General features: G+C 44.3%; 3 protein-coding genes and 1 long non-coding RNA gene across 5 annotated transcripts; 1 reads left to right on the forward strand and 3 right to left on the reverse strand.

Annotated features, from left to right (window-relative positions):
- Positions 1-3,350: 3,350 nt before the first annotated feature.
- On the reverse strand, positions 3,351-9,553 carry LOC129624106 (uncharacterized). The gene is made up of 3 exons (XR_008700757.1): positions 8,913-9,553; positions 7,977-8,119; positions 3,351-3,787 (listed from the first exon to the last, which is right to left on the reverse strand). It is a non-coding gene; the product is annotated as an uncharacterized LOC129624106 (long non-coding RNA).
- Positions 9,554-19,544: 9,991 nt separating this feature from the next.
- B3GLCT (beta 3-glucosyltransferase) lies at positions 19,545-140,091 on the reverse strand. Its single transcript, XM_055542437.1, has 15 exons — positions 139,895-140,091; positions 124,115-124,164; positions 118,007-118,046; positions 109,815-109,924; positions 88,018-88,094; positions 87,408-87,519; positions 79,104-79,240; positions 71,400-71,463; positions 63,839-63,958; positions 61,894-61,963; positions 46,914-47,027; positions 44,705-44,804; positions 40,418-40,537; positions 32,978-33,122; positions 19,545-21,539 (listed from the first exon to the last, which is right to left on the reverse strand). The coding sequence occupies exons 1-15, from the start codon at positions 139,965-139,967 to the stop codon at positions 21,372-21,374; spliced, it is 1,500 nt and encodes a 499-aa protein (XP_055398412.1). The 5' UTR covers positions 139,968-140,091; the 3' UTR covers positions 19,545-21,371.
- Positions 140,092-181,515: 41,424 nt separating this feature from the next.
- HSPH1 (heat shock protein family H (Hsp110) member 1) lies at positions 181,516-205,011 on the forward strand. 2 transcript variants are annotated; one of them, XM_055542438.1, is made up of 18 exons: positions 181,516-181,998; positions 184,405-184,462; positions 186,690-186,830; positions 187,567-187,689; positions 190,131-190,230; positions 191,310-191,443; positions 191,867-192,111; positions 192,641-192,869; positions 193,244-193,350; positions 193,598-193,731; positions 195,572-195,780; positions 197,411-197,542; positions 199,868-200,005; positions 201,273-201,398; positions 202,406-202,513; positions 202,614-202,733; positions 202,959-203,120; positions 204,102-205,011. In XM_055542438.1, the coding sequence occupies exons 1-18, from the start codon at positions 181,892-181,894 to the stop codon at positions 204,306-204,308; spliced, it is 2,580 nt and encodes an 859-aa protein (XP_055398413.1). In that variant the 5' UTR covers positions 181,516-181,891; the 3' UTR covers positions 204,309-205,011. The 2 variants fall into 2 exon arrangements, with proteins under 2 accessions (XP_055398413.1, XP_055398414.1); XM_055542439.1 differs by lacking the exon at positions 197,411-197,542.
- A 14,681-nt stretch (positions 205,012-219,692) lies between these two features.
- LOC129624833 (WD repeat-containing protein 49-like) lies at positions 219,693-264,909 on the reverse strand. Its single transcript, XM_055543121.1, has 20 exons — positions 264,614-264,909; positions 263,098-263,341; positions 260,781-260,886; positions 255,653-255,804; positions 253,622-253,724; positions 249,024-249,130; positions 248,859-248,942; positions 248,469-248,470; positions 246,268-246,316; positions 245,500-245,545; positions 243,633-243,691; positions 241,050-241,216; positions 233,875-233,970; positions 232,332-232,390; positions 231,425-231,566; positions 229,186-229,225; positions 228,491-228,579; positions 227,722-227,892; positions 225,569-225,626; positions 219,693-219,900 (listed from the first exon to the last, which is right to left on the reverse strand). The coding sequence occupies exons 2-20, from the start codon at positions 263,331-263,333 to the stop codon at positions 219,693-219,695; spliced, it is 1,974 nt and encodes a 657-aa protein (XP_055399096.1). The 5' UTR covers positions 263,334-263,341; positions 264,614-264,909.
- Positions 264,910-288,358: the final 23,449 nt, after the last annotated feature.

The raw sequence follows: 288,358 nt of genomic DNA on the forward strand, positions 1-288,358 counted from the left end.
CTTAGAACATCAGCTCTAGACATTATCTGTCAACACTTCAGGTTGTAATATGAGCATACAGCCTTCCTATCCTTCCATCACATCCTCTTCGCACTCCTCACCCCCTTGTCATAAGCACTTCTACACGCTTTGTATGCTATTTGGAACAAAAATTAATTGCTCTCCTCTTTGTCTGTAGGTGGATTTTTAAGGTCTTCCATATCAGTAAAATAATGACATTGTTATCTGTGTAGAGACTGTTCACTGCAGAGCTAGTGTGTTACGATCACGTGTGTCTCCTTTACAGCTTTTACTTTATGGAGTATCTAATTGCCTTTCTAGTGTTTCCTCCCTTCATCACGTTCTTGAGTTCACCCCGCCTCTCAGTAGTTCTGTAAGCCATATGGACCTCCTTTTCCCCAGGAGAGTGCCCCCGCTGGAGTTGTCCATCTTCCTGCAGCAAGCTGGACTGGTTTTTCTCTAAACCTGCTTTGTTCTGTCAACTCTGGAACCCCTCCTGTTGAGCTGAGAAGGGGACTTTTGTTTACTGTCTCATTTGGCTGGAACACGAGGGCTTCCTAAGAAGCAGTATACAGCACATGAGAAATAAAATGTCTGCATCCTGGCATAGTTAATAGTTTGTTTACTGGCTCTTCAGACTTGATTGACAGTGTGGCTTGTATAGCATCCTAGGTTCCGAATCACTTACTCTCAGCACTTACAAGGCACTGATCCTTTTGATTCCAACATCTGGTATTGCTTGACACCCATCTTATTCTCCCTCCCGTAGGAGTCCTGTGGTTTTCTTCATCTTTCAGATCGGCCCTTTATTGTTCTGTTAAATTTCACATGGCTGCGTCTAAGCGTCAGAGGTTCTTATGTGTTGCTTTATGTTTTGTTTTTTATTTATCATGCTAGACGTAGAATAGGACCTTTTAATTATAACATTGAAGTCTCTCTATCTCCCTGGGGAATTTTGTAATGGAAAATTGTTTCTTTGATAACTTCTCCTCTCCAATTTCCATATTCTCCATGGAAGCCCCAATCATTGGATGCTGCACTGAATGGTTTCATTTATATGAAATTCTGGGAAAAGCAAAACTGTGGTGACAGAAAGCAGATCAGTGTCTGTCCCGGGCCCCTGGTAGGCCAACGCGCTTGTCTACAGGAGGCGCACGAGAACATTGAGATCAAAGCGTTCTGTGTGATAAGGATTGCGGTGGTAGTTTCATAAATGCATACATTTATCAAAGCTCATCCAGTTGTAACGCTTGACCATTATACCTCAAAGAAAATAATTTTTTTTAAGTTCCTGAATCAAAACAGAGTAAAAAGCACAATGAGATCTATAGCCGAATTTATCTGTGTGAATTAAAAGTAGCCACAGCATATCCATACAATTACATGTTTCAGCCATACACAGAAAAGAAGTCTGGACACCATGCTACAACATGAGTGATCCTTGGTTTCAGTGATGCTGAAAGAAGCCAGACACAAAAGGCCACACATTGTATGATTCAGTTAACATGAAATATTCAGAATAGGCTCATTTATAGAGGCGGAAAGCAGACTTATGGTTTCCAGGGCCTGGGGGAGAAGGGAGTGGAGTCGATGGATGGGTGTAGGGTTTCCGTGTGCGATGATGAATATGTTCTAGAATTAGGTAGTGGTGATGCTTGCACGCCCTGCAGAGTGAACTAACTGCCGCTACATCGTACACTTTAACATGGTTAAAAGGGTGCATTATATGTTATGTGTATCTTCCCACAAAAAAGTTCATGTATACTTTTCTGCTTGCAGCACTGATAGAGTAACTTGTATTAAACCCAACTTTCCACCAAGAAAACTATAAAAACAAAACTGAGGGGTGGGGGAAAGCTTTTGAATCTGGTCATCAAAAATTGGCCAGGGCAGGCAGGCCAGGATAGTGGACTCTCAGATGGTCCCCAGCTATGGAGTCTATGCCTCTGTGCGATCCCTTTCTCTTGAGTGCAGGTGTGACTTCTAAGTGGTCTCTAACCAGCGTTATCACAAAAGTGCCGGACTGTCACTCTGTGATTCCACGACGTGAGACTGTAAGGTCCACCTGGCTAGCAAGCTCTCCCAGCGTGTAGCTTCTCAGCGTGTAGACGCTGATGGAGCAGGCAGCCTCGGGGGAGTAGCTCATGGGGTGGGAACAGAGGGACTGTGGCCAGAAGCTGGCTGGGAACGGCCCTCAGCCCTGCAGCCCACAAGTGTGACTCCTGAGTGTACCTGGGAGCGGAACCTTCCCTGGTCTCGCCTTGAGAGGCAATCCTGCCTCTAGTGGACACAGAGGACCCAGCTAAGCTGTGTCTGGATTCCTGACCCTAAGAACCTGTGAAATAAAGTGTGTCATTTTAAGCCTCTATGTTTATGTATAATTTGTTGCACAGCCCAAGAAAATTAATATTGAAGAGCTAAGAGCCCAAAGTTAATAACGACAATATTCTGGGGTGGGCTGACCTTTCTTGGTCCCCTTTACCCTCAAGGAAAGGCTCATTTTCTGTGCAGGAGGTTGAGACCGGGCAGAGAATAGTTGCCTGGAGATTTTTCGAGCTTGGAGGCAGAAGTGAATGCACAGTTAGCAAGGCAGCCAGGGCTTGAGGTGCCAAGATCGTAAAGTAAAGGGAACTGCAGAAAAGTGAGCCCCGACGATCTGTACTATTGAGTGTTGCATTTGTCCTCGAGGAATTTGCCACACCATAGATGAGTCTGGGTCTAGCAGCCAAGAAAGTAAGCAGAAAATAGTTGCTAAGAGGCTGCCTGATTAAACAGTCTGAACAGTCTAACAGAGCTGAGGAGGTAAAACTGCACATCAGGGTGTGGCAGGAAACAAGGGCCCTGATGAATAGTTCAGATTTTTAGCCTGAGATCCTGCAGTGCCAAGCCCCAGATGTAAGGACAGCCCTTAGAAAGCCTGAAGTTCCCCTCAAATCACCTCAAATCCTGATTGGATCAAGTTTTTTGCCCCGAGTCTGTTGTCTAGAGGGAAATGAAATCATGTCTGGGGAAGCTGGAAATAGAAAATAAAGAGAAAATTAGAGAAAGTCAGTGAAATCAAAATCCAGTTCTTTGAATAAACTACAGTACATCTGTGTGGTGGAATATTACACCGTCATGAGAGCAAACACACACATACATGGTTTTGTATTTATTTGTTGACCTTAAGCATCTTCCCGAAATGTTATTACGTGAAAGAATCAAGTAACAAACCCATTTATACCATATGATCCCAACTTTGTGATCAGACATGAAGTGGTGTTTTGCACGATATGTGTGAATGGCGGTTTTTTTCAGGTGCACGTATTACATGTGCCTTTTATCTTCTTCAGACGGTTATATTCTTTATATATTCTGCATTGTGCTTTTAATAATGAACATACATCTTTATAATCAGAAACAATTACAAGATGTTTCTTATTTATAAAAACAAAAAGCAAAGTATCTCTTAAGTTAGAGCCTCAGGAGCAAAATAGCTTTTCGTAGCGTAACTGGGAGCAGAAGGAAGGTGTTCTTGCATTTAAGGTTGGCAGAAATCCTTAAAACAAACGGAGCAGGCCACACAACGTCAGACCGTGGGCCTCTCTTCCCAGGAGTGAACAGCAGCGCCCTCCCGGCACTGTTATCCGAGTCATGTGAGGGGACGTCTCAGAGCGCCCGCGTGTCTAGAGTTCAGTCCTTGCTGTGCTGTGGAGGGTCCCAAGGCCACACCTGTCGTCACCGACTCTGCAGGGACGGAGCCTGAGCATCTGCATTTTTAAAAGCCACTCAGGAAATCCTGACGACCCTTGAGAGGTGAGGACTTAAAGCTCTTAAGTTGAAGAAGCCTGAAAACGAACCCGTTAACTAACTAGAGGAAGGCATTCTTCAGTTCTGCAGTCAAGGGATTCAGAGCACCAGATGAAACAAAACAAAAAAGTTTATTCAAGAAAAAGAGAAACCTTCCCTTTCCTCACTAGAAACCTCGTAAACTTCCTGAATTTCTGAAGCATTTGGGAAAATGTTTGGGGCAAACTGTTCGGTCATGGCTTGCTTTTTTCATCCTCCATCCGCGTCCCAGGCCAAGCCACTTGCTTAGTGGGGAGGATGAAAGGTCGGGTGTAATGGATCATTTTCCTTCAAAGTCCCATCTGGAGATGGTGAAAGCCAAGAATTAGGAGAACAGCCCGACCTCCTCTCCACGGGGACTCACTCATACAGACTTGAATGGTTCAATGCTTGCCTCCCACTTCCTTGCTCCTTAGGTCAGAGGTGAGGGGAGTAGGGTGTTTTGCTGTGCCCTCCCCCTCGGCCACCGGGCACAGGAAGCCATCAGCAGGCACAGGAAGCTATCGTCTCCTCATTTCTCTCAGCTGGGTTAGTTTAGCATAATGACGAGTGAGTCCCAAGAGGAGAAGGAAACTCGAGTGTGCTCACCACTGACCCCTCACAGATGGGGACCGGCAAGGGCCCCTGGTCCATGCCAAGGAAGCATATTCATTTTCTTGCATTAAAATAGCCTTCCTTCATAACATCAGAGGGCAGATAAATACTCTAATCTGAAATCTTGGAATATATGTGTGTGTGTGTGTATAAAATACATAATCTCATAGCAAAGACTTTCATCTACAAGTTAACACTGCATGCCTTAGGATGAGTTTGAGGAGCTTTATATGTATTTGCTTTTTTTCCAATTAATTAAATTAGCCCTGACTTCTACATGAGTAAGTGAAAGTTGCTCAATTGTGTCTGACTCTTTGTGACCCCATGGACTAGCCCACCAGGCTCCTCTGGGATTCTCCAAGCAAGTAGGTTGCCTTTTCCCTTCTCCAGGGTATCTTCCTGACCCAGGGATCGAGCTTAGGTCTCCTGCATTGCAAGTAGATTCTTTACTGTGTGAGCATTAGGGAAGCCCCATGTGAGGCTGTAGAGTGAAATGATTTGCAAGTGGATGGCACCCCACTCCAGTACTCTTGCCTGAAAAATCCCATGGATGGAGGAGCCTGGTGGGCTGCGGTCCATGGGGTCGAGAAGAGTCGGACACGACTGAACGACTTCACTTTCACTTTTCATGCATTGGAGAAGGAAATGGCAACCCACTCCAGTGTTCTTGCCTGGAGAATCCCAGGGACGGGGGAGCCTGGTGGGCTGTCGTCTATGGGGTCGCACAGAGTCGGACACGACTGAAGTGACTTAGCAGCAGTAGCAAGAGAATATAAAAACTTGTTTCCTTTACATTTCAAAGATCGCTCACTGAAATTTAAATACAAGCTTCTTGAGAGATTGTTGGAAGAAGAAGGGGAGGGACTACCTATCTTTCCCCTTGTGTATGGTTTAAACTGATGTTTTCCGGCAAATGATGATAGCTCTAAGTAGACTCTTGAAACATTCTGCTAATTTTCTCTGATTGACTGACTGCCTTTCTTCATATCACTGGGGATGTGATACGACATTTCTGCATCTTAATTCCAGGCAGATGAGTCAGTATGACTTTGTGCTTTAATGTCAGAATAAAACATTGCCATTAGTGTCTGAAGACAGAGAATATTTTTCATCTTTTTTAAAGTGCTTACCTCAAAAAACTGTTGTCAAATGCTGATACAAATTTCTAGGTTGTGTTTTCTTCATTTTATGAGTTTCTTGTTGGAATTACATTGGCTAACTGCACAAATGGCACGGTGGATGGATTCAGTACACCTGTGCCGGGAAGTCATTTAAACCCCTGGAAAGCTCAGTATTGGTGGCTAAGGGAATCCTGCTTGGCAGCATCACAAAACTGTGAGCTAAGTTCTCTGGAGTAGCAGCTTTCAAACTGTAAGTGGTTTGGGATTTTAAACAGAATTCATTTCCAGACCTGCACTTGCATCCGTGCTCTGAACTCTGTACTTCAGGGCAGAGTTCTCACTTCTCCCTTCTCACTCTATAAAAGAAAGGCCTGCACTCTACTACCCCTAATCTCACTAGGATGCATTGCTCTGGGTAGAAAGCCCCCTGCTGCTGCTGCTGCTAAGTCGCTTCAGTCGTGTCCGACTCTGTGCGATCCCATAGACGGCAGCCCACTAGGCTCCTCTGTCTCTGGGATTCTCCAGGCAAGAATTCTGGAGTGGGTTGCCATTTCCTTCTCCAATGCATGAAAGTTAAAAGTGAAAGTGAAGTCGCTCAGTCGTGCCCGACTCTTAGCGACCCCATGGACTGCAGCCCACCAGGCTCCTCCATCCATGGGATTTTCCAGGCAAGAGTACTGGAGTGGGTTGCCATTGCCTTCTCCGAGAAAGCCCCCTAGGCGCAAAATAAAAGATCCATTCAAAATTTTGGTATCAGCCATGGGAAGTGACCAGCTAGAAATCTTTATGTAAATCAGGTGGTTTCCAGTTCTTTGCTGTCAACAAAATTGAAGGATGATGCAATGGAGTTATTAGCTGACAGATCACCAAACATAATTTTGTATGAATAAACTACATTGTAATTTTTGGCATGTAACTCAGAGGATTTCAAAGAATTAAATGACAGTACTCTAATATTGATAATATTTCCATTTCCATCTACTTACTGAGGTGCTTACATATTAGATTAGCAAAATTAAAATAACAAAAAGTAATATTCATCTTTGAATATATAGAAACATTATATAAAGCTCCACTAATTTCACTGAGCTGAGTTTCCAATAAAATACTTTCTTATAATCAATAACTATCAAAACATCTCATACAAAACTCTTATTTTGACTTATTGTGCTTTCATAATAATTATGATAAATCAATTGAGACTATTTTAACGTTTATATCTTTAGAGTCAAAGGAAAATTTTAAAAATAATTTATATATATATACATTTTTGCCAAGAAGTATGATAAGATTATTAATGACTTTTGAGAATTGTGGGCATGAGTTTAAGGAGGAAAAACAGTGACTTAAGCTTCAGCTTGTTAAAAATGAGCTCATTTCTCTATTTTTTAGAGAATGATGATAGGTGTTAAATCACTTTTGTATTTGGATTTCATTTGGATGGATCAAAAGGGTGATTTAGCAGTTTAAAATTTTTTTACAGTATACTGCAGTTACATGTTTTATGACTATTTGAACTGTCAAAGTGTAACTCAAAATGTTAAGAACATAATTACCATACAAACAGATGAATCAACACTTTAGTTAACCCATTAAAGAAGGGACCAACATGAGACAAAGTTTTTTTGTTGGCGGGGGTATATTGAGCGGGTGGTTTGCATGCAAGATCTTAGTTCTCCAAGGGTTGAACCCACACCTTCTGCAATGGAAGTACCGAGTTTTAACCGCTGTATGGCTAGGGAAGGCCCAGCCATTTTTTAAAAGTTATCAGACTCGGGGGTTTTATGTAGTTAGTAAGAGAAGGAATGATGAAACAAGACTATTAAATTAGAAACAAAGCTGGCTAATTCCTATATTGCATTAAAATCATGACCCTTAAGGTTATCTGCTCTAGCAGACGGAAGAAAAATCAATGCACCTTATTGTTTTTATACAAGCTAACCTCTAATTTTACAGAAATGTAAAATTGTAAAATGACTGGACTCTAATCAAGTGTAAAGCTAAGTCAAACTTCCATTCCCTGAAAGAGTCAGATTGCCTTAAAACTAACTTGTTAAAAAATACTCTTAGCAAGATATTAAAAGTTCACAAAATCATCAGTACCATCTTTCTAGATTTCATTATCCTTCCATTAAAAATAAATTAATTTTTTTTAAAGTTCACAGAATCATCTTTATCTTATTCTCCTTGGAAAGCTTATGATGAGATAGTTTAAATGTTAACTTGAAAAGGTAAGAATAATGTAATTTTTCAAAATCCTTTTAAGGGCTACACAAACAATAATGCTCTAAGTGTAAGTATGCGGTTTATGTTTAGCCATGTTTTAGAGGACGACAATGGCACCCCACTCCAGTACCCTTGCCTGGAAAATCCCATGGACGGAGGAGCCTGGTGGGCTGCAGTCCATGGGGTCATGAAGAGCTGGACACTTACCTCACTTTCACTTTTCACTTTCATGCACTGGAGAAGGAAATGGCAACTCACTCCAGTGTTCTTGCCTGGAGAATCCCAGGGACGGCAGAGCCTGGTGGGCTGCCGTCTATGGGGTCGCACAGAGTCGGACATGACTGAAACGACTAGCGGCAGAGGATTAGTAGGCTGTTTCTGCCCAGATTTGTATGTATTTTCTAAGAACAAGTACATAAATAGCACAAGGATCAAACTCAGAAAATTTAACGTAGGAGCTGATCCACAAATTTCATCATTTATTGTAGTCGAGTCCTTTATAAGCTATTTTCCCTGACATTCAATATTTGAGGCTGTGTGATACCAAAAGAATTCTCTGATCATTCCCATTTATATAGATAGAAAACAGTCTGTGTGGGAATGGATCTCAAGGGCATGAAATCACAGTGGAAGGAATGTAAAACTGGATAAGGCTGAGATGGGCTTGCAAAGCACAATTCTGAATACAATGCTTCAGCTGGAATAGAGAGGAAGAGCTCTTTTTGGTGGATTGTCTGAAATATGGACTAACGATGGCATATGCCAGGACTGCCTTGGTGGACTGCAGAGAAAGGCATCCAAGATTGAGGGATGTTGGAATGTTAAAGTGGATTTATCATATAGACCCTGCTCTCCCACCTTGAGTGGGACCAGAGAGCACACTATTACTGTCAGTTCAGTTTATTCATCTCCCTTGGCTCTTGTCTTGTTGTAACAAAGATTTGAAACGACAGACTAACCTACAACTAGAGCAGATGGGATTTCTCTGCTCTTGTCTCATCCTAGCAAGCATTTGAAACAACTAATTATAGCTCAAGTAGGCAGGATTTATTAAAGAGGCAGCAGACAGTGTACCCTCAAGTTTCTTGTCTCAACAGACTAGTTACAATTCCAGTAGGCAGCAGATAGTGCACCGGGACTGACCTCATAGCAGTGGCTCCCTCTTGCTTCCCATCTTATAGGTTCTGTCTCTTCTCTCTGGAGCCCGATTGGTTCAGCCTTATGCAAAATAGGGCTGTACCCACCACCAATAAGGGAAGGGAATGCCAAGGGGCATACGCTTAAGGCCAATCAGAGGAGGGGAGCTGTTTGGGGCATGTTTATCCTGTCAGAGGTTCTCAGACCAGTCCTTGGCTTCCTCTTTCACAGCCTTTTTCTTTCGTTTACCCAATGAGTGGTTCTTCTAGCCACCATCTTGGACTCGTTTTTCTGTTCTAACTACCTTAACATTACCATGATCGTGGACGATGGATTTGGTAGGGGGCCACAGCATCCCCGTACTCTGTGTGGTTGCTCTTCTTGGGCAGAAATTGCAGTGGGAACCACTACCAGACAGCTGGAGTCTCTAAATGCAGTGTGAATTATGGGGTCCCAGGGGTGGCAGACGCCAGGAGGTGGCACCTAACTGGGAAAAGTGGAAAATATTTAAAGTGACCCCCACACCCCCAAAGACACCAGCATATTTTCTTTTTCCTCTAGCGTTCAGTAACACGGGCTTGTTCTTCGTATTTCTGTACTTGGTAGGGACTTCTCTTCTGAGGTGATTTTTGTGTGTGCTACAGTGACTAGCCACCCAATCTTCTCCCTTTTCTTTTCAGAGTCACCATGGGAATCTGGCTCCTCCATCTTCTGTAGAAGCAGTATCTCCAGGGAACGGTTCTGTCTCTTATCACAGTGTTTTTCTAGCCTGTGCTCTCCCTCCCCACAGTTGGCTGTTACCAGTCGAGCCTTCCTAACTCTCTGTGGGCCTGTCTGATCTGACCTGAGGTACCACATGGCCCACAGATGCCTGGCAGTTTCCTCAGGGATTTGGTATTTGGTTCTCTGCTCCCTCAAAGTGCAAATAATAGAACTTAAATGCAATCATTTGAAAACAGTTGTAAGAAATAGAAACTTGAATGGTCCATTTTGAAGACAACATTGATGCCTGGACTCTTTAGACCTGGACTCTTTAGATAAAATTGAGCCTGGACTCTTTAGATAAAGTTGAGGTTGGGGGAGGGAGATCAGACTGGATCCTGAAGAGACAGGACTCCACATGTGGCTTGTGCCCTGGCCGTGAACTTGCCTGATGGCTTGTGGATGTGATGCAGCTCATGTACCTGGAGGGTCCCTAGGTAAACAGGATGTTGGGGAACGGACAAACTAGCAAGAAAATCTTGGTTGAAAAATGAGAATGTAAGTTGGGAAGGGAGAAAGAACGATACCCTGTAAGGAAATAATGAAACTTAGGTGACATCTAGGAAGATTATACATCCCATAGTACTCAGCCAATGATGAACTGGGGGGAGGGACCTGCGTGTTAGGAAACAAATTGCTTGTTGTAACTGCCCTGAGGGTGCCTGCCCACCAGACACCCAATCTTGCAAGACCATCATTAAAAGTGTCATTGCTGCTGTGCTTTGTGTCTCTAAGTCCATCCCTTGGTTTTGGGCTGATGCACGTGTTTCTCAGACAGTTACTTTTCTTCTTTTGAACTCCCAGGTTTCCTGCCAGAAAAACACATTCGTAAGTCTCATAGTGAGGGCTCGTGTCATTCATGGCACACAATGCAAAAGCAGAACTTTTTTGTTAAGTTGTGCTTTTCAGAATATCCCTGTTTAAATCCATTTTTCACTCTTAGTGGGAATTGCAGTTGAAATCATCTCTTGGAATAGAATTCCCCATGAAAGTGGCAATGAACTCAATTTTTGCAAAGGCTTCTAAAACTGTTTGTTGGAAGTCTATTTAAATTTAGCTATGATTTCATCCATAAGGTCATTTCCCTTACCTGTAGTTCCTAAAGATCCACTGTGGAAATTTTCTAAATTAGCTAGTGCTGAGCAACTTAAGGGCCAATCCAGAGACCTTATCCTTGGAAATAGTAAGAAACAGTAGCATGACAAAAGAGGCTGGCTTCCAGCCATCACCAGGCGGTTCTCATGTCACCCTGTTGCCAGCATTTCTCTGAGGTGCTCCACCTTCCGTAACAAAATGTGAGAACACCAGGAGGTGATGATCGTGTGCAAACCGACATGATGAGCTGTTGCAGAAATGTCAGGGGGCCTCTTGTCCGTAGGCTCCACGTGTCCTGTGTGATGACAGGGAGAAGTGTGTTCAGCTGTAAACTAAAAACAGTTTTAGGACAATCCTGGTTGCATTCAAGTTATACAAAAATGCATGCAGAGTTGATCTGGCAGAGAAAGCATTTGTCACACATGTAGCGTCATCATCCACAGAGCCCAAGGTAGCACAGAACAGAAACACACCCAAGTAAATCTGACTTCAAGGAAGAACAGAGCCTCGAATGGTGTGGTGGACAGAACCACGGTCCCCAGAAATGCCCACATCCTCATCCCTCAGGGCCTGTGAACATGTCACCTCAGGTGGCAAAAGGTGTGCAGATGTGATGAAGGTAAAGACTTTGAGACGGGGAGGGTATCATGGGCTTTCCCGGTCAGTCCAGTGTAATCACTGGACCCAGTGAGAGGGAGGCAGGAGGGCCAGAGGTGGAGAGAGGTTTAAACATGATGACACGCTGCCGTCTTTGAAGATGGAAGCAGGAGCCAGGAGCCGAGGGATGCAGGTGCAGGCGGCATCCGGGGCTTGCAGGGAAATAGATCCCGCACTTAAAGGGAAGGAGATGAGTCCCCCCCGGAAGCTCCCGGAGGAAAGCAGCCCTGACGACACTTGATGAGCCTGTGAGACCCGTTCCAAACATCTGACCCCCAGAACTCTAAGCTAATAACTGATGTTGTTTTAAGCTGCTGAGTTGTGGTCATTTGTTACAGCAGCAGTAGGAATCTAATACAGATGGCAAATCCTCAGCTAGGTGAAAAGTTCCCATGTCCATCTCATATTCCTCCCAGTTGGAAGTTGAAACTTTGGGTATATAGTTTACAGAGCGCCCCAAAAGTCCAAGTAGGTGTTTTACGGTATTATGTTTTCAGAGAGTTTTATGATTCTGTTGCCTAATGCGAAAAGGAAATTGAATTTTTAACTAATCCTTTGGGTCCTTGGAAAACCATGTGAAGTGATCCCCATTACAACTCTTCTATACCAAAGGTATGTGCAGCTTTCCAAGCAAATAATTTGCACCTTTGTTAGAACTAGCAACCCAAGCTAAATCTTGCCAAGGATAGCTCATGCTATTTTTCCCCCAAGATTTCTTGTTGGCAACTTTACTAAATCCCTTCTGCTTGGAAATTTTAAAAATGTCCTATATCCTTTATTTCTAAGTTTTTTTTTCAATTATAAGAGCTATTTACAAATAGCACAGAAAAATTGTAAGTTAGATATATGGCTCTATCAATAATTTTTTTGTTTTACTAGGGAAATTTATCAGAATTAGGAAGATAAGGAGCAAAATGGCATGAATAATTTTCAAACAAGACACAGCTTAAATGTAGGTTTCTATATATTGTGCTGGGTATTCTCATTGATTATATCATTTAACTCATCTATTCCTCACAACAACCCTAAAAGGTAGGAACTATGGTTCTATGCATTTTACAGAACACTGAGGTGTAGAGAGATTAATCAACTTGTTCAGTATTACATAGTAAGTTGTACAGTCAGGATTAAAATCCAAGTTTTATGACTTTGGGCTTCCCAGGTGGCTCAGACAGTGAAGAACCCACCTGCCAATGCAGGAGACCTGGGTTCGAGACCTGGGTTCAATCCCTGGGTCAGAATGACCCCCCAGAGTAGGAAATGACAACCCACTCCAGTATTCTTTCCTGGAGAATCCCACGGAGAAAGGAGCCTGGTGGCTACAGTCCACAGGGTTGCAAAGTATCGGAAGCAACTTAGCATGCAGAGTTCAGTCCATGACAATTTATGTTATAGCTCTTATACAACTATGAAAGGAAAACTAATTGATAAATGCAAACAGCATTCCCAAACAGATAAAACTAATCACATTGATTTACTTCTTTAAGTATAGTTGATTTACAGTGTTGTGTTAATTTCTGCTGTATACCAAAGTGATTTACACACACACACACACACACACACTTTCCCATTATTGTTTGTCACAGATATTGAATATAGTTCCCTGTGCTAAAAATGTAGCAGGACCTTGTTATTTATCCATCCTATATGGATGGACTAGTACTAGTGCATCTGTTCTCCATGTCTGTGAGTCTGTCTCTGTTTTGTAGATATGTTCATGTCATATTTTATATTCCACATATTTGCTGTTGTTCAGTCACTAAGTTGTGTCTGACTCTCTGCGACCCCATGGACTGCAGCACACCAGGCTCCTCTGTCCTTCACTATCTCCTGGAGTTTGCTCAAACTCATGTCCAGAGTTGGTGATGCCATCCAACCATCTCATCCTCTGCTGCCCTCTTCTTTTGCCTTCATCAGGGTCTTTTCCAATGAGTCAGCTCTTCACATTAGGTGGCCAAAGTATGAGAGCTTCAGCCTCTGTCCTTCCAATGAATATCCAGGGTTGATTTCCTTTAGGATTGACTGGTTTGATCTCCTTGGTGTTCAAGGGACTCTCAAGAGTCTTCTCCAGCACCACAATTCCAAAGCATCGATTCTTCAGCACTCAACCTTCTTTATGGACCAACTCGCACATCTGTACATGACTACTGGAAAAACCATAGCTTTGACTATATGGACCTTTGTTGGCCAAGTGGTGTCGCTGCTTTTTAATACACTGTCTAGGTTTGTCATTGCTTTTCTTCCAAGGAGCAAGCTTCTATTTAATCCCTTATAAAAATGAATCCAAAGTGTGGAAATGGCAAATGATCAAAATAACCGATACTGGAGAAATCCTTAGATGAATTACAGTGTAAACATACATACAGTGAACACTCTGTGGGATTCTGTTATGGAACAGTGAGCGCATGGAGAGGTCTGTGAGAAAAGCTAGTCACGGGCCGTGAAATGCAACCCCAGAGCACGGCAGCCTCACTGGCTTTCCTCAGTTTCTCCGAGAAGCTGTGATCCCGCCACCACAGAACCTTTGCATCTTCTGTTTCTCTTCCTAAAATGCTCTCCTCCTGACCCTTTACCTGGTTAACTGCTTTTTATTTTTGTATCTCAAATCAAAGCCCAAATCCCTGTCAGCATTTATTAAAGTTCATAATCATGTGAGTTAGTAGCAGCAGTTTGTCTGATTTCTGTTCGGCTGTGCTGAGTCTTTGTTGCTGTGAGGGCTTCTCTCTGGTTGTGGTGACTGGGGGCTACTCTACATTGTGGTGCTCAGGCTTCTCATCGAGGTGGCTTCTCTTTTTGCAGAGCATGGGCTCTAGGGCTCCAGTAGTTGCAGCTCAGTGGTTGTGGTGCATGGGCTCCAGTTGCTCCGTGGCTTGTGAGAACTTCCCAGACCAGGGATTGAACCCATGTCTTCCACAAAGGCAGGCAGAGTCTTTACCTCTGAGCCACCAGGGAAGCCCAGTAGTTTTTTATTCCAATCTGTGCCCTTGGTGATAAATTCTGCAAGAACAATAAACTGTCTGCTTCTGCTTACCATGACATCTCCAGAACCTTAAAACATAAGAGAAAACTTAATATCGATTGAGTGAGCCAAAGTTAACTTTTGTGTCCATAAAAAATTATCTTAAAACCCTTATTACAGTTCTCCTTGTTTCTGAATCCGTGAATGAAAGTCAGATGTACTTCAAATTGATTAAACTCAATCTGACAAAATTTTCCAGATTGATAGAGCAGATAATTCATTGTAATTAAGTCTTGAGATTAAGGTCTTTTCAGGATGGAGCACAGATGTGGAAATAGCACCTATGGGGGATAGTTAGTGATAGGGGCCCTCTATTTAGATAGTAGAATCATAGCATTTTAAAGTTCAAACTGCATTTCATTACCACACTGAGGCCCAGAGACATGACGTGACCAGCCCGAGGTCACATAATAATGAGGCCAGCACAGGACCGTTTAACCCTGTGCTCATCCTGCCCTGATAAAAAAGGAGCAGAATAACTCCCAATTTGGGTTATAAAATCAGTAGAAACTCGATGGTGGGGTGGGGAGGGGGTGTGGAAATAAGACAGGAAGGTAATCTAGTAAAAAGAAATTCTAGGTTTGGGAATGTCTGAAAATATCCAGCAGACTTGCGGGCAGAGAAGCCCAGAATAATACCAGACAGATCTTTAGGTCATTATTTCTTTCTTTGGCCACATAGCAAGCAGGATCTTAGCTCCCAGACCAGGAATCAAGCCCATGCCCCCTGCAGTAGGAGCTCAGAGTCTTTTAACCACTGGACCGCCAGGGAAGTCCCTCAGGCTGGTCTTTAGCCTAATTTCTTCTCTGTGTAAAGAATGACTGAAGTTAAGGTGTTAGTCACTCAGTCATGTCTGACTCTTTGTGACCCCTTTGTCCATGGGATTTCCCAGCCAAGAATATTGGAGTGGGTTGCCATTCCCTTCTCCAAGGGATCTTCCTGACCCAGGGATCAAACCCAGGTCTCCCGCATTGCAGGCAGATTCTTTACCGTCTGAGCCACCAGGGAAGCCAAAGAATGGCTAGCTGTTTAAAATAAATGTGTGTTTGTGTGTGTGTTTGCTGGTAAGAGATAATCTAGGTGGCATCGCTGAGCCAGTGTTCAGCACAATGCCTGGCACGAGGTCTTAGTCTCTCAGTCATGTCCCACGCTTTGCTAGCCCATGGACTATAGCCTGCCAGGCTCTTCCAGGCAAGAATACTGAAGTGGGTTGTTGCCATTCCCTTCTCCAGGGGATCTTCCTAACCCAGGGATCAAACCTGCATCTCCTGCATTGCAGGCAGATTCTTTACTGTCTGAGCCACCACGGAAGCCCCCTGGCTGTGATAGTTGCCCAAAATATATCTGTCAAGTGTGAATGAATGAGTGAATGAAAGAAGGAGTAGGCAGGCCATCCTCAGATTCCCCTGACTCACCCGTCTGCCAGAGTGTCACTTCACATACTGTGGTGAGCTGATGACACTCCCCAAAAAGATATCCAGATACCCACGTCCTAACCCCTGGACAGTCATGTCATATGGGAAACAGAATTTTTCAGATGAGGGGTGATTAAGTAAAAGGATTTAGAGACGGGGAGGTAACTACTATCTTGAATTTTGTCTATCCTCTTAATTTTTTTAGATGTGTATCTATATACATTTATTCTTTCATTTTCCAGTTTCAAGTTACATAAAGGAGATCCAACTGTAAGTTTTATTCTGTGATCTTTTAAAACTTGCTTAACATTGAGACGGGTCACGTAGCTGTATTTCACCCATGCTAACCACAGCATAATGTGACACTGTAAAGACATTCCAGAACCTACCAATTCTCCAATGCTACTCTGAACATTCTTGTTCAAGCTTATCAGGGCAAGGATGTGTCTCACTAGGGCATGTGCCTCAGGGGAGACCTTCTGGGCCACAGTGTATAAGGATCGTAACTCTTACCAGAGGTATTGTTTTCCAAAGTTCTAGAACAAAAATTCAAAATTCAGTTTCAGTGAGCCAGTTTTTTCCTTTTTTCACCGCCCAGTACATATTGCTTCTGTAATTTGGTATGTAATCATACTTGCCTTTCATCTCTGTAGAGTTACTTCATGATTAACTCTTGGATTCTAATAGTCATTTATCTGGCTGCATGGGATCTTTAGTTGTGGCATGCGAACTCTTAGCTGTGGCACATGGAATCTAGTTCCCTGACCAGGAATGGAACCCAGGCCCCCTGCATTGGGAGCGTGGAGTCTCAGCCACTGGACCACCAGTTAGGGTTAGAATCCCTAACTCTTGGATTCATGGTCTTTAACTGTGCTAGTGTTTTAGAACCAGATGCATGGTTTGGGAAGAGGCTACATGTTCTTGACAGAGGTGAAGGAGCAAAGAGATTATATGAATAAACTCTAGAGCCAAAATGTCTGGGTTCAAAACCCAGCTCTGCCACTGACTTAGCAGCTGTGTGGCCTTGGGCTGGATACTAAATCCGTGCCTCAGTTACCGCCAGTATAAACTGGGGAACACACTAGTATTCACTTCAGAGGTTGTTGTGAAGGCTCAATAACATAATGTGTGAAACACTTGGAATCGTGCCAAGTATAATAAGCATCACATAAGTGGTTGCCATCATCGTCGTTGTTATTAATGTTGCCATTTCCGTGAAGTAAACCTGTGTAAAAAGTCAGACATTCTCAGCAAACAACCCTGTCTCACACTTAACAGAAATGATCAGTGTCAGTACCCACATCTTCATGTCAGCAAATCGAACAACCTTCCTCTTGACAGTAGACCCTCCTGTCAAGATTCCTGCACTGGACTCTGTGGATCCCCCCCTCCATGTCACCAGGACGCCAGTCCAATCTCTCATCCTTTTCCCTCTACTTATCACTCGCATCTCACATTGACGTCTCCTAGAATCTCCCACCTTAAAATAAAAACTCCAGAGATCCCATGGTTTCCCTCAAACTACTTAGCCTGTCTTTAAATCATAAAAAGAACTAACTATAGACTGCTCACCCTCTGGAGAAGGAAATGGCAACCCACTCCAGTACTCTTGCCGAGAAAATTCCATGGATGGAGGAGCCTGGTGGGCTACAGTACCTGGGGTCACAAAGAGTCAGACACGACTGAGCGACTTGATGACGATAGACCCCTCCAAATGTTTATTCTTGCTCTCTGCATCTCAGTTCCCACTCTGCCGCCTTTCCGGGAGCCATCTCGTCAAGGTCACTCCCATGCTGCTAGGTCACGCTGTCCCTTCCCCATCCTCTCCTAATGGGCCTCTTGGCAACATGTGACACACGACCACTTGCTTCTCAGAAGGCTCTTTCCTTGGTTTCCTTTACACAAACCTGTCCCGAGTTTCCCTTCCATCCCCCTGACCCTCCTGCTCAGGCTGACTCGGTTTCCTTCTCTCCCAACGCGATCTTGTCCAGTCCTGTGGGCTTCCAAAATCTTTAAAAATTACTGGTAAGTCCCGAAATTATAACGCTGGCTCTGACTTCTGCACTGAGCTCCAGACTTCCATAGCAACTGTTTATTTGACATCAGCTGGATGTTTAATGATAACTGTGACAACAGCCAAGCAGTCACACAGGCTTGCTCTTGTTTTTGGACATGCCAGATTTGTCCCCACCTTAGAGCCTTCAGGTTTGCCGTCCCCCCTTCCTAGACACTGCGTGCATCTCTCTCTGCATTCCTGACTGTGTATTCGGTGGGGTCTTCACTCGGCATCCCTTTCTCAGCAGCCCTCTCTGACCACTCCATCCAAAGGAGTCCCCAAGCCCCACCCGGTTCTGTCTCCCTGTTCTCAGTGTCTAATTTAGAGCATTTATTATTATTATAAATCATCTTATTACTGGTTTATGTCCTTTTCCCTTGTACCTACCCCAACTCCTTCCAGGAATATGTGTCTTTAAAGTGAAAACATGTGCTAAAAGACTTAATGCCAGAAACCAAGTCTTCCCTTTCTTTCTTTTAATATTTATTTATCTGTCTGCACTGGGTCTTTGTTGCAGTATGCAGGATCTTTAGTTGCTGTGTGTGAACTCTTAGTTGCGGCATGTGGGGTCTAGTTCCCTGACCAGGGATGGAACCCGGGCCCCCTGCATAGGGAGTCTTGGCCATTGGACCAGAGAAGTCCCAAAGCCTTCACTTACTATAGATAGAAGGAAAGCATATTTTGCAGGTGACATGTTGATAGAAAGCTTGAGGACATAAAATGATAGCACCTACTGTGTGCCAGGCATTCAAGGATGCCGGGGTAACACTGTGAGGAGGGCAGACAAGAGGCAAGGGTCATCCTGGAAGGTCTGACATGTAGTAAGGGTTTAAGAAATAGTTGCTGAATGAATCTACTGATTGATCCATTTTAGTCCAGGTAAGTTCCATCTCTGATTATGAATGGAAGACAGCAGAGACATTCTTACAAATGTCTACTCTGTTATAAATTTTTGAGGAAAATACAGAAATAACCGCAATGGATATGTTTGTGGAAGTACTGCAGGTATTCAGTAAATCATGAAACTCAGCACTGATACGTACACACCCATGCCAAGCATCACTGGCAGTCGCATGCCCATGGCCCTTTGTTCCCAAACAGTCTGTAAAGGCTGTGTTTATGTTTGGATTTCTGTTTTGCTACAAAATGTAAAAGTCCTGTTTAGTCAGGAAGCTTGTTTTGGCTCTATCAGCAGAAGTGGCTTAAAAGCAAAAATGGCATTCTAGTGACTCCACCTGCAACTCCTTGACAGTGATACCCCAGTATTAAAATAGCCATTTGAAGTAAATTCCTATTTAAAAGACACAGAAAATATGCAAAGGACAGTGTCTGTCCAGGAAAGTTCAGATTCAAAGCTAGTTCTTAAGATACGAACTCTATGAGAATCAGTTCAACATATTTCCAATTCATTATATAATAAAATAGATAATGGTTTTATAGACCATGTGTAAATACATCTTCAATGTCCATGGTTATCCTTTCAAAAGGATAGGTTTTTAGTTTTCTTTTTAAAAACTGTGTTTACCCAGCTGCCAACTTCCTCCTCTGATTTCATTATTTCCTTTTCCCCATGGCCCTCCCCACTCCCACTCCACTCGGACTCATAAATACATTGGAGAAATCAGAAACTTAGGCAAAGTCCTTTTACTTATTGTTAGGCTTACACAGTTCCAAAAAGTAAACATAATTAACAGAATACCTAAAAGTACCAGAGGAGGCGCCCCGGTATCAGCAGAAGGCACAGGTCATCGTAACAGAGAAAGCTTGATGAGGCCCTTCACGTAGAGATGCTTCACGTTCAGTCCTGTCAGAGGAACACACTGTCGTCTGAGTGTGACGACGGCAGGCACGAGTAGGAGCTGAAGGCTCTTCTCCAGGGTCAGGCAGCCCAGCCCTCCAGGTGCGTTACTACAGGACCACGAAGGTGGCTACGACGGCGACAGCGACGGGAATCCCAGCTACAGCGTGCTGACGTCATCAGCCGTGGCGTCCAGACGCGTAAATCCTTCAGGCGCGTCTCACCCAACCGATCACGCTGGATCCATTCCCCGGACAGACCACAAAATCCACTTTCAGAGAAATGAATCCAGTGTGTTCAGTTATCACTGAAAACACACCAGTCTTGGTATTGGCTGGTTTGGAAAAATGATAAATACTATTGCATTGTTTTGGAAATCCTTATAAGCTGCAAGAAAAATGTATCGTTAAAACACACACATGGGTACGTTTGGTGGCACAGCTTTAAGACCCTATGCTTGGATATAAAAACATTATAAACAAAATTAATAATTTTTATTTTTTAAAAAGTATTTTACTATGCCAAAATTAGTTTAAGACACAGTAAAATCAAATTTTGTGCAAAGACCTTTAGAAAATGGAATTATATAATTAAATGTCAAATACAGAATAAGCTTTAAAAATTAATAGTGTATTAAATTACTATATATTAAAGCGATGATGTGGAAATTAGTGCAGTTTCAAAGTACTGTTTGCAGATTTAATTCCTTGAGAACCCTGGGAAGTTGCCAAATCACCATGCAGCCCTCCCTGACACTGGGGAGGTCCTTTCTGAGTCTGGAGTCATTACGTAATATACAATAAGAATAAAATACCAGGTACAATTAGTTTAATATACTTGCTGAGACTTTACACAGAACTCAGTGACTTGAATAAAATACAACGCTGTTTTTTAAATACTAAGAACACTTTTCTGGCAGCAGTCAGTACACTTTTGTGTTATAAGTAGGTCATAAAAATAGGGCTTCAGGGAGAAATAGAACACAGATGAACCTCTAAAGAAGCAGAAAACTCTCGCAGAAGACTTCTTATTCTCTTTTTATGAGGCATAAACAGAAAAACAGATAAAACATAACAACCCTGATTACAGACTCCAGGGGCTTTTTTCATTTGCTAGACTTTTATGATGTTTTACGAATGATCCTTAATATAGCAGTCTTCCTACTGAGTTACCAGGAAATCATTTCGATCATCAATAGTATGGTTTAAAAGTTGGCCCCATGGTAAGATCCAGGTCAAGACACCTTCTCTTCTTTATTTTATGTATAATGGTGAAGACAGTCACGTCTCTCCAGCCTCATGCCCAGCTGACACGTCCGTTATAATGAAGAGTGAGGACAGGAAGGAGACTTCTGGTACCATTTATTTTTCTGTGACAGAAATAAAGCTGCTGTTTCACAGCTTGAAAAATACACAGTAATCATTGTGTATTACAAGAACTGCATAATGCCAACGCAAGTGATTTTTTTTCCCCAGAAAAGAAAAAAAATCTATTTTCTCTATGACTTCTTCCCCGCCCCCAACTCAAAAATGACCACATCACACGTCCACCTGCAGTCAGGACGCTTGCAACGCCGTGTGTCACGTACAGGTGAGCCTCGAGACGCAGCCCAGCAGGACAGCTCGAGTCTCGGCCTCCGACCCGTGCCCGTGGGCTCCGTGCTTCACAGCTCCTCTCTGAGGCCTCTTCGGTTCTGCTGTCTGGCTCGGTCCTCCTCACGGGGCGCCAGCCACGTGAAGTAGACCTTCACGGGATCGATGTTCCAGTGCTTGTGGAAAGACACGGGAACCTGGTGAGACAGGTAGTCCTTAGGGTAATCCACGGGCCGCGCCTGCAGACAGAACAGAGAATCGCACCCTCTCACTCACCGGGAACAGTCCTGCTTTAGAATAACATTTAAATGTGTGGATCGACTGCTTTCCTTCCAGAGCTGGTGTTGGTTATGGGAATCTAACAGCAAAGAGGAGAATCCTTTCCAGGAAAATCTGCCTCTAGGCTCTTTGCTTCTGCATCTCCAGTTACTTCCTTAACCCCAGCACAATGCTCCAAACACAGCCGCATTCTGCTCCTAGGTTCCACAGCCATGCCCCTGAGAGATCAACTGTGGTAATATGAAAAGGTTTCCTTGATAAGTCATTGAAGTTACTATTAAAACTTCTGCAGAGAGGCAGAAAAACTTACTTCCCAGGTCTAAAGAAACTCTGGCCATACATGGTGTGTGTATGGCGAGGTTGGGCAAAGCGTTCTGGGGGTTCCTGTTGCTCTTCTGATGTTCTGATGTGGAATCAAGCATATGTCTTTCAGAGAAGGGAAACACAGGTCTCATCAGGGACAAGGACAGGTCTAGAAAAGGCAGCACTGTAGAGACACATGGTTGATGGCTGGATGGCATCATTGACTCAATAGATGTGAGTCTGAGCAAACTCCAGGAGATAATGAAGGACAATGCTACAGTCCATAGGGTCGCAAAGAGACACAATTTAGTGACTGAACAGTAACAGCAGTAGAGACACGAAGCGAACCTGTGGTGTCCTGGGTCTGCAAATGCAGTGGGGAATGGCTGCAAAGCCATTCAAGGGAAGTGTGGGGGGCCTGACTATCGGGCCATAAGACCAGGGTTGTGATGGTCTAACTCTGGAAATTTGCTAAGATGTTTCAAGCTGCCATTCACACCATCACTGTGTGAGAACTGTGTATGGGATGTAAATCATAGCTCAGTACAGCTGTAAAGCGTCTAAAATAGTTTTAACCTCCATTTGTTGCACTGTTCAGCGAGCTGTCATCTCTACAGATAAGGTTTACATTTTGCCCAACTTATGTCCTCCTGCAGTTTTAAGCCATCTCTCTCTCTGTGTACACAGCGCCCCCTCTGCCTGTGTCGATTCTCTTTGGTATTTGAGCCCAGAGGTTGATTATCAGAGGCAGTACAGACTTCTGAGCATCACAGATGCTGCTCTGGGTGCACTCTACTTTTCCGGTTTTGTCTTGTTCTTTTCCGTGACCTCATTTATCAGAAATGATTTCACAAAGAGTCGGACACGTCTGAGCGACTGAACTGAACTGAACTGAATGCTTAATAAGCCTGCACTTGACTTCCATGGATGACTCCTGAGATGCAATCAATCACTTCTGGAATCTGCGTCAATAGAGGCAAAGGTATTATGGATTTATTTTTTCCTTTTAGATGTAATTGTATCTCCCAACAGTTCATTTTTAAGTGTGAAAAACAAGCAACAATTTTGACACTTTGCTAGATTTGCTGGTTAACATTTTATTATGAATTTTTACATCTGTGTTCAAGAGAAATGCTGGCCTTTGGTTTACTTTTGTGATATCCCATTTTAATCCCTTTGTTAATTTTTTAGCTATTTTTTAAGTGATCTTCTTAGTGCTTGCTCCTGGGGATACAGCATACATCTGTGGCATCATAAACTGAGTTGGGAAACATTCTTGCTGCTTCTCGAATTCAGTTTCATCAATGTATAAAGGTTTAAATACATTTTCTATTTCTTAAGAAATAGACTTGCTTAAAAAGTGTGATTCTAGAAATTTCTCCACTTCATTTAAACTGTCTGATTTGTTGGTATAATTTTGGTAGGGTATATAATGATGCCCCTTTTTCACTTCTGGGTTTGGCAACTTACATCCTCTCTGATGCAATGCAGGAGACTCAGGATAGATCCCTGGGTGGGGAAGATCCCCTGGAGAACGGAATGGCTACCCACTCCTGTATTTTCGCCTGGGAAAGCCCATGAACAAGGAAGCCTGGCAGGCTACAGTCCTCAGGGTAACAAAAGAGTTGGATACAACTTAGCAACTAACCAACAAACAACAGCAAAAACAGAACAACTGGTTTTCTGTTGGTCAAGCTAGTTAAAGGTTAATCAGACCAGAACTAATTTTTGGTTTAACTGATATTCTGTTTCCTATTTCATTATTTGTGCTCTGATCTTTAATATTTCTTTTATTCCACATAGTTCAGATTTGATTTTATATTCTTCTGCTCTCAATGTAGAAACTTAAGACTAGTAATTTAATATCTTTGTTCCTTCCTAACATCGCAGAGAGTCGGACATGACTGAGCGACTAAGCACAACACAGCACAACATGTTTAAAACTATAAATTTCCTACTAACACTCTATCATGTGAAAGTGAGAGTGTTAGTCGTTCAGTCGTGTCTGACTCCTTGTGACCCTGTGGTCACAGGGTCCAAAGGTCACCAGCCTCCGCTGTCATAGGATTCTCCAGGCAAGAATACTGGAGTGGGTTTGCCGTGTCCTTCTCCAGAGAATCTTCCCGACCGAGGGATCAAACCGGGGTCTCCTGCACTGCAGGTGGATTCTTCACTGTCTGAGCCACCAGGGAAGCACAGCACAACATATTTAAAACTATAAATTTCCTACTAATCACTCGATAGCTGAACTCAAATTTTTGGATATGTTGTGTTCTCATTTTCTAATTTTCCTATGATTATTTTTTTTTCAGCCCAAGGGTTATTTTAAAGCATGTTGTTTAATTTCCAAATACTGGGGGAATGTCTCCATTTTCTGTTGATTCTAATTTCATTCCACTGTTCTTGGGGGTGTACTATGTATGTTTTCAATCCTTTTAAATATATTGGGCAAAACAATATGACTTAGCTTCTGGTCTATCCTAGAGAATATTCCATATACATTTGAAAAAGAAAGTTTATTCTATTGTCAAATGAAATGTTTTTTATGTGACCAGTAGCTAATACTTGTCTGTTTCTCCTTTCAATTCCATTTAGTTCATGTAATGTGAAGATCTGTTAGCTATAAACACGTGTTATATTATAATCATTTTTTCTCTTGATGTATTGACATTTTGTCATGAAATGTCCCACTTTCTGTCTAGTTAATATTTCTGTTCTTAAAATGTATTGTTTTTAATATTACTATAGCCACTCAAGCTCTCTTGTGATTTGCACGGTATGTTTTTTTTTTAGTTTTTTATACCATTTTTTAAATTGAAATATAGTTAATTTACAGCGTTGCGTTAGTTTCAGGTGTACTGCAAAGTGATTCCCTTTGTTCCAGTGCTTGTGGAAAGATATGTGTATATACACATACAGATATTTTATGCTCACATTTTTCTTAATTTTTTATACACGTGTATATATATACACAAGCATGTATATACATATGGTCTTTCCAGTGTACTTAATCACTCGCTTATATATTCCAGGTACCACATGGTATCATTTTCTCTCAGCCCAAAGGATTTTCTTTAGCTTTTTTTAAGGGAAGGGAATGTCTGCTAGCAAAAAGTTCTTCTCACTTTTTGTTTATCTGGTAATGGCTTAAAGCTCAACATTCAGAAAACTAAGATCATGGCATCCGGTCCCATCACTTCATGGGAAATAGATGGGGAAACAGTGTTAGACTTTATTTTTGGGGGCTCCAAAATCACTGCAGATGGTGATTGCAGCCATGAAATTAAAAGACGCTTACTCCTTGGAAGGAAAGTTATGACCAACCTAGATAGCATATTCAAAAGCAGAGACATTACTTTGCCAACAAAGGTTCGTCTGGTCAAGGCTATGGTTTTTCCTGTGGTCATGTATGGATGTGAAAGTTGGACTGTGAAGAAGGCTGAGCGCCGAAGAATTGATGCTTTTGAACTGTGGTGTTGGAGAAGACTCTTGAGAGTCCCTTGGACTGCAAGGAGATCCAACCAGTCCATTCTAAAGGAGATCAGTCCTGGGTGTTCTTTGGAAGGACTGATGCTAAAGCTGAAACTCCAGTACTTTGGCCACCTCATGCGAAGAGTTGACTCATTGGAAAAAACTCTGATGCTGGGAGGGATTGGGGGCAAGAGGAGAAGGGGACGACAGAGAATGAGATGGCTGGATGGCATCACCAACTCGATGGACGTGAGTTTGAGTGAACTCTGGGAGTTGGTGATGGACAGGGAGGCCTGGTGTGCTGCGATTCATGGGGTCGCAAAGAGTCGGACATGACTGAGCGACTGAACTAAACTGAACTGAACTGCATGTCTTTATTCCACTTTCATTTTGGAAGGATAGTTTTACTGATACAAATTGTTGGTTAAATTCTTCCTTTTCTTTCTGCCTTCAGGTCTCTATTATTTCTAATGAGACATTAGCCAATAACATTTTAATTTCAATTTTCATTAGGTTTTTTTATTAAGGTTTTCACTTCGTCATTGTTTTTCAACGACTGAACATGTTCATGTGTAATCTTTTCCAGATTCTCCTGTAAGGGCCTTGTTGAGTTCCTCAGACCAACAGATTGCGTCTCATTACAACATTTGAGAAAATGTTCTTTCTTCTTAAAAAAAAAACAACAAAAAAAAAACTGTCCCATTTTTTTCTCCCTTCTCTTTTTAAAAAGAACTCCCATTAAATGTATGTTGATATACTTTATGTTTTACCACTTTGAGGACATGTTCATTTTTCTTTAGTCTCGTTTCTGTTCTTTGGATTAGGTAATTTCTATTCATTTGCCTTCAAACTTACTGATTGTTTCTTTTGCATCTCCAATCTACTGTTAAGTTCATTTAGGTAATTTCTCATTTCATTTGTTGGGTTTTACAACTATAGAGTTTCCATCTGGTTCTTTATTAAAGTTTCTATCTTTCTATTAAGATTTGCTATTCATTGAGTTACTGTAATATTTTCCTTTAATTATTTGATTATAGTTTTTTTTTTAATTTTTTAATTAGGTGCTTTGAAGCCTTGGTCTGTCAAATCTAATACCTGGTCCCATTCAGAGTCCATTTCTGTTGACTACATTTCTCCCTGAATATGTTTCTTTGCAACTTTCACCATAATTGGTTGGAAACTGGCTATTTTAAATAATGTGTTATAGCAACTCACAAATTTGTTCACTTTTACTACTCTTTATAAAAGACTAACTTAATTGAACTTATACCATAGATGCCTTCTCCCTGGAATGTGTGGCTGCTTTTTTCCTCAAGCTTTAATTCTCATTTTTTAGTATGATTTTCTACAAGTCACTCCTATGCCTGAGCAACTTAATCTAATCAACTGTATTAGATTATACTATAGGCAGAGATTGGACTCAGACATCTCAAGTCCATAAAGCTTCAGTCTACATTTGGATTGCAAAGGACGTTCAAAACTTCAGTGGATTTTCAAACATGCCTTGGCCTTGACTTTCTCTCAGGTTCATCACCATCCCACGTGCACGCACAGAGCTTCCCAGTGGGCCAGAGAACTGTGGCTGGCTTATCCAGCCCTGCCTTGTTTAGTGACTCAGTCGAGTCCGACTCTTTGTGATCCCAAGGACTAGATAGCCTGCCAGACTCCCCTATCCATGGGATTTCCCCAGACAGGAAAACTGGAGTAGGTTGCTATTTTCTCCTCAAGTGGATCTTCCCAACCCAGGGATGGAACCCACATCTCCTGCACTGCAGGCAGATTCTTTACCGATGAGCCACCAGGGAAGCCATCTAGCCCTACTAGGCTCTTATGTCCAGGGGATTACATATAAACTTCTGACAATAAATTTCTTCACCATAATTGAAACTACAATCTCAGGCCAGTGAAGATGTGGGTTTTTCTTGTTTGTTTCCTACCCAAGTTTGACAATTTTAGCTGGCACACCTGTGGTTTTCATCTCTTTCCCAATCAAGTTCACCCCCTGACAGAAAACTTGTTTTTTTTTCCAACCTGGCCCATACTGGTCAAACTGCTGCTCTCTCTAATCAAGCTGGGATGGAAATCAGGTAGGATTGGGGGTTTCAGCCAGAAAGGCCTCAGACTCTGTTGCTATTACCCCCAAACTATAGTAGTTTTTCAGGATTTCACGCTTCTCGATGCTTTCTGGTTGACTTCCCGAGTCCTCAAATGGTTACTTTGACAATTTTCTTCACAAGATTCACTGGCCATGCCATACCCATTCAGTTCAGTCGCTCAGTCGTGTCCGACTCTTTGTGACCCCATGAATCCCAGCACGCCAGGCCTCCCTGTCCATCACCAACTCCCGGAGTTCACACAAACTCATGTCCATCGGGTCGGTGATGCCATCCAGCCATCTCATTCTCGGTCGTCCCCTTCTCCTCTTGCCCCCAATCCCTCCCAGCATCAGAGTCTTTTCCAATGAGTCAACTCTTCGCATGAGGTGGCCAAAGTACTGGAGTTTCAGCTTTAGCATCAGTCCTTCCAAAGAAATCCCAGGACTGATCTCCTTTAGAATGGACTGGTTGGATCTCCTTGCAGTCCAAAGGACTCTCAAGAGTCTTCTCCAACACCACAGTTCAAAAGCATCAATTCTTCGGCGCTCAGCCTTCTTCACAGTCCAACTTTCACATCCATACATGACTACTGGAAAAACCATAGCCTTGACTAGACGGACCTTTGTTGGCAAAGTAATGTCTCTGCTTTTGAATATGCTATCTAGGTTGGTCATAACTTTCCTTCCAAGGAGTAAGCGTCTTTTAATTTCATGGCTGCAATCACCATCTGCAGTGATTTTGGAGCCCCCAAAAATAAAGTCTGACACTGTTTCCACTGTTTCCCCATCTATTTCCCATGAAGTGATGGGACCGGATGCCATGATCTTAGTTTTCTGAATGTTGAGCTTTAAGCCAACTTTTTCACTCTCCTCTTTCACTTTCATCAAAAGGCTTTTTAGTTTCTCTTCACTTTCTGCCATAAGGGTGGTGTCATCTGCATATCTGAGGTTATTGATATTTCTCCCGGCAATCTTGGTTCCAGCTCGTGCTTCTTCCAGCCCAGTGTTTCTCATGATGGACTTTGCATATAAGTTAAATAAGCAGGGTGTACAGCCTTGACGTACTCCTTTTCCTATTTGGAACCAGTCTGTTGTTCCATGTCCAGTTCTAACTGTGGCTTCCTGATCTGTATATAGGTTTCGCAAGAGGCAGGTCAGATGGTGTGGTATTTCCATCTCTTTCAGAATTTTCCACAGTTTATTGTGATCCACACAGTCAAAGGCTTTGGCATAGTCAATAAAGCAGAAATAGATGTTTTTCTGGAATTCTCTTGCTTTTTTGATGATCCAGCAGATCTTGGCAATTTGATCTCTGGTTCCTCTGCCTTTCCTAAAACTAGCTTGAACATCTAGAAGTTCACAGTTCACGTATTGCTGAAGCCTGGCTTGGAGAATTTTGAGCATTACTTTACTAGCGTGTGAGATGAGTGCAATTGTGCGGTAGTTTGAGCATTCTTTGGCATTGCCTTTCTTTGGGATTGGAATGAAAACGGACCTTTTCCAGTCCTGTGGCCACTGCTGTGTTTTCCTAATTTGCTGGCATATTGAGTGCAGCACTTTCAGAGCATCATCTTCCATGATTTGAAATAGCTCAACTGGAATTCCATCACCTCCACTAGCTTTGTTCATAGTGATGCTTCCTAAGGCCCACTTGACTTCACATTCCAGGATGTCTGGGTCTAGGTGAGTGATCACACCATCGTGATCACTGGGTCATGAAGCTCTTTTTTGTATAGTTCTTCTGTGTCTTCTTGCCACCTCTTCTTAATATCTTCTGCTTCTGTTAGGTCCATATCATTTCTCTACTTTATCAAGCCCATCTTTGCATGAAATGTTCCCTTGGTATCTCTAATTTTCTTGAAGAGACCTCTAGTCTTTCCCATTCTGTTGTTTTCCTCTATTTCTTTGCATTGATCGCTGAGGAAGGCTTTCTAATCTCTCCTTGCTATTCTTTGGAACTCTGCAATCAGATGCTTATATCTTTCCTTTGCTCCTTTGCTTTGGCTTCTCTTCTTTTCACAGCTATTTGTAAGGCCTCCCCAGACAGCCATTTTGCTTTTTTGCATTTCTTTTCCATGGGGATGGTCTTGATCCCTGTCTCCTGTACAATGTCACAAACCTCTGTCCATAGTTAATCAAGCACTCTGTCTATCAGATCTAGCCCCTTAAATCTATTTCTTACTTCCACTCTATAAGTCATAAAGGATTTGATTTAGGTCATACCTGAATGGTCTAGTGGTTTTCCCTACTTTCTTCAATTTAAGTCTGAATTTGGCAATAAGGAGTTCATGATCTGAGCCACAGTCAGTTCCCGGTCTTGTTTTTGCTGACTGTATAGAGCTTCTCCTTCTTTGGCTGCAAAGAATGTAATCAATCTGATTTCAGTGTTGACCATCTGGTGATGTCCATGTGTAGAGTCTTCTCTTGTGTTGTTGGAAGAGGGTGTTTGCTATGACCAGTGCGTTCTCTTGGCAAAACTCTCTTAGTGTTTGCCCTGCTTCATTCCATATTCCAAGGCCAAATTTGCCTGTTACCCCAGGTGTCTCTTGACTTCCTACTTTTGCATTCCAGTCCCCTATAATGAAAAGGACATCTTTTTTGGGTGTTAGTTCTAAGAGGTCTTGTAGGTCTTCATAGAACCGTTCAACTTCAGCTTCTTCAGCATTACTGGTTGGGGCATAGGCTTGCTGCTGCTGCTGCTGCTGCTGCTGAGTCGCTTCAGTCGTGTCCGACTCTGTGCGACCCCAGAGACGGCAGCCCACCAGGCTCCCCCATCCCTGGGATTCTCCAGGCAAGAACACTGGAGTGGGTTGCCATTTCCTTCTCCAGGGGCATAGGCTTAGTTTACTGTGATATTGAATGGTTTGCCTTGGAAACGAACAGAGATCATTCTGTCATTTTTGAGATTGCATCCAAGTACTGCATTTCGGACTCTTTTGTTGACCATGATGGCTACTCCATTTCTTCTAAGGGATTCCTGCCCACGGTAGTAGATAAAATGGTCATCTGAGTTAAATTCACCCATTCTAGTACACTTTAGTTTGCTGATTTCCTTGAATGTCAACGTTCAGTCTTGCCATCTCCTGTTTGACTACTTCCAATTTGACTTGATTCATGGACCTAACATTCCAGGTTCCTATGCAATATTGCTCTTTACAGCATCGGACCTTCCTTCTATCACAAGTCATATCCACAACTGGGTATTGTTTTTGCTTTGGCTCCATCCCTTCATTCTTTCTGGAGTTATTTCTCCATAGTAGCATATTGGGCACCTACCAACCTGTGGAGTTCCTCTTTCAGTATCCTATCATTTTGTCTTTTCATTCTGTTTATGGGGTTCTCAAGGCAAGAATACTGAAGTGGTTTGCCATTCCCTTCTCCAGTGGACCACATTCTGTCAGACCTCTCCACGATGACCCGCCCATCTTGGGTGGCCACACACAGCACGGCTTAATTTCATTGAGTTAGACAAGGCTGATTCATTGAGGCATCAGAGGGCAGACACACAAACCATAATCACAGAAAACAATCAATCTTATCACACGGACCACAGTTATACCCATTAGTGGCATATAATTTTGGAACCGCAGAAAAACCACATGCTGTAGACACTTTGTTTTTAACAGAGAGCTATACTACACACTCCTTGAGGTCTGTTCTGAACCTGTGATTTCACAATAACCTTCCCTGACTCAAAAGAGAAGGAATGGGGCCCAGGCAACTTTGAATCCAGCTTGTTTCCACACACCCACTCTAACTCACCAAGAATCCTAGATTTTTTTCCTCTTTCTCAATATGAACAGATACACTCTCTTCTGTGAAAGTACTAGTCACTCACGTGTCATGTCCAACTCTTTCCAGTGTTCAAACATTACAAATGGAAAGTAATGTCCAAATCAGGGCAAACTCTCTTAAAAGAGGCTTAAGAATTGGACGATAAAGCAGTGTCTGTTGGGGAGGATGGGTTTTGAGCACACTTTTTGACTTTGGAAAGGTTTAAAATGTATTATGTGAATTAGCAAAATCATGAGTTTTAATGTTTGGGAAACAACACTTTTTAAATTACTTTCAAAGGACTTTTTATTTACTGATTATTTTCCTTCTTTCTTTTCTCCTTACCGCTTCATTTACTAATGAATTCTTCCCTAAAGAAGCTGCTATAAAAAACTAAGACTGTGATGTGTGCTGTGTGCTCAGTCGTGTCCAACTCTCTGCGGCCCCTGGGACTGTAGCCCAGCAGTCTCCTCTGGCCATGGGATTTCTCCAGCCGAGAATACTGGAGTGGGTTCCCATGCCTTCCTCCAGGGGATCTTCCCCACCCAGGGATCGAACCTGCAACTCTTGCATCGGGTTCTTTACCACTGAGCCACCTGGGAAGCCCCAAGACTGTGATATTACCAGTGACAAATTATTTCCCTTATACACCCACAGTTTTCATTGTTCTTCCTCTCTGTGAGTGAAACATTATGAGATAGAACAAGAGAGAGGGGTCAGAGAGGATAACCTGCTTTTCTAAGTCCTCAGAACATCACATATAGGCTCAAGGTTTTAAAAGATGGCCAAGTACCTTCCGACTTGTACCAAGGAGGTGGCTTCTCAGACATTTCTTATTGTAGAGTTCTTTTTTTTAATCCTTCCTTGCAGTCCTCGAGAACGCAAAAAATGGGTTCTGCCTTTGCTGGTAACTTAGGCACTCTCTGTGCCTTGCTCAAGTTCTCCTACAGGGCTATTTCTGTCATGCCCAAGTCTCTGTATGGCTACTGGTTATTGAATAAGCATGACAACTCTATTTTCAATGTAAGGGAGGACACTTAAAATACATGTGCATTTAGATATTTCCAATTTCAAAAAGCTTTGAGTTTCTCAACAATGGGTGTGAGCTATGGTTATTTTGTAAAATTTTACATAATATGTAAAAATACTGTAATCGGATTTCCTTCTTACCCCACATTGCAGGATGGTGACCTTATTAGCGCCAACCACCCATTGTGAACATAACCTCATCTCTTCTATAAACCCCAGAATATATGCTTATTGAGATACTATACTGAAATTTAATTAGTTTAATAGCACCCAAAGGGGAGAAAGCCCAATAAAAAGGCAGCCAATGCTATAAAGACTGAGGCCAGTGGAGAACTGCCAACACTCGGTGGTAAGCAGGACAATATTGGGTCAGTCCTGATATTTCTAAATAGCATCTGATAGTTTCTAAATGCCATCAATTTTTTTTTTAACGCAAAAGGCGGTGGGGGGAAGGAACGGCTTCTGCCTGGTCCCGCATGCAAGGATGCAGGTGAAACACCATTTCATTCTGCACATGTTTCTGCGTTCTGTCTTCATGCTGTACAGGTACAGCATCAACCCTCTGGACAAACAGGTCTAGTTAAAGATGTCCCCGCCTGGAGCCTGTCTACACAGTTCTTAAGACTGTTTCCAGAAGAATACGTGAAGAGAAAAAAGTAGGATCTTCAAGTGAGAAGAAAATCCCCATCTCCCGCTCTGAGGTGGGACTAAAACCCTTTTTCTCACCTGATGGAAGAGAGGGCTGTGAGTCACGGGGATTCCTAAGCCACTGAAGCACATGCCTAGGACCATGTCATCTGGAGCATCGTTGCCGTAGCAGCGACACTTGCTGGCGAGAAGTCTCCTGATGGCCTCTTTGCTGAAAACCATTCTGGGGGAAGCCAGAGCAGACAGAGAAGGCAGTTAGGGCCTTGCGACTGGTCATCTAAATGAGGAAATAGAGTTGAGAGCCACGTTTCTCATAAAGATGTCAACATCAGTAGTGTTTCATAAAAATCACTCTTAAGTTATTTAATAAGCGTATTTCTTCATATATATCTTATACACAAATAAATAGGCAGTATTCTTTTTCTAGTATGTCACTGGAAAATTAGAAGAGTTCATAAGTTCACACATGCTTAATGAGATCAGTAACAAAATCTGCCAACATTCCCCCAGCAGGCAGATGGACCCGGATATACAAGGTACCTAAGTCATACAGGTGATAACTGACAATGAGATCAAATCTAACTGGAAAATATGCGTGGTCCACGTGATTCCTGCTCACAGAAGCCTCCATGAGGTGATTTCGAGAAGGGTGGTGGGAGAAAGAGACTGATTGGCCTCCACTGGTGCTAAAATGCTGCCTGACCTGATACGCCGGGCACCTCCCAGTGGAACTCACACTGTCCCCGCCTTTCTGCGCTCTCCCTAGCGCTGCAGGAAGCTGGGGACTTTGCAGTGCCCTCCAGACTCCCTGGCCAGCTACATCCCAGCTTCATCCTGACAACAAGGGGCACATCCCTGGAGGAGGCCGTCTGCTCCTGGCTCAGCTGGTCTCTAGCCAGAGGCAGGTGTTGGGCATGCAGGAGCCACAGGCTCCAGGAACGCTGGCACAGGCTGGCAGAGCTCTAGGGACAGTTCCCAAGCAGCAGTGGCAGCCAGTCCCGGGCCCGCCCCGGGTGCTGCATTGCTAGCCTGACAGCAGCGGTGGCCGCAGCAACCTGTGCCAGCAGCTCCCAAATCCAGCATCTTCTGCTCCTCCAGCCTCGGGAACAACAGTGCTTCCTGGAGTTACTGAGCTCTGGGTAAAGCCACCAGCTCCCTTTTAGTCCTCTGGCCCTTTCCAATACCTTGTACCAAGTTCCTGCAATAAATTCTCTTCTTTTTAAGCACAGATCAGTTTCTAGTTTCCCTTCTGGTCCTAGAGTAGTACTAGATGTTTTCGTATCATGAATAACCCAAGAGCTGATAGGACTAAAATGATTCACAAGTTCATTCCCTATAAGCAAAGACTTTACTGACGGCAAAACTATCTATGTATCCATATATTCCCATCGTCAAATAGAGGGTCTCACAGTAAGTCCTCAATAAAGGTCTGCTGATCCGCGTTTGTAAAGCTCTTCTTGAGGGAGGGAAAGAGGACAGAGCCCTTGAGCACAGTCCCCGATGCAAACGCATCCGTTCCCGCTCAGCGGGGCTCAGTTCAGAACTGTGTAACCAGCACCAGTGACCACGGCCGGTGACGCAGCAACATGGAAGACTCCCTGCTTTTGCTGACATGTCACAAGACTGGATGGAGTACGACAAGACGAAAAAGAAGCTCTTTATTTAAGGTGATACAAGGAAATAGGGCTGTACAAGGAGAAAAATGGTGCTGTGAACTATACAAAAGGGAACTGCAAGTGTGAAAACTCACCATGAACTGCCTCTCTTAAAAATCGAGCATTCATCAGTGACTCTCAAAATGGCTTAAAGACTTTAAATGTAAGACAGATACCATAAAATTAGAAAACAGCATAGGTAAAACCTTCTCCAACATAAATGCTACAATGATTTTTCTTAGGTCAGCCTCCCAAGACAACAGAAATAAAATAAACAAATGGGACCTAATCAAACTTACAAGCTTTTGTACAGCAAAGAAGTCATAAAAGAAAGACAACCTATGGAATGGGTGAAAATATTTGCAAATGATGCAACAAGGGCTTAATCTCCAAAATATACAAATAGCTCATACAGCTCAACAGAAAAACAAGCCAAACACTGAGCAGAAGACCTTAACAGACATTTCTCCAAAGAAGACATACAGATAGCGAACAGGCACAGGAAAAGATGTTCAACATCGCTAATTATTACAGAAATGAGAATCTAAAACTACAACGAGGCACCACCTCACACTGGTCAAAATGGCCATCATTAAAAAGTCTACAAATAACAAATGCTGGAGAGGGTGTGGAGAACAGGGAACTCTCTCACACTGTAGGTAAGAATGTAAGCTGATGTGGTCACGATGCAAAATAGTATAGAGGTTCTTCAGAAAACTAAAATTAGAATTACCATATGATCCAACAGTCCCACTCAGACAAAACTATAATTCAAAAGAGACGTGCACCTCTGCATTCACAGCACTATTCACAGCAGCCAAGACGTGGAAACTAAAACGTCTAACAGATGAATGGATAAAAACGATGCAATACACACACACACACACACGCACGCACACACCCACAATGGAATGCTACTCAGTCATTAAAAACAAAATGAAATAATGCCACTTGCAGCAACATGGATGCAACTAGAGGTTATCATACTAAGTGAAGTTGTCAGAAAGAAAGACAAATACCATGCGACAGCGCTTTTTATGTGGGATCTAAAATATGGCACAAATGAATCTATCTACAAAACAGAAACAGACTCATAGAAAAGAGACTTGTGGTTACCAAGGGGGGAAGAGGGATGGAGTGGGGGTTTAGAGTTATGGATGTAGGTGCTAGTCAGTCATGTCCGACTCTGCAACCCCATGGACTGCAGCCCACCAGGCTCCACTGTCCACGGAATTCTCCAGGCAAGAATACTGGAGTGGGATGCCATTTCCTTCTCTTTATCAGATCAGATCAGATCAGACCAGTCGCTCAGTCATGTCCGACTCTTTGCGACCCCATGAATCACAGCACGCCAGGCCTCCCTGTCCATCACCAACTCCCGGAGTTCACTGAGACTTACGTCCATCGAGTCAGTGATGCCATCCAGCCATCTCATCCTCTGTCGTCCCCTTCTCCTCCTGCCCCAAATCCCTCCCAGCGTCAGGGTCTTTTCCAATGAGTCAACTCTTCGCATGAGGTGGCCAAAGTACTGGAGTTTCAGCTTTAGCATCAGTCCTTCCAAAGAAATCCCAGGGCTGATCTCCTTCAGAATGGACTGGTTGCATCTCCTTGCAGTCCAAGGGACTCTCAAGAGTCTTCTCCAACACCACAGCTCAAAAGCATCAATTCTTCGGCACTCAGCCTTCTTCACAGTCCAACTCTCACATCCATACATGACCACAGGAAAAACCATAGCCTTGACTAGACGAACCTTTGTTAGCAAAGTAATGTCTCTGCTTTTGAATATGCTATCTAGGTTGGTCATAACTTTCCTTCCAAGGAGGAAGTGTCTTTTAATTTCATGGCTGCAGTCACCATCTGCAGTGATTTTGGAACCCAGAAAAATAAAGTCTGACACTGTTTCCACTGTTTCCTCATCTATTTCCCATGAAGTGATGGGACCGGATGCCATGATCTTCGTTTTCTGAATGTTGAGCTTTAAGCCAACTTTTTCAGTCTCCTCCTTCACTTTCATCAAGAGGCTTTTTAGTTCCTCTTCACTTTCTACCATAAGGGTGGTGTCATCTGCATATCTGAGGTTATTGATATTTCTCCCGGCAATCTTAATTCCAGCTTGTGCTTCTTCCAGCCCAGCGTTTCTCATGATGTACTCTGCATAGAAGTTAAATAGACAGGGTGACAATATACAGCCTTGACGTACTCCTTTTCCTATTTGGAACCAGTCTGTTGTTCCATGTCCAGTTCTAACTGTTGCTTCCTGACCTGCATACAAATTTCTCAAGAGGCAGATCAGGTGGTCTGATATTCCCATCTCTTTCAGAATTTTCCACAGTTTATTGTGATCCACACAGTCAAAGGCTTTGGCACAGTCAATAAAGCAGAAATAGATGTTTTTCTGGAACTCTCTTGCTTTTTCCATGATCCAGCAGATGTTGGCAATTTGATCTCTGGTTCCTCTGCCTTTTCTAAAACCAGCTTGAACATCTTCTCCTTATAGATGTAAGCTATTTCATTTAGAATGATAAACTACAAGGTCCTATTGAATAGCACAGGAACTATATCCAGTCTCCTGGGATAAACCATGGTGGAAAAGAATATTTGAGAAGAATGGCTATATAACTGAGTCACTTTGCTGTACAGCAGAAATGAGCACAACACTGTGTAAATCATCAGTTAAAAAAATAAAAGTAAAAAATGTTAATTATAAAAAAGATGTTGAAAGGCTATAAGACTAATGATATGACTTCCTTTAGTATACAATACAGTAATTTTAAAAATAGTTTTAAAATAAGGAAGACTAAAATAGGAGTCAGGGACTTGCCAAGGGCATACCTGCAAATCAAGACACCTGCAGAAGTGTGTCAGAAACAGGCCAGACCTGTGCTGGGCTCTGAGCAGATGAACAGGTCATGGTGGCCTCTCTGGGCAACAGAGCCGAGGCCTCTTCTAAGGAGGAGCCAGATCACCAATGACATCCTGAGCACAGCTTCATACCCAAACATATGTAAGCACTTTTTAAGAAAACAGTTATTGAACTAATTATCTCTAATTACCCAAACTTTCAAGGAGTAAGCAACAAAGTGGAAAACAGACAGCTGGATTCTAATAGTGCAAAGGTCTCATTTTCCACACATACATCACTGGAGTCCACATTCCTGGGTTATCCCTGATAACTGGGGCTTAATTTAAAGCAATGGTTTTCAAAAACTTACTCGACTCTAAACCACAGTGAGGAAACAAGAAACACAGTCCATATGTAACCATTTATGTTTTGTGTATGTGTGTAAAACTGAAAAATACACATAACATTTGCTACATAATATATCTATTTTATTCTGTTCTGTTCTATATTTCATTATTTTTAAATGTTGGTTGTGATCCATTAACTGGTTTTTAAAAGCCATTGATTGATTCTGACTTGCTGTTTAGAAAAAAAGCATGTTGGTTCTTAAGCTAGATCATCAGAAAAGTCTCTTGTAACATCAGAGAAACTATTATGCCTGCAGCTTTTATCAAAGGCAGAAATGAGACAATCTCATGAAGAATGTTTCTGCATCTTTGTGAAGTGCTGCTATGAACAGAACATGACACTGGTCCATGTTAGTCATATAAAGATCAGTACCAGTGTTCATGCATCTGCTTATTCATTTGTCCCCTGGACCCTGTAAAACTGCATCTCCACGACAGGCAGTGAGGATGCAATGAGAAATGAGATGCAGGTGCAGCCTTCAAATAATTCATAATTTGGGTGGAAAACAGGAAAGTAAATAGGCGATTAAATGATAATGGTCGGCATAATGTGCTTCGTGTATATGAGCAAAGTATCTAACCCAGATTCAGGAGCCAGACTAGCTTAGGGCTTGAGAATGATATATTGTCCACAAGAAGCAGAAGGATTAGCCAGGTGACAGAGGCGGAAGGCGGCGGGGGCGGGGTGGGGAACTGTGCTATGAAGAGACCAGCAGACGCCGTATATGAGGGAAGCGTTAAAAGACAGTGCCTCTGAGGAACTGAAAGAGGTTCAGCATGAATTCTCTCAGAATGAGGGCGCAGAGAAATGAGTCTAAGATGATAGAACAGCATCTGCCAAGACAGAGGCAGACCTGGTGAGCCCCAGTGAGGAAACTGGACTTTATCCCAATGGAAATGAGGGGCTGTACAAGGGCGCAAAAGACTTCCACTCCCCTGGTCCCGCAAAGAAAAACCCAAATAAGATACAAATCACGCTAACCTAAGGAACTGCTGAAGAGATGAGTGAGTGGAAGCCTAGATGAGCCGGCTTCCAGGGAAGAGCCTTGCCCGGGCGAGAGGGTCTGGGGGTGGGAAGGCAGGAGGAAAGACAGGTTAGAGACGTAGCCCCAAGGCCGGGTCTCGAGCACCTGGGGGCTAGGGGTTAGCCAACGAGAAGTGGTTAAAAGTGAGGCCCGATCCAGGTCAGTGTGAGTCTGGTTGAAATCTGAGCGATCATCTTCTAGTCAGATGCCTGCAGTAGGAGAGGAGAGTCCAGACTAACAGCAACGGGAAGGCAGCGCAGCCTCTGAGCAGGCAGCGAGAGGACCACAGAGAGTCTCTGACAACAGCACAGCGGGGAGGAGGACGAGGGGCGGGGGGACCAGGAGGCTATGGCTCTGCCCCTTCTGGGGTCAAAGTATTAACACATTCCTGCTGCAAAATATATCGACCCAAGTACAAAGCACAGTTGTTCAGCCGCTCAGTTGTGTCCGACTCCTTGCAACACCATGGACTGCAGCATGCCAGGCTTCCCTGTCCCTCACTACCCTTTACAAAAGGGGAAACTCTGGCTTAATGGACACCAGCCCCTCACCCAGGATACTAATGCATTACCACAAGGCTGCAAAGAGCTGGAACCTTCTTAAATGATGACGAACTCAACACTCCTCGGCTTGATGCTTTAATGTCTTCTCCAAGGCCTCGGTGGACCCCTACTTCCTACTGCTAATGGCCTCAGGTAGATCAACAAAGATCAGAACTTGCCCAGGCCTGGTTATCAATCGGAAAGGCCACCTCCACGACCATACTTCAGTCACCACTAACCAGGCCAGACCAAAACAGGAACCCCTGGAAGACCACCCTGTAGTCGTAGGCCCGGTTTTAACCTAGGGGATTGCCAAGTAAGAATAAAAAGTCCGAGGGTTCAGAAACCTACAATCCAGTGAATGCTGCCCACCACATAGTGGATACTCAACAAAACCTGCTGAATACGTGTAAATCACTACAGTGGATAAGAAGATTCTCCCTAAACACCCAGCAGCAAATACTATAGAAACAACAGAACAGGCTAACTGCTTGACTGATTCACCTACACAAATCAAATCAAAATCTCTCCCCATAAGAGATTAGGCAGAAGCTTACCTAAAAGCACTGATTCTTAACTATATTTAAAACCCATAAATCCCACACAAATATCCCATAATTGCTTAAATCTAAACTTTTGTAACTACTCTTTTCCCCAAATACAATCAATAAGCACTGGATAATTAAGAAGTCTAATGAATTATTTTCTGAAATGAAAATCTATACCCAAAATTTTTTTCATTCAAACAGACAATCAAAACTAACTGGCCGCCTAGAAGCAATCACTACTACACGCACATTTCTACCAACTTCCCTGACATTCATATATATATGTCATCTATATATACATACTTTATATATATATAATTTCTTCAAGGAATAAAATGTTCTTCACTGTGGGTTCTTTTTAATGTTCACGTTCCTATCATAGTAACAGCTCCCCCCATTTACAGAGCACTTAGGTATCAGCCTAGAGCCCGTGGCACAGACACACCCCTGCATCCCAGAAACAGAAGTGCAATTTCCAGAAAGCCAAGCTTATAGTTACCCTCCTCCTCCCGTGACGTAGCTGTAGCCACCGGTGCCCAGCCCGTAGCCATAACGCTCTCCCAGAAACACGGGTTCACGGGCGTCGTAGCAGCTCAGCAGGTGCCGGAGCCTGGAGATGCTAAGATTCCCAAGGGAACAGAAGCGACAGTTCCTTAATTCAAATGTGTCTGCAGAATACATATTTTACTGTTCTTACACCCCATTGGTTATACTCTGCAATACTCTCTCTCAGTCACAGAGATGAGATTCAGGAGACTTACAGAAGAAAGATTTAAAAAAAGAAAAAAGAAAAAAACCTGATGTACACTGTGCATCACTGGAAACTGGAGAGAAACTGAGAAACAAGGGTCCACCCCGTCCGTTTTCACAAGCCCCGACTGGCAGTGGCCGCCTTGTGTGGATGGGCAGCGTGCTCCCATTTTCACAAGCCCTGACCAGCAGTGGCCGCCTCGCGTGGATGGGCAGTGTGGCTGGGCAAGGAAGGAGGGTGGCCAGTGGCCTGCTCCCCACTGAAAGAACTCCTCAGTGTACCTTTTCAGACCTCGCTGGTGTCTGTTACAATACTTGATGGCTAAAAACGGAACCTGTAAAGTACAGATGAGTCCTTGGCAGGCAGGTGAAGGCAAGGCGGGAAGGGAATTTGGGCAGCAAAGCTTTTCAGGGGGCCTTCAGATTGTGGCACACCACTGCACTGTACTTACGGCCTCCTCTAGGGGGGCTTCCCTAACCCGTGGCCTTTTGTGTCTGTCTGTTTATACCTCCGGCCCCTATGCCTCCTTGTTGTGTGTCAACAGTGACAGCTTCCACAGGGCTGTGGGAATATCCATGAGCTGCTCAGAAAAATGCATTTATTTATCATTCACTTTATTCTCAGTTTCATCTCCTTTAATGGTTCCTCGGTTTTTTTAGTCTTTCATGACACTGGTATTTTTAAAAAATAAATGCCCACCCCCCTTTTAATAGATTGGTCCTCATCTTGGGTTTGTCTGATGTTTCCTTATAACAAAGGCAAGGTTACGCATTCTCAGGAGCTGCAGGGATAAAGAAGGCACGCCGTCTGGCCTGCGGCATCCGCCTGTCCTCCACTGGGAGTGTCTGTTTTGATCATACGGTGCTGCCCGGGGTCTCCCCTGGACACTTGCTATTTTGCCTTTGCTGTTTCTCAGAGTCTCCAGCAGACACTCTAACACTAGCGTATCCTGGTCCTCATCAAAACTTATCCCTAGTTTGGCATCCGTCAGTTTCTTGCCTGAATCAGTCTTTACTCTAACGGTGTCAGAGAGATGACTTTTCCAGCTCCATCAACCAGTCAGAACTCCTCGCTCCCTGCTAGCCAGAACCTGTGGACTGAACTGTGTCCCATGCACAATATTCATATGCTGAAGCCTTAACTCCCAACATGACTATATTTCAAGATGGGGCTGAGAGAGTCAATTCCTAGGCAGGTTGATAAGTCCGGGGTCCCCAAGGAGGAGAAAGGGGTCTGGGGCTCTCGAAGCGGAGACAGGGCTCTGGAATTTTCAAGGAGGAGGAAAGGACAAATATCTTTTTTCTTTCCTCTACATTCCTTAGCCTCAGTCACATAAAATGCTTCCTTTAAGCCCAGAACTGATGATTACACAACAAACAACTCAGTTTAAACTCTGTACTAAGGATCATATAGGGCTTCCCTGGTGGCTCAGAGGTTAAAGCGTCTGCCTGCAATGTGGGAGACCTGGGTTCAATCCCTGGGTCGGGAAGATCCCTTGGAGAAGAAAATGGCAACCCACTCCAGTATTCTTGCCTGGAGAATCCCATGGACGGAGGAGCCTGGTGGGCTACAGTCCACGGGATCAGCAAAGAGTCCGACAGGACTGAGCAACTTCACTTTTCAAGGATCATATAACAACAATGTATCCTGCTTGAGGACAGGCTCTCCTTTCTGAAAACCTTCTGGCTAATCTGTTATCTTAAAATGTAAATTATGGGAGTGGGTCTACTAAGATGTTTATAACCTTGAGACATTCTTTCGATTTATTGCAATAACTAATTTTAAAAGTATTTAACTCCCTTGCTTAGGCTATCAAGGGCGGGGGGCGCTCTCCATCCCTTTCTGATGTCTATGTCAGAAGCTTTCTCTGTCCCCTTCTATACTTTAATAAAACTCTGCTGCACAAAAGCTCTTGAGTGATCAAGCCTGGTCCCTGATCCCAAAGTTAAATCTTCTTCTTTGGAGATCACGAATCCAACACGGTTCCCCATAAGGTATCAGGGCCTAGAAGGAGGTTCAGCGAAGTCACCAGGGTAGGACTTGGATGCGACAGAACTTGTGTCCATATGAGAGGAGACACTAGAGAACACTCTCCATGGCACACAAAGAAGAGGTCCCGTGAGCACACACTAGGCCAGTGGCCACCCTCAAACCAAGAGAAGAGCCTTGGAAAGCTGCCTCGCCAGCACCTTGATCTTGGACTTCCCAGCCTCCAAAATGAGAAATAAATTTCTGTTGTTTAACATAAATTATTTTGTTTATTATTTGGTATTTTATTATGGAGCCAGATCTGCCTCATTACTTTTTTATTATAAGCATGAACTCATTGCTTCCTAACTGTCATGGTTCATAATCCATTATCATCCTCAATGACACTAATGCTCTTTCTTGTCCCAGATTCCACCAACAGGAACCTCTTCAAGCTTGCTCCTGTGTCCTCTTAACATGCACTCTTCTTTCTTTCTTTTTTTCCTAAGCACTTCCTAACTCTCTGGCATAAGAAAAAAAAAAGTTAAAATGTCTTCCTATATCTTCCTTGCCTCAACCTTAAAATCAGCTCTTTCTCTGAGAAGGCCTGGTTCCTTTTAGTAGGAAAGTTGTAGTATTAGTTCTGTTCATTAGTTGCTCAGTGCTACTGGGGATCTTTGTATCTGGTCTTCTTTGGTGTGAAGAACTAGAAAGATATGTGCACACACACACACACTGTAAAAACCATGAGTCTAATAGAAATTATGAATTCTTGGAGATTTCTCTACTTCCAGTCTTCCAGCCTATCAGCTTGACCTGGCCCATGCCATGTCCTTCCACAGTGAGAACCATGGCTCCCACCCAACACTATTACCACTTAGCCATCTACTCAGTCCTACAACCTACCTAATGTACCTTCAGAGTTGCTTCATGACAAAAACCAGACCGACTGAAATCTCAGGAGTTCTTTGGCATCCCCACTTCTCTACCCCTGAAGGTGTGTCTCTAAAACCCATCTTCAGCAGTATTTGCTTTATATTTTCCCTTCAGTGTGATTATGTTTTCATCTGAAATACAGTTAGTTTGTTTAAGCTTTCTCCTCATCCTTATTGATTTTTCCCATCCTTATAGATTCATTTTATTTTTCAATAGGTAAAATATGAGCACACTTCCCAAAGTCAAAACTAAACAAAGAGATAGAAAAGGGGCACACATACCCCAACTCCATCTACCCCACGCTCCCACCCACCCCTCTGTGGGAGCTACTTCATGGACTTCCAGTTTATCTGCCCACTTTGTTTTTGAACAGCTAAGTCCACATGGGTATGTTTTATTTCCCCTTCTTTCTTACACACAGGGAAGCAAACAGAATACACTCTTATGCACTTGGCTTTTTCCACATAATGGTATCTACTGGAAATCACTTGATACAATTTGTTAATTTTTTTTCAAGGAACCAAAATTTTGGCTCTTTAGTTTGATCCTCTGATTTTTTGACCTCTACCTCATTATTTCTGCATGTATCTTTATTATTATTTTCTTCCTTGTTTATCTGGGTTGACTTTGTGATTCTTTTCCTAGCTTGAGTTGGGAACTGAATTTTTTATTTTTATTGTTCCCACTGGCTTGGCAAACCTTACCCATCCCTTTATCATTAGACTTTTTGAACGACTATGTTTATGTGTCTTTCGTATAAAGCATAGATTTGGGGTTTGTTTTATGAAGCACTTTGAAAAGTTTGTTAGGTGAGCTAAACCCACTCACATTTAGTGATATGACTGATGTTTGATTTCAACATTAAAATTATTTTAGTTTTGAATTATTTAGGTTTGAATTATTATACATATTATACTACTGTCCATGTTTTAAAAATAACTCATTTCAGATAATGTGTCCTTTACGGCGGGGCGGGCGGGGGGGGCAGGGGTAGGAAACGTGTTTCAGATGTGAGGGTAAAATCCAGTCCCTGTTTCTACATGCTGGCCAGCAGCAGAAGTACCCACCCTAGTTTCTGACTATGAATACATGTAGAATTTAAAGCCACCTGAGGACAAGAGGGCCCCTTACCTTATTAATGTGTCATCATCCACAATGACCAACCACGGTATTTTGTCATGGCTGTGATTTAGAAATCTTTCCAAAATGGCAAATGTCTTTCCACAATGACCTAGGAAAGGTGAGAAGAAAACTTACAATGTATTACTTTCCTTAACACATTGTGAGTCAAAGTTTAAACACTGGTATTCACTTAAGAATTTGAAATTTTGAAAACCAGCCTTTTCTAATTTCCATGGACTTAGTGAACCAGGGGGAATGATAAAAATCATGAAGTCAGTCATTCATTTCATACATGAGAGACTGAAGACCTAGAGAGGTGAGGGGAATTACACAAAGTCAGGTACAGGAAACGCTGTAGTTCACTCCAGACACATAAGAAATTTGTTAAGTCTTACAGAAATTACAGGAGCCTGGCTTCTTTCCTTAGACCACCTTATTCTGAAAGAAACATTAGAACCTCAGGCATCACAACCTTAGGGAAACAATGGTGCAAGATACAATATTATACTGTCAATTATTTATTTTGTAAATATTTGCTATTATGTTTCTAATACGCCAGACATGGTGGCCAGCTCTAGGATGTACACTACAGATACAGTGCAATCAGAGGCACAGTCCCTTAGATGCCAAGATAGCAAACCTTTAATGCAAAATGCTGAGGCCAGGACAGCACTAAATGCTTGGGAAGAGAATGCAAGTGGATAAATAAGAATAAACCCCTCAATTCAAGAAAGTATTAAGTGACACAGTAGAGAGCAAAGCACTCAACTAACCTTTACTTTTCTTATTCTTGATCACTCTATGTATTTTTAACCATTATAGTATGGTTACCATAATACATTTTAGTACATTATGGTATATATTTTTGAAAGCCATCTCAAATTCCTTTTGGATAAGGTAGAACATAAATATAAGCAATAATAAGGTCAGACTGAAAATAAAACAAATCAAGAATGCATCAATTTATGAGTATTAGAGTCAATTTAGAGTCTAAAAAGCAAGATAAACAAAAAAAAAGAAAATTCAATCTGAAATCATTTTTCCAAAACAGACAGCAACAGACAGACTTAGTGATATATATACTAATCTTGTCAGAATAATCAATACTACAGGATGGCATATTGATTCTACTCTATCAATCAAGGCATTATGAATGACAGTATCATAAAATAACCAAGATAAATTACTCTATGGAACAAGATCATCAACTTACTACTCTTTTTTTCATAAAAAGGTTTGGGGGGAACCAGAAAACTCAAGAAAAATGTGGCAGGAACAATGGATAAAAATTAAGATGCGTAAAGAGCATCTGAAGGTGAGGTGGCCAAATTTATACTTCCAATTTTTTGAAATAAAAAATGTTTTGAATTAGAAAGCCTGCAATCTGAAGAGAAAAACAAGTGTACTTCAACAATTTACTTATATATACGTATATGAGCTTATACTATGTATGTCCCATGTAGGATGTGGTTAAGTGCCTCTCAGAAGTACAAACGAAATGCATCCTGGACCATAACAGACCATAAGCTTCTGGAAGATGGAAACCATCAGCTTCATTCCTGTTTCCCTCAGTGTCTAGCAGGGGCCAGCACACCACAGTCGGATGATAATACTGGCTGAATAAATGGCTAAAATTGAATGAAGAGACACTTTGCATGGGAATATGAAAAGTTAACTCTGGGAGGGGGGCTTCCCTGGTGGCTCAGATGGTAAAGAATCGTCTGCAATGCAGGAAACCTAGGTTTGATCCCTGAGTCGGGAAGACCCCTGGAGAAGGGAATGGCAACCCACTCCAGTAATTTGCCTGGAGAATCCCAGGGACAGAGGAGCCTGGAGGGCTACAGTCCATGGGGTCACAAAGAGCCGGACACGACTGAGTGACTAAGACACAGGCACCCCATTATGGCCACAGTGAATTATGAAGGTACAAAAACTCTGTGCTTAAAGTCTACCGTAACTGTCATGTGCATAATCGTCATGTATGTCGATCACTTACGTATGACCAACTAAAAACTTAGAACCTTTGTTAATACTAAAAGCAGTGCTTAAACTGCAAGAATCGGTCCACATCCATGGATAAAGATGTGAGGAGGAAGGAAAGAAACTTACACAAGGGGAACATTACAGTATTTATAAAATACTTCATTTTTATCCTAAGCTACTATATTTACAGAATGGACACTCTGAGTAAGAGGATCAGTCAGGACCGAGGACTCACCTCTATCTGTGTTAGGAATCCCCAGATCCACCGTCGGAATGGAGCTGTCTGCGTAATCACTGTAGTATTCGAGGTGACCTGCCTGCCCCGCCCAAGTCTGCTTCACGATGGGGACTGAAAAAACCAGAGAGGGGACCATCACTGGCATAGTCACCCAAGAAGCTGGAACCCCCGAGTGACGGGATGACCTCCCAGAAAGGAAGGGAAACAGCATGTGTTCTTCTCCAGGTGTTCCAAGGCTTAGTGCTCCCTTCCTACCCTGAGAAACCTCAACAGCACAGGCCCTCCTCATTGCTGCTTCCACAGGAAGATACATTGTCTAGTCGGATTAGACTGCTGTGTAGAAGTTAATTTTAACTAATTTTTCTCTTTCCCCAGGCTGCTTTATTTGAAATTCACAACTGGAGTTTTAGATGTTTTTTAGGGGTGTGGGGATACAATTACTTCTAGGGCCTGGAATATTCTGTGTGGTTCTAGCTGAGATGTATACTTGCCTCCCTCACAATGGAGGGGGGAACCTTTTCAAAGTACACATGTCTCCACCCAAAGATGCCAACAGGACCACCCGACCCTATAAAGGACACGACCCTGCCATTAAGAATCACTACATGTACACCAGTGGCTGATTCATGTCAATGTGTGGCAAAAACCACCACAATGTTATAAAGTAATTAGCCTCCAAATAAAATAAATTAATTAATTTTTAAAAAATCACTACATGTGATGGTTGATAGTATTGTGTTGCACTTTTGGAAAGCGTAGAAGAAATAAAATTGAAAACCACTGCAGATTCTAAAACTGTATCATGAACAGGTAAATTATTTTAATAAACACAAACAGCAGAAAACTTGGCTGATTTTCTGTACTTTAGGGTGAGATCCTCAAAGTTAGCTGTGACTCCACACCCGACTTGACCACGATTTGACACTAATTCACTTGACCAACTATCTCAGTAATTGCTTTCTTCTATAATTTTTTTTAAAGTTACCACCTGTGCATCTCAATTTTAAAGGGATTCCAGTGTTGTTTTAATAGAAAAGATCATCAACATAAAAAAAACTAGATTTTATACTGTTGATTTAAGAATCTCAACTCTGATGAACCAAATCTTCAGGTCAATATTTTGAACCTTTATTAAATCATTTATATTTTTCCCCCAACCTAAATAAAAATAAATGATATGCAAAAACTACCCATGCAATGTCAAAGTTAAGTGTCTAGCTATGCCAGTCAGCAAACTGGAAGACAAACTCAGATAGCCCATATACAGAAAATACAAAAGTCCATCATTCCATAGTCCACTATTTACCAGCTCTTAAAAAAGAAGAGACTTAGGAATTCTGGACATTTGCTATGGTAACCTCCAAATTACCTATTTTAAGCCACTAAATATTATTTTATATATTAAAATACAATTTTCTGCAATCATAAAAAAAGGCAGATATAAAGATTTCTCCATGCCAGAATTGACAAAGATCCATAAATGATAAGGTTGGGGGCAGGAGAGGGTGGAAGGAATTGAAAGGGTAGTGCTGAAACATATACATTACCATATGTAAAACAGATAGCGAATGGGAAGCTGCTGTATGACACAGGGAGCCCAACCTGGTGCTCTGTGACAACCTGGAGGGGTGGGATGAGGTGGGAGTTGGGAGGGAGGCTCAGGATGGAGGGGACACGGCTGGTTCATGCAGATGTATGTCAGAAACCAACACAACACTGTAAATTATCCTCCAATTAAAAATAAATAATTTTGAAATAATAATAATAATAATAGATAAGGTTGCTAAGGGAAAATAAAAGAAAAAAGGAAAAATTCTTATTCTGTCCAAATTCCAGCACAAGAAAACCCAAGCTTGGCCCTGTGTTGGCCCTTGGCTTTGCACATAATAAGCAGGACTTATCCAGACAAGACCGGCTGCCCTGGTGGCTCAATGGTAAAGAATCTGCGTTCGAACCCTGGGTCAGGAAGATCCTCTGGAGAAGGGAACGTCTAGTATTCTTGCCTGGAGAATCCCATGGACAGAGGAGCCAGGCGGGCTACAGTCCATGGGGTCACAAAGAATCAGACACAACTGAGCGACTGAACAACACACCTAACCTACTTGTTTCCTGTTTTGGTTTGAAACAGGTGAAACAGAAATGTTACCAGAGGTAAGAATTTCTCAGAGCCCAGCACCCCATACAACCTGAGACACAGTAAGTGCTCAGTGAATAGCTGACTGAAGACTGGGTGCTCTGGGGATTCCAAAAGGCGGAGGGCTCTTTCTGGAACTGGTTTAAAGGAAGGAGTTTTATCTCTATCAGCGATTCAGCCTTTGTACAAGACCATGCTAAGTTGCTTCAGTCGTGTCCAACTCTTTGTGGCCCCATGGACTATAGCCCATCAGGGTCCTCCATCCATGGGATTCTCCAGGCAAGCATACTGGAGTGGGTTGCCATTTCCTCCTCCAGGGGATCTTCCCAACCCAGGGAAGATCTGCATCTCTTAAATCTCCTGCATTGGCAGGCAGGTTCTTTACCACTAGCGCCATCTGGGAAACCAGTACCACCATGACCAATCATTTTAAAATGGACCGACCATTTCAACACAGCAACGTGTTCTGAGTCTCAAACCCCAAAAGCATCCAACAGTGAACAATGTTATCACCTATCCAATCCTCATCACTGTAATGCCTGTGCAAAGAACTGAAGTCAAGGTGAAGTCTCCTACAACAGCAGATGAAGACTATCTTAAACCAGAATTGATGCAAAACTGCTTAAAACTTTAGACATTTTGGTCTATTTTATCATCACTGTTTGAATAGAGAATAACTGAATTCTTTCTATTATTTATATTTCATATTATATTAAGACACTCTATTCCTAAAGATATTAAACTTGGAGAAAATATTTCAATATAGTTAACGTGATCTACTATTTCATTTTCAATACTGAGAAGCGTACTTCCTCCCACATAATAAAACAATAGTGAATGTCACTTTCAAGAATGTTTGCTACAGATAATTTAAAATTAGGATAAAGTAAAAAGAACTGTACTATTAAAAAAAAAAAAAATCTGCCCAGATGGCATACATCTTCCACCTGGCTGCACCACTGAGAAGCAGGAGATGCAGAGAAGTCCTTTCTACTCCTGATGGGCTGACATGCAAAACTCTGATTACAAACGAAAAGGAATTGACCCTTGAGCAAAATCTACCACACAACCAGATGTGCATGACTGTTCTGATTTGAGGAATCCGCCGTTTTCCAACTGACAAACGGACATTCTGTCTCGGTGTGAAGTCAGTGAGCACATAGGAAAGCCCTGGTTTCTCTCCTCTTAGGAGAGGCTTAGTGACAACACCAAGGCTGTGCTCCGATTCCTGGTTTGGGGATCGGGTGTCTGTAAGACGGAAGGGCTACTTGACACAGTAGCGTCAGGGCACTCTGGCCCCCGTCTCCACCTGCACGGCAGCTGGGAGAGAACTGAACTTTCATCAGGAATTAAGCTACTGCAGGCATTTGTTCTCTGCGTCATGTCTCTACTTCTGCCTTGTGAATGAGATCATCAGTACAGCTTTTCTCGATTCTACATATATGAATTAATACAGAATACTTCTTTCTTCCTGACTTACTTCACTCTCTACAACAGTCTCTAGGGTCCAGCCAATCTCTACAATGACCTAATTTCATTCCTTCTTATGGCTGAAAAATAGTCCATGAGTGGGAAGGAATCGGAAATTGGGATCAACACATATGCACTATTGATACTATGCATAAAATAGATACCTAAGGAGAACCTGCCAAGAGAACGCACTGGTCATAGCAAACACCCTCTTCCAACAACACAAGAGAAGACTCTACACATGTACATCACCAGATGGTCAACACTGAAATCAGATTGATTATATTCTTTGCAGCCAAAGAAACAGCTCTATACAGTCAACAAAAACAAGACCAGGAGCTGACTGTGGCTCAGATCATGAACTTCTTATTGCCACATTCAGACTGAAATTGAAGAAAGTAAAGAAAGTAGATCATTCAGGTATGACCTAAATCAAATCCCTTATGACTATACAGTGGAAGTGAGAAATAGATTTAAGGGACTAGATCTGATAGACAGAGTGCCTGATGAACTATGCAAAGAGGTTCATGACGCTGTACAGGAGACAGGAATCAAGACCATCCCCAAGAAAAAGAAATGCAAAAAAAGTAAAATAGCTGTCTGAGGAGGCCTTACAAATAGCTGTGAAAAGAAGAGAAGCCAAAAGCAAAGGAGAAAAGGAAAGATATACCCATTTGAATGCAGAGTTCCAAAGAACAGCAAGGAGAGATAAGAAAGCCTTCCTCAGGGATCAATGCAAAGAAATAGAGGAAAACAACAGAATGGGAAAGACTAGCGATCTCTTGGGGCGGCTGCGACTGGCACACTAAGCGCGGGCGGCCAAGAGGAGCTACCCCACGTCCGAGGTCAGGGGCAGAAGCCGGGAGGACCCCATGCCCAAAGGGCAGTGACCAAGAGGAGTTACTCCATGTCCGAGGTCAGGGGCAGCAGCCAAGAGCGCCAGGCTGCGACGGTGCAGGAACAGCCGAGAAGAGCTACCCAAGTTGGCGGCCGGGAGGAGCTACACCGCATCTGAGGTCAGGGGCAGCGGCCAAGAGGAGCTACCCCATGTCCGAGGTCAGGGGCCGCAGCCAGGAGGACCTACCCCCACGCCCCCACACCCGAGGCCAGGGGCGGCAGCCGGGAGGACCAACCCCACGTCCAAGGAGCCGTGGCTGCGCGGGCACAGGAAGGCCTAGAGGAGCTATCCCACGTTGAAGGTCAGGAAGGATGGCGGTGAGGAGATACCCCTCATCTAAGGTAAGGAGCAGCGGCTGCACTTTGCTGGAGCAGCCGTGAAGAGATACCCCACGCCCAAGGTAAGAGAAACCCAAGTAAGACGGTAGGTGTTGCAAGAGGGCATCAGAGGGCAGACACACTGAAACCATACTCACAGAAAACTAGTCAATCTAATCACACTAGGACCACAGCCTTGTCTAACTCAATGAAACAAGCCATGCCCGTGGGGCAACCCAAGACAGGTGGGTCATGGTGGAGAGATCTGACAGAATGTGGTACACTGGAGAAGGGAATGGCAAACCACTTCAGTATTCTTGCCTTGAGAACCCCATGAACAGTATGAAAAGGCAAAATGATCAGATCAGATCAGATCAGATCAGTCGCTCAGTCGTGTCCAACTCTTTGCGACCCCATGAATCACAGCATGCCAGGCCTCCCTGTCCATTACCAACTCCCGGAGTTCACCCAGACTCACGTCCATCGAGTCAGTGATGCCATCCAGCCATCTCATCCTCTGTCATCCCCTTCTCCTCTTGCCCCCAATCCTTCCCAGCATCAGAGTCTTTTCCAATGAGTCAACTCGTCGCATGAGGTGGCCAAAGTACTGGAGTTTCAGCTTTAGCATCAGTCCTTCCAAAGAAATCCCAGGGCTGATCTCCTTCAGAATGGACTGGTTGGATCTCCTTGCAGCCCAAGGGACTCTCAAGAGTCTTCTCCAACACCACAGTTCAAAAGCATCAATTCTTCGGAGCTCAGCCTTCTTCACAGTCCAACTCTCACATCCATACATGACCACTGGAAAAACCATAGCCTTGACTAGACGAACCTTTGTTGGCAAAGTAGTGTCTCTGCTTTTGAATATGCTATCTAGGTTGGTCATAACTTTCCTTCCAAGGAGTAAGCGTCTTTTAATTTCATGGCTGCAGTCACCATCTGCAGTGATTTTGGAGCCCAAAAAAATAAAGTCTGACACTGTTTCCACTGTTTCCCCATCTATTTCCCATGAAGTGATGGGACCGGATGCCATGATCTTTGTTTTCTGAATGTTGAGCTTTAAGCCAACTTTTTCACTCTCCACTTTCACCTTCATCAAGAGGCTTTTTAGTTTCTCTTCACTTTCTGCCATAAGGGTGGTGTCATCTGCATATCTGAGGTTATTGATATTTCTCCCAGCAATCTTGATTCCAGCTTGTGTTTCTTCCAGTCCAGCGTTTCTCATGATGTACTCTGCATATAAGTTAAATAAAATGATAGGATACTGAAAGAGGAACTCCCCAGGTCAGTAGGTGCCCAATATGCTACTGGAGATCAGTGGAGAAATAACTCCAGAAAGATTGAAGGGATAGAGCCAAAGCAAAAACAATACCCAGCTGTGGATGTCACTGGTGATAGAAGCAAGGTCCGATGCTGTAAAGAGCAATATTGCATAGGAATCTGGAATGTCAGGTCCATGAATCAAGGCAAATTGGAAGTGGTCAAACAGGAGATGGCAAAAGTGAATGCCGACATTCTAGGAATCAGCGCACTAAAATGGACTGGAATGGGTGAATTTAACTCAGATGACCATTATATCTACTACTGTGGCAGGAATCCCTCACAGGAAATGGAGTAGCCATCATGGTCAACAAGAGTCCAAAATGCAGTACTTGGATGCAATCTCAAAAATGACAGAATGATCTCTGTTCGTTTCCAAGCCAAACCACTCAATATCACAGTAATCCAAGTCTATGCCCCAAGCAGTAATGCTGAAGAAGCTGAAGTTGAACAGTTTTATGAAGACCTACAAGACCTTCTAGAACTAATACCCCCAAAAGATGTCCTTTTCATTATAGGGGACTGGAATGCAAAAGTAGGAAGTCAAGAAACACCTGGAGTAACAGACAAATTTGGCCTTGGAGTACAGAATGAAGCAGGGCGAAGACTAACAGAGTTTTGCCAAGAAAATGCACTGGTCATAGCAAACACCCTCTTCCAACAACACAAGAGAAGACTCTACACATGGACATCACCAGATGGTCAACACCGAAATCAGACTGATTATATTCTTTGCAGCCAAAGATGGAGAAGCTCTATACAGTCAACAAAAACAAGACCAGGAGCTGACTGTGGCTCAGATCACGAACTCCTAATTATCAAATTCAGACTTAAATTGAAGAAAGTAATTGGGAAAACCACTAGACCATTCAGGTATGACCTAAATCAAATCCCTTATGATTATACAGTGGAAGTGAGAAATACATTTAAGGGACTAGATCTGATAGAGTGCATGATGAACTATGGACTGAGGTTCGTGACATTGTACAGGAGACAGGAATCAAGACCATCCCCATGGAAAAGAAATGCAAAAAAGCAAAATGGCTGTCTGTGAAAAGAAGAGAAGCCAAAAGCAAAGGAGAAAAGGAAAGATATAAGCATCTGAATGCAGAGTTCCAAAGAATAGCAAGGAGAGATAAGAGAGCCTTCCTCAGCGATCAATGCAAAGAAATAGAGGAAAACAACAGAATGGGAAAGACTAGAGATCTCTTCAAGAAAATTAGAGATGCCAAGGGAACATTTCATGCAAAGATGGGCTTGATAAAGGACAGAAATGGTATGGACTTAAAAGAAGCAGAAGATATTAAGAAGAGGTGGCAAGAATACACAGAAGAACTGTACAAAAAAGATTTTCACGACCCAGATAATCACGATGGTGTAATTACTCATCTAGAGCCAAACATCCTGGAATGTGAAGTCAAGTGGGCCTTAGAAAGCATCACTATGAACAAAGCTAGTGGAGGTGATGGAATTCCAGTTGAGCTATTCCAAATCCTGAAAGATGATGCTGTGAAAGTGCTGCACTCAATATGCCAGCAAATTTGGAAAACTCAGCAGTGATCACAGCACTGGAAATGGTCAGTTTTCATTCCAATCCCAAAGAAAGGCAATGCCAAAGAATGCTCAAACTACCACACAATTGCACTCATCTCACATGCTAGTAAAGTAATGCTCAAAATTCTCCAAGCTAGGCTTCAGCAATATGTGAACCATGAACTTCCAGATGTTCCAGCTGGTTTTAGAAAAGGCAGAGGAACCAGAGATCAAATTGCCAACATCCGCTGGATCATGGAAAAAGCAAGAGAGTTCCAGAAAAACATCTATTTCTGCTTTATTGCCTATGCCAAAGCTTTTGACTGTGTGGATCACAATAAACTGTGGAAAATTCTGAAGGAGATGGGAATCCCAGACCACCTGACCTGCCTCTTGAGAAATTTGTATGCAGGTCAGGAAGCAACAGTTAGAACTGGACATGGAACAACAGACTGGTTCCAAATAGGAAAAGGAATACGTCAAGGCTGCATATTGTCACCCTGCTTATTTAACTTCTATGCAGAGTACATCATGAGAAACACTGGGCTGGAGGAAGCACAAGCTGGAATCAAGATTGCCGGGAGAAATATCAATAACCTCAGATATGCAGATGACACCATCCTTATGGCAGAAAGTGAAGAACTAAAGAGCCTCTTGAATGAAAGTGAAAGAGGAGAGTGAAAAAGTTGGCTTAAAACTCAACATTCAGAAAACGAAGATCATGGCATCTGAACTCATCACTTCATGGGAAACAGATGGGGAAACAGGGGAAACAGTGGCTGACTTTATTTTTCTGGGCTCCAAAATCACTGCAGATGGTGACTGCAGCCATGAAATTAAAAGATGCTTACTCCTTGGAAGGAAAGTTATGTCCAACCTAGATAGCATATTTAAAAGCAGATATATTACTTTGCCGACAAAGGTCCGTCTAGTCAAAGCTACAGTTTTTCCAGTGGTCATGTATGGATGTGAGAGTTGGACTATAAAGAAAGCTGAGCGCCGAAGAATTGATGCTTTTAAACTGTGGTGTTGGAGAAGACTCTTGAGAGTCCCTTGGATTGCAAGGAGATCCAACCAGTCCATCCTAAAGGAGATTAGTCCTGGGTGTTCATTGGAAGGACTGATATTGAAGCTGAAACTCCAATACTTTGGTCACCTCATGCAAAGAGCTGACTCATTTGAAAAGACCCTGATGCCGGGAAAGATCGAGGGCAGTAGGAGAAGGGGACGACAGAAGATGAGATGGCTGGATGACATCACCAACTCAATGGACATGGGTTTGGGTGGACTCTGGGAGTTGGTGATGGACAGGGAGGCCTGGCGTGCTGTGGTTCATGGGGTCGCAAAGAGTCAGACACAACTGAGCAACTGAACTGAACTGAAGGTGAACCTACCGTATAGCACAGGGAACTCTACTCAGTGCTCTGTGATGACCTGAATAGTAGGGAAACCCATGAGGAGGGGCTATGTGTACACATATAGCTGATTCACTTTGCTATCCAGTGGGAACACATCTGTAAAGTGGGAACACAAGTTGTAAAGCAACTAAACTCCAATAAAAATTAACTTAAGAAAATAATTAATCCACTGACTTCATCTAACACAGGATATGGCCTGCCAGTTGGCTGGCTGCATTTTGATTCAACCTCCTGTTTTCAGTAAACCTCTCCAACCAGAGGGAACACACTCTTTAGCATCAGTATGTTCACATCTAGAGAAGATCAATACAGTCAAGATACCAGTTTTTTTTTTTTAAGCTGAAAGATGTCAAATGTTTATTTTAGGAGCTCCGGAGGCTGTGATAAGGAACTAAAGGCTGAGCAAATGGCAATTTAACCTCTCTACTTAGAGGGAGACAGCAGGAGGGGGAACACCTCACAACCCACCAGCTGACAAACAGAAACGGGGGCTGCCGTGACATAAGTGGGACCCACACAGGAAGCACGTGGCTGAAGGACACACAAGACCCGTAACGTTTTGCTGATAGTTCACATCACATGAGGAAAGACACGTAACCCAAGAGGAAGCAACGAAGCTGCTTTATTAACTCTAGAGAGCTTTTCCTCGCTTAAACCTAACCTCACATGCTATGGCAGTTCATTGCTTTATATAATACCTCCAAAGTTTCTTTAAAACCCTACCAACCACTTGCATCTCAGCAAACCATGCTCGTTTGATGCTGTTGACATGTACTGCTTTCTTAAGCCAAGAGACAGAGTATATTTTTGCTAACTGTGTCCTAAGATGCTTTAATTCATCTAAATCAGAATCAAGATACAAGTAGTTACGTAAAGGTCTGCTTTACTGTTAGGAAAAAAAAAAAGTGTAAGATGTAAAATAATTTTTTTCTAATTTTGAAATTTGGCTGTATCGATTCTTCCAAAAGAGTATGAAAAATGAGTTCCGTGTGTACGTTCCCTCACCTTGACCACAGCCTTGGCCGGACTGTTCTCTCCCTCACATCCTCACCCCTGGAGGAGCCAGGACTGGGGCGTGACGAGCGTCCACTCCAGTCAGAACCCAGGGCATAGACAGTGAGACCACCTCCAGGGAAGTCAATGACAGCGCACTCAACTGCTCAGAGATAAGCACAGCCTGGTCTGTTTATTTCTTCCTTCACTGTTGTCTGGTTTCTGTAACCTCAAGTGTTTCTACCAGAGTGCGTACAGAAAGAAAAAACAAAGCCCCAAGTCCGTGCATTCTGCTTGACTGCCGCAGTAATATGCGAGGACGGGGGGCCACATGACTCCCCAGCTCCGTGTGTGTTTCAGATCATCTGTAGATTTGAAGTCCTGGCTGTCTTCACTGCTACTGAAAGTAAAAAGCCTCCTGTCACTGCTTCCAGCCAAGTCAGATCTGACCTTGAGCACAGCAGAGAATCAACACAGCTATCAAATACTATTTATCAAGCGTTACATTCCTAACACATCCAAAAAATTTCCCAGGTGGCACAGTGGTAAAGAATCCACCTGCCAATGCAGGAGATGTGGATTCAATCCCTGGGTCAGGAAAGATCCCCTGGAGGAGGGAATGGCAACCCACCCCAGTATTCTTGCCTGGAAACTCCCATGGGGTCCAAGGGGTTGCAAAGAGTCAGACACGACTGTGATTGAGCACACACACACACACAAAGAGGTCACAGCGCAGCTCTGCTGTGGCAGAAGGAACTGGGGGTTCACGGCCAGAAAACCTGAGCCCCGCTCCCCTGCTCAGTCTGCAAGAAGTTGGGCCAGTGTGTCGTCCCATGGTCAGCTTCCTTTCTCTGCAATATCAAGCAAACAGCAATAATAACCATATCACATGGAGCCGTCAACATGAAATCAGATGACAGAATACAGGTGAAAGGGACTTCCCTAGTGGTCCAGTGGTTAAGAATCCACCTGCTAATGCAGGAGACATGAGTTTGGTCCCTGGTCCAGGAAGATTCCACATGCCGTGGGGCAACTAAGCCCATGCACCAGAACTGCTCAGGCCTGTGCTCCGGAGCCCACGTGCCGCAACTGCGGAGCCCACGCCCTAGAGCCTGTGCCCCCAACTCCTGCAGTGAGAAGCCCTGCACCACACCTAGAGAGCAGCCCCCGATCGCCGCAGCTAGAGAAAGCCTGCACCCGGCGACGAAGACCTGGAACAGCCAACTATAAATACATAAACTGCAACTTTCAAAAAAAAATGTGAAAAACACCAGAAAATGTGTTTAAAAAAAAAAAAGGATTAGCAGTTAGAATCAGTTACTGTGGCATTGTTGACTAAAACTAATACGATTACGGGTAATTCTCTTGACCAACTGGTGACAGAACTAGGTTTCCAAAAGGGGGGCCAGAGCCCCCTGGCCTGGCAGACTTCACGTCCATCAGGCAACATGGACATCAGGATCCCTAAAATCCAGCCACCTATACTATCTTTTCAAACAAACAGGTCCAAGTTTAAAGACAGCCTGCCACAGCAACTCCACTGCGAAGTTCTCAAGATATCTTTTGGATCTCAGGCTTCAATGACCCCAGACCCAATTAACAGCAGTAAATCAGTACATCTGGTTTGGGGAGGTTTGGTCTTTATGCTCCTAACAGACTTGGAAGATTTTATAATTTTTATAAACCTTTGACTCAAAATTGAAATATAAAAGCATTTGATAAATATCTGAAAGGATTATCATAACCTTATGCAAAATAAGAAAGCAGTAGACGAACAAAGCTAGTGGAGGTGATAGAATTCCAGTTGAGCTCTTTCAAATCCTGAAAGACAATGCTGTGAAAGTGCTGCACTCAATATGCCAGCAAATTAGGAAAACTCAGCAGTGGCCACAGGACTGGAAAAGGTCAGTTTTCATTCCAATCCCAAAGAAAGGCAATGCCAAAGAATGCTCAAACTACTGCACAATTGCACTCATCTCACACGCTAGTAAAGTAATGCTCAAAATTCTCCGAGCCAGGCTTCAGCAATATGTGAACCGTGAACTTCCTGATGTTCAAGCTGGTTTTAGAAAAGGCAGAGGAACCAGAGATCAAATTGCCAACATCTGCTGGATCATCTAAAAAGCAAGAGAGTTCCAGAAAAACATCTATTTCTGCTTTATTGCCTATGCCAAAGCCTTTGACTGTGTGGATCACAATAAACTGTAGAAAATTCTTCAAGAGATGAGAATACCAGACCACCTGATCTGCCTCTTGAGAAATTTGTATGCAGGTCAGGAAGCCACAGTTAGAACTGGACATGGAATAACAGACTAGTTCCAAATAGGAAAAGGAATATGTCAAGGCTGTATATTGTCACCCTGCTTATTTAACTTCTATGCAGAGTACATCATGAGAAATGCTGGACTGGAAGAAGCACAAGCTGGAATCAAGATTGCTGGGAGAAATATCAATAACTGCAGATATGCAGATGACACCACCCTTATGGCAGAAAGTGAAGAGGAACTCAAAAGCCTCCTGATGAAAGTGGAGAGTGAAAAAGTTGGCTTAAAGCTCAACATTCAGAAAACTAAGATCATGGCATCCGGTCCCATCACTTCATGGGAAACAGATGAGGAAACAGTGGAAACAGTGACAGACTTTATTTTTCTGGGCTCCAAAATCACTGCAGATGGTGACTGCAGCCATGAAATTAAAAGACGCTTACTCCTTGGAAGGAAAGTTATGACCAACCTAGATAGCATATTCAAAAGCAGAGACATTACTTTGCCAACAAAGGTCCGTCTAGTCAAGGCTATGGTTTTTCCTGTGGTCACGTATGGATGTGAGAGTTGGACTGTGAAGAAAGCTGAGCGCCGAAGAATTGATGCTTTTGAACTGTGGTGTTGGAGAAGACTCTTGAGAGTCCCTTGGACTGCAAGGAGATCCAACCAGTCCATTCTGAAGGAGATCAGCCCTGGGATTTCTTTGGAAGGACTGATGCTAAAGCTGAAACTCCAGTACTTTGGCCACCTCATGCGAAAAGTTGACTCACTGGAAAAGACCCTGACGCTGGGAGGGATTTGGGTCAGGAGGAGAAGGGGACGACAGAGGATGAGATGGCTGGATGGCATCACTGACTTGATGGACGTGAGTCTGGGTGAACTCCGGGAGTTGGTGATGGACAGGGAGGCCTGGCGTGCTGTGATTCATGGGGTCGCAAAGAGTCGGACACGACTGAGCGACTGAACTGAACTTAAACTAGATTACTCAGAATGACCAAATTAAAATTAGCTAACTCATGTATACCTGTGGCGGATTCATTTTGATATTTGGCAAAACTAATACAATTATGTAAAGTTTAAAAATAAAATAAAATTTAAAAAAATAAAATAAATAAATAAAATAAAATAAAATAAAATAATTAGCTAACTCTTTTTTTCATTTCTGTAGAATATGAAAACTACAACAGAGACCATCCCTAATTTTACCACTTTACTGCCAACTTGAAAAATGTGTTTCAAAAGAGAATATACCACCACCCCCATTCCTAACATTGATATATACTCCAAAGGCAGCTTCAAGATGAAATAAATCAATTTGAGCACTTCTGCTTGCTGTTTAAAAAAAAAAAGAAGAAAAGCAGTCTAGTTCAGTTCCCTTGACACTTTTTTAATGAAAGGTATTTATCAAAAATCGTCCCTCCAGATTATGTAAAAAACAAAAGGATATTAAACCTAGGTTAAACTTATGAAAAATGAAATTTTTAAGTTCTATATTGATTTTTAATAGTATTTTAGGAATTCTTGTATAATGAATGCATATATTTATTTAGACTGATTTTAATAGGACTTAGAATTTATTGTGACTATTTTAGGTAACCATGAAGGTTTATAGCAAACGTACTTTTAAGATAGTGTTGACTATAACCAGACCTGAATTGATGTCAGTGTCTTAAACAATGCCATAATTCAAAATTATAATATTCTTTTATCTGTAAAATATGTTCCTCTTTAAAGCATCATTTGTAAATATCATATTATCACATAAATTATATAAATGCCCCACTTAGCTCCAATCCCACAAAAATGACAGCTGGTTTAGAAATCTCTCCTCTATAAATATCACACTTTTGGTAAAACTGAGAGTCTTTTCATGGAAAAAAAATAAAATATGTGCTAAAATTAGAAAATGCAAAAGACTGTCTAATCCTCAACTTGAGAAAAGTGTTGTTTGAAGGTGAAAAAACAGATAAATTATGTATTTATAAATAGGCTTTTTAAAAAACAGTATCATCATAATGCAGAATTCTGGAATGGCATCAAAAAATTAAATAGAAACATCTATGTGCAGGATTTCCTTAAGAAGGAACCATGGCTTGTAAGACAAACATTTTTTACTTTTCTCTGTATATCTACACTTGAGCAAATACACATCCTTACTTACAAGTTCTGATGTGTGAGTGTGAAATAAACATAAAAAGAAGGAACGGCGTGAGAAAGACATTCTCTCTGACATTCCGTTACCTTGAGAAATCCCCTCTCATTCTTCACAGCTCAGAGTCCACACTTGGACATAACAGGACACTGTTTTGCAAAATGGATTATTATCCACTTACAGTCTCTGAGATTGCCACAGCTGAGCATTTCCATTTCCAATTTAAAACACTGCTCTAATCAGTCCTTAGAAGGGCCACGGCCTCTCATGTTGCAACACAAAATTGTCTTTTCTAATTGATCTTGGTGATTGAAGTGCTATGAGGAGGAAGACTGATTATATAACTGCTTGCACTTCCAATAATATATCTGTCATTATCCCCTTCTTGAGCTGAGCTCATATCTGATTTGTCCTTTTTTTTTTAAAGGCAGTGTGGATTTTTAAAGTTCAATAAAAATGAATAATCCAAAAAAAAACATACTTCTATCACCATGAAACTTCTTGCATGTTTTCACTGCAACAAAAATATCCTCCTTCTTCACTGGATTTCCCTTAAAAAAAAAAAAATGCATACATGAGTCGATGTATCTTAACAGCACACCCAAATTAGTTGTCACATGCTCTTGAGTTCAAATTCACCAATGTCAGGGACATCAAACTTGTCTCCAGAATCAAGTTTCAGGGCACGACTGTATCTTGGAGGACCACAAATGCTTTGCTCAGCCAGTGGGGTGGGGGGTGGAGGGCTGGGGGGTCATCCCTGATAGCTCAGGTGGTAAAGAATCCACCTGCAATGTAGGAGACCCTGGTTGGATTCCTGGGTCAGGAAGATCTGCTGGAGAAGGAATAGGCTACCCACTCCAGTATTGTTGGGATTCCCTGGTGGCTCAGCTGCTAAAGAATCTGCCTGCAATGCGGGAGACCTGGGTTCGATCCCTGGGTTGGAAAGAGCCCCTGGAGAAGGGAAAGGCTACCCATTCCAGTATTCTGGCCTAGAGAATTCCATGGACTGTATAGTCCATGGGGTCGCAAAGAGTCAGAAACAACTTGAACGACTTTCACTCACTCACTCATAGCCAGACGGAGACCAGAATCCCAGCCGTGCCATCCCCCGTGTATCAGCTGGACGAATGTCCTCTAAATTTCCAGCTCATTCAGGAAATTGGGATGATAACCACCAGCACAGCTGCTTTTATTACTACTATTTACTATGAACATCACAGGTGCCCAGGAAGTGTTGGTTACCTTCCCTTTCCTTTTTCCAGCTGGTGAAAATTTTTTTTAAAAGGGAGAGAGAAGTAGGAGGATGTTTTAGTGCAAAGTAAGAGATGACTCCCTTTAGGGAGCCTGGCCTCACTTTGATGTTTACAGTATTTTTATGGCCCTTAATGGTCCATGCAAGTCTAGGCAATAGCGGTGCTCTGTCCTCTGCCAAAGGCAGGATTACGTCAAACACCTCGCGGGGGTGGGGGCGCTGGCTCCAGCCCAGGCTGGTCGCTCAGATGAAGGGGTCACAGAGGGGCTTGTGGACAATCCAGCCCCTAGGCTGTGGGCACTTCACAGTGGGGCCAGGGCGGGGGCTGACCCCTTTATCACCATCTCAGGGCTGTAGGGACATTCAATCCTGATTCCGCATTATTTGGGGCTGGTTTACAGCGACATGCAACTGCAGTTTCGTCATGCCACTCAAGGCACTAGGAGGTCAACCCTTCCAGATTTTCCAGAAGAACATTAGAGAACAAGCAAGCACAAAGTCTGGAAAGACATTTCCCTCTCAAGTACTATGCCACCAGCACAGATTCTCTCCCACTGCTACTGTGTGTGTGTGTGAATACACATACTCCTCTTTGAAATTGCAACCCAGACTTCTGTGTCAATGACTTGGAAATAACGGATAACATGTGAGGTTGTGAACCTGCTTTTCCTTACGAGGAAGGGCTGCTAACCACCCAGCTGAGTCCATGGTCTTTGGGTTCATCCTGGGGACTGGACCGAGGGCCCACCATGAGCTGGTGCATTCTCAAAGTTCTGGACAGTCTCAGGTGAGGTCGGGGTGGGGCTGCTGGCTGAGAGGAGGGTAGAGGTGGGCTTCAGGAGAGGGCTTGGGAACAACTGGAAATGTCTGACACTGCCTTTCTAGGAAATACACCAGGAATTGCAGCAGCTCTGTGCTATACCTTCAGCCAAAGAACTGACTCAGGGGACATGCCTCTGCAGCTCCGGGGTGCCCCCCTCTCATGTGTCCAATAGGGTAACAATGGTGCTTACCTTACGGGGCTATCATCCCTAGAAACGTGATATATATTTCTCTCCGGGCACGTGGCAAGTGACGGTGTTTGATCAGTGTGTGAACTGCTAGGGCAACATCATGCACAGCATGTATGTTTCCCTTTGACACACGAGGAAGCTGTCCTCCTGTTACTCACACAAAGCGGCAGGGAAGACTGGAACGAGGTGGCGCAGGAGGAGCCCACAGTGTCTGTACAGAACTCGGGCACGGGCGTGAGCGGGAGTCCGTCCCCTCCATCCCAGATGTAGAGCGCGATCTGTCACACAGGAAACCGGCGTGAATGAGAGCCAACACCACCGTGCACGGAGGTACGCCGTGTCTCCAGGGAAAGCTACACCTCCCCTTCTCTAGAGAACATCACACTGAACCGCATTTACATGGCAGCATTCCGCAGGCTTCCCAATAGGTGGCGCTAGTGGTAAAGAACCTGCCTGCCAAGGCGGGAGACGTAAGACACACGGGTTCGATCCCTGGGTCAGGAAGATCCCCTGGAGGCGGGCATGGCAACCCACTCCAGTATTCTTGCCTGGAGAATCCCATGGACAGAGGGGCCTGGTGGGGCTACAGTCCATGGGGTTGCAAAGAGTCTGTCATGACTGAAGTGACTTCACAGCACACACCAAGACAATAATTCCATGTAGAGCAATCAAATCTTTTATTAACCATAAACAATTAAGAATCAATATCCTGGGGGACTTCCCTGGTGGTCCAGTGGTTAAGAATCCACCTGCCAATGCAGGGGACGGGAGTTCAATCCCTGGTCAAGGAAGACCCCACGTGCCACAAGGCAACTAAGCCCGTGCACCAACTACCGAGTCAATGTGCTGCAACTAAGCCCGCAGGCCTAGAGCCTGTGCTGTGCAACAGGAGAAGCCCCCACAACGGGCAGCCCGTGCACTGCAAAAAGCACAGAGCAAAGCCACTGAGCAGCAACAAAGACTCTGTGCGGCCAATACATTAATTCTTTTAAAAGAGAATCAATATTCCGACCTCCAAAAGATTTCAAAACTGTCATAAGCAATTTGAGGGAAGCTATTTTAAGGATTCTAAAGCATCACAGAGAAAGATAAAACATAAGATCATCGTGACTCTGGTTTCCTGCAGGATGGTAATTACACACCCTGAATAACCAACGGGCTGAAACTATCTAAAAATACTGCATAAAATATCTTTAAAAGCTTTTTAATGTGCTGCTAAACTGGCACAAAATGTAGAGCTCACAAAGACAAAACTGGAAAGTAAGAACCTGGGAGAGACGGTCCCTGAGGGTCACTTTTCCTCGCAGGCACCACCTGGGTCCTGGGCATGCTGAGGTTCTGATATGCGTTAAAGAGAATAAAGCCCATGACTCGCCCAAGTAGGGGTGTCTAACAGCAAACCCCCACATGAAGCTGGGACTTTGACACTAGATAGGGAAAAATCATCTCCAGCTATCCTGAGATTTTGTAACCAAGAGCCAGGCCTCCCTAATCTGTCACCTACATAGTCCAAAAATACCTTAAACAGAGTGGCCCTGAGTCGCTAGCAAGTCGGCAAAAGCTAACGCAAAGCCTTACTGAGGAGCCCACAACCTTAATAGGACTCGCGGACTGTCACAGGTGAAGTCCTCAGGAGCAAGAGCACTCAGAAAGATCACAGAAAGTAGAACAAAGACAGGAGATGAAGAGCAAGAGCCATCGGACACAGCTTAACCAGGCCCACCCAGAAGAATCCAGGGATCAGAGTGATCAAGCACAGAGATTATAAAAACTATTGTTTCATACATTTTTATAAAGAAAAACTTTAAAACATGAGCAAAATTTCTGGAAGATTACACAGGAAAGCAAATTTGAAAAAGAAATATCTAAAACATCAGACATGAAAAATACAAGCTGAAAATGAACATTTTAATGGTAAGGATAAGCAGCCTATCATAGCCACAGCTGAATAAAAATTAGGGAACTAAAAGATGAAGCCCCCCAAATTATCTGAACTGTATCGCAGCAAGAAACAGAGATGGGGAACATGAAAGAGAAGTGCAAACCTCTAGCATATATCTAAAGTTCCAGAAAGAGTAACAGAGGGAAGGAGAAAATAGTTGAAAAGACAGTGGCTGAGAATTTTTTTTAATTGTTTAACAATTCTATTATAGAAAGGCCCAATGAATACTAAGTAAGAGGAGAAAAAAAATAGTCTGCGTCTACACACTGGTGTTGCTGTTCAGTCGCTTGTCATGTCCAACTCTGCACCTGCAGCACTCCAGGCTTCCCCGTCCTTCATCATCTCCCAGAGCTTGCTCAGACTCATGTCCATTGAGTCAGTGATGCCATCCAACCATCTCATCCTCTGTCATCCCCTTCTCCTCCTGCCTTCAATCTTTCCCAGGGGTCTTTTCCAATGAGTAGGCTCTTTGCATCAGGTGGCCAAAGTACTGGAGCTTCAGTTTCAGCATCAGTCCTTCCAATGAATATTCAGGGTTGATTTCCTTTAGGATTGACTGGTTTAATCTCCTTGCAGTCCAAGGGACTTTCAAGAATCTTCTCCAACACCACAGTTCAAGAGCATCATTTCTTCAGCGCTCAGCCTTTATGGCCCAACTCTCACATCTATACATGACTACTAGAAAAAGCATACCTTTGACTGGATGGACCTTTGTTGGCAAAGTAATGTCTCTGCTTTATAATATGCTGTCTAGGTTTTTCATAGCTTTTCTTCCAAGCAGCAAGTGTCTTTGAATTTCATGGCTGCATTCACCATCTGCAGTGATTTTGGAGCCCAAGAAAATAAAGTATATGGTGTATGTGTGTGCATATATGTTAGTCGCTCAGTCATGTCTGACTCTTTGTGACCCCATGGACTGCAGCCTGCCAGGCTCTTCTGTCCATGCAATTCTCCAGACAAGACTACTGCAGTGGGTATTTATTCCCTTCTCCAGGGGATCTTTCAGACCCAGGGATTGAACCTGGGTCTCCTACATTGTAGGCAGATTCTTTACCGTCTGAGCCACCAGGGAAACTCTGTACACACACACACACACACACACACACACACACACACACACCCCCCATAGTGAAACTGCTCCTTGGAAGAAAAGCTATGACAAACCTAGACAGTATTAAAAAGCAGAGATATTACTTTGCCAACAAAGGTCCGTCCAGTAAAAGCTATGGTTTTTCCAGTAGTCATGTATGGATGTGACAGTTGGACCATAAGGATGGCTGGGCACCAAAGAATTAATGCTTTCAAACTCTGGTGCTGGAGAAGACTCCTGAGAGTCCCCTGGATGGCAAGACGATTAAATAAGGCAATCCAAAAGGAAATCAACCCTGAATATTCATTGGGAGGACTGTTGTTGAAGCTGGAGCTCCAATACTTTGGCCACCTGATGTGAAGAGCTGACTCACTGGAAAAGACCCTGATGCTGGGAAAGATTGAGGACAGGAGGAGAAGCGGGTGACAGAGAATGAGATGGTTGGATGGCATCACTGACTCAATAGACATGAGTTTGAGTGAGCTCTGGGAGGCAGTAAAAGACAGGAAGAGTGGTGTGCTGCAGTCCATGGTGTCGCAAAGAGCCAGAGACGACTGAGTGACTGAACAAGTGAAAGCCACAGAACACCAAAGACAAAGATCAATCTTAAAAGCAGCCAGAGAAACAGCAGACTGGCTACAAAGGACCCACGTGCGAGTGATGGCTTATTATCCAACACAACCGCAGTAACAGAAGAAAGGGCACAGGGGAACGGCACTGCTGTGATGAGAAAAAGGCTCACAACCCAGACTCCAACACACAATGCGACTATGTCTCAAGAACAAAGCTGAAATAAAGCATCTTTACAGGGAAACCTGAGAATTTGCCACCTCACTAAAAAGGAAATTCTGAATGATATACTTCCGGAAGAATAACAATGATCTCCATTAGCAGGGTCCAGAAGCAAAACAAAATAGTGAGGAAATACAGGGTTTGAGTTAATGCAAATGGTAACCGCATAAAGTAAAGACAACATCTGAGCTGCAGATTTAAAAGGAACGACAGAACAAAGCTACTGGACAAAAGAGCATCAAATTGAGAAAGGGATACATTCTCAGGTCCTTAAATTTCAGGATATTGATTAATTAGCCATGGTTAGGTAAGCATCACCAATCCAATGGACATGAATTTGAGCAAACTCCGGGAAACAGTGGAGAACAGAGGAGCCTGGCATGTGGCAGTCCATGGCGTGGCAAAGAGTCAGACAAGACTTAATGACTAAACAACAAGGTTAAGCATGCATGTTAAAATGTTTAAAATAACCGTTAAGAAACAGACACGGAGACCGAACTTCCAAAAGGGTTAGGGTTAGAAAAAGAAAAATGGGAGGGGGAACAAAGGTGCAAAGCAGGAAACATGGGCTCGATCCCTGGTCGGGAAGATCCCCTGGAGCAGGGAATGGCAACCCACCGCAGTATTCTTGCCTGCAAAATCCAATGGATAGAGGAGCCTGGTGGGCTACAGTCCACAGGGTCACAAAAGAGTCAGTCACGACTAAGCGACCGACAACAAATCCTGAAAAATGTCAATGTAAATTTCTACGTGGTTTGAAGATAAAGGTTGTCAAACTGGGAGAAAAAGATAAGCATATCCTCTTCAAGAGAAACACATCAAAAGATGAGGACATGGAAGTACTGAAAGAAAAAAGATGAAAAACACTTATGAGGCAAACACCAAATGAAAGCTAGTATGGAAGTGTTCCTGTCAACAGATGAACACTGAGGCAACAAGCATTCCTAGAGATAAAGAAAACTTTACCAAGAGAACATGACAAGTCTAAACCCGCATACTTCTTAGTGACATGGCCCCAGACTATAAATAGCAAGAGCAGGCAGCCCCACAATGAGACACTGTTGCACTCAGAGGGAGGCGTTTCATACCCTCCCTTAGTAGATGACGTATCAAGCAGACCAAACAAAAAAAAGGAAGGGAGAGAGGGAGGAGATATGTGAAAAGCACACAGGATTAACTGATGTATCTATTTCTTCTTTAACAGATATAAGTGAAAGTGTGAGTCACTCAGTCGTGTCCAACTCTTTGCAACCCCATGGACTCTAGCCTGCCAGGCTCCTCTGTCCATGGGATTCTCCAGGCAAGAATACTGGAGTGGGCAGCCATGCCCTCCTCCAGGGGATCTTCTTGAACCAGCGGTCAAACCCAGGGCTCCTGCACTGCCGGTGGATTCTTAACCATCTGAGCCACCAGGGAAGCCCCAGTAGATATGAAGAGAATAATATACCCTCCAATCAGAGCACGTTTATCCTTTTCTCCATTTGTGAAAACTGAACATGAATCTGGTCTTAGAGTTAAGCCTAAAAATATTTCAAATGACTGTTATACAGACCAGTCGTGCTAAGCTGGAAATCAATAACAAAACACAAGAACAACACACAAGTACACTAAGTCACAGTGAAAAACGTATTTTTTAAAGTGAGTCCCAATCACAAAACAATCTAAAAGCTTCTGCTGTAGAGAAACTCTTACAGATGATCACTGTGACACGTGTAAAAAATGTTCACAGAAGCAGTGACTGTAATAGCAAAAAGCCAGTAGTGACCCAGAGGCCCACTACCAGGAGGCTGGGCAAAGGCACCACGGTACAGTCCCGAGACAGACTGTTGCAGGAAGCGATGATAGATTCATTAAAGCTGCACACAGCAACACAGATGAGTTTCAAATCAAATTATAATCATATTCATGGTACAGTCCTGTTTATATGAAGCCCTGCTGCTGCTGCTAAGTCGCTTCAGTCGTGTCCGCCTCTGTGTGACCCCATAGGCGGCAGCCCACCAGGCTCCCCCGTCCCTGGGATTCTCCAGGCAAGAACACTGGAGTGGGTTGCCATTTCCTTCTCCAGTGCATGAAAGTGAAAAGTGAAAGTGAAGTCGCTCAGTGGTGTCCGACTCTTCGCGACCCCATGGACTGCAGCCTACCAGGTTCCTCCATCCATGGGATTTTCTAGGCAAGAGTACTGGAGTGGGGTGCCATCGCCTTCTCCGTTATATGAAGCCCAGAAGAATACAAAACTATACAGTATATATTCAGAGACACATTCATACATTATAAAATAATGAAGAAAAGGGGGCGAGGGAGAGGATTCAAGAAAGCTATTCACTCTGGTGAGAACAAAGCGGGGTCCTCTTGGGGAGACACATCCAGGCAACCAGTCAAGCTCTCTCTCTTAAACACAGATATTCTGACTGATGGTTATACCTTTCAGGTATGTTAAGAGCTTTTTTTCTTTTTATGTATGTTATTCAATGTTCCATAAGCTCCCAAACCTGGGGATCTATACCTGAGCTGATTATTCATTAAAAATCTAGACAGACCCTGGCTTTCAACCAGTCATTCCCTCCCTCTCATGGAAAAGAATGATTTCTGACATGTATTTTCATAATTTAAAAACACCCCTGAAATGAAAATCCTTCGAGTGCCCTTTCTGCTCCTGGCAGGCTGCCTGTGCTGCTGGATTGAGTTATGTGTCATGACTGACCCCAATGTCCTAAGACTCATAATTCTCTGGAGGGAAAGGAGGGTTGGCCATCAGATGTACCCACGAATAAGCTGCACAGAGAGATGATCAGAGATTACTGGATTCACGATGGCATGCCTGCCACCTGCCTCAGGATCCCTACCGACCAGTGTCCACTAAGTGCCAGGGGACCAGATGGCTCCATCCTGCTGTAGAGCGCCAGCACAGAGACTCGATGGAGGCGTAAGAGCAACCAAAGCACCAAATTAGACCAGAGGTATTTTAATGACATTTTGGCAAGTTTTTTAAACATTCACCTCTGGCTTCCCTGGTGGCTCAGGAAGTAAAGAACCCACCTGCAATGCAAGAGACCCAGGTTTGACCCCTAGATCGGGAAGATCCTTCTCCAGGGGAGAAGGCAACTCACCCCAGTATTCTTGCCTGGAAAATCCCATGGACAGAGGAGCCTGGTGGGCTACAGTCCATGGGGTCGCAAAGAGTCAGACACAATTAAGTGACTAACACTTTCACTTTAGTAATATAGAATTCTACTATTTTCTGTTAACCAATCATAATATAATGGTATTAAGTGAATAATATTACATAAACACAAAAGTAAAAGATGTTTATCAGTTTTCACAATGAGTAGCCAGACAAAAAATAATTACGATTAACAGCCATAATGGAAATATGATTAACCTAACACTATAAAATGGAGAAGGCAATGGCACCCCACTCCAGCACTCTTGCCTGGAAAATCCCATGGATGGAGGAGCCTGGTGGGCCGCAGTCCATGGGGTCGCTAAGAGTCGGGCAAGACTCAGCGACTTCACTTTCACTTTTCAGTTTCATGCATTGGAGAAGGAAAGGGCAATCCACTCCAGTGTTCTTGCCTGGAGAATCCCAGGGATGGGGGAGCCTCGTGGGCTGCCGTCTATGGGGTCACACAGAGTCAGACACGACTGAAGCGACTTGGCGGCGGCAGCAGCAACACTATTAAATAATTACCTACAGTTTGGGGGGTTACGTGGAGTGATGTGCTAAGTGGAAGTGCAAAGACGCGGGGGTTTTCATCTGCCAGCCTTTGTCTTCTGGTTAGTGCATTAAACCTATTTATGTTTAAGGTAATTATCAATGTGTATGATCTTATTACCATTTAAAAAGACACAGTTTCTTGATTACAAAGACTTTTAAGCAAACAAATTCATGACCCACCTCATGTTTTAAATCTATCGTGAAGTCAGATTTCAGGGATTCACTCTTTAATCTCTTTGTAAGCCTAGAAAATAAGAGATAATGTGAGGTTTTTTAAAAACCAAAACAGGCATCAAACAAGAATAATACATTCTTGAGACTTTCTAATATTTGAAAACAAAAATAGAAATTTTAAGGTAAAAGTAAGACTTTCATTTCCTTAAGGCAAAGGACTATGAAAACAGAATTATTTGTGCACCAGGAAATGAAGGTAAGACCTGTTGCAAACATAGGTTTCACTGTTTGAACACCTGGAAAACATAACATAAAACACAATATGACACAATAAATGTCTTTCAAAAAGCCATAAAGTGTGTGAACTCTTGATAATCCTTGACTGAATAACAGAAAGGAAAAGCAAAGAAGCTTGCACAACAAGGAAACACAAGCTGCTGCGTTTCAGTCTCCTGTTTTTAATGACCCTGATGAACTACAGTTTGTGGAGTTTTCAGGGGGAGAGAGCAGATGGTTGCAGGAAAGAATAACAGTTTCAAGTTATTTTCTTGCTTCAAAAAATTATTAATGGCTCTTTTCAACACAGAATAATGCCCCAAACCCCACCAGGCTCTAGAATCCCTGGCTCCTCAGCACCCTCCTGCCACCTCCAGAGCACACCCCTGGCCTAGTTCACCCCGACCCAACCTTCACCTGGCAGCCTTTTCTGGGCTTCCAGACTTTCCCTCAAGACTAAACAGAAGCTTCCTCTGCTCCCAGAGTGGGAAGCACAGCCCATTCATCCATCACACACAGCAGCTCCACAACACCCTCTACACGGCTCCTGCTGTGTACCCCAACGCGGCCCACTGCCCCCCAAACCTAGTGCTCAGTGAGCAGCCTGGATGGGTGAGAGCAAATACCAGTGTATTCCTTGATTCCAAGCTGAGAGAGAGAATTACACACTTACCAAGAACACTCAGATGCCACACGGTTCTATGCTTGTTACAGGACTAGAGGTAGGACCCCTCATTTCAATTACAAACCTCCTAATAAATATTCCCTGGTGGCTCAGATGCTAAAGAATCTGCCTATAACACAGGAGACCCGGGCTCGATCCCTGGTTCGGGAAGATCCCCTGGAGGAGGGCATGGCAACCCACTCCTGTATGCTTGCCTGGAAAATCCCATGGACAGAGGAGCCTGGCGTCCATGAAGTCGCAAAGAGTTGGACATGACTAAGCGACTAACACTTTCACTTAATAAATATTTTAACTGCAAAGAAATCACAGTGATTTTAAAAAGAAAAGTTTTCAAAGTCCTTACTGAGTTTTCAGCCTGGCTGAAGCACAAATATTTCTTTTTTAAGAAATTTTATTTTAACTGGAGGATAAATATAATATTGTGCTAGTTTTTGCCATGTATCAACATGAATTGGCCACAGGCATATGTGTCCCCTCAATCCTGAACCCCCCCACTTCCCTCCCCACCGCATCCCTCCAGGCTGTCACAGGGCACAGGCTTTAGATGCCCTGTGTCATACAGAGATAAAGGAGGAAGACACAGGTTGTAATTGACGTTTAGTTATAAAGCACTGGTTTTTACAGCTGATACGAATGTGGCTTGACGGCCGACAGTCCTAAAAAAGCCCGAAAGAATCTCTGTCACATTCCTGCTGGGTATCTGCGCACGGACCCGTGAGCAGGAGTGGGTGAGGATGTTACATAAAGAGACTGCATTCTTAGTACATTCCTGATATATATTAAGAGGAAAAAACCTGCCCTGGCACAGAATCTTGCCCAGCTCGAATTCTGCTTGGTTGAAGCCAGTTTTTATAAATAAACTCTTTCAAGTTAACTTTGGAATCTGGACTCATGACAAGTGCCTTCAAAATCTGATCAGACCATATTCAGACTCCAAAGACCAAAAACAAGTCATACCTGAGCTTACCGCCACAGGCAAGAAACAGGGGCTGTGATCAGATGCCAATGTCAGACGGCCATGCCACCCCTGCCCCTCAATAGACAATAAACACCTCTGAACTGCCACCCTAAACAGGCTCTCTACTCCTGACTTTCCAAGTTTCTTTCTCATTCAGTTCTTGTACATTTTCCTTTGAGGAAAACCAGAGAAGGACAGAAAGTGCCAGCCACTGACAGACTCTCTTTAAGATGAGCACTGATTGACTGGAGACAGATCAGTGTGTACGCTGGCATCTGTAAGTGGCTGCCTTTAGCAACCCATGGACTCTGCCAGAACCAGTGATGGTTAATCAATATCATGAACTTCCCCTGGATGAGTCAGCTGCATGGGATACCCGCAGCCTAGCCCAGTCATCTCGCAAAGGAGTCCCAGCTCTAAACGTGCGCAGGGGGAATTCATCTAACTGAAGAGGCAAGTCCCAGCGATGGGGCCCAGGTGTCATTCTTCTATACACAACCAAGGGCTATACTCGAGGGCTTTTCAAATGCAAATTTCAGGAACCAGCAAGGCCAGAAATCCCAGTTATTTCATGAAAATATTTCTTCATTAAATATTCAGTTCCTGGCAAATAAGACATTCGACATTCAGCTTTCAGTTCTAATCACACAAGCAGCTAGACTGGAAACTTGCAACAAACGGCGAACCTCTCAGTTCTGTATTAGGAAAACTTCCTACTGACTTTTCTAATACCACTTGTGAGATAAGTCAACAGAGTAAGATATTGGAGAAAATCAAGATAAGGTTTGCAGGTAGAAAAACAACAGAAGAAACCAATAACTGTGTTCTGTAGTAACACTTATTTGAAGAAATCACCTTATTGAAAATTAACAAGCATTTATCCAAAAATGCAATTTTTAAAAATTGATGTTAGGGTTAGGAGAACACATTAGATGGATCACCAGGAAACGTTGGAAAGTGTTAATTCAACATTCACTAATGCAAAGAACTGACTCACTAGTAAAGACCCTGATGCTGAGAAAGACTGAAGACAGGAGGAGAAGGGGACAACAGAGGATGAGATGATTGGATGGCTTCACCGACTCGATGAACATGAGTTTGAGCAAGCTCCGGGAGTTGGTGATGGACGGGAAAGCCTGGCCTGCTGCAGTCCATGGGGTCACAAAGAGTCAGACATGATTGAGCAAATGATGCAACTGATGCAGAGTATATTTCCAGTGAGGAAGCATTTCTGATGAGAAAGCTTAAGAAAGTGAGTATCATGAGATGTTTTAAGTAACCAGTTTCTCTGGTGACTTGAGTAGAAGAAATGACAAAATGTGGTCCACTGGAGAAGGGAATGGCAAACCACTTCAGTATTCTTGCCTTGAGAACCTTGTGAACAGTATGAAAAGGCAAAAAGATAGGACACTGAAAGATGAACTCCCCAGGACGGTGGGTGCCCAATATGCTACTAGAGATCAGTGAAGAAATAACTCCAGAAAGAATTAAGAGACAGAGCCAAAGCAAAAACAACACTCAGTTATGGATGTGACTGGTGATAGAAGCAAGATCCAATGCTGTAAAGAACAATATTGCTATAGGAACCTGGAATGTTAGATCCACGAATGAAGACAAATTGGAAGCGATCAAACAGATGGCAAGAGTAAATGTTGACTTTTTAAGAATCAGCAAACTAAAATGGACTGGAATGGGTGAATTTAACTCAGATGACCATTATATCTACTACCGTGGACAAGAATCCCTTAGAAGAAATGGAGTAGCCATCATAGTCAACAAAACAGTCCAAAATGCAGTATTTGGATGCAGTCTCAAAAACAACAGAATGATCTCTGTTTGTTTCCAAGGCAAACCATTCAGTATCACGGTAATCCGAGTCTATGCCCCAACCAGTAACGCTGAAGAAGCTGAAGTTGAACAGTTCTATGTAGACCTACAAGACCTTCTAGAATTAACACCCAAAAAAGATGTCCTTTTCATTATGGGGGACTGGAATAAAAAAGTAGGAAATCAAGAAACTCCTGGAGTAACAGGCAAATTTGGCCTTGGTGTACAGAATGAAGCAAGGCAAAGGCTAATAGAGTTCTGCCAAGAGAACGCACTGGTCATAGCAAACACCCTCTTCCAACAACACAAGAGAAGACTCTACACATGGGCATCACCAGATGATTGACACCAAAATTAGATTGATTATATTCTTTGCAGCCAAAGAAGGAGAAGCTCTATACAGTCAGCAAAAACAAGACTGGGAGCTGATTGTGGCTCAGATCACGAACTCCTTATTGCCAAATTCAGACTTAAATTGAAGAAAGTAGGGAAAACCACTAGACCATTCAGATATGACCTAAATCGAATCCCTTATGCTTATACAGTAGAAGTGAGAAATAGATTTAAGGGATTAGATCTGATAGACACAGTCCCTGATAAACTATGGATGGAGGTTCGTGACATCGTACGGGAGGCAGGAATCAAGACCATCCCCTAGAAAAAGAAATGCAAAAATGGCTGTCTGAGGAGGCCTTACAAATAGCTGTGAAAAGAAGAGAAGCCAAAAGCAAAGGAGAAAAGGAAAGATATACCCATTTGAATGTAGAGTTCCAAAGAACAGCAAGGAGAGATAAGGCCTTCCTCAGTGATCGGTGCAAAGAAATAGAGGGAAAAAAATAGAATGAGAAAGACTAGAGATCTCTTCAAGAAAATTAGAGATACCAAGGGAACATGTCATGCAAAGATGGGCTCAATAAAGGACAGAAATGGTATGGACCTAACAGAAGCAGAAGATATTAAGAAGAGGTGGCAAGAATACACAGAAGAACTATACAAAAAAGATCTTCATGACCCAGATAATCACGATGGTGTAATCACTCACCTAGAGTCAGACACCCTGGAATGTGAAGTCAAGTGGGCCTTAGGATGCATCACTACGAACAAAGCTAGTGGAGGTGATGGAATTCCAGTTAAGCTATTTCAAATCCTAAAAGATGATGCTGTGAAAGTGCTGCACTCAATATGCCAGCAAATTTGGAAAACTCAGCAGTGGCCACAGGACTGGAAAGGTCAGTTTTCATTCCAATCCCAAAGAAGGGCAATGCCAAAGAATGCTCAAACTACCGCACAATTGCACTCATCTCACACGCTAGTAAAGTAATGCTCAAAATTCTCCAAGCCAGGCTTCAACAGTACGTGAACCATGAACTTTCAGATGTTCAAGCTGTTTTTAGAAAAGGTAGAAGAACCAGAGATCAAATTGCCAACACCCGCTAGATCATTGGAAAAGCAAAAGAGTTTCAGAAAAACATCTATTTCTGCTTATTGACTATGCCAAAGCCTTTGACTGTGTGGATCACAATAAACTGTGGAAAATTCTGAAAGAGATGAGAATACCAGACCACCTGACCTGCCTCTTGAGAAATCTGTATGCAGGTCAAGAAGCAACAGTTAGAACTGGACATGGAACAGCAGACTGGTTCCAAATAGGAAAAAGAGTTCGTCAAGGCTCTATATTGTCACCCTGCTTATTTAACTTATGTGCTGAGTACATCATGAGAAACGCTGGGCTGGAAGAAGCACAAGCTGGAATTAAGCCTGCTGGGAGAAATATCAATGACCTCAGATATGCAGATGACACCACCCTTATGGAAGAAAGTAAAGAACTAAAAAGCCTCTTGATGAAAGTGAAAGAGGAAAGTGAAAAAGTTGGCTTAAAGTTAAACATTCAGAAAACAAAGATCATGGCATCTGGTCCCATCACTTCATGGCAAATAGATGGGGAAACAGTGGAAACAGTGGCAGACTTTATTTCTGGGGGCTCCAAAGTCACTGCAGATGGTGACTGCAGCCATGAAATTAAAAGATGCTTACTCCTTGGAAGAAAAGTTATGACCAGCCTAGACAGCGTATTAAAAAGCAGAGACATTACTTTGTCAACAAAGGTCCTTCTAGTCAAGGCTATGGTTTTTCCAGTGGTCATGTATGGATGTGAGAGTTGGACTACAAAGAAAGCTGAGCACAGAAGAATTGATGCTTTTGAACTGTGGTGTTGGAGAAGACTCTTGAAGAGTCCCTTGGACTGCAAGGAGATCCAACCTAAAGGAAATCAGTCCTGAATGTTCATTGGAAGGACTGATGTTGAAGCTGAAACGCCAATACTTTGGCCACCTGATGCAAAGACCTGAGTCATTTGAAAAGACTCTGATGCTGGGAAAGATTGAAGGCAGGAAGAGAAGGGGATGACAGAGGATGAGATGGTTGGATGGCATCACCAACTCAATGGACATGAGTTTGAGTAAACTCTGGGAGTTGGTGATGGACAGGGAGGCCTGGTGTGCTGCAGTCCATGGGGTCACAAAGAGTGAGACACGACTGAGTAATTGAACTGAACTGAGCAGAAGAAATTCATAAGTAACTATAAATCGTTGCCCTACCTACTGAGTCATCAGTCAAGGAAAGGAGACACGGAGAATAAACATTCCTGCAGTGGGCGCTGTTGACTAACCACACAAGACAGAGCCTTCTAAGAGAATTCTGATTTTGATTAATTTTTTAGGTCAATAAAGAGGTCTCCAGAGTCAGTTAGTTTGGTCCCAACTGATGCCCTAAAGTTCCCTGGCAGCTGTTTATGGTTCAGAGGTTGTGGACACCTTAAGTTGTCCCCATCAAATTTAACTGGATAGGATCCAACTAGACACATCCCAGGTGCAGGGCCTAAGAGACTCGGGTTCAATCCCTGGGTCGGGAAGGTCCCCTGGAGCCTCTAACCGTGGAGTATGCTAATCCTTAGTCTCTAGCTGTGCGTTTATGTCAAGTTGCTTCAGTCGCGTCTACTCTTTGAGACTCTATGGACCAAGGCCTGCCAGGCTCCTCTGTCCACAGGATTCTCCAGGCAAGGACACTGGAGTGCCAGTGTTGCCATTTCCTTCTCTGATGCACGAAAGTGAAAAGTGAAAGTGAAGTTGTTCAGTCATGTCTGACTCTTTGCGACCCCATGGACTGCACCCCATGGCTCCTCCGTCCATGGGATTCTCCAGGCAAGAACACAGGAGTGGGGTGCCATTGCCTTCTCCAACCTTCTAATCTACAATGGGCTAAAAAGCTTTTCAGGGCTCCAACCCCTAGAAACAGGGAACTTAGTGTAAGAAATAATAGAAACACTTTAATCTTTGTAGAAATAAAAACCACATTTGCATTATCAACTCTCCATTCCTGAAAGAACAAAAACTCACAAATAATCTGAATTATTTAGGTTAAGAGGACTGTCAATAGCCATATTTCCCCTGAATTACAATTTACCTTCTCCTTTCACATCACAAAAGCATCACTGGGATTATCACACAAATAGCCAGGTATGATTATCTACAGCATCTTCTGCCCGGGCCCCGTTTAAACTCGTGTATATATCCATGAACATAACCAGACATCAACCCAGCCCCACAGGCATGCTGCGGATTCATTTCCTTACTGACAAAGTCACACCTGGAGATCACCAGGTCCAGGGACAGCAGTGGTCACCCTCCTGGGTATACAGTCCTGAGCACTCATGGGGCCTCCTCAGTCTCACAGTTCATCATTCACCTCATTTTGCAGCAGGTGAGGAAGAGGAAGCACAGAGCAGCTGAGCCCTGAGACAGGAAGAGTAAGCCTCTGTGTCTGGCTCCTGCTTCCCGTCTCCCTGCTCTACCACTTGCTGTCTCTGCTAAAAAGCTCACTCAGATCCACCAGTTACAAGACTTAGTGAAATAAAAGGTGATTCATACACAAAATGAAATGAAAAGAAAGTCTAATACATTCTTACTTGTTTACCAGTGGGATACTAAGGGCCCAGCCAGCAGCCAAGTCAGGATATTTAAAAGCTGTAGGATTTTCAGAAAAGGCATAATGGTGAATTATTGTAGATTCTTCGTCATGTAATGCTTTTCCTAAAAACCATTCCTGTTAAATAAAGATAGAAAAAAAATTTTAAAAAGCCATTCAGGCAAGACCCAAAACAAACAAGTACCATTAGTTTTAGTTAAATATTCTGAGTGATAAAGCACAAGCACCGATTATATATTTTTAAAGAATTTTAACAAAAATATGATACTCATATGATAATGAATACAGCATAATCTTTGTCTATGAAGAAAGCAATTTAAGATCACACCACCAGGATGAACAAAATGTTAGTCATTACATTATAAACACAAAAATGTTATTTTATAGAATATTTCCTATCAAAATACTATTAAAGAAAACTGTTCCTTTTTTTTGTTAAGTTCAACATTTATTTAATGAATTTAGGAACAAAGTGATAGTCTATGAATACAACTTGAATATAAAAACAATCAAATGTAGAAATTTATATACTAATTTATTTTTACTGGCTTCCCTGATAGCTCAGTTGGTAGAGTCCACCTGCAATGCAAGAGCCCCTGGTTTGATTCCTGGGTTGGGAAGATCCACTAGAGAAGGGATAGGCTACCCACTCCAGTATTCTTGGGCTTCCCTAGTGGCTCAGCTGGTAAAGGCTGTGCCTGCAATGTGGGAGACCTGGGTTCGATTATTTTTATTGACCAAAGCAGAGTCAGTAGGCTGAAGGATGACACACTCAAATTAGGATAATTCAAGAGGTTTATTTGCCAAAGGGACCGTAACTCTCCCAGGTACGAGGGGTCAGGAAAGAGCCATGAGTGACATGGCAGGAGCCAGCATGGAGCCCATGGCTGCAGAGCGGTCCCCACCCTCTGGTGCTTGAAAGATGAGAGGAAGGAGAAAACAGAAAATTCCTGCCAGAATCAGTGTTTATTTTATTCATTCATTTAATTAACATTTATTATGTTATCAATTAACAAATTGATGGCTGGTGGCTCAGACGGTAAAGCGTCTGCCTGCAATGAGGGAGACCCGGGTTCATTCCTGGGTTGGGAAGATCCCCTGGAGAAGGCAATGGCGCCCCACTCCAGCACTCCTGCCTGGAAAATCCCATGGATGGAGGAGTCTGATAGGCTACAGTCCATGGGGTTGCAAAGAGTCGGACACAACTGAGCGAATTCACTTCACTTCACTTTAACATTTATCCCATACCAGGTGGGAACAGAGCTTATACAACAGTGGGGAGACAGAAAGCAAGCAGGAAAATAAAATGAGTTCAGATAGTGACTGCATGTGCTACAATGAAAATAAAACAGAGTGACGGAGACCACCCTGGAAAGAGAGGGACCCTCTTAGGAGATAACCGCTGAACTCAGCTTTAAGATCACTAAGCTGAGCACACATCTGGGGATGAACAGGTGGGGCAGTTGATATAAAGTCCCGGAGGTGGGGAAAAAAAAACAAAACTTGATATATATTTGATGAAAAAATTTAGTCTGGTGTGGCTGGAAGATACTGGATATGGGAAACAAGGTACAAAAGAGAAGCCGAAGAGAGACCAGGGTTCATATGTCACAAGAGAACAGCCTGGGTCAGACCTATCTCCCACCAAGAACAAATACAAAAGCTGGAGAAATTCTTAGAGCAAATGATTGAGGGCATCGGAAAGCAACAGGCAAACAGAATGGGAGGGTTAACATCCCAGAGGGCAGGGGAGCCCACCCATGGGAACCTCATATTCATCTTCTTTACCCTCGAGGAATTTGCTGGTTCTCAGAGCAAAGGAAAAGCTATGACAAACCTAGACAGTGTATTAAAGCAGAGACATCCCTTTGCCGATAAAGGTCCATATAGTCAAAGCTATGGTTTCTCCAGTAGTCATACACAGCTGTGACAGTTGGATCATAAACAAGGCTGACTGAGCACCAAAGAATTGATGTTTTCGAACTGTGGTGCTGGAGAAGACTCTTGAGTCCCTTGGACAGCAAAGAGATCAAACCCGTCAATCCTAAAGGAAATCAACCCTGAATATTAAATTGGAAGGACTGAGGCTGAAGCTCCAATACTTTGGCCACCTGATGCAAAGAACTGACTCATTGGAAAAGACCCTGATGCTGGGAAAGATTGAAGGCAGGAGGAGAAGGGGATGACAGAGGACGAGATGGTTGGATGGCATCACTGACTCAATGGACATGAGTTTGAGCAAGCTCCGGGAGCTGGTGATGGACAGGGAAGCCTGGCGTGCTGCAGTCCATGGGGTCGCAGAGTTGGACAAGACTGAGCGACTGAACAAGAGCAAAGGACAGCACATAACAGAGAGTGGCAACTGGGGGCTCCTGTTTGGCTGCACCGCAGAGACAGAGCTGGAGCTGGAGGCTGCCACGGAGGTCGAGGTTGACAGGGATCCCAAAGGAGTGATGCCAAAATTCTACCTGCAATCTCCCTTCAACTCCTAGGCTACACAAAAACCAAGAGAAAAACAGAAGAACCAAGTGGAAAACAGCAGTGAGGTGGCTAAAATCTAAGCAGAGGGAAACTTCAGCAGTAGTTCTGAGCCCAAGCCTGGAGTACAGGGTCTACCGGGGGAAAGGGTCTACGGATAAGGGCGGTCTGTAAACAGACCTACCCAAACAAGGTCTACAACCCCGGAGAAGATCAAATGTTCCTGTAGGAAGGGATACCACCCACAATCTCTTCAGTTTTTCACATCAAACAGCTGACATTTAGTGAAAATTAACCCTGCACACCAAGAAACAGGACCACACCAAAAACAGAAAAATGAGAACTAGAGCTTCACAAATAAGATTTTGCAGTTAAACTATAGTTAATATGGTTAAGAAAATAGATTAAAAGATGATTTTTACCTAAGAACTAGAACCTATAAACAAGAGCCAGATAGAATTTCTAAAACTGAATAATGCGATAGCTAAAATTAGGAATTCAAGTGAATATCAGACATTAATAATACTGGGTTGGCCAAGAAGTTTGAGTTTGTACAGAAAAACCCAAGTGGACTTTTTGGCCTACCCCAATACAAGAGATACCAGGGCTTCCGCTGGTAGCTGAAGCTGGTAAAGAATCCGCCTGCAATGCAGGAGACCCCGGTTCGATTCCTGGGTTGGGAAGACCCGCTGGAGAAGGGAAAGGCTGATAGACAGGGATGCCATTTCCGGGATGCGGGAGACTGAGGTGGAAGAGGAACAAAGGGGAATGCAGAGTTCATGTTTGAACCAGGTGAGTCTGCAGCTCCTGTTGGGTATGTGGGCCGTGGGCACAGGATCAGAGACCACAAAACTCACTCCCTTGGCTCCTTCACACGTGGCTCAAGCTGACGTGAGCTGTGAAGTTCTTCCTAAATACCCTAAACAGAGAAGGAAGTCCACCCCAGCCTATCCGGCATCCCTCTCATTTTGTGTTCTTTCCTCCACAGCACTTATACCATCTGATGCAGTATTTCAGGTCTGCCTACCGCCCGTCTCCCCTGCATCATTATGAACACACCCTCCTTGTGACCTGGGGTGGTGTCCATTTCACTCTCCGCTCTATCTGCAGGCTACCTCCCCTGCCCCAGGTGCTCCAAGTTTTGTGTTAAATGATGCACCAATCCTGGGAGAGCTTTCAAAGGCAACCATTAAAGAAACGTCAGCAGAATCGTTAAGTACCCGAAGTTCTAAAGCTTGGTAGTATTTTCTGTTATCCAGCCATCACGACCTCCCTCCTTATTCCTTATCAGAAAATAAAAGCAGGAGTGAGACAGTGCTGTCTCCTAAGAGCCCTCTTCTGCTCATGGCTGTATTTCAAACACCCCCCCGTCTCAGTCTGGGTCAGTTCAGCAACAAGTCATAAATGAGCAGACATGAAAGGTCTAGGTTCCTAGTTACCCGAGGATTTCTTCCCAACACTTTATGGATATATGAAGTCACCACTGGGCAAGGGAAGTAATTATAAAGCAAATAACCTTGGCTTAAGATAGAAAATTCAACATCTTCTTAAAAATTCAAATGACTCGATAACCCTGTATGCGAGACAGCAAAAGAGACACAGATGTATAGAACAGTCTTTTGGACTCTGTGGGAGAGGGCGAGGGTGGGATGATTTGGGAGAACGACATTGAAACATGTATAATATCATATGTGAAACGAATCGCCAGTCCAGGTTCGATGCATGATACAGAATGCTCGGGGCTGGTGCACTGGGAAGACCCAGAGGGATGGTATGGGGAGGGAGGTGGGAGGGGGGTTCAGGATGGGGAACACATGTACTTGGCAAAACCAATACAATATTGTAAAGTATTAGCCTCCAATTAAATTTATATTAAAGAAAATTCAAATGACTAAACATTAATCAACATGAAAATCATCACATAAACATACCGTGTAAATATAGCTTGTTTAAAGAAAATAAACACTTCATCATAAATAAATGATAATTTTATCATTTCAATTTTCAGTATATTTTAGCACTTTTCTCAATAATCTTCCATTATTATACTCTCCTGTTCCAAACATAAATTTATGCAGAACATGTTTGTGTATTTTAATGATTAATAGCAGTGTTTGGCTATCTAGTATATAAGACTGTTTTTCAATATTTTTGTGGGGGGTTATACTGTAAAGTGGGCTTCCCTGGTGGCTCAGACAGTAAAGAATCCTCCTGCCATGCAGGAGACCTGGGTTCGATCCCGGGTGGGGAAGATCCCCTGGAGAAGGGCATGGCAACCCACTCCACTATTCTTGTCTTGCCTGGAGAATCCGTATGGACAGAGGAGCCTGTCCGTGCTGCAGTCCTTGGGGCTGCAGTCCTTGGGGTAGCAGAGTTGGACACAACTGAGCAACTAAGCATAGACGCATATTATAAACTACTCTAAGGGAGAAATTGGGAGAAGGCAATGGCACCCCACTCCAGTACTCTTGAATGGAGAATCCCATGGATGGAGGAGCCTGGTGGGCTGCAGTCCATGGGGTCACTAAGAGTCGGACACGACTGAGCAACTTCACTTTCACTTTTCACTTTCATGCACTGGAGAAGGAAATGGCAACCCACTTCAGTGTTCTTGCCTGGAGAGTCCCAGGGACGGGGGAGCCTGGTGGGCTGCCATCTATGGGGTCGCACAGAGTCGGACACAACTGAAGCGACTTAGCAGCAAGGGAGAAATTAACACATATTCTGTGAAGAAGCACTCCCTGTTGTGTCCCTCTTTGCGACCCCATGGACTATACAGTCCATGGGATTCTCCAGGCCAGAATACTGGAATGCGTAGCCATTCCCTTCTCTAGGGGATCTTCCCAACCCAGGAATCGAATCCAGGTCTCCGGACTGCAGGTGGATTCTCTACCAGCTGAGCCACCAGGGAAGCCCAGTAATTTGCTTAATGGCTTCTTAATGAAGACTATTAAGACAAACTGTAAAAGAATAACTCAGTGTTCTATTAGTATCTTAGAATTACTCTTTGCCAGCACTCATGTTTTACCTCTATTAAGAATTAAAAATTAAAGACATTTCAGCAAATGCACACATAATAAAAGCATACTATAGGGGGAAAAAAACCTGAAAGACTTCAATAAGATATAGAAATTTATAGAAATCACCCAGAAAGGCAATTAACAGAGATTAATTACTTTAATAAAGATTAAAGTTTTTCATTTAAAATATTGTATAACAGCATAAATTTGATTAGTGAGAATGACAAGATATTGAAGGGAAACAATGTCAGAATCCAATGAAATAATGATACTCTAACACATTATTTTAATATAGTTTATTTGTGTCAGTGTCAAAACTAGGTTTGTTTTATACTTTTTTCCTAAAATTTCATATGGTCGGGGGAAAAAAAACACTGGTTTAAGCTAACTTCAACATCATGTAATTTTTATTCCCTAGTGCTAGTTCTAAATGAAATAAAACATCCTTGACTTTTTTTCATGTGGTAGAGCTCACAAAAGAAGAAAATGTCTTATTTTACCTCTGTTCTGTACTTGCTTTTCATGAACTTGCTCTGAACTTTTAAATTTATCATTCCAATTTTCATTAAAAAGTAGAATGAGTCACCATCTTCTGTACAGAATTAGAGCTATGGATAATGGAAAAAATAATCTCCAGGTGAAGCAAACACTAGGAGGCGATTAAAACTCCTACATTCCAGAAAAGAGCTGGGAGTTTTTCTCAAGTCAAAGGAAAACATAAAAGCCTAACAAATGTTTTACATAAAATGTGGCACACAGCACAAAGACACTGCTCAGCACCATCTGAAAAGACCAGATGAGACACGTTCATAAATCTTCTCTCCTTTGAAGGAATTATTTTTTTAACCTAACAACTTTCGCATTCAATTATATCTGTGTTTTCCCAGAAATCAAAAGCATGAAAAGAAATCATAATGGGTCCTCACAGCATTTAAAAAGCATCAAGACAAGTGGTTTTATTGTAGTAACAAACTTTCCAGCGTTTGAGAAACCAACCTAACGGTCACCGTTGCCCAATTCTGTGTGTGTCCACATCAACAAACCCTGCGGGCACTGGGAAGCCATGGCTCCTTTTCCATACCCTCAATGAATCTGATTCACTTCTGGAGTGGGCATCAGAACAGGGGTGGGGCGGGTGTCTAGCAATACCAGAAAAGACCCAATTCTGCTTATTCCACATTGGAAGAATCCCATTAAGTGATCAGGGCATAACCTGAGCTTCTCCAAGAGAACTGAACAGCCTAATTTACCCTCCACAAAGCTGCAGAGCTGCCTGTGACTCTCCAGAGACACTGCCTGTAGCCCAGCAGGTTAGCTGACGTTTCAGAGTTACTCAGTCCTACACAAATATTTAGGGCTTCCCAGGCAGCTCAGTGGTAAAGAATCCACCTGCCAATGTAGGAGACACAGGAGATGCAGGTTTTATCCCTGAGTCAGGAAGATCCCCTGGAGGAGAGCGTGGCAACCCACCCCAGTATCCTTGCCTGGGAAATCCCATGGACAGAGGAGCCTAGCGGGCTACAGTCTATGAGGTTGCAAAGAGTCAGACACGACTGAGCATGCACACACACACACACACACACACACACACATATTTACTAACCACCTGCTGCTGCTGCTAAGTCACTTCAGTCGTGTCCGACTCTGTGCGACCCCATAGACAGCAGCCCACGAGGCTCCCCCGTCCCTGGGATTGTCCAGGCAAGAACACTGGAGTGGGTTGCCATTTCCTTCTCCAATGCATGAAAGTGAAAAGTGAAAGTGAAGTCGCTCAGTCGTGTCCGACTCTTAGTGACCCCATGGACTGCAGCCTACCAGGCTCCTCCGTCCATGGGATTTTCCAGGCAAGAGTACTGGAATGGGGGTGCCATCGCCTTCTCCATTACTGACCACCTAGTAAGTGTTAAACACTGTGTTCAGCACTCAGAACTTAGAGGTAAACATGATCCATCTGCAATATCCTATCTGCATGAGATAAAATGTTAAAATTTGAAGGCAGGGGTGAACTTTTCTTACAAGGTATTTCCGTCTCACCTCCAGACCTCAAATACTGTTCCCTCTGCTTAGAGTTCTCTCTCCTATCAACTCCTACTCACTCCATGGGACTCAGGTTAAATGTCACATTATGTCATGACCTTTCCAGATAAGATCTGATGCCCTGCTGTGTTACTTCTAACAACGCCCAGTGTTTCCCTTAGAAGATGTCTCACTTTTAACTGTAACTGCTTCTTCAATGGTCCATCACCCCCTGCTCCTCTGCACCATCCATTCAGTCAAGACCCTTGTCTGTCTGTCCAAGCTCCTCCTGCTATCATAGTGCCCAACACACGGTTGGTACTCAAAGTTATTTCTTACCTAAAACAATATATGGTCGTTGTTGATAAAGAGAAATAACCAATTGGAACTTATTTCTTAACTCTGGTTTATAGTTTTCTTAATTCTCTAAAACTGGTAAAACATATAGTTTTTTTTTTTTCCATTTAGAAATGGCTCATTGTAAGTTCCATCTGTCTGACAGCTCCAAACCTCAAAGAGAATTATTAAACATTGCTTCCAGATATTTAACTGCTATTTCATTCTTTTTTCTTTAAAGTTAAAGCAAGTTTATTGAGAGAGATACACATTCCATATAATATGATGCATATCACAGGGTGAGAGCGGCCTATTTTGTTCTTCTTAATTTTAAATTAAGTGTTTTTATTAGACTGAAAAACCTCTTAATCAAAATTAAACTTGCTTTAAGCACTTTCTCCATGCAAAATAAAAATACTTGAAGTTGTATTTACCTTTGATGGGTCATATCTTCTGAGTGTTTCTAAGAGTTGTACAATTTGTATTCTTGTCTCTTCTTCACAGAAGAAAATCCATGATGAATTTCTGCTATATGTTACAGAAAAGCTGAGAAAAAGAAAGATTCTAGTAATCATTTTTATAAAGTGAGTTTATAACAAGGTTTAAAACTTACTAAGGAAGAGAAAGCAGGAAGTAAATAAAGGACATATAAAATAGCAAGAAATCTGAATTTTTTCCCCTATATTTTTCTTCCATGTACAGTTTCAACTTATATTAATAGAAAAGCCAGATACTAATGGTTTGTGGAACAGCCAGAGCTCAAGTTAACACTTTCCATGACAAACCCCAGCTCAACAGATCTCAAAATCAGTCTCAAAATATCAAATGTACTGATATTATATCTTTTAAGAAAGAAACATTTAAAAATATAAGCTATTCATGATTAAGAATCAATCATTAAGAAATCTGATTAAGGTAGCAGTCATAGAATCCAATGACTTTACTTGCTGACTCTCGGGAAAAACACGCTTAGTGAGAAAACAAGGGAGCCTACAAGTGTCAGGTAGAGATGCCAATAATGAGCACATTTCATGGGCGACGTACTGCGGTAACAATGGAAGTATGGTCCACGCGCCTTCCTGCTGAGCCAGCTGGTGAAGGAGGAGTACGGTGGGCATTTCCTGAAGAAACAACAATCAAAGCAAAAAATAAATAATACAATATGACCACAAAGATTTCTTTAAAAGACTCAAATTTCAAACCAGGTATTTTTAAAGATCTGACATTTTACTCTTCATACTACTCTTTTTTCTTCTCTTCAGGAGCCACTAGAAATGAAGGACTTCAACTGAGCCCACACAAACTCCCCAGTGCCTAGGCTCCAGACAGCGCTGGAGCCCTGAAATTTGCATATCTGCAAAGAGGACTGGAAGGGAAGAGCCCAGGGCAAGTGAGGGAAATCTCAGAGGTGTAAACACAGCTTTTACTGTGTACCCAACGGAGAAAGCGTGTGGAAAATGGAAAATAAAACACTTCGGCTAAACAAAAGGAATAATATACAATTTATCTCATGGGAAGAAAAAAATTTTAGAATGCCCTAAAAACACTAAAACACCATCATAATGAAGAGCTTCAGTTCTGAAAACTAGAAATAGAATCCTTAAGTATTCAGGCAACAACAGTTACAGCATAATGATGGAATTTCAAAATCTATAAACTTAGTAAGAACGAAGATCCAGAAATAGACACAACTATAGCTATATATACATGCATATACATATACATAGAGACTCATATTTTTTAAGCTATAAATATAAAACGATTAAGCAGTATTCAATCTATTTGCAGTTGTGACAAGCCAAAAGTCAGACATATAATATGCTTGAACACCCCCACAACAAATTCCAGCATATTCTGTGCTTTATACAAGCTATATCCAGGTAACTATTACAGAGAAAAGACTTTAAGGATACATGTTTAACTATTTGAAATATTACCACACTAAAGTAGATTTCATAACATTCTTGAAGTTCATATAAGCTTATTATTTAAGAAAGATGATTTTCAATATAAATCTTTGAACTATCAAATGTCTTATTTCTTCATTTTATATAGTATTTTTTAACTTTCATGTACAAATATGAAATGTAAAAACAGTAACCTAAGGTTACATTTAGTCAAGGCTATGGTTTTTCCTGTGGTCATGTATGGATGCAAGAGTTGGACTGTGAAGAAGGCTGAGCGCCGAAGAATTGATGCTTTTGAACTGTGGTGTTGGAGAAGACTCTTGAGAGTCCTTTGGACTGCAAGGAGCTTCAACCAGTCCATCCTAAAGGAGATCGGCCCTGGGATTTCTTTGGAAGGAATGATGCTAAAGCTGAAACTCCAGTACTTTGGCCACCTCATGTGAAGAGTTGACTCACTGGAAAAGACTCTGATGGTGGAAGGGATTTGGGGCAGGAGGAGAAGGGGACGACAGAGGATGAGATGGTGGGATGGCATCACTGACTCGATGGACGTGAGTCTGAGTGAACTCCGGGAGTTGGTGATGAACAGGGAGGCATGACGTGCTGCGATTCACGGGGTCGCAAAGAGTCGGACACGACTGAGCGCTGAACTGAACTGAAGGTTACATCACACTAACAATATGGCATGTTACAGAGAAAAGCAAACCCTGAAGTTTGAATTAGCAGCTACCCGATATAACTCTGGGCTTTCCTACTGTTGATTCTGAATAATGAAGTAATTCTCACTGTCTTTCAAAATGTGTTATATGTATACATATACACATACTAGCTGTATGTTTTATACACATATATGCCATATGTGCACACATATATGCCCTATCTGTACATGTACACATATATAGCTATATGCTATATACATATATATGCCATAAATATACAAATATATACCACACACATATTCATAGGGGATTATATAAGAGAAAAAAATCATGTGTGAAGATAACTAATAACTTTAACACATGCATTAAAATTTCAAATAATTATTTGTTGTTCAGTCACTATGTCGTGTCCCAACTCTTTGCAACCCCATGGACTGCAACATGCCAGGCTTCCCTGTCCTTCACGACTTTCTGGAGTTCTCTCAAACTAATTGGGACCATGCTAATATGCACTAGCTAGAAAAGAAACACAGAAGACACTTAAAAAAAAAGAAGTCTTACAAGAAAATAAGTAGCAAATGCGCTTTTATGTAGCAAATGAAATTATAATAATGAAGACATTATGACAATGGGAATGTCTTTACATTAAATATTAAAACAGACATAACTCCAACCATGCAAAACAAAACAGAGAGCATAAGGGAGCCAGAAAAATGAAAATATTTGTGTCAGAATGATGAAATGATTACATATACACTTTAAACTATCTTTTAAGTAAAAATCTGTTTTCAGCAAAAATAAATACAAAAATGTGGTTTCCAAACAAGAGCCACCCTTCTGAGTTATATAGCAAGTTACAGGAAATATACAAGGGATGGCAACAAGCATTGCTATGACACCAGACAAGTAACTTCAGCAGAAAGACTGTGAGGGCCCTTGCCAGGGAAAGATGCAAAGGTCAGGATGATAAAAGTGCAGCAGACAAAGGTTTAGGCAGTACAGAGGAGGAGTTAAATTCTAGACTAAAATAAGCTCTCTGGATTACTAGTGGGTTACAATCTTTCCTATCTCCATTACTTTTTGTTTACTAAATCACATGCCTGGATTTCATATTTGCTTCAGTTGGTTAACACAAAAATGGCAATCAAGTTTTCTGTACCTCTGCATCTCCAAATAGAAATATTTCAAAAACTAGTGTTAAATATCATGAAACGAAAAAAAAAAAAAAAAACTAGTGTTCTATGTTGACAACTATCTCCAAATATGTCTCAAAATATAAAATAGGTCCTCACTTGATACTCAAAAACATGATCTTGAATAAGCCAAGGGCATTTGTGAGAGTTCGACCATAAAGAAGGCTGAGCACTGAAAAACTGGTGCTTTCAAATTGTGGTGTTGGAGAAGCCTTTCTTGAGGGTTCTGGGGACAGAGAGGAGATCAAACCTGTCAATCCTAATGAAAATCAATTCTGAATACTCATTGGAAACACTAATGCCGAAGCTCCAATACTTTGGCCACCTGATGCACTGAAAAAGACCCTGATGCTGGGAAAGATTGAGGGCAGGAGGAAGAAAGGGAGACAGAGGACGAGATGGTCAGATAGTATCACCAACACAATGAACATGAATTTGAGCAAACTCCAGGACATAGTGAAGGACAGGAGAGCTCGGCAACTGAACAATAACATTTTACTTACAAAGTTTTGTCTATTAATCCTCAGAAAGTACCAATAGCTTTTATTCTTGTTTTATATATACATATGTGTGTATATATGTATGTATGTATGTGTGTGTGTTTATGTATTCTCTGTCTGTATGCACACACAGACCCAGACTTAGATACACACATATTCATATGTATTGAGTTGGCCAAAATGTTCATTCAGAGTTTTCTGTAAGGTATTAGAGAAAAACACAAATAAACTTTTTGGCCAACCAAATATTAGCATGGTGTGGGCGTGCTCAGTCCGGCTCTTTGCAACCCATGGACCGTAGTACCCCAGGCTCCTCTGCCCATGGGATCATCCCGGCAAGAATACAGGAGCAGGTTGCCATTTTCTCCTCCAGGGGATCTTCCAGACCCAGGAATCAAACCCATGTCTCTTGCATCTCCTACATTGGCAGGCAGATTCTTTACCACTGCGCCACCTGGGAAGCCCTTATTAGCTCCCTGAGATAAAATAATTTAAAAGGTAACAAAAAATGTTCCATCAAATGATCTTATCTCAGTTCTTAACACTTGAGACTGTAATAATTTATATTCTTTCTGTCTGTTCTATCCATACTACAAGACTTACACCTCTTTTAAGTACCATATCGACAGCTTAAAGCACTTTTGGAGACAAAGACCATTTTTTAAAATGTAATGCCTGACTGAATAAGAAAGAGTTTTCAAACAAAAAATCAAGGGAAAAGTAAGAAAATGTTCTATCGACAGAGCCCTTTGGAATAAAAGCTAGACGCTATAGCAAAGGCACTGATGTGTGGAGTACTGCCTCTCACCAACCTAAAGAACACTTATAACCATGCTACTATTTCAAACCTAAAAGCTGAAGGTAAAATTCTATCAAAAATGAGATAATACCATTTCAGAGGCAAGCATAAGGGAACTAAAAATACAAATAATCAAATAAGGGTAAATGACAGAAAAGGAAAATGTTTTTAAACGGAAAAGTTGATCACGGTAATTTAAATACTTTAATTCTATTTGTCTCATTGAACCAAAAATCTACATTTCTAGCAGGCATCTGCTTCTATCCTAATAAGCACTTTGAAGTCAGAAAGCCTACAGGACCGTCCCACAGTGCTTGCTTTGAACTTTTTTTCTCAAGGCACATTCGCATTTAAAGACACTAATAATTACTGGGAACCAAAAATTCAAAACCAACACTCTCCCTTGTTACCTGGCTCTCATACATATTCATCATCTTCATTCACGAAAAGGTTCAGATTCCACAGCTGAGCATCTGAAGATGCTCTGAGAGGAAAAAGCCCATTATTCTTGATATGGAGGGAGAAATCATTCAAAATTTATATCTAGAAATATCAGTAGTATGAATGAAAATGCCAACATGTGAATGTAGATCAAAGCAGATTAATATTTTAAATGTCATAAGTAACTTTAATTATTAGACAAATTTGGTTTGGGACCACTTTAGTCCTTCTGCCTCTCTCTCGAAAAAAAAAAAAAAATCCACTAATTTAAGTCTGTGATGCTTTCCTTTTCCCTTGCCAACAGACTATTTCCCAAAATGTGTAACTTGTCCTTGCATATGAGCTAAGTCGCTTCAGTTGTGTCCAATTCTTTTTGACCCTTGTACCATCGCCCGCCAGGCTCCTCTGTCCATGGGATTCTTCAGGCAAGAATACTGGAGTGGGTTGCCATGCCCTCCTCCAGGGGATCTCCCTGGCCCAGGGATTGAACCCGGGTCTCTTAGGTCTCCTGCACTGGGAGGTGGGTTCTCTACCACTAGCGCCACCCATACCTTAATATAAAATATAAGCCTGGCAGTACCTGAGTTTATGGTCTAATTCAGTCTCATTATTCAGACCAAGTGCTCAGAAAGCAAAACCCAAGACATTTATTCAGTATTAGGCAAACGTTCTAAAGGACTGAATTGTGTTTTAAGACTGATCCCAGTTCAAATGCATTTCCAAAGCCCAACAATTATATAGTTTTTAGGCACTGAACTGAGCTTTTAGACTAACAAATAAATCATGACAAAAATTAACATCTGTTTATTGTTATAATTTCTTCCATATGAAGTAGGCATATCTTATGAGGATAATAATAGAGATGTATAATATCTTGTTGGGAACATATATCAGACAGATTTACTAGCCTTTAAAAACCCACCATTCATTTGTGGACCAGCAGATTACATGTGATGCTATAATAACAAACCTTCCAAGAACCTAAGCCTGTATTAAATATATTTTCCCCCAGAAATTTGTCTTAATCATTAACTGTCATTTCTTAACAAGAGAAAAATATTACCTCATCATTGATGTAATTTATTTTAATTTATGCAATTTATTTACTTTGAAATGCTCTACTAAATACATTTTTATGGTTCATAAAACCTGCTTTAAATAATCATTCACTCATTCATGAAAGGCTGTGAAGCTTAGCATTTTAGGAACCTGATTTCTGGAGCCAAAGTGCTTACATCAGAATCCTAGCTCCAGCTCTTCTGAACCCTGCAGCCTTGAGCAAGTTCCCAGACCTGCCTGTGGTCTGTTCTCTCACCTCTAATACGAGGGTAACAACAGTCCTGGGGATCAAGTGAGTTAATAGATGCCAAGCACTTGGCACATGCTTGAATGTGATGGTTACTAATATTATTATTGATTGTATGGTATTTGTTGAGCGACTGCTATGTGTCAGGTACTGTTACAGGATGATAGCAAGCAACTGTGCAAACACAAGGCAGAGTCCCTGCCCTCTTGGATCTCAAGTTCTAATGAAGGAGGTAGGCATTAAGCAAATAAATCTAGAATACACTGTCAACAAAAAATGGTATTAAAAAAAAAATAAAGCCAGGTAAAGCGAGAGAGGGCACAGGCATGGAGTCACTTGCACACAGCAGCTGCAGCGATCTGCTGCCTGGCCCTGAGGTTAAGGCCCCACCTGCGTGTCGGGAGACAGGCCAGAACTGAGAGGTAGACCTGACAGCGCCTCTTATGAGGGATGGGAGCATGGGCAGGTTGCTGAATCCCGCGAGGCCTTGGTTTCCTCTCTGCAAACGGGGAGAGTTACAGAAACCACGGAATAACTTAGATGAGCTGAGGCTTCAAAAGTGGCAGAGTGCACTGACACAAGCGCAAAGTAAAATAAAGATGACAGTGTGTGCTAAGGCCCTGCAGTCATGTCCGACTCTGTGCGACTCCATGGACTGTGGCCCTCCAGGCTCCTCCGTCTATGGGATTCTCCAGGCAAGCATACTGGAGTGGGTTGCCATGCCCTCCTCCAGGGGATCTTCCCGACCCAGGGATCAAACTCAAGTCTCTTACATCTCCTGCACTGGCAGGCGGGTTCTTTACCACTAGCGGGCACTCAATAAAAGTCAGCTGTGGTCACTCCTGTAGACGTGAACCCTCCTCGAGGGTCTCCACTGCAGACCCCAGCCCCACGTGTTAGGAGTCTCGCTAATCCCACCAAGCCCACCTTCCGAAATAGGAACTCAGGGTGCTGTGTGAGCTCAGAGTGGCTGCTGCTGCTGCTGCTGCTAAGTCGCTTCAGTCATGTCCGATTCTGTGTGACCCCACAGACGGCAGCCCACCAGGCTCCCCCGTCCCTGGGATTCTCCAGGCAAGAACACTGGAGTGGGTTGCCATTTCCTTCTCCAATGTATGAAAGTGAAAAGCGAAAGTGAAGTCGCTCAGTCGTATCCGACTCTTAGCGAGCCCATGGACTGAGCCCTCTGCTAACATCCCAAGAGACCCCAGTTCACTGTCCATCCGTGGGAGTCCCTGCAGCCACCCCAGGCAGGAGTCCAGCAAACACTACTTCAAGGCTGAGTTCAGATGTCACAACAAACCCAAACTTTCCAACCAGGGCAGTCTGCTGCCTGGCCTGTGTTCTCATGGTGGCTGCTGATGTGGCTGCAGAAAGGAACGTACAGTGTCCCTCGATCCCAGCATGGGCCTCCCGGAGGGCAGCTCAGGCAGGGGCCCGACCACAGGGAATCACAAGGAAGAGGTCACCCCACGGGTGTCACCTCCACACACCAGCATGTGCTGCCGCCGCATCTGGTCCTGACCGTCACCACCAGCCTCTGGCCACCAATGTCACCACCAGGGGAAGGAGAGCTGGTGAGCACTTCAGGACTTCCCTGGAGGTCCAGTGAAGACTCCATGCTTCCACTGCTCCCTGGTTGGGGAACTAAGATCCTGCATGCCAAGCCGTGTGACCAAAAAATAAAAAGAATTAAGTGACCACATCTATGGGTCCTGGCTCCAAACTCAGAATCCTGAGTTACAACGTCCAACACCCTCCCTGAGCCGGGGAGACCCTGAATCTGGCCTCTGATGTCTTTAGTGGGCTGAGCCCACCCCCACCAGACTCACATGGGGTTGAATTTGCTGGTAAGGGAGCGGGTCCGAATGCTGGGGGCCAAACAGAAAGGCATGTTCATGACAAGATGTGAGGAATTCACTGCTGAGCAAGCCCCTGAGGAAGCAGACTGTCTCACTGTTCTGCATTCTGGGGCATCTTGCCCAAGCCTTGCCTGAGTCAATATTCCACAAAGACTTAGTAAATGGATGCATAAATTCTTATTCAATAGCAATGTAATAAAAACTTATTACCTAACACCTGTCAATTATGACAAAAAACAAACTTCACTAAGAAATTAAGCATTTGATTGGTCTCAGCTGAAAGAGGAAAAGACCCTGATGCTGGAAAAGATTGAAGGCAGGAGGAGAAGGGAGCAACAGAGGACAGGATGGCTGGATGGCATCATCGACTCAATGGACATGAGTTTGAGCAAGCTCCAGGAGATGGTGAAGGACAGGGAAGCCTGGCGTGCTGCAGTCCATGGGACTGCAAAGTCAGACACAACTTAGCAACTGAACAACAAATAGGGAAGCTTAGTGAAAGCCACTTGACTCACAGCTCACCTTTCAAGGAAGTGCTTCACCCTACCTCCTTGCCGACAAAAAAAAAAAAAAAAATCTAAAAATAGAAAACACAATGCCATTTTCTCAAGCTTCTTCACACTAATCCATGAAAAGCTTTGCTCCCAGCTCTCCTGGCTTATTGCATGGAAATAAGGGGTTTTTTTTGTTTTTTTTTTTTTTAATTAATAAGCCAAGGCCTAACTCTTCTCAAGAAAACAGTGATTTCCAAAACTTTCTGTGAATAAGCAGAAAGAATCATTTATTTGTACTGTTATAATTCTGCCAGGTTTTAAATAAAGTTCATACCACAAAAGATGGCAACAAAATTAGAAGTGCCTGTTCTCTTCACTTTGGTTATTTGATTTCCATGTAAATCTTAGAGTCAGCCTGGCAATTTCCAGTGAAACACCTACTGGGGTTTTCAATGGGATTGCATTTAATCTCTTGATAAATTTAGGGGAAATGGACACACTATTGAATCTTACAATCCATGAGTATGCGTTTTCTCTGTTCATTTAGGCTTTCTTTAATTTTTCTTTAACTTTCCTGAGAAGCCTGTCTGCAGGTCAGGAAGCAACAGAGCCAGACGCGAAACAACCAACTGGTTCACAATTGGGAAAGCAGCATGTCAAGGGTGTGTACTGTCACCTCGCTTACTTAACTTATATGCAGAGTGAAGTGAAGTGAAGCGCAAGTCGCTCAGTTGCCTCCGGCTCTTTGCAGAGTCAGCATGATGCAGAGTACATCATGAGAAATGCCGGGCTGGATGGATCACAAGCTGGAATCAAGACTGCTGAGAGAAATAACCACCTCAGATGTGCAGATGATGCCGCCCTAATGGCAGAAAGCAAAGAGGAACTGAACACCTCTCGATGAAGGTGAAAGAGGAGAGTGAAAAAGCTGGCTTAAAACTCAACATTCAGAAAACAAAGATCATGGCATCTGGTCCCATCACTTCATGGCAAATAGATGGGGAAAAAAATGAAACAGTGACTTCATTTTCTTGGGCTCCAAAATCACTGTGAATGGGGACTGTAGCCATGAAAGTAAAAGATGCTTGCTGCTGCTGCTAAGTCACTTCAGTCGTGTCCGACTCTGTGTGACCCCATAGACGGCAGTCCACCAGGCTCTGCCGTCCCTGGGATTCTCCAGGCAAGAACACTGGAGTGGGTTGCCATTTCCTTCTCCATAGATGCTTGCTAGTTGGTAGGAAAGCTATGATAAACCTAGACAGCATATTGAAAACCAGAGACATCACTTTGCCAACAAAGGTCCATCTAGTCAAAGCTATGATTTTTCCAGTAGTCTGTATGGATGTGAGAGTTGGACTCTAAAGAAAGCTGAGTGCTGAAGAATTGATGCTTTTGAACTGTGGTGTTGGAGAAGATTCTTGAACTCCCTTGGACTGCAAGGATATCAAACCAGTCAATCTTAAAGGAAATCAGTCCTGAATATTCAGTGGAAGGACAGATGCTGAAGCTGAAGCTCTAATACTTTGGCCACCTGATGCAAAGAGCTGACTCACTGGAAAAGACCCTGATGCTGGGAAAGATTGAGGGCAGGCGGAGAAGGGGACGACAGAGAATGAGATGGCTGGATGGCATCATTGACTCAATGGATATGAGTTTGAGCAAACTCAGGGAGAAGAACAGGGAAGACTGGCGTGCTGCAGTCCATGGGGTCACAGGCAGACATGACTTCACAACTGAACAACAATTTTTCTCAGTAATGTCTCCTACTTTTCAATGTAGAATCCTGAACATTTCTCATTAGATTTATCCCTGGGTATTTAATGCTTTTTGATGCTATGAATAAATGATATCATTTAACATTTTTCAATTCTAATTGTCACTGCTTATATAGAAATACAAATGATTTTTAAACATTGACCCTTTTTTTTTTTTTAAACTAGTGACCTTGATAAACTCTTTTGTTGGTTTTGTACATTCTTTTTTTTTCCTTCATGCACAATCTTGTAGTCTCTGAACAATGAAGTTTTCTTTCCTTTTTTTTTTTTTTTAAGCTATTGTGGGTAGGGAGAGTACAAAGATTTCTAAGCAGCTAGTCTGGCCCCTTTTGGCCTAAAACAGAAAATGTAATCCAACATCTGCTATAAAATGAAATATACTCACTCAGTCATGTCTGACTCTTTGCAACCCCATGGACTATACAGTCCATGGAATTCTCCAGGCCAGAATACTGGAGTGGGTAGCCTTTCTCTTCTCCAAGGGATCTTCCCAACCCAGGGATTGAACCCAGGTCTCCCACATTGCAGCAGATTCTTTACCAGCTGAGCCACCAGGGAAGCCCAAGAATACTGGAGTGGGTAGCCTATCCCTTCTCCAGTAGATCTTCCCAACCCAGGAATCAAACTGGGGTCTCCTGCATTGCAGGTGGATTCTTTACCAACTGAGCTATCAGGGAAGCCCAATCGGGGCACCATACCCACCTAAAAAATAAAACACACCTTGTAAGCCTAATCCACTTCTGAATTTTCTGTATTTGGAGGATGCTTTAAAAATGCATCCATAATTCATCTGTGCTTCTGCCCCTCCCCCAGGTCCTGCCTTCATTCTAAGCTCTGCCCATCCCCCTCTCCACGTCCTGCAGGGACTTCTTCCCTGTTCCTCATTCAGAGTGATTCCCCGACCAAGCATGACCTGTGCCTGGTGCTAAGGTAAAGGGTCACACTTCAGAGTCTTCAAAACATACATGAGTCTTTATTTTACTAGAACCTACTTTAAAACAACCACCATGCTTTAGCCTCTCTTCTTCACTGTTTCAAATTTAATCTCTTTTAAATATCTTTGTACGTATTTATTTTTGGCTGTGCTGGGTCTTCAGTGCTGTGTGGGCTTTCTCTAGTTGTGGCGAGCAGGAGCACTCTCCAGTCGCGGTGCACGGGCTTCTCTTTGTGGCGGCTTCTCTCATTGCCGAGCACAGGCTCTAGGTGTGTGGGCTTCAGCAGCTGCAGCACAAGGGTTCAGCAGTCGTGGCTCCCAGGCCCTGGAGCACAGCCTCAATAGTTCTGGTGCTCAGGCTTCACTGCTCTGCGACACGTGGGATCTTCCCTGATCAAGGACCAAACCCATGTCTCCTGCATTGGCAGGCGGATTCTATACCACTGAGCCACCAGGGAAGCCCTCCAATTCAATCTTATTTTGAAACTCCTTTGTGGATTGGGATATTGGGATTTGAAATATATACACTATTCAGATCAGATCAGTCGCTCAGTCGTGTCCGACTCTTTGCGACCCCATGAATCACAGCACGCCAGGCCTCCCTGTCCATCACCAACTCCCGGAGTTCACCCAGACTCACATCCATCGAGTCAGTGATGCCATCCAGCCATCTCATCCTCTGTCGTCCCCTTCTCCTCCTGCCCCCAATGCCTCCCAGCATCAGAGTCTTTTCCAATGAGTCAACTCTTCGCATGAGGTGGCCAAAGTACTGGAGTTTCAGCTTTAGCATCATTCCTTCCAAAGAAATCCCAGGGCTGATCTCCTTCAGAATGGACTGGTTGGATCTCCTTGCAGTCCAAGGGACTCTCAAGAGTCTTCTCCAACACCACAGTTCAAAAGCATCAATTCTTCGGCGCTCAGCCTTCTTCACACAACTCTCACATCCATACATGACCACAGGAAAAACCATAGCCTTGACTAGACGAACCTTTGTTGGCAAAGTAATGTCTCTGCTTTTGAATATGCTATCTAGGTTGGTCCTAACTTTCCTTCCAAGGAGTAAGCGTCTTTTAATTTCATGGCTGCAATCACCATCTGCAGTGATTTTGGAGCCCAGAAAAATAAAGTCTGACACTGTTTCCACTGTTTCCGCAATGGTACTATGTATAAAAGAGATAACTAATGAGAACCTACTGTATAGCACAGGGAGCTCTACTCAATGCTCTGCGGTGACCTGAATGCGAAGGCAGTCCAAAAAACGGGATATATGAATACATGTAACTGATTCATCTTGCTGTACAGCAGAAACTAACACAACATTGGAAAGCAACCATATTCCAATAAAAGTTAATGAAAATAAATAAAAGTTTGAAAAAGAAATCCCTTAGGAGAACAAAATGGTTCCTATAATTTTAAGCAAGTGTTCATACATTTCTGAAGCTGCAGTAAAAATGATCTGGGATCAACCATGGTTACTGGATCCCAGGACGCAGGAGAGGAGAAAAAAGCAAAACCTCTCACTGGACAGTCTCTGCATCACAACACAGACCACAGACACAAACTTCTCCAATAGAGGCTTCACAGAGACCAAAGTGTCAGTGCCCATTTTTATTTAATAAAACAAACAAAAAAAAACAGAATTTTCCCACAAACATCCACTCCAGGAGGAATTTTTTCAAGTTCAAAACACCTAAGTCATAACATAATTGACACCCAGACGCCACCCGGAATAGGTATTTAGGACAGAACACACTCAAGTGCTGATTAAATCAGAGACTGTCACACACTCTGTCCTCGTGGGCTTCCGTCAGCCTCACCTCCACCTGGCTTTTGTTCATGCGCCTCTTTAAATAGTCAGGCTCTCTAACTGCACGTTACCCTTCCATCTGTAATGCAGGGAGAAAACATTTGAGGAAAAACAGTAGCACTTCTTCCAAATTTGCAGTCTTCTCTCTAGGGATGTGCACTCAGGAACCCCACACTAGGCCACCACATCCCGCACCTCGCCAGCTCTACTTTCCACCTATTTCAATCTAAAAAGACCACTCTTCCTGCTAAAACACACTTTACTTATCCCCCCAAAAAACCCTAGGTCTCTAGGCACCCCAAAGCCAACCATACTGATGATTCATGTCTACATCTTCCAGATCCGTTCAGTTCAGTTCAGTTCAGTCGCTCAGTTGTGTCCGACACTTTGCGACCCCATGAATCACAGCACGCCAGGCCTCCCTGTCCGTCACCAACTCCCGGAGTTCACTTAGACTCACGTCCATCGAGTCAGTGATGACATCCAGCCATCTCATCCTCTGTCGTCCCCGTCTCCTCCTGCCCCCAATCCCTCCCAGCATCAGAGTCTTTTCCAATGAGTCAACTCTTCGCATGAGGTGGCCAAAGTACTGGAGTTTCAGCTTTAGCATCATTCCTTCCAAAGAAATCCCAGGGCTGATCTCCTTCAGAATGGACTGGTTCTAAACCAACATCCCTCCAGCTCAATTCCCGTCCCCCCTTCCCAACCTGACACAAGTCTTCCCTCTTTATCTCCTCAAGCTTCACATGCACTATCGGCACTATATTCACTCATGCTTTTTACACATCGCTCTGCTTCCTAAACAGCTTCGTGACTATTGTCTTTTCAAGGGTCCCATGGACTGCCTAGAGATGTTTGAAAGTACCTAATATAGCTAGAATTGTGCAGTTAATATTTGTCAAATAGATAGGTTAATAGACTTAACTTGATTTTTAATTTCTACTTATGTGTGTGCTCGCTCAGTCATATCCAACTCTTTGCAACCCCGTGGACTATAGTCCACCAGGCTCCTCTGTCCATGGGATTCTCCAGGCACCTGAAGAATACTGAAGTGGGTTGTTGCCATTTCCTTCTCCAGGGGATCTTCCTGACCCAGGGATCAAACCTGCGTCTCCTGCATTTTCTATTATGAGATTGTTACCATCTATCTTATTCCACGGGATCACAAAGAGTAGGACATGATTGAGCGACTGAAAAACCACCACCACCATCTATAAGTAATTCAAGGAACTGGAGTATCTGTTAATTCCTCTCAAACTGCTCCACAACAATCCAGAATGGTTCTCTGCACATAGGAAGCACTTGGTAAAGTCTGCTGCCTTCCTCTTTAGAAGAAATGTCTCACTATAGACTTCAAAACCATTATGAACTGCACTGTAAGCTTCAAACCTAGAGATGGGAGTGACAACCCACAATGACCCAGATTGTTTCAGAAAACAAGAACAGCTTCACCACTCCAGTAACAACTCCAAGTACAGTAATAAGTCTCAGACAGAAAGTTCACTTAGGCTCCCGGTTCCTCCAGTCACATGAGAAGAATGAAAAACGTCTTGTGTTTTCAGTAAGACTGCATTTTAGCATCTTGAGGCAAAACAGGCATAGAGGACGACTTGCCAGAGCAAAAGAGAACAGCTAAAAGCAGATGCACGACTGCAGCAACCATTACATTTTTGCACCTTAATTTTTGGCAGATTTCGTAGTCAAGTGCAACCCGACAGGAGTAATGAATAAATAAACTGCAGCTCTAGACAGCTGGTGGTGTGGGAGGAAGAGATATTTTGGGGTATCAGATAAATATTCACATGATAAAACTTACCGGTGATTCCTTCCTCACTTAGCAACTGTTCTGAATGCTCATGGTGGGCAAATCTATGGAAAAAAACAAAACTGCAACCTGAAGACATCAAGTTCAGGTTGCAGGTGACATCCTGTCCCATTAGAGGCGCAGCACACACCTGGCGAACGATGGGGCTGGCCCCTCGGAGGAGGAGGAGCCGGCCACTCCATGCCACAGGCTGGAGAGGCCCTGATAACTCTGCCTGGGGTTCGGACATCCTCAGTTTCCCCAGCTGATGACTAGGCCATCAATTCTTTCTCAAGAACGTGTCAGTTTCAGACATAGAAAATAGACTTATGGACATGAGGAGAGGGGAGGAGAGGGTGAGATATATGGAAAGAGTAACATGGAAACTTACATTACCATATGTAAAATAGACAGCCAACAGGAATTTGCTGTATGTCTCAGGAAACTCAAACAGGGGCTCTGTATCAACCTAGAGGGGTTGGGAAATGGGAGGAAGGTTCAAAAGGGAGAGGATATATATGTATACCTATGGCTGATTCATGTTGAGGTTTGACATAAAACAGCAAAATTCTGTAAAGCATTTATCCTTCAATAAAAAATAAATTAATTTTTTTAAAAAAGGAAAAAAAAAATGTCAGTTTTTTACAACAAGTTTCAGTCAAGCTATAACCTGGGAGCCACTACCTGCCTCTCAAAGTGACCCTGCTGCCCTATACTTTGTGCATCTCAGCACTTAATTCTCTGCACTGCATCTTCTTTCTCTATTTTCATGGAGTTATAGGTCAGGGTAGCTTATCACTGCTCAAAGAACTGTCTGCAGACCCAATGTGAACTTTCAACCATCTGTGGATCTCCAAAATGCTACCCATGGAATAAATACGACTCTCAATCGTATAAGTAACATGAAGAACTCTACAAAGATAAAAAAATGAGCCAGCATCATGTACAGTTACAAATGCTTAAAATCGTTCCAGCCATTTCAACTACCACAAGACTTGTTAACCCAAAGATGAAATTACTTTAAGTCCTAACAGGACACCCTGGATCTTGTGGGCAAATTAAACCCAAGTGCTAAAACAACGTTCTGTCATAACTATTTCAATACTCATAGCCGGCTTTCTGGAGAAGGCAATGGCACCCCACTCCAGTACTCTTGCCTGGAAAAATCCCATGGATGGAGGAGCCTGGCAGGCTGCAGTCCATGGGGTCGCGAAGAGTCAGACACGACTGAGCGACTTCACTTTGACTTTTCACTTTCATACATTGGAGAAGGAAATGGCAACCCACTCCAGTGTTCTTGCCTGGAGAATCCCAGGGACGGGGGAGCCTGGTGAGCTGCCGTCTATGGGGTCGCACAGTCAGACACGACTAAAGCGACTTAGCAGCAGCAGCAGCAGCAGCTGGCTTTGACGCTAGGAACGAATTTCAGAATAAGAAAAACATACCTTCTGATAATTAAAGGGAGCTTTCCTATTGCTTCAGTCTAGACTCCTCCTATGACCATGGAAACGGGATGGGGAGAGGGGTTTCTTGATGATGATGCTTAATTAGGTGTCTTTAAATGTAAAACCAATACTGCCACCTAGTGGCCGTCTAAGTCACTGGCTAAACAGGCGATCTAACCGGCAAATAGTGAAAGCAAATGACACTACAAATTAAGCAGGAGCACACTGAAACTAGACACACGGCGTATTAAAAAGCAGAGACATCATTTTGCTGGCAAAGGTCCACACAGTCAAAGCTATGTTTTCCAGTAGTCATGTACAGATGTGAGAGCTGGACCATAAAGAAGGCTGAGTGCCAAAGAACTGATGCTTTCTAATGAAATCTGGTATCGCAGAAGACTTTTGAGAGTCTCTTGGACTGCAAGGAGATCAAACCAGTCAATCCTAAAGGAAATCAACCCTGACTATTCATTGGAAGGACTGATGCTGAAGCTTCAATACTTTGGCCACCTGATGTGAAGAGCTGACTCCCTGGAAAAGACACTGATGCTGGGAAAGATTGATGGCAGGAGGAGAAGGAGGTGACAGGGTGAGATGATTTGATGGCATCATCGACTCAATGGACATGAATGTGAGCAAACTCGGGGAGATAGTGAAGGACAGAGGAGCCTGGCTACAGTCCATGGGGTTGCAGAGTCAGACACAACTTGGTGACTGAACAACAACTTCAAGGTCATATCCTTAAAAGATCCCTACTTGTCCTCCACACACCAGGATGCAAAGTAAGGGTGTCAGCCAGCTTCAACCATGCAGTAAGGACAAGACCCCTCAGCTCACAGCAAGCAACAGACAGAAGGAAAGCAGAGCAGGGCTGCCTACTCCTGCCCTCCTCACGTGGACTGTTTATGGGGAAGTGAATTCCCATCTTCCTTAGTCATTGTTACGTTGAAAGCAGTCAGTGAATGCTCTGGTTCTTTTCCATACTGTCTCTCAAAGATCCACTTAAGCGTGAGATCACACTTTCCAAGCATCGACTCACGCTCATTTTAGTCTACTCTTCTCCCTAAACTCTGTGGCTTCCTGGGGAGAAATAAAATAGTTGTTATATTTAATATAAGAGGTGGTGGCTCTAATCAATTTAAAAATTAAGACAAATAATTTTAATAGATAAAATACTTTACTTAAAATAATGCTTAGTTTTCATTTGTTCCATTTATTCTGAATTCAATTCAAAAGAAGGCTGAGCGCCGAAGAATTGATGCTTTTGAACTGTGGTGTTGGAGAAGACTCTTGAGAGTCCTTTGGACTGCAAGGAGATCCAACCAGTCCATTCTGAAGGAGATCAGCCCTGGGATTTCTTTGGAAGGAATGATGCTGAAGCTGAAACTCCAGTACTTTGTCCACCTCATGCAAAGAGTTGATTCATTGGAAAAGACTCTGATGCTGGGAGGCATTGGGGGCAGGAGGAGAAGGGGACGACAGAGGATGAGATGGCTGGATGGCATCACTGACTCGATGGACGTGAGTCTCAGTGAACTCCGGGAGTTGGTGATGGACAGGGAGGCCTGGCGTGCTGTGATTCATGGGGTCGCAAAGAGTTGGACACGACTGAGCGACTGATCTGATCTGATCTGATGCTCAATATTCACTATGCAAAAGGTACTATGAAAGAATTAAAAGCAGAACAAGCCAGAGCATCTGCCTTCAAAGAACCTGTGATTTCATACGAGTCTGTGAGCTTTGTGTGTTTGTGTGTAGTCAAAACTGTTCGTTACAGCACTATTCACAATAGTCAGGACATGGATGCAAACTAAGTGTCCATCAACAGATGAATGGAGAAAGAAGGTGTGGTACATATACAATGGAATACTGCTGCTGCTGCTGCTAAGTCGCTTCAGTCGTGTCCAACTCTGTGCGACCCCACAGACGGCAGCCCACCAGGCTCCCCCATCCCTGGGATTCTCCAGGCAAGAATACTGGAGTGGGTTGCCATTTCCTTCTCCAATGCATGAAAGTGAAAAGTGAATGGAATACTACTCAGCCATAAAGAAGAGCAAAATGCCATTTGCAGCAACATGGACGGATCTAAAGATTATCATACTAAGTGAAGTAAGCCAAAGACAAATATATGTGCAAACAAAAAAAAAAATGCAAACTTATTTACAAAACAGAAGCAGACTCACAGACATAGAAGACAAACTTATGGTTACCAAAGGGGAAGGGAGAAGGATAAATTAGGAGTTTGAGATTAACATATTCATACTACTACATACAAAACAGATAAACAACAAAGACCTACTGTGGAACACAGGGAACTATATTTAATACCTTCTAATAACCTATAATGGAAAAGAATCTGAAAAAAAATTATCTGTGTGTGTAAGTTAAGGTGTGTACACACACACAGTTATATAACTGACTCACTCTGTCATACACCTGAAACATAACATTGTACATTAACTAAACTTCAATTTTTAAAAACAGTTTAAGAAAAAAAGTGACCATACTGTAACAGAAATAAAAGGAAACTTCTATTACAATAGAAAAGAAAATACGGAAAGAGTTGGATGATTAATTTCAGGGACTCAGTTTAATATTCACTGAGGACTCAGGTTCTGAACATGGAAAGCTCTGTGCTTGGTTCTGAAGATCAAAAACCAATAAGACATTCTCTGCTCTCAAAATTTATAAAAGAGAGATGGAACAAAAACAGTACAAAAGTGAAAACCATACAATAAAAGCAGAACCAAGGAGGAAGCAATTTGTCCCTGTGGGTCAAGACGCTGCACAGAAAGACATCCCCGGGAGCTGGTCAAGATGAAGGGGGTTCTGTGCAAGGTCACAGAGGCTTGGCATAGCCAGGCAGGCCCAGGGACTCCAAGGAGTTTGCAGTTACTGGCAAACAAAATACAAGGGGACGAGGGGTGGGAAATGAAGCTGGCACCAGAGGTGGGACTAAAGTTAGCAAGCTTTGGTGTGGCGTCTTGGTGAAAGGTAAGGAGCACGGGAGGCCCCACAGCTCTGCCAGATCCATGCCCTCAGCTGCCGCCACCTGCCTCCACTCCCGGGAGATGCACACGCTCTCCATCCATATACACGATGGCCACACTCTGTTTAGACAAGAATCTGTAACCATCCTCCCCAGAGTCTACTGCCAGTTTTAAGCACCCAGTGGTCCTGCATGTGAGCCCCAGATCCCTGAAGAAGCAGGCATTCCCAGCCCCTAACAGCACCTTCTGCCTAAGGGGCAGGAAAGAAGAAGGAACATTTTACAATCCCTATTCCGTTCAGTTGCTCAGTCATATCCGACTCTGCAACCCCATGGACTGCAGCACGCCAGGCTTCCCTGTCCATCACCAACTCCCGGAGCTTGCTCAAACTCATGTCCATCAAGTCGGTGATGCCATCCAACCATCTCATCCTCTGTCGTCCCCTTCTCCTCCTGCCCTCAATCTTTCCCAGCATCAGGGTCTTTTCCAATGAGTCAGTTCTCTGCATCAGGTGGCCAAAGTACTGGAGTTTCAGCTTCAGCAACTTCCTTCCAATGAATATTCAGGACTGATTTCCTTTAGGATGGACTGGTTAGATTTCCGTGCAGTCCAAGGGACTCTCAACAGTCTTCTCCAACACCACAGTTCAAAAGCATCAATTCTTCTGTGCTCAGCTTTCTTTATAGTCCAACTCTCACATCCATACATGACTACTTGAAAAGCCATAGCCTTAATAATAATAATAATCCCTATTGATTCCCTCCAAAAGGTACCCACATGCCCTTTCCCCACTGTAAACAAAGTTCTGGGAGCACTGTCCTGTCCCTGGTTCCCGGGAAGACACTCTTCCCAGAAGAGCAAAGGGGATAAGACAGGTAGGGAGACAGTGATGAGTGCCTATTAGAACAAAAAAAGTACCCATTTGCCAAAAAAAAAATGAAAAATTAAACAGCAAAAAAGGAGCTGGCAACTAATAGAGGAAGTACTGGGGGTATACTTAATCAAGTGGCCTTGGCTGGCAAAGTATATAACCAATCACATTAACAGTGAGGACTACCAGGATGGAGTAAATGCAAGGTATATAATCTAAAAGGCACACAGGGGACTTCCGGGCGGTCCAGTGGTTAAGACTCTGCACTTCCACTAGACGGGGCACAGGTTCAGTCCCCGGTCGGGGAACTAAGATCCGGCATGTTGCAGTCACAGCCAAAAAAAGAAAACAAAATAAAGAAAACACACGTGAATCTGCCTCTCCAAAAAGGAAGGTATTTTCTGGGAACAAGCTACACAGAGATAGTTGTGCCCTTAATCCATACATGAAATCAAATGATGCATAACTCTGTCCTGATGTTATCACTGACTTCCAGTCTGGGGTAACTGCCAAGGCCTGGTTGAGTTCAGTGCCATGAACACTCACCTGGACCCCACTGAGGAACTATGTGGGCTCCTGGCTTCCCCTCCACCCCTCCACTTTCCCTGCCCCCACCCCCTCACCCCACACCCACCCCTCCACATCCCCCCGCTGCCCTGCATCCGCCTCTACCAGAGCCCATGGGGGAAGACCAGCCGTGCAAGGTTGCTACAGGAGTTCCTCTGTGATGGAATCTGAAAAGGTTTAGTAGAAGAGACTGCCCCAAGCTGAGTTTCCAGACAAATAATAATTTGAAAGTCACTCAGTCATGTCCGACTCTTTGCAACCCCATAGTCCATGGGATTCTCCAAGCAAGAATACTGGAGTGGGTAGCCTTTCCCTTCTCCAGGGGATCTTCCCAACCCAGGGATCGAACCCAGGTCTCCCGCATTGCAGCAGATTCTTTACCAGCTGAGCCATAGGGGAAGCCCAGACAAAAGAGAACTTTAATCAAGCTACTATCTCTAATTACTGCCCCACCCCAAACAAAAAAAACCCACTTGTCTACAGCCTGCAATCCCTTCCTGTCCCTTGAGAAGTGCTGATGCTCCAAGGAGAGGAACCAGGATCTGTCCTCATCCAACATGGGGAGGTCGGATGAATTTCTCACACACAGCATTTAAAGAGCAAACACAATAAACCTCACTGCCAGCAGCGCCCCGACGTTGAACACCATTAAGGTTGTTCAGTTTTCCATTGTTATTGCCAACCCTTTACTTCCACGCTCCCACCGACAGAAAGCAAGCCATCCGCCAAACACACAGGTCTCTGGTCAAAGAACTCTGATGGCTTTTACCTGCAGACAAGCACTTCTGTCTTGAAGGCCAAGGCCACAGCCATGCAGTGTACTGGGCTGGGGGGACTGTCTCTGCTTGGCTAAGGAGGAACGCTTCTATATGGCTGCACGCGTGGGTAGATCTTCCTTTGCCCCAAACCTCCCACAATATGCAGAGCAGATTTAAATTCAGTTCACGCTTATTTTAAACTTTATTAAAGTAAACCTGGATGTGTCAATCTTTCTCTCCATAATCCTCCTTGGATATTACATTATAAATCAAATCAGAAGTTCAGTTAATAATATCCAATCAAAAAACAGATTAAGAAACTCATAGAAGCACTACTGCACAAAGGTTAATGAAAATGTTATTTCAACATAAAAACTGCCTTAGAACCTGTTACCAAAATTTTGAACATTAATTATCTTTGCTATTTTAAGCTCCACCTTTAAAAAGTTATTTCTTCCACTTTTTTCTGTCATATTTTATGATAAAACCATGCTAGTCCTATACATTTTTACATGTTTGTTAAAATATGTATATAATAATTTAGAACATGATACTTAGAGCATTTGAAATTAACTAGAGCATTTTAAACAACAGATAGTCCATATTAAGTCAGCAAAACAAGCCAGAAGATGTATTCTATCTAAATAGAACTGACTCTCTATGGACCAAGAGCTTTGGAAAACATAAACGTATCAAGAAAAAAATCAGACATCCCAAGTCATCTTTACGTACCTGTGTACGATCTGCAGATTGCTTTAGGATGCTTTGTTTTAACTGTTCTGCTTTCTTCACATGAAAAGAATTACTTTGACTCTGGATGACAAATACAATTTCTTTTAAATCTAGAACAACAAAAAAATTTGTTCAGGTTTTTTTTTTTCTTTTAAAACAACAACTGAAATAAACTTGAAAACAAATCAAAATGAAAAGAAAAGGAAAAAAACAGTCACAAGGCATGCCTTCAGGCAATAAACTCGTAGGGGAAAAAAAGTCAATTTATATGTAATTCTAGTGACAAAATCTCTCTTTTTAAACTCATCTCTACAACTTCCTTCCTAGAAGTTAGCAAGTAAATACGCTGGCTGTACTAGACCCAGTCTGGTAACAAACTGTGAATTTGTTCCTGCATCTGTCACAAAGTATGCAAATGTAAATGTGAGAAAGTATGAAAATGTCTAGAACACGCACCTCCCCAGTCACCGAAAACCCACTGTGTTTGCAAGAAACCTTTTAACAATTACACAGAATCCTACAATGCGCCTCCCTGTTAGGGGCTGCACTGCGACCCCCAAGCTTCACGGGATGAAGTGTCCTCAGCCCCAGGACCTCAGAACGTGAGCTTATTGGGAACTGGGTCTTTACACAGGCAATCAAGTTAATGTAGGGTCATTAGTATAGGTCTTCACCCAACATACTCGGTGCCTTTATTAAAAGAGGACTGTAACCTACCAGGATCCTTGATCCGGAGGATTCTCCGGCCAGGAAGACTGGAGTGGGTTGCCATTTCCTCCTCCAGGGGATCTTCCTGACCCAGGGGGTTGAACCCAGGTCTCCTGCATTGAGGGCAGCTTCTTTACCAGCTGAGCCACCAGGGAAGCCCCTAACCCAATACCCTGGTGTCTTTATGAAAAGAGGCGATCTGGGCAAGAGACACAGAGGGAGGCTGCTGTGAAGACCCAGGGAGAAAACGGCCACCTTCAAGCTGAGGAGGGCGGCCTCAGAGGAAACCACCCCCCGCCCCCCAGAACGCGGAGACACATCTCTGCGGAAGCCACACAGTCTGAGCCACCTTGTTTCAGCAGCTCCGCGCAAACTGACACTGGACCGCAAGCACGCTCTGGACGGCCCCTCAAGGCAACACTCAGCAGGGACCTCAGGGGGCACCTGGCCAGGGTGAAGTTCGTCTCCAGGAAAACACCCATAACTGCAGGGCAACAGGGCTGCAGTGGGAATGAGCTGCCTGTCAAGCCTGGGTTCAGGGTCGTCAGGGTCTTGACCGGGGCTGGGAGGGAGGCAGCCCTGATCTGTCACCCCTACGGACCAGAGGAGGGTCTCACCTCCAGAGGGGGAGGCTCAGACCCCACATCGGGAAAGCATGTCAGGCCTGCCCAGGTTCCGAGCTCATGATGAAGGAAAGAAACTGCAGGTGTGCCAGGACCCTGTCACCAGACAGGGGTGTTGGCCAAAGGCAGACACCGCATAAAGTTGCAGCCTCTGGCAAGGTTGACTATAAACCAATATGGGGACCTTCCCCACACTGTGAGCTCTTCCCTTTAACACCTCGACTCCCAGGTGGCGCTAGTGGTAAAGAACCCGCCTGCCAATGCCGGAGATGAAAGAGACACAGGTTTGATCCCTGGGTCGGGAAGATCCCCTGGAGGAGGGCATGGCAACCCACTCCAGTAGTCTTGCCTGGAGAATCCCATGGACAGAGGAGCCTGGCGGGCTACAGTCCATGGGGTTGCAAAGAGTTGGACACGAATGAGTGACTAACTCTTTTTTTTCAAGGACACTAACTTGGTTTCTATTTATTCCATTGTATTTTACCATTCTTGTGTTGAGCTCTACAGTTTTGTTCATTTATTCACTCACTCAAATATTCATACAACAAACAGCCCCACAGTGAGCCATCCAAATCCTAAAAATGATCCAACATGCTTTTTGAACAACCTGCTGAATTTGACCTAATTCCTTCTATGTAGGAGTTTATATAAATTCGAACCTTCCACGTACTATCTCTACTTTAAGTCAGCATCCTGGTTCTACAAATCAGACACACAGATAACACTCAAATAAGTGTCTTCTACTTCAGCTGAAATGTAACTTCCGATCCACTACATCTGAGACATTAACATAACTCACTTATCAGAATGAAACAAGGTTTATTTCTGTTCAAGAACGGAGTCAATAAACCTCAGAGAATAATTTTTGCAAAGTGTAATAAAGCTGAAGACGCACATCTGCAATGACCCAGAAACTTCACTGGTATGTCATCCTTGAGAAGCCCTCGTATATGTTAACAAGAGTGCTCACCGCAGCATCACTGTGTGAAAAGAAAAAAGCTGGAAGCAAACCAGACATTCACAAGATACACAAACTGGAATACTACACAGTGGAATTCACACAGCAAGAAAGATCAACTAGCTGTATATGGAACAACCCAGACGGAAGCTGGAGATGAACCCTCCAGACACTGAAAAAAATGCGGGAGGTAATGACCATACGGCATAAATCAATGGTTTTCAAAACTATAAACATAAATCTATATAAAATGGATATATGCTATATGATACGCATGTACACACATATCTAACTGATGTGAAAGTAGCAAAGACTACAGGAGAGCTTCCCTGGTGGCTCAGTGGTAAAGAACCACCCACCAAGGCAGAAGACGCAGGTTTGATCACTGCTCCAGGAGGATCCCACATGCCACGGAGCAACGAAACCTGTGTGCCACAACTACTGAGCCTGTGCCCTAGGGCCCAGGAGCCACACCTACCGAAGCCCTTGAGCCCTAGAGCCCAAGCTCCAAGACAAGAGAAGTCACTGCAACGAGAAGCTCGCACACCACTAGGGAGTAGCCCCCGCTCACTGCAACTAGAGAAAAGCCCACACAGCAACAAAGACCCAGCACAGCCAAAAATAAAATAAAAATTTTTTGGAAAAACAAAGACTATAGGAGAGTGATGAACACCAAAATCAAGATACTGGTTTAAAGGCTGCAGCCATGTTCGCAATGTTTTGTCTCTTAATCTGGGAGGTAGATACCTGGATGTGAATCTTTGTAGCTCCTGGTATGTTCAAAATAATTCACAATAAATTTTTTAAAAGAGCAGCTCCACCTGTCAAGAGGTTAACCCTGCAGGAATCACCTCCCACCGCCTCCTCTACCAGATCAGCAAAGTTTCCACGGTTCGCACACACAGCAGCACTTTCGCATGGGGAAGAGGCTTGGCAAAAAGAGAGGAAGCAAATTCTCCCCCTTTCCATCTCCTGGGTCCTGTGCCATGACTTGTATTCACTCCCCCTCCTTTTATCATGCGCTTGGATCTCACATGCTGTGTGCACTCAGCGAACACTGAGCCTCTCCTAGCACGAGAGTCCAGGGCACAAAAGGAGCAAGCGCGGCTCCAGCACAGGAGTCCAGCTCAGAAGACAACACGGAGCATTCCGTGTGGGGAGCCAGGCGGGGATGCTGGGGCCTGGAGGCAGGGAGCCAGGGCAGGGAGAGCTTCTGGGAAGGATGCAAGCGCGGCTCCAGCACAGGAGTCCAGCTCAGGAGACAACACGGAGCATTCCATGTTGGGAGCCAGGCGGGGACGCTGGGGCCTAGAGGCAGGGAGCCAGGGCAGGGAGAGCTTCTGGGAAGGATGCACCCTGCGTTTCCTTTAAAACACAGCAGTGGGGCTTCCCTGGTGGTCCCAGTGATTAAGAGTCCATGCTTCCACTGCAGGGGGTGAAGGTTCCAGCCCTGCTCAGGCAGGGAACTAGGATCCCACAGGCCATGGGATGCGGCAAAATATACATATATACATAAATTAAAAAATAAAACTGAAATGTAGCTGTTTTCTGCAGACGCAGGCACAGAAGGGAGCAGTTGAGTGGCAGAGAAAGAACTGGGTTATCACGGAGCCCTCAGCCCACCTCATCTCTGCAGCAGCCCTAAATGGGTGACTGGGAGGTTTATCAGGCATTTCTGAGAAAAGGATGAAGAGAACAGCCAGTGATGAAGTCAGAGAGAAAGGCAGTGTCAGCCACGTCAGATTAGGAAGAACCTATGTGCCACACAAACAGGCTGCGTCTAGAGAATCAGTTCAGTTGCTCAGTCATGTCCAACTCTTTGCAACCCCATGGACTGCAACATGCCAGGCTTCCTGGTCCATCACCAACTCCCGGAGTTTACTCAAAACTCATGTCCATCGAGTCGATGATGCCATCCAACTGTCTCATCCTCTGTCGGGTCTATAGAGTAACAGCTTTCAAACTGGGGAAGGGCCCCGGAGCCACCTGGGACCCCAGAGAGCAGGGCCTCCCCAGGGGACATGATGAGGGCACGGAGCCCTGGGGACCCCAGGGGGCCCTTTCCCAACGGAGGGAGCAGCAGAGGTTTGCAACAGCAAGTGGAACACAGGTCACCAGCAAAGATTACAGCTAGAAGTGGCTGCAGAGTGAGGCAAGGGACGGACACATAGGGGAGTTACCTGTATGAGGCAAGAGAAGAAGGGGTACCCAGGTGTGCCCGGCACTATAGCCCTGATACAGTGAGTGACAGATGCCCGCATTCAGCCCCACCCCCATTCCAGACAAGAACCCGAGGAGTCCAGTCTGATTATGTGTTTGTACCCTCCCAGAGTGGAGTCCCTGTTTCCTTTAGTCCTGTGGCAGGCCTGGAATCAAATTCTGTCAGCCTTCAGAGTCAGACTCCCTGGGGATCCCCAGGCTGGGGAGCCTGGTGTGGAGCCTAGAACCTTCACACGAGTGCAAGAACTTCTCTGGCATTAACGTGTTCCAGTTCGTGGGTCGCCCACCCGGTGGCTATGGGATTTGATTTTATCGTGCTCGAACCCTTCCACCGTCTTGTTGTGGCTTCTCCTTTGTCCTTGGACATGTGGTATCTTTTTTTGGTGGGTTCCAGTGTCCTCCTGCTGATGGCTGTTCAGCAGCTAGCTGTGATTTTGGTTCTCTTGCAGGAGGAAGGAAGCGCACAGCCTTCTCCATCTTGAACCTAGTCCAGTTTAGTTCTTAAATTCCTGCTGTTATTTTTCTTTCCAAATGGGGTATTTTCTTTTTAAAAAAATATGTATTCTCATTTATCTGGTCTTAGCTGCAGCATGTCTTGTTGCAGCACTCAGGATCTTTAGTTGTGGCATGTGAAGTCTTAGTTGCGGCATGTGGGATCTAGTTCCCTGACCAACCATCGAACACGTGTGCGTGCTAACTCACTTCAGTCGTGTCCGACTCTTTGCAACCCCATGGACTATAGCCAAACAGGCTCCTCCTCTGTCCGTGGGATTCTCCAGGCAACAATACTGGAGTGGGCTGCCATGACCTCCGCCAGGGGATCTTCCCAACCCAGGGATGGAGCCCAAGTCTCTTATGTCCCTGCATTGGCAGGCGGGTTGTTTACCACTAGCACCATCTGGGAAGCCCAGCTGAACTTCAGGCCCCCACACTGGGAGGGCAGAGTCCTAACCACTGGACCACCAGGGAAGTCTGTCCTGCTGTTCTTTGTATCAGCACCAATAAATATTTCCTGATATACATCCTAAGCTCTGCAGACTGCATTCATCGCATGTTAACCAAGTCCAGACCCCAGGGCTCACCTCGGGAGCCGTCTTCTCTATTCACGTGGCTCAGCCCCCCAACTCTTAAGCTCCCACAGCCTGGTCACTGGAATCAAATAAGACGATTCCATCCCTTTGCTGATACTTCCTGAAACCCACTGTGATCTGCCTTTTGCAAACACTGTCACAACTCAAGACAGACTGTCATTGTCTCTCCTCCAGGAATGAGCAATAAATGGGCGGCACACCAAATGCCTGACAATAATGATGAGTGTGACGGGTGAGAAGGGGCGATAAAGACATCCATCACGAGTGCGGAGAGGACCCAGGCGGTGCTGAAGCGGACAGAGGCTGCAAAGAGCTTCCAGGAAACAGAACCGGAGAGGGCTACACAGGAGGATTAACTCTTTTGCGCAGGTAAAGCAACCCAAGGTTCTTGGAGTCTCATTTCTAAGTATACACCATACCAAACATCACACTACGTGCTAATCTGTCTCGGTCAGAAAGTAACTAGAAACATGGACTTCCACACGCTGGCATTTTTCTGATGAGAAATCAACGTGATGTTCTTCAGACAAAAGCTACATGACAAGCAGCCTGTGATGTGAGGCAGAGGGATAAACATACGTGCACGCCTACACATGCACACACACACACGGAGAGCCACACAGTGATGCTGGCCAGAACAATGGTCACTGGTGAATGTACGGACTAGGCACTGGATCAAAAGAGATGAAAAGACCACCCCACCCTTGGAGCCGGTCACCAGACCCTGTGGACCATGAGACCGCGACGGGGTGCGGATTCTGCTGGGTCAGCTGCTTTAGTAAACCCCAACCCCAATCCGTCCCACCAACTCACATTAAGGGTGTGGCAGATAAGCCCTCTGGGTCTTTCTTCAGATGAACAGATACCAAGTCAAGTATTACCAGCTCTGCCATGTACAACTGCGAGAATGCAGATTCACCTGCTCGGGGAGCTTCCCAGGTATGCTGAAAACTCATGCGCTAGACCAGCACCACCGTTCATTTAAGAACCACCTACGGGCTCCCCTGGTGGCTCAGTGGTTAAGAATCCATCTGCCAATGCAGAGGATACAGCTTCGATCCCTGACCCAGGAAGATCCCACATGCCTCAGTGCAACTAAGCCCACACACCACAACCACTGAGCCTGTGCTCCAGAGCCCGGAAGCCACGGCTACTGAGCCCACGTGCTGCAACTACGGAAGCCCACACACCCTAGAGCCCACGCGCCACAAGAGAGTAGCCCCCGCAGCCACAACTAGAGAAAGCCCAGGCGTGACAACGAAGACCCAGTGTGGCCTAAACTAAACAAATCAATCTGAAAAAAAACATTTGCTACAGGAGGCCCAGCAGTTTCCACAAAAAAAATAAAAAATAAAAAAAAACATGGAGGGGATATATGTATACCTATGGCTGATTCACGTTGAGGTTTGACAGAAAACAAAATTCTGTAAAGAGGGTATTCTTCAATAAAAGAGTAAATTAAAAAAAAAAAAAAAAACACACACAGACAAATGCCGAAACCCACCAGGGTTGGCTGCAGAGGTAAAATCTCTATTTTAAATCTCCTGAGGAGTGGCTGACCAGGCAGGGCATTGTCGTGTTGTCATGTAGGGAAGACAAGCAGTGCATCACTGTGGCTTCTTAAACACGACTGCTCTCAAGACCCCAAGACTCTAGCCCGCACCCCTGTGGTCCCTGTACACCTGGGCCCCAGCACAGCCCATCCTACCCCCGCCACCCAGCAGGGCCACTACCACCTTCCAGACTCCTCAGAATCCAGGCCCAGGCAACGAGGACCTTACGAAGGAAAGTGTGTCCCTCTCCCCTCATCCAAGGTTCACCTCCCGAGTCTCCATCACCTGTCCTGGGATGACCCACGACGACCAAGTACACACGCTTGGGGAAGAGACCCAACATACAGAGGCCAGCCTCGCCCTCCCGTCATCACCTACAGCCTGTTTCCCAAAACTGAAGCCAGAAAAAAAAACACAACTAACTCATGGTCACAACCCTGACAATGCTCACGACGATACACGGGGGAGAAAGATGGGTTTATAAGGCCATGAGTGCAGACTGGGAGCGGGTGGGACTGAGAGACACGTGCAGCATCTGCAGAGAAGCCAGGAGCCGCCTCCGCCAGAGGATTTGACAGAAGACGTGGTCACCACGCTGACCCGCAGGGGACAGGCTGCCTGCCGGTCAGCAGTGGTGCCCCGGCTCCAGGCAGAGGGGACATGAAAAAGGCCACAGCTGACCCTTCCTCCCAACTAAGTGTGCGTGCGCCCCTGAGAACAGACTGTCTCCATCACCGCTGTACGCCTTACAGCGGCCCCCCAGCACGGAAGTCTCCCTTTACCAGCAGCTCAATACACTGAGGCTGAGGGAAACAAATCCAGCTCATGGATTATTACTTCCAACATGTTCATCTGAAATGTGTTCTCGTGTCTTCGTGACGGTAAACACTGGGCTGAGCAAAAGACGAAGTATTTGGCCAACAACATTTATCACATAAATAAAATCAGAAAGAAAAATTCACTTCACTGAAATGTAATTTACAAGAAATAGCCCCTGGATATCAACTCTTAAGTTAAAAAAAAAGAAATCGTTACTCACCTATGTCATTTTTCTTTGATATATCACTTTTCTCCAAATTCTGTATTTTAAATAAAAGAGAAAAAGATCAATCTCGTCACATTAACAGAAAACAAAAACAGCAATACATGAACTAAACATGTATGGTACATATTAACATCTGGGGGTAAGACATGGAAAATGAGAGCTTGGAAGTGCTTCCTTAAAGAAACAGACAAAAATTAAGGCAGGAAAAGCAGCAATAATATATTTCTGCATCAGAACAGAAGACTCCTATGGGGCTGTTCCTCTCTTACGTGATGGTGGGCAAGTCACCGAATTGAGCTGAGGCTCTTTCTTCTCGTATAAAATGGTTCACAATGCTCCTGGGAGAGATCGTTTTAAACGCTGATACATGGTAAGCATTACAAACGCGTCAGGACTGTACCCATTCTGACTGTGTGTTCCTTGGGAAGACGGGGTCCTCCAAACACCGTATTTATCATCTGGGGGGCTCAGACATGCTGCCATCAGCAATGCCTCCACTGTATTCTCTCCTACCTGAGAAGCAGCCCTGCAGGGAGGGGGTCCGCCTGGGGCTCACAAGATTTCCTGAGCACAGAAGGGGCTCTCAGAGCGGCAGAGCTTCAAACACAGAAACGTGGACGTGGGCACGTGAGCACAGATGTACCTGATCCTGATCAAACCAGCTCCTCAAAGACTCCTCCACAAAGCGCAGAGTGTCAGCAGCTAAATCTGCCATCTTCACTGTCTCCTCTGGCAAAAGGAATTCTCCCTCTAATTGCCCCTTTCCATTTTCAACCACCACACGCTATAATTATGACAATTGGACGGTGGCAAATATCCTTCCATTTCCCTCATGACGGCAACAAGAAATGCAGTTGTGAGCCGTTATCAACAAAACATCAGCAGCTTACAAGCCAAGATACTGCCACCGAGACATGTCCTCTCAGGATGTAGGAGGGACTGTAACTGCAGACGGGAGAGCAGCCACCTTCGGCAGCATTTTCTGAAATTCTCTGTGTCTCAGGGGTAGAAATAACAGTGAGTGGAGAAGAACCTCAGAGTTATGTACTGATCTGCTTGCCCCACCTCGGGGTCAAGTGACACTTGACCTAACGATGATAAAACACATACTTTTCAGAAGAGCTGCTAAGAAGACTGGAAGGCTCAACCACTTCCCTAAATGTGCTCAACCAGGGCCAGGCTAGCATCCTAGGTCGGCACGTGTGGACTCACTGCCTCTCTGGCCAGGAGCACAGCCTGAGCCCGGGGACGGAGCCCTTGGCTTCCCCTTGACCAGGCTGCCTCCTCCTTGCCAGGCCACACCTTTGGCTGCTAGACACAGATTATAGAAAACTGGAAATTTCAGATCCAAAAGTAGCACTGGAATGGATAAAGAAACTGTGGCCTCTTGGTACAATGGAATATTAACCAGCCTTAAAAAAGGAGAGAATTCTAGGACTTCCTTGGTAGTCCAGTGGTTAAGAATCCACCTGCCAATGCAGGGGACACAGGTTCGATCCCTGGGTGGAGAACTAACATCCCACATGCCACACGGCAACTAAACTTGTGCACCACAACAAAGAGCCCACAGATCCTGAGTGCCGCAACTAAGACCCGAAACAGCCAAATAAATAAGTAGATTTTTTTAAAAAAGAAAGGGAATTCTGACACATGCTACAATATGGATGAACCTTGAGGACATGATGCTAAATGAAATAAGCCAGTCATAAAAAGATAGAGACTGTATGACACCACCTACGTGAGGTACCTAGAGCTATCAAATTCAGAGATGGAAAACGGGGTGGTGGAGGGCCAGGAGCCAGGAGGGGATGCAGAGCTGTGGTTTCACAGGAGGAAAGTTTCAGTTCTGCAGGATGAAGAGAGTTCTGGAGACTGCTTGCACAACAGTATGAACATACATAGCCCTACTGAACTGTGCACTTAAAAATGGCTAAAATGGTAAATTTTATGTGTCTTCTACTACAATTTTCTAAAAATAGCATGGGAGATGATCCAATCCAACATTCCCCTTCTGCAGATAAAACAAAAGAGGCTCGGAAAAGGTACAGGATTTGCACAACATCTAACAGCCATTCTAGCCACAGGCCAGGACTGAAATCCAGGTCTTTGGCTCCTTTCCAGCATTCCTTCCTTACACCTTCCAGTAATGCATGCCCAATCCTCCCCCAGAGGCACTGTTCAGAAAACATGCATCATGAAATGGAAACATACTTTGAGAGTAAGCTAAAAGATATGCAGAGCACATCATGCGAAATGCTGCACTGAATGAAGCACAAGTGGGAATCAAGATCGCCGGAAGACATATCAATAACCTCAGATATGCGGATGACACCACCCTAATGACAGAAAGCGAACAGAAACTAAAGAACCTCTCGATGAAGGTGAAAGAGGAGAGTGAAAAAGTTGGCTTAAAACTCAATATTCAGAAAACTAAGATCATGGCATCTGGTTCCATCACTTCATGGCAAATAGATGGGGAAACAATGGAAATAGTGACAGACTTTATTTTCTTGGGCTTCAAAATCACAGCAGATGGTGACTGCAGCCACGAAATTAGACACCTGCCCCTTGGAAGAAAAGTTATGACCAACCTAGACAGCATATTAAAAAGCAGGGACATTACTTTGCCAACAAAGGACCGTATAATTAAAGCTATGGTTTTTCCAGTAGTCATGTATGGATGTGAGAGTTGGACCATAAAGACAGCTGAGCACAGAAGACTTGATGCTTTTGAACTGTGCTGTTGAAGAAGACTCTTGAGAGTCCCTTGGACTGCAAGGAGATCCAACTAGTGAATCCTAAAGGAAATCAGTCCTGAATATTCATTGGAAGGACTGATGCTAAAGCTCCAATATTTTGGCCACCTGATGCATAGAGCTGACTCATTAGAAAAGACCCTGATGCTGGGAAAGATTGAAGACAGGAGAAGAGGATGACAGAGAACGAGATGGTTGGATGGCATCACCGACTCGACGGACATGAGTTTGAGCAAGCTCCGGGAGTTGGTGACAGACAGGGAAAACTGGCGTGCTGCAGTCCATGGGGTATCAAAGAGTCAGACATGACTGAGTGGCTGAACAGCAACAGCAAAAGTATTAATAATACCTACAACAAAAGCCACCTTTACCGGAAGTTGCACATAAAAAGTATCCTGAACTCAATGATTCCAGCCAAGCTGGAACAGGAGCTAGACTTTCTGCCAGATGCCTTGGCAAAACCAAAGAAAATCAACTGAAATGCCACAGCTTCCTGTTATTAAGCACTGCAGCTCTGACTGCTGGATACAATAGGTAGGAAATGACTGACCATTTCAAACGGCTCAATTTGTAAACTGTAAAAATAAAATATCCAAGAATCGCCTGATTTAGGTGAACTGAAATGGAACCAAAATGGTCTTCATTAATTTCCCCTTTGAGAAAGAAAATTGGAGTAAATGAACTAATTGACAGAACATTTAAAATTCTGTCTCCAGCTTTCCTTGTGAAAAGGCTTAGTTCTTCCTAAGAAGAAACACATGGTTTGTTTTATTATCTCTTCTGCTGTGTGTTTCTAACACCATCAGTATCCATCAAAACGTGCTCACTATCAAAAGTTCTCTAGGTCAACGGAACTGCTACTCAGACAGGAAAGATATCTGCTACCAGGACACGCACCCCACAGACAGCTCCTACCCTGGCCAGAAAAACAGAGATCTAAGACAAACTTCAGTGCAGCTTTTATCTTTAAAACACAAGAGATTTGAACACTTGCAATCCATATATGTGATGCTTCGTTTATAAATCCTTCATTAAAAGAAGATTAAAAAAAAAAAAAAGCCTCACAAGAATTTGCTATGAAATCTTTTAAGTAAAGAATTAAACTGGCATCTTCAGCTTGATCACAACCGCCCACCCACCCCTGTGTGGAAACTTCTAGAAAGGTTGCACGGGGCCTTTCTTGCTGTCACAGCAGGTAAACGTGTAAATAGGGACGGGCACTGCTCTCAGTGGCAGACACACCACACAATCTTCAAAACCGCTTTGTGAGGGCAGTCCTGTTCCAGATGAGGGAACTGGGCATGGCTGTGTCTGCCGGGGGCCAGGGTGGGAGAAGGACCGTGAACCACAGCAATCTGGCTCCAGAGCCTGGCTCCACGCCTATGTCCCACAGGGCCCAGTGTCGCAGGCCAGCGCAGGACGGAAGGCAGGTCGAAGTCACCCTCAGAGCTTGGCTGAGGCCATGCGTAGCATGAGCTGGGAAGGGCAGGCTCCACGGAAAGCCGGGGTGGGCCAGAATTCAACACAGCCAGGGACCGGGGAGCCAGGAGACGCACCTGGGCCAGAGGGCAGGCCCCGGCCGGGACGGCAGGGTGACGGCTGCCTCGGGATTTCCGTGAGGAGCCTCCTGACACCAACCAGGGGAGCTGAGTGACTTGGGGAAGGCCCCCAGCTCTGAGCAGGACTGGCCTGGTTCTAGGGAACCAGGGCCCTTGACTGCAATGAGCAGTGGGGTGGGCAGGAAGGAGGGCGGCCTTCTGGGCCACAGTGACGGCTCTCAGGTGTGCTGAGGGTGATACGCCAAGGACACCCCAGTGAACATGATGACTGTCAAGGGCGTTAAGTCCTGTCTCGGGTTCATCTACAGACAGACTTCAGACAACCTTGGACAAATCGATTCTCCTCCGTCTCCCAGCCTTGGCATGGGCTACAGTAGACATTTCATCACTGCCTCTCCTCAGGGGATTAATGGCTTTTTGGCTCCGTAGCCAAGCACAGATGGGGTTAATGACACTTTTCAAGGACTTTAATACCTTTGCATGAAAAAAATGACACTAAGATATAGGACTTACCGTATCTCTACTTATATTCATATAAGTTTTTAAGGCCAAAAATATATGTATTTCCTCTTTTGGAAAGATGAGTAAAAACCTATATTTGAAAGTATGTGCTATAATTCCTAAATCTATTATACAAAATTTTAATTCCCTATTAATAACCCTTAAATTCATAATGAGCTTCATTATAGCCAAACAAACACTTGACAATGCACAGGACAACGTAATACAAATTTACAGCATGAAGAATTCACGGAGTCTGAAAGTGGATTCTGACTTCACCTTTTAATACTCAAGTGACCTCGATCAACTCACTTCTCTAAGCGAGTATTTTCTCTGCTCTGTATGCGAGTATCTGCTTTGCTTAGCAATAACACAACCACTGAGAAAAGCAAACCAAATTAAACGTCTGAAATGCTTTATTAACCATAAAGAATCACAAAACCATAAGGAATTATTATCCTCATTTCCCTTGTGTGGGAACCCCATGGTATAGTTAGAACAGATCACACTCTGTTGGTAAAAGAAACATTCTATTTAAAAACGCTTTTATACTAATTGTGGGGCAAAAAAGAGAGTCAACTGAGCCTTAATTAATGTGACAAAAACAACTCATATTTTAAAAAATATTCTCTTTCTCAAATGCTAAACTGATCTAATGCAACCCCAAATGGCAAAAGTTAGATGCAGTTCTTGAATGCAACCAGTGATGGGAGAGGAGCAGCTCTGAGATTTGGAAAAATGCTGTTCCCCCACCATGGGTCCCCCACGTCTTCATTTCAGGTTCTGACTGTACAAGGAGCCTGGTGGTCACCTTTGGGGTCTCAGCCAGTCCCCAGGATGCTCTTTCACATAATGTCACCTCAAGGTGAGGAGCACTCAGGGACTTGTGACCCCGACACAGCACACGTTTCACAGGCTGGGAAAACCAGGTCCAAGATTAAGTCCATGGGGTCTCAAAGAGTCAGACATGACTGGGCCACTGAACAACAACCTAAAACGTGGAAAGACCAGAAAAAATCTACAGTATCCAAGTTAAGACTTCTAAAATGTCTAGCTCCATATCCGAACACCTTTTTTCTTAAGATAAAATTTAAAACCAAGTGGATCTGCCTTAATAAAGGTTTTTTTTAAGCAAGACTATCTGTGAGTTGCTGCTGTGGATTCAAAAACCGATGTTGACCAACATTTCATTAATTCATTGAAAGATGAAATCATTATAGCTCCCATTAAAGAAAAGACAGACAAATCTCAGACAGCAAGAATACATTTTATTTTAGAATTAGTACCTTAGACTGTATGGCCTCTTTCTTCACATCTTCAGAAACCAAAGCAAAAGCTGGGGGGGGAGGGAGAAATAAGAAACATTTGTACATTAAAATCAGCAATTAAGATTCATTCTCATATTCAACAGTTTTGCTTAAAATGGAAAAAAAATATATACTTTAACAGAATAAATTTTGCTCGTTTTAAAAGCAGCTGCATTGCTGCAAACTAGTACCGAAGGCCGCCCTTCTCCAGACCTAAGAGCATCCACTGGTGTGAAGTCAACAGGCTCAGGTTCCCAGCGAAGGAAACACTACATCTAAAGAGGATACCATTTGTATCTGTAGCTTTAAACCACAAGACAGAGGCATACAGAGTACAACTTCCTAGAAACCTGAATTCTGGTGCCTTCCAAAAGCAAAGGGGAATTGCTGAGATTCCACCGGGAAGAAGTGCAAATTCCCACTCTCACATCCCTGTCAGAGCCCGGCGGGCAGCGGAGCGAAATCTGGGGCAAGCTGTCCACCTCCGTGGATTCGGGTCAGTGTGGTGGTGCAGAGGCTGCTCCAGGCACGTGGGGAGAGTTACCAGAACCCGGCTAAAGCCACGGCGCCAGGGGAGAGAGAGGAAGTAGAATCATTCCCCATTTAGAATGACCTTGAGTCGGAGCCCATATAGACAAAGATATCCCCAGAGACACATCTAGGCTCTACATTCAAATAATAATAATAATCTGACAGTAACACGTGGGAAATAGGAAGTAAAATGATAAACCAGTCAGGAAGGGTAACCAGACAAAACCATAATACCTTAACTTTACAGTGCGTTTCTCCTGAAAAGCTAAGAGGAAGCATTTCAGAGTCTGCTTTCTCCAATTAGCATTCCCAAGAGAAAACAACGCTGTGGCGCAAGAAGGTAGGAAAGGATGGCCAGACAATTCCAGGGAACAACAGAGCAGTGCAAGGCGCTTGGGGGGTGGGCAGGACAGGATTCTAGGTAACGGAGAAGACCCTGCTCAGAAGCAGGAGACAGGACCACCCATCCTGATGCTTGGAATCCTCCCACCCCAGCCCCAGACATCCACTGCCTCAAATCTAAAACATATTCAAACTCGGAAGCAAATCACTAACGTGGTTTAATCACTTCCACTTCCAGGATGACATTTCAGAAGGCAGGTAATATCCAGATGAACCTCTCTGTGGGCACTGAGATCCCAGGTAGCACTGTACGAGGCTCTGGAGAGTGCAGTGTCCCCCGACCCCTTCCCCACCCTGCACTCCGCTTTATTCTTCTCCAGAGCGCTTACCACCACTGACACCATCTACAGCTATTTGTTTATTGCTTGTCTTCTATGTTAGTTTAATGTAAGCTTCATGAAGGCAAGAATGTGGTTTTATGTACTGTTTGCCCCCTATGACAGGGGCAGCACATGGAAGAAAGTCAATAAATATTTATCAAATGAAAGTCTTCCCGAACCATCATTTAAGGGCTGTCTCCTTACACTGACATCGCCAACCCCGGAGAACAAAGGAGTTTAGTGCCCCCACTGAATTCATGGTCACTAAGATTGATGCCTAGTTCACTTTTTACACACACACACCCCCCACGACAAATGCAAAGCCCAAATCATTCACAAAGTTCTAAGAAGGGAGGAGAGATTTAACATCAAACACCATTCTGCTTCTGGGTATTTAATATTTCGGTTTTGTTTTACTTATCTCTAAACTAGCAAACACATTTAAAACCCTCAAGAAGATCCCCAAAATGGATTAATAAACATCTTACAGGGAGGCTGCAACACATCAACACCCCTCAGCATCACAGAATTCTAGAAAATGAAACAGTGTGTCAACCTATGGGATGTAAAAACTGTGGTCAATCTAATACAGGACTCTTGAGCCTCAAAAATCCATCTCCCCCAACCCTGTGCATGGCATGCTAAGTTGCTTCAGTCATGTCCAACTGTAGCCCATCAGGCTCGTCTGTCCATGGGATTTCCCAGGCAAGAGTACTGGAGTGGGTTGACATACCCTCCTCCAAGGAATCTTCCGGACTCTCCTGTGGCTCCTGCTTTGCAGAGGGATTCCTTACCATGCAGCCACCAGGTGAAGCCCTCCCCCAACCTCATGGATGCCTAATTCCGAGCACAGACAGTCAAAGCTCTCTGGATTAGAATTTCCTTTTATCAAGAAAAAATAACCTTCCCAATGTAACAAATTCAGTGACTCCTCAGCTAATAAGCAGGGTTAGTCTTAACCTAATTTTTCTGCCAAGGCCAGGTGGCCTTATGAAAAAGAAGAGTGTGTCAACACAAAAGCCCTTGCCCTTCAGAACAGACTCTGTACTGAAGAAAAAGTGTCTTTAGTATGTATTGGTTCTAAATACTACTAACACATTACCTTTCATAAACAAGCAGCTAATGTTAGCTGACAGTGTTACTGTTTAAGAATTACCTTCAGGAAAGATGCTCCCCATAAATCAAGTGAATTCCACAAATCATCCTTGTCTTTATGGAATAAAAACACCATACTTTTATTCAGCAAGGCTTAACTGAGGGAAGGGTAAGCTAGATTTTAATTCTCTGCAAAAAATATACTGGCTTCCCAGGTGGCTTAGGTGGCAAAGAATCCACCTGCTAATTCAGGAGACGCGGTTCAATCCCTGGGTCGTGAAGATCCCCTGGAGGAGGGCATAGCAACCCACTCCAGTATTCTTGCCTGGAGAATCTCATGGACAGAGGAGCCTGGTAGGCTACAGTCTATGGAGTCCCAAAGAATTGGAGATGACTCGGCCACTAAATGACAACTAAAAGTTAAAATACCCTTTAAAAACAAGTAACAAACAAAACATATTTCTCTCCATCACTCTATGAAATTAAAAACTCCTTTTTCCCATGACAGAAATAAATTATATAATATTTAAAGCAATAACATAAGAAATGCAGTTACTTGCACGCATAAGAGCAAATCAGAACATGGCAAGATAATCCCCGTTAGATGAATATTAAGAAAAACACTAGTTGGCTTTATCTTTGCATTTCCATAATCTAAATAAAGCAAATCATCAAGGAACCAAATGCATTTTGAAGGCACAGGATACGCTATCTCATTAACAAATCCAAATATAAAATAATGAATCACTGACAGAATTCCTACCAACTTCCCTGTTGGCTCAGATGGTGAAGAATCTGCCTGCAATGCAGGAGATCTGGGTTCAATCCCTAGTCTGGGAAGATCCCCTGAGAAGGGAATGGCAACCCACTCCATTATTCTTGCCTGGGAAATCCCATGGACACAGGAATCCATGGGTCACAAAGAGTCAGACACAACTCAGCGACTAACACCTTACCAACAAAATCCCAGCTTTTGCAGTTTGTGGAAATGAAGGAAAAAACGGTGCTGACAGAGGAGGAAAGTGAGAAAAATTAGCGAGTGAGGTAAGAAATTATCTGTCACCTTCGACAACCATAACAAGAATACAGAGTGGGACTCTCCCACAGCAGGAGGGAGGCAGAGACCCCAGCAAGGAGGGGTGGCTGCCAGAGGCTCAGTGTTTGCTGTTTGGCTTCATACTAATTTCCAGATTCAGTAGGGGGAAAAATATTCTTGAAAGCTTGGTCTTAATGCACACTTGGAGAAATAGTCTAAAAGGTAAATCATGCTCTTCTATGCCAAGCGGCTGTTTAAAAAGTAATTTTCCCTTTTCTATCTTCAACATGCATTCCTGTAACTGCTACAGGGAACTATATTTAAAGTGCAAATCAGGGCAGGCAATAGAAATAAGACCTTTCTCATGATAACTTTAGATAATTCAAGCCAACGAATGTGTGTGAGCACATCTACCCCGAGAGATACATCAAATTTTACAGCGATCCCGGGCCTGAGATTTATAGGCTAGCCTCGGCCCTAGAGTGTAAGAAACAGGAGAGGAATTAATTGCGATGAATTTAGGCAACACTAATCAACTGTCTTCCGTCCATCCCCCCAGGGGAGGGAGGAAGCAGGACCAGCCCAGGCAAGAAAAGACCCCTGGAGCCTCCCATCTCTGCTTTGTTTCTGTACCCAACTCACCTTGTACCAACTCCTGTAACCTTGATCACAGAAACCAAATTAAGTACCAAACATGGAAAGCACCAAGACGCTAAGGGGCCCCCTCAGAGGAGAGCTGCCAGGATGGGAAAGCTGTGGGATGGGCAGAAAGGGTTTAGCGAAGGTTCAGCAGGACTAAAGGCTCAGGAGGTGTCAGTGGAGGAAATAAATGAGCACCATGGGACCAGGCGATCCTGGGCCCCCACCCCAGCTGTCTGGGACAGAGCCCACCCCTAGAAGCCTTGGCTGGCGCCCCCAGGCTCAAGGCTCCCCCTGGTCCGTTCTTTGCTGTGACCTACTTCACATAACAGGTTTCAGTGGCAAACCCCGCCCCAGGCAGCCCCGGCTCCCTAGGGCTTCCAGGTTTAATTCCAGCTCTTCCAAAGGGGCCTGGACTCCGGGATGCAAGGCCTGCAGCCAATTTAACTGGTTCCCTGACCTGCTTTGAAGATAATCCCTGGCAGCAGAGGGAACAGAAACAAAGGCGTCTGCTCAAGCACCTGCATTCCTCATGCTCCTCTCACAAAGCCCCTGTCTCCAGGGTTGCGGACGTGGGGGCGGGGGGCACCCCGCATGGAGCTCCCGTGACTCTGGGAGCTGAGGACAGAAGGGCAGAATCAAAGCAGCTGAAGAGCTCATGGGTGAGGCCACGCAACACACCACACGGGCTCAGAATGGGGCCTGCTGGCACGTGCTGGGGGCTCTGGGTGTGAGCAGCCACTGTCAGGATCATTATTAATGTATGCTTTCGCGTGTTCAACAGAAAACCAAAGAGGGGCTGCCTGAGTTAAGCACCAGGCTTTATGCTAGGAGCTGGGTGACGATGACGAAGCAGCGGCTCCCCAAGGAGGTCTAACCCCACAGACAAGTCTTGTGTCAACTGCCAAGGGCAGATGGGCGCGCTCTGACGGCACCGCTGCCCAGGGAGCCCCTGAGAAGAAGGGAGGGCAAAGCACCAAGCAGAGTAGCAGAGGCTCCAAGCACAAGAGGAGGAGGCCTGGAAACAGGCTTCTGCACACAAAGCACGTCCAACCGTCCAGCGTGCCCAGAGCATGGGCACCTGGGGGGGGGGGGGGAGGAGTGACCTGGGCATGGACACCTTGGTGGGGGGCAGGGCAGGGGTGTTGTGTGACTGGAGCCAGGGGTGAGGCTGGCATGGCAGGGCCATATCCTGAAAGGGGTCAGTCCGGTCTTACTCTGAGTGCCACCGAAAGCTTTCTGAGGCTTTTGAGAAGGGGGATGCCATGCTGAAAGGTGTGCCTGAGACCAGTTTCCAGAGGCAGCGTGTGGGGTGGGCTGTGGAGAGACAAATAACACACACACACACCAGCCAGGACGGTGCTGGAGCCAGACTCTGAGAGCTAAGGGACCTAATGAAGGTGAGGTGACTCCCAGGCACAGCAGGTGGAGAGCCAGAGTCACGCTGAGGTGTTGAAGCAGCAGCATCTCCAGGTCTGGAGACGGACCCCACGAGTGGATGAGGGCAGGGAAGGGCCGATGGTGAGACGAGGGTAGGTGACTCCAGGTTTCGGATCCAATGAACGGGGTAAGCCTGGGGCGCCATTCAGATGCTACAGGATAAAGGACAGTGAGCAGACTGTGGGAAAACTCAACAGGGTTCCCAGTTTCCCGAGCTGCTGCAAGGGATTCAAGTGGCAACACCCCCATCACGGCCTGGTCCCCAGTGCAGCTCAGCGCAGAAGCGCATTCAGTGTCTCCGCAGCATGGTGGAACCAGAGCCACAAAGCTGGATGCTCAAGACGGGAGCAGGGGAACCCCAACATCTCAGGGACTAAACTGCCAAGGAGACAGAAAGGCGTGGCCAGGCAGAGAGAAGGCAGGCATGTGAGGTGTTTTCTGAGCCCTCTCCTTAAGAGCACCTGAGAAGGATGGACACAAGAGCTAGAGACTTTTGCTCAGGGACCAAATATAAACAGCAAACTCTCGGGAAAAGAGATCCCCTGCTCTGGGGACAACGCCAGCACCATTCCAACACCACAGCAGGTAGAGAACATTCAGGGTCGGGAACCTCTTCGCTGTGTTCCATGGGATTCCCAATCTTTTCAAAGGATGCAGCCAGTTGGGAGAAATGAAGGCAGGCGAGGCTCCCCCATGGCAGGGAGCACACAGACCCCACTTTCCTCCTGCCTGAGCCCCCCACTGCCCACACTGGATCTCACTCCATCTGAAACACGTCCCCTTGTTTCCTCGCAGAAATCAGCGGGAAATGGAGTCTGGAACACAGACTTTCCCTCACTCAGCAGCGACATTTGCCAGGACCAATATACTCTACATGCCAGAGGGTTAGCATATGTACAGGAAGGACAATAAACAGAGGGGGGAAAAGAGAAAAAGGAAAGAATTATATATTTTAGGAAGGAAAAGATTTTTTGCTTCTTTGATTCATATCTCATTTAAACAGATGATATGAAAACCCATATGCCATTCAGGATCTGAAAAGAAGCAAACTCCAACTCAAACAGAGTTTTGGCGACGAAGTCATAAGCAGGGTCCACAGGCAGAGCTGTGGGTGAGGGCAGAAGAACCCTGTGCACACACCCCACCCCCCAGAACACCCGGAAGGGGTCCAGGAGAGCTAACATGCAAACACAGGAAGTCAGAGCTCCGTCCAACTCCCTTTACACTGCTGGAGAACATTCAGCAGTCAACTGTCAGGCTCGTTTTATGCCTGACTTTTACTATCTTAGTTTTGAAATATAAAATGTGGGTCCCAGGGCTTCCTGGTGGCTCAGTGGTAAAGAATCCGCTGGCCAATGTAGGAGACACAGGTTCAATCCCTGATCCGGGAAGATCCCACATGCCACAGAGCAGCTAAGCCCAAGGGCCACAGCTACCGAGCCTGTGCTCTGAAGCCGGGGAGCGGTCACAAGAGAAGCCACCGCAATGAGAAGCCCGTGCACTGCAACAATGAGGAGCCCCCAACCAGAGAAAAGCCTGTGTGGCAACGAAGACCCAGCACAGCCACACAAAACAAGTGGGTCCCCAAAAGCACAGTGGTCAGTGCCGCTGAATCCATAGTATCCACAGTCTGAGACATTCCAGGAACTCATCTATAGTCCAAAAACCTTTGATCCAACAGCCCACTGCTCCAGGTTTTGAGACGCACGCTCCAGGTACTAGAGTCCCTCCAGTAGCATTTATAAATCTGCCAAACAATACTGTATTATAAATCTGCCAAACAATACTGGAACCAGAGGAAGACTTCTGAGTTCCAATTCTGGGGTTTCTCATTCCCTTCCCAAGAAGGCAGAGCCCCTGAATGCCGAGTATCAGGCCTCACCTCCACACTCTGCTTTCCCCATAACAGCTCCTTACCGCACCTTAAAAGACAAAGCAACCAGCAATCACCTTTACATTCTACAGACGTGCACGGGAACCACCAGTGACAGTCCTAGTTCAGACCTGGGCCAGGGTGGTCCCAACAGGGCTCTGCAACGTGCCAGCAGACACAACTCACCTGGCGCCCTGTTAAAGACACAGATCCCCGGGGCCTTGTCTTGGCTCTCCTGAACCAGCAAAAGCTGGAGCTGGAACCCAGAAATCTGCATTTTAACAAAGGAGACTCTTTAAGACCCTGAAGTGTTCCCATGTGTGCTGAAGTCCGACACCCACTCAAAGCAACAGAACGCCTGTCTTTTTTTATTTTTCCCTTCCCCCAACTGGGTTTGGCCATTTATCTTCCTTTGCTTCCTTCATTTCATAAATGACAAACAAGCTCCTGCCTATCCACCCTCGAGGATCTGGAGAAGATAAATTCAGTGTGATGTGTAAAGAGCCTTGAGCTTCTTATGGGAAGCAATGATGTAAACCAAAACATATCACCTTGTAAGATCATAAAATATTCCTTTAGGAGTGAAAGTAAGTTGTATCCCTAGGAGAGATTGGCACTGCTCTAGTTGAGATGCATTCAAATCGTATTTCATGATACTTTAACTCATTTGTTTTGGTTAAACCTGCTGCTCTACATCAGATCAGCTTTACAGATAAAGCCTGTTTGCTTCTCCAATTTTATTACACAGACATTTTTAGTATTAATAAATGTTTAAATGTTTATGTTGTCAATCAAGGCTCTCTTCTTATAAAAAAAAAAATAAAGAAATGAACTCAAATTTCCCCTTAAATCTCTCTCGTGCAGACCTCTCCTCTGAGGTCCAGACCCTCAGTGGATCTCACTGCTACTGGACATGGTACCCGAGCATCTCACAGGCATCCCAAACTCAACCTGTCCAAACAGAACTCATCTTTGCCTCCCCCTAAAATTAAAAGCAAACTTTAGAAAACCGTCTGGATACTTCATGCCACCGAACTGTACATTTAAAAATGGTTCAAATGATTCATTTTATGCTATATATATATTTAACTACAATAAAACAATTTTTTCCTTTGACCACATCTGGTCCTTCTCCATCAGATCCTGTATCAGTAAACAGCTCTGCTCTCCACCTACACTCAGAGCGCGAGCCTGTGACTCATCCTTGGCCCTCCTCTCGGCCCACTGGACCAGTCAACTACCGCGCCTCTGACTCTTAATCAGCTCTCGCCAGGTTGACTCTGGCAGCCTCCTCACTCGTCCCCCACGTCCACACCAGCCCCCGCCCATCCCTGCTCTACAGAACCACCAGCTTGAGTTTCTTAACACGTTAAGTCAAATCACATCACTCCCTATGACGGCCCTGCAACAGCTCCCCACCACTCTAAGGATCAAGTCCAAAATCTCCACGCTGGTCTGCAAGGCGCCCATGGACCTTCCAGCCCCCTCCCCTGTCCAGTCCCGCCCTTTCTCCACCCGCTTCCTCCAGCCAGAGCCTTGTCCTGGCCCCCTCCATCCTCCCCATGGTAGCTGAGCTCTGCTTCCCCTTCAGGTCTGAGCTCCAAGGCCCTGCCTTGAAAAATGTCAGGGCTTCTCAGCCTGGCGTTACTGCCGGTTTGGACCGGAAAGCTGATTCTCTGAGGGGAAAGGGGATGTCCCATGGCACTGTGGGTTGCTCAGCAGTGCCCCTGCCAAACCACCCTCTGTGACAGTCCTGAAATCTCTCCGTATGGACAAGGATTCCCTGGGGGGGCAAGATGACCGCCCCCACCCCCACTCCCCATCGAGAACCTCAGCTCCAGATTTCCAGTAAAGCCTCATCAATTCCTGGTGGCCCAGCAGTAAAGAATCCACCTGCAATGCAGGAGACACAAGAGACGTGGGTTTGATCCCTGGGTGGGGAAGATCCCCTGGAGGAGGGCATGGCAACCCACTCCAATATTCTTGCCTGGAGAATCCCATGGACAGAGGAGTCTGGAGGGCTACACTCCGTGGGGTCGCAAAGAGTCGGACACGACTGAGCGACAGAACAATGTCCCTGAAACACCTGTCACAGCGCCCTGGACACCACCACAGCACTGGGCAGACCACGGGCCTGCCCCTGGTGCTCCTGTTCAGTGTCACCTTCCCTTTCGAGACTGCAAGCCCCATGAGGGTAGAGACAGGCTATATCGGGTTCTTCCTGCAACAACCCCAGTGTCTGGCGCATACTAGATGCTCAACACCTTCTGAACAGATGAAGAAACTCTGAGTTCAGTTTTTCCCTTTAATACTACGTAAAACTTACTAACATGTTCTGGTAGTTCAAATCAGCCCTTACCTGGTTTCTTTGGAAGCAGCTTAGTGATCAGACCTCTGAGACGTGGCCTTAAGGGAGACTCAGTCAAGAGGTCTAATGAATCCCTGACGCCTACTGTGACTTCTCCTTTATACTGGGAAAGGTGTGTGTGTGCGCGCTCAGCCCCTCAGTCTTGTCCAACTCTGTGCGACCCTATGGACTGTAGTCCCCCATCAGGCTCCTCTGTCCATGGGATTTCCCAGGCAAGAATACTGGAGTGGGTTGACATGTCCTTCTCCAGGGGATCTTCCCGACCCAGGGGTCAAACCCAGGTCTTCTGTATTGGCAGGTGGGTTCCTTACCATCTGGGCCACCAGGGAAGCCCTTGGTACTGCCTCAAGGAACTAAAAATCTGTAACATCTGTTCAGTTCAGTTCAGTTCAGTCACTCAGTCATGTCTGACTCTTTGCGACCCCATGAATTGCAGCACGCCAGGCCTCCCTGTCCATCACCAACTCCCAGAGTTCACTCAAACTCACGTCCATCAAGTCAGTGATGCCATCCAGCCATCTCATCCTCTGTCGTCCCCTTCTCCTCCTGCCCCCAATCCCTCCCAGCATCAGGGTCTTTTCCAATGAGTCAACTCTTCTCATGAGGTGGCCAAAGTACTGGAGTTTCAGCTTTAGCATCATTCCTTCCAAAGAACACCCAGGACTGATCTCCTTTAGAATGGACTGGCTGGATCTCCTTGCAGTCCAAGGGACTCTCAAGAGTCTTCTCCAACACCACAGTTCAAAAGCATCAATTCTTCAGCACTCAGCTTTCTTCACAGTCCAACTCTCACATCCATACATGACCACTGGAAAAACCATAGCCTTGACTAGACGGACCTTTGTTGGCAAAGTAATGTCTCTGCTTTTTAATATGCTATCTAGGTTGGTTATAACTTTCCTTCCAAGCAGTAAGCATCTTTTAATTTCACGGCTGCAATCACCATCTGCAGTGATTTTGGTGCCCAAAAAAATAAAGTCTGACACTGTTTCCACTGTTTCCCCATCTATTTCCCATGAAATGATGGGACCAGATGCCATGATCTTCTTTTTCTGAATGTTGAGCTTTAAGCCAACTTTTTCACTCTCCTCTTTCACGTTCATCAAGAGGCTTTTTAGTTCCTCTTCACTTTCTGCCATAAGGATGGTGTCATCTGCATATCTGAGGTTATTTCTCCCAGCCATCTTGATTCCAGCTTGTGCTTCTTCCAGCCCAGCGTTTCTCATATGTACTCTGCATATAAGTTAAATAAGCAGGGTGACAATATATAGCCTTGACATACTCCTTTTCCTATTTGGAACCAGTCTGTTCCATGTCCAGTTCTAACTGTTGTTTCCTGACCTGCATATAGGTTTCTCAAGTAACATCTGTAAACTATTATAATGTTTCTAACGAAAAGCAAAAAAAGCTGGCCCCTAATGGTCCAAATGAGGTCAATAATTATGACTTAAGTACCAGGCCCACAGTGTTTCCCTCAGAAGAACTGAACACAAGGGTCAGGACATCTCCTCCCCTCCTCTACCCACATTTGACACAGCTGCTCTTCCTCCCTCTGCTTCCACCCCCTCATCCCAAGAGCCTGACTACTGGCTACAGGCAAACTCCTGGATCAAGCTGGTGACCAAGGGGGCCACACCAGCTTGGTGTCCAACAACAAAGAATCCACCCAGACAGTTAAAATCTGTGCCGGTAATATCTGAGTAATGCTGAAGAAATAAGAGAAGGGCTTAAAAATCCAAAACAGAAGAGCACAAAGCAACCTGGAGCCAGGTGTGATTCTTGGGGTCCTAACGTGTCTGATTCGCTGTCATGAAAAGAATCCAAGCAAGACCTGGCTCAGAGTGGAAAATCATCCCTGATTTTGGCAGGTGCTAAGAAATATAACCTGACTCAGTAGAAACAGGGATAAGAAAGACAAATGCTACTATCTATTATCATTGGTTCAAATAAGCTTCTTCACAGATGTATCAATTACAATTAGGTTTGGCTGCATGTAGGTAAAAAAAAAAAACCCAACAACTGAGGCTTAAACAAGACAGATTGTTATCTCACGCAATACATGTGTGGAAACAGGCAATGGTGGGTTGGCACAGTGCTCCACATCTACCTGGCACCCAGATGGTACCATCCCTTCTGCTCCATCATTGTAACTACCGGTTCTGTCTTCAAGGTCACCTCATGGTCACTAGATGGCCACCGCAGCTCCAGCCATCAGATTCACGTAACAGGCAACAAGGAGGAGGAAACGGCAGAAGGCCTGCACCACTGCCGGGTCAGTCACTTTTAATCAACTTTACCAAGAGACGCACTCAGAACTCCCTGCAGACAGCTCACTGGCGACCCCTGTCTGCAAGGGCCGCTGAAAATGTCTTTCCACCAGACACACTGCTGCCGCCACCGCTCCTCCACCCTTCCCCTCATCCCCTGTATTATTAGTCTGCTCGGTTCAGTGGCTCAGTCGTACCTGACTCTTCGCAACCCCATGAATCGCAGCACGCCAGGCTTCCTGTCCATTACCAACTCCTGCAGCTTGCTCAAACTCGTGTCCATCGAGTCAGTGATGCCATCCAACAAGCTCATCCTCTGTTGTCCCCTTCTCCCGCCTTCAATCTTTGCCAGCATCAGGGTCTTTTCCAATGAGTCAGTTCTTCTCATCAAGTGGCCAAAGTACTGGAGTTTCAGCTTCAGCATCAGTTCTTCCAATGAATATTCAGGACTGATTTCCTTTAGAATTGACTGGTTTGACCTCCTTGGAGTCCAAGGGACTCTCAAGAGTCTTCTCCAACATCACAGTTCAAAGGCATCAAATCTTCAGCGCTCAGCTTTCTTTATGGTCCAACTCTCACATCCATACATGACTACTGGAAAAACCATAGCTTTGACTAGACAGACCTTTGTCGGCAAGGGCTGCTAGGGCTGCCATAATAGAAACTATGGGCGGGTGGGGTGGGCAGGGGCTTAAACAACAGAAACTTATTTCTCACACTTCTGGTGGCCAGAAGTCCAAGACCATGGAGACAGCAGGGTTGGTTTCTGCTGAGACCTCTGTCCTTGGCTTGAAGCTGGATGAGCTCTCCCCGTGCCCACATACAGCCTTTTCTCTGTGGGCATTTCTGGAGTCTCTACCTCTTAGAGTCCTACTAGATTAGCCCTGCCCTTATGACCTCCTTTAACCTTGTTGTGCTGTTGTTTAGTCACTAAGTCCTGTCCCACTGTTTTGTGAACCCATAGACTGTAGCACATCAGGCTCCTCTGTCCACGGGATTCTCCAGGGAAAAATACTGGAGTGGGCTGCCATTCCCTTCCCCATGGGAATCTTCCCGACCCAGGAAGAAACCCAGATCTCCTGCCTAGGAAGGTGGATTCTTTACAACAGAGCCACTTTAATTACCTCCTTAAAGGCACATCTCCAAATACAGTCATATTGAGGATCAATGCTTCAATATATGTATCTGAAGGACAAAACGCAGTCTGTAACACTGCTGATTATCTAAGACAGTGGTCACCAACTGTTTGGTACCAGGGACCGGTTTTGTAGAAGACAATTTTCCCCTGGCGGGGGGTGGGGGGGGGATGATTTTAGCTTCACCCGGTATTTATCTCCTGCTGTGCAGCCTAGCACCAGCCCCTGGCCTGGGGCCTGGGGACCCCTAAGAGGTTTTTTGAATCAGGAAAAAACTAAGGGTTTGGGGGATAGAGGATAGACTCTGCCACAAGAAAACCAGTTGACACTGTAAGAGATGGCAAAGTTTTAGTATTTTATCAAGTCTATGCCTCCCGTTTTATAGGGAAAAAACCGAGACTCAAAGCAAGGAGAAGCCACATAGTGGCTGACCCAGAGGCATGAATAAATCTTCTGAGTCTAGTCTTGGCTCTGGACTTTAGAACTGAAGTTGCAGTGACTTTTGTCTGTATAACCACCTGGGTTTAAAATAAATGTTCTTGTTGACTTCTCTGAAAGCTTAAATAAATACACTACGCTTGTGTGAGAACTAAAGTATACACAGTCAGGTCCACTAATCAGGGAATATTTCAGGTATTTTTACACTGTCTGAATTGTTCTCATGCCTTGGAAGCCTCTCTATTTCAACAGGAGTCCAAGAACCCTGATTTCAAGACATATGAAGGCTGGGTACCACACCTTTCTATTTCTCCCTGTCCTTCCACAACATCAAAGCAGAACGCAGTAAAAGGAACTCATGATTTACTTCAGATTTGGAAGAACACAGCTTTCTGTCTATACCGACCATGAAATCCCCTTCACAAAACCAAATGTTTCACAGGGACCTTTTAATAGGTCTTATGTCTTATTTATTGTGCTTATCTGACAATTTCACAAGGCTAAAACACATCTTTTAAGAACGTGTGGACATTTTAGTTCATTCTGAATGTCGGGTAATATATTATCGAGTGCAGACATTCCCTCTCCTGCAGTGAAAAACAGATCCACAGAGCAACACAAGTGTGCACTTCAGCCCCTATAGTGAATATATTACACACAAATATTACATTCCCAGGACAGCAGTTACAAAGTGCAGAGCTATAAATAGAACGCCAATTTCAGCTCCCACCCACCCCATTTGGTGAGGTGCAAAACGTCCAGGCAGCAGGCCAACTGATGCAGCCGGGAGTCTCATCGTCCCTCCAAACCTCCCCTCCTCTCCGGGCGCCCCCACCCCAGCGATGCACTCTTCTGCTAAAGCAGATCCCCGCCAAGTTCAGTAGCGCCCCCACCGCCAATTACAGCCTTCGCAGCCCAAGGTGCCCAAACATTTTTAATTACATTGTTACTTAATCACGCGTGTGAACAATTACCAATTAATTTCACTGGCTTTTCCCACACTTACTGAACTGCTATAGACAGGCCAGGGGTACACAGTCAAGGTCCTCATTCCGAGAGTTTTAAGTCCAAGTAGAAACGGCTGCCAAGGTTCCGGTGGGCTACCGAAACAGCCGTGCACAATGACGCTACGTCTTTTCCGAAATCGCACCATTCTGCCATTTCTAAAAATCTGAAATCACTGCCTCTTAACAGGCTGGAAACAAAAAGTCTGAGATGACAACAACCCCAAGAACGCTAATAGGAATATTTTTCCTCCAAGGTTTCAAACTTGAACACACCTCAACCATGAAAGCCAATTGCAATGATTTTTTTTTTAACTTTTATCACATTATTTTATTGGGGGGGGGCATGCTCTTGCGAGGAGCACGGAAGAAAAAATGGGAAGGGGCATTACAGCAGCAGCAGACAAGCACTGTTTGCAGAGTTCTCTAATTCTTCCCCAGGAAGATGCAGGGTTCGGAAGACTCCCTACAGCCTCCCCCGCGCCCCGACCGACACCCAGAGGCCCAGCCGGGCACCCGGTCCTCCCTTCCTGGTCAAGGATCCGGTAGAAGGGGCTGGGACCCGGTGGACACCCCAGCCTCGGGGGCCCGGGCAATTCCGCGAGAACCCCACAGGGAGCCCCTGGCGAGGTGGGGGGGTGCACCGCGGGCCGACCGCGCGGGCCGGGCGGGCGACGCGGGCCAGAGCGCGCGGGAGCGCGGGCCGCAAAGCCGGCCCGCCCGCCTCCAGCCTCCGCCGCCAGCGCGGGGCGCGGAGGGCCGGCGGGACGCGGGCGGAAGACAAGGGGGCGGGCCCGCGGCCGCCGCTTCCCTCGCTCCAAAGTTTCTCGCAGTTGCACATTCACTCCGCGCTTCCTGTGGGGGTGGGCGCCGCGCCCTCGCGGCCCGGCCGGCCGCCCGCTCCCGGCGGAAGGAAGCGCTGAGACGCGAGTCGAACCGGAGCGGCGGCGGGACCCCAGCGAGCCGAAAGAGGCCGGCCAGGCGCACCCCGGGGTCCCGGGGTCCCGGAGAGCCGGCGCCGGCCGGGACGCCGGGAGAGGGCGCTGCCGCCGCAGGCGCGGCGGGGACGGGACGGCGGGGCGCGGGCGCCCGCGGGGCAAGGCAGGGATGGGCCGCCCGGCGTCTCCCCCGGCGCGGACGCGGGGCGCGGGCGGCTGCAGCCGGGGAGCCCACGCCTCTCCAGTGCGCGCCTGGGCCGCCCGCTACTTACCCAGGGAGCAGGTGAGCAGTGAGAGCAGTGCCGGCAGCGCCAGGCGGCGGCCGCGGCGGGCGGGCGGCAGCATCCCGGCGGCGGGGCTGCGCGCCCTATATGGGCACGGGGACGGGAAACGCGCGGGGAGCGGAGCTGCACGGCTGCCGCCGCCGCCGCCCCTGCCGCCGCGGCTGACCCGTCTCCGCGGCTCCCCTCCTCCCTTCCCCGGCCCCGCGCCGGCTCCGGACGCGCCCTCTGGCGGCCGGTAGCGGGAGCGCCCTTGTGCGCGCTTCCAGCGTCCGCCCGGCTCGTGGCTGTGGCCTGGAGGTCCCCCGGGGCCGGGCTGCGGATAGAGGTGTCCGCCCCTCTGCGGGGACAGCGGCCTCCTTCAGGGGTCTGACCTCTGTTCCCTGCGGTCTACATTTCTCCTTTTCCTTCATCGCATTTAACCTGGGCCCCATCCTCTGCCTTCGTGCGCTCCTGCCTTGCTCCATCACCTCCCTTTCCTCGATTGCCAGCAATAGATCAGTGTCCCTTCTTATCCCCAAAGTGAAGCTAAAAGGAGGATGGGCAGCAGAGGAAGGAGAATCGTTTTTCTTCCCTGCTAATGTACCATCTGTTATTAAAAAAAAAAAGAAATCAATAATTCAAGTCTTAATATTGTTGGCACCAACAGTTCTACTTTGATGAAGGTGTTTTTAATCAGCTCAACTAATTTACTTCATATTCTCTTTTGAAAGGGAGTGTTGCCAATACCTTAGGCCTGGAATTTGGCTTTTAATTGAAGTTTGTGTAAATGTAAGTTTAAGTGTTCACCATAATGGAAGAGGAAGGGTGTAATTTTATTGAAAAGTCTTATTTAAAAAATAAATTACATTGGAACCTTGGCAAAGTCCCCCAGGTGGAACACACACACACACCTACACACACACGCGCGCGGGCGCGCGCGCCTACCCCGGAAACTTCAACCCACTGCTGCCTCCCAGGAAGGAGGCAGGACCAAGTGCTTGCGCTCACCGACCTGTGGCCTCCTGAAGGTCATGCCCATATTTTCATTCCTATTTCCTTATATTTTTTGGATGCCCGCTCTGTGCCTCTCACTGCACCAAGCACCCTCTGAACACCAGTATCTTCCACGTGGACATGCAGCATCCACCCACTTGCTGAACATCAAGTGAAGACCAGTGCCAGGCCCTAGGGATGCCAGTAAGATGTGGGTGAGACAGAGAAGCAGGTGCTGAATGTTTGCTGTCTTTAGACCAATAAAGGTGAATGCTCTCCCGGAGGTCTGACCTTGAGTGCCTGGGACCTGTATGGTCACCTGCCCTTACAACAGCTGCTACAATTGTTTGAAAAAGATGTCTGGAGGCAATGGTGTGTTTGTTTTTTTTTTCCTCTTTGGTTGACACTGAAGTCTTAAAACTGGAGATTGAATATTTTGTGTGGATGCAAATAGTGCCATTTGGTTCCATTCAGCCGAGGTTTGTGGCCCCCTGTCAACACCATTTTTCTGGGAGGGAAAAGAAATGTAAGACTCCTTCCTTCCATTTTTTAGTGAAGCTTTGCAAATTTATGACTGACTGCATTGATCCCTTCTATCTTTCTTTAAAATTCACCTGCCTGGTTTAGAGTTCTAGAAGTTTTCCAATTTCCAAAGCTGTTCAGCTTTCTTCCAAGAAAACCTTTCTCGCATATATTAGATATTAAATATTAAAACAAGAGACTTCCTTGGTAGTCCAGTGGCTAAGACTCTGTCTGTGCTCCCAATGCTTGAGTTCAGTCCCTGCTCAAAGAACTAGATCCCACATTCTGCAACTAAGAGTTCACCACAACTAAAGATATCTCATGATGCAACTAAGAACCAGCACAGCCAAATACATAAATAAAAATCCACTCAAACCGAAACAAAACATTACAGTGTTTAAACAGACACAGAAACCTAGAAATTAAGCAGCTTACTTTCTATGTGTTCACATATCTACTCCCATGTTTGATAACAAGCAACTCTAGGCGCTTAATATTTTCATCCATGTGTAGTAAAGGTGTGGGAAACAGCTCTAAATACAGCTGAGAGCACCAAATCGTAAACTTGCCCTGGCGTGCTTCCTTGCCACGGCAGACACAGATAAATGGCACATCACAGAGCTCCATAACACACGTTTTAAAAAGGATTACTCTACACTTACTCTAGTCACATGATCAGTGGATTTGCTCAGAGTGCTCCCTCCCCATCCGATCACAGATTGAGAGTTGCCTAGAACAAGCCGTGCTTGTGGGGACACCAGTGTTCACAGAAACACACCATCTGCCTCCGTGCCTCTTTTGCCACCTGAACCACCAACCACTAAGGGGAGACCTTTCAACAGAAAAAAAATTCATCTCATTCACTGTAAGACCATGAAAATGAGCCGGTCAAACTCTCTTCCTGGGGCTCACTCACCTGAATTCCAGGTGCCACCTCCACACGTGCCCCTGAAAGCATGCCCTTGCTCTGTGCAGGGCAGAACCAGGGAGTCACCTCTTTTGGGGGTCGGGGGCTATCGTATCATGATTGAGACGGACTGGTAATTTTTAAAAAGAATTTCCTAAATGTTAAAGGAGAACGTAATACTATATGGAGAAAACCATAGATCACCAAATAATCTCATAGGTTTATGAGATTATTACAAAGGTGGTTTCTGATCACTTAATAACTATACATTAGGCCCAAAAGGCTGGACTGCATTCATTCATTCAACCGACGTTGACCCACTGAACGCCTTCTAGCTGGCATGCCCAGTGCTCAGCTCTGGGGCAGATACAAAGAAGCAGACAGCATGGCCCTGGGTGTAAGAACTCCCAGTCCAGTGAGAAAGAGAGAAACATTCAGAAGTGGTTCTTCCCTGGTGGCCCAGTGGCTAAGACTCTGGGTTCCCAACACAGGGGGCCTGGGTTCAATCCCTGATCAGGAAACCGGATCCCACGTGCTTCAGCTAAAGATACCACGTGCCACAACTAAGACCTGGCACAGCCAAATAAATAAATACAATCTTTTTTTTTCCAAGTTCAGAAGTAATTTTCCTGCCATAATGAAACACTATAGCACAGGTGGGAACACTTCGGAACATACAGAGGGGAAAACAGACTCTGTCAGGGCCATAGGATTTGGTTATTAGAAAAGCAGACGTGACCTTTGGACAGGGTCTTAAAGGGGAAATAGGAGGTTCTGGGCTGCGAGCAAAAAGAAGGGCATCTAGACAGAAGCTCACATGCACACCGCAAAGCTCAGAGGTGTCTGGTGTGGGGGTCAGTGGTGACAGGGTGCAGGCTTCTTGCCCAGCCCGGCGTGGGCATCCTGCCCGGTGCCAGCAAAGACCAGGGGACAGACTCCAGCTCCCCATTCTCAGGGCCCTCTCACACGGCATCAGGAGGACCATTCCTCTGCACACAGAAAAGTGGCCTTATGAATTATGCATATGCCTTGAGGGTTATTTTCCCAAACTAAAATCCACCCTGAGGTCTGACAGTGGAGTAGAATGTCTAAAACTGGGTCTTTGTGATAATCAGACCCATCATATAACCATCCACTAATCTTGTCCCATGGGCTTCCCAGGTGGCTCGGTGGTAAAGAACCCACCTGCATATGCAGAAGACTCGGGTTCAATCCCTGGGTTAGGAAGATACCCTGGGGGAGGAAATGGTAACCCACTCCAGCATTCTTTCCTGGGAACTCCCTTGGACAGAGGAGCCTGGTGGGGGACTACAGTCCATGGGGTCGCACAGAGTCGGTCACAGCTGAAGGACTGAGCACACATACAACCATGCCCCACTCCCCCAGAGTCAGTGCACACATGACTCTAGGGAAGAAATCAGTCACTTCACCTGAGGCCTTAAACTTTAGGGAAACAAGGGGAATCTTACCGCCTATAGGAGAAGAGACAGCAAAGACCTCCATCTCTCGCAGTAGACCCAGTGGCCACACCTCCCGTGCAGCGGGCGCTCAGAAAGAACACCCCGATGACAATCAGAGGGTGCCTCCCACGCCTCTGATGAGCCTGTCTCCCTTTGCTTTCAAAGCTATTCCAAGACTAGAAGTGAAACCCATTCTAGCAAGCCACACTTTGAACCACGATTTTTACCCAAAGAGACTAAATTCCTACAGACTATCATCCCTGAACCAAGATCCAGGAAATAGAACTGAGGTTACCATCTCTGTAGTCCCCCAGGACAAGCCCAGAAATCTGAAGCTGTTGGTTTTTTGAAGATAGAAAAAGGTGTAGACTCTTCTCTACCAAAAAAAGCTATCTCCTAGAAACTTCTGACCAGAAACAGATTATCCACTTGGTTCTTTTCTCCTTTCTAGAATCACGTAGCCTCTGGTTCTCAGTAAAGATCAGGAATTGCTCCTTTTAGGCGTATCAACAAGAGCAACAGGAAGCATCCCTCTTTTCTTTCTTTTTTTTTTTTTTTGCAATTTTGTATATTTTATTTACTATGATCCATTTTTAAAATTCAATTTATTTAAACTTTAAAAAATATCCATCCATTTCTCCCTCCCTCTAATCTCTTGCTTCTGGCACCCACCAACCTGCGTCTATGAGCTTGGAGTATGCATGTATTAACTTCCACATAGATCAGGGGGTGGGAAGGGGCTCCAGAGGGAGGGGGTATATGTATACTTATAGCTGATTCACATTAATGTACAGCAGAAACCAACACAACATTGAAAAGAAAATATCCTCTAATTAAAAGAAAAGAGAGTTCATACAGTATTTGTCTTTCTCTATCTGACTTAGCATAAGGCCTTTGGGGTTTATCCATGTTGTCACAAAACAGCAAGATTTCATTTCTTTTTTATACCTGAATAACACTCTATATACACCACAATTTATCTATTCATCCAACAATGGACATTTAGGTCATTTCCATCTTTTGACCATTGTAAATAATTCTGCAGTGAAAATAGGGTGCATATCTTTTCAAGTTGGAGTTTTTGAAAAAAATTAATGTTTTTGTTTTCATCAGATAAATATCCAGAAGTGAAATTGCCAGATATGGTAGTTCTATTTTTAACTTTTTAAAGAAACTCTACTATTTTCCAGAGTGGCTATACCAATTTATATTCCTACCAACAGTGGGATCTGTGCTCTTTGTGAATAACATGATTTTCTGTACTGCTAAGCTAAGCCGCTTCAGTCGTGTCCGACTCTGTGCGACCCCATGGACGGCAGCCCACTGGGGTTACCCCCGTCCCTGGGATTCTCCAGGCAAGAACACTGGAGTGGGTTGCCATTTCCTTCTCCAATACATGGAAGTGAAAAGTGAAAGTGAAGTCGCTCAGATGTGTCCGACTCTTAGTGACCCCATGGACTGCAGCCTACCAGGCTCTTCCGTCCATGGGATTTTCCAGGCAAGAGTACTGGAGTGGGCTGCCATTGCCTTCTCACAGAAAACCCTAAAAACTTCATCAGAAAACCATTAAAACTAATAAAGGAGTTCAGTAAAAAAAAAGAAAAGAAAAAAATCAGTACACAAAAATCTGTTATGTTCCTATAAACTATTAGAAAGAGAAATTAAAAAAACAATTCCATTTGTAATTGCATCAAAAAGAATAAAAATATCTAGGAATAAATTATCCAAGGAGGTTAAACACTCGTACACTGAAAATTGTAAGACATAAATAAAAGAAATTAAAGACAAGTAAATTAAAAGATATTCCATGCTCATAGGTTGGAAGAATTTATACAGTTAAAATGTACTAACATGCACTGAACATTTGCCATAGCTAGACACTCTGCCAGCTACTTTATCTTTTACTTTTATTTTTAAATTTTTATTGGAGTATATAGTTGCTTTACAGTGTTCTATTAGTTTCTACTTTTACAGCAAAGTGAATCAGCTATACATATATATGTATCAGTTACTTTCAAATGTATTATTTCATTTAATCTTCACTAGGAAAAAAAAATCTATATAAAGACTATTTTTCCCACTTTACAGATTAGTAAACTTCAGTTCAGTTCAGTCGCTCAATCGTGTCCAACTCTTTGCGACCCCATGAATCGCAGCACGCCAGGCCTCCCTGTCCATCACTAACTCCCAGAGTTTACTCAAACTCATGTCCATCGAGTCGGTGATGCCATCCAACCATCTCATCCTCTATCATCCCCTTCTCCTCCTGCCCCCAATCCCTCTCAGCAACAGGGTCTTTTCCAGAGACCCTTCTCATGAGGTGGCCAAAGTTTTGGAGTTTCAGCTTTAGCATCAGTCCTTCCAATGAACACCCAGGACTGATCTCCTTTAGAATGGACTGGTTGGATCTCCTTGCAGTCCAAGGGGCTCTCAAGAGTCTTCTCCAACACCACAGTTCAAAAGCATCAATTCTTCAGCATACCAACAGCCAGAACTGTCTTTGGCGGCAGTCTCTTTCCAAACCATGCTCTGTAAGCCAGCTGGTGGCAGCAGGAAAATGGCAGAGAAGGGACCATCCTGAGGACCTGAAACAGGTCACATCAGCAGTGTCTGTGAGTGAGTAGACACTGGCTGAGTGGAGAGAAGGACCACAAGAGACAGATGGAGCCACTAACTACAAGGAGATCTGCCAAAGGAATGAGTTTATGGAAAAAATGAAAGCATATCATCATTACTACTATTATAAATGATAGCTACACCCTCACATATCAACAGATAACATTAATAGTAATAGTGAACATTTAACAAACACTTGTTATATACCAGCACAATACTAGGTGCTCTCCATGCATTATTCCTTATTAAATAATATTTTAGTTACTTCATAAAACAGCTTTATTCCTATTTTAGAGAGGTCAGGCAGCTTACATTAGGACAGCATTTCTCATGTATGGTCTATGATCCTCTTGTTCCCAGGACTCTTTTGAATGCCCAGGTTCACAAGCTCAAAACTTTTTATAACAGTACTAAGTACAATGTTACCTTTTTCTTCTGGGTTGAATCTCCACCAATCTTGCAAAACTACTTATGGGAAAAAATATTATTGCCTTAGCACTAATCAAGGCAGTGGCAACAACAAAAAAGCCAGATCACTTTAAAGGACCCTTGCTGCGGCAGGACAAATTAATAATTTTATTAAATTACACCCTTGAGTAGACATCTTTTTAACATTTTGTGGGGGAAACTGAGGCATAACATAAAAGTCCTTCTTCTGTATATCAAACTACGATGTTGTCTCAGGGAAAAGCTCCTGTACGATGCTTGAGTCGCAAGTTGAACTAGCTGCTTTTTTCATAAAACATGGTTTTTACTTGACAGACTGACACGTAAACTGGTAATTCACCCTTAGGGACCAGGCAAACATTTTCTCAAAAATAAACTGAGTCTTCCACTTCAAAGAAAACAGCTGATGTTATTTGTGACAGCTATTAAGATATAAGCTTCGACATGAAACTTGAATTTTAGACAATTTGTTTCTGCTACCATGAGCTTCAAAGCCTCCCCATCCGTGAAGATTTTTCAGTGACATCAATGACAGTGTTAATAAATGTGAAGTTTTGATATTGTATAACAACAGGAGTCAACATTTGTAAGTCCTGCAACTTCTGAAAACTATTTTCCAAGGGACCTATGTAAGATGTTACAAAATCATGAACGGGTTTTTAAAAAAGTTTCATTCAAAGTAAAAGACCAATGGGTTTTAATGAAACCCCATACAGAAGTTCCCTGATAAGACTTCAGTTTCAAGTTGCAACTAATCTTTAAGAAACTTCTGATTGTCTTGAATCTTGGTGTAATATTGAAAAATGCCCACAATTTCATTGAAATATTATTAAAAACCCATTCTCCAATTGTGTACCTGTAAAGCTGGATCTTCATTTACTTCATCCAAAACAGCATATCCCGACAGATAAAAAAACAAATATGAGAATCCACCTCCTATTAAACTAGATATTAAAGAATTTGGGGGGGAAATAAAGTTGCTGCTCACAAAAATATATTAACATGCGATAGAGTGATATGCACCATGCTTGCATGCTCAGTTGCTCAGTCATGTCTGATCCTTCGACCCCATGGACTGTAGCTCGCCAGGCTCCTCTATCCATGGGATTCTCCAGGTGAGGATGCTGGAATGGGTTGCTATTTCCTACTCTAGGGGATCTTCCAGACCCAGGGATTGAACTGAATCTCCTGTGTCTCCGGCATTGGCAGACAGATTCCTTACCACTAGTGCCACCTGGGAAGCCCTAGGTATAGTACAGGTTTGGGGAGGGTTTGGCCTGGGCAGGGGCGGTCTGGCCATGCCTTGAGGCCCCGGGGGATCTTAGTTCCCAGATCAGGGATCAAACCTGCACCCCCTGCGGTAGAAATGCAGTCTTAACCACTCTACAGCCAGGAAAGTGCCACTATAATTATTTTTACATGAATTAATAAATCAGTTAAAAATCTTTGGTCTTGTATCTAAAACAGCAAATATTCATAGATGTGACCCATAAAAACAGAAGTTCTCTGGGGTCCTCAATAAGTTTTAAGAGTACAAAGGGATCCTAAGACCAAAAAGCTTGACAACTACCAGTTCAGGACATATGACTTGCAGGAGCCAGGATTCAAACCCTGGTCAGTCTGACCCCAAAACCCTCCTTCTTGCCCTGAATTGCTCCCTGTTTTAGTTTAGATTTGTTGCATTTAAGGTGCCAAATTTCCAAGTATCCCACTTTGGCTCTCAATTACCTATTTAACTTCCTAACCACCAAGGATTTAAATAATAAGTATCCATTAGATGGGCAATGCTATGCTTAGGTAACAGCCTGCAAATGTCAACGGCTTACAGCTACCAAGGCTCTCTCGGTCCTGCCAGTTCTGCTGCTTGCCCGGATGCCCCTCCAGGCCCCCTGTTCTACATCATGGGTGACCTCTGGGCTGACTGCCATCTCAGCTCAAGTTCCTTTTCACGGCCCTCATTGCTAGAGCACCAGCAGACAAATGCTTCCTGCTCGGGTTTCATCACAGAGTGGGGAAGGCACAGTGCCTGCAGCCGGAAGGGAGGAGAGCTGGGTGCTGCTGAGCCCAGAACGACACCCCACCCACCCTTCCTCTGCACCTCCGTCCTGGAACACCCCAACACCTGCTCTGAGGATGCTGTGCCAGGTGTGAGGGGTACCAACAAGGTTCAGTTTTTTATTTTGCTCAAGTATAGTTGACTTACAATATCTTATTAGTTTCAGGTGTACAGCATGATGATTCATATATACATTCTTTTTCAGATTCCTTTCCCTTATGGGGTTTATAGAATATTGAGTACAGTTCCCTGTTGGTTATCTATTTTATATATAGACTATTTTCTATATTGGTGGGTCTATTTCTGTTTCAGAAATAAGTTCATTTGTATGTCTTTTTTTTTGGCCACACTGCTCAACTTGTGGGATCTCAGTTCCCCAACCAGGGATTGAACCTGGGCCATGGTAGTGAAAGCCCAGCATCTTAGCCACTAGGCCACCAGGGAACTCTACATATCCTTTTATTTAGCCATAGAGACATATATATGGATAAATAATGTTTATACATATACATATATATAATGGAATATTACTCAGTCATCAAAAAGAATGAAATGAAGTCATCTGTGGCAACATAGATGGACTTAGATGTTATCATACTACGTGAAGTCAGATGAAGACAAATACAATATGATATCAATTACATGTGGAATCTAAAGATTCAGTTTTCAGAACTTAGCCTCTGCCCTTCAGAAACTCATAAAATATCTAGAAAGAAAATAGCAAACTATAAATACCTACAGTTTTGTATCTATAACTATAAAAAGCTATTAGTTGTCTCACCTGTGTATGTCTCCTCACTAGGTACCAGGTAACCATACCAGGTAACCACACAAATAACCAGGGCACCAGGCAGTTAGAGGAGAAATCCAGATGACCCCAACAGTCGTGAGTGTTCCTGGGAGAAAGAAAACTCTGGCTTGAGTAATCAAGGATGGTTTCAGGGAGAAGGTGGGGTTTGAATACAAGTCGGAAAATGAAGAAAGGACCCAAAGTGATAGAAATGGAAAAGGGGAGGGATAAACACACATACACACACATACAATCGGTGAAGTAAGAGGAACACTTGCAGGAAGGTGAAAAGACTGGGGCTGCAGTTCATCCTGTCAGTGCCTTCTGGCACTAAGATGACATCGGGGGTGAGAAGACAGGAGAGCTGTCTGCAGAGGGCAGTAGCAAGCCCAGGAGTGGGCCCTGAGCTGGTAAGGATGCAAGTCCCTGGGTGGGGCGGGTGCAGCTGACCAGACCCCGGAAAGGCGGCCACGGAACCCTGAGGACATCTCGTTAATCAACAAGAGAAATGCTAGGCTTCGCGATACAGACACCATTTAATCAAAAAACCTAGAACCAAAACATGATTTACGTCTCTTTTCTTCTAAAAATATATTTCCTTTACAGTTCTCTGACTTCAATAACAATAGCCGCGGCGTGATAATGTCTCACACAATTGAAACACAATTTTCAGAAATAGCATTTTACTAGCTTTAAGTCAAGTGGATGCTGGAGTCTCTTTGCTTAAATCAGTCAGGTTTTTTGGCATTTGAGAGGAGGCAAGTCCTGGTTTTGTGTTTCCCTGTTCTGTACACTAACACCTGGTTTGAGAGGGACAGAAGAGAAGGAAAAGGAAGGAGACCACAGATCCTGAGAATGCATTTTTACCTCTGCTCAGAGAAGCTGCAAAAGCAACTCACTGAAGCACCCAGGGGTTGGTTGAGAACAGGGAAAAAGTGAGGGAGTGGTGCTGGAAGAGAAGAGGTTGCAGGAAGGAACGTGGCAGGCACAGAATTTAAAGGACCTCTCAATAACTGGGGGGCCTCCCTTGTAAGTTCAGTGGTTAAGAATTCCTGCTTCTCGGGGCACCCAAAGCCAGTGCTCTGGGACTACCCAGAGGGATAGGGTGGAGAGGGAGGTGAGAGGTGGGGTTCAGGATGGGGAAGGACACATATATACCTGTGGCCAATTCACACTGATGTATGGCAAAGACCATCACAATATTGTAAAGTAATTATCCTCCAATTAAAAGTAATTAATTAATGAGGGGGCACGGGTCCAATCCCTGGTTGGGGATTTAAGATTCCACGTGCTGTACAGCACAGCCAAAAGAAAAAAAGACTGAGTTCAAGTATAATTCTTATCTAACCCCAAGTCTGAGATCAACACTGTGGTCATCAATGTTAGGGATATGGCCAAAGATTGCTGGAGGACCATTATGGTCCAAGAATTAAAAATCCAGACCCTCTCCTACTCAGGACTACCTTTTAGAGGTTCAGTGAGGCAGGAGAGCCATGTGTTCTCATTCCTTCTTCCCTCCCACAGAGAGAGACCCACTCAGCATCATCACCAGGAACAGGACCCCAGGGACTGGTCTACAGGAGCAAGGGTTAGCCATCCTGCCCTCTCCTCCCCTCCTGTCCATTGCACTTGGTAAAACACAGGTCTGAGAACTCGGCAAAGTCCTTCTCCATCTTTTACCTAGTCCGCCCCTCCCTCCCCTCACTGGATGAGCCCACCACAGATGCAGGGCTCTCTCTAGCCTTTCCACATTTTGTAAAAGTGTTATTGGGCTTCCCCGGGTGACTCAGTGGCAAAGAATCCTCCTGCCACTGCAGGAGACACAGGAGACTAGGGTTTGATCCCTGGGTTGGGAAGTTCCCTTGGAGGAGGAAATGGCAACCCACTCCAGTATTCTTGCCTGGAGAATCCCATGAACAGAGGAGCCTGGAGGGCTCCTCCAGGAGCCATGGGATTGCAAAGAGTAGGACATGGCTGAGCACACACGCTCACACACATGTGAAAACCACTGCAATACTTTTCTTCTGACTAAGATGGTCCCCTTACTTTTCTGCCCAGGATTCCTGGGGCGTTCAGATCAAATATGCTCATTTGGGAACGTTATTTTGAGTCCTCCACACATCAGATCAAATGATTCCTATTTCTGGTCTTCTTTAGCAGTGTTCTCTAAATGACCAATTATATACCATAGCTACCTATGTCTATTTATAAATTTTATGTGTGTCATTGGACCTATTATGTCTATCTAAAAACATACAAAAATAGAAAAACTTAAAGTATGAGATAAAGACAAGTTCTAATACTTTTTTTCCTGTCCATCCTCCACCCCAACCCTGGGACCACACCCTCTAGGCATAATTCTATCACATTCATAGCATCTATCACCTCCTATTAGAATTCTTTTTCAAAATCCTGTTTACTTTGCACAGAAACAGACTCACAGACTTAGAGAATGAACTTTTGGTTGCAAGGCTGGGGCGGGAGAGGGGGAGATGGGAAGAGGGATAGTTAGGGAGTTTGGGATGGACATGTACACATTGCTATGTTTTAAATGGGTAACCAAAAAGGACCTACTGTATAGCACAAAGAACTCTGCTTAATGTTAGGTGGCGACAGCCTGGATAGGAGGAGACTTTGGGGAGGATACAGGTATATGTATGGCTGAGTCCCTTTGCTGTCCACCTGAAACTGTCAAAACATTGCTAATCAGCTATGTGCTGTGCTTAGTCTCTCAGTCGTGTCCGACTCTTTGCAACCCCATGGATTGTAGCCCTCCAGGCTCCTCTGTCCATGGGGATTCTCTAGGCAAGAATACTGGAGTGGGTTGCCATGCCCTCCTCCAGGGAATCTTCCCAACCCAGGGATCAAACCCAAGTTTCCCACATTGCAGGCAGATTCTTTACCGTCTAAGCCACCAGGGAAGCCCAAGAGTACTGGAGTGGGTAGCCTATCCCTTCTCCAGGGGATCTTCCTGACCCAGGAATCTAACTGGGGTCTCCTGCATTGCAGGCAGATTCTTTACCAGCTGAGCTACCAGGGAAGCCTGTTAATCAGCTATACTCCAATACAAAAATAAAAAGTTAAAATACCCTGTCTAGTTTGTCTTTGTATCCACAAAGTGCCTGACACAAAAGAGGTGCTTATAAATATCTGTTGAATTAACTCATATAACATTATAAATCATTTTTTATAAATACTTCAAAATTCCCATAATTTCTCACTAGTGGCTGATTGTAGACATTGCTGCATTAAATGACTTACTGAAAAAATGCAGTGTAAACCTCAAATGAATTGCTCTCCTTCATTCAAATGGTCCCAACAATTGAGCTCAGTTGGGTTTTTTCCTGTCAGTCTTGGAAGTATGCCGCAGGGCACAAATGAACACCAATCTCAGGCCCAGGCTATTAAAAATTCCAGATCTGGGTTTGTTTTAGAAATGAAGTATTCAGACATTACCATTTCAGTGAGGACTGGGTCATTAATTTGCAAATGTAAAACTCTCTCCAAACCAAGCCAAAAGCCCTGTTATTCACACAAGTCTTGCGTTGGAGAAAAAAACAGAACAACAGGAATATACTTTAAATAGTCAAATTCCCATTTCTGAACATTTTATTCGGTTTGGGCATTCAAGGTTCATTGTTTTTTCTTACGAGAATTATCTGACTGTGAATACTTGTTTAAAAAAAATAGAAAAATTAAAAAAAATACTGTTATGTTGTGGTCCTTCATGATGTCTATTTTAGTCGTTTAAATTATACAACTGATGGCCCAGCTCATCAGACACGTTATTGTTGTTGTATTAATATGTACATTGTTAATGTTAACATTTGAGCGTGTGAGTTCTCTGATGAGGTGAGTGCACGCTGCCTGATGGGGAGGTGACGGTGAGTGTTGACTCTGTAGGATGTTCTAGAGCAGCAGGCCCCACCATTTTTGGCACCAGGGACCCGTTTCCTGGAAGACGATTTTTTCACGGACTGGGTTGGGGGATGGTTTCAGGATGATTCAAGCACACTACTTTTATAGTGCACTTTATTTCTATTATTATTACATCAGCTCCACCTCAGATCATCAGGAATTAGATCCCAGAGATTGGAGACCCTGTTCTATGGCTTCATTTCCCTGCCAATAAGCCTCCAAAGCATATCATTTAATGATTTTTCTAAAAAGTGAATTTGAAATAGGTGCATAAAGGGTCTTGACTGAGCACTTATTCTTTATTTTGTTCTCTGTTTACTTCTCCCTCAGGACATTACATTTCTGATAATGGCTATTCTGAAACAGTAATATGGGTGAGCTATTAGGAATGCTGCTTTCATTTGGGAAATTCGAGAGATAAGGAAATTAATAGTAGATTGTATGCTATTAAAGGAGCTGTTTAGGGTTTGAGTTGGTGTTTAGGGTAACAGACCGTTAATTCCTCCTTCCCCCTCAGGATTTATTCCTAAGTGTCCTAAACCCAAGGAACACTAGCCGAAGAACTGGTAGAACAACAACCCCCACTGCTGAGCTGGAGTTAGGCTGGATGCACAAGGTTGAATGGGATTCCCAGATGGCTCAATGGTAAAGAATCCAACTGCAAATGCAGGAGACGTAGGTTCCATCCCAGTGTCAGGAGGATCCCTGGAGTAGGAAATGGCAACCCACTCCAGTATTCTTGCCTGGGAAATCCCATTGACAGAGGAGCCTGGTGGGCTTCCACCCATGGGGTCACAAAAGAGTCGGACACGACTTAGCATCTAAATGACAAATCAGATTGAATATGTTTGAGGCCAGGAATCTTAAGTAAATCCTTTTGCTACCAATGCTTCTTTTCCAAGTCTGTGATGACTAGGTTGGTAGGACAGAGTAAGTCCACCTGCCCAGGCAATCAAATGGGCAGAAATGACAAGCAAGGTCCTGAGGAGGCAGATTACAAAAAAGAGAGTAGAGGGGACGGAGGGGGCAGTGCCCCGGGCGGGCACGGCACATGAAAAAAAAAAAAAGAGAGAGAGTAGGTCTTGTCCGTCCAGACCTTTCAGACCAACAGCACAGCTCACTAGCAAAGCCCAGGCCAGGGGATATCTTGAATTCTAACCAATCAGATAAGCAAGTTCTCCTTCTGCAGAAGCGCTAAAGGGCTTGAGCCTGAGAACAAATGTGGCTTAACGTATTCTACCCACTATGGGGAGGGAGGCTGAAAATGATAAGAAGGTCTGAAAATTCCTCTTCTCCAATAATGGTAACAAGAAATGGAAAATTTCCTACTAAATCAATAAGCAAGGATGTCATCAGTCAGTCAGTCAGTTCAGTCGCGCAATCGTGTCCGACTCTTTGCGACCCCATGAAGCACAGCACACCAGGCCTCCCTGTCCATCACCAGCTCCAGGAGTTCACTCAAACTCATGTCCATCGTGTCGGTGATGCCATCCAGCCATCTCATCCTCCATCGTCCCCTCTTCCTCCTGCCCCCCACCCCTCCCAGCAACAGGGTCTTTTTCAATGAGTCAACTCTTCGCATGAGGTGGCCAAAGTACTGGAGTTTCAGCTTCAGCATCATTCCTTCCAATGAACACTCAGGACTGATCTCCTTCAGAATGGACTGGTTGGATCTCCTTGCAGTCCAAGGGACTCTCAAGAGTCTTCTCCAACACCACAGTTCAAAAGCATCAATTCTTCGGCGCTCAGCTTTTATTCACAGTCCAACTCTCACATCCATACATGACCACTGGAAAAACCATAGCCTTGACTAGACGGACCTTTGTTGGCAAAGTAATGTCTCTGCTTTTCAATATTCTATCTAGGTTGGGCATAAGCATCTTTTAATTTCATGGTTGCAATCACCATCGGCAGTGATTTTGGAGCCCCCCAAAATACAGTCTGACACTGTTTCCACAGTTTCCCCATCTATTTCCCATGAAGTGATGGGACCAGATGCCATGATCTTTGTTTTCTGAATGTTGAGCTTTAAGCCAACTTTTTCACACTCCTCTTTCACTTTCATGAAGAGGCTTTTTAGTTACTCTTCACTTTCTGCCATAAGGGTGGTGTCATCTGCATATCTGAGGTTATTGATATTTCTCCCAGCCATCTTGATTCCAGCTTGTGCTTCTTCCAGCCCAGCATTTCTCATGATGTACCCTGCATAGAAGTTAAATAAGCAGGGTGACAATTTACAGCTTTGACGTACTCCTCTTCCTATTTGGAACCCGTCTGGTGTTCCATGTCCAGTTCTAACTGTGGCTTCCTGACCTGCATATAGGTTTCTCAAGAGGCAGGTCAGGTGGTCTGGTATGCCCATCTCTTTCAGAATTTTCCACAGTTTATTGTGATCCACACAGTCAAAGGCTTTGGCATAGTCAATAAAGCAGAAACAGATGTTTTTCTGGAACTCTCTTGCTTTTTCCATGATCCAGCGGATGTTGGCAATTTGATCAATGGTTCCTCTGCCTTTTCTAAAACCAGCTTGAACATCTGGAAGTTCATGGTTCACGTATTGCTGAAGCCTGGCTTGGAGAATTTTGAGCATTACTTTACTAGCACGTGAGATGAGTGCAATTGTATGGTAGTTTGAGCATTCTTTGGCATTGCCTTTCTTTGGGATTGGAATGAAAACTAACCTTTTCCAGTCCTGTGGCCACTGCTGAGTTTTCCAAATGTGCTGGCATATTGAGTGCAGCACTTTCACAGCATCATCTTTTAGGATTTGAAAGAGCTCAACTGGAATTCCATCACCTCCACTAGCTTTGTTTGTAGTGATGCTTTCTAAGGCCCACTTGACTTCACATTCCAGGATGTCTGGCTCTAGGTGAGTGATCACACCATCATGATTATCTGGGTTGTGAAGATCTATTTTGTACAGTTCTTCTGTGTATTCTTGCCACCTCTTCTTAATATCTTCTGCTTCTCTTAGGTCTATAGTCACTAGCAATTGCAGCCACGGGAAGTGGTGAGCTGATGAGCTCTGAGGGAACTCAGGAAGGGAAGAATTCCTGCCATCTAGAGTCATCAGTCTGCAGCCCAGAGGAAACTGGACACTGGCTCCAGATACCTGGTACCCATCAAAGGAAGGATTTCAGCGAGCCCAGATTCTTGCATCTTCCCATATATAGAAAAGCACTAAATTCCTTAACTTGGGATATCTGGTTTTCTTTCATGAAGAATCATTTTTTTTATGCCCTTTATGGCCAAACAACCTGGCTCCTCCTCTTGCCTCCTCGGAACTATTCTCTCAGGGTCACTTGAGACGCTGTCTCCGGGGCTTGAAGTCCTGAACATTCCTGCAAATAAAACTGTCGACTGAAAAATATAGTCACAATCTGAAAGTAGAGAGTTATTTTATTTAGTGGGAATGTTTAGGACTCCAAGCCCAGGAGACAGCATCTCAATAGCTCTGAGAAAACTGCTCAGAGGAGGTAGGAAGGGACGTCAGGATATATATAAGTTTGCAACAAAGGGAGTAGGCAGTCTGAACATCAAAGATCAGGTATCAAGTTAAGGAATTTAATGTTTTATGTAGAATTTAATGTTTTATGTACCGGAAGATGCAAGCCTCTGGGCTCAGTGAATTCATTCCTTTCATATGCACCTCATATATCTGGGGCCAATCTTGTTTCCTTATTCACTTTGCTTCTTGCACTCCCCCAGCTCTTCAGCAATCACTGTGGTGGTGGCAGCCTCTGCTGGATCACAGTTTGGATCACATTTGGCTTCCCTGGTGGTTCAGATGGTAAAGAATCCACCTGCAATGCAGGATACCTGGGTTCAATCCCTGGGTTGGGAAGATCCCCTGGAGGAGGGCATGGCAACCCACTCCAGTTTCTTGCCTGGAGAACCCCATGGAGAGAGGAGCCTGGCGGGTGACAGTCCACGGGGTCGCAAAGAGTCGGACACGACTGAGTGACTAAGCACAGCACAGTACATTCACATTTGGAGGCCAGAAACCCCTGATAGCTGTGACGTTTCTTGTTTATTAATATGGCAGGAGATATTTTCATTTCACAAGGCATAACTCTCAACTTTCAGGTTGTGAATATTTTTGTGAGTCCACAATCACACCAGGGGGTTCTGCTCTCTTGTGTCTGTCACGCGAGTGTATGTTCCTCGGTTCTTTGTCTCGTCACAACAAAGATTTGGAGCAACGGACATTAAAGCCCTCGGGGCATCACAGCTCTCGTATCTTGGACAAACCGTGTTACAGCTCTTAGGCAAATCAATGTTACAGCTCCATTTTATTTAGAAGATAGCAGGAGAATCCAAGACTCCAAGAGAAGAGAGTGGAGGAGTGCGTAGGGAGAGAGACAGCACGCGCGGGAGAGAGAGAGCGCGCGCGCGCAAGAGAGAGAGAGAGCGCGCGCGCGCAAGAGAGCGAGAGCGTGTGCGCACGCAGGAGAGAGAGTCCGAGAGAAAGTGCTTTGGCTCCTCCTTTTATATGTTTTTTCCTCCACCTGGGCCTGCCCTATGCAAATTGGGCTTAGCCAGGAGTGCTGTTTGTTCTGTTTGTTCTGCCTGAAGTCTTCACTGTGGTCCTCGGACCTTTCTTGTCTTTAAGCCACCACCATTTTGGACTCCTTTTCCCTATTCTACCTACCTAACATGTCCTCACTCAGAGACATGCATGTCCACCTCATCACCTGCCACAGGGTGGACCCAGGACAGAGAAGGAGAGCATGGTCACGCTATCCTAAAGTGTTTCAGTAAGAGGTGACACATGACACTCCTGCTCCCATTCTGTTGCCCAAAACAGGTCACGTGGCCATGCCCAAATTTAAAGGGAAAGTACTATCCCACAGGGAAGCCTGGCATGCTGCAGTCCATGGGGTTGCAAAGAGTCGCAAGAAGACTGAACTTTTAAGAGTTCAGTCACTGAGCGACAGAACTGAACTGAACTATCCCACAAGGTACCTGGAAGGAGGAGAACCAAACTGCAGGTGACCCCTCCCCCCAGGAATGCTCATGGAAGGTATTGAAGGGGTTACATCTATTGAACTTGGCTTGGGCTGAGCAGCTGAATAAAGAATGCAGAATTCACCAAATGCCTGTGACTGCTTAGGCCAGATTTTGAAGACTAGGGGAAAAGAAAAAATAATACATCTTTTGAGGACTTCCCTGGTGGTCCAATGCCTAAGACTCTGTGCTTCTAATGCAGGGGGCCTGGGTTCATTCCTTAGTCAGGGAACTAGATCCTACATGCTACAACTAAAAAAAAAAAAGATCCCACATGCAGCCTAAATAAATAAATATAAATACATAAACATATATATTTTTGAAATACATCTTTTACATGTTCCTTTAACTTTCTCTATGGGGGAAAAAAGTGAAAGTTTTGGTTTTGGCCACACTGTGTGGCAGTGCGATCTTAGCCCCATGCCCAGGGGTCCATCTAGCTCAGAGGCCACATCATAAAGGTCTCGAGGGACTCAAATGCCCTTGGGGGTGGGGGTGAGGGGAGAGGATGGGTGAAGGGTCAATGTCCCCATTGGGCGCAGCAGGCATGGTATCTGGGGCCCACAATTCTTTTAAGGGCCCAGGACAATGTTTTATGTTGTCTTAAAATCAGAAGAAAAAAATAACTTTTAAGTCAAAGGAAATTTTTTCATATATAATATTAATAGATTCATCTTTTTACCAAGGTCATACTAAAATATAGTTTTTATCTCTTATGAGAAAAAGGGTTCATGACAACAAATGTGTCAAAATGTGGTGTGGGGAGAGGAACCCTGGATTCTCTCCCAGCCTCCCCTCTAAAGAACAGAAATACAGTTGACCCAGCCTGACTATCAAATGCATTTGGGATTAACCAAGAACACAAATCAGGAAATTCAGGCCTCAAAGAGAAAACAGAGCTTCCGCCTGTCCCCCAACCCCAGGGCACACCCATGGAGGAGTGCTGATAAAGATGGTCAAGCAGGACCTATGGGGCCTTCCCAGGACAGGACTTCCCCTTTATCCTCCACTTTAGCTCCTGTCTGAAGTATCTAGATAATAGTATCCTGATGCAAATTTCCTCAGCTGTTTTGCAGACATGAACACCCCTCCCCGCCCCCCACCAAATGGAAGATGTTACCTACTTGACAGTGGGGACCCAGGCCTCCTGGAGTCTAAGGGCTGATAACGCTCACCTCTGTGACACCACCCTGTTACCTCACCATCAGCCAGTCAGAGGACTGTGCACCAAGTGATCACGTACCCTGCAACCCCACAACCCCTCCTTGCTCTCTGGCTCAGTTGCTCTGTCTGATTCTTTGCGACCGCATGGACAATAGCCGGCCAGGCTCCTCTGTCCATGGGATCTCCCATGCAAGAACACTGGAATACGTTGCCGTTTCCTTCTCAGGGGATCTTCCTGACCCAGGGATTGAACGCTGGTCTCCAGCATTGGCAGGTGGGCTCTTCCACGGGGGAAGCCCCCATCCCCCCACCTGGCTTTTAAAAATACTTTGCAGAAGCCCTTGGGAAACCCGGGGCTTTTGAGGGCATGAGCCACCTCATCTCTTTGCGTGGCCCTGTAATAAACCTTTCTCTCCTCCAGACTCCAATGTTTCAGTTTGTTTGGCAGTGTGTCGGGCACACCAGCTATGTTAATAATGTCTCCAAAATAATTTGGGGATCAAGAGATGGTGGGGCTTGCCTGGTGCTGGAGTGTGATGAGGAAGGGATTACAATGCTCAGCCCAAGCTGAAAGTCTACTTTTGGACTCTTCTAATGTGTTTTGTGTCAGACCTGGAGTTATTCCCAGTAAAGTTCCTCCTCCCTATGGGGAGCAGGGTTGGGAGATAGATCAACTTCTACTCTCTGCGCTAGGGAGCAGGAGTGATTTCTCTAGATTGCTCTTCCCTGGGGTGTTTATGCCCTCAGCCTCATCTTTATTCACCCTTCTCTCTTATTTGCACCTCTGCAAGAACTGTCTTCATTCAGCCTCCAGGACCTTCCCAGAGTTCCAACAGGTGGGTTCAAACAGGTGCTAATCAGGGAAGGGAGGGGATGTGGAGACAATGGAGTCAAAAAACAATGGTGGAGCCTTGGGGAAGGGTCCTGGTTCCCCCTCAAGGGACACATGGAACAGTATCTTTGAACTGTTTTGCAAATACAGAAACACCCCGCTAGGTGGGAGACGTTAACTGTATTTTGCCCACCAGCATGCAGACCCCAAATGGGTTGGAACCAGAAGGCTGATGATGCAGACTCCATTACCCCTGGAGAAGGGAACGACAACCCCCTCCAGTATTCTTTCCTGGAAAATTCCATGGACGGGGAGCCTGGTGGGCTACAGTTCATGGTGTTGCAAAGGGTCAGACACGACTGAGCTCACACACAGTCCCATTACCTCACTACCAACCAATCAGAAGAACGCCCACGAGCTGATCATGCCCTCCTTGAACCATTACTATAAAACTCCTCACTGCCCCCTCCAGGTTTGGGGCACAGCTTTGAGGGTATCATCCTGTTGTGGCCCCTTTTGCCTGGCAAAGCAATAAAGCTACTCTTTTCTACTTCTTCCCTGCAAAACTCTGTTTCAGAATTCAATTTGGAACAGGGGTGAGAGAGTACAGAGACCAAATTTTGGCTGTGTAACCACAAGCCAGAAAGGACTATTAAGCATTTGAAGTGTGACTATTCCAAAGAGATGCTGTAAGAGTGAAACACACACCAGATTTTGATGATTGAGTATGTAAAAAATGTTAACAGCCTCAACAGTAATTTTATAGTGATCACAGCTTGTACTCTTAATAATTTAGATATATTAGGTTAAGTTACATACAGTAAAATATTTCCACCTGTTTCTTTTACTTGTTACCATGGCTACTAGAAAAAAATTTTAAATGACAAATATCTCGCATTTTGTGGCTCATGTTATATTTCTACTGCACAGCGCTGGTCTGGACTCCACAGAGCACCTAGAGCAGTCCTTTGAGAGTCCCGAGTCTCCTGTCACTTCTCTACTCAAACTCTCCAGTGGCTTTACACATCCCTCAGGGGCAAATAAAAGATCATCTTGTGGCCCATGAAGACTCTGACAATCATACGTAATCCCACCTAATGCCTCTCAGACCCCCTCACTTGTCACTCTTGCCCTGGACACTCCATTCAGGGACATTAGCCTTCTTGCTCCACTTTGCACATGCCAACCAGGCTTGCAGCCCGGGACCTCTGCGTATACTGTTCCCTCCGCTCAGAATTCCTTCCTTTACATATTTGTATGTCACTCCCTCCTTCCTTCAGGCCTCTGCTCACGTGTTACCACCCTATTTAAAGTAGGAGTGCATACACATGCATGCATCACGCACACATACACACATCCTTGTACCACCCGTTCCCTCCTTACTCTGCTTCAGTCTTCTTCATGGTGCTTACCACAGGCTGTCATTTTTCTGGGTCAGCCTTCTTATCTTAGGCTATAAGTTCCATGAGGGTAAGAATTTTTGTGTGTCCTTTACTGATGAGAACCAAGTGCCTAGAAGAGTGCTAGGCATGTAGTAGACACCCAAAGAGTGTTTGTTGAATGACTAGTAGAGCAGTAAATCTGTGCGGATCAAGGCTAGGGGGAAAGCCCAGGCTGCCCCTCAGGTCTGCTGCTGGCCAAAGTAAACGGGTCTCCTCCATCACCGATAGATTTCTACACTGGAGTTTAAAGCAAGAGCCTCATAGTAATGGGGTCCCTTTCACCTGAACTTTTATCTGCAGAAACTGAAGGAAGTGACTAAGGCAGGATGGGACCTGGAAATGCTGGATATCCCAAATATTACCAACGCAAACACAACTCACAAAAGTCTTGTGTGCATCATTGTTCTGTTCCTTTTTTCAATTTTTGGCAACATCACACAGCATGCAGGATCGTGGTTTGCCAACCAGGAATTGAAACTGTGCCTCCCATTGTGGAAGCACAGAGTATAACCACTGGACCACCAGGGAAGTCCCAATCTTTTTTTCTTTCCTTCTTTTTCAGAACTAAAATAAGTTACAATAGTTTATAATTCTCATGTAAAATCAAAAGAAACCAAAGACGCCCCAGTAGCATAAAACCAATTACTCTTAGGCTTGGGCTGTGCTCTTACAATAACTAGAGTCAAGTCACAGATGGATTAAATTTTCAAGAGCCAGGCCTAGCTTCAGTTTTCATCTGTCTCCAAGTCACCTGTGCTCTGGACGTTCCCTCATTTGCGATTACCTAGTGTCAAACCAGTCAGTCCTAAAGGAAATCAATCCTGACTAGTCACTGGAAGGACTGATACTGAAGCTCCAATACTTTGGCCACCTGATACGAAGAGCCGACTCATTGGAAGAGGCCAACGGAGGGCAGGAGGCAAAGAGGGCAACAGAGCATGAGAGGGTTGGATGGTGTCACCAACTCAATGGGTAGAAGTTTGAGCAAACTCCGGGACATAGTGAAGAACAGGGAAGCCTGGCGGCCCATAGCGTCACAAAGAGTTGGACACAACTGAGTGACTGAAGAATGACAAGTGTCCTCCTGAACATTCTCCCCCTTTCAAGGAGAAGTTAGAATGTCAGCTTTTCTTATGAAAAAAAATCCTTGCTTTCTAGAGACCTCTAGATCCCTGTTCAGTCACTCTACACACAGTTAATTCCAGTTCTTCCAGTCAGTCCTCTCCTGGCCTGGGGGAGCTTAGTTCCCTGACCAGGGATCAGAAGTGTGTCCCACCCCCCACCCACGGGGATCACGGGTAAGTCCCTGCCCTCACTGGCTTGAAAGTCATCCTGGTTGGCTGTTTCCACCTCTACTGGACTCAAGGCAGCGCTCCCCCAACCTCCGCAAGATATAGCAACCTGGTCCCAACTAACAGGGAGATGAGCATCTGCAGGCTGTGAGTCCCCAGAAGGTAAGAGAGCCTCCTAGGTCAGCCTTGGCATCTGACAGCAGCCTCCGGGCCACCGCCCCCCACCTCTGCCCCACTTCCCCAGTGGAGAGCCGAACTCTGCTCCATGAGGGCTTTGACAGGCGAGCTGTCCCGTCCACACTCCTGAAGCCTCACCTCACGCACTCCATCCCCACAAACTGCTCTACACCAGATAATAACTTGTGCCTCCCACGGAATGAAAATTCTGTTCCATTCTTTGGGACTTACCTCTATAGAAGGTTTTATGACTTAGGCTGTGCTTGAAGAAAGGGAGGAATTACTTAAAAGCACCTCACACCCTCTTGTGTCCACGCCCACCCCCACCCCTCCTCCCTCCCTCCACCCCTGGAGGAGGAAATGGCAAGCCACTCTAGTATTCTTGCCTGGAAAATTCCATGGACAGAGGAGCCTGGCGGGATATGGTCCATGGGGTTGCAAAGACTTGGACATGACTGAATGACTGAGCATGCATGCCACCACTTAATCACTTAACAGTTCGGAGAATTACTTAATCCACCTGAGGTTTGTTTGTAAAACGAAGATGAAATACAAAATAACTATCTCAGGGGGACCTTGGAGGTTATCTGGAAAACATGAGAACACCCACCTCTCTCCTTCTTCTAGGAGTACGTACTGGCTCCCCCCGGAGCTGGGCCTGGCTTTGCTCCCAAGTGAGGAAGGCCCAGGATGGCAGGAAAGCATCATGGGGCAAAGCTCAGTTGGGAGACAGAGAAGGACGGAGCAGGCTGTGACAAGCCCACCAGAGCCCTTGGGGCTGGCTGAGCCCAAACCAGACACACATCAAAACTTCTAAGTTATGTGAATCAATAAATTCTCCTTTTTTTGTTGGTTAGTTGTTTTTTCATTGCCTACAATTGCAAAAGCCCAAACTGAAATAGTGCATTTTTAGTCCCTGGCTCTTAACTTAGGCAGCTCTGTGTAAGATTTTCATGAATCTCTGGCTCCCCTGGGTGGCAAAGAGAATAAATTCACATTTCTAGGATTTCTACTCTCTGCACAAGCATCCTCACTTCTACAGTTTATTTACACTTTGACTCCCACTCCTCTAGTCTCAGATATACTTGGGTTTGCTCTTAACGCACACATGCTTCGACAGAGGGTTTTTTTTCATGTCTCACCTGCTCTCCCAGATGCGGCCATGCTGTGTCTGCCGTGAGCCCATTGAATTCTATTCACTGGTCCCGTTTGGGGTGGGCACTGGGTTTGGCTTGGGGTATTGTAACTAGCCAGGTCAGGAGAGTGGCGGGCTACCTCCTCCAGAAGCAGTCAGGACACAAGTGCCGTTTTGGTAACTTTAGAAGCTTTTGCCAACCATGTGACTCTATCACGCTTCTAAAAGCCAGGTGAACTGAGCTCATCCAGATGACTCTGAATAAGAACGTGAAGGATTAAAAAAAAAAGAGGTCAAGCTGATAGGTATTTTCATTATGTAACTTGTGAGGATATGTTTAAAAACACAAAAGAACTTCCCTGGCCACTCAATGGTTAAGACTCTGTGCTTCCACTGCAAACAACACTGGTTTGATCCCTGGTCAGGGAACTAAGACCCTACATGCTAAGCGGCCAGAAATTAATTAATTAAAAACACAAAGGTCTGACCATATGGGTTTTATTTGGTCAGATCCATTTCCTGAAGAGCCATTGCTATTCCTTGGAATTCTTGCATTTTCGTCATCAGAGAGAGTATGTTTCACTGTGATGTGCTTGTAGTTTTACATCATTGTTATTCCTTTCTTAGTTCAGAAGCTGCTGCTGCTACTGCTAAGTCGCTTCAGTCGTGTCCGACTCTGTGCAACCCCATAGACGGCAGCCCAACAGACTCCTCCATCCCTGGGATTCTCCAGGCAAGAGTACTGGAGTGGGTTGCCATTTCCTTTTCCAATGCATGAAAGTGAAAAGTGAAAGTGAAGTTGCTCAGTCGTGTCCGACCCTCAGTGACCCCGTGGACTGCAGCCTTCCAGGCTCCTCCATCCATGGGATTTTCCAAACAAGAGTACTGGAGTGGGGTGCCATTGCCTTCTCCGAAGTTCAGAAGCAGTAACCTGCTTATGATTATACAGTGGAAGTGAGAAATAGATTTAAGGGACTAGATCTGATAGATAGACTGCCTGATGAACTATGGACTGAGGTTCATGACATTGTACAGGAGACAGGGATCAAGACCATCCACATGGAAAAAAAATGCAAAAAAGCAAAACGGCTGTCTGGGGAGGCCTTACAAATAGCTGTGAAAAGAAGAGAAGTGAAAAGCAAAGAAGAAAAGGAAAGATATAAGCATCTGAATGCAGAGTTCCAAAGAATAGCAAGAAGAGATAAGAAAGCCTTCCTCAGTGATCAATACAAAGAAATAGAGGAAAACAACAGAATGGGAAAGACTAGAGATCTCTTCAAGTAAATTAGAGATACCAAGGGAACATTTCATGCAAAGATGGGCTCAATAAAGGACAGAAATGGTATGGACCTAACAGAAGCAGAAGAGATTAAGAAGAGGTGGCAAGAATACACAGAAGAACTGTACAAAATAGATCTTCACAACCCAGATAATCACGATGGTGTGATCACTCACCTAGAGCCAGATATCCTGGAATGTGAAGTCAAGTGGGCCTTAGAAAGCATCACCATGAACAAAGCTAGTGGAGGCGATGGAATTCCAGTTGAGCTATTTCAAATCCTGAAAGATGATGCTGTGAAAGTGCTGCACTCAATATGCCAGCACATTTGGAAAACTCAGCAGTGGCCACAGGACTGGAAAAGGTCAGTTTTCATTCCAATCCCAAAGAAAGGCAATGCCAAAGAATGCTCAAACTACCATACAATTGCACTCATCTCACACGCTAGTAAAGTAATGCTCAAAATTCTCCAAGCCAGGCTTCAGCAATATGTGAACCGTGAACTTCCAGATGTTCAAGCTGGTTTTAGAAAAGGCAGAGGAACCAGAGATCAAATTGCCAACATCCGCTGGATCATGGAAAAAGCAAGAGAGTTCCAGAAAAACATCTATTTCTGCTTTATTGACTATGCCAAAGCCCTTGACTGTGTGGATCACAATCAACTGTGGAAAATTCTGAAAGAGATGGGCATACCAGACCACCTGACCTGTGTCTTGAGAAATCTGTATGCAGGTCAGGAAGCCACAGTTAGAACTGGACATGGAACACCAGACTGGTTCCAAATAGGAAGAGGAGTACGTCAAAGCTGTATATTGTCACCCTGCTTATTTAACTTCTATGCAGAGTACATCATGAGAAACGCTGGGCTGGAAGAAGCACAAACTGGAATCAAGATTGCTGGGAGAAATATCAATAACCTCAAATATGCAGATCCTTATGGCAGAAAGTGAAGAGTTACTAAAAAGCCTCTTGATGAAAGTGAAAGTGGAGAGTGAAAAAGTTGGCTTAAAGCTCAACATTCAGAAAACGAAGATCATGGCACCTGGTCCCACCACTTCATGGGAAATAGATGGGGAAACAGTGGAAATAGTGTCAGACTTTATTTTGGGGGGCTCCAAAATCACTGCAGATGGTGATTGCAGCCATGAAATTAAAAGACGCTTACTCCTTGGAAGGAAAGTTATGACCAACCTAGATAGCATATTCAAAAGCAGAGACATCACTTTGCCAACAAAGGTCCGTCTAGTCAAGGCAGAGTTGGACTGTGAAGAAAGCTGAGCGCTGAAGAATTGATGCTTTTGAACTGTGGTGTTGGAGAAGACTCTTGAGAGTCCCTTGGACTGCAAGGAGATCCAACCAGTCCATTCTAAAGGAAATCAGTCCTGGATGTTCTTTGGAAGGACTGATGCTAAAGCTGAAACTCTAGTACTTTGGCCACCTCATGCGAAGAGTTGACTCATTGGAAAAGACCCTGATGCTGGGAGGGATTAGGGGCAGGAGGAAAAGGGGACGACAGAGGATGAGATGGCTGGATGGCATCACCGACTCAATGGACGTGAGTTTGAGTGAACTCCGGGAGTTGGTGATGGACAGGGAGGCCTGGCGTGCTGTGATTCATGGGGTCGCAAAGAGTCGAACACAACTGAGCGACTGAAGTGAACTGAACTGAACTGAACTGAACCTGCTGGTCCTCACAAGTACTGGTTCTTCCATATCTGGCAGAAAGAGGGCGGATCCCTCCTCCAGCCTCCTCACCTCGGCTCGGGGCCACCTGCTTCCTCCCCGACCCCACACCCTAGCCCCGGGCCAGGCGAGGTGCCTCAGTTCCATTCCCAATAAGGTTCCATGCACAGTGCTCTCATTACAATGATTACTGGATAATTTATGGGTTTATGGATTGTGTCTCCAACTAGATTGGGAAGCTTGAGGTGTGGCCTTTATCTCTTTTTTCTTTAAACCAAGGGCTTCCTAGCACAGGGCTTGGTTCAAAGTTTATTAAATGAATATATAGGTGAGACGGACAGGAGAACATCAATTAGCATTTGTTGAGGACCTCGTGGCCAGTTGTCTCGGAGCACTGGGGTCAGCAGTTAACAAGAGAGCGTAAGTAAATGAATTTGACAAGGACCGGTACCTAGCACATAGTGGACAGGTTCATTGTATGAATGATGGTGGATCCACATTCTGAAGAGGAAGACACTGAGGATCAGAGAGCTTACACTGCTTCCTGGGGTCACACAGGAAGACTGAGGCTTGAGCATAGCTCTCTTTCTGGTCCCTAAGTCCTTGGTCCCACCCGTACTTCCCTGTAGCCTTTCACTTATTCCTCCCTGCATCCCTTGCCCCAGCAGGCAGACAAAAACTTTTTTGTTGATAATGATCTTTAAATCAACTGTTAGCAGTCTTCCACAATGGCTTTACTTGGAAAGAATTCCACAGATATTTGTTGGATGAATGGATGAATGTCTACATTTCCAGTGCTGAGCAGGGTGGCTGACTAGTCCATGCAGTTCATGGTGTTGTAATAGTCCTTTAGAAAATGTATCAGTATCACCGTAGTGACCTGTGAAGCAGAAATGAAATGTCTTAAAAAATAACAGTGGGGAAAGGGCTTTAAGAGAAATGTAATACAATTAAATGTTAAAAAAAAAAAAAATCTTTCCAGGACACTGACAAAGTTAAAATCTACGACATTCAGAATATTCTTAGGAATCTCTCAACAGCAGGAAGGAGGCATTTAAAACTCCCTGCTAAAATCTGGTTCTCTGATTTTGAATTATCTGTGACGATATTAACACAGATCTATCTAACTTTTAGAAATCTGTGACTTTTTTTTCCTTAGTCAAAAGTCTCCTCTTATTTTTTCTGTTTTCTCTCACTCTGAAAATAGATACATATATATATGAATATATATATATATACACATACATATATGAATATATATATATATATATACATACATAAGCATGTATTACATTGTAGGAATATTTTCTAGGGTGTAAGTAACAAAGGGACTAAAGTGTATGACAGTTGGAATCCTGGTTCCTGGAAGAGATGGATCTGTGCTGAGCATCTCAGCCCATCATTTAGCACCCTGTAACCCGCGGAGCATCTGATCCCTTCATCTGCACCCTCTTCCTCTGTGCTGTCTGACCTGACCTTCAAGGCGACTGGACTAATACCTCGTCTTCACACCACGTGTTTGGAGAGGTCCCAAGGCTGGCAAATCAAACATGGGACCAGGTCATCGCCTATTTCCAGCAAAATGAGTTCATATCCATTTCAGGCTCATTTTACTGCTGTTTGTTATAACTGTTATCAGGAAGAAATGAGCAGGTTTGTGTACCACAAGGCAAAATAAAATTTTAAATTTGAACGTTTGCTTATTTGTTAAAATTGTAAGAACCCTATTGTGATGTGGGGGGCTTTTTGCCAGTCTTCGATCCTCTCCCATGATGTGCAGGAGGACTGGGTTGCTTGGCCCTGGGGTGTGTGGTCTCTCTCTTCATCCCCAGAGGCAGTACCTTGAGCACAAATCCCTGATGGTTGATTGTCTAGGCAGCAATGCCACAGAGGCGGCACCCTGTGAAAGATGCTGCTGCTGCTGCTAAGTCTCTTCAGTCGTGTCCGACTCTGTGCGACCCCATAGACGGCAGCCCATGAGGCTCCCCCGTCCCTGGGATTCTCCAGGCAAGAACACTGGAGTGGGTTGCCATTTCCTTCTCCAATGCATGAAAGTGAAAAGTGAAACTGAAGTCGCTGAATCTTGTCCAACTCTTAGCGACCCCATGGACCGCAGCCCACCAGGCTCCTCCGTCCAGGGGATTTTCCAGGCAAGAGTGCTGGAGTGGGGTGCCATTGCCTTCTCCATGTGAAAGATGAGGGTAGGGAAACTACATGTTGTTGCATGCTGTGCTGGGGCAGGATTCTGAGAGGCAGGAAGCGAGGATGTGTCTTAGGTGACAGGAGATTAGGTCATTAAGGCAATAACAACCACAGCTGCCGTTCAGCGTGCTCCCTTTGCTGGCAGGCACTTCGCTTATGTTGTATTACTTAATTGGTCTCCACACAACCACAGTGTGGTAGGTTTCCTAGCCACATTTCAGGTACGATTTCACAGAGATTAAGTAATTTGCCCACGAGAGGCTGTAAATGCCAGCTCTTACCCCAGATTCATCTGACCTTAGAAATGCAAAATGGGAAAATGGTTGTCTGAGAAGGCCTTACAAATAGCTGAGAAAAGAAGAGAAGTGAAAGGCAAAGGAGAAAAGGAAAGATATACCCATCTGAATGCAGAGTTCCAAAGAATAGCAAGGAGAGATAAGAAAGCCTTCCTCAGTGATCAATGCAAAAAAATAGAGGAAAACAATAGAATGGGAAAGACTAGAGATCTCTTCAAGAAAATTAGAGATACCTAGGGGACATTTCATGCAAAGATGGGCAAAATAAAGGACAGAAATGGTAAGTACCTAACAGAAGCAGAAGATATTAAGAAGAGGTGGCAAGAATACACAGAAGAGCTATACAAAAAAGATCTTCATAACCCAGATAATCAAGATGGTGTTATCACTCACCTAGAGCCAAACATCCTGGAATGTGAAGTCAAGTGGGCCTTAAGAAGCATCACTGCGAACAAAGCTAGTGGAGGTGATGGAATTCCAGCTGAGCTATTCAAATCCTAAAAGATGATGCTGTGAAAATGCTGCACTCAATATGCCAGCAAATTTGGAAAACTCAGCAGTGGCAACAGGACTGGAAAAGGTCAGTTTTCATTCCAATCTCAAAGAAAGACCTTAGACACAGGGCCTAGGGTATTTTCTTGAAATGCCTCACTGTAACACTGAATCCATAGCCCAGCTGGCCAGACTCTGGACCTTGTTCTAAGAGCTTCTTCTGCTTTAGCTTCCTGAGAGCAGGAAGGCCTCAGGCCTTTCATCCCCACATCTCTAGTCCAAAGTGGAACTGAAGGCCTTGCAGGAGGAAGGTATTTGTCCACTGTAGGTGAAGCTAACAGTGCAGAGTCAACTAGTTAGGAGAAAACACGTCAGATTACATACTAGCAGGCATTTTCATTATGTAACTTGTAAAGACATATTTAAAGCACAAAGGTCTGACCAGGTCAGTTTTATTGCATCGTGATGAATGTCCCGGAGCCCCAATCTTATTGAAAAAAGTCAACAAGGGTAAAGTAATTGTCCTCCAATTAAAAATAAAATTTAAAAAAAGAAGAAAAAAAAGTCAACAAGGTACATGGAATGCTTCTTGGAAATAGCCCAGGACTCCTCAGTATTGGAGTCCCCTCTCCCCACTTCGCAGCCAAGCATCCCCTCATTTCCTTACTCATAGACACACTTTACTCTGCCTGAGGAAGAGTTCTGATTCTGTTCAAGGACAAACACCATCCTCAAGGACATGTCATAGGTCACAACAGTAAGGCTGGGGCTTCTTTACTCTCGAGAAACAAAAACGTCCTTTCTTTCATCTCTGCCCCAGTGGTAATAAGCCGAGATTGGTCTTACTTCTCCTCAGGAGGTGACCTCACCATTGGAAGACGAAACAAAGCCGGTGCAGGGCTGGAGGCAGGGGAAACGGTCTGCTGTGGTTTTTTCTAGGAGAAAGGGGGCACTTTTTTTAATAGCTGATGATGTAAGATGGGACGGGGGTTGCCTTTTGCTGGTTCGGCCCCTCAAGCCCTTGTAAGGCCAAGAAGAAATCAGACAGGAACAGGACATGTATATGGGGCTTGAGAACCTTGGCACAGGTGGTCAGGGACCTACATTCTGGGACAGTTAGGAGAGACAACCCATAGTAGGTGAGGAAGCTGGAGAGAAGTTTAGAAAAGCAGGAGTCAGGAGCTAAAGACAGACTTTCCTTTTTGCCTTGGGCTGACTCTGTCCCCTCCCTTCAGAGAGAAAGGTGCCGACTGAAATAAAAACGCACAACCTGAGAGCTATGAGTTTCAGTTTTATTTGGGGGCTTCCTGAGGACGATATAGGCCCAGGAGCCACCCTCTCAGAGGGCTCTGAGGAACGGCTCCCAGTAGGTAAAAGGCGGGGAGTTTAGCATGTTACCAAAAGTGGGGAGCCGGCTACTCACAGCTCAAAAGCCAATAAAGAGGCCAGGCTGGTGGAAAGGAAAGTTTGCTTTAGTTTAGAGGCCTGTCACCAGTGGAGTCCATGGACTCCTGTACAAAGGCTGATGCTTCCCATAGACAATCCGGGCAAGAACTTTTATAGCTGGAGGGAGTGGCTGCATGCAGAAACAGCACAGTCAGCTCTGACAGTCATCTTGAAATTAGTCATTGGAGGCCTGAGCAGCAGCATCCTGTTTTAAGTGCAGTTAGCCTTCAGTTCCGGGGTCGGTTTGCTCCCATCTCTTTGAGGCCGGCTCTCAGAACAGTGGCAGCTACGTCATGTCCACAGTCTTGTCATCATGTAGTTAATTTCTCTGCCTGATGGGGGTTTCAGTATCCATAAGACAGTTCACAGGACATGGCTCAGAACATTATCTGTAGCCCTTAGGAGGGACGAAAGTGCTTGACTATGCTTAATGACTAAACTCTTATTATTTAATCTTGTTGGAATGTTTTCCTTTTTTTTTTTTTTTTTTGCATTTTCTCACTTCTCTGATTAAAGTTATTCTTTGGCTAAAGTTTATCTACACACAAAAGGCAGACTGAAGACATGGGAAGGGTGGGGAGAACCGTAGGGTCCTGCTCCGTTTCATGTGATTTTCAAGAAGGGGGACGTGCAACTAAGCACATATCTTGGTAGATAAAAGGTTACTGCTAGTCACTAGGCACAGATACCTTAATGATTTTAGTGCTTTTCTAAGTATGAGAAGATGCAAGAAATTGGGTTCATGAAATTTTCTCCTGAAAAATATCTGTGGGTAAGGCCTGTTCTGCCAGTTCTCCCAGAGCACAGAGGGCTTCATCCTGATCTCTATCCTGAACTTTCAAGGTATACTGAAGGTCAGCAACTGCAGTGGTTAATGACTGAATCCCTGTAGAGCTGGATGACGAGTGCCTTTCTTTAATTGACAAAGGGGAAGAATTTATACTGTCAAAAAATGAAAAGAGTTGATAAATGGTGAACTCCTCAGAAGAGACATTTTGCTAGCATAAAACAAAATGCGATAACATATGTGTGGAGTGTCCTAATTTTTTGTTTAATGAAAAATAACAGTTTACAGGGAATTCCCCGGCAATCTAGGTTAGGAGGTGGTGCTTCCACTGCTAGGGTCAGTGCTTGGTCGGGGGGTCAAGATTCTGCAAGCCTTGTGGTGAGGCTCCCCCCAAAAAAGAAGAAGAAAAAGAAAGAAAAGAAAAAAAAAATAACAATTTACAAACTGCCTCAGGAATAACACACTTAACATTTCACAATTTAAATAGCTGGTTTCAGGGTCCTTAGTCAGCAATACCAGATTCCTAAGAGCAATACTGGTTTTTTTGGAAGCATTTGCTCCCCTGAACATACCTTAACCCTTGCGCTTGCTGATGGAGAAGGCAGCCAGAAGGAAGGTGCAATAATTTTGGAGTGCCTCATGAGTCTAAAGAGCCTCTTGATGAGGATGAAAGAGGAGGGTGAAAAAGCTGGCTTAAAACTCAACATTCAAAAAAACTAAGATCATGGCATCTGCTCCCATCACTTCATGGTAAATGGATGGGGAAAAAATGGAAACCATGACAGACTTTGTTTTCTTGGGCTCCAAAATCAATGCAGACAGTGACTGCAGCCATGAAATTAAAAGATGCTTGCTCCTTGGAAGAAAAGCTATGATCAACCTAGACAGCATATTAAAAAGCAGAGACATTACTTTGCTGACAAAGGTCCATCCAGTCAAAGCTATGGTTTTTCCAGTTGTCATGTATGGATGTGAGAGCTGGACTATAAAGAAGCCTGAGTGACGAAGAATTGATGCTTTCAAACTGCGGTGTTGGAGAAGACTCTCAAGAGTCACTTGGACAGCAAGGAGATCAAACCAGCCAATCCTAAAGGAAATCAACCCTGAATATTCATTGGAAGGACTGATGCTGAAGCTGAAACTCCAATACTTTGGTCACCTGATGCGAAGAGCCGACTCACTGGAAAAGACTCTGATGCTGGGAAAGATCGAGGGCAGGAGGAGAAGAGGATGACAGACGATGAAATGGTTAGATAGCATCACCAACTCAATGGACATGAGTTTGAGCAAACTCCAGGAGATAGTGAAGGACAGGGAAGCCTGGTGTGCTTGACCAATGACTATGGTCAAGGAGAATGAATGTGCTGATTGACTCAAGCCAAACAGTAACCACCCTCTGGTGCCAGGGTTTAGTTGTTAATAACTAAACAAACACTGGCATTGTAAGAAATACCCTTTTTGCTTTTTATGCTTTGTAATTAAAAGGGAATTAAAGGACTTCCCTGGTAGCTCATCTGGTAAAGAATCTGCCTACAATTTGGGAGACCTGGGTTCAATCCCTACGTTGGGAAGATCCCCTGGACTGAGTGACTAAGCACAGCACACAAAGTAATTTTAATTTGCATGACCCTTAGTTCTTCTCTCTTCCACACTTTTCTAGTTGTCCACCATGAGACAACTGACTGTTAGTGATTTTATCCATTCTTGCCAAGATTTCACTTTGCCATCAGGTGGCCAGCTCTTCCAAAGTGTCTTGAAGGTGGGATTTCATTTCATGTGGTACAAACAAGGTAAGAATAGCCCGACATGACTGATAAAAACAAATCCTGAAAAATGCTATTCACTTTACCACTCTCACCCTCCTGAGTGGATTGTTAATTCATTGGGAGGAACTGAATACACCCTTGGGTTCAAGAACTTAACGTGCCATCCACCGATGGCATCCATCATAAATGCTAACATCTCTGGAGCACAGAAATATCCTGGTTTCAGAATTTATCTGATTCAAAAAAAAAAAAAAAAAAAACACCACCAACATTTTGGTGGTTATTTCCTTGTTGAAAGGAAGGTGCTTCCTTTCAACAAGGCAAATCCAAACAGTCTGTACTAAAATGACTCATCTTTAAGACTTGACCCCATTATAGTTCAGAACACAGCAGACACAGGCTCCTCTTTCTTCCTTTGCTTTTCCTCCCACGTGTTGAAGAAACAAAGAAAAGAGAAAAAGGGATCTATTTATGGTATGTGAATTTAGTTTTCAGGGTGAAAAATGAGAATGTAAGGCAGCAATGATCCTGGTTATTCAAACGCTATATTTCTTTCTTTTTTCTAGTAAAGCAGAATGGTTAAGGTAATCAGAAATGATTATTTAATAATTTTCAGCAAGTGTGCAAGCATTCAAATTATTACTTCAAGAGCAAGGAAAAACTAAGGAAAGGAAAGGTGATGAGTTATACATACTTGCCTGAGGGAAATAATTTATAATCGCAAAAATACTTCTCAATTGCAGTCGAAATGAACTCCTTGGAGTGGACAGGTCACGTTTTCACAACAACCAGCATGTCCTGTAGCTAAATGGGGGGCAGCCTACCCCTCCTCATCTACTGAACCAAATAGAAGCTGACGTTGCCCGTTTCATTCATAATGAGGTCATCATTCTTCCCATCTCTTAGTCTCTGTGGTTCAGAAATCAAACATTGCTTTGTTTTCTCTCAAAAACATGTCCTGAGGCTATGCCTTTGAGGGATTTCCCTGATGGTCCAGGGGCTAAGCCTCTGTGCTTCCCAGGGGCCCAGGTTCGATCCCTGGGGTCAGGGAACTAGATCAGGGAACTCAATTCCACACACTGCAGCTAAGAGTTTGCATGCCACAACTAGACCAGCTCCTGCATGCTGCAACTAAGACCAGGTCAGCCAAATAAAATAAATAAATATTTTTTTAAAATGACTATGTCCTTTTTGTACCAATGAAGCTTAAATAAAATCTTACAGCTGTGGGTCTTAATCAGGGACAATTTGGGGTGGGGTGGGGTGGGGTGGAGAGTTGCTACTACTGGTGTCTAGTGGGTCGAGGCCTAGGATGCTCCTAAACATCCTATAATGCACAGGACACCCTCCACACACACACACACACCCGAGAATTATCTGGTCTAATACGTCAACAGGTGAAAAAAGCCTGTGTTACAGGAAAACTGATACATATCCCTTTCCCCTAGTAAATTTATAAGAGAAACAAGGTCATGACTTTCTGAGCCATACAATTGAAAAAGAAAAAAATTAGTTAATGAACAAATAAATAAGCAAGATAATTGCAGCTTGTGGTACACACTGGAAAGGAAATAAATGGATTAACAATAGAGGATAACTGGGTAACCAGGAGACACTTCAGATAATAGAGCCAAGGAAGCCCTCCCTTACAGAGATTAGGATATTTTTGTCAGCAGATAAAGTGTTAGTTGCTCATTCATGTCCGATTCTTTGCAACCCCATGGACTGTAGCCCACCAGGCTCCTCTGTCCATGGGATTCTTCATGCAAGAATACTGGAGTGGGTTGCCATTCTCTTCTCCAGGGGATCTTCCTGGCCCAGGGATTGAACCTGGGTCTCCTACATTATAGGTGGATTCTTTACCATCTGAGCCACCAGAGAAGCCTGTCAGCAGGTAACAAACTCCCAATTCAAACTGACTTAAACTGTAAGGAAATGTATGGTTCATGGAACTCAAAGCAGAGGTGGGGTGGGTTTTGGGGTTGGCTTAGGCCCCTGGTTCCAATGTCTATCCAACTCCACACTGCAGCTTCCTTTTGAGTATGGTAACATCACTGTGACATCATAACCTCACAAGATCGTGCCTGGAGGAAACAGGAGGAGGTGGAGGGCACAAAGATGGATGGGGCAGAGAAGTAAGGCTCCCATCCCTACTATCTTTCTTCTTTAAAAATTATTTGGCTGTGCTGGGTCTTGGTTGCAGCATGTAGAATCTTTGGTTGTGGCATGCACACTCTTATTTTTGGCATGCAGAATCCAGGTCCCCAAACAGGTATCAAACCCCAGCCCCCTGCACTGGGAGTATGAAGTCTTAGCCACTGGACCACCAGGGAAGTTCCCCCATCTCTACTTTCTAAGTGATGGTACTGAGAGTCACCTGGTTGGGCTGAGTAGGTCATGTGCCTACCCTTGAACCAATGACTATGGTTGAGAGGAATGAATGTGCTGATTGGCTCAAGCCAAATAGTGACTACCCTCTGGTGCCAAGTTCACCTTAATAACTAAACAAACACTGGGTATTCCTTGGGGAAGGGTGATGTGCTTATAGGTTGGCATTCAGGAACTTCTGTGGGAGATGAGATTTATACTGAGCCTTGAAGAGTGATAAGGAGCTGGCCTAGCCAGGAACCTGAGGAAGAGATTTCTATAGACTAGACAAGCACAGAAGCTTCCAGGTCGTGTGAAACGCCTCGTGTGCTCCAAGGGAACCGGGTCTCAGAGAGCTTGGAGGGACAGATATGAGCATTATCCCATGATTTAAGTTTTAGCTTCACCACATTTGTTATAAAACATGATGATCCTTTGTAGGTTAGAAGAAAAAAAACCCATATAGTCTTGGTTTTCTTCAGGATTTTTCCATGTATTTCTATTTTTAGGTGATCTAACATGACTTAGTTCAGTTCAGCTCAGTCGTGTCCGACTCTTTGAGACCCCATGGACTGCAGCACACCAGGCCTCCCTGTCCATCACCAACTTCCGGAGTTTATCCAAACTCATGTCCATTGAGTCGGTGATGCCATCCAACCATCTCATCCTCTGTCTTCCCCTTCTCCTCTTGCCTTCAATCTTTCCCAGCATCAGGGGCTTTTCAAATGAGTCAGCTCTTCGCATCAGGTGGCCAAAGTATTGGAGTTTCAGCTTCAACAACAGTCCTTCCAATGAACACCCAGGACTGATCTCCTTTAGGATGGACTTAAAAACAAGACAAAATAGAATCTATGAGTACCAATTAATTTTTAAAGAATACAGTTCAAGTTAATGTATGAGAAGGAAAAAAAATAAACCCTTTAGAAAGCAGATACTGAAAGAGACTGAAACGGACAAGATTTCAGGTACTGACATTACAGAGAAGCTTTACCAAAGGCACCCTGATTTAGAACAACTTTGATACTTCTGTAACCTCCAGCACTCGGCACCTTGCTGAATACAGAGGAGACCACAACATACTGGCTCACATCAAAAGCTGAAAGTCATGAGCACTTTCATGTATATTATTCTGCCTATATATCCACTCTTTGCTCATCTCTTCCTTCCTTTCAAGGAAGTCTATCACAGCCCTTTACATCTACTGCACATTATCTTTTGAGATTTTGATTTGGGCTTTTCTTTTCTTAATGTTTGAATTTTTGTTTTATCATTTTTTTTTTTTTTGCCATGTGGCATAACATGTGATATCCTAGTCCCCTGACCAGTGATAGAATCCATGCCCCCTGCATTGGAAGCACTGAGTCTTATCCATTGGACTGCCAAGGAAGTCCTCATCATTGTTCCTCTTTGGGAGCTGTTTCTGTTTCCAGGTTTGAAAACCCTCTTTGTTCTTTAAGACACATATGGGGGAAAAAACCCAGTAACTGCAGTGGTAGCCACCAGCAGACTTAGGATAAAGTCACCTTTATTCCCTGTTTACCTCTGGATCCACAATGACAGCAATCTGTTGGGATTACTTTTATTTGGTTTCATTCTAAAATTTCTCACACCATAATAGAAATAGTGTGAGAAATTGTATATATATAAAAAACATAATAAATCAAAATAAATAAAATACAGTAAGGTAATAAAAATGATAAGGATTTCAAGCATGTCATAAATGCATCATTAGATAATACATATGATGGTTCATATGGCCCCCACTCATTCACCTGTTTCAATAAATAAATAAGTAGGCTGATTAAATACAAGAGGGCTATACAAATGTACAACTCGGCATCAACAGTATGAGTTGAGCTCAAAGTTCTGGCACTTGCTTTTCTTGAATAGTATTACTAATACACAGAGAAAGCAATGGCAAGCCACTACAGTACTCTTGCCTAGAAAAGCCCATGGACGGATGAGTCTGGTAAGGCTGCAGTCCGTAGGGTTGCTACCAGTCGGACACAACTGAACGACTTCACCTTCACTTTTCACTTTCACAGATTGGAGAAGGAAATGGCAATCCACCCCAGTGTTCTTGCCTGGAGAATCCCAGGGAAGGGGGCGCCTGGTGGGCTGCCGTCTATGGGGCCACACAGAGTCAGACACGACTGAAACGACTCAGCAGCAGCAGCATTACTACAACAACTTTCTGAATATCTGAGCTTCCCTGGTGGCTCAATGGTAAAGAATCCATCTGTCAGTGCAGAAGAAAAGGGTTGGGAAGATCCTCTGGAGAAGGAAAAGACAGTCCACCCCAATATTCTTACCTGGGAAACCCCATGACAGAGGAGCCTGGCAGGCTACAAAATTGTTGGATAAGACGTAGAGACTAAGCAACAACAACTGAGTATCTACTACCAAACTAGATGCTTTATTTATATCTTACCCTTCCAAACTCCCAGAAAGATAGGTATATGTCCATTTTACCCATATTGAACTGAAGCCCAAGGGAGAATATGAAGAATATTAAATGAAAATCAAGCAATAATGACGTATGTTTAGTGCTTTACACATCCTTTTAATCATTACACATATCCTGTAGGGCCAGGCACAGGAAGGCTTAGTAATTATCTCAAGGTCACAGAGCTGGCAAATTACTGAGAAATATATATGGCCAGGATTCATGCCCATAAAGTCTACCTTCAGGAGGCCTGGTGGTATTGTAAGCTATATTATAAAGCATATCAGTATTGCCCAGGATTTGAACCTGATCCAAATTCTTCTGGCTCCAAAGACCGAGAACTGTTCCTTTCTCTTTTCTGCACAACAGTTTCCTCATATAAATGTGGGAAGCAGACCAAGAAAAAAAAAATCTCAAAGTTCTATTTCTGTTCAAAAGTGCTATGATTCCAGGGAAAAAAATTTTTGGGGGGGCCATGACATGTGGCAAGAGGGATCTTAGTTCCCTGATCAGGGATAGAACCCATGCCACCTGCAGTGGAAGAGGGAAGTCTTTAACTATTGGACAGCCAAGCAAGTCCCCACGGATTTCAATATAAGGTTTTGATATGCAGAAAAAAAAAAAGGGGGTAGGGGAGGCAAAACAAAAAGTAACAAAAAATAAATATAGCTAACTATACTTTCAAATTTATGAATACAATCACCTTTATGAAATTCTTCCCACCTTGAAGGTGAGTTAACTGAAGCATGTAACATTATCTAGCTTGTCTGAGCCAACGGGTACAATTGACTATATTTGTAAGGTAAACCTGGCCCTCCTTCTTGTCTCTAGAGGACCGCCACACTGTTGTTGCTTTTTTTTTTTTTTTTTTTTAATTGGAGGATAATTGCTTTACAACGTTGCACTGGTTTCTGCCAAACAAGAAGGCGAATGGGTGTAAGATTACATATATCCTCCCCGCTCCCCTAGACTGCCTTACTCTTAATTTTTCTAACTTCAGGTCTATATTTCTACCTTTTCATATATCTCTATGTATCTGAGAGTCGGCAAAGAGCAAACTTAAAAAGACACCGAAAGGTATAAAAGATTCGATAATAACAGCCAACTGCCATGCCCCCCTCCCCCCGTTTTTAATGCTCACCTTCTAATAAAAAATAAGTAATAGGGATATAGCTTTTCAGGGAAAAAAACAAAAGCTGTTTCAGACCAAGTGAAAAGCAAAACTTATCATTTTGGCTTGGGAGTGGCAGGGCAGAATAATGTCTGTTCAAGTCAGATGGAGCAAAATTAAGGAGAAAGTGGTATCACAGATAGCTTTCCAAATTACGCCACACCTAAAATTCGCTTATAAAAAGTAAAACGAAAACGCTGACATTTTATTCCACAAAAGAATATCCTGCCGCTGATGAATACAAGAGCATTTAACACAAATTCTAGGATTGTTACTAGAAGTTGAAACGGAAATTCCTTCTTCCAATTCATAATTCACCAGCTGTGGCGTAATCAAGACAATAATAGAAGCAGATACCGAACAAGCACGCAAACAAAACAACGCTGTAGCTGGAGAAAGCGCGCAAGAGCAGCACAGAAACACGGCCTCTCCCTAGAGCCTCCCAAGACAAAGCCGACTCCCACCACGCACCGCGGCTAGGACTACACATCCCAGCATGCAAGGCGACCCTGACTCCCAGCTGGACTACGGTTCCCGACATGCTCTGTGACAGCTGGCCAACCTCCCCAGCGTAAGGGGGTCTCGGGTCTCCGCAGAAGTGGGGGTGTGTGTCTCCGCCACCTGAGCCTCCTCTCCCAATCTAAGGGCCAGACACCATCACCCACTTGTACATTACGAAGATTACGATTTTTTTGAGTCATTCTTCGTTGCCCATTTTATTAGGACGGCAAAGAGCCTCTAGCTAGGGCGGGCGGGGGCGTAGGCGGGTCAGCCTGGCCAGCTTGAGCCAATAGCGCAGGAGTGGCTTTCTGGCTGCCATGGCAACGGCGGCCGTCCCCAGAGGGACCAGCCACTCATTGGGTAGAATCTTTCGAGAAGGCTCGAGAAGAAGGAAGCGGAAGTAGCACGTGGAGGGGCCGGTGGAGGCGCCGGTGAGTAAATGCCGCAGATTCTGGAAAGTTCCGATCAGTGAGATACATAAGGCTGAGGCTCTGGGACCTCCCCTTCTGGGTCGGTAGTTCAGCGTCGCGCCGGTGAGCGAGCGGCGGAATATCCGGGCCGGCAGCCCGAGCTGCGGAGCGACTCGCGGACACCCAGCGCCGCCTTCTCCCGTGGCTACTGCTCTGCGAACCACCACTGTCCCTGGGAAGCCGGAGGCGCCAGACCGGGAGACTGTCCGTGTGTCCGTCCGTCCGCGTGACAGGAGCGGACCCCACGGGAGCCGAGTGCGGCCGGGGCAGGAAGCGGCGGCCAGGAGGACGCAGACCCAGACTCATAACCGAGCCGAGGAGGAGGTGGACCGAGAGCCGGCCATGTCGGTGGTGGGGCTGGACGTGGGCTCACAGAGCTGCTATATCGCGGTGGCCCGGGCAGGGGGCATCGAGACCATCGCCAACGAGTTCAGCGACCGATGCACCCCGTAAGTGGGAGCCTGGTGGTGGGGGCAGCCGGCGGGGGCTGGGGATCCCGGGGAACCCAGGCTTGCGGCTGGCCGCGGAACGCCGGCGGCAAACGGAGCGCGGTGTTGGGAGCGGTGCCCCTCTCCGTGGTGATCGGGATGCGGGCTGCCTGGCCGCCGGGTAGGGGAGGGCGCCTGCAGCCGCATATCGGAGAAGGGGTGTCTCTGGGATTCGCGGGGGCCAAGGGAAGCCCGAGAATCGAGTCTCCCCTGGGTGGTCACTTCGGGCGGGCTTCTTCCTGGGAGCCGGTCGGGGGCCAAGCCGGAGACTTGGCTCGCTTTTCTTGGCGAGAAGTCTCTGCCAGCTCCTTCCGCGACCGCCCCCGTTTCCCCACCCGGCTTCTCGGAGCTGGCTGAGCCGCCCCCAGCTCGTCCCCCTCTTTCCTAGCCTGTCTTTGCGCACCGCAGAGCTGGGGCTGCCGAGCCTTTTCTTCCGCATTGTGAATCTCGAAATGAGCTGGAAGCTTCCAGAGCCTGTATGCTGCTGCTTGTGCTGTGAGCCAGTGGATTGTTGTTAGCGACCACAGACTCACTGCTCTGATAGATGAGTGTATCTTCTTACTCAAGATTGGATCATTCGTGAAAGATGTAAAAGACCTTTTTGCTCGTTTTATGAAAGCCATTATAGAGGAATCGTGTTCTAGTTTGTTTGTTTTTTTTTTTTTTTTTTTTTTAATTTTTGCACAGCTTAAATAAGGAGAGAAAATAAAAATTGCACACTTGTACACTAGAACTGGATGTTGTCACTGAATTAAACGGTATATTCTACAGCGGCATGGGGTGGGCAAAGGGTAACGTTTTAAAAAGCAACTTTTTGGAGAGGGTCTTAATTTTTGAATATAATGTATAAGGAATGAAGCATTGAGCCCAGAGGTGAAATGACTGGGCTTCTATCAATATTTGAGTGCAGATGAACATTTATAAAGTGAATGGAAATGAGAAAATACCCAGAGACAGTGTCAGTACCAATGGGAAGACTAACTCCCTAAGCATCTCATGCACCAGCCTTTTTATACATCTACAGTCTTTTTTTTAGCTGTGCCAACGTCTCTGATTGGAGTATATAGTAAGGAAAAAGACAGAATCTCAGGTTTTCATGCCTAAGGGCAGTTTATATCTTTGTTCTCTTTCGTCCAATAAAAGGAAGCAAAGCTATTGTAGGAAAAAAATTGTATTTGTGGTTGTAGAGATAACCGTGAAACTAAAGATGACAGATGTGTCTCTCAAAAAATACAAGCGGAGGGCAGTATTGGAGTTTAATATTTTATATAATAGATGTTTGACTCAACTGCATTGGCTACTATTAATTTGTTTGGTGTAATTAATTTTATTCTCCCCTTGGAAAATGAGTAAATTCGTCGGGCAACTGTATGTTTACTTTGAGTTGGGAGTGACTGTTTTCAGAAGGTATTTTAAAGGTCCAGCCTTTGCTCCAACAGTTCTCTGGCTTTTCGGAGGCTATTTAGCACCTGCTCAGATGATTTAGGTCTGAGATGTCTCTATTATAGCAAATTTGAATTTGATTCGGCTTGGTATTTAATGTCCTCAGTGTATTCCCACTTTGCTCCTATCGCACTGTTGCTCTTTTTCCGCCTTCTAATATGAAACCTAATTCACTTACATTCTTCTGACAAGACTTGTGCTTGTCTCTGCTCTGTGCTGCCATTCTGTTCCCACTGCTCTGAAGGCTATTTCACAGTTACAAGTCACTTCATCTCTTAAAAGCTGACTTAAAATGTCACTGATTATTCATTTTGCTCAGCATTTGTACTTGGTTCTGTTGTGGTACTTGCTCTGCATCATTTTTACTTGACTTGCTCAAGTAGAGTCTTCTGTATAGGACCCTCTTTTGTGATTTTAAATTCCAGAAGCATAATTGAGGCCCACTTGTTTCTCATTATATAAAAATTTTCCTAAGAGTCAAATGGCTTATTAGAACAGCAGTAGGTAGGATAGTGATGTTTAGATTTCTATGAAGTTGGTAACTGCCATATTTTTGTCAGTGGTGTCTAGGACCAAGTTAATAATACACTTTAACTGTTCAAATCATTTTCAAAGTAAATGTCCACTTCCTAACCAGTGGGGCCTGGAGAATTATGCTTGTACTTGTGCTCTTGAAAAATGTCCTCTGAGCCTTGAGCAGTCTGGAGTGGGAGCTGGGGTTGGAGTAGTGGGAGTATGGCTGCCACTGATAGGATTCTCAGAGTAGCAGTTAAGTTGGGCCCTCCTAGAGTAGCTGACCAAAGCTTTAGACTCCAAACTTGTGCTAAATTGTGTCCCCCTTGCCTAAGAATGGAAATTTATAGAATTTTCCTCATGTCAGTTAAGAAACATTTGTGAAACATAGGCTTTTTTCATCTTTTCTAGATCAGTCATATCATTTGGATCAAAAAACAGAACAATTGGAGTTGCAGCCAAAAATCAGGTATGTTCAAGAGGATTCTGATCATTTTTAAAAGAAGTTGTTTTAAAAGTAAAATCTCAGAAACATACAAGAATATGAAATACCTAAGCCTATCTGTTTTTGAGTTTGTGGACTATAATGCAAATAATTCTCATGAGCCCTTGCATGTATGTTCAGTCGCTCAGTCATGTCTTGTTCTTTGCAACCGCATCAACTGTAGCCAGTCAGGCTTCTGTGTCTATGGAATTTTCCAAGCAAGAATACTGGAGTGGGTTGCCATTGCCTACTCCACTTATGAACCCTTACATCCTTATTTTCCTTTTCTCTTCCTTTTGTTTTATTGAATAAGATATACTTTAACTCTCTAATCCTCCAACCTTAGTTTTTAATGTGTATCCTATTTGCTAAGACATTTGATTTTTTAAAATGAGGTACATGAAATTCCTTCATGTGAAGTTTCTCATGATACTCATTTAAGACTTAAAGATTCCTTTTATAGAAGGAACTTCTAAGGAGTTCTGTTTAAGAGCATTTTCAAGTTACTTAGTAATTAAGGAGAACTTGTTGTCTAGGCCTGTGGTGTCCTATAGAGTAGCCATTAAATATGGTTCTTGAGCACTTGAGATGTGCCTAAAATCTGGGTTAAAATGTGGAGTATGAAATACATGCAATTTTGAAGGCTTAAAATGAAATACAAAAGAAAACCATTTCATCAGTTTTCTACAATGAGTACATGTTGAAATGACAGTATTTTAGATATATTAGGCTAAATAAGTTATTGGAATTAATTTTACTTATTAAGAGGACTTGACAATTTACCTATGTGACTCCCATTAAGGGTCACATTATAACGAATTTTTGGGGTTGGGGAGAAAAAATAAATATGAAAATCTAAGAAAGGGACTGAAAGCAGTCCTATATATGTAAACATACCAAAGTAAACATACTCTGTATACCTTAAACTTACACAAGGTTATACATCAGATTTACATAATTAAAAATAAGGTTGAAAAAATTCTTTTAAATACAAAAAATAGTATTGCTACAAAGGAAACAAAACTCTATATAAACGCTGGAATTCTGTGTCACGGCTAGTTGGAAGAGAGGAACGAAAGAAAAGACAAAGCAGGGAAGAGAAATGGGCATGCCACTCAGAGTGACCTACTCAGAAGGGAGAGACTGGTGGGTAGCAGCCTCCCTGGCTGGCTGTAGAGAAGACTCATCCCAGACCTGAGAGCCACTGCATTGTTACACAAGGAGAATCCACTGAGGCTTCGATCTAGCCTGTAGGGTACTAGACATCTGTCATCTCAGTTCCAGAATCACAAGGAATGTTAGTACATAAGCATTGTTTGAAATATTCCATATTATTTGAAAGCTAGTGTTGCCAAGCTGTATTTTTCCCCTTTATAAGAAGTAGATCAGAGACAGAAGTAAACAGTGAACTCTTTTGCTGTTTGCAAACTAGTCACTTTAGAAGTCTTAGTTTTTCGTCTTTTATTGTAATTATTTTTGTGCTTTAAATAAGGTTCCCACTGCTGACATCTTTGAGTGAAGTATGCTATCAAGTGTGACTTTTGTATATCCAGAGCCTAACCATCAAAAATACCTACAAGCAGTTGAAAGCATTTCCTCATATGGAAACTGTTTGAATTATCCTTACCTTTTCAGAGTCCAGAGTGCTCAGCCTTACACCATGGAACCACTGTCTATCCTTACCTTTTCTGCTTTTTGGTATATATTATTAATATTCCATGCTATTGATAGGAAAAGTAGCAATCCATACATTTTGTGGCTCAGAATAACTTATCCTGGCCACTTAGCGACTTAATAGACTATAACAGTTAACTCGTTTGTAGAAAAATGTGATTGGACTCTAGGGCTTTCTGATTACCCTTTTTCAGTTATTCGTTAGGTATAAAACAAGTGCAGTGGGAGAAAAGGAATGAAATAAAGTGATACATAAAGTTCTTGGGGCTTGTTCCGAGTTTTAGTTGATAGTTTCATTACCTTTGAGTTCATCTTGCAGATTTGGAAGCCTGTGTGTGTATTCCTCTCACTGCTTCCCTCTTGGCATTTCTGTAGGAAAAGGAGAGAAAATAAAGTGTATTCATTGGTGGAGAAATTCAGGGCTCTTGGGCAAGGTACTTATATCCTGGTGATTTGAGTTGAACAAGTGACTTGCTTTTTAATTGCTATAACTAGTGATGTTGAAATTAGAATTTAATTTTTTTTTTTTTTTCCCCAGCAAATCACTCATGCAAACAATACAGTGTCTAATTTTAAGAGGTTTCATGGCCGAGCATTCAATGACCCTTTCATTCAAAAGGAGAAGGAAAACTTAAGTTATGATCTGGTTCCAATGAAAAATGGTGGAGTTGGAATAAAGGTAATTTAATTGAACAATGTTAGATTCCTTACTAAGAAACTGTTCAGTTCATCTACAGAGAAAAGTACTTAATTCTTAGTAAGTATTTAACTTGGTTTCTCTAATTGGACAAGGTGGTCTTTTATTTTTCATCTGGTTTTTCTTAAACTATGGGTCTATGTTTAAATCATCCTTGAAGAATTAACTCGGATGGTATATACTGCTATAAAACTCAGTTTGTGTTTCTTATAACATCTTGGCAATTAGAAAAATGTAGAATTTCTGGCGTCTAAAGAAATCTAAATTGTGTTGTCGTAGCAAAAGCAGCCTGTTCACTGTAGCTCGTTCGCAGTTGTTTGGAGCGCTCTAGTGTAATACAAGCAGAAACCTTTTTTTAAACTACAGAGGCATTCCTGTCTTATGATCTACACAAAATCATATTTGTCTCCGTGATTCATCTCTTCAGTGAGATTGGAACTTCACTGCTGTCTAGAGTGCTTGGTCTAGTACTTTGGGTAGGGGAAAACATGCCCCAGCTTTGTTTCTCCTCTTCATCGCTGGGGAAGAGTATTTCTTTTTTCCTTTTGCTTTGCTTTCCTATCCACTTTTCTCTTTCTTTTTCCCTTTCCTCCTTTTAAACAGCCAAAACAAGAAAGGTTTTCTGGAAGAGAATATGTAATTATGTTTGGACGTTAATATTAGTAGCATGTAGCTTTGAGGACTGCAGTAATGAGAGCATTTTCTTTCCTCAACGCAGGTGATGTACATGGATGAAGAACATCTGTTCAGTGTGGAGCAGATCACAGCCATGCTGTTGACTAAGTTAAAAGAAACTGCTGAAAACAACCTCAAGAAGCCAGTAACAGATTGTGTTATTTCAGTAAGTAGAATTCAGCAAGGCAGTGTGTTTTATTTTAATTTGCCTTCTTCATGTTACTTTTTAGTATTAAATGTGTGAAAGCTGTTCTGCTACCAGAGATGAGAATTCTGCTGCACTGTATCACTGCAGTGATGAGCAGCATTGCAGAGTAGGTTTGAATGCTATCTTTAGGCAGAAGTTGCAAAGTTTTTTGTGTGGTGGTGCATATCAAAATTTCCTGTTGGGCTTTTTGAAAATATAGACTGGCTGATCAAATTGGAGGATGTTCTAAAGTTAGTTACTGTATTGAGAGACAATTGTATACGTCCATGAGAGATTTCACCCACACATGAGAACCAGTGAGTTCTTGGTGAGCAGTAGTTTTAACTAGGGACTTCCCTGGCAGTCAGTGGTTGGGATTTCACCTTCCAACACAGAGGGTGCAGGTTCTGTGAGCTAAGATCCTACATGCCTAAAGGCCAGAAAGCCAAAACCTAAAACAGAAGCAGTATTGTAACAGATTCAATAAAGACTTTAAAAATGGTCTACATCACTCAAAAAAGATTTCATGCCTTAAAGGTTTTTGAACTGCTAGCAAAATTCTATCAAGGCTTCCAGTATATACTTCACAAATGGTGATATGCCTGATGGTCCCTAAAGATGTCCAATAAATGGAAAAATTATGGGGTAATGTACTCTGAAAAGAGAACTTATCATTTGACCTGAGGCAGTAACTTACTTATTCCTCTGGGTTAGAATTTTCATGTGGTGAAAATCAGAAGTTTATTATGGTAAAGATTAAATGACTTTAAGGTTCTTATATCCTTAAATTACTAGGATTCTAAATCTGTATTCTCTAGTATGGTAGCCAGTGGCCACACATGGCTTCTGAGCATTTGAAAAGGAGCTAGTCAAAACTGAGATGTGCTGTATGCATAAAATACACACCAGGTTTTGAAGAGTTAATATAAAAGAAAGAATATGAAATATTTTGGATATGTTGGATTAAATAGAATATTTTATTAAAATAAAAAATAAAAATGATCCACATAAAAAATATCTTTAAAAAAAAAAATGTAACCAACCAGTAGTGACAGAACCCAGGTTTTTAGCATTGGTAAACTCACTACTTCCAATGGACAGTCGATTGTTAAGTTATTCAGGAGGATTTACAGTGGACAGGAACCCTCTTTTCTTGGTAGGGTGACCTGCCCAAGACCCATCAGGAGCCTTTATGGTCATGCACCTTGGGATATGAGAGAATCCTGAGATAAGAGATGCAGAAAGTGTTCTACTAAAGGAATATCTTGGAGAAATGCTGTTAGAGAGGGGCTTCCCAGGTGGTGCTAGTGGTAAAGAACCCACAGCTATTGCAGGATACGTGGGTTCAGTCCCTGGGTCAGGAAGATCCCCTGGAGGAGGGCATGGCAACCCACTCCAGTATTCTTGCCTGGAGAATCCCATGGACAGAGGAGCCTGGCGGGCTACAGTGTCACACAGAGTCGGACACGACTGAAGTGACTTAGCACAAAGTTATAGTTTTGAGTCAGTGGTCCTTCCTCCTCCCCCACTTCCCTTTAAATAACCTCATATGGAAAACTGCAGAAAGTAGGGTTATGATTGGAAAGGTGAGCAGAGACCTTTGCTCTTGGCGCTCTTTCCAAAGCATTTATAGATACTTAGGGATAAAATGTGGAAGCTCCTGTACCAAGTTTTTTCTTAGGTACTTTCCAGTTAAGTGATTATGTGAATGTATTATTAGATGCTCTTCTGGAAGAATGTGCTAGTTAAAATGGTGTCCTAGAAAGTGATCAAGAGGGTTCATCTAGGTAGAAGACAGCACTGTTAGAAACTATCCCTTGAGCTGCTTTTTGTTCTTCCTCTTAAAAAAATCAATAGGCTTTGACAAAAAGTTTCATTTTTGTAATCTTAATAGGTCTGCTGAATTAAAAGGTACCCCATCTACTAATGCTTAAATCCAACGAATAGCAAACCCAAGGGCAGTGGCTAGAATTAGCTTTGTATTATCTTTAAATTTCTGTAGTCTTTATAGTGTAATTACATTTAATGATGACTTAGCAGAATAATTTCCAAATGTCAGTAGAAGTACGACCACTTTAGAAGTAGTATTTCTTCCACTTAAATGTAAAACTTTGTTAGATTTAAAGAACTGGTTAAAGAACTGGTAATAGATCTTATGAATATCTTGATTAGTTTTTATTTCAGGTTAAAATTTGGTTATAATAAACCTGATACTTAAAATTATAGGGCAGTCTTCTCAAAAGTAGTTACTGTTTCTTAAAGAACTTGCCAGAAACTTAATCTAAAGTCCTTCTTTTTCATGACATGGCTAGGCACCTGTTTAGCTGGACTGTTGTGAATTGATCGCTGGTGGTTGTGAGGGATTTGTATGTATTTTGGTTTTCTAGGTAAGTTAAAGTTTTTTCCCTTCTTGTTTGCAGGTCCCTTCTTTCTTCACAGATGCTGAGAGGCGATCTGTCTTAGATGCTGCGCAGATTGTTGGCTTAAACTGCTTAAGACTCATGAATGACATGACAGCTGGTAAGAAAAAAACTGTTTTTGTGTAAAAGTTAACATACTGTTGAAACTAAAGTTGAGACACATGTGGTCCTGTTATCAAACACTTCCATGTAGAAATACCACCTATTAAAAAACAGATTTGAAAGCAAAAGTTCTAGTCTTTCAGATGCTTGTTTTCATCAGAAGTTGGAACTTTGTCAAATGGATGAATCTGTTTTCATTAGGAAACACTTGTGTATATTTTTTAATCTTTTGAATTAGTTGTGTTGGGTTTAGTTTTTTTATTTCCTTACATTGTTTTTATAGTTGAGAAACAAGTTTTCCCACAACCTTATTATGGGGTTTTAGAACTACCTCAACTATTGATTTAGCGGAAAACTTTTTTTCCCCTCATATGTTTCCCAATTGTTGGTAGTTGGGAGTCGGTCGTTTCTCTTATGTCAGATGTTGATTTAAGCCGTGCCGTTTGCTGGGCACTTTGCTAGGAATGAGTCGATGGGGAGCATAGTGCTCAGTAGCGCTGGTGTCAGTTAATTGTGATTAAGGATGGACTCAAAGTCAGTTACACCCGAGTGTATTCAAGCAAAGCAAATATGACTTTGTTTAGCATATTTTTAATAGATATTTTAAGGATTCTTAAAGTATTGATAAAGGTGTGTTCTTGAGTATCCACAGTGGTTTCAAAATTCAGAAAAAGCAAACCATAGACTGTTTAAGGTAGATCAGTTATTTGCCTTGAATCCAGTTGGTAGGAACTGTAGTTGCTATAGTTATATATTAAATTCTTAAATTTTTTTGGATAAGCAGTCTCCTAGCAGGTTGTGGTTCAAATGTAAGTATTGCGTAATGAGTCTGATATTGTCTGTGTGTGGTTTCTTGTGGTTTACATGCCATTGTTTTTGTATTACATATGTCTTCTCTGTCACATCTCTTCATATATTTAAAAGGGATGAAGTATGAAGTCAGATATAAAAGAAATGTGTTCACCTTTAACTGGTCGAAGTATAGTCAGGTTCCCTGCATGTGTAATTATATCAGTAACTATGAAATTACTGAAAGAATGTGAACCAAAGTATTGAAACATACTGATTTCCTTTTAGTTGCTTTGAATTATGGAATTTATAAGCAGGATCTCCCAAGCCTGGATGAGAAACCTCGAATAGTGGTTTTTGTTGATATGGGGCATTCAGCTTTTCAAGTCTCTGCCTGTGCCTTTAACAAGGGAAAATTGAAGGTAAGGTCATAAATTGGAACTAACTGACCCAGATATTAATGTGTGACAATTGTTGTTACTTTAAGCTACTGAGCTTCTTGGGTAATGAAGAGTTTGGGATAAAGCTATTAACAGAGAATTGTTCTTAAGGTTGCTGTCCATAAAGACAATGCAGTTGTCTTAGCATGCTCTTAATTGTTCTTGCTTAGGAAAGAAAAACTTTCTAAGATTATCTTCTATGTGATCATTAGAATTAAAAATATCATAGAGATGTAGCATTTCATTTGGATTTTATACTGACATACATCCTAATTGACTTGGGTTTCATGTTGTAGTTTAAATAAAAATTTTGAGCCTATTAGTCTTTGAGTTAGCAACATTTAAATTTTTGGTTACAAATATGATTGAAAATAACCAGATTTTTTGTTGTTTTAACTAAATTAGGTACTGGGAACAGCTTTTGATCCTTTCTTAGGAGGAAAAAACTTTGATGCAAAGTTAGTGGAACATTTTTGTGCAGAATTTAAAACTAAGTACAAGCTGGATGCAAAATCCAAAATTCGAGCACTCCTTCGTCTATATCAGGAGTGTGAAAAATTGAAAAAGCTGATGAGCTCTAACAGCACAGACCTACCACTGAACATCGAGTGCTTCATGAATGACAAAGATGTTTCCGGAAAGATGAACAGGTGTGTCTCAAATTCTGACAAATTAAATAGAAGGAACTTCTTGCTGAAACTCTAGTCCGGGTGTCAGTTCTAACTGAGGTCTTCTGAGTCCTGGCCCACATTTCAAGATTGTACTATCTGAAAGACTGTCAGCATCATTAGAACTAGAATTGCTTCTGCAAAGAGGGTTTTTAAGAAGATCTGTGCTAAGTGTTCTCATAGTGAAGTCTTTTTAGTATTATTTCTGGGCCAAAAATGTTTTGTAATGAAAATGGGATCACATAAAACATTAAGGACTAAAAATGGAAATCTTAAAAGTGATTTCTTCTGTAGTTACTAATTTTCTTTTCATTCTCCCTCCTGCATCTGGATTTTGTATATTTTTAGGGGAAAAAGTTATTAACTATGGTATGGCTAAACCTGGCCCATGTGGAATTCAGGGTGTCTGAGAAGAAAAAAGTTTGTTGGGTTGATAAGAATTATTTAAAAAGTAGGACAGGATATTGGCCTTAAGATCAATTTTCTTAACGTTTTCCTCTTAACTGCCAAGGGCACAATTTGAAGAGCTCTGTGCTGACTTACTGCAGAAGATAGAAGTTCCCCTTTATTTGCTGATGGAACAAACTCAGCTCAAAGTAGAGGATGTGAGTGCTGTCGAGATAGTTGGAGGCACTACACGAATTCCAGCCGTGAAAGAAAAAATCGCCAAATTCTTTGGAAAAGATGTCAGCACGACGCTCAATGCAGATGAAGCAGTGGCCAGAGGGTGTGCGCTGCAGGTACCGTCTTCGCGTCTTCTCCGGGAGTCACTCCTCAAACCACTTCTGCTTGATCTCATCCTGGCAGAGTCCTGTGCCCAGTTAGACACCACCAGGGAGTTACTTTTCAATAAATCAATAAGGCTGTGGGGACACAAGGATCTTCCAGTATTGGATGACTTGTTGTATTATTTATCTTTCATCTAGTGAATGCCACTGTTATGTATCTCTGTATCTAGTGTTTGGATGATACTTTATGAATAAGACATATATATACACTGTAAGCAGTTTTGAATTTGAACCTACCCGTCCTATTTGAATTGATCTTTATGTTAGAAGCTGAGTGGAATTTTTCATGTGCTCCTGACAATCTCTTTTTCTTTTTCTTTTTTAAGTGTGCAATCCTTTCCCCAGCATTTAAAGTTAGAGAATTTTCTGTCACTGATGCAGTTCCTTTCCCAATATCTCTGGTCTGGAGCCACGATTCAGAAGATGCTGAAGGGTAAGTAGGAGAAAATAATGTTCAGATACTTGGTTTTAATATATATTAAAAAAATGAACACATGACATTGACGGTAGAGTGTTTGATTAACTGAGATCTTTTAGCAGTCAAACTTAACAAAATACTTCTCTCACTTTGGGTTATACCTGGTGAGATGGGGTTGATAAAGCTTTTAGGTTGTGTTCTGTTTGTGTAGCGCAGTGAGCTTGAACCCTTGAAGTACTGAGTACCTTTGCTTTCCTCCTAGTATCCATGAAGTGTTCAGTAGAAACCATGCTGCTCCTTTCTCCAAAGTTCTCACGTTCTTAAGAAGTGGACCTTTTGAGCTGGAAGCTTTCTATTCTGATCCTCAAGGAGTTCCATATCCAGAAGCAAAAATAGGTAAGCAATTAATTGTATTTATTCTTTTGAAGATGTAGTGTACCAGCTTAAACACTCTGCTCTTAGCAGTGTTGAGTGGAATGCAGTGAAAACGTGAAGTGGAACATAATTGAAAATGTGAGGACGGTTTCAGTTTGGAATAATGAAGATGGGGAAGTCTCTTCTTTTATTCATGACTAAACTGGCCTAAAGAGATGAAATGACTTGTGTGTGTGTGGACACTTGAGTATCTTTCCTTTTCTGATACAATCTGTACTTGAAGATTATCACCTACTTTTAGTATTAACCTTTCCTCTGGGTGAAATGTTACTTGCAGAACATTACTTCAGTTTAAAACCTGGCTTGGAAACCGTTGAAACTATCTCCGAAAGCTACCTTTGTATTGTAATCTTTTTTTTTAATACATTTTTTGGGTACATTTTTCTTTGAGAAGTTTGACACTGTCCATCTATTTTGGCCCAAAGTGACACTGAAAATCGGTGGGAGACCTACAGGCATCTTGTATCTCTTTTCCCAAGTAAAATGCTAGTATTGCTAGAGCCTGTTGGGACTCGCCTTTGCCCAGCACTGTTTCATAGTGAAATTGTTGGAAGGAGTCTGACCTGGCCAGTTGTGTTTTCTTTCTTAATCCTTAAAACTGAAAATGTTCTGACACAGGAGGGTTTTGTATTTTTAAGTAATTTATTCTTGTATTTGTTGATAGAGAGTTTAAGTAATCATTGAATATAGACTAGACTAAAATTTTGACAGGCTGAATTGTAGTCCCCATTCAACAGAGGATAAAATCTAAGCTCTTTAGCCTGGCATTAGCTCTCTCATTTTGTCACCAAAACTGAAAAGCCTGCACAGACTTAGAGAGCCATCTTACATATCTCTCCTGTGAGTCTTCTTGAGTACCCTGTGGTTAATGCTGTTTCTTTAACTGGATCTTACGACAGTTACTTCCTGAACCTAGTGATTTGATAATTAATGAAGGTCTATTCCAACCTATTTCACTGACCTAGTAAATAAATGTAACTTTCTGTGTGTTTGTGTAAACAGGACTTTAAATACAAGACTGTTAAATCCCATGTAGCGTTCTGCACATAATAGGTTTAAAACGCTTAGTTTTTTTCAGTGATATTTGTAGTAACAATACTGTTGGTAGAGGTGATAACTAACACGTAGCACCTGGTTCCGTAGTAAGTGCTCACCATAAACCCTTATGAACTCAAAGAAGCGTAGATGAAGTGACTTACAGCCGTCACAGGGCCAAGATTCAAGCCCGGGAAGTCTGGGTCAGAGTCACCACTCTTGATTTCTACTCGGTCATGCTCTGGAACTGCTCTGGAGTGCATCATAATTTTAGGCTTTGATAACAGGTTTTATCTCACCTCTCCTATGTGAAACAGAAGAAAATGTTTAGATCAGTCAGAAAACAGTATACCCTACCCTGAAGTTCCTACAGAATCAGAATGAGGCAAGCGCTTGATACCATTTGCCATATACTTGGGATTTTCATGTTGAGGTTGTGCTCCCCTGTAAAGTGGGGTAGGAGGAGGCGAGGATGGCTGGTCTGTGTCTCACACAGTGTCTGTGTCAGAAGTGTTAAATAGAAAGTTGCGAGAGTGCCCTTGCCTTGGAAGGTTTCATGGCATTTTAAGACTAATCCCAAGTATTATAAGTATACTGTACTTATGAGTCTATTTTAAAAGGTTATGTTTCTGGTATATACTCAAGGACTTAAGTCTAACTCAGTTGGTAGAGAAAATGGAATTTTGGAATCGCAATCTTTCTTAGCCTTTGTCTGCGTGATAGATTTAGATTTGGTTCTGAAATTGTCGATTTCTTTTTGCTGTAGGCCGCTTTATTGTTCAGAATGTTTCAGCACAGAAGGATGGAGAAAAATCTCGAGTGAAAGTCAAAGTACGAGTCAATACCCACGGCATTTTCACCATCTCTACAGCGTCTATGGTGGAGAAGGTCCCAGCTGAGGAGAACGAAGTGTCTTCTCTTGAAGCCGACATGGACTGTCAGAATCAGAGGCCACCAGAAAACCCAGATGCCGAGGTAAGTTTGTAGGTAAGCCTTTGAGATTGAATATATAGTTGACTTAATTCTAAGCCTGAAGAGATGGGTAGGAAAAGGTTGAAGTGTATTTTGCTTCATGATAATTAAACTTTTCATTAATGATGCCAACAGTGATTACTAGAGGATGGTAATGTACAGCCTGCAGTTTGGTGGACTGCGGTTAAATTCTGTGTGGCTTTATTTGAACCAGCATGTGACAATTCGATTCAGAGTGGGCAAAGTTTCTTGGAATTATATTTTTTAAGACCTAGGCCACATATTGAGAAGTCAAATGCTGACTGATGATTAAGAAATAAAAGACTAAAGAACTGTTCATTGAAATATATAGCAGATACTAAAACTTTTTTTGTTTGGTTTGTTTTTTAGTCATATGGCAAAAATCAGTTTTGGTATTTTATAACTTGCTTGTAGTTACATGGTTTTCTGGGTTGTGAGAGGAAGGAAGTGCAGTATCCGACTAAAGTTTAGAAAGTTGTTAATTGTTCATGATGTTAATTGAGACTTCTATTAGCCTAAGTGCTAGTTTTACATGGTCAACCAAAGAATTCTAAGAAACTTTAAAATAGATGAGCTCTTATAGTTTACTTCTAGACAGTAACCAGAAATAGCTTAAATGAAGAGGTAAGGTAGGCAGTTACAGTGTTTTAGTTCCTATGAGCAAGTGTGACATCCCTGTGGTCAGAGAACTGTTAACCACTGTGACCATTCCTAGAACATTTAAGGAACAGGAGCATCTGAGCCTTAGCTTTGTTCTCATCGGGAGAAACTTCAGTGTAATGAATTAAATGACCAGTGCCACACACCAGTGCTTTCTCATCTGGCTACAGACACCATTATTCTAATGCCTGTTGTATCCAATCTCTTAGTACCTTTTAGATGTATATACACCAGGAATGCCTTGCTTCCGGTACTTCAGTCTGCCTTAGGATCTTGAGACTCTGGAAGAAAATTAATGAGAGACTTCAGTCATTAAAGTTACAATGCGTCAGGCTTCTAAGATCATAACAAGCTCTGATTTACTGGGGGATTGAGGCATCTACTAACATGTAGCATTTGTTCTTTTCCTGGGATTTTTTTTGAGGTGTAGACTGTTGGGTCATGGAAAGAGAGTGGAGACAGAGAGGGTCTTGCGTCTCTAAACCGGAGTGATGAGCTCCCAGATGATGGATTGTTGGCTGTTTTATATAACTCCTCAGTCCACTGACATGCGGATACGTTGAGATGTGTGATGGCTGCTGGTGAAGTTGGGTTTTGGGAGCTTAGTTTTGGGAGAGGCCTGGAGTAAACCTACTTGCTTTTGAGAATTAATGTCTGTGCAGTGCTAGAGGGGAGCTTCTTGAAGGACAGATGTTGTCATCACATCAGTCAAAATGCCTACTACTTGTGTTACTTAACTATTAACTGTTATCATTCAAAGAATTTCTTACAGGTTTACAATATCTAAGAAGTTTTCAAATACTTGTTCGTTATGCTTTTATCCAGTATCTTTTCCCCCCACCTATTAAGACTTCGGAAATTGAGTGTACTGTCTTTGGTGCCCTGTATACCTTTTCAGTTTATACAAGTACACCTGCTTTCTACATCCTTTGTGCCTGGGCTTTCATTTCAGAAAAATATCCAGCAAGACAACAATGAAGCTGGAACACAGCCCCAGGTACAAACTGATGGTCATCAAACCTCACAGTCTCCCCCTTCACCTGAACTTACCTCAGAAGAAAACAAAATCCCAGATGCTGACAAAGTGAGTGACTCTTCTAGTTCATTCCATTAGACAATGTTGCGACATGTGATCATTAATGATATCATTCAATCTGCAGTTTCAAGAGCAAGCACCAAGTTACCTTATTCTAGATAGGATTTTTTCTCTCCTGTTAATTTTCTGTGTTTTTCAACTGAAACCAGTGAGAGGTACTCCAGCTGAACTATTCTACTTTTTGGACCTGAAAGCTTCTCTTGAGTAACTGCCGCTCAGGCACGCGGGGCGGATGCACAGCTTCTGTTGTCTTGTCTAGTGCTGCGGGTGCCTGCGATGCCAGCGTCCAACAGAGACATGTCAGTGCTGCGTGATGAGTTTTCACTCGAAGCCATCTGATGATAAATACATGGGCTATAGGAGTCTAGTACAACTTTTTTCTCCTCTCAAATTGCCTGTCAAATTTATATAAACTAATTACAATGATCTGGTAATAAGTTTCCATGGTTATTCCAGATCTGTGCTTTGCAGAACTTCGTTCTTTGTGCAGGTTGCATGTAAATTATTCTTTCATTCGAAGTTTGGTTTTCTCTCATTCTGAGGATAGAATTCTTTACCTTCAAATGAATTACCGAATGGTCCATTGCAGTCCAAATACACGTAACTCTTAGTAAAAGTATCTGGTTTTAAGCTCCCATGCCCTGACTGATCCCCTCGGGGGTCCTGATTCTGATTTCTCAAAGAAGCTGCCGCCGCCTCTTGAAGAGTTGGGTGTGGATGGTCTGGCAGCGATGGCCCCTTAACTTCAGTGTTCGTCCCCTTCACCTAGTGCTGAGCATTGACTGGCTCCTGCCAGTGGTCTCCATGCCTGTTAGAACACGACCCTAGCATCTCATGTTCCTAGCTATAAGCGGGACCACTAGAGCCAAGCCCTTTGGGCCATTATCACCCTTGGAGGGTCCCTTGTCCATGCCATGTCGGATCCGTTTTGTTTTGTCAGCAGTTGGTTTAATGTTGTACTGCTAGCCTTATCCCACTTAACCTCCATACCTGTGGCTGTCGTCCATTCGATTCTCAGTATCTGTTGCACCCTGTGTTTCTGCCAGGTGTAGGTGTCGCTTTTCTTTCTTGGGTTTCGTGACCCCAGAGCACACACAGTATGTTGTGGGGGTGGTGGGGGAGTTCTCGTGCTCACTGGAGGGGAGAAGACAGGGATGCGGCAGGCTGGCTGACAGGATCCTCCTCGTGACCCAGCTCTCAGCACTTCACAGACAAGTGATCTCTCAGGAACGCAGAAACAGAAGCCTGGAAAACACGCCTGAAAAACAGTCTCTGTCCTTGTGATTGTCAAGCCATTGAGCCTCTTTCAAGTCCCAGTTTCTTTTATAGAGAGTCTGAAATTTTAGCATCCTTCATGACTCCCCCCGTTACCCAGTGTCAGCTCCTGTTGTGCCTCGTGGGCTCGTCCGTTGCTGTTTTACCATCGCAGCCAGTCAGGGTGCATGTTAAATGCCCCTTGGTTCCTCATCTGGTCTACAGCTGAGTTCGCTGAAGTTGTGCTGTTTGTCATTTGTGTCTAGAAGAACCTGCAGAAATGAAAATGCTAAGAACATCTTGGAAAATTAAAGGCCATAGGAGATACTTACTTCTTTAGCCCTGTATTTACGTATTTTGGAAAAACTTAACAGTAAACATAGCATTTGCTACATCATTCCATTTACTGTTCTAAGACTGTAAAACTTTTTTTTGACCTTGCAGAGTTGCTTATGAGAAGTGGTACAACTCAAAGGCAGATAGTAGAAATAAGGAGATGAATGTATACACACACATATATATGTGTGTATATAATATCCAAATTCAGGGAATTTTAAAAGGCACTCATCAGTGTACTGATAATTGTAGCTGGAATATAGGGATTCAAATATATATTACAGGAATAGAGTTGATCCTGACATGCTTAGCAGCTGGTCAGAGTCTTATCTGTGGTTACTATTAGATTATAGACTATAATTTAAAGAAGTGGTAATTTAATAGTATTTTTGACTTTGCCAAGTCGCAAACATCGCTTAAAGGGATTAGAAAGTTAAGGACCTGTGAAGAAAAGCTTTAGCCAGAGAGATTAAATTTGAGATGAAAATTGTTCTGTTGAATTCCTGAAGGGGGAAGTATGGCAGGTATAAGTGTGATTGCAGCCCTGATTTAAAATGGATGGGTGGGTAGGAGGTAGATGATTTTACACATTCTTCCAGCTTTATGATTTTAGGGATTTCACTTTTGCCTGAGTCCTCAGTAAGTATGATAGGGATATTTCTGTTATTCAAGAACTATTTAAGAATTTTTCTTTTCTTTTTTTTTTTAACCCCTCTTCCCAAGGCTAATGAGAAGAAAGTTGACCAACCTCCTGAAGCTAAAAAACCCAAAATAAAGGTGGTGAATGTTGAGTTGCCTATTGAAGCCAACTTGGTCTGGCAGTTAGGGAAAGACCTTCTGAACATGTATATTGAAACAGAGGTAATTACTTCACTTAAATATTTTTATTTTGGAATATATTTATTTGTTTGGCCCTGTTAGGTAAATGGCTATAATTCTTTTATACAACTTTTAGGGGCAGAATGAAGCCAAAAACTAATGGTTTTTAGTTAAATATTTTTAGCAAGTTTTTTTTTTCCCTAATATTTTTGCAACTTTATTAAAGAAATCTATATCATAGATCATTCTGCTTGGTGTAAAATTGATTGCCCAGGTTCTTGTGAAGCAATTGAGTGCTGATACCTTCTAGCACAGAGCACAATACCATTGGTAGTCAGGCCACACTAAATATTTCTGTTAAAATACATTGTACTTCTCTGTAGTTTGAATAGGTGAAATGATTGAGACTCTGTTTTCCTTTACTGAGATGGGACCATTGTGTTTAGAAATTTAATAATAAATCCCTGTTTCCGTTTGATAAAGAATATGTTTGTGCATGCTAAGTACCTTCAGTCATGTCTGACTCTTTGTGACCCCATGGACTGTAGCCCGCCAGGCTCCTCTGTCCATGGAATTCTCCAGGAGAGAATACTGGAGTGGGTTGCCGTTTCCCCCTCCAGGGGATCTTCCCGACCAAGGGATTGAACCTGCGTTCCTTGTGTCTCCTACATTGGCAGGCGGGCTCTTTACCATTAGCACCAATAATGTGGTGGCAAAATTGTGTGGCTGTTACACATTGGTCAGTATTAATCCCAGTAGGAAACAACCATATAACTACATAAAACAAACAAAATTGTATAAAAACAGTAGATAATTTTTGTTCCCTTAATGTTAATCTGAATTGTGAAAGTTACATAATTTATTGCGTTCAGTTGTGTCCAACTCTTTGTGGCCCCTTGGGCTGTAGCCTGCCAGGTTTCTCTGTCCATGAGATTTCCCAGGCAAGAATACTGGAGTGGGTTGCCACTTCCTGGTCCAGGGGATCATCCCAACCCAGGGATCGAACCTGCATCACTTGCATCTCCTGCATTGGCAGGTGGATTCTTTACCACTAGTGCCACCTGGGAAGCCCTATACAATTTATTATATAATGTTAAAAACAAAAAACCCTCATTCTGTGTATTTAGAAGATGAAGAACTTCGTAGGAATTGTTGGAAGAATCTTATGAGATATAAATTAGAACTATTAAAACTGATTTTTGGTTGGGGGTTGTATAATTGTTGACTTTATTAATTCCAGAATCTAAATAGTTAAAGTTCAGTTGCATTTAGCAGAAGATGGGAATTAACCTTTTCTGTTTCTGGACAGGGTAAGATGATAATGCAGGATAAATTGGAAAAGGAGAGAAACGACGCTAAAAATGCGGTGGAGGAGTATGTGTACGAGTTCAGGGACAAGCTGTGTGGACCATACGAAAAGTTTATATGCGAACAGGTGTGTTTAGGGCTGTGTTTATTCAGATAATCTCACTTTGAAGTGCTTAATAGCAAATTTGACATTTAAAATCTCTACTAGATTGTGTAACTTGAGCTTTTTGAAAACAGGTAACTTGAAATAGAAATCATATAAAGAGAGTCATGGAGAGAGAGAGAGGCTAACTAGCAGTGTGCAGTTTTATACTAGATTATCCTAGTGACTTTACTCTTTACCATTGAAGAAAGAACTTGTCAGCACTTTTATTCATAGTCTGCAACATCACAGTTATTGGGGAGGTGGAAGCATAAATAGGAGAAAATCCTTATTTTCAAAGACCTCAGAGCCTTGGTTGCTCTGTCATTGCTTTATCCATAAGACTAGTTCATCCAGTCATTCCAGAGTGTGTCAGGGACCATAAATCCCAGAGCAGAAGCATGTCTGTGGAAGATGGGCCTTGGAGAAAAATTGGGCTAGTTATAGAAATCCAGAGTGGATTTGTATAACTTTACTCAACCTGCAGCTAGAGTATAACCACATACTTTCTGAGTTCATTAGGAATGGCAGTTGTGTGCAGTGATTGAACTAGCAACTTGGCTTGGTTCCCTTTCAGTATTTGGTGATTGTGGAAGTGAGTAGGAAGTTACTAATCAAAACCTAATTGTTTCGGAGAATAGGAAGAAAATTGCTCTTCTACGACGACATTTTAGTCAAATTGTGCAAAGTTGAACTTCTAAAATTTATTTTAAGTCCATAAGAGCAGTTTACCACAGATTTTCATACATCCTTATGTGAAGAGAGACTAGCCTAAGCCTAGCCCCCTCCCCTGTGTAAAACACTGTATGGAGCAAGCTGTGGCATGTTTTTGCACCTTGATGTTTTTCAGTGAAGAGAATCCAGGTAATCAGGTTTGCCATCCTGGAAATAAGATGAGCTTGATACTGAACACTTCTGAGGATGACTGTTTTGTCATGAAAGCTTTTAAAGTAAGGTAGGCACTAATACTGATTTTCGTGTTCCGTATGTAGGATCATCAGAAGTTTCTGAGGCTGCTCACAGAGACTGAGAACTGGCTCTATGAAGAAGGGGAGGACCAGGCTAAGCAGGCGTATGTTGACAAGCTGGAAGAATTAATGGTAGGCGCTTCTCTCCCCTGGAAAGTGGTACTTGTGTTTCAGACTGTAGACTTCTAAAATATAATTACTGCGAATATTAATTTATCACATTTGGTTTTAGAAAATCGGCACTCCAATTAAAGTTCGGTTTCAAGAAGCTGAAGAAAGGCCGAAAATATTTGAAGAACTAGGACAGAGGCTGCAGCACTATGCCAAGATAGCAGCTGACTTTAGAAATAATGTAAGTCTCTGTACCCAGTGAAGACATGAACCCTGGATTTACAAGCTGCTGCTTAAGTGGAGGAGTCTTCATTGTGAACAAATGGTCTTAAGTCAGAAATTAGGTTTTGGTGTGTAAGACGAGGAGTTATTGATAGATTTGAACTTCATGGAGAATTGGGTCCAGTTAGATGTTAGTTACTGTTAAATACTTGATTCTACAGAATGGCCATGTTTTTCTATTTAGGATGAGAAATACAACCATATTGATGAGTCTGAAATGAAAAAGGTTGAGAAGTCTGTTAATGAAGTGATGGAGTGGATGAATAATGTCATGAATGCTCAGGCTAAAAAGAGTCTTGATCAAGATCCTGTTGTACGTGCTCAGGAAATTAGAGCAAAAATAAAGGTGAGTATCACTGTCTAGTGTTTACTGCTGTGGTTTCTTAGGGATTCTGGTTGCAATGATTTGAATCTTGAAAATAGCCATTTTTTCTAAATCTTTTTACCTCATCCCAAGATCAGATTTCTTAATGGTTCGTTATTGATATTACAAAATGTGGGAAGGCCTTGTAAGTTGCGTCCAATTTCTATTTCTTCATTTAATTCAACAAATACATTTGTTGAGCTTCTACCATGTGCCCAGCTGTTGTTCTAGGAGTTAAACTGTCAATGTACAAGGAAAGTCCCTACTCGTGTGGAGGTCACCTGCTGATAAATAAGTATGGAAGGGTATCAGACTGTGTTAAATGCCAAGGGGAAAAAATAGTCAAAAGGGACTAGGAAACTTGGCGATCAGGGGGAGTCCCTGGTTGGTATTTTATCAGGGAACGTCTTGCTGAGTTCATGGGGCTTGAAGAAGTTGGTAAGAAAACCAAGGAAGGTGCTCTCTCTGGAAGAATACTCAAACACAAAGATGGTTAACATGAGCTTTTGAGGTCATGGGCTGTAAGCTTGAATTCCAGCTCTTTGCTCACTACTTTTTCTGTTCCTAAGGTTAAGTTACTTAACGTCTCCTCTGTAGGAGATGATGCTAAGTCACTTCAGTCGTGTCCGACTCTGTGCAACCCCATAGACGGCAGCCCACCAGGCTCCCCCGTCCCTGGGATTCTCCAGGCAAGAACACTGATACCTTTTAATAATTGCTATGAGGAGTAAATGGGTTAATAATAAACTGAATAGTTAGCAAGTCCCTGACACATTGTAGATGAATATTTACATATCTAGATCAGGCTTCAAGCTATAGTTTTAGGCAAATGTACTGAGCAGGTAGAAGTCTTTGAGATACGTTATGATTGGAGTTGGTTGAAAAATACTGGTTTAAGTATGTAGGAAAGTAATTGAAAACATTGGAGTTAGCCTGATTATTAGTTTTGTTTTCCTTTCTTAGGAGTTGAATAATACTTGTGAACCTGTCGTAACACAACCCAAACCAAAAATCGAATCGCCCAAACTGGAAAGAACTCCAAATGGCCCGAGTACTGATAAAAAGGAGGAGGACTTAGACGGCAAAAACAATTTCAGTGCTGAACCTCCACATCAGAATGGAGAATGTTACCCTAACGAGAAGAGTTCCATTAATATGGACTTGGACTAGATGACATGAAACTAATTTCGTCCTTCAATTAATAAAATATTTTTGCCATAGTATGTGATTCTACATGACATACTGAGACTATTTATATTTTCTTTTTTAAGGATGTTTGGAAATTTTGTGTATTATATGGAAAAAGAAGAAGCTTAAGTCTGTAGTCTTTATGATCCTAAAAGGGAAAATTGCCTTGGTAACTTTCAGATTCCTGTGGAATTGTGAATTCATACTAAGCTTCTGTGCAGTATTACCATTTGCATCACTGAGGATGAAATTGACTTTTGTCTTTGGAGAAAATAAAGTGTACTGCTTGTTCAAGAGGGCTGTGATTAAACTCTTTAAGCATTTGTTCCTGCCAAGGTAGTTTTCTTGCATTTTGCTCTCCATTGCAGCATGTGTGTGGGTGTGGATGTTTATAAACAAGACTAAGTCTGATTTCATAAGGGCTTTCTAAAATTTAATTCTGTCCAATAGAATATGACTTTTGCTTTGGTATTAATTATATTAAAAATCCATTGACTAAAAGCAAAAGCTAGTGAAATGTGTTCGCAGCATGCAGAACAAAATCTTTAAAATATCTCTCTTGTTATACAGTGCGTTGTCATGTGAAGGTGCACCATGGAAGAAACATTGATTCTGTTTGTAACTGATATTGTGAAGCCTCTTATGAGCTTTAAAATAAAGTTCATCTTATGGTGTCATTTCTAAACAGTTTTGTCACTAATTTAAAAATGGGATGGGGGCAGCATGATACAAACTGTGAAAACCCAACTTCTTTGCTGTTTCCTACATATGCTGTTTCTTTTATAAATGAGAATGATCCCCACCCTGATAAAAAAGTAGCATATATTGATTACAAATTTTTAAAACTATAGAGTTAAATATAACTCATCTGCCACCCAGAAAAACAAACTCATGGTTATTCTTCCAGCCTTTCTTTCCTGAAAGTGGTGTGTGTCTTTTAAAGTTCTGTGTATCAGAGGATTTGAAAAAAATGATCAGGTGTTCCATATACTCTTTTGGACTGGCCATGTGCCATGTGGGAGCTAGTTCCCTGACCAGGGATCAAACCTACACCCCCTACATTGGAAACACGGAGTTTTATTAACCTCTGGACCACCAGGGAAATTCTTGGTCAGGTGTAAGCCACTTCACTGTTGGTAATACTGAGTCCCATTATAAAAAGATCCATACATAAAAATATTTTAACTGGTTCCAGTATGGGTGGGCTTTATTGTAGGCTAAACACTGCTGCAGTGAAACTTAAGACAAAACTGAGGCTGTGTTGAGGGTTGGGTAGGGAGAAGGCCTGCATACTTAGGGTGGATAACTGACAACCACACTGCACACCAATGTGCAGCAGTCCCCTCTCTCACCAGCAGTGGAGTTCATCTACCTGCTGCCACCCACGAGGTAAAGTAAATTTACAAGATCACATAGGAAGTTGATCAGAGTGTAAAGCCTACACTCAGGACAGCCATTCTACCCTAAGTGACATGTCTTCATTTGTGTAGTGATAACTTTCACACTCTAAATTTGCTCATTAGTGTTTCATGAATGGAATATTCATTCTCATTTGTAATGTTTAAACATCAGTTTTTTCATGAAGTGTTCTTAATCTTCCTTGTGGCTCAGATGGTAAAGAATCTGCCTGCAATGCAGGAGACGGGTTCAATCCCTAGGTCAGGAAGATCCCCTGGAGAAGTGGGGTATGGCAACCCACTCCAGTACTCTTGTCTGCAGAATCCCATGGATAGTGGAGCCTGCTGGGCTACGGTCCATGGGGTCCCAAAGAGTTGAACATGACTGAGCGGCTAACACTTTCACTTTCTTTCATAAGGATCTTAACCATTCTCCAGGTAGTTAAACATTTTACCACTTTGTAATATCTTAAGTCTTGCCATCTGGAACCTTACATTTATATGTAATCTATGGGTTTTCATGGTTTTTCTTATGTTCTCTTAATGCATGGTAACATACATTCTGTGCGTATACATTTACCCGTTGAGAGGTGAACACAATTCTCTGTGTACAATCAGGAAGCTCATAAAAACAAAGATTTTTAAAAGTATGAATGGAAAAACTTTTTTTTTTCTTTTATCTATCCCCAAATAGCGCCTGGTGATAATAGAGAAAGTACCTACCCAGTTGTAAATGGTCAGAAATTTTCTGTAGCGTCACTTTTCTATAAATACGAAGCAGAATCTCAAAAAAATGGCTCAACTTGCTACAGTTTGCAGGCCTCAGAACCGCATTTTTGGCTGTGGGGTGAACACATTGTCACGTTGACTATTTTGAGTACTTGTTAATATCATACCTAGTAATCACCTAGAATCCCCAGGACCTAGATCAGTTTGGATAAATGTTCTATTTAACGAAGGATTAGATTTTATAATTTTCCTTTATATTGTCACTTGAGGACTGTTTCTGGAAATGTCTAGTCATTCTAGTAGTTGAACTTTGAACACTGAATCTGGTTCATCTTAAACACTGGTAAAGCCACAATTAACTTGCTTTCTTGGGTAATGTCCCCAAAACTGACTTGATTTCCATTGTCCTTGATTCCTTATCAAAAAGAAATGTAATATACCCCTCTATGAAGTAACCTGTGGACAATTAGACTTTCTGAAAGTAAAAATAAATTTCACAGTTAACGTGATCAATGACCACTCACTTTTATCAGCAGCTTTTGAGAAAATTTTTTTGATATTAACCACTTAATCAATTTACATCCAGACTTCTGTCTTGCTTGTGTTTGCTGTGAAGAAATATCTTACTTTATGTAATCAGCACAAAACAGTCATGTCATAGTTTTATGGGGAACACTGAGTCTTAATGTTTGGAGAGATTCGTTTTCTCCCAGTGGGCAGGATGATGAGAAAGTTTCCCTATGCTATTGCTATGTGCAGTGGCTTTGTTGTGGTCTAATTTTTACTAGCCCTGGGTGCTTGCTAAAAGAGAACTAGTGGTAAAGAATCTGCCTGCCAATGCAGGAGACATAAGAGACTCAGGTTCGATCCCTGGGTCGGGAAGATCCCCTGGAGGAGGAAATGGCAACCCACTTCAGTATTCTTGCCTGGAGAATCCCATGAACAGAGGAACCTGGTGGGCTACAGTCTGTGGGATCGCAGAGTCGGACACGACTGAAGCAACTGAGCGCAATTATTTTTGAGTCTGCATGTGGTCTTTGAACAATATAAGCATGTGTAGTATAACTGAAAACTTTAGGATAAATTTAGCTTTGTTGGTCACTGGTGGTTTTACTTTCTTAGAATTGTAGTATAACATGGGCCCCTTAATTTTTCTGCTGAAGGACTAGTGGCAGTATAATGGAAAGAGCACATTTTAGGGGTAGGAAAAGATTTGGTTTTTCATCCGAGAATCTAAACTACTGCTCCCACCCCGACTGGCTCCAGCACTGTGGTTTTTAGGCAGATCGTGTAACTTTTCTGAATCTCCATTTCCTCATCCAAATCTAGAGAAGGTAAACTGAGTCTCTTTCTGATGTGGATTCCTCTAAGGCAGGGTCTTTCAGCCTTAGCTCTATTGATATTTTAATCTGGGTAATTATTAAAAAATTTAACACTCAACTTGTTTTTATGTAAAAATGGGATATTTTGTTCATCATGGACTTTTTAACTTGAATTTTTAAAGTATAGTTGATTTACAATATTAGTTTCAGGTGTTCAGCATAGTGATTCAAAATGTTTATAGATTATACTCCATTTATCCTGGGGCTTCCCAGGTGATGCAGTGGTGAAGAATCCACCTGCCATTGCAGGAGATGTGGATTTGATCCCTGGGTTGGGAAGATGCCCTCGAGTAGGAAATGGCAACCCACTCCAGTATTTGTGCCTGAAAAACCCTATGGACAGAGGAGCCTGGCAGGCTATAGTCCACGGGGTTGCAAAGAGTCGGACATGACTGAACACACGTGCGCCTTACATTCCATTTAAGGTTGCAACATTTCGGCTAGATTCCCTATGCTGTACGATGTGTTCTGCTTGTTTATTATGCACAGTGGTTTATATGAGCTAGGTAGTTCTTTGTTGTGGGGGCCACCCTGAACGCTGAGGCACGTTTAACAGCATCCCTGCCCTCCACCCACTGGAAGCCCTTGTTGAGACAACCACAAATGACCCTGTCCCTTGAGGACTTCAGCTCTAGGGAAAGTGGCTTTGGACTTCAAAATCCTACACAAAGAGAAGGAAGTATACTGGCACTTAGTGAATGCATTCTAGTGAGCCGGCTCTGTGCTCTTCCTCAGGGATCATGATAATTCTCTCAACTCTTTTATTGGTGGGAAGGCGACGTGAAAGGTCATCTGACCAAGTTAAAAGGTTAATCAGAACTTCTGACAGACTCCAAAGCCCCCGTTCTTCTGTATGGGGTAGTAGAGTGACCATAGCATGCACTTACCCAGGCCGAGAAGTTGATCAGCACCGTCAACACACAGTTTCATCCTCACTGAAGACTGTAAATGTGAGTTCTCCGTATCTTTTCTCTGAAATTACCCATAAAGGTCAATCATGTTCAGCATTTGCTGTGTTTTCACCAGGCTGTACCCAGTTTTCCAACCCTGTACTTACATGAAACACTACAGCTTTTCTTTACTAAATAAATATTCTTAATCTGGTGTTTTCAAACCTGATCAAGATCAGAATCTTTCCTAGAGGAAAAAAAAGTAAAATATCAGTGCATTAGAAGGAGGCGAGGAATTATTTATTGAATGCTTTTGTTTGACAATTGCAATTGTTCCTTTGAAGAACAAGAAACAAGCTTGCCTTTTCTTTGACCAATATATTAGAAATAGTGATTCAGAACACTGGCTGTGTTTCGGAATTTCTCAGGGGCTTATAAAAATATGAACCCACCCTCAGAGATTCTGACTGAATTGGTCTGGATGGGAATGAAGCATCCAGATGACTGTAATGTATGAACTGAAGGACCACTGGACTGTGAGCCATCCTATGTGATAACTGACATCTCAGCCCTAAGAACTAGAAGTTTCATTTATGATCATTGATGCTGTATTTGAAGGATAAACTGATGTGCTTATCCATTTATGTGTTTCTGTACTTAGCTTTTTCTCACTGGCTATAGATGTTTACTACCCCTCACCCCAACAACTTCTGTACAAACACATCCTCCATCCCAGACATCTCCTACAAATATGGTTTTGTCTTTTATTATTAAAAATAAGTAAAGTGCAGATAATCAGAAAACAACCCCCTCTGTACTGAGTCTTGACTCCAGCTGAGTTAGAAGGCAGTTGGGCTTCCCTAGTGCAGAGTACATCATGCGAAATACCAGGCTGGATGAAGCACAAGCTGGAATCAAGATTTCTGGGACAAATATCAATAACCTCAGATATGTAGATGACACCACCCTTATGGCAGAAAGGGAAGAAGAACTAAAGAGCCTCTTGATGAAGGTGAAAGAGGTGAGTGAAAAAGTTGGCTTAAAACTCAACAACATTCAGAAAACTAAGATCATGGCATCTGGTCCCATCAGTTCAGTTCAGTTGCTCAGTCATGTCCAACTCTTTGTGACCCCATGAATCACAGCACGCCAGGCCTCCCTCTCCATCACCAACTGCCGGACTCCACCCAAACCCATGTTGATTGTCGCTGATGCCATCCAACCATCTCATCCTCTGTTGTCCCCTTCTCCTCCTGCCCTCAATCTTTCCCAGAATCAGGGGTCTTTTCAAATGAGCCAGCTCTTCACATCATGTGGCCAAAGGATTGGAGTTTCAGCTTCAACATTGTCCCACCAATGAACACCCAGGACTGATCTCCTTTAGGATGGACTGGTTGGATCTCTTTGCAGTCCAAGGGACTTTAGAGTCTTCTCCAACACCATAGTTCAAAAGCACCAATTCTTTGGTGCTCAGCTTCCTTTATAGTCCAACTCCCACATCCATACATGACCACAGGAAAAACCATAGCCTTGACTAGACAGACCTTTGTTGACAAAGTGATGTCTCTGCTTTTTAATACGCTGTCTATGTTGGTCATAACTTTCCTTCCAAGGAGTAAGCGTCTTTTAATTTCATGGCTGCAATCACCATCTGCAGTGATTTTGGAGCCCAGAAAAATAAAGTCAGCCACTGTTTCCACTGTTTCCCCATCTATTTGCCATGAAGTGATGGGACCAGATGCCATGATCTTAGTTTTCTGAATGCTGAGCTTTAAGCCAACTTTTTCACTCTCCTCTTTCACTTTCAAGAGGCTCTTTAGTTCTTCTTCACTTTCTGCCACAAGGGTGGTGTCATCTGTCTCTGAGGTTATTGATATTTCTCCCAGCAATCTTGATTCCAGCTTGTGCTTCCTCCAGCCATCACTTCATGGCAAATAGATGGGGAAACTTTATTTTTGGGGGCTCCAAAATCACTGCAGATGGTGACTGCAGCCATGAAATTAAAAGACTCTTGCTCCTTGGAAGAAAAGCTGTGACCAATCTAGACAGCATATTAAAAAGCAGAGATATTACTTGACTGACAAAGGTCTGTCTAGTCAAAGCTATGGTTTTTCTGGTGGTCATGTATGGATGTGACAGTTGGCCTATAAAGAAGCTGAGCGCCGAAGAACTGATGCTTTGAACTGTGGTGTTGGAGAAGAATCTTGAGACTCCCTTGGACTGCAAGGAGATCAAACCAGTCCGTCCTAAAGGAAATTAGTCCTGAATATTCATTGGAAGGACTGATGCTGAAGCTGAAACTCCAATACTTTGGCCACCTGATGAGAAGAACCCACTCATTGGAAAAGATACTGATGCTGGGAAAGATTGGAGGTGGGAGGATAAGGGGACAACGGAGGATGAGATGGTTGGATGGAATCACTGACATGATGAACATGAGTTTGAGCAAACTCTGGGAGTTGGTGATGGACAGGGAAGCCTGGCAGTCCATGGGGTAGCAGAGTCGGACACGACTGAACTGAACTGAACAGTGGCTCAAATGGTAAAAAATCTGTCCGTGATGCAGGAGACCCAAGTTCGATCCGTAGGTTGGGAGATCTGGAAAAGGAAATGGCGACCCACTCCAGTGTTCTTGCCTGGAGAATTCCATGCACAGAGGAGCCTAACTGACTACAGTCCAAAGAGTTGGACACGACTCAGTGACTAACATACACACACACTGGATGGTAAAGTAAGTGTTTGTGTGGCTTTTTCATCAAGCACTCGTTGCTTTACCTTCTGGCTCCACTTTTTACACTCAGCACGGCCTTGGCATTGGTTTTCCCCGGGCAGTTTCCTCTGTGAGATGGGTTTGTCTCTCTGTGAAGTGATTGTAAGGATTAAAGGAGAGAAGTGTTTGGTGGTGTTCAGTTCAGTTCAATTGCTCAGTCGTGTCTGACTCTTTGTGACCCCATGGACTGCAGCATGCCAGGCTTCCCTGTCCATCACTAACTCCTGGAGCTTGCTCAAACTCATGTCCATCGAGTCAATGATGCCATCCAACCATCTCATCCTCTGTTGTCCCCTTCTCCTCCTGCCTTCAATCTTTCCCAGCATCAGGGTCTTTTCCAATGAGTCAGCTCTTTGCATCAGGTGGTGAAAGTATTGGAGTTTCAGCTTCAGCATCAGTCCTTCCAATGAATATTCAGGACTGATTTCCTTTAGGATTGACTGGTTTGATCTCCTTGCTCTCCAAGGGACTCTCAAGAGTCTTCTCCAACACCACAGTTCAAAAGCATCAATTCTTCTGCTCTCAGCTTTCCTTATGGTCCAACTCTCACATCCATACATGACTACTGGAGAAATCATAGCTTTGACTAGATGGACCTTTGTAGGTCAAGTAATGTCTCTGCTTTTTAATATGCTGTCTAGGTTGGTCATAACTTTTCTTCCAAGGAGCCAGCGTCTTTTAATTGGTGATGTTGACTCAGGGCAGACACCCGGTGAAGGTTACCATAGCCATGACCAGAGGGCTCTGTCTTCTGTCTGGCCCTTGCTAGTTTTCTTTTTCACCGTCAGTGTATATCCTGTTTACTCCTCACCTCCCACCACTGCACACACACACAAACACACCAGTTTTTTAAAAAATTCTTCCCTTTAATGTTTTCTGTGGAACGTGTGGCTTTTTAAATGACACAGGCAATCAGCTCATGCCTTTCTTCCTGCTCGGTGAACCAACCAGCCACTAACTATGGGTTTAGTGGAAACGCAGCATCTGCTTTCACTGCCCAGGGCTACCTCTCTGCTAACCACTTCCAGGCCAGGGAATGTTCAGAAAGCCAGATGGGGTCACAGATGTCTCTGGGGAATCACGCCGACTTGACAGTCCATAAACAGGGGACAATATCTTCCCAGTTCCAAAGATGGTGATTGTCAGAATTGGTGGATTGTCTATTAACATAAAAACCTTCTCTGCAAGAGTCGCTTTGATAATCTTCTTTTCCTTTCAAATGATAACAGTCCCAGAGTAGCATTCTTTTTTTTAATGCTCCACCTTTTAATTTAGAGAAGTTGAAAGCTTAGTGCGCTGAACCCAGGACCAGTTACTGCAAGACTCACCCAACATCTTCACCACAAAGCCTCTTAGCATAGGGACCTCGTCTTCCCAGCAGCAAGTCTGGTTTCAAGTCTGAGGACTCTCTTGTGGGCATGATAGTATTATCAGGTTCAATGTCCCCCAAATGTCCTTTACAACTATTTTTTTGGATTCAAGATACAATCAGGGATTACATGCTTCATTTGGTTTTCATAATCTGCTCAACACTTTTTAAAAATGAAACCAGTCTTGTTTCAGAATTTGGGGCATTTTATAGCAATATTATAGGTGACTCAGTGGTAAAGAATCTGCCTGCTAAGCAGAAGATGCAGGTTTGGAGGAAATGGCAACCCACACTAGTATTCTTGCCTGGGAAATCCAGTGGACAGAGGCGCCTTGCAGGGTACAGGCCAAGGGGTTGCAAAGAGTTGGACACGATTTAGCAACTAAACAACAGCAAAAATAGCAGTACTAGATGTAAATGTTTTGCCTAAAGGATAGCTTTATTAGAAGAACTAGCAAAAAAAAAAAAAAAAGAAGAAGAACTAGCAGATGGTCTTTATCAAATAATTTTTGTTAGTACTTCTATCCACTTAAATAGACAAAAGCAGCATTACATGTGGCTCATCAACCAAAAGGTTCATATAAAATTTGTAGAATGTACTTGTTAAATTACATCTTTATAAAAGCCACTGGGTTGATCCAGTGATAAGGTCATAAACTTTCTTCCACTAGGATGCAATATATGACCAGGCATAAACAGTCCCAATGCTTAACAGCCACAAAAATAAGATCTAGGCCAACAAGGACTTATCGTATAGCACAGGGAACTCTGCTCAGTATTCTATAATAACCTATATGGGAAAAGAATTTGAAAAAGGATAGATACTTGTATATGCATAACTGAATCACTCTGCTGTACACCTGAAACGGACACAGCATTGCTAACCAACTATACTCCATATAACATAAAACATTTTTAAATTATTTAAAAACTAGAATAGAAGATCTCTGCTTGACAATTGCTATTGTTTTAATGGAACATAGGTGTGTGCCCTGCACATAGCTGATCTACACACTTCCCACGAACAGCTAATGTGTTCTGGTCATGCTCACCAGGAGTGCTTGTCTTCCTGGAATTTCTCTCTGCCCGGCAGCCCTGGGCCCTCTGGAGGGGCCGTTGCCTTCATGACACTAAGCAGGCCTCCAGGTTTATGGTGCATCATTAAAGAGCTTGCAAAACACAGAAAACGAAGCCCCTGCCCTTCCCCACTGTGCTTGCTGAAGTTTTGCTTCCTGGGTGGGACGGGAAGCCCCCAGCAGACACATACCTCCCTGTGTCAAAGAGTCCAGAGAACATTTGTGATGGGGACCCTCCTGGGGACCAAATATGCCCAGGGGTGGGCTCTGTAAGAGCTCGGCCACTGCCCTGAAAGTGGTGGGTGGGGTAGAGGGGAGGTCACTTCTCAGAACAGGGGGCTGCAGCTCCCAGAAGAGGAAACACACACACACACCTCACTGGCCCCACCTCCCACAGCCAGACCCCTTTACTCCCACCCTAGGCCTCTCTCTCCCCAGGAATCCTGGCCAAACCTGCCAACATCCCTTAACTCTCCCTGGGGAGCTCCCTTTGTGTCTGCTCCTGACTCAATGGGCATGAATCTGAGCAAACTCCAGGAGATAGTGAAGGACAAAGGAGCCTAGCTGGTGTGCTGCAGTCCATTGGGCTACAAAGAGTCAGGCATCACTGAGCAACTAAACAACAGCAATAACAGTGATCTCTTTACATTTCTCTCTCCCAGTGCGCTGTGTGCTCCTAAGACAGGAAGAGATTTTCTTATACTATCCATGTCCTCCAGAGCTTAGGGTACAGCCTGATGCATAGGTGAAATGTTAACTAAAGGAATAAATGAAATAATAACAGGTGCTGGCCAGATACCACATTCTTTGCCTTCTTTTTTATTAAAAAAATATTCATTTATTTGGCTATGCCAGGTCTTAGTTGCAGCACACAGGATTTTTTTTTTTTTTTTAGTTACGGCATGTGGGATCTAGTTCCCCAACCAGGATTGAACCCCAGCTCCCTGCATTGGGAGCATGGAGTTTTAGCCACTGGACCACAGGGAAGTCCCTCTCACATTCTTGAGAAGGAAAACCATGTCCCATTCTAGAAACCTTGGAGTCTGTATTCATTTCCCGAGGCTGGTGTAACCAGTAAACACAAACTGTGTGGCTTAGAACAACAGAGATTTATTCTCCTACAGATCTGGAAGCCTGAAGTCTCAAATCAAGTTGTTGGTAGGCCCCGGTTCCCTCCAAGGGCAGAATTTCCCTTTCCTCCTCCAGCCTCTGGTGGCTCCAGGCATTCTCTGGCTTGTATTCCCTCTCTTCCTCTGTTTCTCCCTCACCTTTTCCCTTTTGTGTCCCTGCCATCTCCCTTTGCCTCTCATAAGGACCCTGGCAATGGCCTTGGGGACCCACCTGGAAAATCCTTAGTAAAATCATCCCATGAGCCTGAATTAAACACATGTGCAAAGACTTATTTCCCAATAGGGTCACATTCACAGCTTCCAGGAATTGGAACTTGTTATCTGTGGCTGGCCATGATTCAGTTCATACAGTGCTCCACCGTGAAAGAAAAAAATATTGCCTGTATCTTTCTTGCAATGTTTTCCTGCCTGTGCTTCACCAGAGAGACATCTCCCAGATGCAGTGTGCTTGCTTTGGTTTTGTCTAGGAAAATTAAGCTAGTAACACCTTTGATTGTCATAAAGATGCACACAGATGGCATCATTCTTCATGAGAGTCCACGAATAGGAGGTAGAAGGAAGAAGGGAGGCTGATGGGTGAGTTTCAGGATGGGAGGTCCAGGAAGGTGTGATAAGCTACAAAATATTCTCTTGGGGTTCTTGAAACCGAGGGGAGGGTGGGCCCAGGTTTCACCTGAGCTCAGCAAGGGCGGGGGTGGTGGTGGTGTGTGAGGGATGGAGGGAAGATGATGATGGTCCCTGGAAGGGGTCCCCAAGCAGTCAGGTTTCAGGAAACACAGAGTGGTCTCCAGGATCTAGAAGAATGATCCTGGCCCCATCCTGAATCTCAGAGGGACCTGACCACGCTTTCAGGAACTGTAGCCAGGCTCCTCCTGAGCATCTGAAGTGGAAAAAAGACCACAGTCCCTCCTTGATGGGCCCCTGTTTTCGTTATTTTTTCTTTCTTTTTGGCCGCACCATGCAGCGGTGCAGGATTTTAGTCTCCCAACCAGGGATCAAACCCGTGCCCCCTGCAGTGGAAGCTCCAAGTGCTAATCACTTGACCTCCCACAAGTCCTGATGGGGCCCTATTTTCTACCAAATAGGGGTAGAAAAAACAAACAGCTTGTGTCCTGAGGCTTAGCCAAGAAGTGCTCCTTTGGGTTGTCCAGACAGGAGGAGAGAAGACAGTCTAATCCTATGATACCACTGATTAGCCACCAGGATCCTGACTAGCCTTCATAACTGATGGCAGGTCACTCACACCAGGACTGTCAGGCTCACAAACTTGGGGTCAGATCTGGGGAGGAGGAGGCAATTCCCCACTCAGGAGCCAGGACAGACAAAAGTCAGATGTTCACTCCTTTGTTTCATGACTTTGCCCTGTTTTTTTCCAACAAGGCCAGACCAATTGGAAGCAGCATCTGGAATCCTGTTTGGCTTGATTTATAAGATAGGTTTCACTCTGAACACCGCTGACTTTGTATAATGGTGTTATTTCCTCATGGGATTAGTTAACAGAGGCAACACAGCCCTCAGCGAAACAACGCTGAGCTCTCAGTTGAAAACAGTACCAGGCAGGCAGGCTAGGACCCTGAGGATTAAACTCTAAATGCTCTGGTTCAAAAATCAAGGATTAGAAACGAATATTTCATTAAAATAGAAATCCAGTTTAAAGGTTTATGAAAAGTAGGGTGGAAAAAGAGGTCTGGACAAGTTAGGCTGATTGCTCAAAGATCTAGAAACAGAGAAGGGAAACCTGTCTGCTCCCCCACTGCCTTTTTAACAGCTGAAGAAATTAAGGCAGAAGGATAAAGTCATAATTTGCTCTGGCCCATTAGCAAGTTGATGCCAGAGCTGGGACTGGGTCCCCTCTGTGCCTCTGGAGCCTGGATTCAGTGTGAAGGAGAAAACTCAGAATTCAAACCCAGGTCAGGAAGGAAGGAAGGAAAAGCAGACCGAGGGGGATGGGGAGGGAAGGGGTAGGCAGACAGAAACAGTCTCATAGTCCGAGACAATGCAACTTGATCATAGACTTTAAGACACTGTGTCTGTGCACACAATGTCCTGTTCTTTTCTTTCTGGGTAACAGTGACCGCAGGGCCTTTTCATCCCCATGGCTCTGTTTTTTTTTTTTTTTTTTTTTTAATTTTAATTTTTTGGCCCAGTGGCATGTGGGATCTTAATTCCCTGATCAGGGATCAAACCCTTGTCTCCTGCATTGGAAGCTCAAAGTTTTAATTGCTGAACCATCGGGGCAGCCCCAGAAGAGCCATTCTAAAGGAACCAGCCCCAGACTTCAGTTGGTTAGGCCGAAGTAAGTGCAGACCTGGGGATCTGCCAGCCAGTGCCTTTGCTGGGAATCTGGGACTTGGAACCTGAGAGAACTCGAAGTCCGTCTCTCTGTGAAACTAAGGCTGCAGATTAAACCTGGAGATTGTTGTGGCCCTGTTTCCTGCAACGTGGAGGGAACTGGTCTGCAGAGAGAAGACAGGCAGCATGGCAGGGGCGAGAGCTGGAAGGACAGTCCTGATGGGGTTTTAAAATTCCTAGTCATAGTTTTTCCTGAAGTTCTAGGAGTCTATATATATATATATATATATATATATATATATATATATTGGCCTAAGTTTGTTTAGCTTGGATTTCCTTGTGGGTAAGTCCTCACTGATGTGAAGGTTCTCCACAAGCATGAGCTGGAGGGGCCCAGGTCTGGATTCCTGGCTAATTGGGTCAGAAAGATCCTGGAGGAAATCAGACAATTTAACTTGGTAGCAGAGCAGCTGGCAATTCAGACACATGTGAACTGTCAGTCATGGTTGGGGTGGAGGCAGGGCTGGGAGTCCTAAAAAGTGCCCAGTGAGGATCCAGTAGTCTTGGCAAGGATGGTCTGTCAAGGGGGATTGAAGTCCCTAAGTTCTTGAGGTGTGGGGTTAGAGGAGTCTGATAAATGAGCAGGAAGTCAGGGCAATCTCGCCCCTAGTATTTGGGGGATCCAGGACAAGAGTACAGATGGAGACCCAGTTTTTAAACATTAAGTGTCAAGTTAACAAACTTAAATAAAATATTTAATACATGGTAAGTGTTCGGTCTTTCTACCTTAGCCATTCCGTGACGCCCTGGAAGGCCAGTTTGGATGTAGAATTCTTGGGGTCCTCATAGTTCCATGGCGGATCTGGCAACGCACGGACAGTCGGCCCCTGGATCCCAGACCTTGGCTGGCCCTCCTTCTCCCTGCACCGTGAGGACCTCGGCATGAATATGCAGGCACCCCCCAGCCAGAATGTCCAATATCTGTCTGCACCCAGCAAACACCGTCCCTCAGCCACCTTGAGAGCCTGGGACCGTGTAGTACTCTGTGGATGGACAGGTCCTGGGGAAGCTGCTCAGGCTCTGAACGTGGACTCGGGGCCACTTGGGCATGAGATCTCAAATTCCCGAGATCTGCAGCATGGTCTAGAAGTGGGTATATGCTCTGGGGGGATGCTTCTCCTTGGTCCTGTAGAGCCCAGGTCCAGTGAAATAGGCCTGGCTAGGACAGCACCATCCTGCCCCTCTGAGAAGGATAAGGTCATGGGCTGACCCAAGGCGGGTGAGTTGGTTCTAGAACATGCTGGACTGGGGGAGGTGGGCAGGAGGCTTCCCAGCTGTGCGGTTGTGGGCTCTCTTTGCTACAAGGTCTTTGTAAAATGATGGCTCTGAGTCAGAGTAGAGATTAATAATCCACTGTTTGGGGCCAAATTTAGGTTTGAATTTTGAGGGCTTTTAATCCCTTTGCTGTGTGATTTTGGGCAAAGTATTTAATTTCTCTGAGGACTGATTTTCTCATCTGTAAAGTGCAGACATACCCTCTCCAGGCGGCTTTGAGGATTAAATGATGTCCATGAAGAGATCAGCGCTCTGTAACCGGCAGCAGCTGTGTTGTTATTCTTTTCCTACTATTGTTGAGATGGCTCACAGCTCTGAAGTGACTGCTCTAGGGCCATGCTTGGAAAGGAGAGACCATTGGCCCTCCGATGTTATTCCCTCTTCTCCGAGAGTCACTGCTGTTGATAGTCAGGGGCCTGGGCTCTGATTTCCTTGTATCATTTACTTGACTGTGAACCACTGGCAAATCACTTTGCTTCCTGGAGCCTCAGTGTCCCTGTTGGAAAAATGGGACAATAACTGCATCCGTTCCTGACATTGCTATTAGGAGTGAGTGAGATGATCCATCTAAGATCTTAACCAAGGTTTGCCGGGCACAAAGCAGGCTTTCAAAGCTGTTATTTACTTTTCAACACCTCCCTTCTCTCTCCTGCTGTCCTCGGCCCAGCTGTGGGCAGCTGCTGTTGTGATATTCAGGGTTCTAGGGGAGCTGTTTCAGGACCCATTTGTCCTGGGCAATCTTCACTCCATGGAATAACAGCTTCTGAGGAAGGAAGACCTCGAATCTGATTTGTTTGCTTAAGTCCAAGCTCTAATTGCTTTGGGAAAAGGCCCGTGTTGGCTGAAATCATTTCTTGTTTTGTTCTTTTTTGGCCCCTGTCGGGCAAAGCTTAATCTCAGTCAGACTTCTTGATTAACCGGGGAAGAAGAATTTGCCAAGGAAAGAAAACAGCAGGCTGGTTTCTTCAGAACTCAAACGAGGAAACTGCTATGTGATCAGTACGCTTTCTGGGCAGCCTCACTTCCTTCTTTTTCTTGTGTAAGAAAATCTAAGTTAAACATATCTGCACCAAGGATGGACAAATCCAGCTTCTCTGGGAGTGCTGATAGGCAGGGGACCTGGTGGCACTGGAGGCTCTGGTAGATGCTGGGGGTCCCCAGCGCAGGTGTGCCCCGGGGAGGCTTGCTCTGCTCCAAGGGCGGCCTGGAGGAAAGGAAGCAGGTGAGTGCAGATTCCTCAGGCACCTGGGGGCTCACTGCTGCCCCCTGCTTCCACGCGAGCCCTGGTCGAGCACCGTGGGCCCCATCATCAAAGCAGGTTGTCCACTTGCAAAGACATGTAAACACTGATTCTTTCTACTTGATCCTCCATCACCAGGTCTTTCCTCCTGTTGATCTCTGAACACGTTGAAAAGCCATCTACTTCCACTTCTCAAACACCTTCCTTTCACGTCCAGGTCCCTGCCACCGTCACCTTTGCCCAGTTCTGTGCCAACCCAGCTCAGAGCTCCCAGAAGCTCCCCTTTCTGCCTTGCCTGGGGCCATGCTCTGCCTTTATTTCTCTCTCTCTCTCTCTCTCTCTCTAAGTTTTAATTGGGGTAAAATATGCTTCCCTAGTGGCTCAGATGGTAAAAAATTCTACCTCCAATGCAGGAGACCTGGATCCGATCCCTGGGGTGGGAAGATACCCTGAAGAAGGGCATGGCAACCCACTCCAGTATTCTTTCCCAGAGAATCCCATGGACAGAGGAGCCTGGCAGGCCACAGTCCATGAGGTTGCAGAGTTGGACATGACTGAGTGACTAACACAACGCAGAACATAAAATTACCATCTTAGCCACCTTAAGTGCACAGCTCTGTGGCATTAAGTGCTTTCACATGGTCATGCAACCATCACCACTGTCCATCTCTGGAACACTTGTCATCTTGCAAAATTGAAACTCTGTACTCAGTAAAAAAGAATTTGCCCTTCTCCTCCCCACTAGCCCCTGGCAATCACCATTCCACTTTTTCACTTTCTGTGAGTTTGACTACTCTAGAAACCTTGTGTAAGTGGAATTACACAGCATTTGTCCTTCTATAACTGGCTTATCTTCCTGAACATAATGTCCTCATGGTCCACCTGTGTTGTAGCAGCTCTTCCTTCTCTTAGGGTTTCCTTTGGAATGGCTGCACCCTTCCTGTCTTTAGGGTCTGAGTGTGAACTCCTTTCTTCCAGGAGGCCTCCTCGACCCCTGCCACTGGTGCTCCCACAATGCTTTGTACCCTCCTTCAGGGATATCCAGGCAGAGTAGGGGCGGAGCCGAGAGACCCCTCTGCCCTCCCAAGCACAGATCCTCAGGGCACAGGCTCCTCTGCATTCCTGGCTATATCCCAGGGTCCCATCACAGCCCCGTGCCCAGCAGAGCAGAGCGGACCACAGCAAACAGTGCAGAGTGAATGCTGAACACACTTTTCCTAAAATATTCACTGACAGTTTCTACTGACAATTTCTCACAAACCTTGAGACCAAATTAGCACATACTTGGCCTATCGGGGCCTGGGGAATCTTAACCAGCACAAGGTTTGTCTCTAAGGCACAACTCTGCACCCAATCACCGATTCTCTGGCCTTTCCCTCAACCCTGCTCTGTTAGCACCCACTGCTTCTTGGGGAGCCCAGCGGTGTCTCCAGCCCTGAGTTCCAGGCGCAGTCTCTGTCACCCACTCGCCTCCTGGTGTGTGTTTGTGGAGGTGGTCTCCCCATCTGTCTCTCCTGGCCTCACTTCACCCTGCACAGCCTGGAAAGCGCCCACTCCTGGCCACCTCTCTACCCCTGTTCACTCCAGGAACCCCGGCCCTGGTGTGTCTCAGCGAGTAACACTGACGCCGTCACTCAGGGCTGCCCTCTGGGGAGGAGTCCTCATTCCGCAGTAATCTGCCCACTGCCAACAGCTTCTACTTCCTTCTTTTCTATGCTCATACAGAAGCCTTTCTCCAAGGCCTGGTCCTTTCACTGTGAGGGAGTGGACAGACGGTGGGGCCATGTTCCTGCCTTCCCATTGACCAGTGGTTTAACTTTAGGCAAATCACAATTCATCCCTAAGGCTTGGTTTCCTCATCTTTAGGTAGAGATAACAAGGAGTATGCACCACACAGACTTCGAGAATGATCTTATGATTACTGAGGGGAAGGATGGGAGGAAGGGATAGTTAGGTAGTTTGGGATGGACATGTACACACTGCTGTGTTTAAAATGGATAACCAGGGGCTTCCTTGGTGGTTCAGTGTAAAGAATCTGTCTGCCAATGCAGGAGACCTGGGTTCAATCCCTGATCCAGGACGATCTCACATGTCATGAAGCAGTTAATTCTATGAGCCACAACTATTGAGCCTGTGCTCTAGAGCCTGGGAGCCGCAACTCCTGAGCCCACTTGTCACAGTTACTGAAGCCTGTAGACCCTAGAGCCCGTGCTCTGCAATAAAAGAAGCCACCACAGTGAGAAGCCCACGCACCAATAGAGAGTAGCCCTGACTCGCCACAACTAGAAAAAAGCCCACGTGTAACAACAAAGACCCAGCACAGCCAAAAATAAATAAAAATTAAAAACTAAAATAAAGTAAAATAAAATGGATAATCAATAAGGATCGACTGTATAGCACAAGGAACTCTGCTCAATGTTATGTGGCATTCTGGATGGGAGGGGAGTTAAGAGGAGAATAGATACCTGTATGACCCAGTCCCTTTGCTGTTCGCTTGAAACTATCACAACACTGATAATTGGCTATACTCCAATACAAAATAAAATTAAAGATAAAAAGGAGTACGTCCCCAGAAGCCTGTGAGGATGAAGCCAAGTCATGGAGCAGTTCCCCACCTTGCTGTCAGTTATGGGCCTGGTGGAAGACTCTGGACAGGGGTTGACCCTGGAGGAGGCTGGTGCTGTTGGAGGAGGTCGGGCTGCACGGAGGTGGAGCTGGTGCAGGTGAGGTAGCGCTAACCTGGGAGACTAACCATGAAGACACCACCTGCCTCCTCCCACGTTTTCCCTCCCTGGCCTCCGTGCTGTGGCCAAACTCTCCACAGAAAGCATCCATCTGATTTCTAGGGACTCCTTGCTGCTCAGGGGATCACGTGTGGTGGACACTCTGTTGACTGAACTGATGGACTGACGGACTCTGTAAACACCCTGCGAAATGCCCACAGAATGCTCTAGACACTCACGTCTGCTAGATGGTACTTCTGCTCCCAAAGGCTGGGAGTTGAGTCGTGTACTTAACAAGAATCAGCTGTGTTTGCTCCCAAACTTGTGAATGCCAGTTGTACATTTTATTGTGATCATAAACGTATTTAAACAAAATGAAAATTGATGAGATTAGTGTGAAAGAACTTTGTGAAAACTAAGATGAATACTTGGAAAAGACTAGATGAAGGGTCATGTTGAATTGAGGATAGATGAGACAACTGTTAAAGCTTGAGGGAAATTATAAAGAGAAAAAACTAGAAGTCTAGTGCTCTCTCATTGCTTTGCAAATATCTTTAAGTTCTAGCTCTACTTTAAAAAAAGCAGAAACTGAAAACGATAAATAATGCATTTATGGCAGACTGTGTTGAACTTGCCTCTTATGCGAAGAAAAAGCCTTGGCCCTACATCAAAAGATTGGGGATGACTGTACGTTCTATTCTTGCAAATTGAAGTAAAATGTTTACAGGATGTACATATCATGTTTTAATGGCCCCTTGCTTTAACATCTGTATTTTTAAATTAACCCAACAAGCACTGATATTGATCCAGCTGGGTGAGAGGGTTTCTGCCGTTCAGCCTCCTGTTTGGGGCCCTCCAAGCAGCCCCATTCTGTCCTCACTCACTGCACACATCTCCCACTTTCTCTTCCACTCATTTAGCCCCTCACTGAAGATTGACTGAGAATCAGAACCAGCTCTGAGTTCAGAGCCGACTTCTCTTGCTGTCTCTACCTGGAGACGGTGGAAGCCAGAGAGTGTAAGAGTGTGCCTGGCCCCTCCTGCTGCATGGGAGCTGCTTGTCTATGGTGTCGTGGAGTCTTTCCCCACCTGACAGCCCACCACACTTTCAGTGCTTTGGATAGAATTGGGTCCCAGCCCGAATTCACATGTTGAAGCCCTATCCCCCAATGAGATGGTATTTGGAGGTGGGGGCCTTTGGGAGGTAATTAGGGTTGATGGGGTTGTGGGGCTGGGGCCCTTCTGATAGAATTAGTGGCTTCACAGGAGGAGGAGGGGATAGAGGTTGCTCTGTCTCCACCCTGTGAGGACACAGAGAAAGTGCCAGCCTGCCAGCTAGGAAGAAGGCCCTCCTGCACCTGGAACGGAATTGGTGGTGACCATGAACTTGGCCTTCCAGCTTCCAGGACTGTGAGAAGTAAATGTCTGTTTCTTGAGCCGCCTAGTCTCTGGTATCTTGTCACAGCAGCCAGGGCAGGCTAACACTCTGAGGCCCCTAAGACCACAGCAGGTCCTGGGGACGTATGTAGAGGATGTCTATGATCCTGCTGCCACCATCGAGGAAGATGCTGTCGGTGATGCCACACCCTCAAACCCCCAAGGGTCCCCCTTCCTTCCCAGTCTCAGACTCCAACACACTGGCAACATTCACCATCTCATGAGACCACAGACCCACAGGGAAATCTGCAGATGTACAGTCAGGGAGTTGATTGTACAATCAGGGAGTCTCACCTGAGGTCACAGTGTTTTCAAAGACACACCTGTGACTGTAACCAAAGCCCATGACATGTTCTGATAAGCCAAGTGGTCTCCCAAATAAAATTTTAAATTCAAGACTCTGCTGTGAAATGCATGATGAATGATGTTTCTATGTATGACACCCTCTGACTCTGATGGCATCCAGAGCATTTAACTATTTGACCTCCCAGAACAGAGATTTCTAGTTGTCTACCCTAACCCTCTCCTGCCGTTCTCCTTAGTTACAGAATTCCCAGCCTCTCCTGCAGGGAGATGTGGCCATGTGACTAAGTTCTGGCCACCAAGACATGAGCAGAAGTGTTCAGGACATCCTGGAAAAGTCAGTAAAGGGGATTGATCTGATTGGAAAGTGCACCCTCTCTGTCGTGGACCCCTGATTTGCGTGCCATTTCTTCCCGCTGCCTGGAGTGTGGGTGAAGCAGGAGGCCCCAGCAGCTGTCTGGACCATACAGCACTGTGAACCTGGAAGCCAGAGCTGAGAGGGGGCAGAGGCATACAGAAGGGGCCTGGGCTCATGACCACGGAGCCACTGCACCGAGAAAGTGGGAACGTTGAGGTGGGGGGCAGGGGTCATCCCTCATGCAGGTGCACGACCTTGATCTTAGCCCCGTGATGAGAGTAGTGGCGGGGAACACTGAAGGGATCATTTCTATAGTTGCCTTGGTGATGGGCCCTCAAGAAGCCCGGTGTGGGGCCTGGGGAACTGGAGTGAGTTGTTATTCACTCCCCTTACTTCTCTTTAGAAGCCAGGCTCCAGTTTGGGGAGAAGGTGGTGCCCAGGTTCTCCCAGCTTTGGAAGCCCAGGCCCAGACCCCCCACCCTCTCAGGGGTTGCACGGAGCTCCCAAGGAAGGAACAGTGAGATGGTCCAGCCTCACACAGCCTGGTGGGCAGTTAACGATAGCCACAAAGCTCAAGACAAAGACCCTATGAGGTAGCCCTTGACTGCACGTGATGGCTAGACAACACAGGGACTTCTGAGAGTGTCTTGAGCTGAGCAGGCAGGACATTAAACTGGTGAGATTTGAGTTGTGACCTTGCTGTACTCACAGGCTGTGGGGCTTAGGGACAGATGACTCATGATGATGACAGAGTGGCCTGGATCCCTCAGCCAGGAAAGGCTGCCTTTTATTTCACCTTCAGCCTGGCTCACCTGTCACTGCCGAATCCATCCCCGCCGCAGGAGTCTTCCTTCACTTCAAGGACGCAGTCTCATGGAAAGTGAGGATCAGAGGTCTTTTCAGGCTGGAAGGAGATGGAGCAGATTTGGGAAGAGAAACCCAGGATCACACTGTGACGGGGAGCAAGTTTAACTCCAGTTACATGGAATTTCTGTGTTAGAACAAGACCCTGGCTGGCTGAATCCATGAGATAACAAGAACATTTTCCCCTGAGCTTTCACTCAACTCTCAAAATCATTTGTGATGTTTTCCAGGTAAATTGTTTTCTGCATTCAGTCAACTAATTTTAGTTTGTGGTTGTGTTTGATAGGCTGGTATGCTGGGAAAAATCACTCCAGACATCCAGAATCCAATCAAAATAGATGTGCAGAGAAACACGTGTTTAGGGCTGAAATGAAACTGGAAAATCAGCCAACCCCACTCCTCATTTTACAAATCAGTGGAAGTGATTCCTGGAGCTCACACAGCTAATGAGGGCGAACTTCAGAGCAGACCTTAGTTAACCCTAACTCATAAACAGCGCTTCAAACACTTTGCTTCTTGGGTTTGTTTGTTTGTTTTTTTTTGGGGGGGGGGCTTTGTTTTTTGTTTGACCGTGCCTCAGGCATGGGGGATCTTAGTTTCCTGACCAGACCAGGGATCAAACCAGTGCCCCCTGCAGTGGAAGTGTGGAGTCTTAACCTCTGGACTGCCAGGGACATCCCCTCCAGATATACTACGTAAGAGCTCCTCAGGTTCTTTGTGTGTGTGTGTGTGTGTGTGTGTGTGTGTTCATTTTTCTTGTAAAGAATTTACAGAGTGTTTTCTGAGGCATTTGGAGTCAAGCTGGACAGAACTACAAACGTCGAAGCAGCTTTCCCTACACAAGATCAAGGTCACTCATGAAGTCTGTTGCTTGACCCTCTTTCCCATCATAGGAGTTGGACATTTGGATTGTGCTGAACTGAGTATCCTTCCTCTCCTCCCCCTCCCCTTGTCTTGCTTCCTCCTCCTCCTCCATCCCCGCTCTCTCCTTCTGCCTGATGCTTCCTGCATCACAGTCTGATTTTCTCCAGGTTTGCTGTGCTGTATAGCATGGACCCTGGATTTTGTGCTGATCAGCATATTTCCCTCATTTGCTTCTTCCTTCCTCTCTTCCCACCCCTTTCTGCGCTTTTAGTTTCCAAATTGTGGGCCTATCTAAATTAATGAACTCATTTTTTTCCCTCTATATCAAATGCACAGCAAAATGACTGTATTTCTAAATAGGCCAATAGTACCATGTAGACGCACTCTGAGCCTCCCCGGAGCTATGAAAGCACCATGTTAAGCTCATGAGAACAACATGGGGAAATGAGGGAGCCCCTGTCAAGGCAGAAGGCTTTCTTGATCAATGCATGCCTGGTCCCTCTATTCCCCATGTTGAGTGTGTCTCTACGAAGATGTCAGTGACGAGGATCCATTGTGTGATCAGTATTCCAAGAGGCTGCAGATACAAAATCCTAGACACATTATTTTGTGGGCAGAGCAGGTGTTCTGCCTTGAGTTGTAACATAACCAGTGAGCAATACTTCATGAAATGACCTTTTTTTCAGTTTATTAAAGGGCAAGCATTTCCTGGAAATTCATATATTTTACTGAGCTCTAAATCAAGACTGCATCTACCAGGGTCTTTTCACCATCTCTTGCTCTGACATTGACTTTCATGGACCCAGGCACTGAACCCATTATTCCTTCCTTTCACTCAGGAAGCCCTGTGTTAAAATGTATTTCCTAATGGGGACTGTGTGCTGCGGGCTGCAGTTTCAGCGTCTGTCTCTCTGATGTGACAGAGTGTCGAGCATGGTGCTGAGTCTGTCTGTGTTCCAAGGCCACAGACAACAACCTTTTTGCTGGTGAAAAAGAGGGACAGTCAAGTGATGCTGGGAGATCAGCTCCAACTACCCCCAGATGAACCAGTAAGCCCCCCGGCCCTGGTCAGTAGAAGGATCTTGGGATATGCTTTTATTACTGAGTTGACTTGGTTCTCTGGGTCATGCCTTGACCCTTTCAGGGTGCAGTTTATAACCGGTGCCAATCTGCCTGGAGCTATGAGCAAGCCCAGGTGAACTGTATGTGCCAGGACCAACCTCAGCACTGGCCTTGCCTTCCACCACCTTGTCTTGTTCTTCTCCTCTGCACGTGGCAGGAACAGCTCCTTCTAGCACTGGGTGAGCAGGCATGCTCTGGGGATCTGTCAGGACTTCATGGGGCACTCTAGGGTGGCTCCAGGAGGCAGGAGTGAAAATATCCCAGGGGCTGCTCTGCCCAAAGGTCCCTGGAAAAGTAAATTGGTAAACAGTAAGCATAAGATGGGAGGTAACCTGTCTTCTCTTAACTCTTGTGTAACTCTCTTCCCTTCCCCAGGGGACCTTCCCAACGCAGGGATCGAACCCAGGTCTCCTGCATTGCAGGTGGATTCTTTCTTTACCAGCTGAGCCACCAGGGAAGCCCAAGAATACTGGAGTGGGTAGCCTATCCCTTCTCCAGCGCATCTTCCTGACTCAGAAATTGAAGTGAGGTCTCGTGCATTGCAGGTGGATTATTTACAAACTGAGCTATCAGGGAAGCCCCCGGGCCATAAAAAGACTCAGCAAAAGGTGTCCATAAAAGGAGCTCATCTGCAAACCAGGAAAAGTCCCCTAAGCAGCCCCTGACCATGCTGGGACCCTGATCTCAGCCTTCCAGTCTCCAGGGTAGCACACACGTGACAAACAAAATTCTGTGGCTTAAGCGGCCCAGTCTATGGCAGTTATTTCATCATGTCAGCCTAATCTGACCAACACCCTAGACCTCAGAGAATTCACGACCCGATGGAGACTTCAACTGAGGCCCCAGACTGGGACTGAACTGGTGGCCAGGTGGACGGTCCTTACCGATGAACGCCCCATCCCTGCTCCACAGGCGCACGGTGCGGTCCAGGGAGGATGAGAGCAGAAGCTCTTCTTCTTCTATCAGCTCCAAACTAATGAGATGAAAGGGCAAGGGAGAAGCACTGAGGCTGCCCCAGCAAGAAACGCTCAATGCGTCAATACCCCATTATTTACAGCTGGAATATAGAAGCCAGGTTCATTTCCTGGATTATTCTTGGTACCAGCCTCTCCCTGCCTCCTGCCATGCCACACTCCCTTCAGATGCCCCAACTCCAGTCCCAAGATAGCAGACAAGATATACTGGAAGCATTTCATGGACTGTGGGAACTGATGGGTCTGTGGGAACACCAACGGGTTGGAAAGAAACTTCTGACCAGGGTCCAGGCCCCACGCCAGCACTGACTCCTTTTAACTCCAGTGAAAAAAATCTTAAACATACTAAGTATCTACACTTACACTAAAATAGTGGATCAATTCAAGGAAAACAATCATCATTTATAAGAAAACTTACTTAGGATCTCTTCCTTTACTCTGTGTAGGGAACATAAACATCCAGTTCTCACAGCAGCAGAATTATAGCACTGCTCTTGTCTTCTGGTTAATTCAGAAGGCTTCTGAGAGAATCCATTTACTCAAAGCTGGGAAAAGTATTTTGACTCTGTTATACATTCTTAAACTGTAAAATAGATGGTACTCACAATGTCACCATGCTGATGTGGGCCCGCCAGAATGTCACATCTAAAGCAGAGGAAAGAGCACAGCTGAGTGCGGTGGGAGAGGTCCACCCTGATGGTAGATGCTGGGCAACAGTCACTGCAGGCTGGGGTCGGAGCTGGATGAGGGTCCAGCAGGGAGAGAGGCCCACCCTGATGCTAGACGCTGGGCAACAGCCACTGCAGGTTGGGGTTGGATCTGGATGAGTGTCTAGCAGAGAGAGAGGTACTGGTGTGACAAGTCGCCGGTCTTGCTACATTAATTTGATACAAGTTTATCAAGCATCTACTATGTGCAAGACCCCATGCCAGCTCCAAAGATATATAAAATGGGGCCTGTTCAAGGTCCTCACCCTACAGTTTCCTTTAGCACTTAGGGTTTGGTAAGCCTGCAGGAGTGGGAAAGTAATAAAAGATAATTTTTAATACAGCCTGGTGAAAGCTACGTTCCCAGTACTCAGAGTAAAGACCAATGCAAGGCTAATCACTCTTACTTCTAAATTCCAATTTCTCACACTTTAGCATTTAAACTTCTTCTGTGGTGGAACAGGAAAAAGTGAATAAGGGGAGGTAGGTGAATATTTGCCTCTAAATTGGCTTTATAGAAATATATTTAATGAAATATTATATAGCCATTCAAATATGCTAAGAAAAACCCCTAAATATGCTTATATGTAAAGCTGGCTAAGATACAAAGGAAAAGATGAGTCCTGAAAGTATGTATCGTGGGTGTGTGTGTATGTGCTCCTGTATATATTTTATATATATACACATGCATAGAAACTTTCTGGAAGGAAATTGAAATTCATTAATAGTGTTGCTAGGATGCAGAAAAGTTGGGCTGGGTGATGGAGGAGGTCAGAGAAACAACTACTGCTTTTCATTTTATATTCTATCATGCTGCTTGATTTTTTTTCTAAACATGAGCATTTCTACAACTGTATGAAAGGCTTTTAACACTTTAAACATATTCTGTTATTACCAAAGCATTATATCTCCAGAAAAATTAGAAAAGACATATTTTTAAAAAGAAGATAACCCTGTATGCAAGACAGCAAAAGAGACGCAGATGTATAGAACAGTCTTTTGGACTCTGTGGCGGGGGGGATGATTTGGGAGAATGGCATGGAAACATGTATATTATCATATGTGAAACGAATCACCAGTCCAGGTTCAATGCATGACACAGGATGCTTGGGGCTGGTGCACTGGGATGACCCAGAGGGATGGGATGGGGAGGGAGGTGGGAGGGGGGTTCAGGATGGGGAACACATGTACACTCATGGCGGATTCATGTCAATGTATGGCAAAACCAATACAATATTCTAAAGTAATTAGCCTCCAATTAAAATAAATAAATTTATATTTAAAAAAAGAAAATAAAAGCATAACTAAAACCTCAGTGCGGGCTTCCCTTGTGGCTCAGCTGGTAAATAATCTGCCTGTGGGAGACCTGGGTACAATCCCTGGGTTGGGAAGATTCCCTGGAGAAGGGAAAGGGTACCCACTCCAGTATTCCTGCCTTGAGAATTCTGTGGACTGTATAGTCCATGGGGTCACAAAGAGTTGGACACCGCTGAGTGACTTTCACTTTTCAAAACCTCATGTACAAAGAGGTAAGGATTTGTTACATCCTTGATGTATATTTTTCCAGACTTTCAATCTTCCGTATATGTCTTCATTTTAACAAGGGTTGCATTATTGTTTTGTGACCTAATTTTTCACTGAACAATTTTGTCATGAATAGTCTCCCTATAAATACATTTTCATATATGGCATCTTTACACAATAAACTCAATGATATTTCAATGTGTTATATTCTATACCATCACATATTTAATTATTCCCCTTACACTGGACAGTTTGGTTTCTCTATTATTTTCTTCTGCCTCTCTTATAGACAATATGCTGATTCACAACCTTATAACTAAGTCTTTGTTTATACTTCTTACTGTTTTTTTTGGCCAAATCCTTAGAAGTAGAATTGCTGGTTCAAAGCTTTAATGCACATTGTTAACTTGCCCTTTACGCCCTTCGGACAGTATATACCAACTCACCCTCCATCCAAGAGCATGAGTGCCATTTTCCTCTCACCTTGCCAATATTGAATACTTCCATGAAAATGTTTTTCTCTAGAAAAACATTAAATTTTATTTAATCTAATATTTAACTAAAACTAAAGCAATGCTCACCATAGCATCTCACATGGAGAGCTCATGCCTACTTGTGGGAGGCTGCAGCTCCTGTCCCTGCAGGCTGTACTCCTCAATGTCATAGACGTGCACAAAGCCGCACTGGTCAGCCACGTAGGCACAGGCATCTCCCGCTGTCACCACCATGCTGCTGACCAGGGCTTTGTCTCTAGACTGAAGACACGTACACACAGGGATCATTACACACACACACACACACACACACACACACACACACAGGGTCCATCACAGACAGACACACAGATACATGCACGCACACACACACATAGAGGGCTCATTACATACACACACATGCACACGCACAGAGTCCATCACATATACACACAGACACACACAGGGTCCATCACAGACAGACACACAGACACATGCACACACACACATAGAGGGCCCATTACATACACACACACACACATGCACAGAGTCCATCACATATACACAGAGACACCCCAGGGTCCATCACAGACAGACACACAGATACATGCACACACACACATAGAGGGCCCATTACATACACACACAGGCACACTCACAGAGTCCATCACATATACACACAGACACACACAGGGTCCATCACAGACAGACAGACAGACACACACACACAGGGTCCATCACAGACACACACACACACACACACACAGGGTCCATCAGCAGTAAAGCTTACCTGTCAGACAATAGCAAGTGAAATACATTCTCCTTAATGAGAGAGACACTAGTTTTTTGACACAGGCTAGTGTCAAAAACGGCAACCCACGCCAGTATTCTTGCCTGGAGAATCCCATGGACGGAGAAGCCTGGTGAGCTACAGTCCATGGGGTCGCAAAGAGTCGGACACAACTGAGCGAGCAACTTAAGGGTCAAAAAACAAACCAACCCAAACATAAGGTATAGAATTTATTTCCAACCCACTACCCAACTTACAGGAGCGAAGTTTGCAATGGGACGGGCCTCACCGAACAGCCTCCAGAAGGTGACAGAACCTGGGAGGAGGGAAGCAGAAGGGAGGGCCTTTGGGTGTTGGTGCTTTGCAGTTCTGGAGCTTCTGGTCAGAGTCTGGGAGTCTCTGTTGAGAGGCACCGTAGTCTCAGGACTCTAGGGTGGTGCCTGGGTTGCTTGGCTTAATCTGACCAGCTGAATGATCAATCTGTGTGTATCTGGGGAAGGGGCTCCTCTTGGAGGCTTTGGATTAAATGTCTCAATAGCCTCTCCCTTCTCCACTATTCCAGGCAGCCTTCCTGACAGAGGAGGCTTCCTTGGGCTGTGGAGGTGAGATATGGACGTTTGTGCTATGGTGACAATTAATGTGTGTGCATATGTGTGCACACAGGCACTTGTGTGTGTAGGCACATCTTTTAAACACATTATGGGACTTGCCTAGTCGAAGGAATTCTCTGGGACCTCTTTTGGCCTGACAGTCACAATTCTTGAGTGCTTTGCCGGTGGGTGTTCACAATAAGCCTGTGAAGTGGGAACCCTGTGCATACCTCTTCGCCTCAGGAACTCCCTAAATCACAGACTGTGGGATCCTCCTCTTCTCTCAGGGGAGGGGGTCCTGTGCTGCTGACAGGTAAAGCAGAAGCAAGGGATGCCCAGGGTGGAGGGCGCCTGGTGCCAACAGGCCAGAAGCTTCAGGGCTGGGCCAAGGTCGGGCATCGGGAGGAGGCGGTCCCCTTGAGAGTGGCAGCCGAGTGGGGAGGCAGTCTCCTTCTCTAGTGAGGAGACTGCAAACAACCGAATGCCCTGGGGCCTGGGCTCTTGCAATCAGAATAACACAGGTGGCTGCTTCTAACTCACTGTTTAAAATAAAATTCCTGTGCTTTGGAGCAGGACACTGGCCCACTTCTTACAGTTCACTGAAGCCAGAGGTCCTGTCATCTATGTGACATCACCAAGCTAGTTAGTGGTGGAAGTGGCCTCAGGAAATGTCCTCTACCCCAGGAGTCCCCAGCCTCCGGGATCTAATGCCTGATGGAGCTGATGTAACAATAATAGAAGTAAACTGCACAATAAATCATCCTGAAACCATCTCCTACCTCCCAGTCTATGGAAAAACTGTCTTCCACAAAACCGGTCCCTGGTGCCAAAACAGGCTGGGTATGACTGCATCCCTGCAGGCTGACCCTCATCACACGACTCTCAGCTCTTTTCTCAGGCCTCCCGTGGGTGCTGTGGCAGTCTGCCCCTCCCTGGCTAAATAAACATTTGATGTTTATTTAACCTCACTAAATGACATCCTTTGAGCCCTATGTCCCTGCAGGAATCACCAGAGGCCTCTGTGGAGGCAGCAGGCAGGGAGACTCGACTGGGAGGAAGCTGCCCTCCCCCAGCTGGAAGGCTAGGCTGAGTCGGCCAGGGAGTGCCTGGCGAGTCCTGAATGCCTGGGGGGTCCTTCCTCTTGGAACCCGGGCCTGCAGTGGCCACTTCTTAGAGACGAGCCGACGGCCAGTGTGGGCTCCATTCTCACCTCGGGGCCTGTTGGCCATCAGCGAAGCAGAGGCTGATTCCAAGTTGGCTGCCCGAGTCTTGAGGAAGGCGAGGCAGGAGACACTTCTTTCTGGGCCTGGAGACAAGGAGAGGGCTTTGGTTGTGCTCCTCATGCAGCTCCCAGCTCTCCTCTCGTCCTCTCTGGTGATTGCCCCGGGGCCCCAGAGTCTCAGAGCTGCCCCTGGACCTGGGTTGAAGTGGTCGAGGCATACACAAGAGCACAGTTGGCCTCGCTGGTTGAGAAGCAGCCCAGCCTGGCTGGGGGGTAAAGTCAGATGTGAAGGCAATCCAGGGCACCCTGCATTGCCCCAGGACCCTAGGGCTTTTAGAGAGTCAAGGATGGGGAACTTGGTTAGGGCTTGAGGGAGGGGCTGAGAGAGATGGTAGGGCAGTCAGGGGCTTTGCCTGGAGCTCTATGGGTATTTCCTAGGAGGTCCCCACTCTCTAGAATTCCTGGATGGGAATTAGTTGCTGTTCAGTCGCTCAGTCATGTCCAACTCTTTGTGGCCCCCATGGACTGCAGCACACCAGGCTCCTCTGTCCTCCACTGTCTCCCAGGGTGTTGGAATAACTTCTAAACCCACCTCCCTGCTTCCTTGCCATCCACTCCTCCTGCTGGACTTGAAGCACCATCAACACAGGGCTCACATTTGTCTTTTTCCCCACTCATCTCCAATGTCTCCAAGAGCTTAGCATATAGAACTCAAAATTTGCTCTTGCATATAAGTCCTGCAGACCTACTTAGATGCAAACCTCCAAGAACCACAAGAGACATAGCTGTTTGGGTGTTAGGAGATGGGTAGGGAGCTTCTTCATCTCACCCTCCTTGCGTCTGTGGGCTCTGGGGTGACTTGCCTCGACTGGAGGTGAAAGGAAAGTTCTCAATGTAAACAATGGAGTAGGTGCTGGAGTGAAATAAAGAGCTGCTGCTCCCTTGTCTCGGAGAAGGCAATGGCACCCCACTCCAGTACTCTTGCCTGGAAAATCCCATGGATGGAGGAGCCTGGTAGGCTGCAGTCCATGGGGTCGCTAAGGGTCCGACACAACTGAGCGACTTCACTTTCACTTTTCACTTTCATGCATTGGAGAAGGAAATGGCAACCCACTCCAGTGTTCTTGCCTGGAGAATCCCAGGGACGGGGGAGCCTGGTGGGCTGCCGTCTATGGGGTCGCACAGAGTAGGACACAACTGAAGTGACTTAGCAGCAGCAGCTCCCTTGTCTAGCGCCATAGGACACCCACGACCCAGGCTAGTCATTGTTCAACAGCGTTTGTTTGGGCCTGACTCTGAGCTCAGCGCTGTGTTGTGCACTTGGGAAGCCACAGTGGATGTGGCAGACTCAGGCCCGCCCTCAGGTGGACCACGATCACAAGTTGGATTACCCACCTAGAACACATTCTGTGCCAGACCTGGAACTAAGCACGTCTCAGCACCACCGTATTCAGCGATCACAACAATCCTAGTTAGACGTGATCTCTTGATTTTACCAAGCAGTGAGAGTGTGGTTTAGAAAGAACCGCATTGCCTGAGGTCATACAGCTGAGGGGCTGACATTCAAACCCAGATGTGTTTGTATCCAAAGCCCATGCCCTTGATACTGGGCTCTGTGTTTGTCCTTAGGGGGCTGAGGGATGTCCTTGAGGGACTGAAGGTTGTCCCTGGGGGAGCTGAAGGTTCTCAGAGGCAGATGGAGGGCCACCTACATGGTGTCCTCCCTGGTGCCTGGGGCACACAGTCAGTGATTGGGCTAAGGGTCGCCTTACACTCAGGTTATCCGGCTCTTGGGGAATTGACTTACAGGGTGGCGGGAGGGAACATGGTGAGTAGGGGGAGGGGCAGGAAGGATAACCCCCCCTAACTTGCCCACTTCATCTTGGGTGGGGGGCTGCAGAGTCCTGGGATATGGGCATATGTACAGCCTCCCCACTTACCCATGTGTGGGCTCAGGGAGCGTTTCACTTCCCTAAACCTGTTTTCTTCACCTGTGATAGGGAGACAATACTTCCTGTTTCACAGAGTTTCAGTGAAGATTACATTAGAGACTCTATGGGAATTGTGCTCCATGGCTTTGCAGTGGAGGCTGAATGGAGATACTGAACCTAAGGTACTCAGAACACAGGGACACTCAGCAAATGGTAACGGTTATAATGGCTGTTAGTTAAGTCTCTAGCCTCAGTTTCCTCATCTGTGAAAATGGGTCCAAGAACTCCTATCTCTCTGGATCAATGTGAGCACTAAGTGAGATAAAACATTAAAAGCACTCAGGAAAATTACATATAAAATCAAACATGTCATTTATGTAATTATTAACATATTGTTATTATGTTCATTATAATTCTACTATTAAACACTATTTAAATATTATTTTATTAAAATTATATTAAATATTTTGCTATAATAAATATTATTACTTACAAATGAAGTAAATATTATTAGTTTCCCTAAGTAAAAAACCTTAGTCTCTTAGAACCAATAAATGAATTCCTCAAAGAAGCAGGAAACAAAGTCAACACACAAAAAATCAGTTGCATTTGTATACATGACCAAGGAATAATCTGAAAAGTAAATAAGGAAAAAAATTCCATTTTCAATAGCATTAAGAATAACACACTTAGGAATTTACCTAGGAGGTGAAATACTTGTATAATGAAAACTACAAGGCACTGTTGAAAGAAATTAAGACATAAATAAATGGAGACACATCCCATGTTCATAAATTGGAAGAAAATATTGTTAAAATGAGAGTACAACACCAAATGATCTACAGATTCAGTGCAATTTCTATCAAATCCCAAAGACATTTTTGGCAGAAATAGAAAAACTCATTTTAAAATTCACATGGAATTTCAAGGGACCTCCAAATAGCCAAAACAATCTTGAAAAAGAAGAATAAAACTGGGGGCTCTCATACTTCCTGATTTCAAAACTGACTGTACTAAATGTACAGTCATCAAAACAGGGTGGTACTGGTATAAAGACAGATGGGTAGAAAAATGGAATAGAACAGAGAGCCCCAAAATAACCCCCATGTTTTTGGTCAAATGATTTTTGACAAGGGTGTCAAGACCCTTTTCAGTGGAGAAAGGACAGTCTTTTCACTAATGGTGCTAAGAAAACTGGGTATCCACCTGCAAAATAATAAGTCTGGACCCTTAATCTAATGCCATGTGTGAAAATTAACTCAAAATGGATGAAGGACCTAAAGGGAAGACCTACAACAAGATAATTCTTAGAAGAAAACAAAGGAGAAAAGCCTCATGACATTGAACATGGCAATAATTTTTTGGATATGACACCAAAAAACATAGGTAACAAAAGAAAAATATAGACAGAGTGGACTTTATGAAAACTGATCTTTTTCTGCATCAAAAGACACCATCTGTAGAGTAAAAAGACAGCCTGCAGAATGGGAGAGAATATCGGCAGATCATTTGTCTGGTGATGAACTAATATTCTTAGAAGAAGACTTCTAAGAAGCAACGACAAGAAAACAGATTCAAAAATGGGCAGGGGGTGGTTTCCCTGGTGGTCTGGTGATTAAGAATTTGCCTTGCAATGCAGGGGACGTGGGTTCAAGCCCTGGTTGGAGAACTAAGATCCCATGTGCCTTGGAGCAACTAAGCCAGCACACGCTGTAACTGCTGAAGTCTGTACACTCTGGAGCCCGTCTGCCATGACTAGAGAGTCTGTGTGCCGCAATGAAAGATCATGCATGATGAAACTAAGACCCCATGCAGCCAAATCAATTAAATATATATTTTTTAAAAAGGGCAAAAAAACTTGAACAGACATCTTTCCAAAAAAAGATATAAAATAGCCATTAACAGGTGAAAGGATGAGACCACAATGAGATACCACCCCACATCCATTAGGATGACTATTATCGAAGAAACAGAAAACAAGTGTTGGTCAGGATGTGGAGAAATTGGAGCCCTGTACACTGTTGGTGGGAATGTGGAATGGCAGGGCCAATGTGGGAAAACAGTAGGGTGGTTCCTCAGAATATCAAAATAGAATTACCATGAGATCCAGCAGTTCAGTTTCAAGTTTTCTGCCTGCAATGCGGGAGACCTGGGTTTGATCCCTGGGTGGGAAGATCCCCTGGAGAAGGGAACGGCTGGCTACCCACTACAGTATTCTGGTCTGGAGAATTCCACGGACTGTATAGTTCATGGGGTCGCAAAGAGTCGGACACGACTGAGCATCTTTCACTTTCACTTCACTTTTTCCCCAGCAATTCTACTTCAGGGTATATACCCCAAAAAACTGAAAGCAGGATCTTGAAGAGATATTTGTACAACTATGTTCGCAGCAATGTTATTCACAATAGCTAAAATGTAGAAGCGACCCAGCTATCCATCAATGGATGAATGGACAAGCAAACTGTGGCATATATAAATGGTGGGATATTATTTAGTCTTTAAAAGCAAGGAAACAGCAATATGCTACAACATGGATGAACTTTGAGGTCATTATGCTAAGGAAAATAAGCCAGTCACAAAAAGATAAATACTGTATGATTCTATTTCCATGAGTAATCAAAATCATAAAGACAGAAAGTGTAACAGTAGCTGCCAGGGGTTGAAGAGAAGGGAGAAGGGAGAGGCATTATTTGATAGATAAAGACCTTTAGTTTCAAGAAAATTTATGGGGAAGGATGGAGAGTATGATTGCATGACAATATGAATGTATTTAAAACCATTGAACTGTACGCTTAAAAATAGTTAAGATGGTATATATTGTATTATGTATATTCTTCGTGTGTGCTCAGTCATTTCAGTTGTGTCCAACTCTTTGTGACCCCATGGACTATAGCCTGCCAGGCTCGTCTGGCAGGGATTCTCCAGGCAAGAATACTGGAGTGGGTTGCCAGGCCCTCTTTCAGGGGATCTTCCTGACCCAGGGATCAAACCCATGTCTCTTAAATCTCCTACATTGGCAGGCAGGTTCTTTACCACTAACACCACTTAGGAAGCCCACATGTATTCTACTACAATAAGAAAAAGAGAAGAAAAAGTCTTCCAGAGAGCTCACAAATTTCCTGGATTTTAGCCTGGTTGAAATCTCTTGGTCTCTCTCTTTCACTCTCAAATTCTTTCTCTTGGATGTGGGAGAAGACATACAGTTCTCAATATGCATAAGGGAGAATGAAGCTAAAATGTAGAAAAGTTGGCAGAAAGAATGTATTTTCAGCTCATCAGCTTTGCTCACACAATTGCCTTTCTCTCTTAGCTCTCCTTTCCACTGAGAATGACTTCAGAAGACTCGTCCAGATGGTTTTCCAAATAAGACGGCGGTCTCTTAACCAACCCCATGTGAAAAGGACCACCGTGCTTTGTTTTGACCTTCAGGCCGAGCCCGTGCTGCTCTTTTCTGGAAGGCCGCAGGAACTTTCACATCCTTCCACCTAATTTGTGCATTTTTTTGCACTGTTGAAATGTGAATAATTAGGAACTAGGGCTGGCTTTTGCATTTTTGGAGAGAAGAGGAGTTTTTCAAAAACCAATGGCCACATAACTTGAAGCAATAAATGTTGCTGCAAAAAGGGTTTTAAATTAGAACTGCTGGCTGAAAGGTCAACACTGCATTCTTGGCCAGTGACTTAATTCTCAGTTTAATGCAATGAAAATAAACCTTTAGAAGGAAATGCCACCACTTTTTCCCCAAAGATTTTTTAAACTCTTAGGCACTCTCAGAAACAGCTTCACAGAAGGGTCTTTTTTTTTTTATATGCAGCAAAGGGGCTAGAAATAGACAGGATCATAAATCTACAGGTAAGAATTTCTTTTTAATCTCACGGCGTCCAAAGGTTTCGGTTTCTAACCACTGCCCTCCGGAGCGCCTCTCAAGCACAGCAGGCTGACTGCATCACTTTATCCTCATTTAACCTGTTGAGCATCACATCCTGTGCCTGAATTTAGACTGTGAGTCCCTCGGTGTGTACAGCACCAGGTCTCACATGTCTCTCTAGCCTCTGGTACACAACTCCCATGGGCTCCCTTGTGAGCCGTGGGAGCGGCTCACACATATTTTCTGATCCAAGGAGTCACTGGAGATTTTCCTTGGCTACTAAGTCATCACATGTCTAAAGCAGGGATCGTAGTCTGAGGGTCATGGCTCTCTAAGGGTGGGCTGGTTTGGCTTCTGGAGATGCAGGAACTCCCCAGTTTTATGCAAAAATTCCCAGCACTTCTGTCTGTGTCTCCCCTGCTGGGGCCCATGGGTGTGAGGAGTGGGACCTCTGGCTGTTGGCTGATGAGCATCTGCAGATGGCCACTTGGGAAGGATGAAGCTGGACTCTGGACATGGGGAGAGAGCAGTGGTAAGAAGCTGCCTGTGTGGCTCCGGGTTCCTGCCACTTTTACAGTCCAGCAGCACCAGCAATGGAACTGATAGATAAGTGGATCTCCCCACGTGTGTTTTCCACATGGCTCAGGACTCCTGGGGAGAGAGGGTTGCGATTACCAGCCCAAGACCTAGCACTAGGCCTGGCACATAGCAGGAACTTGTCTGTATTCTTTGAATGAATAAGTGAGTGAACGGACCCATGATCACATTAGCAGATAACAGAGAGAGAGCCTTGAAGAACTAGGACCTGTGCAGAAGAATTGGGAAGAGTGCAGTGGGACAGTGGGGAGTTTTGTAGCATACAAGTAATGGGGCTTCTCAGATGGCGCTAGTGGGAAAGAACCTACCTGCCAATGCAGGAGACATAAGAGACGCCCATTCGATCCCTGGGTTGGGAAGATCTGGAGGAGGGCATGGCAACCCACTCCAGTATTCTTGCCTGGAGAATCCCATGGACAGAGGTGATTGGTGTGCTACTGTCTGCGGGGTCACAAAGAGTCGGACATGACTGAAGCACACAAACATGTAATTGACTTACAATGCTATGTTAGTTTCTGGTGTGTGTGAGATGGGCTCTGAGGGACAGGGGCCCAGGGATGTGTACTGAGCTAGCTGAACTCTCAAGCTCCTCCCCACCGCTCCTGCCTTCCCCAGCTCTGAAAATCTCCATCTCACAAGTTAAGACCTGAAACCAGGCCACTCCCTTATAGCTGGGAAGCATTCCAGAGATGAGCTCCCTTTAGATAACTTGCCAGGAGCCTGAGCCTGCCGGATTCATGCAGCGTGGCCATGGAGGCCACCCCTACCTTCCCTATCTTCTGTGCCATCAGAGGAGCTGGGGGAATTCAGCTTGCAGAACACATGGCCTGAGATGACATTCCAGATGATAATCCCCCCATCATAACTGGAGGTGGCGAGGAGAGAAGGTGGACAATGAGCCACACAGAGGATGCCTTCCTTGTGCCCATGGTTCTAGGAAAGAGAGAAGGGGACAGAGTGAGAAACCCAATCCCCAGTCACCCACAGCTCACTTGCCTGCATTTGACGCCTGGACAGAGGAGGAAGAGGCGTTCCTCCTGCGGTTACCCCTGGAACCTGGTGGCCCAGCCCAGATCAGCCAGAGAGGAGCTGCATCCTCCTGTGTCAGTTTCATCACCTTCCCCGGGGAAGTGCTACATCTATCAGCTTCCTTACCACCCCCAGTGCTAGCAAGGAGGCTCTTTGCAAGGAGCCCTCTTTGGGGCTGATGTTGATGGAAATGTGACAATGGAACCCAAGCACTGGCCAAGGGGGTCTGGCCTCCCATGAGCCCCAGGTCTAAATTCCAGGGTGTGGAGTCCCTCAGCTCAGTTCCTCCAGGGCTCCCCTCTGCCCCTCAGTGTGGCCTACAAGTACCCTTAGGAACTGGAATTACCTACTCTCCTTGAAAGGAGGATTTGGGTATATGCGTGCTTAAGAAAGACAAGAAACACAACAAAAATGTTTTTGTTTTTCAGACCAGAGCTGCAGAGCTCCAAGAGTGCCTGACTATTCTCCAGCTGAAGGTTGAAAGTTAAAACTTTCTCCCTGGGGTGCAGTTCCATTGTGAAGACAACTTCTCCTGGGACTGTAAATGATATTCTTTCTCCCTTGTCTTCATGTGCTTCCTGCAGAGTGTCCCTTGAGGACCTGTCTGTTATCGGCTAAGATGTTCCTTCTGCCTGAAAGCAGCTGGGAAGGTGATGGGAAGGACACGTGGAGAGAAAGTTAATGACCTTCTCCTCCCGACAGTCTGCCTCCAAATCTCACCTCCTTCTCAGGTCTGTGAGCACTGGTGTCTGGAGATTCTCCCTCCATGGTCCCCACTACTTGTGGAATGCAGTTTCATGCCTTGGATGGCTTTCAGACTCTGGTTTAACTTCCAGCCTCATTTCCCTCCTGTACCTGAATCTTCAGCCGCTCAGACTATTCATAGTCCTTCCAGACAACATGCTTCTCCTGCTTCCAGACAGGCCTCTCCCCATCTCCCTCATCCAGACTGCCTTTTCCTACTTGGCCTCCCAGAAAAATCCTAGTAATCTTTTAATATCCTCCATAATGTTAAAGCAAAATTGGTAGTTCCCATCTCTGGGTTTCTCTAGTATTTCATCCATTACTACATCATCTGTCACATCGTATAATGATTACTTCCTTAGTTTATCTCCTTTCCAGTCTGTGAGACCCTGGGCTGGGAATCACACTTTATTCATGTTTGTATCCTGTGTGCCTACCCACAAAGGACGGCACTATATCCGTGCTTGATAAGTAGGGGTTGAAAGAATTGATAACTGAATGAATAAATATTTGGATGAACTAATACTTCCTTGACTCTTGCATGATTTCTGCCCTTACAGTGGCTGTGGCTTTCCTAGGGACATTTTATGCAAACTCTGTTCTTTCACTTAATAATCACTCATCTGCAAACTTCATAAAGGCAGGGACCATGTGACGACCACTTTGCTCATCATTGCAAGCTCAGTGACCAGCACAGGCTGGGCGCATGTTTGACACATGTTGGTTGAATGAAAGCCTATTAATATAAGCTAGGCACTGAGCTACATCCTGGGAATACAATGGAGAAAGCAGACGAGGTCTGTCTTCATGACTTTGTATTCTAGTGACTTGTGGCTTTTGGAATATTTACAGGGCATAAGGTGGGGTTGGCTGATGGGAAATGCTTGTGCACAGTGACCTTCCTTTCTTAATACTTGTCTTAATGGCTTGACATCCAGACATTTTGTTAAATTTATTTTTAATTGGAGGATAAGTGTTTTACAATGTTGTATCCATCTTTGCTGTACTACAACAACGTGAATCCAGACAGTTTTGAGGGAGATCATTTGGCTCTGGGAAGCTGCAGAAGGTTGGGGGCAGTTTAAGTGCTAATAAGAATTATAAGACGTTCCCTGGTTCTGGGTCCCTAACAAGCCATGGGGCAGCAGGAACATCATTGCTTAGGTTCCCTGGCCACCCAAGGATGGCATGGTGAATGCTTGTGGTTTTGCACTGGAGCAGAAGCAGGAAGTGGATGCTTCCTTGAAGAAAGTCATCCCCAGCAGGTCCTGGACTGCCACTCTTGCACAATAGGACTCCAGGCTGAATTCAAGGAGAGCTGTGCGGACTTGCTCCTGGGCCTCATGCCCCAAACAGCACAGGCCATCCCTCCTGTGGAGCAGAAGCAGCTGCCTGGAGCTCAGGGCTCCTGGCTCTACTTGGACCCAATCATGAGTCCCACCACACCAGAGTCTCTTGAGATGCTGTGACCACCCTAGGCAGGCCCAGAGGACTCAGGGTGAGCCTCTGGAGGGAATGACATCCCCATCAAGTGCCACTGTTTGGGTTTAGAGTCGGACAGTGGACCAGGGCTCTCCAAGTCATCTTGCCAGTGTGGCTGTGGCTTCCGGAAGTGATGAAAGTCACACAGTGTGTCCTGCATCCAAAGCCAAATAGGAGACGTTATACCAGCAATGAAATGAGCTGCCAACACACTCACAGCTTCAGAGAGAGGTGCTGGCACATTTTACAACCCTACCCCTCACTCCACCAGTGATGTAGATTTTCAAAATGTCAAAGCAAATTCCCCTAGTGCTAGTGGGAATAAAAAGCAATCCACTCCTGACGTTTGGGTGATTGCATTTCAGCAAATCATATGCCAACTGACAAGCTCTCCTTGGATGGTCTGCATAGCTTCACCTCCATAATAAGACCCATAGCTATTGCATGAGCTAAAACAAAAGCCATCAGCCCAGGAATCTATAATACCAAAGGGTGAATTCAATGCCAAGACCTCTCAGGTAGTCATGTTGCAGATTATCTGAGGATGCTGGGCTTAGGCTGTGAAACACAGCATACTTTCAAATGAATAAAGAACTTATAATGTTTAAAGATTTTGGAAATTCAGGACCATCAACATAGCAAGCAAGGGAAATAAAATGCCACAGGTAGATTTAAAATGAAGTTTTAAGTCAGAATTTTCATCTTCCCCTGTCTCTTAATTCCCTTTCCCAACTGTAAGTCATAAAAAAGAATTTTTTCCCCACAGAGATGCTTGGAGATGGCATTTATTTCCTCTTCTCATTTAGAGATGGACTGGGGCACAAAGAAAGAAATGATAACCCACTCCAGCATTCTTGCCTGGAGAATTCCATGGACAGAGGAGCCTGGCAGGATACAGTCCATGGGGTTGCAAAGAGTCAGACACGATTGACTTATTAACACTTTCACAGGGAATAAAGACAAGATGGGAGAGAGAAGGAAGAATTTAAAGAGCCAGAGAGTTGACAGTCTGGTTAACCTTCAGTTAGGGGTGAGGGTATCAGAGATGAAGCTGGAAGCCCCTGCAGGGAGAGGGGAGCACAGCCACCTGCACAGAGGGTGAGGAGACCCGCAGGGTGCGAGGAGCTGCAGCTGTGGGGGCTAGCCTGGTTTGGATCCCCGGAGATGTCCTCTCTGCCCCCGAGAGCTTTTATACCCAGGACTTTGTGATATCATGATTTATAATAAGACCCATCTGTTTGGGCTTTGTCCACATTCTGGCACAGAGTTGCTAAAACCTTGCAGTTTCTTGAGTGATGAGACCAGGGAGGCTCCTTGCCCTTTCCCATACCTCACTGTCTTATCTCTTTCATCTGACTGTCCCAGAGTTATATCCATTTGTAGTAAAATGATAATCCATTAAGCAAAGTATTTCTCTAAATTCTGTGTGATGCTCAAGAAAATTAAAATAATCCAAGGAGAGGGTTGTTGAACCTTCTAGTCTATAGGCAGTTGGGCAGGACTTGCAGATGGTGTCTGAAGTAGAGGGGCGGGAGTCTTGTGTCTTGGAAGAGGGAACTCTGCCCCATGGAAGCCGATGCTCTCCCCAGGCAGACAGGGTCAGAACCGTAGGGTACCAGCTGGTGTTGGAGAATGGCTTGCTGGGAAAACCCCCACACATAGAACTGGATGTGGTGTCATTACACTTCTTCCCATAAAAAAGAACTAAAGAAACTGAAGGAGAAAAACTCAAGTTTTTTAAAGGGAAGAAAGGAGGAAAAATGGGGAGAAAAAGGGGAGAGAAGGAAGGAGGAAACACTTTTTTTCTGTATTACTGCTTGGCTTATACCAGATAGAGGTATAAAGAATTTCTCCAAAAATCTGTTTTTAGAGAGAAAAGATTCAGCAGGGGGTGGGGTGGGGAGATGCATATCGGTTTGAAGCAGGGTTTTGAAACATCATAATTCTGTACATTTCACTTACAAAGTACACATCTATTCTTCTCTCCCATCCAACTGCTCTGATACACCTAGAACAATAACAGATGGTTATATTTTGATACTTAAGCTTATCATTTGCTTAATTTTTGCATGGAATCAGCACTGTGGCTTGATTTTGCCATGTTCATGTGACAAATGAAGAGAGCAAGAAAGTCACCTCTTCTGTTTTTTTATGAAGAGCAAGATAAAACATGATTTGGTAAATGAGGGTCAGTTTTTTAACTGGCTCCTAAAGGATTAGGAACAGAAACAGGATACTCTGTTGTTCCCAAGGTCTGTTCCATGAGCAGCTGCCTTTCTGAGGATTACTGGGTCCTGAGAGCCTGGCTGAACCATGGAGGCAAGGACGCAAATAGAAATGGATCAAGTACTGCTTTTTAACACTTTCATGTTCAGGAGGGAATTTATCGGATTTTTATTCTTTGACTTATGGCTGCTGAATTTAGCTACTCTAGTTTGTGATTTATTCCTTGATAAAGCATTTGGTGGAAGACGCACTGTTTCCTATCTCTACCTCTAGACCATTATCAAAATGTGAAGAGAATTGTTTCCAATATTCTGGAAGAGATGAGTTGCCTAAATTGCCATCAGGGAGCAACCACAGTTTGGGGAATTCTTTGACACATTTCCTTCTGGAAAATTCCCTTTGCTATCTTTAGTATCCTTCCCTAGGACAAAGTTTGTGTCAAAAAGGATACCCAACCAAATATTCCAAGTTGTCTCTCTTATATTCAAGCTGAATGTAACTCACTTATTTTGGTTCACTTCCAAGTAGGTACAATCACAGACTTCACCTTGGTCTCCATCTAGAAAGATAATATTATCAACTAAGAATCCAAGTACATAAGAGTATAAATAAAGTCCAAGTAAATAAGATAAAAAATTTTTTCTATATTAGCTCTTGAATCAGTTTACACATGTTGGCTCAATCCAACTGATGACTGGGGAAACTTCAACACTTACTTTCTGGTTTTCAGACCACAGTTAGGTGTCTGCGGGGAGCTGGCAGGAGGACCTCCACCCGTGGCAAAGGTCATGAGGAAGGAGGCTCGACATACGCAAAGGTGGGATCGAGCCTCAGGAGTCCCCCTGGAAATTCTCGAGCATCTACCCCCATAACCAGAGCCTGCCTACTTTACTACTTTGTGCTCTCACCTACACCTCTGACTTTACGGGGGGCTGTCCCCCACCACCTCTTTCGGAGAAGGAGTTAACTTAGAGCTCCAGTTAATAAAGCGTGGTAGGAGTGTTTCAACCTACAAACTCCTCTGAAGGTTCTCTAGCCTGCCTGACAGGCTTGTCTGGCCACATGTGATTGCTCACAGCCTCCCAACTGTGAGAGGTACGAGATGCTTTAAACCTTCTAAAATCAGGTTCTTTAGAGAAGTTAGAAAACTATTAGTATAAGTATAGTGGGCTGATTAGAAATTGTATTGGTGAAGGGTTTTTCATTTGTTGAGCCAATGTTTACTGCTAAGTCTCCACATCCCCTGCCCTTACACACATTAATGAATATATAGAAGAAATAAGTATTAACCTTTTATATAAATCACATTAGACCTTAAGCTAAGTTAATTCTTTCCTTAACTAAAACCCACTACACCCTCACCCTATAGGAATGTAACTTTATCTGGTACCTTCGGAAGGTGGTGTCTGTTTCAAAAATAATCACCCCTGGAGAAATAAGTGTTCTGGTTGACTGACCGCTGTCACAAGGAGAGGGTCATAAACTGTCAGCAGGCCCCCCTGGCCAGAAGATGATGTAACACCCCTAAGACCTCTGTATACATCTGTATGAAGCACCTGACTTTAATAAAAGTCAGGACTGCTGTCCCCACGTGACTTGTGTATACCATCTCAGTGTATAAATACAGACCCTGGAAAATAAAGAATGGGATGAGTTCCTCGAAATACTGGTCTCCCCATGTCGTTCTCTCTCTCAAACTCTGGCTGAGTTTCCATCTGGAGCGCGGAGCCCGCCATGCTTACTAACTATGCCTGGGCTTCTAAGATCCGACCGGGGAGGCCTCAGCGTCTCCTCTCCTTCGGGAGAACGGAAGGACGCCTGCGGCCTACGTAAGTGGTGCAAGCTTCTTGTCTTGAAGTTTTACTGGTTTCCCGCGTAAACCAAGCTACTCAGCCTCTTTTCTCCACTGAATTTTCCTACTGAGCTATTCTATTACTCTTTATATCTCTAATTAATATCTAATTAAAGCCAGTGTATTCGCCAACGGCGTCTCCCCTTCGAACTCCCTGGATCAGCTGGGGCTGGACCTCGGCAGGTGTCTTTTCAAGCCATCAAAACACAGTTGATGCCGCTCTCACTGCCCTAAAAGGTCAATTCAGCCCTGGCTCAGCCGTGGGAAGAGGCTCACCTTCTCCTGCTGCGTGCCTGACACTTATGACAGCGAACCAGCAACAAACTCACGAAGTCAAAGGCGAAACTAGGAACCACACACATGGCGCTGAGCAGTTTTTATCTTATTTACTTGGACTTTGTTTATTTCCTCCGATAGTTGAAGAACATTTGCCTCTGATCTTCCTCATAGTTTCACAGGCCAGAATTGCGGAAATTTTACCAGGAATAGACCTAGCACGTGAACAAAGGGAATAAGCAAACTTGAAAAAAAGATCACAATGACACATAAAAAAGACTTGCTTTTAGTTCATCTAAGTTCATCTAGACTTTGTGATGTTTGACTTATGTGATATTTAAAATGTTTAGAAAAATTAAATATTTTAAAGATTTTTTGGGGGGCGGGGAGGGGGGGTTGCTTTTCTCATAGCTCATGGATAAAGAATCTGCCTGCAATGCAGGAGACCTGGGTTCAGTTCCTGGGTTGGGAAGATCCCCTGGAGAAGGGATTGACAACCCACTCCAGTATGCTTGCCTGGGAAATCAGAGGAGCCTGGCTGTTTTTAAAGCATTTGTCGAATTTGTTACAATATTACTTCTGTTTCATATTTTGGGTTTTTGGTTATGAGGCATGTGGGATCTTAGCCCCCTGACAAGTGATTGAAACCTACACGCCCTGCGATGGAAGGCAAACTCTTAACCACTAGACTGCCAGGGAAGCCCCAGGTTAAACTTTTTAAAGAATTCAGGTCTATACCAGGCAGTGAGGGAACAAATGCACAGGCTATAGATGGGAACACAAACATATATGTGAAGTATGTCCCTCCTGCCCAGTAGTTTAGAGTCAGTGGCAACGAAATACCAGAGAGAAAGGATATAACATTGTTACATGCATCCTAGACTCTGTCTCATTTGATTTCTCCTGTATTTGCCCCAAATGCCTAATGTGTGTCATTATTTTATGGGGACCCTTGGTAGGAGATGACTCCCCATGTTTCAGAGTGTGCAGACAATGTCCACTGCTGTCGCTCCGTATTTTCAGACAGCTGTCTCTGCCCCCAGAAACCAGCCTAAAAAGCAGAACCCTCCATCAGGACAGAAGTCAGGGGTCATCCTGCCTAACAGTAGAAGATTCTGATGAAAGCACATACCTTCTTCCACTGGAGTCGAAGGTCAGACAGGTGATTGCAGCATTGCCATGAGCCCCAGTAAATTCAGACAACAGTCTTCCCGTTTCAAAGTCCCATACTTTCACCACCTGTAACAGGAAGTTTAAAAAAGTAGCTGGAGACAGGCTATCAAATTAGAGAGAATTTACATTTAGAGGTTTAGTGTCATAGATATGAAAAATATGTGTTTACTCTGAAGGTTTCTGTACTTTTAATACAAGTTGGCTCACATGAGTGTGTTTGTTAGCTGCTGCTGCTAAGTCACTTCAGTTGTGTCCGACACTGTGTGACCCCATAGACAGCAGCCACCAGGCTCCCCCATCCCTGGGATTCTCCAGGCAAGAACACTGGAGTGGGTTGCCATTTCCTTCTCCAGTTCGTTAGCTAGGGCTGCCATAACAAAATACTGTAGACTGGGGCTATAAACAGCAGACGCATTTTCTCACAGTCCAAGATCAAGTTGCCAGCAGGGTTTGGTCTCTTTCGAGGCCTCTCTCTTTGGCTTGTGGACAGCCACCTTCTCACTGAGTCCTCACGTGGTCTTTCCTCTGTGCCTCTGCACCCCAGTATCTCTTTATGTGTACAAATTTCCTCTCGTTATAAGAACGCCAGTCAGATTGGATGGGGGAGGGCCCACCCTCATAGCCTCAGTTTAACATGATGATCTCTCTAAAGACTGTCTCCAAACACAACCATATTCTGAGGTACCGAGCATTAGGACTTCAACACATGCATTTGAGGGGAACACAGTTCAGTCCATAGTACTGACTGAGAAGATCAGAAAATTTAGAAGCATTGGATAAAGATCTCCTGACCATATAACTCAGAGAAGAGAGGTGTGAATTGAATTTTGAGCAGCCAAATTTATTTACCACCAAAGCAAAACTGAAGAGAAAAGATGACACATTTTCTGGGAAGGATATATAAACCCTCAGCTTTAAAGCTTTGCTCAGTCCAGCTTGTTCCAGTCTTGCAGTTACTTTCTTTTTGCCTCATCTCTTGAGCACTCTTTGAATGAAAATAATCTTTAAAATTTTTAAAAATATTTTTTGACTGCCATGGCACGGTGGGATCTTAGTTCCCAGACCAGGGATTAAACCTGTGCCCCCTGCAGTGGAAGCAGGGTCCTAACCAATGGACTGCCAAGGAAGTCCCCAAAGTTGTTATTCTGATAAACTTTGGTATTACATGTAACTATGCATGTGTTAAGTTACAGTTCATAAGTAATATATTGTAAACATTTAATTGAACTCTATTAATCTTCATTGTACAGCTTATAAGCATTTTGAAGGCGTCAATTTGGTGGTCCCTAGTGCTCAGTTTATACAAATGAATGAATACAATGTGATATAGTGGTATTCATAAATTCAGGCCTTATCAAGATCTTGGGCAATGGAGTCTAGATGTCATGAATTGTGATGATGGGCATGACTATGCTACAAAGACTTCACACAGCAACAGATTTGCAAGGTCAGCAAATACTTAAATCAATAATTTAACTCAGTAAGTATAGGGGTGTTTATTACTGCAAGGCGGAGAAGGCAATGTCACCCCACTCCAGTACTCTTGCCTGGAAAATCCCATGGATGGAGGAGCCTGGTGGGCTACAGTCCATGGGGTCGCTAAGAGTCGGACACAACTGAGTGACTTCACTTTCACTTTTCACTTTCATGCATTGGAGAAGGAAATGGCAACCCACTCCAGTGTTCTTGCCTGGAGAATCCCAGGGACAGAGGAGCCTGGTGGGCTGCTGTCTATGGGGTTGCACAGAGTCAGACACGACTGAAGCGACTTAGCAGCAGCAGCAGCAGCAGCATTACTGCAAGGAGATCCAACCAGTCCGTCCTAAAGGAGATCAGTTCTGGGTGTTCATTGGAAGGACTGTTGTTGAAGCTGAAACTCCAATACTTTGGCCACCTGATGCGAAGAGCTGACTCACTGGAAAAGACCCTGATGCTGGGAAAGATTGAGGGCAGGAGGAGAAGGAGACAACAGAGGGTGGGATGGTTGGATGGCATCACTGACTCAATGGACATGAGTTTGGGACTCTGGGAGTTGGTGATGGACAGGGAGGTCTGGCATGCTGTGGTTCATGGGGTTACAATGAGTCGGACATGACTCAGTGACTGAATTGATTAATTGATTGATTCAGTTCAGTTCAGTAGCTCAGTCATGTCCGACTCTTTGCGACCCCATGAATCGCAGCACACCAGGCCTCCCTGTCCATCACCTACTCCCAGAGTTCACTCAAACTCACGAGTCAGTGATGCCATCCAGCCATCTCATCCTCTGTCGTCCCCTTCTCCTCCTGCCCCCCAATCCCTCCCAGCATCAGAGTCTTTTCCAATGAGTCAACTCTTCACATGAGGTACTGGAGTTTCAGCTTTAGCATCATTCCTTCCAAAGAAATCCCAGGGCCGATCTCCTTCAGAATGGACTGGTTGCATCTCCTTGCAGTCCAAGGGATTAAGAGTCTTCTCCAACACCACAGTTCAAAAGCATCAATTCTTCGGCGCTCAGCTTTCTTCACAGTCCAACTCTCACATCCATACATGACCACTGGAAAAACCATAGCCTTGACTAGACGGACCTTTGTTGGCAAAGTAATGTCTCTGCTTTTGACTATGCTATCGAGGTTGGTCATAACTTTCCTTCCAAGGAGTAAGCGTCTTTTAATTTCATGGCTGCAGTCACCATCTGCAGTGATTTTGGAGCCCAGAAAAATAAAGTCTGACACTGTTTCCACTGTTTCCCCATCTATTTCCCATGAAGTGATGGGACCGGATGCCATGATCTTCGTTTTCTGAATGTTGAGTTTTAAGCCTACTTTTTCACTCTCCTCTTTCACCTTCATCAAGAGACTTTTTAGTTCCTCTTCACTTTCTGCCATAAGGGTGGTGTCATCTGCATATCTGAGGTTATTGATATTTCTCCTGGCAATCTTGATTCCAGTTTGTGCTTCTTCCAGCCCAGCATTTCTCATGATTGATTGATTAGCATATGCCTAATACATACAGTTATAATTGTAGAGTATTTATATCTCAACTTAACCTCTACTTACCACCCACCACTGGGGGAGACTTGCATATCAATATAATGCCATTGAGGGAGGCAGACTGTGTTAGCATAGAATTAGGAGCCCAAACACTAATGGAGCCATTCATTCTGCCTGGATGTGGGAGGGGATCTAGGACTGTTACAGGGGATGGTGTCTGAGTTGTGCCTTAAAGAATAAGAAGGCTTTTGACAGATTAAGAAGGAAAGAAGAGGGAAACATAGGTGCTCTGATTCCTGCCCTCAAACACCTGAAGAAATTGTTTAGAGGTGAGGCTCACACATGAAACAGAGCAGAACACCATACAGAAGGCTCAGGGGGTGATCAGGAAGAGGGAGGTGCCCACACAAGTCAGGGTGGAGAAGGCAAATTTTCCCTGGTGGAGACAGGACTTGAGTTGGACCTTGAAGGGTTGCTTAGGTGTGTGTAGGAAAAGAGCAGGAAGAAGGAAATTCCAGGGTGGGGATGGGAAAAGTTTGTGCAGACCCAGGGGCAGGAATGTGCAGAACGCTGAGAAGGATGATAAGACTGACTTCCTTGGAGTCAAATCTGGAGAATAAATGCTTCTCCGTAAGTTTGAACCCAAACTATGCAGGAACCCAACTATGCAGGAACCCACTTTCTTTGAGATGAACTGAGACTGAGTCATCATAAAAAATTTTTGACCAAGAGATCAGGTAATTTACTTCTTTTGGTACTTAATAAGACCATGGTGACCATTAATCTCTGGAGCAGAAGCTTGTCAAGAAGAGATGCTGAGAGTGCAGCTGAAGTGAATGTGATTAGGAAGAGGACGTGTCCGGGCTGTGATGCTCCTGATGCTGTAAATCCTAAAGGCAGGGTGCACCAGGCTCTGGCAGGAATGAGGGAAGAGGTCACGGCTGCACAGCCAGGGACACTCACTTGCAATGTTAGAGCCTAGGTCAGTAATAAAGTAAGTGATTGAACTAATATTAGAAGATTTCAGAACATTTCAGCAGCACCAGTGTACTTGGGATGTGCCCTCCCATTGCCTCAAGGACAGAAAAACATAAGTTGTGGGATGTCCGTGTTTCCGTGCTCTAGTTCCTTGTTCAAGGAGCAATGATTGCTGATTATGGCCCCTCCTGTGGGCCAGCCACTGTGCAGGTCCTCCAGGATGGGGCCAGCAGGGTCCTCATGAGCCCTGGTGAGAGGGGAAGTAGACGGCAAGTTGTGAACCCTCATTCCCAGACTAGAGTTGCAGGGGGTTAGGGGTACACTGATCATCCACACAAGAGCATTGCCATGAAGTCTTAACCATTCCATAGGACCAGACAGACTGTCCTTCCAAATAGCTCACACTGCAAGCCCCTGCAGAATCTGTGGGCTCTTCCATCCCTGTGAGCATTCACGGAAGAGTGTCCAAACACTACAGGTGGTCAGCAGAGCAGACCCGAACCTCTCATTTTTCACTTCTAGAGACAGATTGCCCCGTGAAGGTGAGGACAGTGGGGCCGCGCTTGCAAGCACATCATTGCTAAAGAGACTAACGCTTGATACTTACAGATGCTTCTGAACAGCTGACCACCTGCCTGAATGTGGGGTTGTACTGGCAGCCTACCACAGGCTCCTTGTGGGAAACCACTGGGTGAGGCTCATGGGGAGAACTTGTTCATGAAAAACAGAGAGAAAGAGGATGAAAACTTGAACCGAGGGCACAACATGCATACCCGGGATGAAACGTCGATTACTTTGATTAAGAGGATGGTCCTGAGCTCAAATGATGGGTCTGTGACCTTGGGCAAGTCACTTAGCTGCTCAGAACTCTACTTTTATGATCTATTAGATAGGAATAATGGTATCTACTTTAAAGCATTGTTTTGAGGATTAAATGAGAAGCCATATATACAGTCATCCCTCAGCATCTGAGGGGGGGATTGGTTTGAGGACCCCCAAGAACACCAAAATCCACAGGTTCTTGAGTCCCTTATGTAAAATGGCATAATATTTGCATATAACCCATGCACATTCTTTTATATACTTTAAAACATCTCCAAATTATTTATAAAAACCAATGCAATTTAAATGTTACATATATAGTTGCCATAGGTGGCAAATTCAACTTTGGGGGTCCTTTTGCTTTTTGGAAACTTCTGGAATTGAAATAATTTTTTTCTTCCATCTCCAGTTGGTTGAATGTCTGATGCAGCACCCACGGACAAAGAGGGCCAACGTGACGTCCTTAGCCCAGGACTTCACATAACCTGATAGGTCTGCAATGAGGAGCAGCCACTAACCATGAGAACTGATGCCATGTCCCCTTGATGGGGCAAGAAGGAGTGTGACTTCATGAAACTGCAAGGTGGACCTTCTTCCCTATTAACGCACATCTTCCTGCAAACAAACAAACTGTATCATCCCGTTCTGAGTCCCCAGGCCTGAATGGCAGTGCTTTTCCCTCACAGCAGGGACAGGCCAGGCCAGATCCTGGGAGGCCCTGCAGAGTGCCTCCCACTGGCACCCAGGGGCATAGGGCTCGCCTGTGTCCTTGGACTTTGCCTCTTAAGCCACCCGATCCCTTTACACTCATCGCCTCATCTGTAAAATGGAATCCTTTATAGAAACTTTGTGAGGAAAAAGAGCGGGGAAGGAGGTAAAAGGCTGGCATGCAGTGGACGCTGAAGAACCGAACGTTGGTCACCAACCGTCACTCTCCTTAGTGCCCTGCGATGGTCAGCCCCAAGCCTGGGCTACTCACAGAGATTTGGGGGACCCGCAACCTCAGACTTAGTGCTGGAAGAGTCTCAGTGTGGGCAAAGCAGGGCTTGGCATAAGGATGATTAGAACTTTTGGGAGCAGGGTCTCCACACGTCACAGATGAGACCGCAGGAGGCTTTTGGCTGACCTGGTCAACATCACAAGCTCCCCAGAGATGGAGCAGGGACTGGCAGACAGTATCTGGCATTCAAGTGTTGGTGCTAGAGAAGAGGCTATTTTTGCCGTGAGGTGGAATTTCAGACACTTTGCTCTAAAAAAATCAACCCAGCAGGCTGTTTGTTCTGCACAGTGATACCATGTAGAACAAACAGCAGTTTGACTCAGAGATGCTCCCGTTTTTCAGCTGGTTGTTTTGGCCTCTTGAGTGAAGAGTCTGCCTTCCAGGCCTGGCTGGAGTGATGACCTGGCAGTGCCCGCTGTGTCCTAGAGTGGCTGCCCTGCCTGAGGGACGGGGGTTTCGGGTATGGGCACTGCTGGACCGTGGGACTACAAGTAGGCCGATGCCTTAGGACTGAGTAAGCAGCCCCGGGCTTTGTAGGACAGTTTCCTATGGGGGTGGGCTGGTGGGTGGAACAGGCTCAAGGGGTGGATTTCAGTCTTTAGGATGATATAGGGAGGTGGTGTCAGAGTTAGCAGTGGGCATGTTAGGGAGAGCTCACCAGATATACAATGTGCTCTAGGGTGTGGGGCGTATAGCCGGGGCTCCCACAGAGTCCTTAGCTCTGGATTGTTAGGTAGAAGGTCCTAGGCAGCTGCACTGAGCTCTGCAGAACCTTCTGGAGAGCTGACTGCCAGGGCCCAGAGGACACCCTCCTACCTCAGCCTCAGGTGCAGAAGTGCTAGGATACCAGCGGCCACATACAGAGCTCTGGGACCGGGGAGACAGAGGCAGGCCCCGGGCTCACCCCGAATGCCGCTGGCTTTGGAGGAGGCAGTGAACAAGCAGCTGTTGGTCTCCAGATCCCAGATCTGAGGAGGCAGTGAGAAAAAAGTGATCAGAGCTCTTGACTAGCCTGTTTTGCTGGGTTTCCAAAGCCATCAACTGTTGGGGGATCTCTTAGGCTTATGCAAAGTTCACGCACTGTCCCTCCTCCCACTCCCCCAAAGGAAGAGTAGTTGTCTAAGGAGAAGGAAATGGCAGCCCACTCCAGTATTCTTGCCTGGAGAATCCCATGGACAGAGGAGCCTGGTGGGCTACAGTCCATGGGGTCGCAAAGAGTCGGACACGACTGAGTGACTAACACACACACACACACACACACAGACAAGGAAGCATGAAGTGGGGACCGAAGTCCTGAGCCCTTCTGCCAGGATGAAGCTGCCCAGCAACTGCAGCTAAACTCCCCAGAGTTCTGCTCTACTTTCCCACCAGGAGATGCTTCTCTTCCATAGACACAGCTTCCTCGATGGGGGCTCACAGTATGGGTCTGATCTGTGGCTCAGAGCTACTGCTGCCCCCAAGATATGCCCCCATTTCTTCCTATTGATCCTTAAAACCCATCCCTGGAGGACACAGGCAAGAAACCTCAGGGTGACTACTGGAGGAGAGCGTAACACCCCGTCCCTGGGTTGGAATCCCAGCTGTACTGCCTAATCACTGTGTGGTGGTGGACAAATAACTACATTTTCTTTCCCTCAGTTTCTTCATCTGTAAAATGGGGAGAATAATAGTAGCATTTGCCTTATAGAATTGTTTAAAGGAATCTAAACATTTAATAAAAGATGGAGTGCTAGAAGATGGTATAATATGGCTAGAATAATACTATTATTGTTCATCAGTAATTTTTTTTTTTTTTTTTTGCCTGCACTGTGTGGCTCACAGGATCTTGGTTCCCTGACTAGGGATTGAACTAGCATCTCCTGCAATGGAAACACAGAGTCTGAATGGCTGGACTGCCAGCAAGGTCCTGACAGCTCTGTTCTTGAAGGGAGAAAAAGTGCCCCTCACCAGAAGCACTGGTGCTGGATTGTTACAATAGACAGAAATAAATTTACATTGTTTCAACCTATGGAAAAAAGGGGTTTATCTGTTACAGTGGCAAGCCTTACCTTAACTGACATACCATGCTATCTTCCTTCCAAGAAATAGCTTTCTTTCCACCCTAATTCTTGTTGACATAAAACAGCTTTGTTTGTGGTGTGCAATATTAAATGCACAAAAAATAACAAGTGAAAATGGAAATCTGAATCAGTCACTTTGCTCTTCTTTAGAGAATGCCAGAAACTAGCAGACTCTTGAAACATTTTGTGGGTCCCCATGATTTACAGACATGAAATATTTGGGCTAAAAAAAAAAAATCAACCAAAGAATGAAGACTATCTGATCAGGCATGCTAGAAATTTAGCTGTTTGCTTCCTAGTTGATTAGTTTTTATTTGATAGGAATAATATATTCTGAAATAAATTACACACCCTATTTCCAAGATAGGATTTCAATATATTTTAAACATACTTTGGGAAGTGATTCAATATGCCTGAATCATCACAGGCAAGATGCTAATCTTGTCATCATGAGTTTAGATTGGAAGAAAATGGAGAGGCACTAGGAAAAGAAATAGGATAGAAGACGTGTCCTCACATACAGAATTATGATTATCTGATGGTGGCAAGTTTTGAAAAAAAAAAAAAGTGAATTAAAAATATGAAATCTCCAACTTTGTGGCCCTGGAGAATGCCTTTGGATGAATTTGATTTTCAAAATAAATAAAAAACTAAAGTCCATAAATCTTACCATTTTAATCAGTTTTTCTTGGAGGACTGAATTGAGTTTAGGTCCTGGTTGTATCCCTGACTGTGATCTCAACACCTAATTTTATATAAATATGTTCTTCATTGCCATGAGATGGACTCTAAGCTCACTACACAGGAGCCATGCTGGACCCCACAAACAGTAAAATCCCAGAGTGTCACAGGGCCCCTGTTCTCAGTCTTTAGAGCTTTTCTCTCTTTTGCCCACTTTGGCTCCCTTTATGAGACTTCCCCGATGGTTCAGCAGGTAAAAAATTTGCCTGCAGTGTAAGAGACACAGGAGATTTGGGTTTGATCCCCGGGCCAGAAGATCACCTGGAGAAGGAAATGGCAACCCACTCCAGTACTCTTGCCTGAAAAATCCCATGGACAGAGGAGCCTGGCAGGATGTATTCTGAAGAGTCACCAAGAGTTGGACGCAACTAAGCAGGAAAGCATGCTCCCTTTATGATCTCATCTACTCCATGGCTTAAAATTCCATCTAAATGCTGATTCCCAAATTTGTATCTCCAGCCCTGACATCTCCCCTCTCTCAGGATGACTCTCTCCAGCACATCCACGACTGGGCTCCTGACATTATACTCCTCTCATCCACCACCTTCCTTATCACAGACCTAAAATCTTGGTGTCATCCTTGACTCCTCACTCGCTCTCTTCTTTAAAAACAAAACAAAACAAAATACAGCTTTACTGACATTTAATCCACATACTACAAAATTTGCATTTTAAAGCATACAATTCAATGGTTTTTAGCATATTCACAGAGTTGTGCAACCATCGCCACTTTGAAAAATTTTCATTCCTCCATAAGGAAACCCCATGCCCATTAATTGCTACCCCCTATTCCCAGCTCACCCCACCCCCTGACAAGCACTAAGCTCATTTCTGTCTCTGAATTTGCCTACTCTGGACATTTCATATAAATAGAATTATACAGTACACAGCCCTTTGTCACTGGCTTTCACATAACACTTAGAGCTTCTCATGTTTTCTGTGTTGTCCCATGTGATAGTGCTTCATTTCCATTTTTTGTTGCTGAATAATATTCCATTGTATGGCTGATCGGATTCTGTTTATCCATTCCTCGGTTCATGGACATTTGGTTTATTTCTACTTTTTGGCTGTCATGAATGCTGCTATGAATATCCATATGTAAGTGTTTTTGTGAACAGATGTTTTCACTTCTCTTGGGTATAAACTCAGGAGTGGAAATGCTAGGTCATATATTACCTTTCTGGTTAACATTGAAAGAACTACCAAAATGTTTTCCAAAGTGGCTGTACCATTTAAATTCCCACCAGCAATCCACAAGGGTTCCAATTTCTCTATTTCTTTGCCAACATTTGTTATCATCTATCTTTTAATGTTAGCCATCCTAATGGGCGTGGTTTGAATTTTCATGATGTTGAGCATCTTGTCCTGTGGTTACTGGCCGTTTGAACATTTTCTTTAAAGGGCTTTCTGTCCAAGTCCTTTGCCCATTTAAAAATAAGCTATCTGTGCTTTTATTGCTGAGCACTGAGTTCTTTGTATTCTAGGTGCAAGTCCCTCATCAGATATATGGTTTGCAGGTATTTTGTCTCATCCTGTAGGTTGTCTAATCACTCTCTTAATATTGCCCTTTAAAGCACAAGTTTTCATTTTTGAGGAAATAACTCATTTTTTCCTTTAGCCTTTTATGCTTTTGATGCCATATCTAAGAAATCATTGCCTAGACCAAGGTCATGAAGATTTGCTCCCATGTTTTCTTCTAAGAGTTTGGTAGGTGTAGCTCTTTTTACAGTTAGGTCTATGATCCATTTTGAGTTAACTTTTTTGTACAGCGTGAAGTAAGAGGTTTAAGTCCAAAATCAAGGCATGGAAAGGTTTGGATTCTTCAATGACCTTTCTCCTGGGCTTGCAGAAGACCATCTTCCTGCTGTGTCCTTGTAAGGTTGCCTCTCAGTCTGAGTGTCCTGATTTCCTCTTTTTGTAAGGACATCAGTCATACTAGATTAGGGCCCACCAATATGACCTCATTTAACCTTCAGTATTTCTTTATAGGGGCTTCCCTGGTTGCTCAGTGGTCAGGAATCTGCCTGCCAATGCAGGGGATGCAAGAGACTTGGGTTCAATCCCTGGGTTGGGAAGATATCCTGGAGAAAGAAATGGTGACCCACTCCAGTATTCTTGCCTGATAAATCCCGTAGACAGAGGAGCCTAGCAGGCTACAGTCCATGGGGTTTCAAAGAGTTGGTCATGACTTAGCAAAAGAGTTGGACATGACTTAGTGACTAAGCAAAAACCCAGCAATTTCTCTATAGGCCCTATCTGTAAAAACAACCATATTCTAAAGTACTGGGGGTTAACATTTTGACATATGAATTTTGAAGAGACACAATTCAGCTCAGCGTCTATCAATCATTTATTATGTGAGGGGTCAGTGAGCTGGTTTATGTATCTGCAGTGAGTATGATCTCTGTCCTGAGGTTCCAGCAACTCACATTGCTCCAAACACCCATCCTCTGGCCCTGTGACAGTCCAGAAAAGAAGGTGGATGAGCCATGGAAACTTGTCATATTCACTGGAAAAGCATATGAGGTGATGGATGAAACAAATCAGTGAGGTTTTTCTTCTTTTCTAATTTATAAAACTGTGTATTCCAGAGATAACAGAGTGACTGGGCTTTAGAGGCAGAGAGGACTCTGGGTATAAAAAGAGGTATGAAGGCAAACAAAATGAAGGTAGGGATGTTGCTACCTCTGCCAGGGCCAGAAAGGTTTAAATTCTAAGCCTTAGAGACAGCATTTCAGAAAGGGCCCACTTGCTCTATGTGTCCTGCAAGACAAGATGATCACCTCTAGAGGCAAAGGACTGCTGACTCCATCTGTCCCCATTCTGTCCCCAGCTCCCCCTCTCCATCCCCAACCTGCATTCTCACAAGGAATCTCTGGATGGAGTGTAAGCAGAGGGCTCAGTGCTATAACGTTTACTCATCCCAACAAAACAGCAGGTATAGAAAGTTCTCGGAGAGCCTGCCCTTCCCCTGCTTGCCTATTTTCCCTTTCAAAAGCAGATCCATGGAAGCAAATGCCATCTGAGCATCTGCTAATCAGAGGCCCCAAAGGCTCCAGTGAGAGGAATGAAAACATGAAAGGAACACCTTCTCTGTCTGAAACCGCATTGGATAACACATCAAAACATAACAGGGCAAAGACCTTAATAGTGTTGTCGGTGGACATGGACAATATCTTGTTATCCTCAGCAGACACATGGATGTAAATCACTGGAGCTGTGTGGCTTCTCAGCATACCTGTTGGTTTTCTAGAATGGAAAAAGAACAGATGAACACCAGGCAGTTCTAGCTGAGGCTTCTAAATAAAAATGCAAGACTAAACTTGGCCCGGATCTGGCAGCTCTATTCAGCCTGAGGAGGGTTATGTCTCCCTCTGAAACGACGTGCGTATATATCTTGTGTGATAAAAGGAGTGAAGCAGATAATATGCAGTTACAGCAACATAACTCGGTGTGAGATGAAGCCCTGGGCTTTGTTTCTCCCAGGGCTGACAATACTGCTATAAAAGGAATAAGCTTGGAAGAGCGCAGGGTGGGGTTGGAAGAGACTCCACGCAGGTTGTTGCTTTATGCAGTATTCAGATCTGGCGTGAATGTCTTTCTAATAAGAGTTTATTTTAAGGAGTTCTGAGGGATCGCAGGGCCCTGAAGGGTGCAGGGCTGTGTGTGCTGTGCGAGGGTGAGGGGTAAGGAGAAGGGATGCTAGGCTGAGGTTGACAGGAGAGAACAGTGTCTTTTTATAACCATGTCACTGGGAAGTAAGCAAATTTTTCTCAGTCTTCTGACAAACAGGAGGCTAAGGTAATAGAAGTGGGTAGAAAAATCATGTTTCTTTTTTCCTTCCTTCCTCCTCCCTTCCTTCCTTCCATTTCTTTCCTTCTTATTAGGCATCAGACATTGCACTGAGTGCTCTCTATGGATGGTCTCATTTGCGATCTGTATTGCTAATCTACAGAAGACTCCCAAGAGTCCCGTGGGCAGCAAGGAGATCAAACCAGTCAATCCTAAAGGAAATCAACCCTGAATATTCATTGGAAGGACTGATGCTGAAACTCCAATGCTTTGGCCACTTGATGTGAAAAGCCGACTCATTGGAAAAGACCTTGATGATGGGAAAGACGAAGGGCAGGAGCAGAAGGGGACGACAAAAGATGAGATGGTTAGATGGCATCACCAACTCAATGGACATGGGTTTGAGCAAATTCTGGGAGACAGTGTAGGGCAGGGAAGCCTAGTGGGCAACAGTCCATGGGATTGCAGTCCATATGACTTAGCTGACTGAACAACAACTACTACTACTACTAATCCAGGAGTGGATATTCTTGTTATTTCCAAAGAGGGACTGGAGGCTGCAGCCCTTGCTCAGGATCATTCAGCTAGAAAGGGACTGAGGCGGGACAGAGGCTGGGTCCGTGAGCTCACTGCCTTGGAGCACTGCCCAGCAGCTGCGGGGGCAGGGGTCACCTGGCAGGCCTCACTGATGTCTGTGCAGAGGCTCAGCAGTAACCTGGGCTTTCTGTAGGTGACTGGTTCTTACTCCAAACCCCATATCAACTCCCTATTTTCCTCCTCTCCTTCCTTCTTCAACACTTGTCAACAGAAATGACATAGCTTTTAGCAACCAAGTTGCATTTGAATCCTGATTCTGCCATTAGTACCCCAAAATTACTCAGCTCCTCTGAGCTTCAGTTTCTTCCTTGGTAAATGGAGTTGACGTGAGGATTAGAGAGAATGAATATGGGGCACAGTGCCCGGTACCAAGTAGGTGCTCAGTAAAGTGACAGTTTCTGTTATTTTCAAGAAAGCATTTCTGAGACTCGTTCTGCAGGGACCCACATGAAGGTCGGGGTAGGGGGGGCACTCTCAGGAGTATGATAATTACACACTGAAGGGGTGATGGCAACAGGCTGCTCTTCTGATTAAACAGTTTGCTACCCTGGCTACCCCATTTCCAGGCTTTCCAGAAGAATCCCTGTTTTCTTAAGGTCAATTCTTCTATATTTCAGGGGTGGTGGAGTCCTTAAATTAGATGGGGCTACACAACTCCAGCAGAGAAGTGAGGGTAAGCTTAGGGTGATCTGAGTGAGGCGCACAGAAAGGACACTGATTGGAGATCAAAATCCCTAATTGTTCTCTACAACTGATCATCATTCATTGTAGGGAAGACAGCAATCTGATCAAAGAAAATCCTTCCAGTTGTGAGTGAATGATGGTTTTACAAGGTTCTACATGATCTCCGTGTCTTTGCAAGATATTTGCATTTTAAATAAGTTGCTTATTAACCCCCCCAAAATGACTTTGTAATAGCCACAAGCAGAGATTTCCTGGGTTGTGTGTCTGGGAGATCAGATTTGGACAGGGGCTGTTAAATTAAACAGGACTTTTAGTGATCCTCAGTCCTGCTTTCCTGTACTTATGAGGTCAAGGGCACCCTTGGCTGGAGAGAGAATGAAAACTTACCCAGGCAGATGAGGATTCCAGATTCTAATTATCCGATCCATTCCACCTGTCAACAGCAAGTTCTTTCCCTTGCAGAATGTAAATGCCTTGACTCCTTTGTGGATGCAGAAAACCATTTGATCACATTCTGCTCGCCTTTGGGGCAAACCGAGGAATGCTTGGTCTTTTCTTGCTTTGACATTTTCCCCAACACCCTTTATTTCTTTCATCTTTTGCTTGACATTTGTTGTTCCCATAGTGCACCCTAAAAATATTCACAGAGAAGCAAAACAGTTTCTCAACATGATCAGTCAATTTTTGGACAAGTTACTAATTTTTAAAGCTGGTGCACTGGAACGACCCAGAGGGATGGTATGGGGAGGGAGGAGGGTTCAGGATGGGGAACACGTGTATACCTGTGGCGGATTCATTTTGATATTTGGCAAAACTAATACAATTATGTAAAGTTTAAAAATAAAATAAAAAAAAAATAAAGATCTCAGGCTCATTTTCAGTGATGACAGTGTTTTCTTCATTTTTACCCCAGGTGTTAAACTATAGATAGTCTGAAGAATGAAAATGATATTGTAAGAAAAGCTAGGTTTCCCCAAATCTCTGCTGAGTGCCAGGCATTGGGCCAGAGCCTCCCCATACATGATCTTGTTTGAGGCTCAAAGAAACTCAGTGGGGTAAGCACCTTTACCGCTACCTTTCAGGTGAGGAAACTTACACAGAGAGAGGTTAAACCCTTGTCATCAAGAACACATTGGAGCCAAGGAAGCACCATCTGACTCCTAGATCAGGGCCTCCAGGTTTCATTAACTAATCAGCCAATTTCATTTACAACTATTCTGACAGATATTTGAGTCAAATGACTCAAATGACTTTTGGGCTTATGAACCCACAGAATAGAATAAAATAGTAGCATCACACAGAATTGTCACACAGAAATGATCAAGGGCCTTCCTGCAGGCTTTAGACGTTGTTTTTGAGACAGGCTGGGACCTAGGACCCTTGACTAGAGTTCTTGCATCTAGATAAAAGTCTCCTCGAGCAACAAAAGTACAAGAAAGTATAAGAGGCTAAAAATAACTTACGTGTGTGTGCTAAGTCAGTGCATGTGTGCTAAGTCACTTCAGTTGTATCTGACTCTTTTCGATCCCATGGACTGTAGCCCACCAGGCTCCTCTGTCCATGGGATTCTCCATGCAAGAATACTGGAGTGGGTTGCCATGCCCTCCTCCAAGGGATCTTCCCAACCCAGGGATTGAATCCACGTCTCCTGCGGCTTCTGCATTGCCGGTGGATTTTTTACCACTGAACCACCAGGAAAGCCCAAAATAACTACATGAAAGCCCAATCGGGGCAATTATGAACTATAAGATACAAAAAGGCCACAAACCAACCACCGTTTCTGAGGTGGGGAGAGCAAAAGTAGGGTACTGTGCATGATCCTTGCACACAGCACTACCAAGGGGTGGGCAGGCCACCTAAGGCACCCTTCCTGCCCGACCTGCCCATCTGCCCCCACCCTCACCATGTTTAAGGAGCCAGCTTGCCCCCTCCTGGGGAGCGAGCAAGGCACCTGTGACTTGTTTTTGCTTCCTCCTGCTGTAGGCCAAATCCCAATAAAGCCTTGCCTATATTCCTCATCTGGCTGCTTATCAATTCCTATTGATTAAAGAGTCTTAGGACCCGAGGGGGTAAATAGTCTCACCAGAAGATGATCATGAAGGAAATCCGAAATACACTCACCAGTGCCTCTCCCGTCCACCTGCCTGACTTCCCCCTTGACCTCCGCCTTGTCCAAGGATCCTGAAGCACCTTGGAGGACGAAGGTGGGAGACTAACTGTCTTCACCCCCCTCCCCAACCCCCTCCCGATCCCTCTACCCCCAAGTAAGAATCCTCTTTCATCATCTGTGACTTCAGCAAGCGACTGAAGGATTATCGGTTTGGTCTGGGTCTTGTGCCTGCTAGCACAAATTACAACTCAGCTTTCTTCCAGGATTCAGGGAGAAGAACACGCTACTCAGGAAAGTTCCCTCAAGGCGACTGGAGGCTTCCACCTCCTGGGCGTGGTGCTACTGCAGCTCAGAGGACCCCCGTGAGGCAGCCCTGCCCATTTTCCCATAGAAGTGGGAAATCTCCATTTTTGACTGGATATTGCCAGAACTTTACATGTTGGTGACCAGTTTTAAAACACGCTTTAGCTCAGTCTGTGGCTGTTTCTCAGGGCCTCTGGGTTAGGGCGTGTTGTGCAAGGGAGGACGGGCAGGTGTCACAGTTGGGGGAAGGGAGCCCTCCTCTTTCCACTTCAGAGCTTCTCTGCTTCAGAGTCCCGTGGCTGTTCTCCTTTCCCTGAATTCCAACAGGGAAGCAGAGTCATTTCTGAACAGGGGTCTCTGACATCCCCATTATTTGAGGCTATATAACCCGAGTCCAGAGTCATCCCTGGCTGGTTTATGGACAGTGAGTTGAGGTGAAGACCCTGCCCTCCATGGCTCCTCCCCACAGTGGCCAAGGGCTGGGTCGGGTGGTCCCTCTGGCCCCATCCTTCCTTTCTGCTGTAGCATGCAGCAGGGAAGGTACACAGCCTTGAACTTGCAGCTCTTTCATCTGCCAAGCAGAGGGGAGGGGAGGACAAGTGCTGAGTGTACATAATTACTTCAGATGACAGTGTGAGCCTGCGTTATCTGAGCACTTGAAATGTCAAAGCAATGCAGCAAACCCTCCACAAACACCAGTTCAACACTTTCACCCCTCTTGTTGTGAGCAGAGAGCTGAAACATCTAAGCAGGTGTATCAGTTTATTTTTAATTTTTTTAAGTGAAGGGAGAGCAGCCAGTTCATTTGCATGATCTCTAGCGGTTCTTTTCCAACCAAGCCAGAAAGAGATACATGTTTAAGTGGTTGTCATGGAAACCAGAGAGCATTGCTCTCCCCCAAGGTCTGAAAGAAGGATGATGAAAAGTTTAAGCAGTCACCATGGAAACTGAGAGCAGATTCAAGGAGGGCTCAGATCTCAGCACACTAAGTAGCAGCTAAGCTTCAGGTGCTGGGGTCCTGGTGAATTCTGGCTGTCACTGCAGCTGCTATGTCAGGGCTGACCCACAGGCCACTTTCATGGTCATGGGCGTAGAGCATCCCAGGGGGTCAGCACTGAGGTGAGTGTGTCCTCCGCAGAGCTCAAATCCTTATTCTTCCTGTTCTGAGGTGGCCTCTCTGCTTATCCCTCCCTGTACTTCCTTCCCTTCACTCCATCTGTTTCTTCAGTGTGGCAGGAGCCCACAGATCGGCCGTCGCTAGGTGGAACCTAATGCTGCTCAGGGTTCGAGGCCCAGCCTGGTCTGTCTATGGCCTTGACCAAGACGTGTCCCCTTTCATGTTCATGAATAATGAAAACAAGCAAGCAATTCCTGCCTTCCTTCACTGCAAGGGACCAAATGCACTTGAAAGCACTTCCTGTGCCTCACGCAGAGCCTCTGTCCGTGTTGGTCTCTCCTGTTAAGGTTTTTCCCTCTTGCTGGAGGCGATCCTGTCTGGGGACAGATGGCTGACCTGAAGCTGAGTTTTGAAGTTCAGGAGTATGTAAAGGGTGGCCCCTTAGGGGCTGCGGAAGGGGACAGACCAGAAATAGAAGCTAGAATTGATTTGAAGGGGACTGTGGGATGGTGTGAACCATCTACTTTCTTCCTGATGGGGTTACTGTCTCTAGGGACCATTTAGGGGTGGGGTGGGGTGAGTCCTATAGCACAATGGAAGAGTGTGTGTGTGAGTGTGTGGGACACATACATATCCGACTGAGCAGTGACACAGGTGTAGGACACTGTGGGGGTGTGTAGGGGGTGGGTGGGTGGGGACAGGGGGGAGAGGGCACAGGAGGAAACACTCAACAAGCTCGTCACTACAGAATCTTAGCTTTCCTGCTGTGTGTGGCCTTGAGCACTGCTTTGGGAGAGAGATGGATTTGTTATGTACTCTGACTTCACAAAGAAATCCATTAAATAAATATTTATTGAGCACATACTTATGTGCCATGTGCTATTCTAAGTGTTTGAACAAAACAATGACTAACACAGACAAAACTCCTGCCTTCAAGGCTCTTGCCTTCTGATGAAGACAGACCACAAGCAACAAACATAATAGATAAATCATATAGTATATTAGGAGGTGATTAAATGCATGGAATTAATCAAGGGCAGAACAAGGTAAGAAAAATAGGGAATGCTGAGGGCAGCGCCTGGGCTGTTCCATTATAAAATAACGTGGACAAGATGGCCTCACTGAGAAGTTTGAGCAAAGACTTCAAAGAGTTGAGAGAGTGAGCAATGCAGGCATTTGAGGGGGAATTTTCTAGGCATAGAGAAGAAGCAGTGAAAAGATCCTAAATAAATTCAGGGAGGTTGTATGACTAGCACAGAGAGACTGAAGGAAGGAAGTAGGAGACCGAGCCAGAGATGTAAGGGTTGGGCTGACACGCGGGGCTCAGGAGGACCTGGCTTTGACTGAGGGAGTCGGGCGCCCACTGCAGGATTTGCACAGATCAGATCTCTTGTTTTACAGGATATCTCTGGCTGATGCATGGAGACTGCAGGGGCAGGATGGAAACAGTGGCCCAGGGAAGAGAAGTCAGTGACTTTCATGAGATGGTAGTAGTCGGGCTAGGACAAGCAGCCAAATTCCGAGTGTATAATGAAGGTGGGACCAACAGGTCAGGATGGGTTGTGTGTGAGAAAGAGAGAGAGAGAGAAGAGTCAAGGGTGACTACTAGATTCTGGCCGAGCAACTGGAATGATGAATTTAGAGCCAACTGAGATGAGCTAGACGGCCTGAGGGAGATGATCTAGATTCAGGTTTGGGCTTAACTTTGATGTCTATGAGATACCCTAGTTGGAGAGATCCTTTAGACACAGGTCCAAGGCAATGGGAAATACCAGACTGAAATTCAGGGGGATGTGCATTTGGGATTTGATAACATCATCAAGAGAGTGATGCAGATGTGAAAGAGAAGAGAACTGAGGATCGAATTCTGGGGCCTCCAACATTAGGTCCTGGACATTATATCATGGAAGGAGCAAGTAAGGGAGTCAGAGAAGTCATCCAGCAAAGAGCTGGGTGGAAGGGAAACCAAGAAAGGCTGGATCTCTCAAGCCAAAACACCAGGGGATTTCCCTGGCGGTACAGTGGCTAAGACTCCACACTCCCAATGCAGAGGGCCTGGGTTCAATCCCCTGTCAGGGAACTAATCCCACATGCTTGCAACTAAGAACTGGTGCAGCCAAATAAATAAATATATTTTTTAAAGGCATACAGGAAGGAAGCTGAGTGACCTGCAGCTTCAAGTATTAAGAGAACAAGTGGGATGAGGACGGGTCACTGACTCAGCAACAAGAGGGGCATTTGGTGGCATGGCAGGGACAAAGCCAGGCTGGAGTGGGTTTTAGAAATACTGGAAGGACAGGGAAAAGAGAGGGCAAGTAGAAACAACCCTTCCCAGGAATTTTGCTCCTAAGGTTCGCCCACATTCTCATCCTAGTCCCATCCCAGGCACATCATAAATGCCCAACACACACAGAAACTCTGACAGTGTGGACAGGGGATCGAAGTGAAGTAATTCTTTCTGCACTAGCGTTATCTAGGTCTCTAGAGACACTTCACACGGGTTTAGAGCTGTTAGCTACTGCAGTGGCCCCTGCTTTCCATGATGTGAGGAGGAGGAGGGGATGGACAGGGGTCTCACAGGAGAATGAGGATCTTCAGATCTGAGCTGGACAGACCCTCACGTCCAACTTCCTTATTGAACTGGAGAGGGAACCAGGGCCTGAGGCCACAGCTCTGTGAGTGGCAGAGCTGGGGCTGGAACCCAGAGACCCTCCTTCTTTCATTGAATTTTGTTCTGCCATAACAAACACTGAATTCTGAGCAGTTTCTGAAGGCTGACTTTCAGTTTTTTAAGATTCATATCCATTACTGTTCTAGAAAATCATAATTTCCTAGTTCCCAGAAAGTCTAATGAAAATTCCCAAGAAACTTCTTATAGCACATCTCTTGCTAACACTTTGGTGATTTAAATGTCAGTGAATCAGAAATTGATAAAGGGAGCTTTCCTTGAAAGATAATATGAGTTCCAAGGCTGTGAATCAGAGGTAGATGGAGTTCCTGTCAGATTCCTGTCAAGAAGAAGCAAGAAGGTGTTTCACAGGCGGTGGAGACCTTGGACATGACTCATTACTGATTCTCCAAGATGTTCAGTGGCCACTGAAACAAGATTCTACAGGAAAGGAGGAAAAAAAAAACTCTAAGATCTCAGTTTTTGCAAAGCTCAGAAATGCTCAGGCACAGCTCAGCTGAAAGGCTTCATAAAAGAAAGACTCATCATGACGTGGGTGGCTGACTTCTGAGTCGCTGAAGATGGTGTTAAATACTTTATTCATTACAAATTCATTGCTTGGTGAAATCAGGCCCTTAAAACCCAGGAGTGGGGCCAGGAATGGATCTAGGAGGAAGAGAGAGAGGGCATTTAGGACGGTCAAGAGGGAAAGGTGAAGATCATTGCAGCAAATGAGAGATGATCTCATGTAGAAATGCTGCTGCTGCTGCCCAGGTGTACAGGGACCCCACCCAGGGATCACAGAGATCAAAGGCAGCCTCTGCCAGCTAACACTTTCTCACCGCCCTATGGTGGATGATGAGGATTCAGAGATTTATTTTGCTCCAGGGTCACAGTCTCCTTTGGAAATGTCATTGTTTTTGTTCAGTCACTAAGTCGTGTCCTACTCTTTGCGACCCCATGAACTGCAGCACACCAGGCTTCCCTGTCCTTTTGAAATGAGGCTGTCCCCAAACAAATCCCAGGACCTGAGGGGCAGGGCCTTACCAGTCCAAGTCTAGGGAATGAAAGGTGGAATACTGGCACTGGGGTCAGGAAAACTGAAGTCGAGGCACAATTCCACCTCTTCCAGCTAAGTGACCTGATAGGCAAACTTCTCTGAACTTATGTATCCTCATTTGTAAAATGGGAGTGCACACAGGTATACCTCACCACCTACTGTGAAGATCAAATAATAAATACATGTGAGTGGTTCTCAACCTTGGCTGCAAATTAAAGTCACTGGGAAGTATCTAAAAAATACTGGTGCCTCAGACACAGTCCTTGGACAGTGCTTTTAATCTTGGCCACATATTAGAATCACTGGGAGAACTTTTAGAAGTCCCAATGCCCAGGAACTTCCTGGTGGTCAGGTGGTTAAGAATCCACCTTCCAATGCTTCTCTGATAGCTCAGTTGGTAAAGAATCCACCTGCAATGCAGGGGACCCCGGTTCAAATCCTGGGTTGGGCAGATCCTCTGGAGAAGGGATAGGCTACCCACTCCAGTATTCTTGGGCTTCCCTTGTGGCTCAACTGGTAAAGAATCCACCTGCAATGCGGGAGACCAGGGTTCGATCGCTGGGTTGGGAAGATCCCCTGGAGAAGGGAATGGCTACCCACTCCAGTATTCTGGCCTGGAGAATTCCATGGACTGTATAGTCCATGGGGTCACAAAGAGTAGGACACGACTGAGTGACTTTCACTTCACTTCCAATGCAGCGGATGTAGGTTTGATCCCTGGTTGTAAAACTAAGATCCCACATGCCTCAGGGCAACTAAAGCCTGCATATTGCGACTGGAGAAGCCTGCGTGTTGCAACTGAGATCAGCATAGTCCACCTGCGCCACAAAAGCCCCAATGCCCAGGCTCCCCCCCAGGGGCCAGTTAAGTCAGAATCTCTGAGGGCAAGACCCAGGTAGTAATCAGATTTAATGAAGTACCCTAGAAGATCCCTAAGGGCAGCCAAGACCGAGAAATAAATGTGAAAATTCTTTATAAGTTAGTAAGTGCCAAACACATGTAAGGAATCATCACCAGTATCACCTTGACAAATTAAATATGAAGACAGTGACACTGAGTTAGTGGACAAGGCTTTTCAACATGCTTTCAGGAGCTTCACAAGATAAGAATGAAGTTTAACAAAGTAAGTGTGAAGAATTAAGAAGATTTTCAAGTGCCAAGTTATTAGGAAAAATTATTTTAAATAGAATAAAATAGAAAAAACAAAAAATTAAGTAAAAAAATATACTATTGTGATTATAGGATACCTCTTGGACTTGACATGTACACAAGTGCCCTGCAGCTCTTTTCAAGGGCAGACAAAAAAAAGAAAAATCCCTGAACAATACCTGAGGACAAGTTACTTATTCTGTGCTGTAGTTTACTCACCTGTGAGACGAGGCTTGTAGTGGGATCTACTCACAAGGTTATGATAAAGAATCTGCCTGCCAATGCAGGAGATGTAAGAAACCTGGGTTCGATCCCTCTTTGGGAAGATCCCCTGGAGGAGGAAATGGCACACCACTCCAGTATTCTTGCCAGGAGAATCCCTTGGACAGAGAAGCCTGGCAGTCTGCAGCCCGTGGGGTTGAAAAAAGTCAGACATGACTGAGCATCTGAGCACTGAGCAGCGAGCGCATGATGGGGATTAAATAAAAGCAAGCATGGAAGGAGCTTAGTGCGGGGCCTGGCAGTAAGTGTTCTAGTTAGAAGGCCCCAGGACCAGTCAGAGGCTGCATCTACTTCGGACCATGAGCTGGTCTCCGGGGAATGGTCCATGTGAAGAGACTGGCTCCCGGGTCACACCTAAATCAGCCAATCTCCTGGGGTTCATCCAGCACCAGGATATACATCCTCTGGTTGGCCCAGACAAAATGACTCCCACGCGAAGAGCACAGGCTCATCAGATTCCTACTCCAAAGACCCCAGATCAGTCTGGTCAAGTCCACGCCCAGACCGCTGTGTATCTGGGCCTGGAAGAGGGACAGGGACTGGGGTTCTCCTTTTTCTGAATTCACTTAATCAAAGGCCAGCTTCCAGAAAAATCCAAAGGCCTTCAAGTTCTGGGTCTTCCTCTTGCCATTGCTGACAGTTGTTACATCAAGCGTGCCTTTTGAATTCTTAAAATATTCCAAATCCTACTTGATACAAATGCCCCCAAGACCATTGTTTTATGTTGATACCACCATATATTTAATATCATGTAGCACCTTAGGGCTGCTCAAATGGTATGGCCTGAGATTGCCTAAAGTGGATTTTGCTTTTATTTCAACCCAACAAATACAAATATGGATCGAGCTCTGGGTGTGAGCGAAGGCTGGGATAGGCCTGCCCACCCTCCCTCTGCCTCCCCGGCAGCTGAGAGTGAGGCTTATAAAACTCAGCAGTGGGAGGATGTCCCATTTTGAGCTGCACTGGGAGTTATTATCCAAGTGTGGGATGCCTGCTGCAATGTAGAAATTCTAAAGGTGGGAGAAAGTCAAGGGTCTGACACACAGAAAGGGAACTTGGGAAACTTAAGAGAAGGGCAAGCAGTACTGATGACTAGAGCAGTGGGCTTGTGGTTGGAGCTTGAAATGACAGCTTTGATAGAATCGTAGTAGTTCAGCTAGAAATGAAAAAAAGAAATGTTAATTTGAAGATCACACACCAGGTCAAGTAAGAGTCTATAACAATATCTAAGGTGTTCTTTCAACACACATTTCAAGAGGGAGAAAGGAGCCTCTTGTTCACAGGACAGGTGCGACTTTACAGAAGCACATTTGAGTGTGGGCGGCGTGATGGGTGACAAGCTCACAGGGGGCTCACTTGCCTTTATACTCGCTCAAGACTAGTATAGGAACAAGCAATTCCTGGGTGTCCTGTCTGATAGACTGTGCCCAAGTTTCTACTGCCTCGTTTAGGTATTTCCAAGAAAATCAGAATGCTCCCTGTACAGCCGCAGGGGTTTCATAACGATAGCAGCGTGTCCTTCACTGTAAATCAGATTTGAGTTGGAAGCTATGCTGCGTCGTACTGGGAAGGGTAATGACCTCTTTTCCTCAGCCTTTGAAAATGAAGCGCTGGGCTCAGTGGCAGGTGCTCTGGGGATGGGGAGGCAGAGCTTTCAGGCAGGACCCTGAATGGGGGTGGTGGTGGGTGGGGTTGGGGGTGGGGAGTAAAGGGTCACTCCTTGGGGGGCAAGGAAACAGGTTGGGAGGGATTTGAGGAGTTCCTCTCCTCTCAGGCCACCTTTTCCACCTGCAGAAGTCCTAGTAAGGACAAAGTATTAGTCACTCAGTTGTGTTCAACTCTTTACCATCCCATGGACTGTAGCCCTCCAGGCTCCTCTGTCCATGGAATTCTCCAGGCAAGAATACTAGAGTGGGTAGCCATTCCCTTTTTTAGGGGATCTTCCTGATCCAGGGATCAAACCCAGGCCCCCTGAATTGTAGGAACATTCTGTACCACTGAGCCCCCAGGGAAGCCCTCAGGTAAACTGTACCTCAAACAAATTGAAGGAAAAAAGAACCTGGTTCCAGCTGCTTTCGAGAAACACATTGAATTACGCTACAACTTTGCGTGTGCTTGTTCAGTCAGATTACTGTTTTCTTTTTTGTACCTAGCTTTCTTAATTCACATTTCCTTTCTATTGTGGGATGGTGTTCTAGTTTCTTCTCTTTGTGTTTGGAACTTTGTTGGTTTAATCTTTTAGACAAGATTTTCCAGGTCTGATTTTTCTTCCCCTTTAATTTTCCTTTTCACTTAGCACATGTTTGATTCTTTTCCATTCACCCAATAACATTCCCTACCTTTCTTTTCTTACATTAGTCTTCTTTATTAAACATCTTCACTACCTAGTTTCAACCTGATGTGTTTATAAAGAGACGAGGGATCTTTATTCTCCCCCAGGGGAGGATCCCCATCAATCCCGAAGGACCACTGCTTTCCCTTCTGCATGTCCACTCTGTTTGGCTTCTGGGCTTTTTCTTTGTTTTTCAATTTAAAGTGTATAATTTAACATTTTGTTAGTATATTCAGAGTTGTGCATCATCACCATTTTCAATATTAAAACATTTTCATCGCTTCAGAAAGAACTGCCAGGACTTCCCTGATGGTCCAGTGGCTAACAATCTGCCTGCCAGTGCAGGGTACCTGGGTTTGACCCCTGCTGGGCAACTAAGCCTGTGGACCACAACTACTGAAGCCCACACCCTCGAGCCCGTGCTCTGCAACAAGAGAAGCCACCGCAGTGAGAAGCCCATGCACGACAATGGAGAGTAGACCCGTCTTCAGCAACTAGAGGAAGACTGTGGGCAGCAATGAAGACCCAGGCAAAAAAATTTTTTAAAAAAAGAAAAAGAAACACCCTTAACATTAACAGTCACTCCCTGTTTTCCCACTATTTCCTCATCCCTGTTCTTGTCTGGAGAATCCCACGGAAAGAGGAGTCAGGTGGGAGACAGTCCATGGGGTCGCAAAGAGTTGGACAAGACTGGAGCGACTTAGCAGCAGCAGGCAACCACGAATTTGCTTTTTTGTCCCCATGGATTTTCCTTTTCTGGACATTTCATATAAATGCAATCACATAATTTGGGATCTTTTGTGACTTGGTGTAATGTTTGAGTGTCATTCACGTTACAGCTTGTATCACGACTTCATTCCTCTTATTGTCAAATAATATTTCCTTGTACGGACATACCAGATTTTGTTTATCTGTTCACCAGTTGATGGACATTTGGATTGTTTCTACTTTTTGACTACTGTGAATAATGCTGCCATGAACGTTCATTCAGGAACAAGTTTTTATGTGGACACATTCTTCATTTTTCTTGGTTAGACTGGGCTGTCTTAACATAAAGGACAAAGTCTTGCCTTTTTACACACTTGGGAAACACTAACTTCGCTTCTCAGAGCCAGTAGAAATCTTAGGGAACAACTCTCAAGCCTATAGTCACGTTGTGGGTCCTCAGACACGAGTCATCTGAGTGAGTCTCACTCCTACAAGATGGAGAACAACCTACTGTCTTCAGACCCATAGGGTATCTTGGGTGGAAACTCCCAGAACAAACATGCAAGCAAGTTCAAATTGATGATTTTCACTCACTTCTAGAAACCATTCTTTGTGCCATTCTGTGTATATCATATGACATTTATTTTTGTGTTTAGCTAAGTTAATAAAGTTACCTCAGGACCAGTGAGGACTTGTTAAAGAATACATACACTATTATTTGATTACTTGTGTGACACCCCTGCAGAAAGACGTAGTGTGGCACATTGCAAGTTACTTTTGCTTCTTCTTTTTACCTGAGTAACCCAGTCCTCGTGTGCTTGCCAGCAGATATAGTTCACGTTTGGAGAGTTCACAGCATTATTAAGGTTAATGTTTGGCATGTTCTCAACTTCAGGCAGCTTCTTCCAAGTTCTAAGGAGAAAACAAAAAATCTCAAAAGAATAGGAATGAATGTTCCCCCTCATTCTTCTATTATGATTTCAAGCAAACGGACCACCCTAGAGCCTCAGCTTCTTCATATGCAGAATGGGAATCATGAGCATACTCCACACAAAGTTTACATTGTTGAATAAAGTGTGTATAAATAAATTTTAGATCCTTAAAAATATAAAAAGAATGAATGTCCCACCCATGTCCTGCTGACTCCATCCAGGAGCTTTTTCGTAGGCTAGCCTTCTGATCAGGAATCTCCTCTCCTTGGCTCGTAAACTCTTCTCATTCACTGCAACCTCAATAACTCCTCCATGGGAAACTCTCTCTATGCCAGACCGTTTGATTGCTCCATTTTCTGGACTCCAGGAGAATTGAGCATGGAACTCATGCTTGATGTGTGCTGCTCTTATTTTCTCATCCGTGTATGTACAACCCAAAGGCCAGGATGCTTCCTTTGGAGCCCCACGAGGCTCAGTAGAGAGCAGGGACTCAATTGGGTACCTCTGTGTGTTCTAATCAGGATTTGAACAGCCTTTAAGGAGAAGATACTGAGGTCAAGGTCCATCTCCAAAAGAAGTGGGCCTTGCTCATCTTCCTATCATATATGGGAAGAACTTAGCGGTGGTATCAGTGGTTTCGTATGTTACAAGAGCTCTGTGATCATTGGTTAATTCACACAAATGCTCTAAGAGACACAACATCCTCCCGCAGCCAAAGCAGGAACAAAGCAGCTGGTATAACAGGAATGATTAACTGTGGAGGTCCCGTGGTTGTCTCCCTAACAGACACTGTCTCCCCCTTTTTCTGCCAACAAAACCATGGCAGAGGGCTTCCTTGGTGGCTCAGTGGTAAAGAATCCACCTGCCAAAGCAGGAGACATGGTTCAATCCCTGGTCTGGGAAGATCCATATGCTGTGGAGTAGCTAAGCCCATGTGAGCTAAGCTCACAACTCCTGAGCCCATGTGCAGCAACTAATGAAGCCCAAGTGCCCTAGACACCATGCTCCACAGCAAGAGAAACCACCACAGTGAGAAGGCCATGCACTGCAGCTAAAGAGTAGATGCAACGAGAGAAAGCCTGCACAGCAATGAAGACCCAGCGCAGCCAAGAAAAAAGAAAAAGCCAAGACAGAGAGCTCTTGATTTCAGAGATATCCTGTGACTCAGTTCTGGCCAATGAGATGAGGTGAAATCAATTGAGGTGCTCTGGGAAGATATTTTGCTCCTTCATAAAATGTGAAAATAATGTGAGAGAGTCTCTTTTTCTATCTCACTTTTCCCTCTCCCCTGGATGGTATTGTTCTTTCTGATTTTAAACACAGTTGAGATGTGAGATATTTGGAGCTATGGCAGCCATTCTGAGACCATGAGGCCATGGGCTGAAGGACAAAAAGCCAGCGTATTAAAGCTGCTGAAGTGACATGACAGAGATTGGAGGTGCGTGATGACACCATTGATAAGCTAAACCAGTGCAGCAATCATCTATATTCTGATATTTCTTTAATGAAAGAAAGAGAACTCCTTTATCATATTAGTTATTTTTTATGTTTCTGTAATAGCAAGCATTTATCAACTTCTTAGTATCTGTCAAGCAGTGTTCTAAGCAATTTATATATATCAACTCATTTACTCCTTAACTTTATGTGATAGGCACTATTACTATTCCCTTTTTAAGGCTCTATTATTATTCCTTCAGAAGGAGGAAACTGAGGCACAGAAAGGTATTAAATAATTTGCCATAGTTAGCAAGTGGCAGCAACAGGATTCCAGCCTAGGCAGCCTGATTGCAGCTTGAAGCATATTTAATGGATAAAACTCTACACAACAGTCTACAATTGATGTTCTCACAGTTTAACAAGCCCCAGAATTGTGGAACTATTTAGAGCTCAGAGGTGTTATTCAGATGACCTTGAAAATATTAAAGTAGATGGAACCTGGAATGGTGACCTATGTATCACTGAAAACTGTAGGCAAGATGTTTTAGTACATACTGCTAGCAATTACAGAAGTGCATTGGCTTTCCCAAAGCAGTCCCAAAACTGTTTTTTTCATCTAGTGTTTTATTATTATTATAGGTTATGTCATAGTAAAGTTCTCTCTGCACATTTTAATTGCTAGTATGACAGTACATTTTTTCATTTAAATTGCTCATTACTTCTGAATATTTTCCAAGTATTAAACTTGAAAATTTCAGTATACTCAAAAGCTATATCTTGGACTTCCCTGGTGGTCCCGTGGTAAAGAAATCCGCCTACCAGTGCAGGGGACACTGGTCCGATCCCTGGTCTGGGAAGATTGCACATGCCAAGGGACAACTAAGACCTGTGCCATGACTACTGAGCTGATGCTGTAGAGCCTGCGAGTCGAAGCCTGCACACTCTAGAACCTGTGCTCCGCAGCAAGAGAATCCACTGCAATGGGAAGCCTGTGTACTGCAACAGAGTAGCCCCCCTCTCCACAGCTAGAGAAAACCTGCGGGGAGCAACAAAGACCCAGTGCAGCCAAAAATAAAAATTTAAAAAGCTACTTTTGGGGAATCTTTTACAAATTAGCGGTCCTATCAAAGCAACAGGAGACCCTCTAAACTGGTGATCGCTGAGCACGACCTCTCAGTTTGGTTATCATGCTTGCTGGACTGCCTCACGCTGTAGAGTGCTCAGGGGCAGTCTACATGAACATTCACTTCCTCTCCAAATGAACTTCTGTTGGGGTTCATTCTGAACTTCTTCATGTCTTGGACACACCTTCTCATCTGTCTTTGCCTGATGAAGCTCTTTATTTCTGAGTTTTCTCAAACTTTCCATCCAAGCCCCCTGATCCCCTACACTCTTAAGCCAAGAGTCAGAGAACTATAGACTGAGTAGATTTCAGTCCCCACACTTCAGAACTCCCAAGACCCGTTGCCCATCTGTGTTTGCATTCAGATTACAGGCACTTCAGAAACGAATCCTGGGTACTCGATAATCTCCATTTTGCCCATGGTACTGTCTTTCTAAGATTTCTGTTACAGTTTAGATTCACTTGGCTTCTATAACAAACTCTGATCTCACTGGTTAATGGAACTTCTCTCTTTAAAAAGCAGCTTTCGAGAAGCAGTTAACAAAGTCTGCTATTGTTACTTGAAGAAGTGCCTGCTTTCCAACAGTAAAGTGAATAATAAGTCTCTTCAGCCTGAATGTTTCTTTGTGGTACCTTGAGAATCCTGCAACTCGCTTTTACTGTCAATTAATCTTCTCTTAAATTTCTCTCAGATAAGAACTTTTCTGACCCACTTCCATTAACCGCTCCATAATACCATTCATCATCAATGTTACCTTTCTCTGGATACATTTATTTCTGGGGAGGAATTTTCATGACAGAATATAGGTCAGAAGAGAAAAATCGGCCAAATTCACAGACTTAGATTAAGGAGATGGTGATGGTACTCAGTAATCAAAGGTAACTGACTTAAAACATGCATTCACACCTCAAGAGATAAAACTTTAGGAAAAATCTTTAAATGCTTAGGAATTACTGCTTAGAAACATGAATTCAGTCTCCTGTGGGTAAATTAACTGATGAGGACAAAGTTTTTAAAACAAGGACTTGATTGTGATTTATTTTTCATTTTGTTAATAGTTTCAGAATTACCCACTAATATTTTCTTAATTTAGACAAAAATCACGTATTTTTAAAAAATCTCCACCAAGCATAAAGCAGATAGATATCCTGGGATACTTCTGACACAAGCTATTCCTTTTTGAAGGCATCTACAGGGGGAGATTTAGATAGTCTTTGCTTTATCAGTTTTTCATCTACTCTGAATTGGTTTAGTTAGATCAGAGTAACAGTTCTGCGTGGTGCTGCCTTTATGGTTTTGAGTACATTTGTGTCATCGGTCAATTGTTCACCTTGAACTTCATCTTTCAGCTTGTCAAAAAATAATCTAACACTTATCCAAGCACCAGCATGAACTGCCAAAGAAGCCTGGAGGAGGCTGTCATTGCAACTGGAACCTCAAGACTCTTGCCCCCAGTCCGGGTCCCCTGAGAAGTGGTGAAGTGTGGCACCTCTCCACACTCCGCAAGGGCACAGCATCCTGGCTTCATGGCTGTGGAAGGCTTATGACACGTGGGACTCTAATTCCTAGCAGTACTCGTGTGTGTGTGTGTGTGTGTGTGTGGCTGGGCGGGGGCAGGGGGTGGGGCTCTTTATCCATTATAGGGCAAAGCTCCAACAAATTCATACCCTTTCATCCAAATGCAACTGAGGGATACTATGAACTGTCCTGCTGTGACTCTTTAGAAGGCATAATTCCTGGAATCATTACCAGTACTTTTTCTTTTCCATGCCTCTCCCAAAAGTGTCTTTGCATTACATCTTTGAGCAAATGAATAAACACCTCTACTCAAAGCAAAGTGCCAAGGTAAATGTCGGGTGAATGCCACCCTGGGGAAGGTTTAGTGACTCAGGACCCTGTTCTCACTGTACTGGGTTCAATGATCTTTTCTAAGACTTGGATAAATTCAGAGAAATACTGTTAAATTTATTGATGACACAAAGCTGAGAGAGAGACAACGCCAATCTACTGGGGGGTATTATCAGTATTTAAAATTATTTTAACCAAATAGAATTAGGATGCAAAAGAAAATCAATAAAATGAAATTTAGCAAGAATGAAAGCCTTGGGTTTAGATTTAAACCTCAATTTATAAAGAAAGGATGAGGAGTGTCTTCCCTGATGTTCCAGTGGCTAAGACACCATGTTTCCAATGGAGGGAGCCCAGTTCAATCCCTGGTCAGGGAACTAGACCCCACAGGCTGCAACTAAGAGTCTGTATGCCACAACTAAGACCAGGTACAGCCAAGTAAATAATAAATGTTAAAAAAAAAAAAGAGAGAGAGAAAGGATGAGGAATACATGGCTTGAAAGTGGAAGATAAGATGCCAGTGAGTAAAGTGTTGGTGGGCTGTGTGATGCCTTTCTCCAGAAGAGAGGCCAGGATGACCTGATATCTTGAAGTGAAGTCAGATAAAGGATGGCTGAGAAAAATAGAACAGTTTACCCAAGAGAAGGAAAATCTAGTCATTTTCAAGTATTTGAAAATGTGGATTTTGGGGGGAAGTTATGTTTTTATGTTTTGCTTATTTCTCTTTTCCTTTTTTTAAAAAAACTATTTTTATTTAAGTTGTATACTCAGTGATAAAGAATCCGCCTGCAATGCAGGAGATGCAGTAGGGGCCAAGGGTTTGATCTCTGGGTTGGGAAGATCCCCTGGAGAAGGAAACGGCAACCCACTCCAGTATCCTTGCCTGGGAAATCCCATGGACAAGAGGAGCCTGCGGGGCTACAGTCCATGGGGTTGCAAAAGAGTCGGACATGACTTGGCAACTCAACAACAAAGTTATATGCAGTTGTTTGAAGAATCAAATAGTTCTGCAAGTTTAAGAAGCCTGACCACTTTCTTCATTTCCATCCCTGAAAACCTCCACATTTCTTTCTTTTAGGTGACTATGTGGTATCTATTCCCTGTCTCTAAATAGCATGCTTGCTGTGCTTCTTCTTGGTTTTTCAGTTTGGGATATTATCTTATGACTCTGGACTTTCATTTGCTTAGACTTCTGAACACTTAGCATTCGTATTTACCAACCATCTTAATCTTTTCTCAAGATACTTGGCTCCATCAGATAGTCATTCCATTGGTTTCATCTTCTGAGGGGCCCTGGCCACCCTTATGCCTGGGACGCAGTTGCCATCTCAGGTCTGGATGGGGAGGAAATGTAATTTTTCTTAAATTCTTCAAGGTTCTTGGCTGGGACCTCCCCTCTAATAGAAGACAGAATAGCAGGAGAAAACCAAACAAGTAAAAGAATATGTATATATGGGAGATAGTCAGGAAAACTGAATAACTCCCCCAAATGGCCTAAGCCATTGCCTTAAACACCATCTTCAGCTAAAGGTAAAGAAGATATGTGTGAGGGAGCCAGGTATGGGAGATTATTAGGCAAAACACAGTAAACAATGGTAAAGTCATTAGATTTAAGTCATCATCTTCTTCATTCATACAACTTTCTAGAGATTTGGTCATCCTCCCCTTCAGTACAGAGAGGTTGTTGTTGTCTGGTCACTAAGTCATGTCTGACTCTTGCAACCCCATGGACTGCAGCATGCCAGGAAGACACCCCTACACATGGAGATTCCCCTTATAAATGTAAAATGCTCTTACAAAAAGGTAACTTCTACTTGGCTTTCAGAGCTCCTCCTGTGCCTGCTGTTTCTTAAAAATAATCAGCCTGAAATAATCCTTATGGCAAAAAGGCGTATTTGGGGTGATGTACTCTGCTGCCCTTCAGGGCCTTCCTTCCCCATCATCCTGAGGATGCTATTTGCTATTCTGCTTCATTGCATCTCCTGTTTTCCTATCCCAGGTCTTCTTCTTTTCAGTTTTCCCCTTCACTTTACAGAGAAAATCCTTCATTGGTTTCCTGAGAAGGATACCTATATGGGAAGTACTTTTTGAAACTTTACATCTTTGCAGATGACTTTATTCTACCCTCAAATTTCAGTAATAGTTTACCAGGATATAGAATGCCACACTGGAGACAATTTTCCTTCCATTTTTGAAGGAACTGCTGCTTTGCTTTCTAGCTTCCAGATCTCCTATGGTGAAGTTCAAATCCATTACTGAGTCCTGATCCTCTGCATGGTGAGCTGACTTGTCTCCTCTGGACACTTCTAAAAATCTTCTCTTTGCTCTCAATGTTTTGGAAAATGTTCTTAAACTATTGGATTATTTTCTTCCCTCTCTTTTCTCTTTTTGTGTGCATAGTATTTGAATATTGTACTTCCCAGACTGGTTGTATGGTTTTTGTTAATCTTTTCTCTTTATTTCACTTTTTTCTGCTTTTTGTTGTTGTTGTTGTTCTGCTTCCTGGGAAAATATTATCTTCCAACCATTTTATTAAGTATTTAAAATCACAATTTTAATTTCCAGGAATTCTTTTTTCCCTCTGGATTTTCCTCTGTACTGGCGTCTTCTTATTTAATGGGTTCCATCTTGTCTCTCCAAAGATAATAAAGGCATTTTATTGTTGTTTCATACCTAGAAGGGAAGAGTACGGCTGTCAGCGATCTAGGAGGCAGTGCTGCTAATTCTTGGGCCTGGGGGGTGAGGATGTGGGTTCTGTCTTATGAAATGAACTGACTGTCAGTTTTTCCCACAGCTGATCTCAAGGATTTAGTGTTTTGGGGCTTCCTAAGTCACTTACCATTTGTTTTATCTGCTTTCCAACTTGCAAATTTTATTGCTGCCGTTTCCTCTCATTCACCCCATCCTTGTGGGACTGTGCCTTCAGGACAAAAAAATCCCTTTTCCATGGTTGAGACCAGTGTTATTTAGGAGGGAATTAAAGTAGGTGCATGAATTCAGCCTACTCTGCTTCCTGGAAGTGTGGCAGGCCTATTTGGAGTCACCTAAGGGACTGCTTTCTAATATCTGGAAATAATCCACAGCTTTAGGGGCTGTCTTGTGAGGCAGGGGCTCCCCTTTCCTGGAAGTTGTTGTCAAAAAGTGGGAAGTTTTGTTGTTCAGTCGTGTATGACTCTTTGCAACCCCGTGGACTGTAGCCCGCCAGGCTCCTGAGTCCATGGGGTTCTCCAGGCAAGAATACTGGAGTGGGTGGCCATTCCCTTCTCTAGGGGATCTTCCTGACCCAAGGATGGAACCCAGGTCTCCTATATTGCAGGCAGGTTCTTTACCACTGAGCCACCAGGCCAGTGTGGAAGTCTGCCTCTCTGGGATGTGGCAGAGAGGCTTCTGCTTCTCTGGGTGGTCACAAGTCAGATAAGGTGCCTCCCTGGGGCCTTCCCACTCATTTAAAACTCTGATTACATTGTGCTTAATCTAGTAATGTTCATATCCAGATATCTCTGAGAAACGTGCTTTTGTTTTTGTTTCATTTTCCAGTGTAGCCCACTGTGTATTTTGTGGAGGGAGAGTTTTGGTGAAGAGGTGACACCTGGGGGAAAGTTTGTCTTCTAGTTCTGTCATCAAAAGATTATAGGTGATGAGAAGTCAGTCTCTAGTCACTGCCAACTGCTTCCTGGGCCTCCCTAAAACAGCAGGTGGTGGGGAAGAAATCCACTTTTGCTCTAACACATACAGTCAGCATTTTCCAGCGTTTCTCAAGATAAAAATGGAGACCCTAAAGCCCAACCCAAACTAGACAGGGCCAACACCAGAAAACAAGAGGCGCTGAGAGGTACTTGGGTATTGTGGAAAGACCCTCATGTTCTTGAAGGATTCTCCTCGGTATTTGCTAACAGAAGTCAATCATTTTCAGCTGAACGATGTATCTGACAGTGGCTGGCAGGGAGAATTGAGTTAAAGATAAGGAACTTAAAAGTTACAGCATGAGCTACTGCTAATTGAACAGCATAACAAGAAAGTAAAGCATGTCTGAAATTATTTGGTCAATGGGCAAATTAGGTGCAATTTATAAAAACTATTCTTATATACAACTTTCCAGCCATCATTCATCATCAGTCATCATGTGTAGCTGATGTGCAAACACGCTCTCAAGTTCAGCCACATCCTCCATGGAGAAGTTAGCGAGTTAATGTCTTACAGTCAGTTTTCAAGCATTTCTATTGCTTAACTAATTTTAAACAAAACTCAAGAAGTCAAGATTTGATGAAAGAGCCAGCATCCATCCACCCATCCATCTGTTAGATAGTTAGAATAGGAAAAAAGAGTCCAAAATGGCGGTGGTAAAAGACAAAGAAGGGAAAAGCCTGCGAAAATAGAACAAAGGAAGGTCCGAGGATCAGAGTAAGGACCTCAGGTAAAACAAACAGCACTCCTGGCTGGTCCAATTTACACAAAACAGGCCCCGGGGGAGGAGGAAAAAACATATGAAAAGAGGAACCAAAATTGGGCCAGGGCCTCTCTTCTCTTTCCGTCTTTTGAGTGGGCATCCCTCACGCCTCGAGGATGGATTTTCCTTTACTTCCTAAATAAAGCTGAGATATAACATGGTGCTGTAACACTGGTCCGTCCAAGGGTTGTAACGCTGGTCCATCCGTTGCTTCCAATTTTTGTTGTGATGAGACAGAACCGAGGAAATTACACACTCCCCCAACACATCCATTCAACCATCCATCCACGTCTACTAGGGACTCAAAAATAAGAGTTCTATTCTCAGTCCTGTAGAAGTTCCCAGTCTGGTGAGAGAGACAGACTGGGGACAGAATATTCTGACTCAGGGCTATAATCCCAATCACTGAAGTACACATAGACTGCTTTGGGGATGTGTAGTTCCAAGAAGAGAGAAAAGCTCCCCTGAGGAGAAGATGCTCAGTGAAGGCCCAGAAGGGCACTGTCTTCAAGCAGGGAAAACCACCTACACAGGTGCCTGGTTCCACGAAAGATGAGTTGCTTGCTAGTAGCCCATCTGCCACCAGAACATGGCAGGGCTTGGGGGCTGAAAGTGCCGGGAAGAGACAAATCTGGAAAAAGAAGTGAGGTCCCCATCCTGAAGTGCTCACAGACGAGAGTTTTGATTTTATCTGAAATTGAGGGGAGTCACTGAAGGATTCTGAGAAAGACAGAGACAACATGGCCTCTCACAAGCTCTGCTGCTGCCCCTGGTCTGACATCATCATCACCAGAGTGACTGTTCAGTATGGATGTCAGCGCATGTCACCCACTGCTCAAAACCCTGCAGCAGACCCACCTGCTCCAAGCCCCATGTGACCAACCTCCCCTCACTCTTTGAGCTCATGCCTGCCTCTCTCACCCTGTACCCACTCTGCTTCCAGTACCCTGGCCCATGCTCCTCCTTAAGGCTTCCAGGTCATTCCCCACGGGGCACTTCTCTGGCTATTGTGTCTGCAGGGAATGCTCTCCCTTCAGATATGCCTGGGGCTCATCCCCTCCCCTGTTAGTAAATACCAACCTCTCTGTAAGGCCTATCCTGGCCACACTGCTTAAAACCACACACACACACTCGGTACTCTCAACCCTCTGTATACTGCTTCTTTTTTCCTCTTTTCCACAGCATTTATTACTTTCCAAGGTATCATATAAAATGTTATGTTTATTGTCTTTCTCCTCCTGTTAAACTATGGGCAGATGTCTTTGTTTTGTATACCTAGCACCTAGAACAAATACAGAATGAATAGAAATTAGATTTTTTTTTCTTTTTTTACAAAACCACCCTATGAAAATATGGAGGTTGATGTACAGGGGTGTGATATTAGGGCTCGGGAGGCCAGTTAAGGGTTTGCTGTGCTGACAATGACAATTTGAATGGGGCAGTGACCGTGGGGAGAGAAGAAAGCAGGGTTCCTGTTAGAGTTTTTAAGGGAACAGAGTTGTCAGGACTTGGTGACCAATTATTTGGATGTGGGAGCTCAGTGGTACCAACATTGGATCAGGAGGAAGGGGAAGACATGCTAATTTTTGGTGGATGACAAAGACACAGTGAGGTTACCTTCAGCTCTCTGTGGAACCAGTCTTTTTATATTGCCCAGTACATATTGATTTTATAACTTATTTCTTTCCCATGTATTTGCAACCCCATGGACTGTAGCCTGCCAGGCTCCTCTGACCATGGGATTCCCCAGGCAAGAATACTGGAGTGGGTTGCCAACTCCTTCTCTAGGGGATCTTACTGATCCAGGGATGGAACCTGTGTCTCCTACATTGGCAGGCGAATTCTTTACCATCTGGGAAGCCCCATCTATATACAGCCTCTATGAAAATACATTCAATTTACCTAAAATTTTTACCAAAAGCAAAATAATTGATTACAATAATTTATGGCTTATCCTATAGTCATTGACCATCCTTAGGATCTTATTTGAGGTTTTAAAAAAAGTCTAATCTGAGGTACATCTAAGTTTCTTTCCCATTTTCCACTGTCCATTTTCACATTGACAACCAGAGACAAGATCTCTATAGCACCATACCTCAGACATCTCCTGACTTTTCTCTAAATGATGATGCCCTTAACTAGTTTACTTTAGACCTGCAATCCAGTCCTTAGGGAAACCACTCGACTGTTTTTAAATGGCTCTGGCTTCTTTCCTGTTCCCCAAAGCAGTAACCTCCTCTCACGATAAACTGCACCCACTTGCTGGAAACTCAGCAACTTTGTTCTTCCCTTTCCCCGCAGCCCCCAGATGGCCACCAGCTGGCCTGAGCTATTTCTTGCATCCTAATCCCTTTATCCGTCCTCTTGGTTTTCTTTTTGATCTCCTTGTCTCTCCCCTCCTCCTGCTAGCAGCCACCACAATCTACTCCTCTGTGGAAGCGCCTATTTTTCTAAGAGAATTTGAGGATTTTTTTTTAGAGCATCACCTCTTTTTTCTTCTGCTTTTGTATTGTGAGGAGACCAGCTAAAGGGCTGTGTGGGAGGAAAGCTGTCTCTGGGAGCAGGACGAAGTCTCCCGTGAGAAAGAGGTCAGGACAGACTGTCTCCTGAACGAGGCCCCTGGGGGACAAAGGGACCAGCAGGTCCCAGAAGTCACACCTGGGCCCCAGGGTGGTGCTGGCCACTCTTGAAGGGCACAGCGGGAAGTGTCCCCTCGCTGGCTTTCTCATGGGCACCATTTGACCTCATTTCAGGGGATTTCTGTCCCCTTCCCCAGTACCAGAGAGGGTCACACCATATTCTCAGTTGTTAAACAACTTTTAAAGGACTGTTATTGATTTTTTAAGATGACAACTGGAAGACAGCTGAGGTGTCTGTGTCTTTGTTTTTGTTGGGCCTCTGAGCTTCTGTGTTCATGGGTCTGGAGGAGTGTTTCTGTGAGGTGAGCCTGAGAGTGTGTCTGTGAAGATGGAGTGGTAGTGCAGGGAGAGGGGTGGACACGCTTGTGTGTCTGAGCTGTGCCTGTGTGTGTGTGTGTGTGTGTGTGTGGACAAGGCTATGTGTGCATGAGCCTCGGGTCTGGATGTGTGGCTGTCCATGAGCAGGGGGTCTGGGCAGGGTGCCAGGTGTGGTCTGGCCTGTGAGCCGTATTGGAGGTGATTGTGCTGGGCCTGTCGGGTGTAGAGGGCAGGGGGCTTTCTAGGGAACTCCTGAGTGTCTACTTGGGAGAGTGTGGGATGCAATTAGAGACTGTGTGGGAAATCTGTGGGAGACCTGTGGAGGGCTGTTGACATGGGTTTGGGGGTATATTTTGGAGTGTTTGTGGAATATGTGTGGGTGTCTACAAAGTCTCTGTGTGGTGACAGTGGGAAATGTGTGGCGAAATGTGAGTGTGACTACTGATATCTACAGACCATCTATGGGGTGAACGTGAAGGTGTCTCTGAAGGTTTGGGGGGAGCTGTGGGAATGTGTCAGGGGTCCTCTAGAATGTCTGTCTGTGGGACAGTGTTGGTGGAGGGCCTGCTGGTGACTGGGGACGTCTGCAGATCTCTGAGTGCCTGCTCTGCCTCTGGATTCACCACACCTGAGAGTGTGACGGCCTCTAAACGTTCCGCCAGGACTATTCTCACCTCCAAGCTTCTCTGCCCCCAGTGTCACGGTGACTGGCTGAACGGAGGTATTTTCTCAAGGTCCTCAGCCACCAACAGTGACAGCACAGTTGATCTAGAGTGACGTCTTCCTCGAGGGATTAAGGGTGTGGTGAGGCCTCCCCCCTGAGAGGGACCTGGGGTGACCTCCCTGCTGAGAGGGACCTGGGGTGGCCTCCCCGCTGAGAGGGACCTGGGGTGGCCTTCCCACTGAGAGGGACCTGGGGTGAGGCCTTCCCACTGAGAGGGACCTGGGGTGAGACCTCCCCACTGAGAGGGACCTGGGGTGTGGCCTCCCCGCTGAGAGGGACCTGGGGTGAGACCTCCCCACTGAGAGGGACCTGGGGTGTGGCCTCCCTGCTGAGAGGGACCTGGGGTGAGACCTCCCCACTGAGAGGGACCTGGGCTGTGACCTCCCTGCTGAGAGGGACCTGGGGTGTGGCCTCCCCACTGAGAGGGACCTGGGGTGAGACCTCCCCACT

This window comes from Bubalus kerabau, chromosome 12 (assembly GCF_029407905.1).
Source record: "Bubalus kerabau isolate K-KA32 ecotype Philippines breed swamp buffalo chromosome 12, PCC_UOA_SB_1v2, whole genome shotgun sequence".
Lineage (NCBI taxonomy): Eukaryota > Metazoa > Chordata > Mammalia > Artiodactyla > Bovidae > Bubalus > Bubalus kerabau.

Bases quoted from the DNA above. Each gene is read 5' to 3' on its own strand.
- HSPH1 (XM_055542438.1), top strand. From the start codon at position 181,892: ATGTCGGTGGTGGGGCTGGACGTGGGCTCACAGAGCTGCTATATCGCG. The intron at 201,399-202,405 runs GTGTGTTTAGGG...TTCCGTATGTAG, and splicing joins AAAAGTTTATATGCGAACAG to GATCATCAGAAGTTTCTGAG. The intron at 203,121-204,101 runs GTGAGTATCACT...TTCCTTTCTTAG, and splicing joins AAATTAGAGCAAAAATAAAG to GAGTTGAATAATACTTGTGA.
- LOC129624833 (XM_055543121.1), bottom strand. From the start codon at position 263,333: ATGGGAACAACAAATGTCAAGCAAAAGATGAAAGAAATAAAGGGTGTT. The intron at 253,725-255,652 runs GTAGGAGGGTGT...TTCATGAACAAG, and splicing joins CTTCTGCACCTGAGGCTGAG to TTCTCCCCATGAGCCTCACC. The intron at 231,567-232,331 runs GTAAGTTGGGTA...ACGTGTCTTCAG, and splicing joins CCATTGCAAACTTCGCTCCT to TCTAGAGACAAAGCCCTGGT.
- B3GLCT (XM_055542437.1), bottom strand. From the start codon at position 139,967: ATGCTGCCGCCCGCCCGCCGCGGCCGCCGCCTGGCGCTGCCGGCACTG. The intron at 79,241-87,407 runs GTAAATACAACT...TTTATTTAACAG, and splicing joins GAAGATATGACCCATCAAAG to GAATGGTTTTTAGGAAAAGC. The intron at 61,964-63,838 runs GTGAGTAACAGG...TTTTTTTTTAAG, and splicing joins AGTCTTCCCTGCCGCTTTGT to GGAAATCCAGTGAAGAAGGA.